This window comes from Catharus ustulatus, chromosome 3, assembly GCF_009819885.2.
Source record: "Catharus ustulatus isolate bCatUst1 chromosome 3, bCatUst1.pri.v2, whole genome shotgun sequence".
NCBI lineage: Eukaryota > Metazoa > Chordata > Aves > Passeriformes > Turdidae > Catharus > Catharus ustulatus.
In genome coordinates this window covers 54477088-54695086 of record NC_046223.1, presented here as the reverse complement: position 1 = coordinate 54695086, position 217999 = coordinate 54477088, and the positions used below count along the sequence as shown (strand labels likewise).

The 217999-nt window shown below is 42.6% G+C and overlaps 4 protein-coding genes across 9 annotated transcripts; 2 read left to right on the top strand and 2 right to left on the bottom strand.

The window, feature by feature from the left end:
• Positions 1–7053: 7053 nt before the first annotated feature.
• On the bottom strand, positions 7054–138621 carry PHACTR2 (phosphatase and actin regulator 2). 5 transcript variants are annotated; one of them, XM_033054502.2, is made up of 13 exons: positions 138213–138615; positions 52880–53047; positions 45881–45961; positions 42944–43102; positions 31539–31772; positions 27415–27964; positions 26016–26218; positions 23993–24149; positions 21879–21934; positions 15549–15610; positions 14427–14564; positions 12064–12140; positions 7054–8642 (listed from the first exon to the last, which is right to left on the bottom strand). In XM_033054502.2, exons 1-13 carry the CDS (start codon positions 138355–138357, stop codon positions 8627–8629), a joined length of 2046 nt encoding a protein of 681 aa, XP_032910393.1. In that variant the 5' UTR covers positions 138358–138615; the 3' UTR covers positions 7054–8626. The 5 variants fall into 5 exon arrangements, with proteins under 5 accessions (XP_032910393.1, XP_032910395.1, XP_032910394.1 ...); XM_033054504.2 differs by lacking the exon at positions 138213–138615 and adding an exon at positions 110792–111219; XM_033054503.2 differs by lacking the exon at positions 138213–138615 and adding an exon at positions 81431–81529.
• Positions 138622–141559: 2938 nt separating this feature from the next.
• Positions 141560–153251, top strand: FUCA2 (alpha-L-fucosidase 2). The gene is made up of 7 exons (XM_033054509.1): positions 141560–141777; positions 144235–144422; positions 146785–147124; positions 147744–147954; positions 148960–149150; positions 151577–151685; positions 152995–153251. Exons 1-7 carry the CDS (start codon positions 141575–141577, stop codon positions 153133–153135), a joined length of 1383 nt encoding a protein of 460 aa, XP_032910400.1. The 5' UTR covers positions 141560–141574; the 3' UTR covers positions 153136–153251.
• A 937-nt stretch (positions 153252–154188) lies between these two features.
• Positions 154189–174794, bottom strand: PEX3 (peroxisomal biogenesis factor 3). Of its 2 annotated transcripts, XM_033054507.1 has the most exons (13): positions 171028–171050; positions 169663–169817; positions 166822–166953; positions 165402–165483; positions 161687–161730; positions 160473–160597; positions 159080–159146; positions 158928–158982; positions 158507–158663; positions 157535–157605; positions 156626–156748; positions 155367–155463; positions 154189–154986 (listed from the first exon to the last, which is right to left on the bottom strand). In XM_033054507.1, exons 1-13 carry the CDS (start codon positions 171033–171035, stop codon positions 154903–154905), a joined length of 1200 nt encoding a protein of 399 aa, XP_032910398.1. In that variant the 5' UTR covers positions 171036–171050; the 3' UTR covers positions 154189–154902. The 2 variants fall into 2 exon arrangements, with proteins under 2 accessions (XP_032910398.1, XP_032910399.1); XM_033054508.2 differs by lacking the exons at positions 169663–169817; positions 171028–171050 and adding an exon at positions 174665–174794.
• Positions 174795–174798: 4 nt separating this feature from the next.
• ADAT2 (adenosine deaminase tRNA specific 2) lies at positions 174799–184154 on the top strand. The gene is made up of 6 exons (XM_033054511.2): positions 174799–174907; positions 175081–175185; positions 180624–180774; positions 181303–181409; positions 183080–183152; positions 183268–184154. The coding sequence occupies exons 1-6, from the start codon at positions 174851–174853 to the stop codon at positions 183306–183308; spliced, it is 534 nt and encodes a 177-aa protein (XP_032910402.1). The 5' UTR covers positions 174799–174850; the 3' UTR covers positions 183309–184154.
• Positions 184155–217999: the final 33845 nt, after the last annotated feature.

Sequence of the window (217999 nt, the reverse complement as noted above, 5' to 3'; positions counted from 1 at the left end):
TCAGTGTTATGCTGCTGTCAGCCATGTGCGGGTGTTGTGCACACCTCGCAGCACAAAAAGATCAGCAATGACCCCTTCTGGACTGCAGGCTGTGAATGGATTTTTCATAATGCACCCATCAGCAACAACTGCTTCCCTACACTATGTCTGTACTGCCAACCCAGTGACAGCTGGAATAGCAGAGCTGGATTTTCACAAGGTAATTAAGAGCAGAATCGTTCAGCTGTTGAAAACACAATACTTAGCATTTCTTTGTGGGCTAATGATGTAGATTAGATTGCTCCTTATTCCTTCAAGTTCCTGACTTGCCTCTCTGGCATCCACAGAAGTACGTGTACATAAACTTGGTGACTTCACAATCCCCTAAATCTGGTGACATCCATATCTGGGGATGGCAGTACTGTCATTCTACATGCCCCAAATCTGGTCTAGGAGCATTGTATCAATTTGGATGTGGGAAAAAATTAAATTTTGCTCTCATCTCTGTTGTTAGTCAACTGTTTCCTAAGTGTAAGATAAGCTTACCTGTTCAGTAAAGTCTCAGTGTTTTCTGTCTTTCTTTAATTTACATCCTTCCATTGAATTTCCTGGTTAGATTCTAAGTATTTAGGAGGAAGGACATGTATTATATGTTCACACAGAGAACAAAACAGATTCCTTCCCATATCACAGAAGATTAATGTATACTAACATTAATACATCTGGGGATGAGTTTGAATCGAGGATTAGCAACAATAGGCACCACGTTGCCTCCTTTGTTGATACCTGAGGGCAAGTCATCTCCTGATTTATATCAAAATTCAATATTTAGTATTACATGCATGTGCACTGTGTATGAGAGAGTGTCTCAGAGACTGCTTAAGCTTCTCATTTCATGCAAGCCTTACAAGGCCATCCATCCCACTGGACTATCTCACTGAGTTCTTTGCAGAGACTACTAACAGAACTCAGCAAAGAGCATCTACAGAGACTGAGGGGGTAAGTGCTCAGGTCACTAGCCACTTCTTTTATGCTTGCAGAAGAAAAATGCTGAGTATTGAAACAGTCTCACTGTCAAGGCAACCACTTAAAAGATAATATGCTGGAAGCATATCCTTACCATAATCAACTTGCCTTCTGTGTGAAGAAATTTATGCTCATTTTTTCTCTTAGTTCTTGCAAAGAAGAAATTATTGCAAAGTAATTAAAAAATGAAAGTTATTGTCAGTCACTTTGAAAGTTAAAAGATTGGCAGATGCACTACTGAGTAGGCTGAACACTCAGCTGTGCAGATAAGTTTTGTTCATGTGCAGAGGGTGTATTTCCGCTGCAAATCTGCTGTCAATGAAAAAAAACACTTCTTGCTGATAAAAGGGGAAACTGGGAGCATAGATTAGATCACCAAACCCCTGAGCTACAACCCTAACTTTGTATTTTTTGTATTTTTAAACCTCTTTGAACACACCTCTTCATGAATACACCACACACAGGGAATTTACCAGATGTGTTTGAAGGACTGCCAGAATTCAAAGGCAGGTTTCAGGAACCTTTTTTCATCTCATTTCTACAACGAGGGAATTTAATTTGGGCTCTGGAGGCTCTCTGAATTTAACTCTACTATGGAGTGTGCCCATATACATGCTAGAGATTCAAGAACAAAATATTTTCAGTAAAGATGTTCTGAACAATTTTATTGAGGTGGTCTTAAAATATGAATTCATATATATCTGTAGTTCAAAGAGCTAAACAATTGTCAAAGGCACTTGGAACTGTGCACAGCAGAGTATCCTACAGTAGTGTACAACTAGGCACTACAAGGAAACTTTCAGTTTCCTTGTTTAATAAAAACACCATAAAACAAGCATAACATATGTACAGTATAACCCCTCCAATACCTTCTTTATGATGATGCTGGACTATATTTGTGTGCATATATATATTTATGTATATTTTTATATATTTATATTTATTTATAATATACTACACTACAGATAAAACCTCAAGAAACAGGTATGATTAATTTGTAACAATTACAGTTACTTACATTCACAGATATCACACACCTGTGTAAAATGCCATATCAGATCTGCCACTTCTTTAGATTTATCATGTGCAATCACACTGACCCAAGTAGATGCATTCATGTTATAACTGTAACATAAAATCCACCCTGTGTAAGCTGAAAAGTAATCGGTATTGATTCTCCACAGCCTTCCATCTTTTGAAACATGTGGAATGTACATTTTAAAGGGACAGCAATTCTAAGCTGATAATGTTTCAGATACATTTTTGGAGTTGCCAGTAACTATTTGGCATGATGGGCAGTGGGGAACCAAGGCTTGAATTTTGTTTGCCTTACTTGACTTGTAAATGGGAACATTTAATTAAATCAGACGAACAAAGAAAAATTTTTCACTGTTTTTCATCAAATTGACAGAAACAATAAAGCCTAAGGACTGGCCCAGTGTGTATGAATAGGTGACACACTCTATGCAAAAATTTTAATCCAATGAATTCACATGGAAATTCCATTTCAGATGATCGTGGCTGCCTCAGAATCTATCCAGCAAGAAAGAATCTTCTGGCTGTGCTGGACCCTCGGAAGCCCCTACTGTAGCTTAGAAACCCACACTGGTATGGATATGTGATCAAGCCCTCCTTGCTGGAGTCATCACTCCACAGTGTCCATGTGACTTGCTTGGAAGAGGCAGGTGTGCAATGATTCCCACTGCTGACCCTGTCCTGGTGTACTGCAGCTCTGCCAGAGAAATACAGGCTCCTGATCTCCCAGTGTTTAAGGTACAGCTGGCTCCACAGCACAGCACACAAACTTTGCCATGATTTACTGTTTGAGCCATTGTGCCAAGAATGGGGACACAAACTTATGAGCTTTATCAGCTTCTGTGTGTACAACAGTGCCTGTGCTCTGCAGGCTTCTTGTGCCCCTCCCACATTTGCAGTTCAGTTGTAAATGGAATTCTATTTTTTTTTTTTTAAGGAAACCCTCCCTCCCAAAACTTAAGAGCTATTTAAACAGTTGCAGGCAATTAAGCATGTGCAATCTTCCCACCCTTCCCTTGCTGCTGATACAGTCAGATGGCCTTTCAAATCAAACCAGCTAAAATAATAATAATCCAAAACACAGTATTTCTTTAATTCCAAAATTTATACAAGTTTACAAATCAATATACCACCATACAAAGTGGTGAAAGGAAGAGAAGATGTGTTTAGCAATGTTTTAACATTTTACTATATCATAACAATGTTCAAATATTGTTAAATTTGACATAGTATTGCAAGTTTGGGTTTTTTAAATATAAAGAATGTATGCTTGAACAAGAAGATACAGATAATACCATTGCTTTCTTTGTTTCTATCCAATGCAATATGCTTCTAGAAAATACTGGTGAAATGCTGTATCTAGTTCATATGAGCTTTATTTCCATTAAAATCTTGAAACAAAATGGAAACACATAGTGAAACCTTATTAATTATTAGAGTTAATAACTAGAAATCTGTTTGAACATTACAGCAAATATATGTTAATTTCAGTCAATTTCTCCCTTTCTCACTATAGATAGTTTTTTAGGTTTTGGTGGGTTTTTTTAAAAGATTTCTGTTAAATAGAAGTTTGAAGCTATTCTGGGGACTATTTTTTTTTTTTTTAATTTGACCTTCAAAATATTTTTGTATCAACCTTATAAAATCTTCCAGAATATATATATATTTTTTATCAGAATCTATGTCCCATCAGTGAGCATTGCACTGATCTTGGTACAATAAAAATACAGATAGCAACAATAATGGAACTAAATGTGGATGATCCTAAGGGCAGGAGGTAAATTTATCCATACTTTTTTTTTTTTTTTCACCCTGAGTATGTTTTCAGTTTAGTTTACAGCAATGACACAGGTCTTAACTCCTGGAGATCATTAAAATCAGAGGACATGAAAGTGTTGAACACATAGCTTGTGTGTACCTAACAGTCTCTTGGAAATGTAGGCTTGTAGCTTGGTTTGCTTTGTCATTAAAGCATTAACAGACATTAAGACATGGGCCTATATTCTGGTCTCTGCTTAGGATGTCAGCCATGCTCACACAGGCCTGTTCTGCCAGGTACCCAGGTGACAGTGTGGCTTTCCCTACCCTGGCTCCAAGCCCTGCCAGCTGCAGACAGTCAGGGAGTTTTGGTTGATTCCTAGGCTGCCAGACTGGATTAGATGTTTTTAGTCTGTTGATGGCTGGATCTTCTTGCACTTTATGATGATACAAAATTGGGGCTTAATCTGAGTTTGTAACTGCTAATTTGAAACTAATTCTCTGATATAGCTGTACTATTATTAGTTACAGGTCTGAGTTTGAAGCATCTCTGCAGGAAACCAAGCACTAATTTCACCTGGAAGCAGGGGTCTAATTTCTTTAATATCAGTGATAATTAATCCCTTCATTTCACAGCTTTCATTTGGCTTTCAAGTTAAAAATGGGTGCTCATCTGATACAGCTTTTCCATGTCAACACTGAGGTTGTGGTGCTTTTCTAAGAGCTGCTCAGGGTGGCCAAAGCAGATGGTGGGGCTGTCCTGCGCCACACCACATCAGAGGTTGGTAAAGTCCACCACAGCAAGGGACATGCGCCACTGTAGGTAAATTATAAACCCAACAAATAAATACAGACTTGTAGAACTACAAATGGCCATGAATACTTATAGTGATTTTGGAGATGTTGCTTCTGATCCTACCATGTTTCAAATCACCAGCAGAAATGTATTCAGCTTAAATAATCATAAGCATTTAGTTTAATTTTTTTTTCTTTTTTTTTTGGTGCTTGTTGAGTCAACATATATAGTACAATTAAAAAAAATCAGATGGACTGTATTTGAGTTATAAAGACTAATATGTATTACCTGAAAGAAGAGACGAGACACTCTAGGACCATTGCAATTATTTATGTGAAGAAAAAATTAGGATTTGATTAAGCATCCATTCTTTTGCACCCACAGCAACATGCTGTGATGTGTGATTATACTGATAATGAGATTATTTCAGAAACCACTACTTCAAGCTGCTCATTTTCTCTTTCTATGGATGTAGACATACCTGAGTCTGTGGAACACAGATATCATGTGTGTAAGGTTCGTCATATATTGTGGATGACATTTAAATGATTTGTCCAACTTGATAAATATTATCATACTGATCCCTCTTAGCCAACTGGATTGTACTATACTTTGCATGAAAAGTGCTATTTTTTCTTTGCCTGTTTAACATCTTTTTATTTTTAACTCTAGAATTACTCACTCATGAATTTCTCAGGACTTACCCCAATTTTTCCCTTCTAGTGGGCATGCAGCACTGCAACAGATATATGGTGTAACATTTCCGATGGGTTATTGATGCAACTGGAAAACATTTGAAATTACCAATACAGAGGACTAGGAGAGGCAGCAGAAATTCCCTTCGGGCTTCTCAAAACAAACTTGCTTCATTGCACATGGTGACATACCAAATTCTTGTTATTTTTTATTGCATGGACAACACTTCACAGCTGTTGTTTTTCTGCCAGGTGATAATTAGAATATAAAAATAGTATATACAATTCTATGTCTCTGTGTGGATACAATCCGCTATGGATAGTTCTAATTCTGCAAGTATACTACGTAAGATTTTACATAAGTTCCAATAAAGGCAACTCTTTTTGTCCAGTTACATAAATATGCTTAATTAGCTTGCTGAACTGTGGGCCAAACAATCTGATCTGCATTTGATAATTATCAAAATAAAGAAATTAAAAATTAACTCAGCATCTCTACCAAGGCTAATGTCCTGAATCTAGCAATGGCTTGGAGGGAATACTTGAAAAAAACCCCTCCAGCTCCAGAAGGAGGATAGGAAAAGACTAAGTGATACCTTACCTATGCATCCTTATTGCTTGTGACACAACTTCAGCGTGAAGAAGTCTGAGCCAGAAGTTGAATCCTCATCTTTGTGTTACTACTCTTGAAACAAAAAGGTTGCCACATGACTTTCCATCCATGGTCCAGGCCTAGTATAGAGGAATGTCTTCTTGCAAAGTCAATTTTTTCACTTCATCCTAGGAGTTTAACAAGTTTAAGTCTGCTTGTGTAACCTGTGGCATGGTGGTGGAGCTACTCTTATATAAAATATTTATAGTCTGGCCTTACCTTTGTCCGAGTTACTCTGCTTGTACAACAGCTGTCTTTCTGCCTTCAGTATCTTGGCTGCTTTCAAATGTTTCAATGTGATTAAGGCAACACTGAGATCTATTTAATTGCTCCACTCATTTTCTTTGAAGTGAAATTCTGTGTTTTATACTTCAAAGTCAACACAGTAGACCTTTATATGATTTTGACACAGATTTGTAAATTTGGCAACATTGGCAAAAGAAAGTTGAAGCAGAACTATTCTAGTGTAACTTTTAAGTTTACTCTTCAAATTCTAAAAAATAAAAATTAGCATTCTACCAAAATTGCTGACAAACCTTAGCTCTAATGCCCTGCTAATTCCTGCATGATTTAGTGCCAAAGAATACATTTTCATTGCTTCCTTGATATCAAAGTGGTGTTTCTATATTTATAAAATGATGGGCTTTCCAGAAGCTTATTTTCTGCAAATGGAATCCTAATGGTTCTTATTGATTCCATTAAAAAAGGAAGGTGCTGCTTCCTTTTCTTTGCTACAAGCATGTAGATGGCTTTTTAAATTTGGTTATTGATATTTTGTGGCTTGTGCATCATTAGACTTTTACCAAAGTGTAATGGATCCTAACAGTCATTTAAATATTATGTTTTTTAAAAAACTTAATTTTGCCAATGTCTTTGAAAATAATAGTGACAGAGAATGACTGCTGTTGGAAAGTGCTCTCCTGTTACTAGAGGTGCTCTTCACTAAAATAATCCACCTCATTTATGCAAACCTGGTCTTCTTGTAAATAGCTCTAAAGAGGGATATCTAATTTTAGCCACCAAATTGCCTTCCTGCCTTTAGGCTGACATCTCTAAGAACAACCTTCAATTTTATAAACTAAACACATTCCACAAGAATCTATCAGAGGTTCTCAGGTAAAAATCACATCTACACAGACCTTTTATTGCCAGAAAAAGAAATACTTACACTTCATAATTAAAAACTGAACAGGACACATAAAAGACAAAAATAAATTGTAATATGTACACACATTAGAAAGGATAAATAGCAAATATATTGTAATACTGCATTAAATGTATGCATAAGTGAATTCCAGACCCCCCCCGCCCCAATGCTGTGTACACTAATTCAAAGGATAAATAAGTGCTAATATAAGACAGAGAATTTCTTAGTGTAAACAACGCCACAGGCTTTTTAATAGGCCTTTGGGCCAACTTAGAAAAACCATGTATTGCCTTTCACACTCCATACCACTTAATTTTAATAGTACTGTATTCACATGTACAATTTCAAGATAGTATAAAAAATGACGAATCTAAGAAGCCTTCTTCACACTCAACAAAAACAGGCTAGAGACACTCCAAGGGTTTTTCGTTCACTTTTGAAGGACCACTAACTGAAGACATACTGATTCATCTGGGAGTTCTTCCTCAAAGCAGTGCAAGAGTCCTTAAACGTAAAAAGTTGCATTAGTAATCACTGCTCAGGCCTATTAATAAAGACTTCTGTGCCTAATTTCAATTCTGACTTTGGATTCATACTAGCATGATGTCAAAATTGTCACTACTACCTGCCATGGATGACAAAGATAATGATTCCTCTTGGTTTGAATGGCAAGTGACAGACAGCAAGGAGTGTTTCCAAACATAAAGCATTTCATTGCATTCGTGATGTCACATTATTTGTCCTTCAAATCCTATTAAATGTATTTCTGGCGATCCAGAGTATGTCAACATTAAAAACCCAAAAAATATATGACTTGTTCTGTATGAATGTTCCATGTGTTTTCCTGAAGCATGCGCACTGGGATTTAAAAAAAGATGGTTGAGTTATACTAGGACTAATTTCTGGCAACTGTATTTACTGGCACCAAAGAAAATGACAGTTCTTCCTAAAGTACTGATGACATGAGGACTTATGGCTTGCTATCTTTTTAAGACAGGCTGCAGCCATTAAAAAACCTACATGCACAATTGCTCACACTCCCAGTTTTTTTTAAAAAATAATCCTTCCCACTGGCCAAGTGCATTGTTAAGCAGTCCCATCCATTCCCTTTTTTTCTGTGGACTAACAAACAAAGTCTCTTTTCTCCAGCTCTCATTTCTTTTTTCACACCCCCCCCCACCCTTGTTACCCTCAGCCCCAACCCTATAGAGCCCAATGAGATCCTGGCAGCAGGCTCTCCAACGATTGTCTTCAGCACTTCCTGACTTGTGGAGTTCTGACAAAGAAGTCCATTTGTCTGTGTGGGCTGGCCACAGAACCGTGGTCTGTCTGGACATGGACAAATGCTTCCTGCGGGTTCTCCTCCAAGACTAATCATTTGTCCATTGACAAAGACAAGGGTCTTTCTTCATTAGCCTCAGGGTAAGCTGTAGCACACACTCATACTCAATCCAGTTCCAGTGCAATTTCAGGTCTTTAGGACGCAATGATTTCCCCAAAGAAAATTGTTACTTGAATTATGGGGTGTGGTAAAACAGTTATGGACGATGAAACCTGAAAAGATAAATAAAAAAACCTTAGAATTATGTTATTTCAACTGACAATGACACTGATCCTCATCCTGCTCTCATAGCTGTTTCCTTTTGTAGGCCAATTATTCCTTATTTTCCTGATCTGTGTTGGTTTAGAGTTAGACCTGTAATTTCCCACTGTCCATCTCTCTCTCCTTAGACAACCAAAGAGAGATTTGGTGTGGCTAAAGCACTGGTGTGCCACTGTCTGTCTGTACCATTAACCTGACAAGTGTGGACCCTGGCAGTTTTACTTGGGTCAGCCAGTGCTTTTAGGTACTGGCTGGGTGTGGTTGGGATTAGCACAGGATAGCAGGCAGGCTGGCTATGGGGGGACATCATCCTGTTTTGAGGTGAGAGGAAGAGGTAAATTGCATGGATTCAAGCTGTGCTGAGCCTGCTGGCCTCAGGGCCAGAGAACAGTCTCCAGTCTTTTTTGATAGCACTTCAGACGTGTTTCTTATTAACATCAGTGAACTGAGGTACATGAAGGCCCAAATATATCTCACTTTTTTTAGGCCTTTAGGTAGGGCATGTACATAACTCCAGATTGCCTGTATGATGGCTAAAGAAGTGGGTTTCTCCAAAAGGTGTCACCAACCCTTTCTATAATAGGTTAGGAACCTACAGCAACTGAAATTCTAAATCGTGTTAAATGTAATGAATCCAAGCAAAAGGGTAAGAGGGCACCAGTATCAGGTTCTCAATGTATTTATCACCAGACAGAAATCTCTGTTTTAATGGCTTTAAAAATTTATCTGTCCATGAAGTAGTAAAAAAATGCATCAGCTTCAAAAAGGTATAGAAAATGATGCATCTACACAAGGGATTTACCTAAATTTTTGTTTGACACATTTTCTCTTAGCAGTTCCACACATTATCCCTGTAAGTTGATTCAATACAATACAGGCATGCATTTCTCAAATGAAGGAGGTGTGCAGAAAGCCTGACATTCTCAGCTGTGCAGCTTATCTGCTAAATGAGGGTACAGAGGATTGCTGAAAAGACACAGGGGTTTTGTATTTTTCTAGAAAAACAATATACTGGACTATATATAGCATTTTCATTAGAAACACCTACTAATATGCTCCTCCCAAACTTGTATTGATTTCTCTATTTTTAGAAACTAATTTTCTTGGATTTTGCTTTGAAATAACAGAAAGAATCAGTCAAAATTACTAGGAATAGAAAACTAGTCAACTGACAGTCATTGCAGTAAATGAACAATGAAACCCATTGTTCTTTTTTTTTCAAGTTTAATATAAAATTTTAACATTTCAAATACATTGTAAGCACTGATTATAATATTAAATCATCTACATTTAATCTTCAATAATGTAGGAAACCATGTACTATAAACTATTTTCATTTAGTGAGCAGCTTCCTTGTTGTTTCAGTCTATCACAGAATAACCTTTGCTAATAAGGTGCCAATGCAAGTGCCTTTTGGTTTGCATTATCTCAGTGATCTTCTTGAAAATAATTAAAATATGAAAAATTAATTCTCTAGCTAGAGACTTCTGTCTATGGTTTTCTTAAATAACTTTTGTTGCATGAATCCAATACTACATAGGAGAAAGTACATAATTTTTAATGAGACATCCCAGAGAAAACAGGATCTCTTTTTAGTTTCAATTAAAACATCTGCATGGTATTCTGCTCTTAATTAGCTTTTTCTAGTGTTACTCTTCTGAATTCTGTGTAGTAATTCCACAACATGACCACTGAAACAAAAGAGCATGAATAAAGAACAGAAAAAAACCTGATTTCCCTCAGATTGAAATTCTTTCAGGACCCTACAGAATCATTGCCTACATTTATCACAATTTGGCTATGATTTTACACCATTATCAAAGGCTCTCCTTGAAAAAAAATAATTCACTTTCAACTGGTTTCTCATTCCACTAGATTCTGGTTCAGCTTTCAAGAACTCAGTTGTAATCAGTCTCAACTGTTCTCAAAGCTCATGAAAAAATATCCAATTATTTTTATATGAATCATGCATGTCTGTATTTAGGCTTCAATATTGCAATGCTTCTCAAGAAACACAACAATGTAAGTAGGGGGTTGCTTTCTATATCTGCTATTTTTATTCTCTCCCTTGGGATGCTCTATTTTTAAAAAGCAGTATTTTTCTATATTCTGAAAAGATATACTAGCTGCTACCTAAAGAGAAAACGACATCAGAAGCCAAATGAAGAGATACATCTCCATGTTTGAAAAGGACTTTTTCTAATGGTCAGAATGCAACTCAATTAAAACCCTGCATCCTGGTTCATCTTCTGGCTTAGGTTTGCTGTCTGTGAAACTGGTTTGAATTTTTAAAAATGAATTTGTTTATGTTGTATCTACACTTCACTAAGAAGTGACTTTAACATATTATTTTTAAAGACTCCATGTTTTGGTGAGAAAGAAATCACACGAGTTGTGAAATCAAGCAGTGAAGTAGCAGATACATGAAACACCCATCACCCATTATGAATTTTCCACATGATACATTCTTTAATTAGGTGATTCACACTCACTAGCTCAGATCCTGAGTTTGGTTGAAACAGTAGCAGGAAACAGAAAGGACCCAGTCTTAGACAATTGTTCTTATTTGACTTAATTTTCTGCAGAAGCAAAGATATTAATACTATCTACACAATGTTGGCCAACCCTAACATTAAGTTTTGATTGCTGGTGGCAATTTTTGGCCTTTGTAACTTCCAAGAAAATGAACACATGCTATGGAGATTACAGAATGTGTGTCCCTCCCCCTAGAAATAATTCTGCCAAATTTGAAAGCCTGCTAAAAAATTGTGGACACCTCAGACATCAGATAATAATGCTTCAGACAACATCTTGGTGCTATCCAAAGCAGAGAACAAAACAAATCCACATTAATACATTAGAAGTGGCAGCAAGGCAATCTATCTTGTTCCCCAGAAACTGCTGCCAGGACCCTAAGTGACTCTTAGAAAGCTCGCCAAGGCACTGGTGAGCTTTTCCAAAGTTCAAAACATCATCTAGTTTTCACTTAGGAAATGCATCTACAGAAATGTATACTTTAATGAGCAAGGGAATGCTGCTAGAGAAGGAAATCCCTTTTATTTTGTGTGGTTTAGGATTACTAACTTAGTCTGTAAGAACTGACAGGTTCTTTCAAAGGATCATTTTTAAGATTTCCCCAAACAATCTTTTTCTACATAGTGACCAGTCCATTGCAGTCACCTGCACTGCTGTATGAGCTAGAGATGGCATCAGCAATACTGGGAATTCCAACAGAATCAGTGGTGGGATTCAAGGGGATTCATAATAGGAATCCACACAAATCATGACACAACTGCAGAGAGGTTGCAGAAAAGCAGAGGGTTGCTGTCATACTCATTTCTCACACTCACACAAGAAGAGGGATTCACCCACCTGGTAAATTGCCGACTTTCCTCATGTACTTCCATTTCTGTGCTTTTAAATTCATTCAGTTCTTTCCGTATTGCTGCCTAATAAACAATAATGATATATGCAATCTAATGAATTTTCAGAAAAAAAAACAAAGAGTCTGAAAGAAATGTGGCCCTACTCTTGCAGGTGCCTAACAGTTCCCATTTCCATTCTCCCTTACTGTAATCCACAGCGCTTACACATTTCTGATCATCAACACGAATGACTTTACGATTACAGCTGTTCAAAGCACTCATCAACTACAAAGAAATGCAAAGCATCAGGCACCAAAAGTAAACCAAGAAACACCAAATCAATTGCAATGGGTGAACAAACTGAAATAGAGCACTTTTACTGACAGAAATGGGCAAGGGGTTGAATTACCCTGACAATCACTTGCTGGGTAGGCAGACAAGAAGGAATTCTATCTCCAGGCACAGCTCTGAGGAGCTGGTGAGTCACTCTGCCTGCACAGGTACTGTGCACACAGCAAGGCCCTTGTATCTCCCCTCTGGGGACAGGACTTCAGGAATGCAAGATGAACAGCATTTTTTTTTTTTAAGTGGAATTAGTCACTTGGTTTGATTAGTTTTATGTAAAATGACATTAATTATTTGGTCATTTCAGGCTTGGGTTTTCAGAAGATACTAAAGAACAGCAGAAATTCAGTACAGTTTGTAAATGTCTTGTTGCTTATGTTAAGAGACTGATAAGCAATTTGCTTCATAATATAAATAATAAATACAATTTCTGAAATATTCTAGTATATACTACACAGGGTTTTGTTTCAATGCCACACACCTTCCTACCTTCACTGTTACAGGAAATGACAATTTATTCTTATTCATTCTTTTCTTTCACCACTTTAAATAAAGACAGTGTAATTTCATTAATCCCTAAAGAAATGTCATCTGGTGTGCATGCCTTTCAGTGCAGAACAGATAAGCAGCATGATAAAATTATAGCATCACCAGCCTGCAGTCTTATACATGAGAAACTTCATTTTAAGCAGGGGTGGTTGTGTCTAGCCACAGCAGGTTGCTTACATGAGCTGCTGCAGATCTAGTAAAGAGACAGTGATTTCTGAGCACCAAATCAGCAACAAAGACAGCAGAGCTCCAGCTCTGTAATATAGTTGCAGCACAATTTTCTGCTCCCACTAGAATTAGAAGAATGATTTCTCTAAGAAAAAAAAGGACAAGGGAGTTTCCAGACAACCCCAAGTCTGCCTTTCTGCTAAGGCCAACAAACTTGGCACTCACAGAATCAGCCTTGGGCACCTCTTAATTACAAAATGCATTGAGACTAAAAACTGCTACCCTGAAGTAGGTAGGAAACTCTATTGTTTATTTTTTCTACTGCAGTTTACCCTGGTTGGACCTCTGCAAAGTGGAGGTGCTGGGTCCTCTAACCTCCCACAGACTGTGGGAGGACTAGGCAGTGCTCGGCATCTCCCATAACCAACATCCATGAACACTTCTGACTACATTTTTAACTATTTCACCTTGAACTGGTAAGATTGTCAGATGAGCTGGCATTTAAAAAATATTAATATACAAACTGAAATAAAATCGGTATTTCACAAACCTTAGCTAAAAGAGAGTGGGTTCTTGCACACACCACTTTTCATGTCAAGCACATCTCACAGGAGCTCCATAAAGTCCATTGATCTTGGTTCAGACCCAGTGCTTTAAGAGCCAGCACTTTTGGCTACCTGAATCTTTCAGCTCTCCTTTCATTAAGCAGTACAGGAGGGAAATGGAAGAGTACTTTATGGTAATCTTTGACTGATGCTTTTTAAAAATGAGAATCACATGATCATTTATCCTTTGTAGTCAGGTAGCAGAGCTATATTAACTTCAGGATGCTAGGGTTCCCAAAAGGTGTGCTGCATGCACGTGGTCAGTTCCTGCACTGGTGCTTATGGCCAAGAACCTTGAGGAGGATGGAGCAGCTTCTACCTTTTTTTCACTCAAATGAGTGGCAAAAGCAACTCTTGGTAGCAGTGACGCAGACTTCAGCCTGCAAATTCCTGCCTGAATTCCCACAGATCAGGGCCACCTTTGATAAACATTTATCTATCTTAGCAAGAATATAAATATTAGGAAAAAAAATAGAAATTCTGGCCCAAATTGTCAAAATGGAGGTGGAAAATATGCTCTTAATAGGCACCTGAGTGGGTTTTCTTAGCTGCAAGCAGTAGATGCACAGTAGCACCATGACAATCTTGCTGTCACCAGCAGATGTCATTTGTGATGCTGGCATCAAGAGAATGTAAACCACAGGAAAGCTCCCCAAAACTGACAGATGAAAGCATTTTCTTATGATCTACATTTGTCCCTTGCCTTGTCTGCAGGAGTTAACCTGGCCCAAGGTTTGTCAGCACGACGGTCGTAATCCGGAGATTCTGTGACTTCCACGTACTCGTTAAATCGAAGGATTCTTCTTGCTTGAAGTTCAGCCACTGTAGGCCTCAGACTGAGCTGTAAGCAGGAGGCACAAAATAGTATGCTTAATAAGATGAAATAAAATCAAAGAGGAGGGTATGATGTAATCTCAAGAGAACTTTAATGGTATTTCTAAATAGGGTCACTTTCAGGTGTCTAAAAAAAGGCACCATCCTGGGAGTGCTGCGCAGGAATGGGGAGGTAGCCTAACCTGATTTCTTCAATTTTAAAAATAGTCTTTGTCAGGCAGGTCACAGAGAATCATGACAGTTATCCCTGGAATATTAATTGTGACTTTGCAACTGTCACTACCCCACTAAGCCATTTGCATTAACAGTTATACTGTGTTAAAACTGTAATACCAAAAATACGTGAGATTTGGAAGCATCTGCCTAACAAAAAACCCTGGTTTTGACCATCTAGGGGTCATTATGATGCCAAATTATTTCAGTCACCTCAAACAATATTCACTTTAATTAACTAAAGATGATCATATTAAGCAAACTTTTTGCAGAGATGGGTAGATCAGGGATACTTATGAAAATTCCTCCCATCATCTCTCAGAACAGATCTGTAACTCCATTTCCAGGGACACTGAGCATGATCCCACCTGCAGAAGCTAAGACCACTGATGTGGTTAGAAGAGCACTGAAGGAATTTCGTAGGGGTCACATTGTTTTGCTGCCCTCTCCACTGCTCTAAGGAAGAGTGGATCTACAGGTGGGGCTGCTCTTGATTATATGTGACAGGGGTGGTCATGCTACAGAGGAAACGTCACTTATGCCCCCTGCTTAGAAACACCAATATGCCCAGACTTGGTAAGCTTCTCCAGGTGTGGGGAACTGGACAGGATGGGGTTTCCCCCAACACAGACTTGGCTTGTACTCTTTTTAAGCAGATTTCTAATCTGGAAAAATGACTGATGGACATTTGCAGTAATGTCTATACACTGGTTTGTAGATTCTTATGAAACATAATTCTATGTACAAAAATACACAATACAAAAAAGCACGTCATCACCTTTCTACTGAGTCTACGTTTTATTTCTCTTTTGGCTTCCTGTTCCTCTTCTTCATTCTTCTCTGTTTTCAGAAGAGATAAAAAGGAGTGAATATTTAAGTATTATAACTGCACATACTGTATTTCTCTTGGTTGAAAGCTTCAGAACTCCAAGTCCTGGCTCATTTATCCTCATATTTCTGGATGATGCCGCATGTGTTGTCTGCTTTTTGGCTTTTGTATGCTCTCATTCTTTTCCCTATCCGCATTTCCCCTGATTCTGTAGACATCTCAAGTCAACTGTGGGTCATGAGCACAGCAAAGAGAAGGTGCCTGTCATTTCCTTTCTGTGTACCAGCAAGCAAGTACTCTGAAAGAGTTGCCTGATGTTTCAATTATTTATTCTAATATCACTATCACTGCTGCTTTTGCTTCCAACATTGATTTTAGAATATGAGTCTAATTTTTAAATGCCAAGTGAAAAACTTTCTCTGAGTTATTTAAATTACCCAAGTTTCTTCTACTGCGACAGGAAATGAGTCAATGACATTTGTTTCATTGTCATTTGTTAGCAAATTGGTTTTATTACTTAATTTTTTCTGGTTTTATAATGGGGGCATATGATCCAACACTCAAGCCCTCTTGGTTAAGGGTCATTGGCCAGACCAAGTGAACCAGTAGAGCAGAAAATTATGTCCATTTTTGGAATGTATTTGGGCATATGAATTAAATAATTTCCTTTTAATGAATTTCTGTTCTAACCAAACTTGATTTCTTGACTGCCAGTGAAAAGCACACTTAGAAAGACATGTTCATGTGGGCTCAGCATGTTTTTAAATTGATGTATGGTTTGAAGGACAGTATTTCCCCTTTCAGTCCAACTCTGATGGTTATATACGAAGTTTTGTGGCTGAAATATCCCATAGAGAAATACATAAAATTCTGATCCTGTTTTATTCATGGCTGCAGATTACAGACTCTGCATTACAGTTCAAGGCTAACTGTAAGTTTAAAGAAATTAATTTGTTCTGGACACAGCTAACCTGTATAGATGAAAAGGGAGTTTTAAATCCTGGTATAGTTGTTTTTATCCTGTTCCCTATGGCCAGACTGCTGTGTTAGTAGAGATGACCTGGCCAAAGAAGAATTTCTGTGTAATTACTTTTACACTGGAGAGAATGCTACGACAGGACACCTTGTGGTACTTGCAGATATCCTTTGCTTACTCGAATGCTTTCATGTAAGAAGAATATCAAGGAAAGGAGGAGAGGACAAATTAGGAAAATGAAAAAGTAAGAAGGGAGAAAGTAGGAAAACGGCAATGCCTGCCCAAGATCTGCTCTGTGAGAAGACTCCAACACCAACATCAGGTTTCCAAGAGCAAGGTGCAGATGCACAGGCTTGCTGCCAGGATTAGGTTGGATCCCAGGCTGATGGTGATGTTACTGAGATACTGAAATAGGAATGTAATTTATGGTTTATCAATTGCTTTTCTCTTGAATGGAAAAGAAATTGATAGCCTGTTTCCATAGTGGAACTGTAAATAGACTGAAACGGAATAGTTATAACTGGAGAGTTATAGATTAATCTACATTCTCATTTTTAAAAAGTAATGTTTCTATCAATAAATAAGTTTGGGATATTTAAGGACTTATAACTTTAAAGGATAACTCATATCATTATATCCTCCCCTAAAAAAATCAAAAGGTCTCTAGCAGTTTTATGACAGATAAATCATCTGTAGGCTTTTGTTTAAACATCCTGTCTTTGCAATCAATAGACACAGTAGCTGAGGTAATTAAACACAAACTATTACTTTGGGGTTCCATTCACTTGAGAATCATGTGACATTAAAAATTCTGTCCCCTCATGAATGGAATTGCTTAAGTCTACCTCAGACAATCTTCAGTAGCAGACATAGCATGAAAAAAGGCAACTGAATGTACACACCATTGTACTGCCCTTTTCTTACTTTAGTTTGTAAAATATGAGTAATGTGCATTATTCATATCTTGGCATTTCTTTGCTATCTAAACCACAGTGTCTCCTAAGAAGCAGCAATAAGATGCTTCATGTAAGAAACAGGCTCATGCTGCTTAATGCATACCTTAAGGAAGAACTACCAACAGCATGGCCACCTGAAATACTGTTTCTCTGTATTTTGGGAGAGGATAAAATACCTTAGAAAACTTGCTCTAGACATTTAGGAAGGTGGAAGGTTAGCTGCCAATCCCAAGCTGTGAAGCCACATCCCTGTGTAGAGCAGATGACTGCACATCAGGATGGCTGGACAAGGGAAAACCCCCCAAAAAGGGCAACCATCTTAGTGACTGGGCAGAGGGTCTTGGCACCCTTTGGAGCAAGCCATCTTCTGGAGGAGGACAGTACGAACAGGAGGAACCAGGAGCTTCCTTGAATCCTGGGCAAAGCAGAAGGGGATCAAACCCATGGGGAACAGACAGTCCTCTGCATGAGAGGTTGGGCACAGGATGTGTTTTATACATTCAAGTTGGTTTACTTCTAGGAATAAAACTCAAGAGCTAAAGGAAATTAACTGAAATCTCGTGGCTGCTACTAATATACTGAATGTGTTGTTTGGCATATGGGTTCCTGTCTCTGGCACTGACTTGCACCTAAAGCACCAATTTCCCACCTCCAGCCTTCTGGGCAGTCTTGCTTTAAGCTTGGTGCTACAGAAACACTGGCTGGATACAAATTTCTACCAACAGTAAAAACTACAGTGTGTTTTTGGTCTTTTAAGGTAAAAGTTTAGAAAGTTGCTGTAGGGAGTTAAGAAGATATGTGGTGCTAAAAATAATGGGTCTGATACTTCTGATTCCTCTAGGTGTTGTGGGAAATTCCAGCCAGAGGGCCAAGATTTGGCTGCAGGTATGAACTGACTCACTTGGCCAAACAGGAACACATTAATGCACAGGAACACACTTATGACTGCTTTCCACCTTAAAAGCAGATCTAATCTGTGTGATGTGGAGAGAGAAAATATAAACACAGCGTTCTCAGCTTCAAGTCCCCTCCTCAGATGTCCTGCTGCTGCCCTGCTGGCAAAGGACCAGCCCAACGAGCGCCCTTTACTTGCAAAAGTCTCTGATTAGATCCCAGCAAAACTATAGCTTCCCTCCTTCCCTGCCTGCAATTCCTAGGAGGTCAAACTGGGATTTGACTCCTAATTGAAACAATTTTGTTTAGCATCAGTTATTGTGGCTGCAAGTTAAATAATCCACAGGCAGCTTCTCTGTTATCTATACATTATTGCTCCTGCAACTTTTAACACATTAAATCTGGTCACCTTCTGTTCTGTGGGATATTTGTTTTGTAGCAGAAGAGGAAAAGAGAAGAGACAAACTGTCCTGCCTGAGGACTGCTCTGTTCTTGACCAAAAAGTACTCCTGGAGCATAAAACCGAACTTTCCATTGTGTCCCTACGGGATTAGCTATGTTTAGACTTCTCTGTGAGCTTGCTAAGGAAAGAGAAAGAAAAGACAAACAAAGCACTTGCTTCTTGCAGTGCTCTGAAATGCACAAAGCAGTTTCTCTTTCCTGGTTTTACAAGCAAAAATAACCATTAATATTTCTTAACAAGTATCCAGCACTAAACCCCATTTTCTACAAAGCCATTACTGGCAGACATGCAGGTGCACTGTACAAGAAGTTCACTGTCCCTTACAAATACAGGAAAAAAATACAGTTATCTTTATCTGAAATTCTTGGAAGACTGAAAAGTTTTTTTGCCATAATGCAATACTATAAATACTGCTGGTTCAAAGCCAGTACACAAGAAGCCTGCTTTTATAAAAAACATAGGGCTTTATGTATTTCTTCAAGTGGACTCTTGAGTTACCGTAACATTGTTTTAGTGTGGGAAGTCTCAGAAGTCTGGATAGTTTTATCCAAACAGTTTTTATACAAATCCGCCTGCAATGTCTTGCGACTGTACTTGGAAACAGGATTTTCAGTAACTGGTTTATCTGGAAATATTATCAAAACAAAGCTTCTTGCAAAACAGACTTCCTCACTAACTGGAAAGACAAAAAAAGAAAAAAATAGGGACTTTTTTTCTCAATCTCTTAGAAAATTTGGGCTGAACTTTATCCTGAAGTAAACATTTGGACCTTTACCACCTAATGTAACCTCCAAGTCTGATAAATATTACTCAAAACAATACATCCCCTTAGCTGCAATTTATATACACACAATAATATATCTCCTTCTCCCCATCCACCGCTTAAAAAATATGAGGAAGGAAGCTTTATGAAAGAAATCCCAACTTACTCACAGAAGCTGACTACACCAACAAAGACATTTAAGACATGTAAACATTTTCAAATGATCCACAGGAAGGAACTGCAGTAATTTTGATGTAAAATATAAGTGCCTTACGGCTTAGAGAGAGCTTGGATCCTGAAAGGACTCTGAGTCAGACTGTCATCACAAACCCTGGCTTGCCTTTGGTTTGCCTTGGTTTTTATAGACTACTTTCAACTTGAAATATTTTATATCTCAGTGATGAGCAAAAAGCTCTATCCTCCATGTGCTCACCAGGGTTTCTGTGATTTTTTGTGATTTACAATTCTGCTTCCCAGCATTTGTTTTTCGCTCTTCCTGGCCTCTTTAAGGCACCCCCCAGCAGCAGCAGGGGAGGATGGCAGGAGGCACTGAGTGCAAAGCCTGGTGCACTGCCAAAAGCTTAAAGTAAACAAGCTGAAACAGGAGAGGAAATCTATTAACTGCTTTCCAGTCTTGAGCTACTTACTGCAAAATCAGTGAATGGAATAAACACTGGCAAAAGGAATATTAAATACATGACAGATTTGCTGCTGGTTTGGTTACTTCGAGATAAGCGAGAAAGGGCAATAAGGGAACCCAGCAGGTGCTCCCAGCTCAGTGGCCATATCCTGGCCCACCAAAGATGTTTTGGATTTATCTTTCTCACATAGTCCAGCATGAGCAGTTTTTCATATATAAAAAAAGTTATTTTTTTCCAATTTTATCTTTATTTATCTATGACATTTATAGGTTTGGAAATGATAGTTTTAGAAAGTCTATTTACATTATGTAAATATGGAAAAAATATGGACAGGAGTTCCCTGATCCCTTTCCTGTGTGTAGCTTCCCTTTTCAGTATGACATGGCACTATTTGGCATTTGAGAGCTCAGAAAACAGCAGTAAGATTTTATTTGCATTTTATTATCAGGATGGTTTGCCTGAAAGCCAGTAATTGCCCTCTCCCTGATTTGCTAGCCTAAGCAAGTGACAGAGTCATCAGCCCATGCATTTTGTCAGGTAAACATCCCATTTTCTTATCTTCCCTTCCCATTAGCAAGCTACACGTCAGGGCTGACACCAGGGCTGCACAGATGAGCTCCAACTTTACTGAACAATTGCTTGAAACAACAGCATTATACCAACTCTTTGATCAGGTGGGAGAAGTTCTCATGCCTTAAGAGGTTTTTTTGTTTGTTATTTGTCTGATTTTTGATTTAATGCTATAAAGTGCCTTTTTAAAATTTATTTCTTCTAGTTAACGATCAAGTACTAGCTACCTCTGCAAGATGAGCACAGGACTAGGTGGAGCTGGGCATGGCAATTGTTGCACTGTGTGCTTTGGTAACATCTTTATTATGGAAAGATTCATAAAGGAAGACAAAACAATGCTTGTTCTGAAGAGTTTGCCAGCCGAGAAACAGAAGTAATGTAAGTAAATGGCAGAAAAGGTATAAAGAGTAAGCATCCAGTACTTCCTCTGCCCTTGACTATTTGAATTACAGACTTTTTTTCACAGCAGGGATACGAGGAAGGATTTCATCAATGGGAAGATACTTAGTGAGAATCTCATGCAGGTTTCAGTACAGAAGACTGTTTGTGTCAGAAGTGAATATGAAGGCCAGCATGGTGAAGTAACTGGCATACACCTATTGACTTTCTGAACACTTTGCCTTTCCTCTTTCTACTCTTTCTCTGCCCTTACATCCCACCTTCATCTCTTACTGATATTCCTTTCTCCTCCTCCTCCTCATAAAAATCAGGTGGAAGGTTAACCAGCCTAGAACTATTTCTAAAGGGTATCCAATTCATTCCAGTCATTCATTGAGACCAGCTTTAGAAGTGAGATTGTGACAAGCAAAATTTGGCATATTGAATGTATGGAATTTTCAAAGCTACAGTTACAGGTTAGTGTATAAATCAAGTGTTGACACATTATTTTCTAGAACATCATTTCTCTCTCCAGTTATGGTTCTAATACTGGAGCAACAATGATGGGCTTCCATATGAATCCAACACACGCTCCCTTTCTAAGTAAATACTATATGAAACCTGAATTAAATACTTACGCTTCAGGATATTTCTTTGCTCCAGCTCTTCAGTTGTGGGCCTCTGGCTAAGTCTCCTGTGAGAACAAAGTAAGTGACTGATTTAAAACCAGATCTAAATGACACATTAGGATTTGTATTACAGCTTAAAAGATGTAATTTCTGGAAGCAATTTCCAGGCAGTTACCATAACTGCTTATGTAACCAGAGTGGCCATTTTTTAAAAAAAGCTGTGGTGTTGCCATTGGAACACATTGATACTTGAATAGTACTACAGAATTTGTACTAGCAAATTTAAAATCCTCACAGGTATAATTTTATGAATGAATTCATAAACCTATTTTGTTCCCAAGCACCATCATTATAATCAGTTGAGCAACTGTTAGATTATTCTTGGGTATTTTGAATGAATTTTGATATTTTTGATATTTTGAAGTCTTACTAAAGTTTTTTAAAAAACCAAAAACAGCAAAACCATAAGCTGTTCATTCCTCATTAATCTATATGTACAATACAATAGAGAGCTTTACCTGACACCTTATTTTATTTAGTTACTTATATATAACAACTGTCATTACAAAAACCCCCAAACTGAGGTATTTGTTTTCTGATTTTTACTGGGGAGAACATGATTGTCTTTGTGTTTACTAAACAAGTCCACTTGTTCACTTGAGGAAAGGAGCAAGAAAAATTTCAGCAGTAAAACTGATTTTGCAGGTGAGTTCAAGACAGATGTGCCTGTGTTCATTAACACTCACACAGTTCACAACAGACTGACTGTCCAGCCTTGAGACATTCATCCAATTCAAATCCTTTACAGATTTGTCCCAGAGGATTGGCAGGTCTACCACAGCTAAGGAAGTCCTGGGTGGGGACTCAACCCTGACTGAGCTGTGGGAACAGATTTTCCATGGGAACTCGACGCTGCCAGGTGCTAATCGCCATGCCAGGAATTTTTAAGAAACTGGCATCACACTTGGATTTTGGGTATGAGCACAGTCCTGATGCACACAGATACTGTCTCCTGCCAACAAAGCAGAGCTGTGTGCATTGCCATTCATCTCTCCAGCAGAACCCACAGAGCAGCTTCTGCAGTTCCAGTCCCCAAGGGAGGACTGACAAGCAGGATGTGATCACCAGAGCTGGGATTTGTTCAGGAAAGCAGTGATAACAACCACGCCTCTTTATTAGCAGAAGAAAAATGACCCTTGGGCTCTACACAGTAGATGTATCACTCTCACAGCTCAATAATGAAATAGCTGCCTTGGCCAGACACCCAGTTCACAGAGCAACTCAACTCATCTTCTGGGTTTTATGCAGGGCTGTGTACTTTGTACTGGAGCAGAACTAACAGGACTACCCTGTGTCTGGGAATCTCCAACAAACACAGGACACCCTCCAAATCTGGACAACCTTCCTGAGCCAAACAGAAACAAGGACAGGTCAAGCAAAATACACGCATGCTGTAGTCTCTTCTCAGAGACCACAAAAGCCAAAATAAACATAATTAAAAAAAAAAAAAAAGCCTGTAAAAGGCGAGCGAAATTTTTAATGCAATGTTCTCAAATCCAGAAGGAGAAAGTAACACACATCCCATAGCAGTTCAACAGCTTGAGAAAGACATGCCTCGGAGGTGGGCATAGTAAAACACTAAACACTGACTCTCCCAACTTCTTTTGCTGGAATCAGCATATGACATGAAGGAAAGAAGAAACTGGAGAGCCAGGGGCGGAAGGGTGGGGTCAGAAGGGACATAACGCACAGGCATGCTCTATGTGTCAGGAACTACCTCTCTGTCTGAGACGGGTATACAAGTCGAAGTTCCATTATCAAATTTGAGAAAGAACCATGGCATTGATTATTGTGGATTTATTCTTACCCTCTTCCTCTTCTTTCTTATTTTAACCAAAGTACCTAAAACCCCAAAAGCTCTCAGATTTTATTTCCTGCAGGAAAGAAAATGAATTATTGACAGTTTAAAGTTTTGTGAGAAGTAAAAACACCATTTTCCAGACAGCTGTACCATAAAGATCCTGCAGCGCATATTGGGCTGCATTTAAAACATGAACCCAGTGTTCTCAATTCTCTTCCTCCACCTCCACCCAGTGAAACCACATTTACCCTGAGACTGATACCTCACTAGCTTCGTTCCAATCTGATGTCTGATTTCCTGCCTCTCCTCTTCAGATGTGCGCTGCAAGATGTTTTTGTCTTCTAACTCTTTCTTAGATGGTCTGTTGCCAAGTTTGATAGCAAGAGTATCCCTACGACGAATTTTACTTGCCAAAGAGCCTGAGGAAAGGAGGAGTAGGGTAGATTTAGTTCATTCATGCTCAGGTTACAGACACAAACTCTGAGTAAGAACTTTAATACCTCCCCAAAGCAACCTTGTTCCCACATGCAGGAGAGGAATTTTAATTAACATCAAAAGAAAAATTTTTGCTCAGTTTATGAAAGTAAAAAAAGCTAAATGGCTTGCAGGAAAAAACTACCAGCCAAGTTGATACAAACATCACTTGTCACCTGTGAAGTGATAGGATAAAAATGACAAATCTACACTAAAATGTCTTTGAAGTCTAATACATCACAGGTTGGCTTATTTATCTACTTAGTATATTCAGCAATCTGCTGCTTTTTTTCTTCAGCCTTAAATGGTTTAGTCTCATTCTATCATCATTTCTCTCATTTTCAAATTTTTTCAATCAATTACCACTTAGTTCTTTTATAGTGGTTTCCATCTCTATTTGTAAATTAAAACAAAAAGTACAGCTTAGAGAAGTGCTCTGAGTGCTTGTAAATTAACCTAGGCAGAAACCCTAGTGTCCCAGACACTGAAGCAATCTGTTCTCCATAAAACTGACACTGTAAGGATAAGGGCTTTGTGGCTCGGCCAGCATTAGCTTCAGACAGCTGTGGAAAGGGCATTTTTCACAGCCTTTATAGTACTTCCCTTGTGTCCTGACATTCTGACTGAGGTGGGCTACATATGACCTAGGTTGGCAGATTCTCACTGTGCAAGGCAGCTTGGCAAGACCACAAGCTCCCAGCTCACTTCTCATAAGACACTGTGTTGCTGTGTGAATACAGAGCTTCTGGTTTCTTTCACTTTGGGTTGTATTTAAACCCAACACAGAACTGCAGAAGACTTCAGCCTCTTGAGCTACCCGGTGTTTCACCTTCTCCTGCACCAGTGGCCAAGATAAAAAAACCCAAACATGTTCATTTTGCCTCATTCCACTTCGGTACACAAAACCTTGGCCTTCTTTGCTGAGAACAGCGAAGCACCTTCTCCAGAAATGCTGTGAGCAAGGCTCTCAAACCATAGTTTGATGGTGATTTCATACTGACATAAGGCCAGCCTGGAGGAGGTAGAGGGAGGGCTGCCCTCCCTCCTGCTCCTGAAAGCCTACTGCAATCACCTTCTTTGCCTGAGCAAAGGAGAAGCCTTTGGGTGAGCCAGATCAGGGAACCACTGATTCTACTGAAAATCAGCTCAACAACAGCTGCTCCTGCAAAAATAAACATGAACTCTAGCCTAAGGAAAGAGCAGCTGGGAGCAGGGATTAGGGAGACTAGGGGCAGGATAACCCCTTCAGCACAGCAGGACTTCTGCCCTGTTAGGGTGATGATAGTCATGACCCCAGATGAAATTTCAAAGCTGTAAAACTTAGTTGTAATCTATTGTCATCTGCTCTGTCAGCTAAGGTTGCTCCAATGCTTAAAACATCCTGATCAAACAGGAACAAGCAAGTTTCAGACAGTAAAGCTGCTGACTGATGGGTTTCCTCTGTCATCCACCACACTTGTAACTCCCACAAGGAACTCATGATGTGGACAAGCCAAATGAATGGCTTGTGATGCCCTAGGGTGGAGGCATTGTTCCACCCTCATGTCCTTCTGAGCCTGCTCCTCCCACCTCCACTCTCCTCTGTGTAATGATTGATCTGCTCTCACCCATGTACAGGCCCCAGCAGGTTTCTGATTGTGACTGCCTAGCAGAAGCAGGACATTAATTTCTCAGGAGTGACAAAATACTAAACCACCTAAAAGCATTCCTTGCAGCCATTCCTCTCTCTGCCTCACACTAGCATGGGTCAGGCATGCTCACAAAACACAATCTGTGAAAGGCAGCCTGCAGCTTCTGGGCAGGAAGCTTACTTTCAGTACTTGCATTCTCATCATCATCATCATCATCATCATCATCTGTGTAGAGGATTGGCCCGTCCGAGTCCGAGTCACTGCCATGGCTCTCTCTGCCACTTTCACTCTCAGGAGGGGCAGCGGCGTCAGAAGCCTCCTCCACTAGTTCAGAAAATGCTTGGTCTGGAGCTTCCCCTTCTTGGTCTTCTTTGGTAGCCAAGCTGTTTATTCATGAGCAGATAGGGTGACACATTAATGCAAGTAGAACACAACACAAATGAGAAACAACTGAATAAGCAAGGATGAAAAGATCTGTTAATCAAAGTAATTACTTTCTAAAAAACATACATATATAACACATTTTAACATATGCAGATATGTATATGTATCTATGTATGTGCATTAGGAAATAGGATGCAAACAATCTGGAATGATGTGCTGTAAATACTGGCTTAAGACAAATCCTAATTGTTTTTTATTTCTTGTGGGGTGGAACTGAGAGAGAAACCAGTTCATAAAGCTGGGGGTGAGAGGAGCGAGTTGGAGAGCAGATGGGAATGCAAAGTTTCCTGTTCTGGAAGCCTAACCCTATTTATTGTAAATACACTTGAGTTCAAAATGTTCATGCTCATCACTAATGAACATGGGGATGAACAGCAGATTGCCCTTTGCCTTGGGAAAATCTTTATATAAAGGGAGGGTAAAGAAGGGGAAGAGGCACCACTGGAATGTAGAGCTGGCAACAGATGTACCAGCAAGAATTTAAAGGAAGGTCTCTAGGCTCTTGGCATCTAGACTAAACCCTCTTGGATTTATATAAAAGATGTTAATTTTTGTGGCAGGAAAAAGACAAATTAATAAGCCAGTTTAATTTTTCTGCCAACTATTTAGCTTAAAAAATGTAATTATGAATTTTCTCTTGACCAGTTTTTACAGTACCTGAGATGCAGACTAGTTACTAGGCAGTAAAAAACCAAACACCTAGTAATTGAAGCCTGAAACCCTCATTTTCAAGTGTTCAAGTAAATTCAGCTATTGAATTGAGAACTTTAGCAGTGATATATTTAATGACATCTACAGAAAAGAACCCCCTTATAATTTGGCATAATTTCTCGTTTGGCTTTATGAGAGATAAATAAGGTGTCACCAGCTTTTGGCTGAGCTGCTGACCCCAATGCCAGCCACACAATGAAGCAAGTGACAGGTCATGAGCATCGACCTTCTGGGGAAACATGAGGTACTGCAGGTGAAAGGCTCAAAGGCACTGGGAAGGAACAAACAGTGCTGGGCTGCAAACACAAACTGTTCCCAGTCAGCGGAAGAAACAGAAGAGATCCCCACATGCCTACAGTGCCAAGAAATGTGGCTTCCTCGGCTGTGGTCTTATGGCTGCCCCAGGACAGCCACACTGTCTCACCTTTCCGTGTCTTCTCCTCCAGCATCCGGAACGCTGCCTAGGGCTGCACTGCTCAGACTCCTGTCTGTGCCACACTCAGGCTGGAGAAGAGGCTTTGTGTCTGAGCCAGGGCTGCGTGGCCCTGCCACACAGTTGTCTGACACATCTTGGGCATCTGAGGAGCCAGCGGGCTGACTAGCTGCAGCAGGACAAGGAGGTGGAAGTGGAGGTGGAGGAGGGGCAGCACTGGGAGGAGGGGGCACAACAAGCTTGCTCAACTGGTCTGTGTTCTCCGTTTCAAAAATTACTATGGAGGGTTGCTCAGGCTTGGGTTTTTCTGCCTTCACTTCCAAACTGTCAGCTGTGGCACCTGAGGGAGAAGAAGCAGCCCCATCTGGTGCTGTTCGTGGGGCTGACTGTTTCCCAGGTTTTTTCTTGCCCCTGGGAGTCCCTGATGTGCCAGATTTGCTGGAAGTCTCCTTAGAGGCTTTGGGATGAGATGATGTGGATGAAGGAGATGGTGATGAAGAAGGCTTGGAGACTGGTAGTTTTTTTGCATGAGAGGAACCAGCTAAAACAAGAAAAGAAAAAGCATTTTACTGTCTTGTAATTATATGATTTTTGCACAGTATTTTCTGCATGGACTGACTTATGCTGGTCTTTAAAAAATAAAAAAAATTACACTTGATACTTCTACAATACTTCATGTAAAGGCTTGAGATGATTAAGTGTTGCAGTTCCAATTTCACCTTTGTCTGGGAGACACTGAAATGATGAATACTTACCCAAGAACAGCAGAGAGGACCAACCTTACAAATGGGTAAGAGTTTGTTTTGAGCATTCTGCACATTGGTCCATGACACCTGGCCTGGGCACCATCTAAGAAATCCACTACTTATTCTAAAAGCATGGGCAGAGAAAACTGCCTGACCTTTCCTACTACATGAATTTTTGGTCTAATCCCTGTGAAAACCCTGTGATTTTCCTCATACATTTCGCTGAACACCTGAGTATCAGTTACTGAGTATCAGTCAATTACCTTTCACAATGTTATTGCAACTGGTGTCCACCTACTTAATGACAAACAGCAGAGGGGCAGCTATACAAGGTGCACTTTCAAGTGCACCAGCTGGTCTGTCCATAAAAGAGAGACAGAACAGAAACCACTGCGGTCATTCTGCACAAATGACCTTCAGAAGGGAGGAGGCACTGAAGCCCTCCTGTATCTGCTGGAAGCCTTCATCTTACCAGTGATCAACTCAGGCAGTCTTGAAAATGTAGTGAAACAAGGTTTTGACAGTAGCTGGCCAAGCTGGCTGTTTAATCCTGTGATACTGAGGCACACATATATAATGAATCCCACTAGAGATTTCAGCTAGCCTGCATTTCCATGTGCATTCCAGTCACATTTCTGATTGCTGTGTTAATGCACCCATCACCTGAGATAAGAGCTTCAAACTTCTGACTTTCATTTAAAAAGCAATAAAAATGACAACCATCTAATGGTCCTTTTCATCAACATGTATCTGACTCAAATACTTCTGATGGAGTAAAAATTCATTAACTTCCAGAGAACAAATGAAAGCAATATAGAGTTACATAGCAGCCTTCTGGCTAAGCTGAGTAAAACAGAAAGCTGTAATAGAAATCTGCTGAAAGGCCTACTTTACTTATAAAGCATTTAAATAAAAACAACTCCCAGCAGACTGGGAGAGAACCAAAGTGCAGATACTGGCCATAACAAGTTCACAATATAAAAACAATTTTCACAGTGAGACTGTTCTCAAAGGAGATAGAAACTAATTTAAAAAGACACATTTTACTGCTCTCTTCTGTAGCTTTTATGGTTTATAAACACTCAGAGTGCTGTGAAGCTTTCAATACATCTGAAAAAATTCATTGAAACTTCAGGCAAATCCTTGCTCCTCTTTGTGCTCCCAGGTGACAGGGCACTGTCCTCAAACTACTGATATTGCACTCATCTTCCCACATCAGGTACAAATCACTCAATTTATATGCAAAACAAAATGAAGCAGAAAAATGGCACAGGCAGAAGTTCATAATTACAGTAGAAATAGCTGGTGGTTCCAACCTGCATATTATTTAACAGAAATCTTACTGAGTAGGTGGATGGTAGAAAGAAAAGGCTTTGGTTCTGATCCACTTGTGCAGGCTGGAGGTCAACAGAACCAGTACATGCTTACACTTAAGAACTGCAGCATAATACAAATATATGGCCACACAGTTGTGGCTGGGAAAATGTCTAAACGTGTTTCCATTGTAAAAATCCATACATTATTCTCAGAACCTGCAATTAGATACAGAAATTTTAAAGATTTCTCCCACAGAAAACCCCTCTACGTGTCCACAAGGGTCAAAAGCGCTGCTGCTGTTGTTTTTGACTGGGCTGGCTGACAATTTTCTGTCATGCCTCTTTTTCGGTAGAAGATTTGAATGCTGATTAAATGAAAAATTTAATGGCTGTTGTTTGCCTTTTGGCATGCATGCATGCCTACATTTAAGTCCCATTCTCCCAGTTTCACTATTTCAGTATGGAAACCTGCTGTGTTGCCCTCAGGAGAGCCATGGCTCAGTTGTTACACTCCTCCTTCATGGGACTTGATCACTGGCTGCCTCTTGTGTTCACTTTCATGGGGATCTGACAAACCTCTTGTACTAACACTGTTCCAAAAACAGCTCTACTTAAGTACTGCCTCACTTTGAATGAATAAAATGTATTTTTAATGTTGGAAGAAATTACCAGTAGAATAAAGGATATATGTGGATATATTTGACATCTGTGTATATTTGACATCCAAGCATTGGCTGACATTTCAGCAAGGTTAATAGAAGACAAATCTGGAACCTGAATGCATTTTAATCTAAAACGTCAGATACCTGACAGCTTGTTACCAACCACTGGTATAAACATTTCTTTATGTGATGGATTGTTTTATTTCTGAAAGGTCTGCTGATACAAGGCTGCTTCACCTAGGAAGTGCTGAGTTTTCCAGCTGCATGTGAAATACAAGCAGAACATTCTGGATTTTAAAAATGTTTATTCTTGAAGTCATCTGATGCAGTAGAGACAGCTAATACCAAGTTAATGGATATTTTATGGCAATGTTATTATTGTAATTCTAGAAGTCTTGCAATGTTTTCAAATAGTCCTTTTCTGTATGCTTCAAATACAAAATGTGCCAAAATGTACAAGCTGTGGAGAGAAATACTTACAGAGAAAACTGGAGGTACTAGAGGGCTTTGAAAGACAGACAGAGATTGAAAACACAAGGCTTGTGTAAGTTTGCCATACATATATGGAACCCATACATCACAATACTGCTTGTGTGGATGTTTTAATTTTGGTCATTGTCTACACTGCAACCATTCAAACTCCCAATCAGTACCTTAAGAGTATCCACATATAATCTTTAATCCTGCATCACTGCTGAATTTTGATGTAATAGTGTGGTGATAAACACATGTGCTATGTGCCTGATGATAGATATTTTCCATTTCCAGTATGGGGTTAGAATCACAGCGGCTGAAGGAAGCCTGGCCATTTCTAATGGTTGTGAGGGCTTTTTTTGTTTGTTTGTTTGGTTGGTTGGGGTTTTTTTTGTTTGTTTGTTTGGTTTTTTTTTTTTGTTGTGTCAGCTAAACTAACTGCTATTCAACAATCTTTTAAGATGTCTTCATGGTTTTATTCTCTACTTATTTCTGATCTTGTAATATTGTCAAATTAATTGGAATAGTTGATACTTTCAGCAGAAAGTTACAGCAATACCAAATTAGTTTTACTTAGGGGTAACTCGTGCTTGGTTTCAGTAGTCTCCTTCTTCCCTGCTGATTCTTGAGCTGATTCTCAGGGGCATTTTTTTGCCAGCTTTCACACTTGAACTGGGAATTCAACGTTGTCTCTGATGTGCGCAGCATTGTTCATAGGTTCATTAAACATCAAGGGGGTCTGTGCTGTCTGGGGTGTTTGTGGCCAGCAGAACCAGAGCCCAGCAGGAAGCTCTCCCCAAATACCCACAGCATGCTCCTCAGTAACACTGCTACGTGCAAAGGCACAAGTCACCGTAAGACCAAGCCCAGCAGACCCATGCACATGCACCCACCTGCACTGCAGGGGCAGTACTCACCAGCTTCTCGGTTTGCACTGGCACCTGCTGGCTTGGGCGGCGGGAGAGGAGGCTGCTTAGCAGGAGCCTTTCCCTTTTTTTTAGCATGAGGTGCTTCATTACCCTTATGGCTGGTGGTGGTGGAAGCAGCAATGGCATTTTTTGGTGGTAGCGGAGCTTTTTTAGGTTTAGGCTTAGGCTTAGGTAGTGGTGGAGCATGGGGTGTCGGTGTTTCTGGGCAGTGACCAGTGCTCTCTATGGATAAGAAAGTGAACAGAAGCCAACTGACACAGACATACACCACGTAAATTCAACAGCAAGCCTCACAACAGGACTACTTCTGCTGCTTGACTCTTGGGAATCAGGAGAGACTTCATCTTCTGCCTCTTAATGAAGTATTACCTCAGAAGAAAATTACTGTTCACCTTAACTCAGGACCTTCTCATGGAAAATATTTACCTGGAACTTCTCTCAGACACATTTATTCTAGATGTCCAAAGATCAGCCTTTACATTCAGTATCCCAAACTAGAGTGCTGGCTTCAAACTAAACAAGGGAATGCTATTTACTTCGGTAAGAAATCTCCTCATCTTCTTTTTAACCCTACCCTAAGATCAACAGGCAGTAAAACTCAGATTCATGTGAACCTGAATGTGAACAGGGCCATTCTCCCAGACACAGGCTTGAACATGGCTATGCAGCAGAAATTTTCCTAATTCTCCCCTGAATCAATCCATTATTCTGAGCTGCACATTGCTTGCTCTTAGCACCTTTATTTTGAGTAACTTCCTTGGAGTATTTTTACTCTTCAGAAACAAATGAAGCTAAATAAGATAGGTTATAATTTGGCATGGAAATGCTTTCCCCTTCCCTCATCTCCTAGGTTCTTTGGGTACTGTTACAAAACTGTACTTTCCAGTATCTAGAGTTCATTAGTCAGCAGGAATTTGGTCTTTATCTACATTGTGCTGTGCAATAGGAATGGCTCTGCAGAGTGAAAGTGGTAGCACTGAGGACCCAATATCCGCAGCCTGCATTTCAGGAGATTTGACTTGGGACTTTCTTTAGGCTACTTCTGCAGATTGCATGATTCATGGTGGAGGCAATACAAGTTCCTGAGCACATCTTTTGGCTTAGTTTCATCCAAAAACCCCTGTTTTGTTTGTAGCCTGCAAACCAAAGAAAGGTAAGTGGGGATGACCAAGATATTAATTTCAAAAGTGTATGCCTAATGCCAGCTGTAATGTTAATGTAGGCGAGCCATTTACAGTGAACATACAGTTTCGCAACATAATCACTACAGCTGTAAAACTTGGTGTTCCCAAGTGGGAAGAGCTAAAGTTCCCAGATGGAAATCTTTATCTGTTCAACTAAACCAATTCTATATCCATTTTGTTTCAAGACAGCCTTCCCAAACCAAAGGATAATGTTGAAGTAAGAGCATTCCATCAGAATCATAGAGGCTTTGTTTGCTTGCTACTGAAAACTGTGACTGGGGAAGAAAGAAGACAAGCAAATACTGCAAAGACTTTTAACAGTCTCTTGTATCATTCAAGAGAAAACCATTTCATTTCTTGCATTGTTCCTATTAGAGTCTCACTCTTAACAAACATTAAATGGACATTCTCATCTCTCTTCTTTCTCATGTCAAAGATTCCCAAGAGATAAGCAACACATTTTAAGATTAGTAGATGAAAAACAAATAATGTGCTAGAAAACAAAGACATTCTTTCTCTCAGAAACAAAGCCTTTCCAACTTTAAGCTTCAGGCTTGTTAACACAAACCTAATGCATCACCTGCAGTTATTAAAAGCAACATGCATACATCTTCATGAACTGAAGGAATTAATTTTAACAGTCCAGTGTCTTCCTCCTTTATTTCTAGCCTATTATAGACTAATATGCTTTTGCTAAAGCTTTAAAAGATCCATCTCATAGAAACCTTTTATAACTTTCAAACCGATTGTTTTGAGCACATATTCTTGTATCATCTCTTTGTTTCTCATAGAAAGACTTCAGATGCAGAAAACAACATTCTTATCTGTTACATTTTGACCTCCTCTTTTACTGCAAAAGGGTCTCCTTGTGAAATTCTACCTACCTTCATTCAAAGTTGAAATGCTGACATAATTCTGAAAAATCAGGACATTTTAAAATCTGAAGTCCATTAATAACAAACATGGCAAGAGAAGACATGATTTTGTATTTTGAAGATCCTGAAGGACATGATGATCAGAAATAACTGTAAGTGTAAACAATTCTTTGCTATATATATTAACTAGAGATCCATAATGCTAAAACTTTATTTACTTGTAAGAAAGAATTTAAAACTTGCTTACTTATACATCATTGTGCTTTGTTTCAGGTTGTAAGTAGAGAAAATATTAAAAACAGAATGATAACCTAGAAAGAGTAATACACCCTTCACCATATTCTAAAGTAATACAGTCAATCTACACTAAACGATGTAACTGATTAAATAATGTATATCAGAATTTATCTTCTGAATCAGGAAAAAAGGTACAAAATATAAGGCTAAAGGTTTATTTAGTTGCAACTAAACACATCCTAGTGACAACCAATAATTTTCAATTTTTCTTTAGACAAATAACTAATAACTATAAATGAAAATCAAAGAGCAGTTCATTCGCATCAAAGTTCTTGCTTGCACACTTCACCTGTGATTAAAACTGGCAATTTATATAGCATTTATTTTAACAGAAATGCCTTGCCATTACTGGAATACTATCTTTGTCTAAGACAGTTCTTTTCATACTGTTATGTACCTCATTCCAAAGACTGGCGGACTCCTGCACAGCTGCATCCTACTTGCTCAGATAGTTACACCTCTCATCCAGTCTTGACTGCCCCTTGACTGAAAACCTTCTTTTTACTCACAGTCAGGAGGAAATCTGTGGTGAAGATTATTGTCTTTGACCACATCGCTCCTCCTGGCATCTCATTAGTCTTCTTGCTTTTACCTTTGTTAGGTTCATTTTTTAATCTCACTGTCAGTATGATTTTGCCCATAGTATGGTTTCTCATTGATTTGAGACAGAGATTTCAAGTTCCTACCTGACGAGTCCACTATATCAGCTTTTGACAGTGACAAGCCAAGTTTGAAGCAGATGCTTTTCATTGCTTTCCCTCTGTTGACCCTCAGGCTTTGTGAATATTCACTGACTCTTTCCTCAAACTCGCCCCTGCTGTGATGCCAAAGCTGATAATATTTAGGCTGCCAGTATGCTGGTCTTTATCCTGGTCTAGTGTCCTCTTGTTTTCCAGTGCGTAATCATAATGTCCTTCCTTTTACTGCAAGTCCACTGGAAAATTGTTGTGGTTTTCTGCATGTAAGATGCTATAATATTATTTCTGGTATATACAATAATACTGTAGTAATACAAATAACTAATGACCGCAAGAGGGGCTTGATCTTGAACAGTGACAGAGATGGTCTGATGTCTGTAAATGGCTACAGATACAATTATGTTGTAATTGTACCTCCCTAACATGATTCTGCTTGAATATGGACCCTTGGTCTTCATGCCTGCTCTTTCTTTTGCCAGAACAAGGAGGTATCTGAATCAGTTCATACCCATCTATTTGTTCAAACCAATCCCCCAGGTACCTCAGGACCAGCTGCAACACTTTTATTACTGTTATTTTTCTTAATTTAGACATCTGTTCATCAAGAACTGACCTTTTAGCAAAAGGTCTCCAAAACACACCAGATAGGAATACAGTAATTTCACGAATACAAGCCGCACCAATTTGACTAAGATTTTGCTCCTAAACCGGAAATGCGGCTAATAATCAGGAGCGGCTAATACAACCTCAGAAGTGCCAGCCAGAGTGCTGAGCCGAGCAGCTGCAAAGTCGGCATTTTGCGATTGTTACAAATCGCTACTTTGTTGCACCGCGGGTGGAGCCTGGCTCCCTGTAGGCAGCACGGGGGGCGGGGAGAGAGGCGGGAGAGCTCTCTTTCCTCCTCTGCCACAGCCCAGGGGAGAGACGGGGGGGGCCCGGCGCCGCCATTGCCGCGGCCCGGGGAGGAGAGGGGGGACCCGGGCTGCCCCTACCGCGGCCCGGGGAGGCGGGGGGGAAGCCGGCGCCGCCATTGCTGCGGCCCGGGGTGGGGGGGGAAGCGCGCGCCGCCATTGCTGTGGCCCGGGGAGGGGGGGGGAAGCCGGCGCCGCCATTGCCGTGGCCCGGGGAGGGGGGAAGAAGCCGGCGCCGCCATTGCTGCGACTCGGGGAGCCGACGGGAGCCCCGCGCCGCCATTGCTGCGGCCCAGGGAGCCGACAGGAGCCCCGCGCAGCCATTGCTGCGGCCCAGGGAGGGGGGGGAAGCGCGCGCCGCCATTGCTGCGGCCCGGGGAGCCGACAGGAGCCCCACACAAGCCATTGCTGTGGCCCGGGGAGCCGACGGGAGCCCCACACAAGCCATTGCTGTGGCCCGGGGAGCCGACGGGAGCCGCGCGCAGCCATTGCCGCGGCTCGGGGAGCCGACGGGGTGCTTTGTCCCCGCCCGCCGCCGCCGCGGCAGGAGCGGGGAAACTCCGTCCCTCCCCGCCGCCGGCGCCACGGGCGCGGGAAAGCTCCGTCCCCGCCCGCCGCCGCTGCCGTAGGAGCAGGGGAAGCTCCGTCCCTGCCTGCCACCGCGGGGCAGCGCCGACCCGGGGTGACCGAGCCCAGGGGCAGCGGCGGCCGGCCCCGATCTGCAGCACCGTGCTGGACCACCTGGCCCCGTCAGCGGCCCCTAGCGGGCCGAGCCTGCACAGCCTTAGCTCAGCCAGTAAACCCCGCCCTCCCGCGGTTCTGTTACTAATTGCACGCGGGTCCTCGCTGCGAACGACAAAGCGGCTTATATTCGGGTGCGGCTTATCTATGGACAAAAACCGAAATATTTGCCAACACCCAGAGATGCGGCTTATAGTCAGTGCGGCTTGTATTCGTGAATTTACTGTACCTTTTATCCACTGCTGCATTAATGGAAATAACTGCTGTAAAAGCCACTTGCCTATAAATTACTTCCTCAACAGGAAAGCAAATGTTAATATCTCATTAAGCATTTGCATTAACAATATGTTTATGTTTAGAATAAATTTTCCAAAGGCCAGGTTTTCAAGAAATTTCACTTTCAAACCAGATTTTCTTGTTTCCAGAAATTGTGATTGGGGCCAGACTCTTAAAAAAACACTGTTCTCATGTAAACACCTAAATAATGGTCAGATTCACAAAGTACTCGCTATACAACAGCTCTTGGGGGGACTCATGAAATCTGAAAGACTTTCAGAGAGAAGCCAGTATGCCACATGCACTAGAAAATCAGATTACTTATTTTCAAACTAAAAGTGGGCCTTTTGCTAATTCTGGACCAAAGGTACCTATGAAAATCCTGGGCATATTTTCAGAAGATAGGCTGTAGAATCTTTCTTTACTTCTGTGAACTTGTAAGGAACAGAAGGCCAGAGCTTTGCTACCCAAGGATTTTGTCTGACAGCACTGGTATTTTTGTTTGTTCAGCTGAGCAGTGTCATGGAGCTATGTCACAGAAAACCATCAGTGCTGCAACACCAGTGTATGATCTCCATCAACTGTACAGCACCCTCCTCCTCCTGTGAGGATGAACACAACACACTGGAGAAACACTACATAAAATGAAAGCTGGAAATAATGCATGTTTGTTGTCTTCTGCAGGATGACTCCTTGCACAATGAAACTCTGCAAGAGTTTTGCAGATCGTGAGTTTCGTTTGCAGACTGTGCAGAGAGCTGTGTCTTGATTAATCAAAATCCAGGAAGCTGTCAGTTAGGAACATGGGACAAGACAAGGTGTCTTTTGTCAATTTTTTGGACTCATTGATTGTGCTGATGCAGGTGGTCAACTCAGAGAAATCCTTTCATAAACTTCAGATTTAACTAGCTCCATTTATTTTTGTTCCTGCTATTGCTAATAAAATTCTGTTCAAGAAAAGATCCGTTCTAATTGTTAGAAAGCTTCCTTTAATTTCCACTCTAACTGTATTTCAAACCACTGTTTATTCCTTTCTATTTGTGCCAGCATTGTCCTTTAGCCATGTTCTCTCCTGGCTGTTTACCAACTTGCAACATTTATCAAATGCACTCAGCCTCACTCGGGCTCTGTTTTGCTGCACTGAACCAGGACAGCTGTCTCACAATGCTGCTTGCAGCTGTCTCTGCAGTTTTGAATTGATCTTTCTTGAAGATGGATAAGGCAGATCTGCACATCTGCAGACCTCTAGATCTTACTGACTCTGTAATTGCAACAGCACCAAGTGCAAGAAGCTTTCTAACAGAGACAGTGTAGAAAACAGGAGAGGGGGAGAAAGGGATAGGTGTAACATCTCACCTAAAGCAACCACATTCAGGTATTTTGCATTAGTTTCAAGATAAAAAATATTTTCAACACCTGTCATTTTACATTTTTAACTGGTCAATCTTTGTGTAAGAATAAAGCTGCTAAAAAAAGAGAGAATGCCTAAGACATATTCACTGTCAGCTGATCTGTGAGAATCTTGGAAGGTGGAAGGCATGTAGACGTCTACATTCTCTTACACTTTGTGAAAAGATAAATAATGGAAATAATCAGTTCATAAAATTAATATAAACAATCTTAATTCTGGAGCCATAATAGGATATTTTTCTGCTCAAAAAAAAAAAAAAAAAAAAAAAAAGCCAAAATGAACAAAGCAGCTTTACAAGTCTGGAGCTTTCTTCAGGCATTCAGTTTTTGTGGGTGAAAGCCTGTGCCTCTCACATAACCCTACCAACAAGAGCCAGCCCTGCTGACTTAGTGGACAGGCTCTGGCCAAATACAGCTTTATCTAGAGTAGTTTTCCTTTTAAGAATACTTGGATTCAGCCTCATTTACATAGTTCAGGTGATGAACTAAAGATATACTATTCTTAGAAGAACTGGTTTTAGTCAGCAAATAACTCAGCTGGAGTGAGAGATTCTTAGGGAGTCAGGGAAAAAAGCCCACAACCTTTTATGCATGCTGCTCATATCAATGATCTACAGATCGGGAGTGGAGGATGCCAGCTAGGCCCACAAGAGGCATGAAAGTGTGCCTAATTTCTCACAGTGACTGGTTTGCAGGTTTAATCTTCTGAGACAAAGCAGGCTCTTGTCTGAGACCTGGAAGATGAGGGTTACTACCTTATATTCAAACAGGTTTTGTTCTGGTTTCCAGAAAGAAAGAAAAGATCTCTGAGAAAAGGAACCTAGAAAATCAGACTTTGAAGAACAAAGTAGACAAATCTAAGCCATTAGAGAGCAATGATTATAAGACCAGAGTTTGTGCCCCCAACCTTCTTTTCTTTGGTTACCCATATGAAAAAGAAAAGATTAAATTTAATGGTGGATTTAAGGAGAGAGACAAAATATAGAGGAAAGAACACTAAACTCAGCATACTAAGGCCTGGAACCTTTTCTAGCTCTCATATGAGAGTCTCTCAGGAGAAAAAATATGCACATATAGCTCAACAATTCATTTAGAAACAGGACTAAAAACTGTCTCCTTTACTCGTGTTTACTTTAGACATGAGAAAACCTGAGAAATCAATCTCCTGTAAATGGCCCAGAACATTCCAGAAGTGTATGTCCCGTGCAGCACCTGAAACAGAGCTCTGACATTCTGCAATGCAATAACTTTTCAAAGCAGCACCTAACACACCTGACTGAAGGTATGCAAAATAGAACTTCTTACTGTTTTTTTCCAGGCAATGTCTTGCTGATGGTTACTGAGCCTTTCACTTCTTCAAGCCCAAGCTAACTATGAAATCTGGAACCATCGGCAAGAATCATTAAAAGATTTAGCTTGCTTTGATAAAAATGAGTAAGTCTGAAGTTTTCAAATGAACGCAAGATACAAATAAGGGGTTCTCTCGTGCATCTGTGTTCCAGAGACATCTTGGGAGGATTGAAAGGAAGAAAGTATCTCTGACACAGTACCTGCAGGCTTTACCATGTGCAGTATGCATGCTGCATGACCACGCTATGTCCTGATATCCAGGGAGGCAAATAATGACAATTTTGACACCTATTCTACTGATGTGGCTTTTGATCTTGTCCAACACTGCTACAGGGGGCAGGAGGCAGACAGACTCCTTGGATCCCCTTTGCAGTGCTCACACTCCACCTAGAACCTGGAGCTCTGGACACTGCTGGGGATCCTGCAGACCTGTGCCATGGCTCAGGAGTCCAGGCACAGAGGGAGATTTCAGTCTGCTGCCCAGATATCCAGGGTGTTCTTTGATATTGCTACCTGTCCACTTGCTGCTCTGTATCACTTGCAAGGTTCACAGATAAAATAGCTATAGTTTAGCTCTTTATTTTCTGCAAAGGATGCTCGTGACTTTCCTTAGTCAAAACAAAAGAATTCAGAAGTCAACCCAGAACAAACACAACATGAATAAATGATCTCAGAAAAAGATTAGTCTGATTTTTCAATAGCAAAGCTTTATGCATCAATTACCTGCTTTATGTTAAACTGTCATTCGTTTCTTATCAACCTGCCATAAAGGAGAAATTTTCTTTTCAACACCCTGGTTGTATGACTGGTTGTAGTCACACTTATACTATTAAATTTCCCAAGGGAATTTTTCACCACATATAAAAGGCACTTGTGAGCTGATAGGCAGCAGATGGGTATACAGCTTATGGAACTGCCTGGCAGCAAGGGGAACAGCTTTCTGGGGGTGTCTTCTTCACTTGCTTCCGCTTTACTCATTTTTATATGCATGGCTGAGCCTATTGTTTGCCCTGTGGATACTGTATTTCCATAGCTCATGATGAAAAAAAGGTTTTCCTTTAACTTGTTTTAACTCATATATTCCACACTCTACAACCTATTGCTGCCAACTCTCACCATACTATCACAATGTGCCTGTATCATGTGCTCTCTTTAAGCTTCTGGCTCTTGCAGTTATCACATTTATGTGAGAAGGCCATTTTCAAGAACCAGTTGAACAAGAGGGCAAATAAAGACCACCATAATTTCAAAAGAGCATTTTAAAATAACCTTGTAACTTCACCACACTGAGATGCATTTTTTGGCAAGCTTTGATTCGGTGGGAGTTGGAAATGCAGCACACTGTGCCACTAAGCAGCAGGAATTAATCCTGTCTTTGGGTCTTACAAACACAGAAGGTGTATATATCTTCCTTCAAGATTTACACCTAAGAGTTCATGACTTAGAAGCCTCACATTAGACTCACTACAAATGAACTTCTTGCAGCCATTACTCCTGACTGTCAGGCAGTATTCAATCCACCTGTTTCAGTTCTCATGATGGAAGGTTGTGATCTGAAGCACCAGCTTCAGATTTTATGGTCTCAGCAGAAGATAGTGAGCTAAGTATTCCTGCTTCAGCTCTGATTTTGATGCTCCCTGTTGATTCCTCACTCTGCCAGTGGGTGTGGGTGTAATGCAAACTTACTGCATCTGCCAAAAAATATCACCCAGAATTGGTATGTCAGGTGAGATGCTGTGGGCCTTACTCTTCCACTGAGCTCAGCAGGCTGGCTCACCTTCTTGCTTAGTGTGCTATAAATAAAGAGTAACTGAAGTGTTTTCACAATGGCTGTGGGGTGGTTTGTACTGGGTTTACATAGTGTAACACTGGTTCTGATATGTGGAATTGATCTTTAACACCTTTCGTGGGGAGAATATTCTCTGCAGTAAATCTATCTCCTTTTGTTTCAGGCGACTCAAGATGTTAACTCATGAACTTTGTGCAAGAGGAAGGTATACTTTAAGGTGTTTGCATCTCCTAAATGTTCATATTGAGATTCAATGAAGCCTAGAATACCGGTTATGCTCATTTTTTGTTTTCCTTCTCCTTCCTCCATATATTCTTAATTTGCTGAGAGGGACTGGAGTGATAGCTATACTTTCTTTTGTATTGAGTCTACTCCTGTACAGCAATCATTTTTAATCTCCCCCTATAAGGTCAAAACAATATATAGGGAGTGCAGAGTCTAGTAAAATGTTTGAAATAGATATTGAACCTACACTTCACTGAAGTTCTACATTCTGCAAAGTCAGCTCAAGGGGATTTCAACATGGTTAGAAATGTGTATTTCTAAAATAATAAACTGTACCTTAGGAAAACTTCCAAGTCCTGACAGTTCCAAAATGCTGTATTTAGTGATGCACAAAATAATAAATGGCCTGATCTAACCCCAAAGTTAAACAGAACCATTTTAAAGGAGTTTTCCATGGCTTTTATAACTCTTTTCCCCTGACCCAATACACATCTGGTTCTAGTTGGCACCACAAGATAGTTGTATTTAAACGTCATGACAAAGGCCAATCTTGTATTTCTGCCTTGTTGGGAGACAGGAAGTACTAGAAATCTCATAAGATTCTCTTTGGACATCTACCCACTTTTTGCATAGTCAAGTGATTTACGTAGCTCTGAGAAGAATTCAAATTTTTGTGTTAGCTGAACTGACCCTCTCAACCTCCAGAGGCTCATTCATCACTAGGTAGAGTTTAATAGAAGGCATTGGAAAGGCTGTTCTGTCCTGCCCTCATGGCTTCAGCCAGCCATTAAGGTCTTGATCTTTTGTGTCTTTGCTCTTTCTGCTAGAAAAATCCAATAAATGAAATAGTATTTAAGAACACTTTTTGACAGGGGAAAGAAGTGGTGCATTATTCAAGATGGTAGAGAAAGAAAATAAAAATTGGTTCAAATCCTGTGATTCCATACTAATCTTTATATTTCCTTTATGAGTCAAACTCAGGTAGATCTGAGTAAGGACAGCACAATTAAGATGGACCTTGGGATTGCTAAATATTTACCAGTATTTACTACAATTAATCTATAGAAAACCCTATAAAGTGCATTTTCCATAAATCGCCTGGTTTCTGCTTGCAGTAGTGACACAGCCCCTGGAATATTTGTGAAGAGCTGGACTGCAAGTGTTTAAGATTCCATGAAAACCAATTGGAATGAGTTACTGAAGTTATTTTCAAAATGATAGATGGTTTTAAAGTGACTTAAACACTTTTGAACATTCAACCCAGGAGACACTTCTACAATGATGCTGGCAAGGTGATGCAAATGAACTCAGTGTGGTCTTTCATAAGAGGAAAACCTGACACCAAAGCTTGGCCATGGCTACAAGGAAAGGCTTGCAGTGGATTTAGAAACTGAAACTCCCTGCACACATTGTTGTGTTTAGATCATGCTTCTCTTTATGACCTTACCATAATGCACAGGAAAAGGCATGCCTACCAGTGACAGAATACGGGTGTTTCACAAGTCTTACCTTCTCAGCAGGTTCTGTTGGCATCCTTGTGGCAGAATAGAACTCACAGCATGTACAGGTGCTAGTGGAAGAACACGTTAAAATTTAGAGTAGGCAAAAAACAATCTGTGAAGAATACGTTAATTTACCTTTCTGATCTTCATTTTTTCCTTCTGATGCTGATGCTTTCTCTGATAAAGTGCCATTATTTCCACTGGTTTTTATTATATTTTCTTCCTGTATGGTTTCTTCACCAATGGCTATGGTGTGTCCATTCGAAGTTTCAAAATTTACTGTTACATCACCATCTGAAATGAAAATTAAAAAGTTATTGCCTAGTTTAACTACTTAGCACCTACTTACAAAATACAGCATCCCTCTGCTTTCAAGCTTGTGTGAAGAAAAACAGAAAAACTTACTGAAATGTGAAACATCACGCTGTAGATCTGCTTGAGAAAGAAACTCTGTAAAGAAACTCTTTTAGGCTTTAATGTTCTTTGAGTGGACACCTCTGCAGTAGTAGGTTTGGAAGTCCATGCTGGTTTCCTTCTTCATGTCTGTTCATGAGCATCCTGTTCTCTCATCTTTGCATCTTGGTTACACAGCAAAGAAATGTGTGCATGGACCACAACAAAGCTGTAACATGCTCCAGCATGTTCCAAAAATGGACAACGGGTGGGCAGAGTTGCAGAACTACTGTGGTGCACTCCCAGCACGTAAATGAGCCAGGAATTCTGACAAAAGTTCTCAGAATGTATGTGCCCATTTACTTAATAAAAATATGTCACAAAGACATCATCCAGTCTTAAAGTGTTCCTGTATCACATATCATATCATAATTAAATTCTGAAGTCAAATTCTTTCTCAGCTCTGATGATACTTTACTCACCCAGACTAGGTCAGCTTGAGAGTTTTTTTGATTATTTTCCTATTTCTCTCCATATTGCTGATAACTGCTGCTCTTGCTGGCTTACAGCTTTCTGTGTTCCATGCACTTTAAAGCTGCTGCAGATTTTCTTCTCTGGTAATTTCTTTCTGCATAATTCTCTTGCTGTCAATCCAAAAAATAAGCAAACCTACATGGCATCTCTTCTGATTTCTCCCATTGATTCTTCTCTAACTGTGGCAATTCCACTTCTCTTCCTTGCTGTGTGTTGTCAGACCTGGATGTTTGGCACTTCCCTGGTTTTAACACAATTATGCAGCCTCTGTCCTACCACCTTGGGTACTCCCACTAAGGTAATTGTTTCAATATCTTCCACACACTAGCATCAACTTGATTTGTAAAAAATTAGTTCTGCCTTCCTAACTTTGTCTAATTTGTTAGAGCTGACACTTGCACTTACCTTAACTGCAACATTCAGTTTCTTCAGCTTCTCTCTTCCAGGGCTTCTTAAATTCACTTTCTTCTCTCCACCTCCACATATGACACTGCCACCTTTATTCTCGTCTTGCTTCTGAAACACCTCCTGCCTCCAAGTGGCACTTGCCACTTTCCACCTCATTATTCTTCACTCCATGTGAAACACTGTCACTTCTTCACATTTCTTACCTCTCACATTTCACGTCTCCATGTAATTTCCTCTTTTAGCTTTAATCCCCATAGTTATTCCTTCTATCTACCTTCACACCCCTCAACTGTCTTTCCTACCTCTCCATTTTTAGCACCTTCAAACCAACCCCATATTCTTTCAAAATGTCCTTAAAAATTACGATTTTCATCAAATATTAAGCACAATGTGACGAAGATAACACTGACCAGATTGATATGGGAGGAAGAAGATAAACTTGTTCGCATTTATATCCTTTTCCAACTTTGCTCAATCCCTGTAAGGAATCCAAAGTCCCTTTCCCTTTTAAGGATGGAAGAGGGAGTCAAGGACACTGATGACCAAAGTATTCATACTTTTATCACAAATTATAGTATTTATGTTCGGACTGTAACCAATCTGAGAAGTTGCCACATTTCATTAACTGTCCCAACTGTAAATAGAATTTACAGCCTTCAAAGGACAAGGTTACGCAGGTCCCCAGTAAAACACATGGCAAAACCCACAACAAATTCACAAATGGACAAACTGAGGTATGGAGAGTTTGTAAGTCTTGTTTTAAGACACTGACAGTGGCAGAGACAAGTGCAGAAGCCAGCTATGGAGAATGTCATAATCTGATAATTAGCCAAACTCTGTACGGACAAGTGATGTCACACATCAACAAACATGCCCTTTACTTCTAAGTATCTATGTGTATGATACAATCCATACACACTGATACTCCACTGATTTTTCAGATCACACAGAAAAACACAATTTCTAGGAGAAAATTATTTTTGGTAAACGTGGAGTTCTAAGAGTCCTTGATAAAATGACAAATGGTTTAACTTAAGCTACAGAAAATTATTTTACTCACTTGACTTTTATTTGATCTAGATTTATAAAAGATTAAAAATATTAGAGAGAATACCACTAGAAATATAATTGGATGTAGCATAGAGGTATCTACCTTGGCGTACTCATGCTTTTCAAAATGCAAATTCTGGCTAACATCAGTTACTAAACCTTAGAGCATTTTGAAACAACTGATTCTTGCCCACAGTTTTATGCTGGTGCCATTTGTGATTGTGGCCTGTGTGACAGCAGTGGGATCCATATGATCCCAGCACTGGTACTTTTTGATACCTGAAATGCATTATACTGATTTTTCTGGGTTCCTAATTTTTCAGTCAAAATTTCTCATTTTATACTCTAGTGGCTTTAGACAGCAGACCTTGACTCAAAAATAGTTTTATCACTAATTAGAAAAAACTCTGGCAAGCAATAAGCAGGAGCCACAGAAGTCACATTATTTACAGGGAGCATTAAAATACTTCAGGATATGACCAGAAGTCAGCTGGGCACCTATGGCAGAAGCAGTTGCAGAGCATAAATCCCTTGAGTTAACGTCAGTTGTCAGCTGGCCCAAATTACCTCTCACACTTCTCAGTTTGTCTCCTCATACCTATTTATACTACATGGAAACAATGCAACACTGGCTTTATCATAAATGTTTAGTTCTTAGTAGCTAAATTCTAGTTAATGCATTATCACCTTGCTCAGGCATTTCCTTCAGCACTCCCCTTCTTATCAGCTCCTCTCTGCTTTGTCTTGTCGAAATCTTCCTTTCCAACACTAAAGAAAAAGCACAGTTAAGAATAGATTTATTCTCATAATGCTGATGCTTGTGAAAAACATGTAGAGAACTATTTTTATTTCATAGAAAGAGAACTCTTGTTTCCTCTGATTTTGCAGGAGAAGTGGTCTGAGTTTGCATGGACAGTCTCTGAAAATATTGCCTGCAATTGCAGGCACAGAAAGTGGGGACTCATATGATCCAATATCTTCAGCTCAGCAAGTCTCCTTGAGGATTCTTTTATGGTCAATGGGAAAAGGTACTTTCAGTGTGAAGTTGAACTCATACTAGTGTAGGCATTTAGCATGTAAGAGTACCTTTTTTCCCACTGACTAGACTGAGTAGCTCAGCTGGAGATACCTCCATCTGCTTCCTACAGCTTTTGAATAGTGACACACAAATCCTGCTCAGAGCAAGAAACTCACAGGGTAGCCCTTGTGACATGCAAGCTGTTTAAAGTGAAAAAAAACCCAAAAAACCAAAACCAACAACAAAAAACAACCTTTACCAGAAGCCAAAAGTTGTGTTCTAAAAGGAAATGATATCTTAATCAAGTGATGCTGGCTAGCTTTCATTGAAAAAAAAAAAAAAAACAAAAAAAAAAACCAAAAACAAAAAACACCAGCATCCTGTTTTTAGGTTATAAAAGAAGCAGCATACACAAAAACCCCAAGACTGTGGCATGAAGCATTCTAATTATTATGTTTATTTCCCATGGGAAAAATGCTGAATAGTTTTATAGGGAAAAGCATTTACAGGTCTCAAAATAGAATAGCTCTACACTGCATCCCATCCCCAAACTGATGGAGTGGTCTGGGACATTATTGTAATGATCCATGGGACCCTGGTGCATAATGTCCCCAAAATGTGAGCATCACATTTTGCCTCCCCTGATAACAAAAGGTAGTCTTCTATCCTGATTCTGTTTGCATACAGACATCAAAATCCATGTGACGTTTGGACCTCAAACTGAGGGCATGTGGTGAAGCTTCAGCTGTTCTGGACTTGATCCTATTAATGCTATGGGACAGAGCTATTTGTCTCATCAAATAATCCAAACACCCTCTAGGGTCAGTCTAATTGCTGTATGCAGAGTGATAGCATCTCTTGCACTGTTTAATCTCACTTGTGCCAGCCCACTTGAGTGACTCAGCCATACAGTGGAGTGACAGGCTCCTGTGAAGGCACAGAGAAGGGCAGTTTGGCTCTTCTGAGAAAGCTGCCCTTCATGCATAGCAAAACACCTTTCCCAGCAGCTGACACAACCAGACTGGCTGACCTCAGGTGCCTGAAGGCATCACTGCTTACAGCTTCCCATTCCCCTTCTCCATCAGAGAAGGGGATGCTTGAACAGAATGACAGAATTTGGGTTTCAGTTAGAAGAAACCTTAAACCATCTCATTCCAACCCCTCTGCCATGGGCAGGGACACCTCCCACTAACCCAGGTTGCTTAAAGACCCATCCAACCTGGTCTTGAATGCCTACGGCAATGGGACATCCACAACAACTCTGGGGCACTGTTCAGCGCCTTATCACCCTCAAAGTAAAGAATTTCTTCCTAACATCTAATCTAAACCTGCCCTCTTCCAGTTTAAAGCCAGTCCTCCTTGTTCTATCATTACATGCTCTTGTAAAAAGTCCCTCAGACTCTGTGCTTCCTGAATTTACAGGACCAGCTTTATTTCTCACTCTGCAAAGTGCAGGTATTCAGCAACTCCTCAACATAGGATGCATTTCCCCATCAAAACAGCACCAACTCCTGGCAGAAGAGCTGGAAGGAGTAAACATTTTGACCAGTCCAGTTCCAGCTACTCATGCCTGTGAGATCAAGAGGTCACAAATGCAAGCATTACTGGCTCAAGAACAAGTAAGCTGCATTATGTCTGTGTCAATATACTCAGATACTTTGAGGGATCTGTCCATTAAAGGTCAAACCTCTGCAGCATTCAAGCCACATTTGACAGCGTGAAGGAGCCCATGAGTGTGGCTGTAGACTTTCAATACCAGCCAGCCTCCTCAGGGAGACTATGGTAGCTTAAATTCTGATCAAGTTAGGCTGCCTTGGGCCCCACACCTAAATTACTCACAAGCTCTCCCAGTTTCTCCCCTGTATTTGTTAAAGCATGGGCCTTGCAACTGTTTGTCACACATGGGCACAGGAGCACACCTTAGGTTTGCAAAGTTTTTCATGCAGGGAAGCAGTCCCACAAAGACTGCTTTACAAGAGATGGGGGGTCATGAAGACAGAGGACTACGTGGGCAGGTATGGATGGAGTGTCTTGGTCTTTCCAGAGGGCAGATGCATACACAAGCAGGGTGAAATAACCTCAACACAGCCCTGAAGGATGAACACCTTACGCATGCACTTTATACTTGTTTTTGTTGCTGACACTATAAATATTATTTTATTATTATTTCAGCATTACAAATATTATTTAATTCCCACTCTTTTTTTTCTTTCTGCTTCCTTTTTATATCTGTTTTCTTGGGGACAGTGAAATGAGATGATCTCTTACATATCTGTGGGACAATTCAATGCCACTTGTAAAAATAATGCCATCAAGCTTAGGAACATTGAATTAGACCTTCCCCCATCAATGTCTCTCTCTAGTTTTCAGGATGATATATTTTTTCAGTTCTACAACATTGAATTAACAGCTGCATTGAATTAATTATCATGGGAAATGCCAATTGTCATTAGAAGGCATGAACCCTTTACACTTCAACTAAAAAACCTCAAAGCATTTCATAAATTACACAGGTTTCATAACAAGCCTGAGACATAACTATCTCTATTTCACACATTAGAAAATTTGTGAACAGATAAGAAGCTTAAGTCCCAGTCCTCCATCTTCTAAAATACTAGCCATGATTGGTGTTTTTATTTAAACTGATTAAGCTCAATTAATTCAGCTTGAAAAGATAATTTATTTTAAACATTATTTGGCTTATGGAAAGAACATTAAAAAAATCAAGCTAGTGTTCACTAGTAGTATCATAATTTTAATTCCTACAAAGCAAAAACGCAGAATCTTAATTTGAATCAAAGTAGCAAAATACATCCCCTTGTGTAAGAGGAAGGAGTGGCCTGTCAACTTAGGAACTTTTACTGGGTGCTATTTAGTCAGTGTGGACTCATCATAATAATTTATGTTTCATTACAGACTTTAGATTATGCAATATACTTCACACTTACACAGTCAAGTATTTTGTACCATCCTATTGCCCAGCACCATCATTCAAACATTTCCTGACTTCTGAATGCTTGACTGTGTAACTCTATCATTTTAGGAAAGCCTAGTGAAACATAACAATAGTCAAAAGTAATTAGCTCAGCAGACTTGTCTGAGACTCTTAAAACTCTGTGCAATTAGGCTGAGTGACCAGCTGATGCTATCAGTATAAATCTTTTCTGCTATACGTGTATATATATCTCAACGCGTCTGTCATATATATGATATGTAGATATATGTATGTATATATAAAGGTGTGAATATATATATAAAATTTCAACATGAACACCAATATAATGTTTACAACTTTAAGCAATAATAAAATGGAAAGAACAATTTCTCCATCCGTGTGCATGTATGTATTGAGATTGATTACAAAGAGGTCAGTCCTGGCTGTGAGGGTAACTGGTTATAAGTCCTTGCCTACTGAAGAAGGCAGAGGTGAGGCAGGCAGGCAGTCTCCAGACTCATGCTCCAGAAGAATCAGAAAATCCCTGGTTAAAATCCTTCCCCTGTTGCACTCAGAAGCAGAGCTTGCCCTGATTTCAGGTGTAACCATCAGAAAGGATCTAAATTTATTGTACTGTATGCAACCCTCATTTACTCCAGTAAATCTTACTCCCCTTCATAAATATTTACTTTTTTGACCAATACAAATAATAGCAGCACTAATAATGGGAACAGTTTACTTCAAAAAGCAGCTTCTCTCTCTCCCCTTCCTCATCCCATCAAAAAAGACTGCTTAGTGATGGCCAGCAGCTGCAAACCTCAGACAGTCTTAAGACCCATTCTTTGACTCAGAGTGCTGGGAGATTCTGGACATTCTCCAGTATTTAGTTTTGTTCTTCTAAGAGAAGCTTGAGAGAATTCTGATTATTAATTTTTCTCTGGCCTAGTAAGAGCTAAAATTGCCTTCTGATCCCTCTCTGTATATACTTTTGCAGTGAAGCTTTGAAGTGATATCTACTTTGTGCCAAGACACAAACTTCTGCCTTTTCCTTCACAGCAAAACATTGCAAAGCAGAGAAACCCTTGGGATGATGGCATTTTATGTTTGTTTTTCCTAGATTTTGAAAGCCCTCTAGGCAAAAAGCATACAGCCAGTGCCCAGAGAATAGATTTTCTGAGATAGAGCATGGAAAATACGTTGCTAAAGGGAAAAATTCCAATCATCATTCCCACACTGGCACAGATATTAACATCTTACATCTAAACATCCCTCCTTTTTTGATGTTTTGTGGTATTTGCTGTTTATGAACATCTTCCAGTTGCTCCTAAGACAAAAAGTGCTCCATGGTACATGTCCTGGCAAGGCCGTAGCAAGAACCTCTTTCAAAAAACCTACTGAAAACCCAGAGAAAGTAGTGAGAGCTCCTTCCAACAGTCCACATTGTGTCTTAGAAGAAACCCTTTCTTCAGCTGCATGTGGATTTACCACTCCAAAGCCCTGTTGAGAGAACTGACAAAACCCGAGGATCATCATGCTCTCTCCCATGGTCCTGGGCCAGGAAATGGCTTCCTGCATCTAAGAGGCAGGGACACACACAGCCCCCACCTTGGTAATGTAAATACACCTCTGATGCAGTAGTCTGAGGAAGAGGATATCCTGTAGGATTTTTATTTTGAATGGATGTCTTCCCATTTCCTTCTTGAGTTAGATAAGCAAGTTTCTTCTGCCATGTCACTACGCAAGCAACAAGGGGCAACTTGCCACGTAAATGCATCTTCCCAGTCTCCATTGGTCCTGGGTCTATTTCCTCAAGAAATACAGGGAATGCTATTTTTATTCATCCCTGAAATTACCATCTAAGGCAGGATGAATGCAATTCAAACTGCTTCTCAATTCAAGATCCAAGCCCCACATGAAGCACATACACAAACAAAAGTGATCTCATGCACAGTTTAAAAGCAAATTGGTGTCTTGAGGGACCCACAACATCATGAACAAGACCAGCAAATTAAATAGAAGTGAATATCTAAGGAGGCGCTTTTGAAAATGTTGACCTGAATTTCTTTGTACTTTGTTTCCTGCTTTTGTAAAAAAGATACAAACACATGTTTTGCCTTGGTATTATAAGAATCGATGCGTCATGCTTGCAAGATTGGATTCAGACCTCGGAAGAAAGACAATACAATGTAAGAAATACTATCTTGAACATGAACTTACCAGATATTACTTTTTTTAAAAATAATAATTGAAAAATGATACATGCATTATTATTTAATGGCATAACAATTTAACACGTGCTAATAGGTTGTGGAAGTTTAGGGAATCTCTGTATACACAGCTTATGAATGGTCATTACTCTGAAGAACTCATTGCATATAAAATCACGTACCTGTCCAGGAGAAGCCGCAGAACATTCAGGAGTCATTAACTAGAAACAACTTTGTTTTAACAATATGATAAAAGTACTGGGAAAGCTGAAGGAAAGGGGAAGTGATGAAGGAGATATCAGACTGAGGGGATTTAATTTTTTTTTTTTACTGCGGTAGTAGAAGAAAGGAGTATGTGGGAAAATGAAAAAAATCAAAGGGAAAAAGGAGAGAAAGAAGGATTTGAAGATGTCAGAAATCTGTTCAAAACTTCAGCTGGCATCTGGAGTGATGAAGACACCAGAGAAAATGGCTTCTTTTTCCTTTTTGTGTAAATAAAGTTTGTTTTAGAAGTTTCACTGTCAAACCACAGAGCTCATTGCTCTAACTGTCAGGGGTTGGTATGGGTTTAAAACGCCAAGCAGTGTAGTTCTAAGAGTTCAGGGGAGCCTACTGAAAACACATTGGGAGACTAATGTTGGTTTTATTGCCTACACCCTTGGAAGACAGACAGGGGGCTTGCACTGTGGCAATGAATCTAAAGAGCTCACAGAAGCTCACTGGACTCTAATTAGACTCCAGTTTAGGAAACCACAACCACGACTGTTTGAATCCCAAACCAGAAGTTTGGGATTTTTGTAGAGAAAGTTTGGCTAGAGCAGTGACACAAAGACACACACACATATATGCAAGGTGGCATTCAGTTTTCTAAACATGGATGTCTACAGCCACTTCAGATGCCCCAGGGTTTTGGAGTTATCTGCCCAGAGATGACAAATATAATAACAAACCTTCTGGGAGAGCAGCCAGGATGCCCTAGAGCATCCCAGGTGGCCCCAAACAACTATGTTTGGCTAACTAAATCCCAGCCTTCAACAACCCTCTTTTTCAGACAGAATATAATTTCATCACAGCATTTGATTTCAGACCATCCTTTCAGTCTTGTCAGTGGGGATGTGAAGGGGCAGAGCAGCCTCTGTGAAGGCAGGGGCTGCAGAGCTGATCCTCATTCTGCTGGGCATGGCTACAACTGCTTCTCCCCCGTACTTCTGTCCCCATGAAGGCAAGGTTTGTTTAATAATTCAAGTTATGACTACCAGGAGGACAGAGATTTTCCTATATATCTGAGGATAATAATCAAATCAATTGTAAACAAATCAGCTGTGTATTTTAGGTGATAGGTTCAAGACAGAAGCTGAAAAAGGCTCAGTTTTTTCTTGCCAAGGATCAAACCATTTTTCTGTATGTCAAATCCTGTGCCTAAATTATCCCTGCCATCTAAGAAGTTCAAAAAGCTTTTCAAATATTACCCTGCAAAACCATCACACGGTTTTCTACTATTTATCATCAAAGGGCCACAGGCATACCTGCTGATGTTTCTCTGAATTTATCACTTGTCTTCTTCTTCCGCCATTTCCAAGGTTTAAAGATTTTGCCAATGTTGGAGAGTTTGCCCTTCCTCTTGAAGGGAGGAGTTTGGGATCCTGGGGCTGGTCCATCTGAGTTAGCAATTGAAGCCTTGTCCAAACCATCAACTGTATAAAGAAAAGAAATAAAAATAACTGAAGGATGGAAAACAAAATAGTACCCAACAGCTGAACTCCTCCACTACCAGATTGCAACAGGCTGTGTAAGCATCAACATGGATTTTTTCCTGTTCCAGAAGGCAGCCCTGGGCTTCATTGCTTCTCAGCACCTCAACTGCAGCTTTCAGAACTTGCTTCTCTTTCTTGATGGTCATCTGGCGTATTCGCACAGTCCAATGGTTTTCTATATGTGACTTTTTCCCAATCCTTAGTAAAGCTGAATAACTAGCTATCATCACACAGAAAACAAAACCCCTGAAATGTGAAAACATAAACTGTTTCTTTTGGGTAAAATAATCCTTTCTTAAACAAACTCTAAAGATAACTGTTCTGGCAGTGGAATGGGAACAAGTCTGTTTGATATCCCTGGTAATCAGTCCTTCCCAGCCATGAGTCAGGCTTCTCATTAACAAAGCCTATTTAACAATAAGCTTTTGAACTGGAGCCAAAACTTAAGAAGGATTTCTTTACTGCAAAAACATATTGAATGGTATGAAAGCCAATAGTTAGCATCAGTGGCCAAACTTTGAGTTTTGTGAACCAAATCAAGACTCATCCCACAACATGCTGTAGCATACACTTAAACTATCCTGAAAAATCTACTATTATTTATTTCTCTTTAAGAATTAAGGTTTCTTAAAGCCTTCCATTTGTAGTCCTGCAAACATTTCCAATGTGGATTTTATTCCTATGAGCAATGAAGTAACTGCCACTACTTAGAGACAAAATTAATCATGGCCTTAACTGTTTGTGGCATATAGGCTCTGTAATTGCTTTCATTCATCTAAACATTCTAATTAGAACCAATTCGGAAGAGAGTTGATGCCACTCTGAACAGTAGCAATGATAATCATAGATCATTAAATCAGAAATCTATTCAAAGAAAGAAATATCAATGTCCCCATTTTACAGATGGAAAATATGAGGCATAGAAATGTTAAGTGCTTAATTTTATGTTTGCCAAATAGCTTCCTGAATCCTGGTCCTGTGTCCTAGCTGCTAAAAAGATACATATTCAGCCACATAACATCATGGTGCAATCTTATTATTCTGTTTCTCATACAAATGACATTTAATGAATCCTATATTTGTCCTAGGCTTTAGATTGATCCAGGATGCTAAAAAAAACCAACTTATTTGTGAGAGAGTTGATGTAATGCAAACAGAGTCCAAGAGACTTTATTTCCAATGTTTTGAAATAAATTACTGGGAAGAAAGATTCATTTTATAACTTCATTGAAGTCTATGAAGTTAAAACTAGTGATAAACTTCCTCACCTCTGTGCTCTGGAGAACAAGGAAAACCTTAGAGAGATTTAAAATGAGACTGCCTTAGAATGAATCAGCTACCCCTCAACACACCCTGAGAAGCCAGGTGGCAGGGTGAGATCACCAAAGATCACCAAAGGCAGTGAGCAGTTCTGCAGAAAGGCAGAGGGCAGCACAAGGAGCCCTGCAGGGGTGCCTTGCCTCAAATTAGGGATTGCACTTTTATCTGGGCTTACAGGCATTGCCTGTGGAGTGCAGTCCCCTATGGAATATAGAAGCCTCAGCTGGAAACTGTAGATCTAAGGGAGAATTACAGTTATTTGAAGGGCATGTACAAAGACAAGAGAGCAAAATTTATCTTTGCAATTCCAGTTGACGTAAGAAGGGATGAGGGCCACAGTTTGCAGCCAGGAAAAGCCAGGTAAGAGGTAAGGAAAACACCACCAGGAATTGGGCAGTGCAGCACTGGAACAGGCCCTGGGAGGATCTGAAGGCTCAGCCAAGCAAACCTCCAAAGCTCCTTCTGGGGCTGACCTCACCTACTGTCAGGACAGTCCTGCTCCAAGTAACCCCCGAGTCCCTCCCAGTCAAGATTCCTGTGGTGCCAAGGGATGCAGAAAAACGCGGTTTTTCTGCGAAATCAACACGAGTAAATCCAAATACTCAGAAGTGAAGTTGTGAAAAAAAGAGACCATAACCTATAGGCTGTAGGGTTCTGTCCCTGGACAGGAGCCAGGCACTATCTCACTGGCAGAAGCACTGAGATTATCAGCTCAGTGGAGTGAGAGGCTACCCACCCTTGAGGCACCAGGACAAAACCTGCGCTCTTCTCTCCAGTGGCTCAGAAAGGATGGGCTACTAGGGTGAAGAGCCTGGTGAAAGGCAGGAGAGTCTTACTAGAACACTGATCTTTTCAAATCCTCCTGAATCATGGAGTACAGCCTATTGCAGGAGACCACTGTCACAAAAACCTCATCTAGATTTTTTTCTCCCTGTGCCTACCAGCAGAAATGGAGGAGGATTAGGACTCCAATAGCTCCCCACAGAGAAATACAGATCTGCATAGGTCTCTGTTCTGTCCTCCGCTGAAAATTGATAACTCCAAAACAATGATATTCAGCCTAGCTACAGAAATCTGTCTGCTTCAAACAGTAAATATATGAAATTCATGGACAATAATTCTGTTCAGGAAGATGGAAACTTTTGAAAACAGATGCCAACATTAATTCCTTCTGACAATAAAAGGCAAGGAGTTGATTTATCTAGTGAGTTCAACGAGTGGTCAAAATTGGGAATTTATTAATCTATGGACCTTGTACCAATTCCCTCATTTGAAATATGTACAGTAATTTCATGACTATAAGGCGCACCTTTTTGACTAAAATTTTCCCCCAAATCCAGAAGTGCACCTTATAGTCCGGTGCGCCTTATCTGATTGACAAAGTTCAGAAATTTGCCTGCCCAGAAGTGAGAGCTGTGAGCTGTGGGGGAAGCTGGCAGGGCCATGGCTGCCAGGTGGAGGCGGGGTGGAGTGGTGGCGGGCACGCCCCGGCCCCATGGAAGGGGCACAGAGGGGCGGCGGCCACAGCCCGGGCCCGGAGAGACGGCACAGAGCAGGCCCAGTACAGGCAGGCCCGGGGGCCAATGGCTGCCGGGTTGAGGCGGGGCCTCGGCCAGAAACTGCGTGGGGGGGGCTGGGGGCGGAGCCTCGCTGCAAAAAAAAAGTGCGCCTTATAGTCCGGTGCGCCTTATCTGATCTACAAAGTTGCGAATTTTGCCGACTCCCCAGGGGCGTGCCTTATAGTCCGGTGCACCTTATGGACATGAAATTACTGTATTTGAAAATAAGGAATAACCATAGCCAGCTATTACAGACTAACTTCAGAAATAATCTAAGCTAAGGTAATATGTCTAGAAAAAAAAACTTATTTATATTCAAAAACACATATATTATGTGTATACATATATATTCACATGCTAGTACATTTTGAAAAAAACCCCACAATTTCAGCAATGACATTATAGAGCATTTATGGAAATATTTTTACCAAAGTTATTACTCCTCTTGTTTGAAACATCCACAGGATGTTATCAGTTAGCATTATCAATTGATGCTTCAGATGCACACTATTTGCTTTACAGCTCATGTACTACAGAAGAATAAAGCAGTGCATTTTTCACCTCAGAGAACTTATCTACCTTCTATTATTCATTATAAACATTATATATATTCACTGAGGGGAAAAGAAACATTTTAGCTTTCCAAGGTTTAGAGGAGCTTGCTGACTCTTTTGTTTGTATATAATGTCTTGAAATGACGCATTCTTCCCACCATCTTCAAAAAGACATTCTGTATTTTTTACTTCTGTATATTTTTTCTCTTGGCACTGAAAATGAAAAGCCAGCAGAAGAATCTAACCTGCACTCCCCTCACCAGCACCTTTCTACACAAGCAAGCTAATCCAATCCTGCTGGAGTACTGGTATATATTTAAGGGATTCTTTGTCACATCAGGGCTGTTAAGCTGGTACCAGCAGAATGTCAAGTTCTCTTCTTCCCCCACGGTGCTGCACCTTTCATGCTGCAACCCCTTCTCTCACCCACATCAACCAAGGCTCACCCACCTGCACAGCAACTCTGCTTTGGATTTTTGTCATAGAGCAAGGTTAAGAATGGCAAGACAAAAGAAAACTCCTCCTGCTATTGCTGGACAACATAACCAAGAGGGAAAAAGGCACAGAATCAAGTGCCCCACTGATATTAAGGCACTAAGGTAGCACTGGTGCCTAATACTTTCACTAGCAATAGTTCTCTTGCAGTATTGCCATGGTATCACATCACCTTAAAGTACGTGAGGAAAACCTATTCATCCTGTTAGAATACAGGTGACTCAGGGTATTGCCACATCTAACCAGGAATGAATTGAGAAATGCAGCAGAAGATGCCTTGGCCCAGATTCAGTTATCTTACAAGTGGAATTGGATACAATTTCTGTGCTTATTAACTACCAGTTAGCTAGTACAGCTGTTTTTTTCTCTTCCTCTCACTACTTCCTCCTGTCTGGCAGGAATGTGCTGCAAAAGTCATCTTGGTTTATTGAGAGCTCAAAACCTCTTCTGACAACAATATGATTTTCTGTACTGCCTTGCCAGAGGGCACAGAGTTGGAAATCACAGTTTTTATGCTAGTAAAATGAACATTTTTTTGCAGATGCCTATTATCCCTAATTAGCAATAAGTCATCAACTTGCTACAGAGTATAAGCTGCCTATTCCATGAGCTTACTGGCAAACTTCAAGACACTGCATGACAAAAGGTTTGACATAGTCATTAAAAATCAGAAGTCATTCTGGCACTATAAATGTCATTTTCAGTAAGTATCTCAAATTATTTTTCCTGACCCACACCAGATGGAAATTTTTTTTTTTTTTCTTTCTCACATTTTTTGTTTTGTGGCCGTTTTTGTTTTGTTTTTTGTTGTTGTTTAGTTTTTTTAATCTGCTTGGAAGAAAAAAAAATATAACTAATCCAAGGTGGATAAACTGGTAAATGAGAGAGATATAATCTACCTCCAGGCAGTACAATGAATTGGCATCTGCATGCCTTTGCCTTGCCATACATCTGGAGTTTAACTTTAGAGAAAGTCTGTCATGAGCTAATTGACTTGATTGTGTTTCAATTAAATGGAAGGAAAAAGCTGAAGTTCAAATGTGGGCGGCAGAGTGGTAGTTTCCATATGGAACTGCCAATATTGCCAAATGTTAATTGGACCTCCTGCTAGCAATGAGCTAAACAGGTTGGGTAGTGGCTACTCCATAGAGATGCTAGCTGCTGCCCTGGAAGAGCCAGAGGGAATTCTCCTAGGATAACCACAGCAAGGATGGAGATGATGGCCTGAATACCCTCAGGTTTCTACAAGGCTACACACACAAATGCCTTTGGAGTTGTCAGCCAAAGTCCAGAAAGGGCTTCAAGTCCCAACACTGCAACTCCCACTGCTTCCACAAACAAAATGTTAAGTTGCTGCAGAAAGTCAAACACAGCAGGAATGGAAAATTCAGCTCAAAAGACCACATTCTGTTCTGCCTGTAATGAGCCCCTACCTACGCTCTGCAAAAAGCACAGGTATTGCTGCCCAAGTACTTCAAAGGAAAAGAGGGAAGCCTGTGCTTCCCTGAAAGTCATAGCATGGATGCTCAGGACTCCACGATTCAAAGAGCCGTGTGGCTCAGAGGGATGCTCAGGCACACTGCTCTCTTCTGCAGCGTGCAGAGAAGGAGTAGGACCAGTGTTCCAAACAATGATGTATTTATTCTAGTTCTCACTTTCTTAGCTGTACATCTGAGACTAACTGGCTGAAGGCCTGGAAAAGCTTATTTAGCTATCTGTCTCTAAGGTAGAACACCCTAGTCCTACAAGACACTGGTCCCCAGCAAGCAAGCAAGGGACCTGACCTGGGCTTCCAACTAATTACACAAAAAATAGGACATAAAACAGGCTTAACTTTAGGGCTTGACATGTGCTTGCTGCACCACTGGGATAAAGTGCAAAAAATGTTGTTGTTTTTTTTTTTCCTTGTCACAATAACCACCTCAAGTGCTGTTCATTGATTTGTCAGGTTACAGGCTATCATTACCACAAATTGTCTCTTGCTAGTGCATCCCAAATGCAAATAACATACTTGTAACATCCACCTTCAGTGTTACTTCACAATATAGTTTTCACTCTCATGGGGTTAATTCTACAGAAAAAAAAAAAAAGGCAAAGTTATGATTGGAGGACACTCTGCAGAGACACAAATACCAAAGAGAACACAACCAGTCTGGGCTACCCAGCCTCACTAAATTATATTTCCCATGCAGGAACCTCATGGTTCAGAGTTCATCTGCTCTACCTACAGTGGCATCTGAGCTGAGCTGGGTGCACATTGAGCACTGCAGTCAGACCTCTGCAATCACACCATTTCTCTTCTCAACTGGTTCTTACGTCAAAACACATCAGGGATTCTCTTAAGGTCTGAAAAAAAATAAAGATCTGACCTATGCTTGCAATATGCCCACAAACACATGTTTGTAAATTAATTACAGTAATTTCATGATTATAAGCCGCACGTCTGGGTGTCGCCAACTGTCTTGGGTTACAATACAGAGTGTGATAAAAGGTAATCCATTCTATCACCATCTGTTGAGGGTGGGGGCAGTGATCCTTATCTCAACGGCAGATAATCTGCTAATGGGCCATCCATTGAAACCAGGCTGGGCATTGTTCTTTATCTTTTCACAACCCATCCTTCCTCCAGCGAGTCATTTTCTGCTAATGGCCCATTGAGTCCCACTGTGTGACTGATAAAATTACTGCATCCCATTGGAAGTGGCTCCAGCCAGGGGGAAGAGCCCAACATTTCTTACCAAGATAAAAACAGAGGTTTTGGGACACTAAGGGAGCCCCTTTCTCCACCGGACTCCAAAGGAAAACCGGATTTCTGCACATCACCACTGGACCTCCGGAGGGAAACTGCACCTTCTGCAGGAGCACTGCTCCAACTGAACCACATCTGTCACTGCAGGAGGATGCAGCCACCATTTAATGGGACTGCTACCAACATCCTGCCTGACGGGGTGTCAGGTTGTACTCTGACTTTGTCAGGGTTTGGAGTTTGTTTCTTTGTAGTACTGTATTTCTATTTTAATTTCCCTAGAAAAGAACTGTTATTCCTAATTCCCATATCTTTGCCTGAAAGCCCCTTGATTTCAAAATTATAATAATTTGGAGAGAGGGGTTTTACATTCTTCATTTTAAAGATAAGTTCCTGCATTTCTCAGCAGACACCTGTCCTCCAAACTAAAACATCAACTTTTTGTTCTTTGTCTGTATATAAGCCGCACCTGATTACAAGCCGCACTTCCGGGTTTGGACCAAAATTTTAATCAAAATGGTGTGGCTTATAACCGTGAAATTACTGTATTTACATTTTGGCAATATGCAGACCTTATTGGAACAGCTACACTACTTCTTCCTCTTCTTCAATAAAATTTTTAACTTCCACTCTTCCAGCTTCCTGAAGAAGGAACAAGCAAATGCTCAGCCATTCTGTCATACAGGTTTGAAAGAAATCCGGCTGAAAATCTTCTTGCAATCTCCTCTCTCTCCCTGGCTGGCTTTAACCAGAAGAAAAGGGATCATAGGTTCAATGCAGGCTGCTTATTCTTCTTTTCCTCAACCATAATCTTGAGAAAAAAAATCAGCAAATGTAAAGTTTCCAGATAGTTACATTTTCCAGATATATGAAACATCATATCAAAGGTCAAAGCAACTCCTCCAGAAAAACAAGAGGAAAAAAAAATCCAGGCACAATAACAGAGATGTGGGAGGACAAAAAAAACCAACAAAAAGCAGTGTACAGTAAATTCACGAATACAAGCCGCACTGACTATAAGCCGCATCTCTGGGTGTTGGCAAATATTTCGGTTTTTGTCCATAGATAAGCTGCACACGAATATAAGCCGCTCTGTCGTTCGCAGCGAGGACCCGCGTGCAATTAGTAACAGAACCGCGGGAGGGCGGGGTTTACTGGCTGAGCTAAGGCTGTGCAGGCTCGGCCCGCTAGGGGCCGCTGACGGGGCCAGGTGCTCCAGCCCGGTGCTGCAGCTCGGGGCCGGCCGCCGCTGCCACCGGGCTCGGTCACCCCGGGTCGGCGCTGCCCCGCGGTGGCAGGCAGGGACGGAGCTTCCCCTGCTCCTACGGCAGTGGCGGCGGGCGGGGACGGAGCTTTCCCGCGCCCGTGGCGCCGGCGGCGGGCAGGGACGGAGTTTCCCCGCTCCTGCCGCGGCGGCGGCGGGCAGGGACAAAGCACCCCGTCGGCTCCCCGAGCCGCGGCAATGGCTGCGCGGGGCTCCCGTCGGCTCCCCGGGCCACAGCAATGGCGGCGCGCGCTTCCCCCCCCCTCCCCGGGCCGCAGCAATGGCAGCGCGGGCTTCCCCCCCCCCCTCCCTGGGCCGCGGTAGGGGCGGCCCGGGTCCCCCCTCTCCTCCCCGGGCTGCGGCAATGGCGGCGCCGGGCCCCCCCCCGTCTCTCCCCTGGGCTGTGGCAGAGGAGGAAAGGGAGCTCTCCCGCCTCTCTCCCCGCCCCCCGTGCTGCCTACAGGGAGCCAGGCTCCACCCGTGGTGCAACAAAGTAGCGATTTGTAACAATCGCAAAATGCCGACTTTGCAGTTGCTCGGCTCAGCACTCTGGCAGGCACTTCTGAGGTTGTATTAGCCGCTCCTGATTATTAGCCGCATTTCCGGTTTAGGAGCAAAATCTTAGTCAAATTGGTGCGGCTTGTATTCGTGAAATTACTGTACATACAAGAGCAACCAAACTACTTAGAGCAACTGAGTTGCTAACTGAAAATTAATGCTTCTTGTGTCTGAATATTAAGGCATAAATCTCCTTGGAGTACAATAGTATATATTTCTATTTATAGTTTAAATATTTTGGGGATGATTTTGTAATTTCACCTAAAAGCAAGCTGCATGTACTTATCTTATTAAATTCTGTATCGATATTTTAAAACATCACATCAGAAAACCAGAACCGCAAAATTGGAAATACTTCTTTACTGACTTTTCTTGGCATAGCCTTAATATGAGGGAGAAAAATAACAGTAATAAATTTACAATGAGCCTTTTTATCTGCAGGAAAGTGGTAAATCTCCCCAGCAGATATTGGCTAGAAGTGTGAAAATAAACTGAAGCATCTGTGCCCCCTCTCCTGTGGTGATAAAGAGGGATGAAAAAAAACTACCTTTGCAGTAGTTAATAGCTGTGTTATACTGATGCTGAAATAAAACTGGGTGAGAAGAGTCACAGGGAAGCCTTTGGCCCTTGTTTCTCCATCCCCAGCTAGCAGCAATTCACCCTCCATCTGCCCCAAACATGCCAGGAGCCCCTGCATGGCTGGCTTTGGCAGCAGCAGCACCTGCTGAGGCAAGGGAAGGCAGGGGAGGATGCCCCGTGCCAGCTGACTGACAGGAAAGATGGGGCTGTAGGTATGCCACACCCTCAGGTGGCTCTAGCCACTGTCCACTCTGAGCCAAAAACCTAGCAAAACAGCAAATGCATGGCCAGAGTTACTCTGGGCTGTCTATAGCTCCATTCCTCTCCATCCCTAAGCAAGCTTGAGGCTGTCACGGGTCTCAGCTGGCCAGCTCCTCTGGAGGTGTACATCGTTCCAAAGGGGATGCTGTAGGATGTTAGGAGATTATTCTGCTAACTCACCTACTCTGCATCACTGGCTAAAGGACTCAGTTGCCGATCCCTCTCTGATGCCTTTCAGCCATGCCTCTGATACCCTTGGAGAGATAGAGGCACTTCCCCGCAGATCCCTGGCTGTGTCCCCAGTGCACGCAGAGGCAGCACACAGGTACAGCTTTACAGAGATGCTGCCCACACAAGTGGGCTTCCAGTCATCTCAGACTGTGGTTTTGCACCACCACAACAGAAACCTTAGGTGAACCAGCAGCCATGCTGATTACCACTTGTAAGGCACATTATGACTGCACTGAAATAAAAGAAAAATAGCCTTTTGTCTGGGCTTCTAAAACTGAGCCACCTCCAACTTCTGAGCTGGAAATATGCAGAGTGTACCACTGAGCTGGGGCAGGAACAGAACAGGAGTGAAGGGGAGAGAAGTCCGTGAAGAGAGGGAAGACTTCTGCCAGGAAGTGATCACCTGAGCTCACTGCCAACAGGTGAGAGATGCTCTGATGCTTTCAACACATCCAGTGCTGAAGCAATGACCACCTGAAGTGCTAACATCCTCAGCTGTTTTCCTCTTCAGCATGAAAAAGGTGGGGAGCCCACTCCAACTCATTCCAGACCATCCAGTGCTCTTGCCAGACACAATTCTGTATGAATATTACATGTGTTTTTCCCATTATTATAACTATCTTTATACAAATCTTTTACAATTAACATGTTTATATATCTGAAAGCAGAATTGTTTTTGTGGGCTCCCATCCCAATGGTTCCCCACGCCTAAGTACTATGACAAGGAGTTCCTGATATTTGAATAACAGAACATTTACATACCCAAAACTTTAGCAGCAATTTGATCAGTCATGTAATTAAATGCCTGGGACAGGACAGTCCAGAGCTCATTGTGCTGCTTTTCAAGAGAAACATTTTCTTCTATACTGGCACCACTTCAACACCTTTTTTTCTAGTACAGGAAACAGCATATTGCACTTGTCCAAATGCATGCAAGTCAGCCTCAAACCAAACAGTCTCTTTCTGTGACCTTGCAGGCCTCAGAACCCTGCCAGGGAGGTCAAGAACACTTTTAAACCCAACCAGCAAACTTCTGATTGTTGCTGTCGTTGCAAATATTTGTACAGGCTTTTAGCCCTGCCGTCTTTGTAGAGAGAACTGTGTTTATTTTTGAGTTCAGTTTTTAGCTGCCTTTAAATGCTCGTCTTTGTTGCTAGATACAAGCTTGAATAAACAATAATAGTGAAACTCCAAAATACTCAGAACAACCTATTAATGATTAAACACAGTCTTCTTAGTCAAAATACTAACTTGCCAACACTAAAACCACAGCCTTTAAGAATCATTCATAACATTCTGTATGTATAATATCATAATTCTTAATACAGTCTAAGTCATCTTCTTTGCTATGAGGGAAAGGGAGTTGCCAAGTTGCAGCTGACTTTTATTCTGCATCATGTTTCATTACCCTCTTCATCCCCAGCCACACAGCAAACAGCTGTTTTATTCCCTGTAACTTATTCTTTACTAGGGCCAAGGTGGGGAAAATCAGGCACAAGCTGACATATTTGTCAGCCCAGTTGCCCTTCTGCCAGCTTAAACTCAGACACCCAGGGACATATTAATGTCAAAGGACAAGTCTGTGCAATTGTGATGGGATTCAGTATGGTCCCTTTCCTACACAATCAAGAAACAGTAATGCCATCAAGCAAGGTGATGGCACTGTAAATCACTATAATAATAATCAATATAGTAAAATCCAGTGGAATTGTAGTACCATCTCCATGAAAGTTTGAGGCTGTACTCATACATATTTTTTTCACTTCAGTCTTTCCATGAAATCAGTGTTTATGGAAGTGAGGCGCTGGTAATAAAAAAACCCAAAACTTTAGTTGGAATAAATTACAAGTGAGAAAACTACTGCCTTCAGCTCATTGCACTGGGATACTGGGCTGGAACTTGCCCTGTTCACTGCACACCCGGGGGTGCAGGTGCTTGTCACTTGTGAAGGCAGGCTGGAAACCAGGATCCCACTTCCCTGTGGGAGAGCCAGCAGCACTCTCCTTTTAGATCCAGCCACCAGCCCAGCACTAATAAGAGCATCAAGCACTCCTGGGAAGGAAAAGGGCTAAAGAAAGGGGCTTGTTGAAGCTTCACATGGGGAGATGCCGTCTTACTTTCCCAGTGGATTCTAGCCTTAGGGAAAACAACAGCTGTGTAAGAGCATCATCAACATGGAGATACATAATTGATACCTTCATTTCCCCATTTGCTTGTTCCCAATGTATTTGAGACCTGCACTTCTCCTCTGCTCTCTGTTAATAATGAATGACTGCATTATTGTGGTGCTTAAAGAGGGCTGGCCATAGATCAAACCTCTTAGTTTAAAGAGCGGCACGGACAAGCACCAGAAAGATCATTCTTGTTTCAGCTCCAACTATAAAATGAAAGGCAATAGCTTGAACAACAGATTTCAGATTTTCATTGACACCTGCTCAGCTGTTGCATTTTTAAAAAAAATTAGCTAGCCACAAGTCCCTATGAGTATGTTTGCAGATGTCCCTTTCTAACTTTCTCATTCAGACATGGGAATTTTCATCATAAAATATGTCTTTGCTGTCTGTAGGCTAAAACAAAATGTCAACTTCAACTTTTACGTGCCAGTTTAAACTGAACTGCTTTAGATGGAGTTGGATGAGCATCCCTTCAGGTGGAAAGCAAGGACCAACAGAAAAAGTACCAGACCCCCATTTCCTCCCCACCAGTGCATTCCAGCACTGTATTACCACATGGCCTAACAATATTCATTCAGTACTTAGCTTCAGAACACAGAGTTTCAAAGGGCACCAGAGGAAATGCCTGTTTGCCTGCCAGGGGCACCTGAGCCCACCCAGTTACTCCAGCATGCGTCAGTACATTGCTGCGCAGGAAAACCATTCCTAAGTGGAATTAGGAGTTAGCAGTCATCATAGCCCAATAAAACATTTTAAGCCTTCCAATTACTATGAAGATGCATTCAGGCTGATTGTGAATCGGATAATATACTGACTGATTTATGTACTTTGTTCAAAACCCAATACAGACAGTAAGAATAATTTAGCCTGTTTTAGCCAGATTAATGTGGACAGAGGTCACTCCAACTGTATGGAATGCCACGCTTCACTGTATTTTGTATTTTCTTTTAGACTGTCTTTAAACTTCTTAAAAATGTAGCTTTCATTAAAAAATATATTTTTATTATTCCTTATTTATTTAGAGGTAAACCAGGCTACATGACCCTTGAGTAATTACAAGCCAGAATACAAAACACTGACATGAATTACTTACAAAAACAAATGAAACAGAAGGTGTTCTTGCAATTATCAAGTTTCTTTAGTTTTATGATTACAAGTGCCATGACCTTGTTGATACAGATGAATTGAGCACAAAAGCTTTACTATCTAGCCATGTGCTTAAGAGTGGAATAATAAGAACTTGATTAAAATAAAAGAGGTGGTGCAAAAAAACCCGAATATGACTGGCAGCAAGCACTGGACCTATTGCTAGCAACTTCAAGCAGCACTGGAAATTCCAATTCCCTGCAAATAAAGTATGGACAGTATCAGTCTTCACCAAATTAATCTTTGGCATTATTTAAGATCTATAAAGCTTTCTTTTTTAAACTACTACCAAATGTTTTCCTAGAGAGGGAACATTATGTGACAGAGTGCTCGCCTGTTTCCCTTGGTCCCTGGGAAAGCAAGCTATTTCTTAGGAAAGCCCACAGGAATACTTCAGAAATTCCTGCTTGCAATTTCTGCCTGACCCAACTGTTTCTCATCCTGGGCTTTCTGCAACTCACCCAGCAGCTGATGCACCCAACAAGGGAGTTTACCACCTTAGTCTACAATGAATCAACACATGGACAAAGTGTCCCACAAAGGAACGAGCAATTACTTTCCACTGGTGATACTTCCACAGAGTCTCTCTCCAAGGGTTTCGCAGAGGTGAGTCCATCCTGGCAGGCAGAGCTTGCTTGGGTCTCTGCTCTTCCAACCCAGCCGCTCCCAAAATAACATTAGTGCGAGGATCCAAGGAGGGAAAGGAAAGCAGAGATCCCACAGGTGATTCATGATCTCCCCATGCCCAGTGGGCACAGAGGGAACACTGGAGCCCTGGAATGACAAGCAGGAGTCAAACCCAGCCCCTTGCCTCTGCAAGGCACAAGGCACAAGGTCTTCACAGCCACTTCCCCGTGTTACTTTGTGGTGTTTGAAACCCGTTGAGTTCCAATTTCAACAGAAGGAGCAGATCCCTGGCAATTTACCTCCCTCAGAAAATACCTCCTGAAAAATTCTATGCCATACTGAAAAAAACTGTGTTGTAACTCCACCTCCAGCGAAAAATGCTTTGTATAAGAACAGGTTTTGAAATAGAAAGGTTCATAATTATTCTTTAAAAGAGCACCTTCAAGCAGCTTACAAATAAATGATGGCAACTTTGTCGAGCTTAGCAAGAAGCTGTGACATTTTGGAAATGAAAAGAAGTGATAGAGTTCAGTCATTTTGCTTGCCTTGAAAAAGGTTTACAATTTCCCTTAAACCTCCCTCCCACTCTTGCTAACATTCAACTACTTGGCACACATATTGAACATTTTTAGACCCTTTACTCACTTTTCACCCTAGCTGGATGCTGAACTTTGGGAGAGAGTGGTAATTTTAACGCCAGGAGAGACCCAAAAAGGGACGGGTGCATGACACCATGCAACTCCTTGCCATGGGCAAGCACTGTCTTTCACATTCTGTGCTCACAAGACCTATGGTAGATCAGGAAAAAACCTAGAATTGTGATGAAACATTTATAACCATGATAAGCAAAACAGAAGATTTCTGTATCTAGTAGGAAATGTTCTGTACATCAATACAAATGAAGAATACAAGGAATATAGGTAAGCACAGCAGCACAGTCTAACTCAGGTTTAAAAAAAGTGCTAGAAAAGCACCACTAACCTTCACTGAATATTTTCTTGTTCTAGAAGGAATTAAACTAAATCAAGTGTTAACTGTCTCTTTTTTAAAAAATTATTTTTAATTCCTGTATAGGATCATGAATAACATACTAAACTGAAGAGTACAGAAAAGCAAGATGTATCCCACTCAGGAGTTTTTTGACAAACATCATGACATTTCATGCATTTATGAGCAGTAGTTGCTATGAACCAGTTCCATAAGTATTGTCACTTAAACCAGAACACTTCAGTTTCATGTCTGTGAACATGTACATGGCCCATACAACAGGGCTGTACTCAGCCTTGCATTTGAAACACTGCCTTTAGTTTTTGGACAGATGTCAGCATGAGGAGGAGCAGCCTGGCCAAGCATCCAGCCAGTAACCCACTGTAAATCAGCCCTTGCCAAATCAGCAATGCCAGAGCAGCCAACTAAAGGAAAGGGTCCATGGATTGTGTCAAGGTACCAGGGAAGACAGGATCCTATTTCAGGTAACACCTGCTCTGAGGAAGGTGAAAAACCTTCAGATGTGTCCTCAAAGCTTTCAATCCAAACAGTTCTATCACCTACACCTCCTTCCCACTTCAGTCAGCCTCTCTGCTAACTTTAATCTTCTGTCTTAAACCACGTGGGAACCAAAGGTTTGAGTGGACTTTTAATTATCTTTCATGACAACATAGACTTTTAGACTATAATTGAATTCTGTGGGAAGTTTAGCTTTGAGAAAAGTTATGGAGAAAAAAGTAATGAATACAAAATAAAAAGAGGAAGGATTACTACGGCACACACATTTTCTTCACACTCAGAGCAAGACAAAAGACTGTATTTGCCCAATTTGCTCATGTTCTAGGAATACCATGGTTTTTCACTAATACTGCACGCTTTTCACCCAGTAAAAGAGCCAGCATACAGGCTGGGAATGCACCCTGGCTGGAGTGTGCAGCTTACAGGGATGCACAGTTCCCTTCCCCAGCAGTGGCAGCACACTGGGCTCAGCACCTGCTCCCCAGGGAGGCAACTGAGCATGGAAAAACACAAACACAAAGTATGAAGCGGCTCTTGTTATTCACGCAGAGGGAAGTGCTTCATTACTAAATGCTCTGGGATCCATGGCCCTGCATGCTGAGTTTTAGAAAGGACCTTTGATTCCATATAATATTTTAATAAACCCACCACTTTCACAACTAAAGCAAGCCAGAGAGTAAAGCCAGGGCTAAATGTACAGTGTTAGAATACTGCCCTTGGTGTGCTTTGGTCAAGGTGTTGAAAAGAATGTAATCTCAATCTTATATGAAGTCATAGTTCTTGTCTGGGGTGTATATGATGTTGTTTTTTACTTCTTATTGCACCTACTCAGAACTGGGGAGGCCCAGAGCAAATCCCTGCTATTGAAGGGACTCTTAACCTACCACACATCCTAAACCTGCCTTATTCTACTACTGCGGAGCTCCAGGGAGCATTACTTTATCTCTCACCTTCTTTCATGCACCCTTCCTACAACCTCAAACAATTGCTACTACCAGACCTCTGGCTTCTCTATTTAAATGTACACAACAAATATTTTGAAAAATTGTCAGTTATCTTGAAAATTATGCTACGGACACTTACAGAAAAACATAACATTATAACTAACAAAACATTAGTCTAACGTTCAAAACTTTAGTGAGTATATGTGACTCGGCACATATGTGCATCACTCAGTGGGACTTCACTCAATTCCTAGGTTAGAAGAAAAATGTTCCTGCCAATGTGTCAGAAAAAGAGCCCTCAATATGATACCAACAATAATGCATCAAGATAAACGAATGGTTGCCTTTCCCACCTAACTTTGCAGTAAGCTGCCAGACTAAAGAGGGCTACTGGAAGTCCTCACAAAGGACTCCCTCCTTTACTACCCATCTCCTTGAAGCATCATCTCTTGCACCACCTCAGCATCATCCCAGTTTCCCTCCCTTCTCTCTCACCTCAAACACAGCTTTTTTTCTCATCCCACAAGAAGGACATTTTTTGTCACAAAACTTTTGCAACCACTCCATACATTAAAAAATAAACTAAAAATAAAAAAGGGCACCAAAAATGGTATGTGCCAAGACTGAATTATAAGGAAATATACACAGTAAGACAAAATAAACCTCTCTACATTTGCAAGTTTTCTCTGCATTGACATCTGGACATGTAAGTAATCACTTAAACCAGAAAGAATGGGGTCCATGCTGGTATTTTTTATGAGATTGAAGTGCCTGCTATCTGCTTTTAGGAAATGGTGTTTTTAATTAGCAGTTCTGCATCTGTTCTTCCTTTTCTCTCCACTCAGTCTTACGTGGAATATACTGTACAAACAAGAAAAACTAAACTGAAAGAAAGAAACCTCTGGGCCTATAAATACAGAGGATGTATCAGGATGTTCTTAGGGGCTTAAGAAAAAGTCATCAGTGCCACCAGACACCTCCCTTCTGACATAAGGACACTGGTCTCAGTTCTGCCCTGCTGCTATATACAGGTCCTCAGGGGAGAAAACAGGTTGCCAAATATGCTAACCAGTAGCATTCCCATCCAACACTGTCAGGGTGTAATGATGTTATCTGCTAAAGCACAGGCAGCCAGGGGCTGAGGAGCCTGCTCCCCTGCAAAAGCTAAAGAAAGAATTAACTACAGCAGTAAGATCATTCACCAGCTGTCTTCAGCTGATTCCTTCATCATGGTGAACTCACCTAATAAAGGATCTTACATAGCAATGCTATTTTGTTTTTTTGGTTCATCTCACCTTCTAGTGAGAATTCCTGCAATGTTTCCTGCAGCGTTCTCTTCTGTGGTTGAGGAAACCCCAAATGCAATGTAGGATAAGCTACAGAAAGAGAGAGAGATGTTTTCTCTACAAACAGAACCCTAAGGACAGCTGGTGGAAAGGTAAAACACAGAGATCCGTGGCACAACTTCAGCCATTTGTGCTCCCTTACGTCCATGGTCTATCACTTTCAGGTCTGACATGCTCCATCTGTAGCAAGTGGGGGAAAACAGTATTTAATCATCACACAAGACCCATCTTCAGGATGGATTAATACTCATGGAAGACTTCAGAGCTGGGTGACATGAACCCTTCCAGATTATGTCAGGGTGATTATCTGTGGCCTTTATTCTTACACACTATCAGATCTTGCTCATTTTGCACTAAAGCAGCTGGGAAAGGCTTGTACCTTAACAGGGCTGAGCTGCAGCCACACTGCAGCCATTGCCAAACTAAAACTTGGTCTATAGAATAGATACAGTGTGCAATGAAGACATAAAATTCTGTGTCCAGCTTCTCCTACTAACTAGAGAAACCTGAGAAGTCCCAAGATTTTGTTAATAGTTTAAAATGTACTGAAAATAATGTTTAGCTTTTGTATAATTTCTAGTGACCTAAACCTGTATTCTCAAGGTTTTTTTCATCATTCATGGATATCAGCTGGAAAGGTACATTCTTTTTTCCTCTTTTTCTCCTTCAAAAATAAATAATCCTAGAGATCCAATAGTGATGTTAAATACTTTTTTTCCTTCAACACATTTTTTACTAAGCACTTCAAACTAAGCTACAGAGTTTCCAGGTGCATTAAACTTTCAGAAATACACTGTTCATCTTGCTGGATCTGGCTAAAATATGCTCTCCTCCTCTTCTCCCCCTCTTGCCTCTAGTAGCAACTGGAAAATTAAATCAGCAAGCAGAGAAGTGCAGGGAGAGTTAAGAGAGAGGTGTTGCCCTAAGTGTTCAAGGTACTTCTTTTTTCAGTTTCAGGTTTCTGAGAATACCCCCAGGCTTTGCCAATACAAACTTTCTTCCTCTTTTCAGAATCATGTTCTCTCTGTAACATGACACAGTTACATGACAGTACCGCCCAACAAAAAGCTTTCAAAGCACAGTGACAGGTAATTTCTGCAATGCTTTGTAGTTAATACCTCTTTCTTGCTGGCTCATGTTTTGCTACTCTCTTATTACTTTCTCCTCCAACTAAAGTATACACTATTTCTGCTTGGTCTTTGTCTCAAGAAACTGGCTTTATTCAGAGTCTTGGTTGTCTACTGCTCATTCCCTTGCACAGAGTCTCTATTATGTCTCATTTATTTCTTCCATACCCTATTTCTATGTGTCAAAAGCAGCAATATTCAAGCGAGAATAAACAACAGCATGGTTTTTCCAAGACACCAAATCTAGTGTCCTCTCACAAGAGTCAGACCAGCTTTCCAAAACTTTCATTCAAGAATTTAAGCACAGGAATTACCCTGCAATTACTGCAATTGTTTAAAACCTCATACGGATTTTTAGCACTAATTATAAATATCAATAGTCTCCTTTTCTTATCAATCACTTGTACAATTCATGAGAGTAGGAGAATTATGCATGGTGGTAAAATATGTAAGGCAGGAAAACCACTACACCCTTCTCCGTATCAATATAAAGGAGGCCAGATTTGCAGTGCACTAGAATAGTGCTTCACATTTTCAGAACAAGAATATTCTTAGCATCTGTGCCAAAACCAACACTTTCCTCCCCTCAGAAATGCAATAAATCTATAAAACTCCAAGAAACAAACCAATAATCTTCAGACACATTGAATGAATTTACAGGGAAGGAAATGCACAGCCAGTTCTGAATTATTAGCAATGAAATAAATTATAACACATTATAAATGCATGATTTAAACACATCTAATTTCTTGGCAATGAACTGTCTGGGGTTTTTTGGGTTTTTTTCTCCTCATAAAGACAGCCGGTATCTAAGAATCATTTCCCACCAGCTTAGAGGGACTTCAAGTTGTAACGTGACTCAAGTTACTCGATTGTATCCCACTAAATCTCTTTCATAAGCATGCAATGAAAGTGTCATTTCTTTGTTGATTCATCCAGGATCTTGGGGATGGGGGGAAAGGGAGGGAAAAGAAGCCCACAGAGATTAGCTTTCAGCCTGGATGACTTTATATTGCTTGTTATGACATAAATACTTCAGGTAAATTGATCTCTGGGGGTTTATAAGCAAGGAGAGCAATTGGGAGAAGTCACAAAACTGAACCTTCTCTTACTACTCACATCACACCACGTTTTTAACTCAGAAGTTGCTGCTGAGTGAAATTCACTTGTTTGGTGCCCAAGCACTAAAATCCCTTCAACAGCAGGGGTGAGAGATGTACAAGTCACACTGAGGCTTTCCATGGCCTCAAGGGCAAACACTGGCTAGGAACATGTATCCTGGGCATCTCACTCCCTACAGGAACGGCAGCTGGGGCTCTTCCATGGACTCCTATTGCTCCAGACATCCACCCAACAATACTAACACTGGGATATGCCAGCAAGGCTGCAGACATGGACACTGACACTGCCCAGCTCCTGGTTTGAGAGGGGAGATCACTGGTGCACCCAACTGCAGCAGGCTGAGCTGAATGCAAAACCTGGCTCTAGGAATCACAGAATATTTGGGGTTGGAAGGGACCTTAGAGATCACTTAGTTCAAACCCCTCTGTCATGCACAGGGAGCCTTCCACATTCTGGCTTCCAGGTTCCCATTGTGGTAGTTTGTTTCTTCAACACACCATACTCTACCCTGACAGGCTGCCCCTCCTTGAGCTTTCCTGGGTATTCACACCAGATTTCACTCCTGACAAATGCTATTTTATTTAGTTGATCTGACTACCAAACAGAAGTTGAGATCCAAATCACTTTCCTTCTGTCACCTGCACTTGCTCTGTAGCCATGTAGGCAGAAGTCACGAAGAGCCAGCCAGTCTTCCTCCTCAGCAGAAAGGGTCAAGTTAAACACCAATCATTTAAGTGTGCATCAACAACGTAGCAAACCCCAGAAATAAAACCAGGGTGACAAATCCCCAGTCAAGATTTCACTTCCGGAGCTGAAGCTTCCAGCAATAAAGAAAAGCTCTTAAGCTTAAAAAACAGTCCCCATGTGTCTCTAAGTCTCGTCAGCAATGTTTTAAGCTGAAAGTGTAAATTATGATAGCAGTGAAAACATCAAGTTTCAGCATATATCACAGTTATTCTAATAGTGCAAATCACTAAGTTAGCTTAAATCAATAAATATTAGAGATTGTCTGCATTCTTTGTGAATTATCTCATAAACGACATGATCTATGTTTGCATAGATCAATAGCCCAGGCTTTAAAACCAAACCAATACCTAAGACCTCTGCACCATTCTTGGGCTTTTACTGGGCAACACATGAAAACGTTCAGATTCAGAAAATACAAAAAGGATTAAAAAACACTCAAATGACTATTGTGTATCTACCTAATGAGGATTTGCTGACGGTTTGGGCAGATGGTCAGAGTGAAGACATCTTAAAACTAACTTAAAAAGCACATTCTCAGGGGTAGGAAGGCAGGCTGATCTTTGGGAACAGAACTGGTTTTGCTCACATGATTTCACATGTTAGGATAGCTGTATGACAGCCTAACTCTTCTAGGCAAAACATCATTCCAATTCATATGAAACCAATGCAGGAATCAGAGAAGAAAAATGCAGAACAGCCCCTATCTTTTCATATAAAACAGATTTGGTATTAACCCTCTGATGATCTGCCATTCTCATTATACTTAAGAGCAACCTGAGAGCATACCCTATATTTCCATACAATGATGGAGCAGCCATAGATGCTCATTTCTCCCTAGCTTTTTCCCACTTACACTGATTATCCCAGTTGCATAAAGCAGTGAGAAAACAAAAAGGTAAATAAAACGTTCCCTTTGGACAGACTTTAATTCCAAGTGTCCATAAACCAAGTCAGGGACAGAAGAAATTCATACTCCTTCGTAGCAACCTTGTATCAAGCCTTGCAAGAAACTCTGGTCTTAAATCAAATTTCCTAATAATGAGCTGCCATATGATTAACAGAGGTGATTGTGCTGATTGCTAGTCCAAACCACTATGTGGACTGCAAAAATGCAAGGTGAAAGTGATTCATATGTTATAATATCAAAACCCAGAAAAAACCCTCCAAACCCAGAAGAGAGAACACCCAGCCCATGTGATTGTGGTCAAACACAGTGAGAAGACAAAAAGGCCATCTTCCTACCCTGCATCACCTGAATATCCATGGTAATCTTCCTACCTAGTTCCTACTGAACCAATTCATAAGACACTACAGGAAACGGCACACTCCAGACCCAACCATAATTTTACATTTGCCCAAAATACACTTGACTGTTTAGAGCTTGTAGAGTTCATGTATGGGGGGGATATAAATTACTCAGTGTCACTCTTTGATTTTGCTTTGGGTCATGAAAAAACTAACAAACCCCTCCATCATTATCTGCCCACTTTCCTTGCCCATGGTTTGCAGTCAGTTTCTTCTGGCTCAGAAGGGGCACCAGCAGCCAGCCTCACTCTCTGGGGGCAAAACAGACCAGAACTACTGCTGCCTGTTATTAGAGTAATTTTATCATCACCAGCTAACTACCTCCTTTCTTTTTTCCTATGCCTAGCACTGGCCCTACTCCAAAGTCAATCCTTCCACATCAGAAAAAGAAGAGGATCAGGAATCTACCTTGTGCCAGCTAGAGAAAACAACACATGGACAGTTCAGAAATGACTTCTACATATGGGACATACTGGCAGCCAGCTGGGATATTTTTGCATATCAGAAATATTTTTCTAGTTGCTGTTACAATTTAAATACAATGGTAGAAATATGTTCTGGGAGCAGGCTGTTTGCTGAAGTATTTTTAAAAATCCATCAGTGATTGACCTAAAGCATTGAGAGCACTCAGTGTTGTGTTTTAAAACAATTAATTCAGTGAAAAACAAATTCATACTAGTATTGATTCAGTATTTTTCTGCAACATTACAATTTTTAAATCTCAAAAAGAATCTGCGTCCAAAATGAATAAAGGACAACTTTAAGGAAAAACATATTAAAAAAGATAGAAATATATAAGTCTTTTTTGTTATTAATAGGCTGGACCATGATATGGTGCAAAAACTGACCAGGATTTGAGAGCTCTTTGGTTTCCTCCTGGCTATCTTAGGTGCTGTCCTGCTTCCTTGCGGTAAGTTTTCCCATCTAAACCAAGGAATGAAATAAAAAGGACTGGAAAGCATTTCGATATCTGTAACAGAAGTCACCACCCAAGGACAAGGCCATGTTACTCAGGAGCAGTAAGAAAGCCAAGGGAGAGGATCTAGGAAGGAAGGACAACTGATCCAAGGGGTGGCTGGGATCCAGCAGCGTGGGATCAGTTGTTGGTGGGGCTTAGCACAGGGGGCTCAGCAGGAAACAAGATCTTCCAGGAGCTTTTCATCTGTGGGAAGTATTGGGTGGCCATCTGAGAAGACAACCCCCACACAAACACAGGCAGCCAGCAAGGCTCTGCCCCCTGCCCTGGAACTCTCCTGCTCCTCATGGCAGATCAGGAAGCTGATGATTAACGCTGTGAACAGGTGATTAGTGGCTACCAAACATCAGCACATGAAGATATCTCAGCCAGCATGCCTGACATGAAAGGTCACATACTCTGGCAACTAAACCAGGAGAAATTCTCATCATCTGTGAAACAGCCTGAGGGAGAACAGGTGAGACACCAACCGGTTGAGCACTACACCTTTGTTTTCACACACATGTGGTCCCCGTGGTGTGGCTGGTGTCCTTATGAGACCCGTGTTCCCAGCCATACCAGGATGCAGGCTCAGGTTGCAGCCTCCTCTGCAGTGAGGAATTGCTGCAGCTGAGGAGCAGCGGCCGTGGGGGCACCGCTCTGCTCTGGAGGATCACAGAGCATGTGGCAGCACGTACACTTTATATTCCATAAACATGCTATACTTAAAAGGGTGCACAGCTTTTTCTCTATATATAGTGATTCATTCCACACACTTACATTCAGACCCTCACCCACAGCACAAATCAGAATTATGGTGATGGAAGCATGATGAGACCTACGCTTCCAGCAGTTGCCATTGCTTTTCATATTTCAGCTCAAGAAACATAAGCACCAACTTTTAAAAGAGGTCTTGCATTTCCCATTGGTAGCAGGCAACTTCATGACTACCCATTCTGTCTGAAAACATGGCCTGTTAATACCTCTGACTAGGCATCAAAAATATCCACTCAATCAGCCTGAAGTCTAAGGTAGATTACGTACTTAATTAATCCAAATTCTGGAGCTGTCACAGCTGTAGTCCCATCTGACAACACTGGTAGGGTGCAGAAAGAGTTTTGCAAAAAGCTGAAAAGGTTTGGATAGAAATTTAGCAGCAAATGAAAAAAGTACATCTTTACATTGTACTTAAAATTCTTGCATAACTTACAAAAGTATAAAAAAGAAGGGGAAAATGTATAGGATTCTCAATGTAGTCTTATGAGAGTTCAGCCTCCATGGCCCCAAACAATTTAAATCTCGGGGGAAAAAAAAAGAAGATGAGGCTCTCTGATAAGAATATACTTTGTGGCTGTGGACAAGTCACTTGGGGCTTCACATCAAATGAAACTTACCATTTCATCTCAATAGCTCTGCATTCCATTCTTATAAGTGCAGCAAAACCTGAAATGACCAGCTGACAGGTCATTTGGGAGTAGCTCACTGCACCTGTAAGTGCTTTGAAATGTCTTCCTGTAAAGTGCAGTAAGCTTCAAAGTCCTTCCACTTTAGAAAGGAAAAATAGCCAGAGGGAAAAAGTCAATTTCCTTTCTAAACCCTTTAAGAATTATTACTCTGAGGGCTTTTCTGCACATTCAGAGTTATAGTGGACTGAGTCAGGACCAGAATTTAGGTTCTATGGCTGAGCATCTCCACATCCAACTCCTCAGGAACAGGAGGGCTTGCTCCACACCAGTGTCCTCAGTAAGGCTCACAAGTAGCTACTAATGCAGAGCACTACTGGAATAACTTCTTTTACTAGACAAGTCTTGGAATTTCTCCATGCATAACCAATTAGTCTGTTTACCAACACCTAGAAGCGCTGAAGCAAATATTAGTTTTCCATTTCATTTCAGGATTATGACAAGCCCAGTTAACGAAATTACAATTCCTCTGCACAGACACAGGTGAAGCTGCTGTTTCCTTGTCCATGAACAGGAAATCCCATAAAGCCAAGAGAGATGAAAAGCAGCAGTCTGAGAAACATGTTCACTTCTGACCTATGAGAATCATTTCACCGAGTGCCAAGGTCAACAAACAACAGGATCCTACCAGTGACTGCTTTCATCTCCTGGGGGGAGCTGGGTGGGAAATGGTTTTCCTGTGCTGTTCAAGTACATTTTCATGCCCTTGAAAAAAACTGTGTGTCTGCAAAAGGATGAAACGCAAGCCAGACAGTTTGTGCTCTGTTTCTGCAAAATGTATGTGAGGAGAGGAACTCCCCCCACCCCAGAGTAAACAGCCATGCAGATCACATCCTTGGCACAGGTCAGCACAGGACTCTGACCCTGATCTTCAGCTGCCCCAAGTGAGCACCCCGACCAGTGTGGCAAGAGTTTCCCGGGACCTTCACTTTGCAACTTGTCCTACCCCTCCCACACCCTCAACTTTTGCTCCACACTCCGTGCTGAGCTGCCCAACCTATTCCTAGGAACACTAACAAGGTCTGTTTTCACTGGAAATTTCGTTCTTAACAAGGTATCACTACTCATGAAACAACAAAAATCTTTTGCCACCTAAATAGTTCTGCTTTGAAATGCTACCTTCCTGATATGCTGATCATGTCTCCACTGTTTGTTTCTCTGTGCTATGGCTGGTATTGAACTACCAAAAACCAGATCCTAAAGGAAAAAAAACAAACTGAAAAAAAGTGCACAGCTCTGCTGACCTTTGACAAGCTGTAGATCAGAAAGCAGAAGTGATAGCTTTTGCACACAGTGGTTGATAACCCCCAAAAGCACTCAACTCCAGCCAGTAAATGGAGAGAGATCATGTTAATCAAGTCTTGCCAGGCGTGGGAAAATCAGAGAAGAGGAAGGAAAATTAATGACAATATGTGCTTCTCCTTACCCACATATCTATACTGTCTTCCCGAACTCTTGTTGCAATTGATGTTTGTTCACATTTTCTAACCATGGCAAACAAGCTTTAAAAAAAACTATCTAAAAGACTAGACAGCTGTAACCTAGAAGAAGGAGCAAAAGCTGCCTATGGACACCAACTGGGAAATCCAAGACCTGCTCTGGTCCCTATCTACCACAATTAGTTATGAGAGATGATTAAAGCCCAGATCCTCCTGTCCAAAACACTTCCACACCCACTCACATGCAGCTGATGGCAAACTCTAGCACAATGGTAAAGAAAGTTCCAATGGAGTATGAAAATCTGAAATTATCTCTCTCTTTATAGGCATGCTAATCCATCTGGTATGAATCTACATCTGCCCAGTGGAGGAGGACTTCTGAATTTTATGATTAGGCCTCAGTCCTGCCCTTAACCCAATGGGAAAAGTGACACTAGGACCTTGATCTGTTTGAGTATTTCAACACATATTTACATTTCTGAGAGTAAAACCTTTAATTTAAAGGAAGTCTTAAAAACCCAACCCTTCAGGACACTGGCTGAGGTCCATCCTGAGTATTGCCTTATGTATATGCCATAATCTCTTCTAAGTCATTCTGTGACATTCAGGAAAGTATCTTTTACTTTAGTTTGCTATATCAAACCACATTCACTTTACCAGTCTACAGTGATTTACTAGTGGTGCCCTCCCCTGCACAGAGCCAACAGCCCCTCTGAGCTCTGCAGGGGCATGGCAGGGCTTGCTTGTAGGGCAAGGTCTGAGCCCTCCAGGCTGGCATGGCTGGGGGAAAAGGGAGCAAACAGGCAAGCAACTCCTCACAGCTGCTTTTGTGCGGCTCACTGGGGATCTGAATGCACTATTGATTCCATAGCACTAAAACAGATTTGTAGCCCCTGTGTGTGCAAGACAGATATCTCCTTCAACTCTAATCTCTAGCAGCTGTCAAAGACTTAAATGGCTTGGAGCTGCCTGGCACGCCAAAATCAACGAAGATTTTAGGCCTGCTTGCCTAAAGGGCAACCCATGGAACAGGAACCAGTGGAAGTCATTTTCCTGCCCTGATCACAGATGGACAGGGCCTCCCAAACCTCACAATGGATTAAACGTCCAGACCATGTCAGTAAAACAGACTAGAGCAAACAAATGAGTGCACCCCCAAGAATCCACACCACCCAGAAATCCACTCGCCCCTATGGTTTCTTGTCGAGGATATACCCTGCCAACAATTTCAACAGTGACGAAAGTGCAGTGGAATTACTCCTCCATGAAACCTCCCAGAAACCACCACCGTCTCATCACAAACTGCAGCACTCTAAAAATGAAGATAAGTAAAATTTATTTGGCAATACTGGGGCAGCAACACTGTAACTTATACCTTCAGATACCTGTATCTTATTGCTCCTGATCGAGTATTTTGGTTTCAGTCAAAAAGAATTAAACAGTGACTTTTTTCTTTGAGGTAAAGCTAGAAATTCAGCCCAGTTATTGTCCATTATCATCCAGCCAAGCAAACATAGACATCACAGTTATCCTTAGTCAAGATACAGGCACTCCTGAGGCAAAATGCACTCACAGTAGACTTTTGCACTTAAAGAGTTTGGTCATTTTTTTTGTACAGGAAGTTTAACAAAAATTTTTAACCGGTCCATCTGTTTCCTTACATCTGCTTCCCGATGACTACCTCGAAACAATCCTAACACACTGGCTGCCAGGTGAAACCTTCAACAGGATGGTAGCATTTATTGGAAATGGCCCAATTTCTCTTTCATGCAATGTTTGACAAGTGAGAAAATCATCCAAGGTTTTGCCTGGGATGGCGTGACTAGGAATATAACAGAGTTTGTCTGAAAATTATATGTTAACACTAACAGTTAAAATGAGTTAATACTAACTCTGAAACAGCCATGAAGGAAAAATAAAAGGGGGAAAGAGAAAGTTCATTGCACTCCTATTTGACAAATCATTCCAACATTAATAGCAATAAGCAAATTAAGGATAAAGTTCAGCCTTCAGCATTGAAGTCCACAACAGGATTTTGGTTTTTTGTTTTGTTTTTTGTTGCTTTTGTTTGTTTGTTTAGGTTTTGTTTGTTTTTAGTGGATGTAAAGGAAACAGGCATTGAGGAAAAGCAGGCATGCAGGAATTTCGCAGGAAACTTCAAACCTCGCTGAAGTTAATTTAGATTCTACATCCTATTATTATGGGAAGAGACCCACTCTGTTTTCCAGCAACTAAAACACACCAGGTTACCCTAACATGCCTCCAAACAACATTCCCAAGAAATTCGTACTACCCTCAAGAAGTTGCAAACAGACAGGACTGCATTACTGGGGGGAAGGGGAGGAGGGCAAGAACCCGAAACAGTTCCACTCACACGTTATTTATTTATTTTCAACAGCCTACTCACACATAAAATGTCCTGGAGCTAAAAGCAGCCAGCTGGGCGGGTTACTAGCCGCGCTCCCGGGCGAGGTGCCAGAGCTCCTTCCCTTCCTTTTCGCTACGAAGGGGAAACCTTCGTACTTATTTATTTAATAACGGGGAAAGAAGGAGCCCCGAGCCCCGGGGAAGCTGGGAGGCACGGCAGAGCGTCGGGGGCCGCCGAGCCGGGCAGCGCAGCCCGGAGAGCGAGCGGCCGCCCCTCCCGTCCCGCTGCGCTGCGAGGAAACGGGGCAGCGGCGGCGGCGGTCCCGGGACCGCGGGCACCGCTCCCCCGGCACCGGCACCGCGGGCACCACTCCCTCGGCACCGCTCCCTCGGCACCGTGGGCACCGCTTCCCCAGCCCCGGGACCGCGGCTCCCCGCCGCCACCACGGACTCCGGCGGGAGCCCCCCGGCCCGCCCCCGGTACTCACCGCCGGCCGGCTCGGACAGCGTGGAGACCGAGGTCTGGCCCATGGCTTGGCCGGGAGGCGCTCACGCCGCCCGCGGGGCGAGCAGCCTCCGCTGCGGCTGCTGCCGAGGGCACATCCCTGTGCTGGCCGGGCCCGCGCTCCCCGCCGGCTGGCGGGGGGCGGCTGCTCCGGCGGCGGGCCCGCGGCTGCTGCCCGTCATCCCGCCGAGCTGCCCGGCCGCCGCCGCCGCCCCGGCCCCGCGCCCCCGCCCCGCTCCGCCCCGGCACCGCCCCGGCCCCGCCTGGCCCGAGGGCTGCGCGCCCGGCCCGGGGCAGCGCCGCGGTCGCTGAGCTCTTTAATTTTGGGGGTTTTTTTGCTGGGGGTTGTTTTTTTTGTTGTTTGTTTGGGTTTGTTTGTTTGTTTGTTTGTTTGAATCGAAGGGAAGAAAACCCTCTAGCTACACGGAGTTTGGGAAGGACGGTGCGCAGCTGGCGGGGCTTCCCGCGCTGCTGGCGGCCCCGTCCCTGCCTACCCCACCCCTGCTCCAAAGCATTAGTCCAGGCACGGAGTTATTTCCCCCGCCTTGTCATCCCCTCTGAAGGTACAGGGGAAACTCGGGGCAGCCGCAGCGAGCGATGCCATCGCTCTGCTTGAGGAGCTTTCCTGTTGGCAGCGGTTTTCCGGACTGCGCTGCCGTCACGAGTGGAAGAGGAGTGCCCGGGCAGTGAGGGCATGGGCTCCTGACCAGGCTCGTTTTGGCTGTGACTGAGGTCTGGAAAAGTGCTCGACTCTTGCCACACACACACAGGTACATAATCGAAGACAGGCCTTTACTTTTAGTTTTGAAAGAAAGAAAGAAGATAGTCAAAGACAGCAGTATCCAGACAGCACTCTGCCCTAACAGGTGACAAGAAGGGACAGAATCAATTGGATAAACTTACGGAGAAGATGGGGGAAAACAGACGCTGCACATATAGCACTAGGGCAAAACGAACAAATGATTGATTTGTCTTCCTTTGAGTATAAGCATCATCCAAGCAATGATACAAGCTTAATGCCAGAGCAAAGTAGTAACCAGTTATAAAATATAAATAAAAGCCCCCCAAAACTAGAGCACCTAACAGCTATGACTATGCAGTATCTAGAATAAGCAGGGACATGCATATATATCACAGGAGGACACTTGAGGCTCACCTAAAGAACATCTATTAGCAAGACATGGTGAAATTACAATTTCCCAGTGGTCTGGAAATCCTAGAGGAAAATCCTAAAAGGGGTTGAAGTGATGTCTGGCAAGCTGATCTCCTCATGTGTTGGTACTGTGGTGGTGTTTCAGGGATGGAGAAGTGTGTTAGTGTGGGGCCCATACCAAGGACACAAAAGGAGCGTAAGAAGTAGCTGCTGCCTGCATGGTAGGCAGAATAATTGTGATTGTCAGCTAATACATGGAGAATACAACTAATGCTAGTCTTCATGGTTTTTTATAGAAAATAGGTCCTGGTAAACAGCTCTTTTACTTCCTCATTTAGTATGATTATGCATTAAATTGCCAGAGGCTTGAGTGTAATAGACTTCTGCTAGGTACTTGATTTAGTAAGAGAAAAAGAAGTGAGTGGAGCACAAAATTAATAAAGCACAAACAGATGAAGAACTGAATGAAAAGCAGATCAATTGTCCAAGCAGCACTAGCATTTGATGAGGATGTTTCTGTTGGTGAGCTGTGGGGAGGCTCTTCAGAGTTTTCGTCAGGAATCTAGAGAAGTACTATTTTTAAAAGCTTTTAAAAAACTAAATAAATCACCACTGGCAGCAATTTTAGAGCAAATAATAACAGAATGATAATGAGAACAAGGCAGTCACAGAGTTATCTGGATTATCTAATAAACTCAGGTCTTTCAAGCATGTAAGTTTTAATAGGGTCAAAAAAAGAGAAAAAAGTGAGACTTGTAGGGTGAAACAATACAACCTACATGGCCAAGGAATGTATCTTTGAAAGTTACTCCATGTAGGAGCTTGAAGAAATTTAACATGAGCTCCCAGTGAGCTAGTGCTGGTAAAAAAGGGATTGATGTGTACATACAGCTGTGCAAGTAGCAAAGGGTAAGTAGAAATCCCATTACATTGTTGTGCTTTTTATCAGACAAAAAGTGGTGTCCCATATCCAATGTTGTCTGTCCCTTAAAAAGATGCTGTGTGATGTGAGAGAGCTGGAAAGAGATCCACAAGATAAGACTGAAATCACAGAAAGTGGTCTCCAACAAAAGGTGTGAAAAAAAACAATGCACTTGGGAAAGACAGACATGTTGCATTTTAACTTAACAGTGCCCTTGCAAGGAAAGAACAGCATTGCAACACTCCTGGATGTTCAAGCACTGAAGGAGGGACACTCTGTCTCACTACCCCAACCCCAGATGCCACCCAAAGCATGGTGTTGAAGACAACTGAGTGGGGCTTTTGCAGATAACCAGGCTGAATTGTGTGGTGGGAGCCAAGGGCAAGGTAGATGGCCTAATGGTCCCTTTGTCAACCCAAGGAAAGATTTCCAGAAGGGCGGCTTGTTCTATAGACAACTTCTGTCACTAATTTCTCAGGAATTCTTTTGCATGCAATGTGGCAAGTTCTTTTTTTTTACCTTGAAAAATTATTTTTAACAGGTTTGTTTTGAGAAACTTGAGTTACCTCTTTGGAGTCACTTGTAAACAGGAACATAAAAGTGTTCCTGTCTGCCTCTGGTGAATCTCATTAATTTTATCAAAGGAAATTGTGTTCTCCTCCTGCGTAAAAGCCCAGTTTACAATGCAAAAGTGTATGCCATCTGTCTGCAGTTATTCACGTGAAGTAATAAAGTCCTCAAAGTCAATTAATGAGCTAAATAAATGGAATTTAGTCACCACATCCTTCATGTAATTGAAGCAGTTACCAATTTTTCTTGGTTTACTCGTGTTTGTTTCTGTCTTTCTCTTCCTAAGTTGACTGATGGTGGCAACTTTCTTTTCTATGAATGGTAAGGGAAACTGAGCTGTTGAAAGATATGTTACCTTTCTCATATGTAGAGCTATAATTATGTAATTGCCTCTACACAGAAGGGATTCTAACGTCCTACTGATACTCACATGTGAGCATAAACACACATTTAATATTTGGTTGTCTGTAGACTTTTATTCTGCAGTATGATAGAGATGTTCTCATCTGTGCATTAAGTTTCTTGCCATGTTGATAGTTGACATGTAGAACAGTTGAAAGTTTAAGGATATAGCAAATGATTCTAGCATTGATTTGAAATTACAGTTATGTAGATAAAACATTTTTATTTTATATACTTGGTTTTTTAGGGTGTAGATGATTTTATGATATCTTAGGCTGTATATTCCACTTTGTGTCTAAACAACCAAGAGGATAAGACACACAAACTACTTCCTGATGCATTTTGCAGGCTTTTAGTCTTCTGGGGTTTCTGGAAATCCACAATTGCAAGCAAGACAAAAACAGGCAGGGGAAGATTAAAGTCAGAATCTCAGGATTAAAATTTCCATGACCATTTTATCTGGGGCTAGTCTAGTACTGAAGGAAAATCTGCAAAAAGGTGCTAAACTATGTGTGTCTTCCATCAGGTGGTGAAGCAGCAGTTTGGCTGATGGGTTCAAGAGGTGCCAGTAAGTCATGCCAGGCTGTTCTGACTCAGCAGTATCCATGGGGTTCCTGGAACCTGTGTCCCAGTTAGATTTGAGATTTCAGTGTGGGGAATAATGTCTGATTGCTTCATGCTACACACACAGCCCTTCTCTCCTTGCCCAAAGTTATTGTGTTGAGTACTGTCGAGAGTACTCTTAAGGAGACATTCTACTGACCCTCAAGAACTGAAATATTTCACCAAAATAGGAAAAAAAAGAGTTTCTTCATGAATTTCGGAAGTGTTTGTAAAACTAGAATGGTTCACTTCTTGAAATGGCTGATACAAGATCTCTTCATGGAAGATGATGTAAAACTTCCGAATTTTTCCAAAGTCAGAATGACACAATACACACAAAAATCTATCTCAGAAATGAAAGGGTGAGTCCCTTCCCCTCGATAAAACATCAAAGACAGGTCTATTTCAGTGTGTTTACTGTACTGGGATGATGGATGGCAACAGATGACTTACAACTTGTAGGATGTTGTTGCCTGGACTCTACAGTTCTGCAGACTCATGCAAAGAGGCATTTTTGAAAGGTAAAATTGTATTACTATTGTCTCAGTTATTGAGATTACAGTAATTTCACGAATACAAGCCGCAATAATTAGACAAAAATTTTGGTGGAAACCCGGAAGTGCGGCTAATATTTGGGTGCGGCTAATCTATGAACAAAAATGTGATATCTGCCCTTACCTAGTATCATACCAGTCCAGTCCCGAGCCGAAACAGTTTGAAATCCATGGTTTCCCGTTGTTCCGACGATGAACCAATCAGAGAACAGCTTACTGCCTGCCTGTGGATGGCGGCGTTACTGAGGGGCGGGGGTTGTTATCGGGGTGAGTTACCTCGGCGAGTTACCTCGGCAGTTCGATAAAAGTGTGTGATATTTCTCTGTACTTTTTAAAGTGTTTTCAGTCTTGTGCGGCTACGGGGCTGGCTGGGCTCGCAGGGAGAGGGCTGGGGGAGCCGCTCAGCCCGCAGGGAGAGGGGTAGAACGGCCACTCGGCTCGCAGGGAGAGGGCTACAACGGCCGCTCGCCCCGCGGGCTGCGAGGGCTACAATGGCCGCTCGCCCCGCGGGCCGTGAGGGCTACAACGGCCGCTCCCCCCGCGGGGTTGCGAGGGCCAGAGCGGCTGCTCCTGTGCCAGCACGGAGATGTGGCTCCGCTCAGAGCTCAGCTGCCTGCCCGCGTGGCTGAGCGGCTGTTTAAAGGCAACGCGGATCCATTGGGAATGCTCGCAAAATGACCACACTATTGTTCCTGTCTTTTTCGGCTTGTAAATAAAGGGTGTGTCTTTTTTCACTTGGAAACAATGTTTCCGAGGTCGGCAGTAAGCCAGTAAGCCCCGGCGATCCCGCGATTGTGTTACTAAATGACAACTTTGTGAAAGTTCGCGGCGAACTAAAGTGCGGCTAATATTCCGGGTGCGGCTTATTTATTGACAAAGACATCAATGTTGCCAACACACCGGATATGCAGCTTATACTCCGTGCGGCTTGTATTCGTGAATTTACTGTAATTCATGGACCTAAATAAAACAGAAGCCATGAGGAGGGTCTATCACATTTAATGCCAGGATTCGTAATGCAGGACTGGCGAATGTAACAGGAAAAGACTATTTTCCAGGTGCTTATTAAGAAAAACCAAGAGGATGGCAGTGAGTCCAGAGCAGAAATGATGCAAACAGGTCATTTCTTGCTTGGTCCTCCCACTCACAACTCCTGCAAGTGTGCAGAACTGCTGGAAGATGAGCAGCACAGTGTCTGGCAGGCTGCAGAGCTGAATGATAGAGCAAAGCAAAGGTCATGGCGTAAAGCAAACACAAGGAAGAAGCTAGGTCACTTTTTTTAGTCATGGTCACAGTCAGGTCAGGTGTGACATTGAATTCACACCTGCCTGTAGAGAACCTGAAGTTATTAAGGGAAAAGTTTGGGGAGCATACCACCACAGTGTCTTTGCTTGAGACTGAAACATTGGCTGTGGTTGAGCAAAGAGCTAATTCTGGTTTTGGTGAAACCAAATGCAATTCTTAAACAGGCACTGTCAAAACAAAATAATGGGCCATATTAATGGAGTATACAGGCATTGTATTGGGAATTTAGGCCATTTCCTTTTAATAACCAGAGACTTTTCCAATAACCCCAGAATATTCTCTCATTGGAAAACATTTAAAAATAATTTTATGTGTCTTTCTTTTACTTTTAATGGCTTAGCAATGCTGTGTCTTCACCAGTGTCACCTACCATTTTCAGTACCCAAGTATAATGTCAAAAAAGAGAACTTGAAATCTTTCTTAAAAACAGGGCTGTTGTTTTTGTGAGTGACCATCATCAGTCCTCCTCCCACCAAAAAACCCATTGCATATACTGTCTACATTGTAGAATGGAAGGCAACTGTACATAACTGAGAGGAGCTTCTGTAGTTCAGTCTCTAAATTTGGAAGCTAAGATTCAGAACTTAGATCACAGGAGTTAATATGCAAATAAGGGTTATTCTGATCAAAACTTACTGCAGATTTTTTTTTAAATGAGATTTGCTTGTTCGCATTAAGATTGCACTGGGTGATGTGTAGCAAGGCCATTATTTATGAAAGATCTGGGGCTCAGACTTGTTTAGCATTCAGGTGATCTCAACTCCTGTTTCAATGTCTGTTCTTATCTATCCTTACTAGATCTTTACCATCAGAGGCAGGAAAAACAGCACAGCTGGGCAAACCCGTTCCTGGTGATTTGGCACAGACAGATTTTCTTTCTGCTCACAAATTATCTCCAAGTATATTCTACACTTGCAAACCTGTTTGCTACTCTAAATTATTCACCATAACAGTTTGCAAGCCAGTTTTGAACACTGGGAAGCAGGTAAACAATTCATGGCAACAGGAGTTCAATAATTTATTACCCAGGCTATGTGCTAGGTGCCGTCAGTTGTGGGCCTTTCTTTGTGCTCTCTGGCTCAGGGGTTTTACATGTGCCTGGAGGAAACTTGCATCAAAACACATCAATATGGTTTCAAATGGTTAGTAATGAATGCTTATGGATCTACTTGTGTGGTTTTATCATCTGATCTGTGGCTTTCTTTTGTTGTACCTTTAAACTTAACATTCCTCGTTCTTACATTAAGTAACTGCTTAGAAAGTTGCTCTAGGAATGACTTCTACAGACTTGAACATTCCAAGCATGTTGAAAAATCTCAATTGTCATTTAAATAACAGATTGCAGTTTCCGTGGTAATGTACACACTGGACTTTTAAAGTAATTTACATACTCTGTGTGGTTGAAAGGCAGAAAATAGAAAGAAAATGGTCCCAAGACAAATATTTTATGGGTCATGAAGAGCAGATCTACTCCTCTCCTGTGCATCTACACCTCCGCTGTGCCTTCTTCATACATTTCGGTTTCTACATGCTTCAGTCCCAGCCAGTTCTGTTCCACAATATCTTTCAAAGGTGTTTTCCTTCCCCAGTGTTCCTTAAAGGCAAGTTCTAAATCTTTAAATCCCTCTGAGATTTTAGACCTTTCCCTCCATCCCACACTTGTTGCTAAAGTTTGTTCACTTAGCATGTGATGATCTGGAGTCAGTTCTCTCGCTTCACTTCATCAAGCCTGGCCTGTGCAGGAACCTTCATTTTCTCAGACTCAGAGTATTTCACTAATTATTTGGAGTACTGTTGCTTTCACATCTATTGTTTTAAAAATTATCAGCTGCCTGAAGACTTCTGATATAAGTAGTGGAAGTGGTGTAATGCAGATTTTACAGAACTAGTTGTGTAATATTACGAAAGCAAAAAATTAGAGATTAATCAGACCCATCTGACACAAGTGTTGTAGTTTTTTTAATTTGAATTTACTGAAAACTATATATATTATAAGAAATGTGTGCTCTTCAGGATAAGACTCTCTCCTTCTTTTAAGAAGGGCTAAGTAGTGTTCATTTCATTCTGGAAAAAGCTACCATCTGTCTTTGTTTAAAGGACCAAGGGGAACTGGCATACTGAATCACATCGTGTCCCTTAGCCTAAATCATATATTCCTGAAAAACAGGTGAAGAACTCCCCAGTAGATGACATGCCATATTACCCAAAGTCTGTAAGGTCACACCCTAATGCTTAATAATGTAATTGCCACAGTCCTGGTTTAAATTTTAAACCTTAAATTTTCAAAGACTCTTCTACATGTTTATGACTGTTAGTTACAAGAACTCTTGATATTAATATACTTTATACATGATCATTTCTTTTGTGCCTCATACTGACTCCTGGATCCCAGTACCTCCTGTTGTGTGGCAGCACTGTGACACCACAGGACAGAATTTCCTTCCCAGGCAGAAAACAACCATCAGACATTTTCCAATCAACAGTGTGTTTGTCACCAGATTTCAATTTTGTCCAGGGTTCCAGATTTATGATGAAAGACTAAAAAGGACTACATTAGAAATTATAAATAGCATTCTGCCTGTCCTAGTTCAAGCCACTGGGGAAGAAGAAAACGGTGGCGTAACAATGACACGTTGGAGTGTAGAGTTCCTCAATAGTCAGGTTTCTGCCAGGTATTCAAAGCCTTTAACTGCTGCTAAAGTTTTTATCACTAGCTACAACAAACAGAATGATCTGGCCCCTTTACTGATACAAGCTGGCATGTCCCCAGCAGAAAAAATAAAGTAGTGCAGCTAAAGGCAGCTGGAGGCCTATTCTTGCTGTAGGTCACCACCTTTCCTCTTCCACCTCTTCTCTCAAGTCCATTGCACCTTTCATTGTGTTCACCACAGCACTAGCACAATACTGGCAATCCCTAATTCGTCATTTCAAGGAAAGGCTCCTACCAGCTGGACCAATACCCCTCAGGCATTTTTTCTGCTGCAGCAAAGCCCAGCTATCCAAGAGAACTTCTGTGCTCTCCAGCCTGCCCAGCAGTGCCTCCTCTCTTCAGAGAGGGCAGCCATGATACTGATGCAGCTGCACTAACCATTTCCCTTAGAAAAACACAGCTTTCTGCTCTTCAGGGCACGTGTAGTGGTTGCTGGCTGTGGCTTTTCCTCTATGTTTCCAAGCTCCTTAATGAATCACTGCTTTTTGGCACTGAAGCAAAATAAGCACATCATTTTGGATACCTTTGCCAAACGTATGTACACTTGGAGCAGGTTTTGAATGACAGAAAGCAAAAGGTTTAATGAAATGTGCAAGCTGCATAGTTAAAAGTTTTGAAAGAGCCAGAAAATGTGAAACTGAGGGACACAACAGTGTGATCAGCTCCCAAGTTGTTCAGATCTTGTGTATTTTCTGGAACACATGGAGGGAGCTTGCCAGTAGTGTTTCCACTACAGCTCTCAACAGGAGAAAACTGTAATAGAAAGCAGCACAGGGATGCAGGATCACTCATTAGCATGGTGGTTAGATGCCTACCTCACTCCTTCCCCTTCCCTTTCTCCTTCCCCTTCCATTTTTCTTTTCTGCTTGTTAAATGATTCAGTATAACTACACACAGCACACCAGAGTTTTTGCACTGATGCTTCCTATGTGAAGGAGAAAAGACATCCAACAAAAGATTTGGCAGGCATACTGATGAAATTTCTCCTCAAGCCAGTCGTGTGTACATACCTTGTCGTGCACTTTGGCCCTTTTGAAGTGCATCAGCCTGCCCATGACTTCAAGAACCTCCATTTGCTCTTGCTGACTTGAGTGAGGAAAAAAGTTTCAAAAATATTTGGCACCAGTGTTCTTCTAGTTCCTCTCCATTCAATTAGATTTTAGAATGAATTCAATTGTATTGCTGGACTGTAATTAGCTCTGAAGGGCAGAAGTCCACTGGGGACTGGGTCTTTTCCTTTTAAATGGCCAGCTGTATAGACACTACCTTGAACAATATCCTGAATGCCAGAGAAGTTTCAAATCTGTACCCATGCCTGATTAACTGCCAAACATCAGAATCATCTCGGCCTTTGGCAAATCAAAGTCCTTCCCTACGAAGCTGGTTTACTACAGAAATATCTGGACCAAAATGCAAGTTTCAGCCTTCAGTTTCCTTTCTCCGTATGTTTCTACTACTGTGAAAAGCGGAGTTTTTTTATTCTACTGGGAAAATGCATTTTTTCCACTCTCCCATGACTAAAAACATCTGAAAGATTCTCCCTGAAAGCTGAAGAAAAAGAAGGGGGGAAAACTTCACCTTTTGGCAAAGATACAGATGGAAATTTTTGACTCAGAAGAGGATTTTCAAAATAAAATAAAAGAAGCATGTGAAAACAAGGGGTTATAATGGAAACTATTTTCATAGCCAGCTCTAAAGTAAGCACTGCTGTTCCAGTGACACATGGTACTGATGCAAACATTGGTTTTAAGCCAAAACCCCTAGCATGCTAGTGGAATCCGGAAGCACTACGATATTAAATACACCTCAAAATATATGTCAGACATCTCCCCGTGTCTGTTCCACTTATCCTGCACAGCAAGGCACCATGCACTTAATTCATCAGTGGCTGCAGAGGAACAGAATAAAGAGCTGGTGGTGGACGTTCTTTCCTGCACCACACTCGCCAAACAGTTTTCTGGAAGACCCAGGCTTATTATTCCCACTTTGCAAATATTGAGCCAATATCCACTTTCCATCTGCAGCACTTACACAGCATCTATTATTATAGCATGTGAGCTGGTCCTAGGGAAGTGTTATTATTCCACGTTTCATTTGGGATGATGGGAGGAGGGAATATGCTACAAAAGGTGTGAGAGCATCCTGCTTAGCTGCACTACTTGTTGGCAGACTCTTTCTCCATTTTATTTCTTTCTTTTTTTTACCTGCCTTTTTCAAACTGCTTTCTTACAAAGCAGTTGTCCTGACCCGGACAGTTTTCTATCATGGAAAATCCCCTTTGTCTGCACTGGTGAGACCCCTCCTGGATTACTGTGACTCACTCATGAAAGAGGTGTTGGAACGAGTCCAGAGGAAGGCCATGTAGATGATTAGAGGAATGGACCCCCTCTGCTATGAATACAGGCTGAGAGAGCTGGGGTTGTTCAGCCTGGAAAAGAGAAGGTTCAGGGACACCTTATAGCACCTTCCAGTATGGGCCCCAAAAGGGGCCTACAAAAGAGCTGAGAGGGACTTTTCACAAGAGTATATGGAGACGGGCCAAGGGGAGAATGGCTTGAATCTGAAAGGAAGTAGATTTTGATTCTCTTTCAGAAGAAATCCTTCATTGTAAGGGTGGTGAGACACTGGCACAGGTAGCCCAGAGAGCTAGTACATGTCCCATCCCTGGAAATATTTAAGGGTGGACAGAGCTCTGAGCAACCTGATCTAGCTGAAGATGGCCCTGCTCAGTGGGGAAGGGTTGGACTAGATAAACCTTCAGAGGTCCCTTCCAGTGCAAGCTATTCCATGATTATTTTTGCACCTACCATGATTACAGCTGTGGTACTTGACCTACATCTTTGCTCATCTGTCAGAAAGCCCACAACCAGTTATAAGTGTCCAAAACAAAGGCGTAAAATGAATCTCCTGCCTTTCCTGCAGAGTCGAGGCTTTTGCTTGCAGTTCTTGCCTCTCAATGAAATGCAAACACTAATAGACATTTTTCCCAGGAGTAGGGCTGGTGGAGCATCCCACTTTCCACCTGTATTCCCCAGAAGTTTAACAGGGAAGCAATGTCCCATGTCTTCTGGCTCTGTCATGGTCTGGATGGCTGCAGAGACACACCAGCACTAGCAGAGCACTGACTAAGGCTTCTTCTTCTCTGCCTGTCTGGCCCCTTGATGCTGGGAAGCATATCATCCCTTTTTGACTTCCATATGACCCAGTGTGCATGGCTGTGCATAGGGAAGGCTAAAAAGGGTCAGGTTTTGCATCCTTGCCAGTGTGCTGTAGCAGAACTCTGATCTGGCAACCTGCTAGCATCTCCCTGGTGAGGACTGCTTTTAACTAGGCAGAAAGCCTGGTGAGCTTTGCCTCCAGCTCCTCCTGTATGCGTGGCATTTGGTCTTTATGTGGTGATTGTATAAATCAAGTGTCAATCCGTGACTCTCATTTTGCTGTTTAAATCCTCGTGTGTCATTCATTTGCTGGTGGCCAGGGGAACCAGCATGCTTTAACCACGCTGGTCCTGGGGGTGTCTTTTGTCCTGATTTATTTCAGGTTCATTCAGTTGCAAACCCACACATAAGGAAAACTAAAACAATTATATTAAATAAGGCAAGAGTGGTTCTTGGGAAAAGTGCTTTTACCAAGACTAAACATCAATATTACGCATTTTTTCTCACTACTTTTTAAATACAGCAGATTTTTAATGCAGCACATTTAGTCAGTTAAATGAAAAAATTTCATTAAATTAAAATTCAGCAACATTAGAGCCAGATGGGCTGCAGGGGCTAAAATGCAGAGACTTTTAAAGCTAATGTAAATGTAATATTATTGTTTTCAGCTACAATCCAATTAAATTGGGCTGACAGAAGAAATGCCCAGGAAGATAGCTTCTCTGTGAGGAAAATCCATTTAAGAGAAATAGTACATCAGATGTTTTCATGGTTCTGTGGCTCACTGAATTACATTCCAGTATAGAAACAGCAAAGCTGATGCGGGAGAGGCAGTAATAAAGACCTTTACTGGTATGTCACCTACTGAGAGAAAAGGACTTAATTTTACAGTGTGTTTAGCAAGTACTTCACTGTAGAAAACATTAACCCAAGAAGACCCCTTGTGAAAGGAAGAAAATACACATTTCTGAAAACATGACCTACTTGGGGAGCCCTCGTGGCCCCTTCCACAGTCCCTGGTGGCACTGGGAGCCAGGTGGCAATGCCAAGCTCCCTCTGAAACCTAATGTGGGTGCAAGGTGCAGCCCCATGACATGGAGAAGTGCCTTCATGTGCACTGCAATAGCTTGTACTGGACTCTCTGGATGGGAGACAAACTCCTTTGGTTGTGCATTATGACCCACAAAGTCCAGCTTGGCATTACTTTCTGTAAATTGGAGAACCGTGCTAGTTGGTGATAAAAAGAAAGGTCTTACCCTACAGAAGACAACCACACCCACTCACTCCATTTCTCTTTTTAAACAGTTACCCTTGCCAGAATACCTGAGACATGTCCTTGTATGTTACCTGTGTGCCACAGTAAATAGTTGTTTCCCCCAAAATCAGTAAGCAGAAGTCTATATAAAGTCTCACCTACGCAGGTGATGGAGCAGGGTGAGGGGCACTCTGAAGCATTCTCAAGCACAGATCCCACTCACCTAAACTACTAAAATGCAACACAAGATGTCTTTAGAGTTTTCCCATGAACTGCACAGTAATTATGAACCACAATCTTGACTCACACATGGTGATAAAACCCAGTGCCTGTAAATCTGTGAATGTAGCTGGCAGTAAATTAAAATAAAGTAAAGCATAAAGTAAATTATGTGGAGGTCAGGTCAATGGTCTCTTCTATGTTTATTCCTCTTATTTAATGGTCCATTGCTGGAGACAGACTGAGAACTTTCAGAATGTTTTACAATGTATTTATGCGACCAAGAATTGTGTCCTGGGCCTTTCATCCCCATTATCCTGACATGCTGAACATAAATCAGAGTGCAGTATGCAGATTAACATTTGAAGAAAGCACAGAGCACTTTTTAGGATTTTTAATAATGTATACAGAGAAAAAAACTCTTCCTTTCTAGAGAAGCCCTTAAGAGAGGTCACCTTTTGGTTAAGGGACCAAATAGGGCTACCTTCATTTTGTGAAGCTGAATTTCACAAAAGCTCAATGTCCCAGCACGGAACATTTGGATCCAGGCAGACTTCCATTCAATTCAAGACAAAGTGTGGTTAAAATAACATTACATTGTGAGGGGTCAGATCCTTGCAGCTCAAGCTAATAAAAGTCAAATTTTTTAAAGGTATGGAGACTTAACCCTTGCTCAGCTCTCAGTACTAGCTCCTGGCCTCACAAGGCAGGTTGTGTTTAAGTAAAATAATTCATGAAGTGAATGTATCTACAATTATGCATATATCCATGTATAGTTATGCAGAATGGATGCAAGTCAGTTTTACAGAAATTTTCCTGTGTGGCCAGCATCACTGAAAACCTTCTCAGTGCACAGACATTTGTTTTAATCCCACAAAAATTTTAGAAGTCTGAATAGGTGTTCCAGCAGCGAGACTTCAAATATATGGACTGTACAGAGGTATAGAAAGGAAGATATATTAAAGACATCTATTTACCAGCCTAAAAGAAAAAAAATCTGCTTTTTAAGGTACTTCATTATCAAAATAGTAGATTAAACACTTTAATAAAACTAGTAGTGTTATTAAATTAGTATGGTGCTAGTAACCTTTAAAATCTGGCATTTATTTATTATATGATAAATATTAGGTGGTTTTATAAATAATTTGGCCCATCAAGTTAACTAATATGAGTTAACTAACTGTATCCACAATTCAATGCAGGACATTTTTTGCTTGTAGAAGTTGTCTGGCAACATTGGTTAACTCATGGACCATTACTAAGAAAAAATCATACATTTTCTGAAGTTTTTTTAGGCTTGTGTATTAATTTTTACACTGAAAGTAATTTATCTGACTGCAAACTGTTCCAAATGGCATGACATCATGTATCTCTCAGGTTATTGCTTGCTAAAAGCTGAGTCAGTCTAAAGGACAAAAGACAACCCAGAATACGGGGGAGGGTGACCTTCTCCACAGACAGAACATTTCCGTGCACAGTCACAAGTCTGCTGCCAACAGCCTGGTACTGAACTGCCAAAAGGAGTCATCATTCTGCTCCTCTTTGGTGCTGCTTCACTCAGGTCACTACAATGCATCTCACTGACTGTAAGTTTTATACCTAATATACTACAAATGTGCTGGTGCAGTAAAGACCTCACTTGCCCACACACTCGAGCAATGAAGAGCCACATAAGAGCTCATAAGAGCTCTAGGACTCCTTGTTTTCTCTGGCAAGGCACTCAGTCAGCATTTGTACGGGCTCAAATACCATGCAAGGACCTGGGCTGGGTATTTTTCACACACATGAAAACCCTACCCCCAATATATTGCAATCAAACCTTTGTGAGAGCTCTACTACCTATATCAGGCTATGAATTTTTAGAGAAGATATGTGTCAATATAATTCACAAGTTATAAAATAGCAGAAAAGAAAGCAAATATTGTGTGTCCTTAGGTAAAAAATCAATTTCTTCCAAGAAGCTTCCTAGTTTTGAGAGTTCCAACAAAGTTCCATGTACTCCATCTTATCCAATTCTCTTTCTCTTTGTTGTGTATTTTTATCAACCCCTAGAAAGCTGGCATGTTTTATCAAATTAGAATTCAATGCAACAAACCTGAACACGTGCTCATGCTTCACTGCTCAGTGGTTATTAGAACAATCTGCAGGAAACAACACCACAATAGGGCATTGTTTGTGAATGTGAGCAAAAGGTTACGAGAAAAGCCTGCATGCAGAGCTGACTCCTTGACTCCCATTCCATTTGCTATGAGGAATGCACATGTTGTGTGTGGTGGCTATTTCCCCACAGTACCCAGCAAATAGATTTACAACAGGCATAATATAGGCATATCTCTGTGAGAAATTATTTCCTTTGACTGAAATTTTTCTTGGATCCACAAACTCAGTTCCGCAGACCTCAACCCCCTCCTCCATTGCTTCCCAGGCACACCAGAATGACCTGTACACTGGAGCTTTCCTCCTTGGTAACTAAACATCCCCTGGGAGTACCACCACAGCTGTCAGCACCACAGGAATGCCCTGCTAGCTCTCACACTGGTGGAGAAATAGTGCCCAGCCCCTTTTGAAGAGTCCCAGAGAGTCCTTGAAGATTGTGCTTGTTGAGGAGCCTTTTCAAGTGATGTGGGGCCGTCCAAAGAAGGCATGTTTGGGGAAAAAGCTTTTCCTCTCGCTTAGGGTCCCCATTCCCAAGAGACGAGCTTAGATATCACAGTGCTGGGTAGTGAGGCAGTCTGTTATCTGTGTTACAGGGGCTCTATTTCCAGCCTAAATCCCACACAACACCAGCATTTAGATGGAAAGACCCTTTCTGCCCACCTATGCAATAGCTTGAGCAGGACACCTTACAGTTTAGGGGGTGGTTCTTGACTCAATATTGTTTTCTGTTTGAAGGGATTAATCCCTGCTTCTGTGACTTTCCAGAGACAGAAATAACCTGATCTTTTTGCTGGTATTTGAGGGCTTTTATCCTGACAGCTGGGATTAGGGGGAAATACTGGTCATGTTTTCGCATGGAGAATAAAGAACTGTTAGCACAGTAGCATAGGGCTGGGCTCTTATTTCTAGCTCTCCTTCCAAATTAAAATCCAAAACAAATAAGTCAGTTCTGCAGCTTAAGAAGGTGCAGAGGAGGACAGAGGGGGACATGAGGGCATGAGGACATGAGGGCCTTCATCAACACATTGTATTATCATATACATAGTCTATTTAAGGCCTAATGAAATGCTTGTTATTTTAGGAACTGTGGAGTTTGCAGACACTGTCTGCTTGCTCCAATGACAGCATTCACCCTCACCACAACCCACTCTGCTACTTCCAGCTCTTTTGTTCCAGGAGGCCTCTTCCAGCAGGGATGCCCTGTGGTGTAGGATTCTTAGCTACCACACAAAGAATGACATCAAAAACTGAAGGATATGATTTAAACCAATTGATTAAAAAAAAAAAAAGAAAGAAAATTATCTGTCTCTGGAGTACACAGGAGAAAGCCACAGCACCTGCACACTGCAATAGTGGTAAGACTGGAAAGTGTTGCCTTGCAGTTTGAAGAGCAGTACCAGTAACCTAAAAGTCAGGTTTAGCCAGTGAAACTTTCCTGCTGGTTGTAACATCCCAGCAGTGTTTAACCATGGTCTTCTCTGCAGCTGTGCAAGAGTTCCAGCTACATTGCCAGGCTGGCAGCAACACTGAGAAATTAGGATAGTGCCCAATTTCAGAGATACTGGAATAATGCCAGAATGTGCCCCTCCATAGGTGTAAGTGGATATAAATGATTTAATTGGTTCTGACTTACGCCCACCTGTCCCTCTTGCTAGTACTTACCACCTGAAAGGAACATGAGCTAATGCTTTGTACAGGATCTGTGGCTGGTGCTGACTCTGGGGTGATAAGAAAAAATTAAGTATCTTTCATTTAAGTCCCTGTGCACTGAAAAGCAGTATAAATGGGCATCATTTCAGCTTTTTTGGTGCTGTGAAGGAGGGATAGCCAAGGCTTGTGTGTGCCAGCAATGCTGTTCTGTTGTGTCCGACAGGTGGCAATTAAGGCAGAAGCAGCCTTAAGATCTAGTGGAAACAAAGCCTTTATAAAAACTGGAAGCAGAAATTCTGAGTGTTGATTAGGAAGCATCCTGCTGGAGGCTTTCTAACACCTGGGACCTCTCATTTCCAGCCTTCTTAGCAGCAACTGTCTGATGTAAGTTGTGCAACATAGTTTTTTACTTGCGCAACTTAGTGGTCACCTTCCTTTTTCAAATTTTAAATAGATTCAGCACCACTAATGATCAGTATTTTAATCTAATACAGATACACACAGACATATTAATGTAGACATGTATTGTTGTTGCCAACAATACACCTCTACAGAGGGATCTTTGTGATATTTATTCATAAATGGGAACTAAGGGGTCCAAATTAGTATTTTCCAGTAAGAAGCAATGGAACAATATGTAGGATTATTATAGTTAGAAAGCTGCAAAGGGATTTTAGGGTTAGATGCAAAGGAGATTCAGAATTACAAAATTTTCTTTTACAGTAGCTCAGATTGCATTTTTTTAGGGCTTCCTGAGCCCTCCTCAGATTTTTGTGTTTCAAGGAAGACATGGGACAGACACCAAAGATTACTTATTATCCCAGAAGTAGTCATTCCAGTGCTCCAACTAGAGCAAGACAGCACCTTTCAATGTTGCAAATACATGTAAGGAGTGTCTCAGCTCTCTGAGACACAGCTCATGAGTTGCTCATGTGCTTCCAGCATAATGCTGTTATGCAAGTATTTTTGAAAATCACTGCCTCTCAGCACTGAGCCTCCCAATATGTAATTATGATCTGATTAGTCTTGTCCCTGATTATATGGCCTTTCCTTTGTCCATACTGAATACATTAGTTTCTTGCCTAAATATAATTTTGCATTTTCTTGTTAGTCGGTGCCAGTAGCACAGTACAGCTGGAGCAAAGGACCAGTCCTTGCTGGATACCTCTGCATCACACCTGATGAATGACAGCAATTCCCAAAATACACTTGTATTTTGAAACCTGGCATTTGGGCACATTTGATTACATAGCATATAGGTTTTCCGTAATTTTAGGTTCTAATGAGACCCAAGCCAAACATCTTCTCATGCAGCAAGATAGATGTATGAAATGTTTCCCTTAAACCTGTTTTTCGCCCAACGAATGTTAATTGAAAGTATTTGTATTCAATCTCTTAATTCTTTCTGGCTCAATCTCTGTATCATCTGTTTCATATTTTTGCCTGGGACTGATGTCAAACTCACTAGCTAATGCTTATGAGTCTACCTCATTTACTCTCTTTAAAAATTATTTCAAGGCAGATTAATAATAATTTCTTTGCAAGCAGGCAGTTCTCTCACAAGGGAGACCAGGGGGATACGTTGTGAGCCTTACCTGGTAAACTTCACAATGTTCCCGAGCCCAGGCAACTCATTGCCTTCCCAGACCACAAACAGAAGGGCAGAAAGCTGTGCCAGCTTCATCTCTGGGCTACAAAATAAATGTCAGCTCTGTGCCTTCGTGTGGCCAACTGTTTGCAGCTCTTTTGCTGTACCCTGCCTGCTCACCACTACTATAACACAAACTGCGGCAGGCTGGGACCTCCCTGCCTCCTAGCCATACTTGCATCCCTCCTATACACACAGGAAAAATGCACCTAGCCCAGCATTCCATCTCTGAGGGCCTCTAAGCACTGCACACTCTCTACAGGGTCCATGTAGTGGCTGAATGTCACCCCTGCACCCTGTCACCCCAAGGAATGCTTTGGTGTGCTTGGGAATCATCTTTGTTCCTTTGTGTTTGCAATGTCTCTTGACCTGCACAGAGCACGTGATGCAACCATCCATAAATATCATGAGAACACAGCTTGTTCTATAAATGAACGTGTAATGGAATTTGATTTCGTATAATGAAATAGGAAGAAAATATTGGGAGCAAAGTGGAAATGTTGATATGCTTAAGCATGGTAAATATTTTGGACTAGTCACCTTTGACAGAGCAAGAGCTAAAATAGATTAGGAGCCACTTCTCAGCTATGGGAAGTCCTTTCACACCTGTGTAAGGAATCTCTAATTTCTCACATTTGGGTCCAGCCAATGTGACCAGGGAGTTGGCAAGCGGGCAAATCATGGAGCATGTGGAAGTTTTCTTAGCTTTTTGTTTCAGCTGAGAAGAAGCCCACTTTGATACAGGTAAGTGTTTTCTTATCATTTTGTTTCTGTTCCTAGAAACCAACCTACTGTTAATATCTCCTTTACTTCCCCTTCCAAATAGTATGAGACAGCCAAACAGTGATCCCTGTTGGAAACAATCTAAATCAGCAATGCATACGCTGAACTGACTCAGAAGACTCAGGCAAACCCTGGATTTGAGCACAGCAACCTACTTTCATGGCATCAGTTGCAGAACTAGAGCTCTGGTGTGCAGTGCATAGCAAGATAAAGGGAAGTACAGAACATAAGCACTCCAAATTCCTCTGCAAAGCCACAGGAAAGCTTCATGGTTGCCAAGCTACTACTATCATCTAAATACTTTTTTTTTCTTTTTCATTTTGCCCGTAATACACTGTGACTGTGAAAATGGGCAGAAGGGGGAAAAAAATTAAAAATTAAAAAAAAAATCAAATCATAAATAAACCCCAGTCATGCAGATTCACACAGGCCATGCAGACCAGCATGTGAGAATGTGAAAGTGAAGGGGACCCCAGGAGCTATGGGGACCAATTTAACATGAGAGCAGGCAATAGAGTCATTGCTTTGGGAAGCACCACTTTTGCATCCTGTGGACACTTCAGTGCATTCCTGAGAAGCTGTAAAAGGCAAAAGTGTGAAAGACTAGTGTGGCATGCCAGAAGCAGAGAAGAGGAAAGCCTGAGGTCACACAATTCCATCCACCATGTGCTGAGAAGTTTATTTGTGGTGCTTTTCAGGAAAGCATGTATCAGCTGTCATGGTGGCAACCCTCTTCTCCATTAGCAGTCTGATCAGCTGCATGCGGTTGCACTTATTGCTCTGGGGAAAAGCTTAAAGGCAGAGCAGAGGAAAATGAGATCAAAGCAAGAGGAAACAATGATATAAAAGTGTAGTTAAAAGCTGATTTGGGAAGGATTTTGACTCCTGCCTTCACCTAGCTCACCCTGAGGGTGCTCATTTGAAATTGATGCACAACCTATCTGCATCTGAAAGATGTACACAAACTTTAACACTTGGGTGGTATCTGCTCTACAAAGGAAAAAAGCTGAATTTTCCCTCAGAATTTCAAATTTTACTTAAAAAAACCCAGAGAAATCTAGCTGTGGTTGCGAGCAGCAATGAGGGAACTTAAGGCAATTTTGTCCCCAAATCTGCAAGCCATTCCACAAAGCACAACAGGCTGTAGGGACTGTAGGGAGAAGCAAACTTTAAGACTTCACTGATGCACATGCAGCATTAGTGCAGTGGAAAAACACTACCCTCAGAAAAGTGCTCTTAAACCATAGCTGCACAATCTGCCCCCTTGGCTTAAGTGATGTATCACTGGCTTCTTCACCTGCAGGGCAGAGCAGAGTGGTAGGCAGGCTACCACCTGAGAGAGGAAGGCAATCCCACAATCATCCTTCTTATTCCTCCCTGGGAAAAGATAACATCTTGGGAAATAACTCTGGCTCTACTCTTTCTCCTCCAGCAGCTCAAAATAAGACTCTAATGGTGCTGAACAGTATGTCTACTTTGCCAGTTTTATACCTTGCTGCTCTTCTTTGCAGTCAGACTTCCTGAAATACAGTATAAGAGAGTATGCACAACACTTGGACAACTGGAGGGTTTGCAAGCGCAATAGAAACTTGTGTGAAAATGAAGAGCTTTGTGTAGAGCTATTTCATCTCCCCTAGTATTTGAGTTAAAGAATTGTCTGGGGTGAGAACACCCACAACTGAAACAAGGAATGTTGATAGATAGTACATTATTTTGAGGACAATAAAACAATATATTGCACTGCTCGTCACCCTTAGATGTTGCAAAGTAAATTGTTCATCTTCAGGGACCTCAAAATCTTGCTCAAGACTTCATCACATTTACGTACTTTTGCCCTAGAACCTCCCACATGTAGGTAAAATAAAAGTATTTTTCCCCACTACCAAGACTGTCTAACCTGGAACTGCCAAGATGCCCTCACATGGCATGGCGTAACCTTCTCCAGCTTCTAAATAAGACAGGTAGTTCATCAGGGTGGATGGCACCTCCAAAACCCTGGGCAGGACTAGGCTCTGAGGCCTGTTGGCGTCAATTAACAGCACAGTGTTGAAAGATCCTCCAGCTCAAACTAGAACAGCTGTGTCCTGAGCTGGATGCTGTGCAGGTGTGATACCCACCTAAACATGCCAACTAACCCCAGCTGGCTGGTCCAGCCCCCAGTGCTGATGCGACTGTGCTGTTTAGGGACTCAGGTTAATGTCTGCTGGGCAAAAGGCACCACACCTTATCAATGTGCTCAGAGCTGCCTCAAGGAGCTCCTGTTACCCAGAGCAGATGTGGCCTTCATGGGGCACCATAGGAGAGAACAAACAAACAAAAAACCCCATTGCCAAGTTTTGTAGAAAAACCTGAGAAAAGTGGACTCTACCATGGCTTCCCATTTCCCTTTCTAACCCCAAAGCCATCGTTGTTCCTAAATTCTGTGGTGCTTTATGCCTCTTGAAGCCACTCATGCCAAAGTAAACAGCTACTTCAACCTCTTGTGGGTGCCTTAAGCTGTTTTGTAGGAAATGCGTGTTTATGCCTTACAGAAAGCATATAATACATTACAATCACTGTGCTAAGTGATACAAACTGGGGAATTTAAAAGTTACGTTTGGCAACCCGCCCTTACTGTGCTCTAATTATTCCTTAATATCCCAATTTAAGGGCAGCATATTGGCCCCATTTATAAATTGTCTGGCTTTTATGAGTTTGTGTCACAGAATTAATGTTAAACAGTTTTCAGATTCTTTATTGAAAACTGCTGATTGTGTATTGCCTGACAAAGCAAAATGTCTCCATTAGAATAATGATTTATTGTAAATATGGTAGTATTAAGGCTGACTATTCTGGGTATTAAAAATGCATGGAAGAAATCCATTGTAAAAAGTGTTATGTGAGCTGTCATAATTTTTCAGTTTAATCTTTGTCGTTTGCATTTCTTTTTAAAATGTCGAGAGCAATTAAACCTTATCTCACCAGTAGAAGTTGCCAAATTTCACTTGAAATTAAACCAGAATAATGTGTCATGTTAGTTATTTTAGTAATATTAAACAATGAAAACAGAAACAGAGAAGAAAAAGGAGACATACAACAAATGCAGCTACAAAAAACCAGCTAAAATATATAGCCTTTTTCTGTGATAAAATCACAGTCATGAACTCCATAGGCTTCTTCCATCAACAAACCATTTTCCCTGGCAGTAAGGCCATAGCAAAGTCTTGCTGAACTATAATTTAAATGTCAATAAACAGCTCCCAGCAGCACAAATTTTATGCCTGACATTGCCATATTTTCAGTTCATCTCTCTGCATGGTTTCCAGGCAAGCCTCCATAATGAAATTCCTCTTGTTTTTTGGTCTGACTCAAGTCCCAGTGAGAAAGACAGAAGGGACTTGTGAGTCAGCAGGAGCTGGAGCTAGGACGAAGCGATCACAACTTTGTCTCCTGTGGAAATACCAGCTGCTGTCATATTTGTGTTGGAACTACATTGTGCATGCCTTCTAGCAATGGTCAAGCCATGAGTGAAAAAATTGTTTCTGGGTTTGTCTCCCACTGTGCCTGCCTCTCTACAGAGACATAGGGTTGCCTTTATCATTGTCATGAAATACTCTGCTGCTTTTCAGAAATACACTTAAAGGGGATTTCCCATACAGCAAGTGGTAAAATAAGCAGTCTCTGATAGTTACATTACAGGAAAGGTGCTGTGGAGAAAACTAAGATTAAGTAAATATTTGGCCATGGCAAATTCATTTTCTCCTAACCTTTTTCCTTATTTGAGAATTAGATGTTAAGAGGGACCTAATTCTTCACTCAAGTCCGCTGTTTGACTCATATTTCCAGCAACTCAGTACCTCATTGCTGACAAGTCTGAGTCGTTTGTCTCCTCTGTGAGGAAAGCAGACAAATCACCCCTTCCTGTCTTCCTTGCAAGAAGCCCTTGTGCTGGTACTACTGCTCTCAGGGATGTCAATACAAACCACAGTAGCTTCAGTCTCCCAGGAGCTGCAGTAAAGGTGATGGATCTGTTCAAATGGATACGGCTACTTCCCTCTTGCATCTCCAGCAGCAGATGGGAGATCCCTTCTGGTGTTGAGCTGTGCGCAGAGTGATGCACACAACAGCCCGGTGGGTGGAGGATAGCAAATCCAGTTGCCTAGTCTTCTTCAACACCGGCCTCTCCACAGGGCACTGGCTGGGGACACTCGACACTTCACGCTCACCCAGAGACTGCAGGGCCCCACTTGCCAGCAAGACTGATTAGAGGCAAACTCAGCAGTTTTATTCAGGATTTACTCCTGTCTGCTGGGAGAAGGTTGCTAGGTATTCTTATAGTCCTAAGCTACTTATATTTTCCAAATATATTTCAGGAAGGAGTCTTGTAAACGTTTTATGTGAAAATATTAAAAATGCTTAAATAGTGAGACAAAGGGGAAAAAATAGAGAAAGTGAGGATTTTTTGGGTAAAATTCCATCCAGTCTACTTTTGGAGTCCAAAGAAATATCCCTGCAAGTCACCCCACAATTAAGTATCACATTTCATAAAAGACTCACTGTTAGAGACAATGAATGATGATGAAACAGAAACAGACCAAATCCTTATTATCAGCCACCAGCTCTTTGGTCATGCAATCTTGCTTTCCCACTTTCCACTCACTTCCAGCCCCCTCAGTTTGGGATGTTCGAAGCCCCTGGAACAAAGGCTGGTTTTCTTGGAACAATTTGTGCCAGTGCCTCTTGATACAACCTTTCCTCGTCTGCACTGAGTGCTTGTCCTGTCAAAATAATTGGCTCCTGCAATTTTGGTTTCATTCTTGCTAGAAGCATATGGGGAAGTGCTGCCTCTCAAACTCGGATCACTACTTCTGTACACAACACTTGCTTCCTCACCATAGGTGGCAGTGATGATCCACAGTGCAGAACAGAAGTCTGAAGGCAGCTGGGCAAAAATGCCACACAACCAGTAGATGGAAACATAAGGCATGAACTCAGAGCCTGATGGTTTGATACTTGCCAGATTTTACCAGAAAAAGAGAATCAGAAATTATTAGTGAGTAAAATCAGTGTTATACCATCTTTCTGAACCACCTAGAGTTCATGCTGCTTCTCCCTAAGAAGCACAGCAGCAACTGGAATCGTTGCTTAAAATATGAGTGTGTGTCAGCACAGTGGAACCACAGCATTTCTAGCTAAAGAGAGCCATTTGAAGCAGGGTGGGTGGACTATCTCTGCATTAGAAGATGATCCATCATTTTAGTGCTACACAGTATTTGGCTGCCTCTAGTGCAAGTTCCCATATAGTCATTCTATGTGCTATGTGTATAGAGACTCAAAAATAACATGGGGAGCAGCACCATCACAATAAAGTTTAGTCCTCACAGAAATGTTTTCCAAGGTCATGGATTTATAAGCACACTGTTCCAACTTCTGGGTAAAAGAGCATAAGCCATAAATATTATTCTAAAATTACAACAAGAAGAAATTCAACTTTCAAGTAGACAGTGACCTGTGATACACTAGAGCGTTCACTTCAGATGGGGGCTTGGGTGAAAATAGGAGGCAACTCAGAATACACAATGTAGTATAAAGGAATTGCTTATTGCTTTTTATTTTATTGTCTATGAGCAAACCATTTTGTGATCTACAGAATATGGCAAATGGACCGAATAAAAGAAACATGGCATGGATATCCCCATTTATATAAATGTGGGACAGAGAAAGGAGGTGCTGTTGTCCCCTCTAAAACCACCTTTACACTTGGGGAGAACATGGACAAAGTACCATCAAAGATCAAAACAGAAGCTGCCAAAGGATGTGACTGATTTCGCTGCTGGAGCTGGGAATTGTCTCAAGGGCTCACAAACCTGTGGTGACACTGCCACCATCTCATTGCAAGTGGTTTTGTGTTAATGGGTTTCCAAATTCATAGGGACAATTCAGATGAGCTTAAGCCTTAGATGGCCAAAGGACTTCAGAGCCCTTTTTGGGCAACAAATGAACCTTACAACTCACTGAGATTGTTATCTTACCTAGTTCTGCACACCGTTCCTTAGAGGTTTTTGAACATGAATTGATGAGAAATCAGGATCAGATTCATGCAATCCTCCTCCCAGTTTTGTTGTTCTGCCTGTTATTTTCTTTTCTCCTCTGTGTTTTAGAAACATGCACCCTATTTGCCCCAAAATCAGGTAAGACATAACAAAGTATCTGTAAAGTCAAATCCTCAACCACCATTCCATCCCAGCAGTCTTACATTTAAAGAATGCTGAATAAGTCCTATTGAGTTATAGAAAGACAAAAATGATCAGCTACTTCAAAAGCAAGTGAATTTCCACCCACAAACAGTTTCCTGTGTCTCTTACCCTTCCTGTGAACGCATGATGTCATGAGGAAGGCCAAATTGACCACTTGCTATCCTCCCCATCCCACAGCATTTTAGGCTTCAAGTTAAAGTCTCACCTCAGTGGAAAGCTCTAAGTTTTACTGTAGGTCAAATATAAAATTTGATGTTGCTACTGAATATTCCTCAGACAGGCTATAGAAAAGATAAGACCTCCAGTCCCTTTAAAACACATTTTTTACTTGAAGGCACAGCCTGCAGCCACAGCTGCAGAACCTACATAATTCAGGGTAACAATTAACCACAGCTAGCTCATTACTGCTAAAATAACATACCAAGTGCAAAGAAGTCATATAAATCCCCAAGAAACACGAAACAAGGCCTCCTGGTTTTGTTCACTACTGGTATGGTACGCATGACATAGGACCTCACTGTGGTGCCATTCACCCCCATGAGATTCTTTCCCCGAACCTTTGGCACGTCACATTGTCATTCTTCTTGGTAAGAATGAGTGTATAAGACTTGTCTGTTTTAAGTCAGGACACAGCTGACTGGGAGCTCTGGGGGGAGGGATGTTGCTGATTTCACTCCTTAAAGGAAATCCCCCCCGCCTCAAAATATATCACTTGGGAGCACTTCTGTTTCCACAGCTTTTCTTCCTGCTACTACAAGTTTCTTGCTGCTTTTATATATGCTTATCCCATCCCCCCAAAAGTTATTTCCAAACCTTCCTATTTTTTAAAAATGAGTTTTGTTGCTCACTGCTGTCTCCAGGCTTGATGTGTTTGGCCCGAAGTAGATGTGTGCAGCAAAGCTGGGGCACAGGACCTGCCAGAGGAGGCTGCTGGCTGCCCTCCCCTGACCAGAGCAGCAGGCAGCCTTGCAGCTGAATACCTGCAGACAGCCTGTCACAAACAGCTGATGCCAAAATAGGCAAAAAATACAACTAGAAGTGTCCTGTTGTGCCCTACACAGATGGATGAATATTTTAGTGTTATTCCAGGAAAGGCTTTTAAAAGAACACACGAGACAACAATTATGTGGAGCTGTCTTGGTACACAGAATAAAAATAAGAGCAATCTAACACTTAAAAGAAAGGACTTTTTTCTAAACCCCACAAAATGCATCAACCATAACAGTTAAAAGTGTACACAGGTGACCTATTAGCAACACTGATCTTTTTAAATGACATTTTGGCCAGAAAATAATTTTAATGATGGCAGAGGAGAAGAGTGATGAATAACAGAGGTATTTCTGTTATGTGGAGCAGAAGATGGAGTTTTGCCCAACAATTATCCATGGTCTGACTTTGAAAGTCTCTTCAGCAGCATGATGAGTTTAATAACAGAGGCCTGATTCACTGACACTGATACCAAATTGTTATTTCTAACACTCAATAGCTAAAACAGGCAGCTTTGCTAATATTCTGCAGTTCTGTATTGCCAAAAATAGCATTTCTCCAGGAAGGATTTGGGCAGGTATCCAGTTTATATACATCAATGTGTTTACATTTTAGTTGGCTGCTGAAGAACAAATTAATCAGGCAGTTGGGCTTAGGGATGCAAATAATCCTGCTGCTCTCTGATCTCGTAAGTGACACCACAAGGGTTTTCAGAGGTGCTCTCACATTCCTGTAGATGTCAGAGGGACAGGCCAGATATATACAGAGCTATTCAGTAGCACAGTCCCCCACACTGGCATCCCAATTAGGGATCGTGAGCCCTAAACATTCCTCTGCAGACCCTGTTTGTTTACCCAGCACCCTGTAAGCTTTTCGGAAATGCATGCAATCCCTGTATCTCTAAAGTATGAAAGGGGCTGGGCTCTTAGAAGAGCTGCCTGGAGAAGGGAGTGTGTGCATACCCCACGTGGGGCTGAAGCCCACTGGGAGTTTGGGGCAAGCTGACCACAGGCAGCAGGAAGCTCACTGGGAACCATGGAAGAAATTGGATCACAGCCTTATCCTCTGCCATGATGTCTTCAATATGGCTTAGTTTCAACTGTTGTTGGGTTGGTTTGGGGATTTTTTTCTTTTTTGTTACAACTAGATTTTAATTACTGTCTGAAATTATTATTTTAACCAATTTCAATGGTATATAGGTTGTTTTCTAAAAATGGAAAGCATCAGTCACTGTTTCCACATAAGAAAAAGAGTTATTCAGCAAACTATATTGTAAGAAGCTTTGAGAATAGCTGATAAGTTGTGCAGACATCAAGCCTTACTTATTTTAACTTTTTGCATATAGAAACCAAACTGGATTCTTCCTTAGGACAAAAAAAGACAAAACAAAAGAAAAACAAAAACAAACAAAAAGCTCCACCCAAACCCCTTTAGAAAAAAATCCACACAGAGGAAAATCTGTTTCTATGGCTTTCAGATGCTAGCTTCCCCCTTCATCCCCCCAAAACTGCCCTTTAAAATAAATATGACTCATTCCAGAACAGATTCTTATAGCTGGATTAAAGTGGTATTTCCATCAAGACTTCAATAGTATTAATTGTTGATGCTTAAGGGTGTAAAAACCTGGAGGAATTAGCAGCTCTGCCTGCCAGGGAGTCTCTTGCCCACAGACATTCTGTGTCGGAGAGCAGGAATCCTTCTCCTCCAGCAGAAAATTCTGCCTCGTCATGCAATATCAAACTCAAGTCATTATCATTTATTATGTTAAGACTTCTTAAAAGCTAGCCAAAGCACCAAGTGCAAAGGGTATTGCTAATCTTATTTATTACCAAAAAATGAATATTTTAGTAGGACGATGTCAGGTTTTTGGATGCTGGCAGTGTAATTTTCCATGATGCTACATCTTAAATTGTAGAAAAACTTTTTTTTTTCTCTCTCTTTTTTTATTTTATTTTTTTTTTAAAATCTTGGACTTCATAAAAATAAAGGCAGCAAGACGCTTTTATCTGTTTGTCACAGAAGTCGATAAGGATACATATGAGATGAGAGTGACCTGGACAGCTTAGCAGACATAAGCAAGAGTTTTGTTTCTACTATTAAAAAAAAAATCAAACCAAAACACCCACAAACCCCAAAAATCACTGAAACCTACTGTAGAATAAGCTTTGCCACACACTGTAGAGGTGATTGTCACTTTTAAGGTTAACATTAGACAAATCTGATAATCTGAGCAGGTTTCAAAGGGCACTGAATCTACTGCAGATTGTATCTCCTAACATGTATTGCACTAGTACCAATAAATCTGTGAGATCTTGACATGTTCAAGTTTCACAGCAGTCAAAGCAGCGTGCAAAATACCTGTCCCAAAAAGCTCTCCTTTTTCTCTGCCTTGTGATACAAGGTAATGCAAAAGGGAAATGCTAATAATACATTTCATCACCAATGAAATGATGTGTATGCCTCCTTAGAAACCATGAAGTTCATTATTTGGGATGAAAATGCATGATCTAAAGTTGGAACATCAAAGAAAATAAAAAGTGCAAATATATTCAGTATTTTATGTACTAAATATGAAAGAGAGTAAGGCATTATACAGAGAAAACAGAGCCAGCTTAAAATAAGACAGATGTGAGCTAACCATTAGCTACTTTTTGTTAGCTTTATTAGTTACCTATCCACACCTATTTCAAACTGTGAGAGATATTTCTCTCTGAAGTACATGCATTTTCCCTTCCTGCCACATTTCCTGCATATAGCTTCCAAAATAACACTGAATGCCTTAAAAAGGCAGATCCTACATTACAGTTTAGGTTCACATTTCCAGGAAACACAGCAGAAAAAAACCCAGACTGTTAAGGGGTTAACAACTTAAGTGTGTCACATTTTAGACATAAAAATTTGCTTTAATAAAGGACATGCAAAAGGAAGAAGCCACAGAGGCTAAAGACACACATCTCCTGCAGCAAGTGAGAGAGGATACGAACAAACCCCGTAGCTGCACTAAGAATGAAGATCTGTTTTATTTCACTTACCGGTGTTATCCATGATTCCCTCTCGGTATTCAAACAGCACAGTTCCCCAGAAAAGCAGCCGGTGTGGTCTCAGGCTCGCTAATGAAGCTGGCTGCCCTTCTCCTGGTTATTAGACCTTGCTGGCAGTCAGAGCATACTTCATGTACTGACTGCAGTAGACATCACCAGGAAATTTATATCTCCAAGGATGACAAACAGCCATTAGCTCCATTATAGGCTGATTAAGATTGTGTGAGCCTATCAAGTAGATACTTAAATCCCCCAGGGTTTTACATCTATGGGGGGAAAACAAAAGAACTCCTAGCCTATAATATTGAATACTTGTTTCTGAAAAGTAAAAGAAATGCTGATGAGGAGAGGTTTAATGGGTAGGAAAGCAAAACCTTAAATACAAAAGGAATATATTACCAAGCAAAGGGCTGTTATTTATCAGTGACGCAACAGCAAAAGTTTTAGGGAGAAAAAAAAAGGGGGAGGAATCTGTGGCTGAGAAAGTGTTAGGTTAGGCTACAATTTGCAGCCATTAGCCTTGGCTGTGCTTTAAATCCTGCAAGTTCTGCACCTGATGTTCTCTACATCAGGTGTTCTCCTTTTTGTGAGAAACACAGTAAATGTGCTTGTCTGTGAATGCATACCAATATATTAATTGCCTGGAAACAGACATTATTACAGTGATCATAGCTGAATGTAAGGAAAGGGTGAAAAGTAACTATAGGGCTTTACATCTTTTAAAGTCAAAGTAAAAAAACACTGAATGCTGGAGGAATTGAGCTCAACAAAATCTGAGTGACGTGCTGAAATGAAGAGGCATTAATTCTAAATTTTCCACATCACCTGAGACTCTGAAGCACTTTTTTTAAAGGCTTTTCCCCCACAGAAGTAAAGAAACAAACAAACTCAGTATAGACTCCTAAAGATTTCCTTATACCAGGATATTAGGGTTCCATCCCCTATTTTGGCACTGATTTGCATTTTGTGTCAGTGCTTGCTCAGTGGTGACAGGGGCACCATTACACACGTGGCCTTTGGTGAAAGACAATGTCGCAAAGTACTGACACTACATAAATGCTGCACAGTGTTTTCTCAGTATTTGTGCCTTCCATTAGATAATTCACTCCAATCCTCTTTATTGTAATGGAGAAGGAATACAGTTTTTTATGTCTCCATTATATTGACCCTCTGCCTCACAGCATCACATGAGCAACAAAATAAATTTTCAATTTATCACCCCTTCAATGTCCCTTTGATCTTACTAATCTTTTAAAAATTTTAAATAAAAAGATGGTTGCAGCACTGATCAATTTACACTGATTAAGAAGTGGAAAGAATCAATGGCTGAGAGCTAAAGTCATCAGCAAGAATGGAGAATATCTAGGGCATACTGGATATATTTTGTATTTCCAGAAAGGAAGTGCTTGGAGGGCTAAGGAGAGTCTAAAGATTAGAGATCTGTCACACTTCATATTAAGCTTCTATTTATAAGTGGCTTATGAAGGGCTTATAAAAAATAGAAGTTAGCATAAGCATTTTGCATTAGTATGTCACAGATAGCTACAACTACACTAATACAAAGGGTTAAAGATGACCAATAAGGAGCTTATTCATTTGCTAGATCCTGTATCAGTTAATGACAATTGATTAATGTGCCAATTTGTGTAATTGGTTATTGTGCATTTGGTGAAATCTAGTTGCAGAGGAGCACTAAACTGGGGGCTGTGTGATGACCATCTGATAAAGGCAATCACTTTTCTCCAGCTCCTCCGTGGGAGAGAGCTGCCTGGAGAGTGCTGGGTTCCTGCAATAAAGAGAAAAAGTGCAGGCTCTTGGTGTGTCTTTACAGCCCCACATGTCCTGGCGAGAGCCTGGGGACATACTGCAGTGCTGGCAGACTGCTGAGGAGAGAAGGACAGAGGATTGTGCATTTGTGCTAGGATGCTACTGCTCCACTATGAAGCCAACCAAGGGAAACACAAGCTGCCTGTGTCAAAAGAAGAGATAGTTTGGTTTTGAGATGGGGCTCTGCAGAACCGCAAATCCTGCAGGTGTCTGAGCTCAAACAGCACTGTGGGATGGTGACAAAGCCACTGCAGGGCAGAAGGACAGATACCTTAAAACCCAGCACATATGCAAATGTCTTGTGTTGACTGAAACTAAGAGAAATTGGTTTTGAATCTAACTTGTTTGCTTTGAGTTTCACTGGAAGCTGGAAATGGGGAGCTCTGCACTTGAGAGGCCACCAGGCAATGATGCAGCTATAGGAAAACAGTCCTGGCCTTGTGGCTTGGGAATATAGGTGGGCAACTCCCTCTGCCAGAGACCCCAAGGGATGATGCAAAGCTGCACCTACATAGACCTCAGGGAAGTGAGGAGCTGCAGACAGTGAATATTTCTATGTGCACAGCAGTCCTAGTGTGTATGCCATGGCTGAGCTTCAGCTGCAGGGCAGGTGGGCTTCATGATGTCTTTCAGGGTGCTGGTCCCCCAGTCACACAGATGAGAAAACCTATGGGAGCACACCACAACTCCCTTCCTGCCCACATGCACAGGTTTCCTTCCAAGGATGCCCTGAAGGAGGTTAATGTGTGTCCAGGTCCATGCCTGAAACGCAATTCAGATTCACAGCTTCAAGTCAGCTAAGGATCAGGATTGTAAGAGGCTAACTAGAGTATAGGAAGTCCCAATTGCAACAGCTTGATGAGCATTGAGTTTGAGTACTTCATCATGGCTGTGTGACAGGAACTGTTAATGAAATTAACTGTTATTGGAATTTATTAGCTCTCAAAAACTAGCTATAAATGGAAATTCCATGTGACGTGTGATGTAAATCTCCTCCATTTGAACAGGAAGCATCTCACCAGGAAACTTCAAAAAAGGGAAAGCTTTACAAAATATGTGAATTAGGGTGGAATTTTTAAAAACTGTGGGAAATTAGATTACTGCATAGAAATCAGCAGATATGTATGATCAGATGCCATTGTTACAGGATTAAAGCAATGAACATGGGGGAAAAGAAAGATATAGGTAATAGATGGGATTCAACAAAGAGACTGTGATTGTTATTTAGAAGTTAAATATACATATATTCCAGGCATGCATTTACTTAATTTGTGAGTACAGAGCAACCCCATCACAATACACAGTTGCACGACACCAGAATGATTCTGTCTTTTTAAGGACAATTTTATGTAAAACAATCAGATCTGCACAGGTGCAAAGCTCTGTGTTCATCTTGCGAAAATCTCATACTCCATCAGACTGTATCCTGGTTTTCTTCATCTATGAGGTGGTCCTGTCTAACAATCTCTTTCAGCCATTGGCACTTAAGACCTGGGCTCAATTCCTTGTTCATCCTGATTTTGTGCAAGCTCCTCCAACATCTGACCTCAGAACAGCTTGTACCGTGCTCGCTTCCTGCACCTTGGCTGTGTGAGGATAAACACACTGGAGGTTGTGTGATGCCCCAGTGCAGAGCTCGGAGCCAATGAAATCACTAACCCAGACTATCAGGGCCAAGCCCTGGAGAAGAAAGCATCCCAGGGTACATGATAAGCATTGCTAATTACATAGAACCCTAACGATCCTGCTCTCCCATAGACCTGATGCACACAGCCTGCTGCAGCAATAACATTTCACTCCCAGGAAAATCAATGGGGATTCATGGAGGCACAGAAATCTGCCCAGGTAAGCAACAAACAGAGAAATCAGGGTAAACAGAGACCTCAGTTCCCAGCCATCAAAAACACTTAAGACTTGACAAACCTGCAGAATCGATGGACAGCTTCAGCTGTGGTGTTTCCAATCATGACAAAGACGCCTAAGAACATTTAGAAAATGTGAAATCTGTCTCTGTTCAGCGCACATTTGTCACTGCAAAGATCTGATGCTGTAAGATGCCATTTTGGGCAAAATGTTTCACTTCCCTTTCACTGTGTCTGTTTCTTCCCACACAGAAATCATCAGGCAGGTGTCTCTGGGATAAGCTATAGTTGTTTTTAGATGCTGTGGGTTTGAATAGTCATCATCAATACTCTAAATAGACAACTTCATGCAATTCTTTTAAGTATCCGCTGAGTCCCAGGGCAACGACTGTACTGAGTACAAGGGATCTGTAGCCCTCCAGAAGGTATTTCCTTCTCTGAAGTGCCTTTCCATCCATCAGTGGTGAGGTGGTTTCACTGGGAGGGAAGGAAGGACACCGTGAGAAGGTACGGGAATGGCAGCAAAAGATCTGTGCTCTGCTGCAGACATATCCCAGTATTGCAGTCAGTAACAAAGATTGATGCTTGTTACAAAGTGGCTTGGGTGCTCACGGACTGCACCAAAATCCGGAATTAGTAACTCGTCTATAAATACAAAGTTGCTAGATATGCATTTTTCACGCTTTATGTAAATGAAAACCATCTCTGGCTCATTCTTGAAAATTGCTTGGCAAAAGGGAAAAGTTCTTGAGCACAGGCTGGGCAGTATGCATGGAATAGGCTTCCCTGGGAAAGGACTGAGGATCTAGCAAAGTGCAGAAGCAATCTCTAGCAGAGGCTTTCCCTAAGCCTCCCTAACAATTCCCAGCATTGCGGGAAAATGTTTTGCCAAATGCCTTTTCCTAGCCTTACAGAGGCAGAAGAGTTTGGGAGCAGAACAGTTACAAAGATGATCTTTTTTTGGGAAGAAGCTCCAGTTCGACCTGGAAATTGTTAATTCACAGCTGTGAGTGCAGAGAGTGCTTTGCTTTGCTGAGGCAACAGCAGGAGCCTCTTGTTCCCCAGGACAACTTTATCCTTGAACAGCCCGGGCAGATGCAGTGGTTCTGACTCTTGCTGAAAGCTGCAAGGGGAGAAGCAACACCTCTAAGTCAACAGATTTAAACTGCGGAAAAAAAGGAGAGAGTGGGATCCAGACAGCAATGTGGGGTCGTTGTAGGTGGAGAGTTTCACAGCACAGATGGATTCTCAGAGGGAGCAGGAAGAGGCTGGGTGTATGTTGAGTTCAGTGCAGAGAGGGTGGCAGGGCTGAGTGAAAGGAGGGACAAAGGAAGTGGGGGGGGAAGGCAGGGATATAGAGACGGGTCAAAAAAGAGGTTTCAGCATATGGTAAAGAGGGGAGCTCAGCAGGACATAAAAGCATAGGCAAGAAAAACATCTCTAAATAACTAATTATTTAAGAAAATTGTAACATTTTTCTGTATCCCAGATTTCAGTGAATTCATATCTACAAAGTAGCATGGTATGTGTTCAGTTTGAAATACCTGGAAACACAAACACAATGTTTTCCTCTTTAGTTTTCTCACCAATTCCTTTATGGAGGCTTTGCATGTATATCTAACTGCCTACTCAGCCCTGGAAGTCTTTAGAGGATTTCTTGAATTTGGATACGTTTAAACGAATTGTGCCTGCACAGCCAAAAGTAAATATATATTAACTATGTGCTGGTGTCACCATGAGCACAGCTGCATTGCTGGTGATGAGGGCTCACAAACAAGAGGTCTAATGGTGTCAAGCATTTTCACTACTATTAAACCTGTTCAGAGCTATTGGCAGGCTGTCTGCCTTCAGAAAACAATTAAATCTACTGAGTCAGGTCTAATTGACATGCTGGTAAAAATCCCTCAAGTTGCAGAATTGTCTGTGCTCCAGCCTCCCTCTTGGCCAGCCATTACTGCTGCATCACTTGCCCTTTATTGCTTGTCTTGCCCTCTCATGAGCACATGTTCAAACACAGCCTAGGCTGTGCTTATTCCTGTGTGCTTTGCCCTTACTGGAAGTCAGAGTCTCAGAGTGTGCCATGTACCAGCTTGTAGAGAGCCAAGGGTGGCTGCTGCAGGGGGAAGTTCTACAGATCTGAAGTTCCAACACATCTTCCACCAAACTGCCAAGCATTTGTGTCAGAATCAAAATATGCCCTTCTGTTTGCTTTTTACACTCTCCCAAAATTGGAAAAGCAAATGGCTACAAAGGGATTAGGGCTCTGATTTGGGAGGGTCCGGAAGATGTGTTTTCCTCTCTGTCACAGAAAACTGGGTAAGTGTTCCAGGTGAAAGGCTACAAGACCTGGGCAGCCGTTTACAGTGCCTGACGTGGGTGTTCACGCATTAATATAACATATTGCTCACGTAAAGGAATTCTGTCAAGCAAACTGAAATAACCTCTCTCCTTTTCTCTTTAAATATCACAAACAAATGCTTTGAAACAAGTTACTATTCCTATGGAAACAGAGATGAGCTCCAATCAAAACCTCACCCTTTAGCATGGCCTTTGCTACCCAGAGTGCTAAGCTAAATCAGGTATAAAAAATAGGAAAAACCAGTTCAAAATAAGATTTTTGAAGTGTAACTTTAAGGTGTGAGGCTGCCATAGTCCTCAGTACTACATGATTATAACAAGGAATAAAAAATTTGCTTCCACATGTCCATTGAAATAAAGTTGCAGACTGAAACTCCATTTTTGGATCCCAGTTTGTCTCTGTCTCAGTATACTGAGGCTGGTGCAGCGACACGTACATCTCAGCATTTGACCTCATCAGGATGTTAATACAAGCAAAAATACTTCAGCCTTCTATTGCAACGTGAAAAGTGAACACATTTTGTGAGTCATAGGGGCCAGGGCACCAAGAAGGAACAAAATGCCTTTTACTCTGTCACTGAAAGTTACAATTAAAAGCAACGGTCAAAAACTGAGACTAAGCATGTTCAAGTAAAAACATGTATCCATTGCAACAGCAAATGTGATTAAGCTACCATGGCTATCAGTGGAATTTCTGTCAGGAGGTCATCACATCAGGACTAGATGTCTTTCTAGATGACAAGAGTAAAATACAAGTCACTGAGCACAACAGAAGTGTTAATGAGTGTAATTTAAGGGCTTGTATCATATAAGTCAGACCTAATAACCCCTCAGGCATTAGCGCTATGAATTTATGTGAAGAGGTCAGTCTTCATTATCCTTGCTGAAGAGAAATGTCAGGTTTTATCATGCCTTAATGACTGCATACAATAGATTTACAGAACATTTTTTACCCTGTTTCTAATCTCAGGACCTTATTCTTACATTCTGTCCCCTACTTTTCCTCTTGGGTCTTCTGCAGATTCCACTCCAGTCAGGCCAGGACTTTGTCTCTGATCGTAAAGCATGTGGCCACATTTATGTTAAGGATAGGGGAGATTCTGGATGTTTCAGTTTGTTTTAAGTAGTGTGAGTGAAAATACATCAATAAAGTCTTAGGCAATGGAATAGAAGACTGCATTTAAGATATTTATTGGCATTTGTCTTAACCCTGTCTCCCAGCTGAAGTAAAATTTAGGCAAGGAAGAGCTAGACAATGATCACTTAAATGTCAAAAGCCACCCTTAGGAAAATGAACAAATAAATACCGAGAAAGAAAAAGCTTTTCAAACTGCAAAGGCTGACAAAAAACTGCTAGTGTGGCATTATGTACTGTACATGATGCACTGTCCATTTAGCCAGACAAACTTGACCACCTCTTTGTTGGTCAATGTTTTGTAACTTGATTTGTGAGACACAAATCCATGCAGACATAAACTGGAAACAAAAGGAGACACCTGACAAGATGCACTACAGAGAGAGGTATAACTTCAGCTGTCTCTTTCCTCCTGATACTGCTAGTTACCATATAGACCTTGCCAATAACCGGCATTGCTTTTGAACTCCATAGTGCACATTATTAAAGTAAAATCCATCATCCAGAAGGGACCATCAAAAAAAGGACAACTCTTAGGTGCTGCCAGATATTCTGCAAGAGTTGGAAAAGAGAATGGCATGAGAGCCTAACTAAAGTGGATTGAAAAACACTGTATGAACGTTTTCCTAAATTACTTTTTTTAATTGCTATTTGTCTACATTTGTCTGTTAATTTACTCTACATTTTACCATATTGGGACTGCATTCTCACTTAATTGATTGCAACTTCTATTCCACATATGAGGGACTTGCTTTACATATACCCATAGTCCAAGCTATGTTACCCATGCTATGAGCAATTGGTTTCTGTACAAGGTCTGATGGAATTATGTCTCATCTCTTCAAGCTCAGTCCTTGGGCTTCAGTCCTTGCGCTTCCATGAAGTTGCAATCGTTGCCTTCCTCCTTCATTGGCAGGAGTTCAAGCTGAATGGGCTGAGTAACTGTGAATAGTGCCCAGCATGCCTGAACAGGGTCTGTTGTGTTCTGCCAGTAGAGACCCCTGAAAAAAAACCATCTTTTTTACCCCATATCTATTTCTCCTGCTCTTTCCTGACTCAAAGGGAGAGATTCATTGTTGAGAACTTTGTCTGCATGATCAAGCTCCTCAAGGGATCCAGCTGGACCAGAATCACAACTCCAGATATTGTACAAGGTGCCTCACACTCACACCAAAGGATATTTCTTCTTAATGACAAAGAGTCAGAGATTGACTTCACCTATTCCAGTGCAGAAAGTGTGGTGAACTGATTGCTGATGTGTGTAATTTAACCCTCAGCAGCCTGGTCAGTTACAGGAATGTCTGATCAATTTGACTTCTGCTCAGCTCTTGTCCTGAACTTCTTTACGTTCCACATAGAGGATCACTTTACCTTGTGCAGCTTAATGATATTCTAACACCAGTAACAAAACAGATGTTCAAATGCACCTCAAAGGTACTGAAATGATGGGTATATTTTAATTATTATTAAACACATATTTTACCTGCAGAAGCTCATTAAAACACCAGTTATTTTAATCTTATTTGATAGCTAGTGTGCTTGCTAGAACTTACTGTAAAATGTGTGACAGAGCCTAGCTGATATCAGCAAAGTACATCAGGCAAATTGGCAAGCTGGAGATGTGCAGGTGTTGGGAAAACATGCATTAGAAAGAGTTTGCTTCTGCTGAATGAATAGACAAGGTAAATACTTTCCATCTCAGGATGTTACTGTGTCACCACAGGCTCTACCTTTGTCAGGCCACAACCAGTCAGTACCACAGAAGTGAAACCCTGGAGTCATTTCAGGTAAAAATGCTGATAATTCAGCATCCCAAACCTTTTCATTCTGAGACAAAACTCCAAGTGTACTCCACTGTAGCATGGAGCCAGAGGATGAACTACTGTTTATACAACAATGTAAAAACAGCACAAAATGTGTACTGTTTATACAAAAACTTCCAGTGCTGAGAGGTGCATTACAATGAAATCAACACGTTGTAAATCTGGTTCAGACTGCTTGGTTGCTTTGCACAGAAGTGTGCATATCTGGGGAACAAAGGCAGAAAGACCAGAGACTTTACCAAAGAGGTAAAAAGGAAGGCAGGGGAACTCTGGAAATACACCCCAAGGAAAACCTATGAGCAAACACCAGGTGAAAAAGGCTGTGCTGCTAGCAGTGAAATGATGCCCTTTTGTTTGACTCCTGCTGTTTCTGAGAAACAGACTCAGTGTATTGACAGATGAAGAAATTGAAGACATTTCTGTTTCCATTATCAGTTTGTCATCCTAAGTGAAACAGCACATAAAGTTGTGTCAAAGTTCAAAATGTGGTCAAATCTACATGGCAAATTAATTTTTGCAATTTGTCCCCTTCCTTAGCTGTTATCCAAAATACCCTGCTTATTGAAACGTGCCTTTCACCTAGGCATCCCTTCCCTGGGTGTCATGCAAGACCATTTAATCCCTTTTGTGGCAAACAAGTCAGTGCTCTTTTCCTGGGGTGGTAATAGGATGCAAAAAGAACTCCAAAGTGACATTTGTATGGCATTGTTCCTTTTCTTTCCTTACAATAGCACCCACTGGCAGTTGCAGTGCCTATTTTGTGCACAATCTGGGATGCTGCAATTAACTTCTGAACACAGGTCTTTCCATAAAAGCATCAACAAAGGGGTAGGAGGGGAAATTATGTGTCCTGCTTAATTTATTTCTAAAAATAACAACATTTCATGAAGAACATGATGCTTGAATTTGCCTGGAGAGCATATTTAGAAAATGCAGGGAAAGGTGCTCTCTTGAGAGTAAGAAGAAAAAGCTCACTAAAGCTGTTACAAAAGCTGGTTGGGCGTTCCAGAGCTACGTTGCCCTTCTCTTTGCATTGCAGGGTGGTAAAAATATAAGCTTCTTTCCTTCAATAAGAAAGAGAATATTATAGAAGGCTGCTGAAAAGTATTTGAAATATTTTAATTTACATTACTACTAGTGGCTTGATTATTAAATTATAATGAATTTGAAATAGCCAATTATTTTACTACTATTATATTTTTATTTTGCTACTGAGGTCAGCCTGGACAATGGGATTACAATGAAGATTGTTTCCTCTTTGATTCCCCACTTGCCAACATGGTTTTAAAGCATGGGTATGCTGTCTTTCAACAACTTCCTTCCTCCAATTTGCATTCAGTTTAGGAGTGTGGGTAAATGGCACAATGATATGCAGTCTTAATCTCACAGCTCTTCTGTTTTCTACTTGTTCTGTCAGGTTGCATCCTTCAAGTCTGACAAGCCTCCCAAACTACAAGTATTTTGATGAAGCCTGAGATGGTACATTTTTTGTGGTAGTTTCAGCCTTTCTCCAAGGTAGTTTTCCAAATATCTCTAAATCCTTGCAAAATCTTAGTATTGGATGGAAATTACTTGACAGCGATTAACCTCTCAAATGGCTTGGAATTTTACCTGGATTTTGATAATGCTTTCTTTGTGCACCTTAGTTATATGAAAACTAAAGCAAAGGAGGAGTATGTCGGTTGACAGAAAGCTGTATTACCTTTTTGCTTGAATTTGTCGAGAGCATTTTGACTCCCAGTGCTATCCTCTCCAGTGCTTGCAACTTTCCTGCCTTGTCAATAGCTGCAAAATTTGCAAGGATATTCTGTAATCATACATTCAAATCAGAACTGAACCACTGAGTAAGAGCTGGGCCAGGGACTGCCCCATGAAAGATCCTGCAGGAGATGCCCTTTTGGACTGACAGAAAACTACAGATACATGTTTTTGAGAGCAATTTATCAAACTTACTTCATGAAGATAACATCTAGGCCATGTTTCCATGACACTGATTTCTGAACTAGACCTGCCCACAAACACAGGACAAGTTTAACAATTACATTTCTATTTTACACAGGAAAAATCAATTGAAACAGATAAACCTTAATGTGCTTAGCCAGAACCTGAAGATTCTCTGCTATATATCTCCCACAGGTTTTTAATCCAAATCAGGAACAAAATCCCTTTGGAAATAGGCCAACAGTTAACCTAAAAGGAAGAATTCGTATATTATACTGTTCTAAGGTTGCAACAAGCAGTGTAGTAGACCACCCTATTAACTGCATCTTTAGGTTAATATTTATCTGAATCCAAACCAGATTAGTACATAATTTAAAAATTCATTAAAAATCCCCCAGACCAAACAATCAACCAACCAATTAAAAAAACCCTAAAAAACAACAACAACCACAAAAAACCCCTGTGTTTTTCATTCTGACATAAGAACATTATCAATTACGTATTTCAAGACCTGAATGGAATTAGACCATGCTATCTCCCCCAGAGTCCAGGAATGAAGAATTTCTACCACTCTGTTCTAGCAATAGACCCTGCCCCAAAACTTTGAAAAAACCTGCAGCAATCCTGAATATTCTTGAGCCACTGGGGCTGAAACACATCAAGCATTTCTTGTGGATGCTGTGGATTGAAGGAGCTTTGGCTCCTTAGTCTTGCAGGTGCTGCAATGGTTGCTCAGGTATGGCAGGAAGAGTGTGGCAGCTCAAGGCTTGTACTCACCTACAACCTGGCTAAGAAGAGCTATTTAAAGTCCTTTTTCCTCTCCTTATTTATCTGCACATACATGTGGGAGATGGCCAGGACTTACAGATGTAATTTTCTCGGCATGGATTGCATTTTATAAAATGACACAGTCATTTTTCACTGAGTCACTTTTTATGATCACTTCAGGCAGTATTGAATAAATAACAGAGAAATGTTTTGGTAAGTTAGTAAGAGTGCTCTTTCCATGTTTCATTTGGTGATATGTCATGGGAAAACTGCTTTAGCATCCTTTTAGTCATAAATCCCTTATCTGTAATTTTTATTATTTCATGTAGAAAAAAATTCTGTTGCAGATTGACGGGCATACATGAAAATTTTGATGATCTCTTTGATACTTACCAATTGTATATGAACCACTTAACATTAGTGTGGGGTTATTTTTCATGAAATACAGCCTAAAAGCACAAATCTACAAGAATCTACTAGGCCCTCCCCCTCCAAGAGCAAAAGAAAAAAAATTTCTTAAAAAAATAAGAAAAAAGGAAAACAAAGGATTTTTCCTGCCATAAAACTGTTTCGAGGTTGGAAAGAATGAGTGATGTCTCTCTTTTAGGCTTCTGGGGAAAGTCTTTCCAATGCTGGAATTTTCAGGCTGGTAGAAGGAATTACTATTTCCAGTCTCATTCAGTCTAGTCAAGGGATTCTGCATCTGCCCTTAGAGCTGCATATACCAAATCTAAATGTCTACCAGGCCAGGAAGACATCAGGGTACTTAAGTGCACCATGCTAATCACAGCCTAGATGTATTGCTGAACACATTTTATACGGATCCAACTGAATTTTTATTTAGAAAATAGTACTTCAGGTTCAGCACACACAAATATTTTAGTCCAATTATTTTAATGGTTTCTTTCTCAGAAGACTATTACATAATAAAGGTGTAACTCAGCCTGAGAGTCTGCCTTTGCAGACTTGCTGTGGACTAGGGTCAAAGCACTCTGCACTGGAAAACCTGGTACTAATTAAAGCCAGCTTCCCTCATAATGGATCAATATCCAAATGTGCAACAGGCTTCTGGCAAAGAATAAGAGCTCCTGTTAGTTCCCAAAGAACACAGATAACAGACCTTGCTCCCCAACTCCTCAGCAGTTTCTTTGACAGATCAATACAGAGCCCACAATCCCTGACCAAAGTACATCAGAATCAATATGACAAGGAGATCCAGTTTCACTAGCACAACCAATAATGCCAAGCTTGCAGCATTACCTTGGCTGAGGGAAGAGCAATGGCTGGTAATAACATTTTGTGTTGTTTAAATATAGATTTGATGGTTTTTTTGAAAAATAAAGAAGGGGGAAGGGAGCATTAGGAAATTTTAAATGCTGACACACCATCCCCATCCCATCCCACTCCAGCTTTCTGCCTTTAAAGACACTTAAGGCACCAAAACTAATGAAGACCCTGCTGTGGCTTCCTCTGGGAAGGAGCAGAAACCAGGCAAAACCAGCTTAGGGCAATCTGCTGCTGATCACTCCATATAAACAAGCCTATATTTCAGATCCCGTCTGCAGGCAGGTGCCCGATCCAGGCAAAACTCCAGCACAGACTCAGGTTTTGCGGATCAGCATCACAACCGCTCCATCTAGTGTATCAGCCTCACACAGCAGCATCTCCCTGAAACCCAAACCTCTTCCCAGCCCGGCTGTCCTCAGCAGCTCCTGGCAGCCAGCAGGGCAGCTGGGAGGTGAAGGCACCCAGCAGAGCTGTGTGGGTGAGAGATGATGGGAGGCACCACAAATGGGTCTGGAGGCAGAGAGGGAATTTGGGAGCACATGGTGGAAGGCATTCAGCCTGTGTGGCTGGGCTCAGGGGAAGCTCTTTGGGTGGTGACAAGGCAAGATGCTGCAGTAATTACATTAAGGATGCTCTTAGCCCTGAAATCCTATAAAAAAATAACTAGAGTAAGGAAGATGTAACAAAATAGGAGGCATAAGGAGGTTAGTTCTACCTTATCACTGGAAAATATATTCTGTTCTGACAGTATATTGATGAACATAAGAACACTCACAAAACTCCAAAAGCTTTACTTTTCCAAATTTTTCCCATTTGCCTCCTCCTGCAAGAAGGTCACTGAAGCTGTTGGGCCTTGTAGGACAGGAAATAACACAAATAATAGGAGAAGAAAGCTTCATTACCTTATATCTTCATTACACAGGGAAAAAATGAAAAAGATTGCTCACATAAGTGGGGCTTTCTTCAGGTAATCACTGTAATGCAAACAAATTGTTTAAAGCCACCAATCTAGTAATTTGCTGTTTTCTGCCAATATTTTCAGACTCCTCCACACACCTGTTGGAAAATCTGAGCCTATGGCAATTCTCCTTGTATCAATAGCAGAGCAGAGCTGGAGCTGGTAAGGGTCCAGTACGTCATCTCTGCTGGCCACCACAGGCAGATGGACTCCTACAGTGATTGTTACTAGATGGAGAGCATCTCTGCTTTTCCCACACATGGCGGACATCATAGTACAAAAGACCTGGAGAATTAAGATTTTCCACGGAACAGGAATCAGAGATGCTGTGACAAAAGGTAGTTTGGCAGAGATAAAGTGAAAGAAGCAGAGCAGAATCAATGGATTTTTCTAGATAAAGAAATAATTTCCTCTGTTTGTGGACATAATGGAAGACTAACATAAAAAAAAAGCCATCAAAAATTTCAATTAACTAATTTATTTTGTTTCTGATAAGGATCTTTTGCATTTTAAACTGTTTCAATTTTCCTTTGCTGCCTGAGTCAGTACCTTTTCATCTTGATTTCTCCTGGCCCTTCCTACTCCTCTTGGTACTATAACAAAAGGCCTAGCTGTGTGGAGGGAGATAATACTGCTCACACCAGAGAAGAAGTGCTAAAACACTCCTCTCTCCCACTCACATACAGCAGAGGAAGTGAGTCACAGATAATCATGGACAATCCCATCCTCTTTCTGTCCTTACCTGAGTAACAAGGAGCCAAAGCAGGGCTCTCCTCCCATGAGGAGATCCTCTTCTCGGAAGGTTGGTTGCCTGCAGACTCCCACATCATCAAGTGGACCTTCATAGGACTTTCACAGGATAAAGGTAGAAGCTGTTGTGTATTTTTACCTACTGTGGAATTGCTGTAGATACTTTGTACTGCTCTGTGTAATTTCCTTTGGAAAAAAATCTCACATTTATTTTGATCCTTTTTGACCCTGACTGATCACAAAACCTGTTAATGCATGTCATCCCTGCTTAGATCAGGAATTTCTTAAGAGGCTGGAACTGAAAAAAGCCATTCTGCTCCCAAAGGGACTTTTACCTTCTAGTGGACTGTGACATTTAACTTCAGATCACCTCATTTTTGTAAAATTTTGTAAAGAATCCTTCCTGGGATAAAAGCTGCAGCAATTTATTCCAGCCCAAGCCTTTGCTTTGACCCTTTGAAGGCACTGCAGCACTGCTAGCCACAAGTGCACCAACATCATGAATCAAGCCTCCAGGAGCATGGAGATGCCATAAGAAAGCATATTATAACTTCTCTTAGAATAAAAAAAGAACAGTAGATTTTCTGCCTCTTTCTCCTAACCTCTGAATGCCTGGAAGAATTGTATTTTTAGAAGTTTTCAACACCAAAGAAGCCCAGCAGCCAGGAGGGAAAAAAAATCCACAACTGGGAATGTGACTGCAAGAGCTAAACCAAACCAATGTAAAGCACTGGAAAGTCACAATGAAGTCACAAGGCCAGAGACATGGCAGTAGCCTTTGCTGGGCACTCCTGCATTTCAAAGGGGGTTGTACAGCACCTGATGGTGAAGCTTGGGTGGGAGGCAGTAAGAGTGATGGCTTGGCTGGATCACTCTGGCTTAGCCTGGGTGGCATCCTCCACTGAAGGATGCTTGGTCTACTGGAATTGCTGCGTCTCCTCCCTGTTCTCAAAGCCAGTGCATTTGCTGAGACATCAAATCATCTGCATTATCTACTTACACTACCTCAAATCATAGAAATGGGAGGGAAAAATGACAGCATAGACTCGAGAGGGAAAGGAAAGGGGTGCCCAGCCCCTTCTCCTTCCATGGCACTCTCAAAGTGTAGTGAGAGAAGCCTGTTCCCTGTTCAGAGCAAGGGTCCATGTAGCCAGTCTTCAGCATTTCTCTTGGAGATACTCGATAGGTACTAAGCAGTTCCTTCCTTTCCTGTGGTTGTGCACCTGTATTTTCTAGCAGGGAAAGGCCCCACCAGTCTGATGTTTCTATTTCAGTGGTTTAGAAAAATGTCACTTAAATCAACTGGACTGAACTGAAGCTGAGCAGCTGTTTTTTCATATATACACATCTTATCATACCCAAGAGCTCTTCAGAGCCTATATATGGGGCATATGTACCCTTCACATGCTCTTCTTCCTAATGTGCCATTAATTCCCAGCAGAAGAATCTGTACTGCCATTTTACGGAAAAAAAAATGCAGCCCTAATAAAAACTGTCCTGCAGTTCTGCGGCAGCATTTATTTCAGTGCCTGCTATCCACATGACTCAGCCAATGTTCAGTGCTAATATAGAAATTCCAGGGCTCAGAGAAATCCACTTAGGGATGTTGCATTCCTCAGATCAGCACAGAGGGGAAGTATTCCATTGAAAGACAAATAAGGAATTTTGGTTCCTTGAGCTATACCAGCCTTTATCCTACAGAAGTCTTCAAAACCAGAGTGAATCCTACAGATATCTGGTATCTACCAAATGCTTGATTCTGATTTTGCCTTGGTATGATTATTAGACTGGCCAAATTACTTTTACAAGAATCCCAAATTGCTGCAAAAAGTCACCCTTACAACTCAGCTTCTATAGATTAAGTTCATATTAATAAATGGAGTTTAGGACTGCTGCAAAATGCACATATTTTGATAGCTTTTATTGACATGTAAAACGATAAGAATCGTAAATCATTTGAATGCATCTTAAAAAATCCAGTCCTTCTTATAAATGTGCATATTTTGAAGCATCTAATTCCGAGTCTGAGAGAGATGCATACTGCCATTTTCAGAGTTCTTTCTGGATTTTTTTCCCTCTCTCCTATTATAATGATAATCAGTATTTGTATAAAAATATTTTTTATCAAGTATTACTTCATACATGATGTGCATGTTATGCATGAAGTTAATTTTTCTGGAATTTATTTCCTCTATGGAGCATATATAGCTGAGACAAGTTCATTGAAGCAGAAGTATGGAGCTCTAATAAATATCAGAATTTACTTCATTAATTAGTGCCTGAATTAAAATCTCTTTGATATAATTTCTTTAATAAATGTGATTGTCTTAGAAAGCAGATTAAGCTTGTTTATTTAAAGTGCTTCTCTCTGTCAAAACCCCATTGCCTAGAATTCATCTAAATATTCTAAATATTCACCCCAAATCATCTAAATATGTATTTATCTTAAGCTTAGAATAAAACTGTGTATAATAAAACTCCTCATCAAAATAATAAGGGTGAATTTGGCTTTGCCCTTTCATTTTACTTATCTAATTGTCAGTTATTGTTTTGCTGCTTCCTTTCCATCTCTTTCTCTTCTGTCTGCTTTTAAAGGAGGTAGAGAGGACACCCTGCAGCTGAGTGTGGGTCATGGATGTGGCTCTTCCATCCACTAACAAAGCAAGATCCATCTTTATTTCCTTCCCCCAGTGGGTCTGGTAGATGGATGTCTTCTATACTCAGTCCTCTGTCCCTCTGATGTCATTCCTGACTTGGCCTAAACATAGCAATAAAAACCAAACCAAAAGCCTCCAAACAAAACACTCTCAACTGCAAAAGACCCTGTTCATTGTTACTATAAAAAGTTTCTTTTCACATACTTCTTAGTGAGTTTCCAGCTCTGGTTTTAAGTGCTTCCAGCACTTAAAGAAGAGCAGCTTTCACTGTTCCTCCTGGGAGGCCATTCCCCGGCCCAATAAATCTCACTCCCAAGAAATCTCTTTTACACGTCCCCCCCTGTGCTTACAACACTTTTCCAATCTTGTCCTGTCATGAGTGGAATAAATATCTTTTCCCCCACAGAGTTTATATAATAACGCAATAAAGTTGCAAAAGCTGTGTGCTCCACTGAATTACTTCCAGTCACCAGAAATTTATGGGATAACAACTTTTGTGTTGCCAGCAAGACATAATTTCAGATTTCAATAAATTACAAGATTTCTACTGAAATGTAAAGCCATCTGAAACAGATAATATTATTACAAACTTCATAGAAGATGCAGGAAAAGAAGGATGGAATATCTTTAAACTGCTGTTGCCAAGGTAGTCTTATGGGTTGTTCTCCCTCTGAATTCAAGATATTCAAGACTGAATATCTTGCAGACAGATATCTTGCCAGCACTCATTCTGTCTGTGATGTTTTCTTTCTCTTTTCAAAATACCAGCAACTGAGTTATTTTAGAAATTATAAAAAAAACCACTTTGTTTGCATTTAACTTAACCCAGCTTGAATTACAAGTGATTTCAAAGTAATGCCTTAGCTGATGTTAGGCAATTACCTTGCTATTTGAGATGGTGTGCTATCTTTGCCATCTTCCCTCACCCAAAGAGAGGCAAACCTGTGGACCTGCCTGGCACTGACTCCACAGCAGGCACTGAGTGAAATGCAAAAAAACAAAAAACCAAACCAAACAAAAACCCACACCAAACACAAAACAAACAAACAAACAAAAAAAAATCTCCATGGAAATTGCAAGTAGGGGAAACTTTCTTGCAGGGTCTGGTGATCATCAGGACAGCTATTTGATACAGAGCCAAAAAAGGGACAGGCAGCACATCTGAAGTCCGGAGGTCTTTCACCCCTGTAGCTGAAAGGAAATCATTCACTCATTCACTCTGCTCATTCCCTCCAGCTCTGGCAAGTGCTGCACTGCAAGAGTGTAGCTTTCAGAGCTTGTTTCAGACCACTAAATGCATGAGTGTGTACAATTGTCTATTTACCCTGTGTCCAGTGATAAACATCTGCACCACAGAGTAGCTCGTGCCTGGTGAGCTGAAATCATCTACAAAACTACACATACATTCACCAGTTTGCCATAGGAAGATCCCATTAGACAAATCCCAAGATGATCAGCTAAATATGAGAAAGCTCTGAAAATTACTGCACCAATTTTTTTGAAATCTTTCCCCAAAATTATTTTTGCTATTTGTAGATCAAAAGCCATTGTTTATCTCAACTTCTGAAGAAAGGCAAAATTTATAGCAGATGTGTCTCCAAATACTTAAATAGCTGGGTGTCAGACATTTTTTTATCTGCTAGTCACTAAAATAAACATGATGTGAAATTTGCCATTCAGTTTTGTTTGCAGGAAGGCGTAACAGGAAGGCACCGTGATTTTTTAAAAAAATGTTAAGGGCTTAAAAGTCAGACAGCTGGAAAAAAGATGCCATGCCCCTGGGGAGGTGAAATTCTCTCTCTTGGCTCATTCCTAAAGATATAGAGTTGAGAGTCTACTTGGAAACATAGGCAGAGGCACCTATAAACCTGAGTAACAAAGGCAGCTTTGCTATGCTTCATCCTTGGGGCTGGAGCAGTTCTTACCATGGTTTGGGATGTCCACTAGTCCCTGATCAATTACCCTGGCTCTGGCTGTGTAAGCAAAATAACATATTTCAAATCCCACCCTTCTTAGCTTGCCAAAACTCCTTTAAATCAGAATAAAAATCAGAATTATGTCTTGCAGACTCTGCCTTTTTGTGCTACACCTTGGTACCACCCATCTTTTTTCAGATAAAAACGTCAGAGTTTCACTGGTGGTTTAAACCACTAACATTTGCTGGCAGCTCTGACACTGGGCAAGAGAGGAATTAAGTTTAAAAGTGGCAAGCAGATGACTGCTAATTATCCTTTCACTCACCAAGTTCAAATATAGCTGCCTGTGTTTGAGCACAAAGAAGGCCTGCAATTAGGGCACATTCAATTGCAAATGCACCACAACCCCTCTTTACTGTGCTTGTAGATGATGCAAAACAATACCTCAATACCAATTCTACTTAGTGGCTGTAATTTTCTTCAGTACCGTGTGTATTAGTCACAAATATATCTTAAAAGCTGTGATTCTGCCCCCAAAAACAAGAAAAGTAAACACACATGCTCTGGAGGGAGAGCTTTGCTCAACATGCTCTTTATAGTCTGGTTCTATGATATATTCAAGATCCTTATTCTGTCAAGAAAGCATTTGCACCTTTTGATATCCAGTAATTTGTAAAGGAATCTGGAAGTGGTTAGTCTTGCCTTGTAAGGGTGTACACTTGATGGACAGGATCCCTTAGGATAATCACATTTCAGCGGTGGGGAAATTCTGGCACTTCTCTGCTGCTTTAATTCCTCTTCACATCTCAGTGCATTAGACTCAAATGGGCAGGATACAACAACCTCACACGTACCTAACCAGACCTTGACAGAGGACCACCACAAATGATTTGTAGACTATCAACACAACATAAATGACATTAACTGGAAGCTATGGAGAATGCAGAAAAGAAGTTAGTAGGGAAGAGGGGAGTGAAAGACTGGGCAGCAGGTGAAAGGAAGAAAGAGGTGAAAAGGAAGAAAGGAAGAAAGATTCTCATTTCCAGTATAGTTTGTATAGGAACAACTTGAAAAATATGCCAAAACAGAGCTACTGATTGATGCATCCATCTAGGGGAAATAGTGTGGTGCTGTGCAACTGGGGAAATTCCTCAAGTGGGACCCACCACAATTTGAGACTGAAGTCATGCCTGAAGTTGAAAGGATACAAAAAGCAACTGCTTTTAATGGGAGTCCGCTGTCTCTAAACAAATTTTCTTCTGGATACTGTAAATTCTGCAAATGTTAGAATATGTGGGTCAAGCTACAAAGCACATATTTAATTTAAAGTAACAGTTAAATGCTACATGGTCTGAAAAAATACAGTAAAAATATTATAATTATATTGAAATATTTTTTTTTATTTTATCTCGTGTGAAGCATCACCATGCTGCCATCTGTGGTTGAATGCTTCCTCTTCCACATTTCCCTCCCAGCCCCGCAATGTTAGGTCCTGTATTTCTCTGAATAGACCCAAGCGTGAGAAATGGGAAGGGCAATGCAGGATATGTCAGAAACATGTAAGTAACATGAGAGAAATGAGAGGGGGTAGAAAAGTGTCTCATCACCAAAGGATGCAGTGGTTTAAGCTGCTCTTCAGCTCCTCTATGGAGTGCACCCTCCACCTGAAAGCAAAAGCTCAGCAGTTTTGCAGCTTCAGGCTGTATTAAGGCAGGGCCAACACTTCTGAGCCCATTAGACCAAATACTTGACACTGATTAAATTTACTAATATTTCACTCTTTCAAAACTCAAAACTGTGACAACATCAAAGGCTCTAAGAGAATGTATACAACACACCATCTTAGAAGTCCAGTTCTGCATCAAAACCACACGATAGCGAACAAGTTTTCTCAGCTCACCACCAAGGGAAGCATTGACTGCCTAAAACTCTGCTTGCATTCCGGGAAGATCACAGTGCTTTCCACATGAATGAAGAGCAAGGGTACCCCTTGTTGTGGTAGGGTTTAAGACTGACAATTTCAAAGGTGAAGTGAGAAGTGCATGAACTCAGAACATTGAAGTCAGGATTTTCTATTTTCTTCTGGATATTGTTCCTTTTGTGACACTTGGTTTGTGCCTGAGAAAAACTAAATTCTGCATTTGTTAAGATTAGCAACATGCTAGGTAAAATGCTAAGGGAAAAGGAAGAAAAAGAAAATATTATCACTAAAAATATGCTTGCTTTATGATGAAATATATTCAATGAGAGTTAGTAAAAATTCAGAAACATAATTAATACTTGTGTTATTGAAAGCTGAAATCTTACAGGATTTCTGGCACTGAAAAGATTCTGATTTCAAAAAGTGTAAATAAGTAAAAAAATGTAAATTCTTCACGAGCCTTTAAAAAACCTGCTAATTCTCCCCAGGCTTTTGACCATTAGCTGTGTCTGCTTTTTCAGGAAACAATGACAAAAAGAGAAGGACATGCAGGAGTGGGGTGGGGAAGAAAGATAAATTATTTATGCTAATGATGGATTTGGCTAATGAAACATTCAAGTTTCGAACCAAAACAAAAGCCTCTTTTGAACAAGTTGCTTGCATTCAGTAAAAGAAAAATTTTTCTTCAGCTACTCTTTGAATCACTTCTTCAGCCTTCATACTTGACATGCGGTTTGATATTAAGTGGTTACTTGCTAGGAGCCACAGAGCAGCAGGAAGTGCTAAATGCCAAAGGGCCTTGAGAAACTAAAACACGTTCAGCAGCAAACCACTGAGCAGATCTCACCATCAGCTACTGGTCTAGCTGCTGCAAAACATGCATTAAATACTATGCTGCAGTTGTTTGGAGTTAAATTTCTACTTAGCCAACCATGAAGATTCTCATCACACATAAAAATAATTTTTTTTTAAGCTTGACCTCATATCTGAATAATTATTGTCTCAGAAACTATGCCACGTGTATTTGACATGTAGAACATATGGTTTATATTTGTAAACCATGGTATTCCGAGGGTTTTCCTTTTCATGCTTAATCAGGCTGGGCTAATAACAAGAACCTATTCCAGTTATTCTGCAAGAGTTGGTGGGGAATAATGTCTTTTAGTCCAGTATAAAACAAGCAGGTTCTTATTTTGTGCATATTTTGGTATAAACTCACATTAGAAATGGCTGACTATATTCTGACGCATGCTTCTTCTCTAGATGCCCTTCAGTTTTATAAACTGAACTGGTTTTCAGGTAGACTGAAACTTTGCCAGTGTATGCAGTACAAATGATTCCTAAATTTTTCCTCAGCATCAGTCTGAAACTACAAGTTACATGTAAGGTTGACCTGGATGGGATTTAACATTATGACATGATGGCCTAAATAGATTATTACAAAGTAGCTGCTTCAATTATATAAGTTTCCTGATAGTTTAAATTTTTCAATTGATGCAAAAATATTAATGTGAACTTAGGGCAGGATGCACTAACTCTTGGAAACAAACTAGTCATGCCAAGTCGAATTTCTAAATTCCTCCAAATTATTATTTGTCTTAACTTCTACTATAGATTTCTACCAAAAATTGTCTGCCTTGGGCTTCTTGCAAAATTCTGTACTTCAATTTATGCTGTAAACAAGTCCTGCTTCATATGATAGAGAATCATGTTTTCCCATAACTCACACATTTTCATAAAATGTACCAAAATCAGCGGCTTTATTTATGGTGTTCTCCCACAACATGAATATTCTCCCTCATCAACCCCATCTTAGGACTGACAAACAACATTTCTCTAACTCCCAGAGAGTTTGGTAGGACTCTTGCTTTTGTGCATATGCAAACTGGAATCTGTAGCTCTTTGAGGAAATATGAGTACAAGTGCAGAGGGAAATACAGGCACACATTAACAGCTACCTATCTACCCACCCAAAATCTACCTTTTCTTCTAGATTCCATGCTGCCAGATAATCAGGTCAATGTCTAGAGCATATTCTGGGTTTCAACCTTTCTAGATTCTCAAATACCTTCTGCGGTCAAAAATGTGTCCCTTGCATCAACCAGAGAATTTGTTCAATAAAAAGAGAATCTGACCTGTTAAGTTTGCAAAGTAGGGTGCTCTAATCATGAAAAGCTTAAATAAGTCCATAAATCACCAATTTTCTTCTCACATAGCATCAGCCACTTTAATGCTCTGATCACTACAAGAAAGCTTCCTCAGTTCTTCACTTAACTGGGGGATTTTAAGCAATCTTTTCACCCGCCCTACTTTGGAGTCAGCAGCAGATGGCATCATAGATTACAGTCATTATCATTTTGAATAAATTAACCTACAAAAATACCCCAAATCACTGAGATGTACAAGTTTTGAGACAGGACTGCCATTTGCACTCAGGCTTTAATTTTCTTCTGTAACCCAGCATCTGGGCTTTAGTCTGAGGTACTGATGAATTGCTGTCTGAATTCTTAGGTATGCTTTTTTGTCTATTGTCAGACGGGCTCAAAGTACCCCACGAAAAGAGTGGGAAGATGCGTGGGAAGCTCACCTCTCCACCTGAAAGGTGCATCTCTTACTAATGGAACAAATGATCTGAAACTTCTCGAGGCCAAAGAGCAAGAGCTCAAGAGGAACTGCAGCAATTCGAGAGCTTCAATCCTAGAGCAGAGAGATGGGTGGTTTTCTGACTTCTGATCTGAGCAGTAAGGTTCCCTTTTCACCAAGACGTATCTCACCACAGGCTTCACCGCCTTCGGAACAAAGTGCAAGGCTGTACAAGAAAACCCACAACACTAAAAAGAGAGCGAACTGAAAAGTGTCTGCACGGACATGCAGATAAAGAGCGGGCACCACAGCCGCAGAGATTGGTGCCTCAGGGTTGTCACTAAATGAGCCACTGCCACTGCTTCGCCATCGGATGTGATGAGAAGCAGCACCTCTTCCACCCTGCAACCCAGGACCGACAGCTCATGCTGAGAGCTACTTTCAGCCCCACAACCACCAAATCTAGGTTTTGGGTGCGTTTTGGGAAAGCATTTAAACAGGGTCTTTTTTTTCAATTTGCAGTTCAGTCCCCATCTGTGTTGGACACATTGAGAAACTCGACTAACTTGATCCACCTTCAAGGTGGGTTTGAATCTAGTCACTAAACATGGAAGACTGTTTAAAGGTATGTAATTCAAGCAGCTTTCTGCAAGTGGCTCTGGTGTTGGCCTGAAATTTTAGAAGAGTATGTTTTTCTTCACCCATCTCCTTCAAATGGTCTGACAAACCACCCAGTTGTCAGCTGGGGCGCACCACAATGCTGAAGGGATGCACAAGCTATGCCTGCCACAGAGGCTTTGAGCTTTGCTAACATTACACTTTTTCAGGGTCTTAATCAAAATTCTAAATCATGCCACCCATACTTGTGATGAGTATCACTTTATTCCTCCTGGGGGCTTACCACAAATAAACAAAACAGTGGATGAGGTGATAGCCCAGAAAGAGAAATTAAGTTATCTTCTACCACTAGCACTAAAAGAAAAGATCATCTATAAGAAGAAAATCCTGAAAATATATTGTCCTCACATACTGGATGCCAGCTAATGAAGTGAGATGCTGTAAAGTGATACCAGGAAGTTGCTTCTGTCAGTGTGTGAGAACAGCAGAAGAAGGAGTGGGGTAAGAAAGCTCAGACAGCACAAACATGGGGACCACCCAATCAGCCTCACTGCACTATCAACATACATACAGTACTGACCTAGAATAACAAACAGATGCATTTTATGAACCACTGCCAAAACTGCTTTTAAAAAAAGCTATTATATTTCCCTTAGCTAGAAGGGTCTTTAAAAATATTGCCTTTTAATAGATCCTGCATTGAGAATGGTGGATCAGAAGGTGGTACAATAAATGACAGTGTGAACCTCTAAAGGAGTACCAACCCATCACTGAAGGAGTGTGAGGAGACAACATCTTCTCAGCACAACTCACATCAGCTTTTGAGGATGGAAACAAACATGCAACAGGAGCTGCCAACAGTTGCAAGTGACTGAGGCATAAAGCAAGCATTTTGCAGGTTATTTAAAATGCAAATTGTTCTTCTATACATGCAGCTGTTGGAGCACATGTAACATCTGATTCAAATGAGTCACCTAATTTAAACAAATGATATGGCCAGAGAAAAAGGTAGAAGCAAAAATAATGACTCACTATTTCTTCACATTTCTATCCCCATTACAATTGTTCTCCAGGTTAGTAGGGGAATGAAAAATCAGGTTATTTTAATGGCACCTCAATATAAAACCAACTCTCTAACCACCATATTAAAAATTAAACAGCTTTGCATCTTTAATGCATACTTTCCTTTTTGAAGACAGAATCAACAGTTGTGTGGTCATATGCGTTTTTGTTGCGTCCAATGAGCAGCTGGAAAAAAGATACAGGAAGCAGCAAGAGAGAAAATACAGAATTAAAGAAAATATGATCCCCCCCAAAAAAAACCCAAAACAAACAAACAAAAAACCAAACCAAACCAAAACAAAACAAAAAACACCAAACAAAACATAACCACCAAAAAACAACAAAGAAAGCAACACTTGTTCCTTACTGGTGGGAAGCACATCCTCAAAATTAAAACAAAAAATCAAGTCAGGCAACAGGGATGCTAAAATGTGTGTAAGAAACTACAAATAACAGCACATCTTTGAAAACACTGTTATTTTACTTCAGTAGATTTGCCAGACTTTCATAATGAACCCAGCTCATTGTCAGCAGTCTTTGTACTTAAGCCACCAATAAACACAATCTACACTGATACGCTCTCAATCTTGTCAGCCTCTGTGGGGATCCCTCGGGATCCAGGGATGTACACATCCAGACACAGGGCATTCTTCAGGCAGCAGTCCCCAGGAAGTGCTGAAATACACCTTACACCTAAAAGTAGTCCTTTCTGAAGCACTAGAACCTCCTCCCGCCTCCCTGTCCCAAATCTCCTTCACCATAACTTTTAAGTAGAGACACAAAAAGGTAGAACAGAAAATTATACAGAAAATGGCATGGAATTGTTTTTGCTAGCAGCCTCTGGACCCATAAGCTGAATCTACTCGCTCCTATGTGACTAAGCAAGTTTTCATTCCCTCTCTCCTCATCAGGCAGGCGTAGCTGTGTACTTGATCTTCCCCAGGCAAATGCTCTGCTTCATCTTAAGATCCCCTGAGGGACAAACATAAGAGAACATTGTGGTCCATTGCAGACCCAACCACTCACTGCACTGTCGTGTGCTGAAGCAGAGGAGATCCCTCAGTGCACTCTGGAGCTTCCCTGATGGTGTTTCATGGGTACCTCTGTGCAGCAGTGTGTGAGTGCATACAAAATTCCAACATCACCAGTGTGTATGTGCCTACTTCTTCCAGTCAACAGAGCAGGGCTGATTTGCAACAGGGCAAGCACACATTTTCAAAATATGCTCAGCCCTAGGGAGACCAGAATTTCATATTCCTTAGTGCCCTACCTCAGGAAACAGACTGAGTAAAGCACAGCCCAGCTACTCTGGTGACTTTCAATTATATGTACTGTAAATTAGGACCCTCACTTCCTCTCATTTTATATAGCAAAGCTTCTCCAAATCCTACAGCAAGCCTACTCTGTCCCAAAGGACCAGCTTCCACCCCCAATCATCCTGTGTGCACTTGCAGAGACTGACTCCTGAAGGAAGATGGTGGGATTCTGACTTACACATGGGTTTTTTCTCACCTATTAAAATCCCGAAGCAGATACAAAGGCACGAAGTAAAATTCTGACATGCAGTTTAAGTGTTATTTGTGAAGCAGCAAGATGAAGAGTTTTGATGTCCTGGCTATACACCCTGAAAACTTCCTGGGACTTTTCTGCTCTTGCAGTCAGAGATGCTTTGTCAATGGATGCATAGCCACGATGCTACCAGGACTCATTCACTCATTCCTGCGAACATGGGTATAAAAAGTCGGGAACTCTCCAAACATCTTATCAAGGAGAAGGTCAAGCACCACGTACCCCAGAAATCCACACCACTGACCACCGAGAGTAGACAAGTCCTACATCTGGGAGCGCAGGACAGGGTATCGTCGAGGATGTCTTTCCCCAAATTCCCAAATTCCGGTCGTCTCCGAAGTCTCGGACACAAGAACCCTTCCCTTCCCCCTCCTTACCTGAGCCTCCCACGTTGGACCGCAGCAGGCAGGTCCTCCGGGAGGAGGAGAAGGAGGAGATGTCGCTTTGGGAGCGGCCGCGGGGACCGGGCAAGGACCAGAAGGGCAGCGAGGCTGTCCCGCTGCTCCCCGGCCTCTCAGCCATCGTCGACGGGCAGCCGAGAAGGGCAGGGAGGAGAGAAGAGGAGGGAGAGAGGAGGCGAGGGAGGGGACTGGGAAAGTTTGCAGAGGAAGAGCCGCCCCTCTCCTCCGACCGCCCCGCCGGGTCGCCGCCGGCGATTTTGGGTCTCCGGGAACATAAATTTGTGTTTGCACAGGACCAAAGCAAAGTGGGAGGCTGGGTGCGCGGATGCACCCATACCCCGGGATGTCTTCATGCTCCCGCCATTGCCATCTCTCGGGGAAAAAAGAAAAAAAAAGAAAAGAGAATCAGTTAAAAAGAGCCAAGCAACCCACACCACTTCTGTTTTGTGTAACACGGTGCCCTCTCCCCCGCAAAGCCGGAAAGTTGCACAAAGCATCGCATCCCTGCAGAAGAGCCGCGAGGGAGACGAGTCAAATATCCTCCCCCCACCCCCATCACCTCCCTCCCCATCTTTCTTAAGGATTGGGTTGCATGTAAGACACTTAACTAACTTCGACAGGAAGGTACTCTCCTGCCTTTCAGATCAGTCGCACAGAACTAGGCAGAAGCAAAATCAAGCTTCACAGTTTCATTTCCTGGTGTTTTACAGAAACCCTTCTACAACAAGCTTCGTCTTTAAAAGGGAATTTAATATTTACACTGCTTCTTATATGCAAGTCATATTACATTCTACTCAATAAAATCCTCGCTGCCGTGCAACCACAATGACAAAGACAGAAAAGACTGAGCTCTATACTTCTAATGCATCCAGAGCTGCATTATCTAGTTATCAATGCGAAAGTTGCATTCAGGTTGCATGAAAGTTGCATTCAGGCTGCATTTTAACAACGACTCTTCAGGTCTGAATCCAAATCTATCAAGTCTGAAATTTGTCCATGTGAAAATCAGTTCGTGGTTTCTGCTTCCACACAGGCAAGCAAGTGCCTTCGTCTCAATGCCGAGTCCGTGCAGCTCCCCAGGCACAGGGGCTTTGTGATCTTCCCAGCAGTCCCCTCTCCGCATTTGTCGAAGCAATTGATCTAGTACAGGAGTCTCGTATGTCAGCCATTAGTCAGGTCAAAGGGTCTTTTCTGTTCAGCTTCTCTCAGAGAATTGCCTTCATTATTTCCTCTCCTTCTTCCCTCTGCTGACAGACCAGCCTGCTCCTTCCCCAGCCGCAGAGCTTTCCCAGCGGGACTGTGCTGTGAGAGGGAGGGGCAGGGGCTTCTGGCAGGGCACGGCAGTGAGCTCCATGCTTACAGCCCCTCTCACAGGGCCAGAGCCTCCACGGTCACACAGGCAAGAACGCTGTACCCGTGCTTGGAGAGCTTTTTGCAGCTGCACACACCAGTCCGGTGTTATTCACAAAAATATGACATGTGCTATCTTTATTATTTACGCTTTGCAGCTTGCATCATTACAAATGTGCAAATGTGATTGTACACCAAGGACCCGTTTCCCTGTCAGGGATTTCAGTACTTGGCCGTGTATGGGCTGGAGACATTTTCTGGACCACTTCATGCCTTAATCAGTAGTGTACCCATCACTGCTATTTACTAAAATGTTAACAACTTTTCCTATTTTTTTTTTATTATTTTTTTTTAAAAATTATTTATTTAAGAGGTGGTATCAAGTTCGTTATTGAAGTAGACAAAGCCTACTCCTAATCTCATCAAAGTTTATGGCAGGTCAGTGAGCTTTGGGTCAGACCATGACTTTTTTTTAAATCATTTTTTCTTCCAAACATTTTGAGCTACATAGCAATTGTAACTTTGTCATGCTGTACAGAATGTATGCTTCAAAATCCCCACATAAAGGAGCTGCTCAGTGTCTGCAATCCTTTGGAGTGATCAAAAAGGAGAACATAAGAAATTGAAAGATAAACTAGAAAGGATACCATGCAAGAGGTCAAAGGCATCTAAAGATTCCTTTTGAGAAGCAAAATGACACCTAAATGGGTGAAGGAAAAAGAAGACATAAAGTAGGTCAACAGTGAATGTAAAAGAGATATGAAGAGGCCTCCTGTTGTAATATCAAACTGCTTTGGTAAATGAGAGTAATGTGAACAGCCAGTCAGAAAGAATAATATGCTGGAAATCACAATGTTTTTTATCTGCCTGTAACTTATTATATTAATCAAGGTATATAAATGAAAATATTATAAAATCATGTACATCTTGCTTTCATAGCCCTTTAAGTATTTTTTGAATTAGATGTAACTGCTGTGGTTAATGGCTCTGGAAACTGAAGTTCTGTTTTTATGGAACAGCAGTAAAGTATACATCCTTTCCAGTTGGAGAGAGATTAATTCAGTTTCCTGCTCATTCTTTTTTGACTGCTCTGAGAGATTGCCAAAGAAATTTCCATTTGTGGTGATGCTTATGGGAAGTCAGTATTTGCTAAATAAACCAAATTATTTCACAAAGACTGTCCCATGGCAGCTGGGGGCTGAAGTAAAAACAAAATTCGGGCGTCAGGAGAGACTGGAGAAGCACCAGCTCGGGCAACAAATTGATGAAAGATGTATCTTTTAAAGTATGCGCCTGTCACCCGTGATCCGCAGCACAAACGCAAAGTGACATCTACTGAATTGAGGCAGCTTTCGCACAAGCCATTCTAATGTTCGGAGACAGAAATATTTCCTTGACAGGTTTTTGGCCACCTCTCTGCCCGGGAAGCCTCCATGGACGAGTCGGCTGGAAGGAGCTGCAGAGCGATGTGTCCTTCTTGGGAGGGCGGGGGAAGCTGAGCCTGTGTCGGAACCAGGCGGAGGGACAAGCCCAGCAGGCTGCAGAGGCCACCTCTGGAGCGGAGCGGCTGCAGATCCAAGGCTCAGGCCCCGGTCCCGCGGTAGATCCAGTAGATCCGCTGCCGGGTGAGGCTGACGGACCGGCAGGGGGAGGAGCCGGGGGCCCGGGGCGGGGGAAAGCACGTCGGCGGAGGCATCAGCCAGTTCCTTCATTTTCTTAAAATCCTTTAAATCCAGGGGGCAGCTTGTGGCCGAGCAGCCAGCGGGAGCGGCACCGATGGGGACGAGCCCCGGGCGGGCAGGCGCGCAGGGGCGGTGGCGGCCGAGCGCCGCCAGGGGCAGAGCCGGAGCCCGACGGGCTCGGCGGGGCGGGGACAGCCCCAGCCCGCCCTGGCCGTGCCCCCCTTCTTTTCCCTTCCCTTCTCCGGCCCAGCCTAGCCCGGTCCGGCGGCCCGCGGAGCCGTGTCCGGCCCCAGCCCCGCCACCGCCATGTCGGGCCCGGGCGGCCGCGCCGCGCTGCTGCTGCTGGGGCTGGCGCTGCCCGGGCTGCTGCAGGCCCGGCCCCGCTACGAGCCCACCTGGGGCTCGCTGGACGCCCGGCCGCTGCCCGCCTGGTTTGACGAGGCGAAGTTCGGCGTCTTCATCCACTGGGGCGTGTTCTCAGTGCCGAGCTTCGGCAGCGAGTGGTTCTGGTGAGCAGCAGGCAGAGCGTTCCGGTGGCACGGGCGCAGCTGCGGCGGACGGGCCGTGCCCGCCGTGCCCGCGGCCCGAGGGCTCCGCGGCGCTCGGGGCAGGCGGGGATGCTGTGCTGGCCCCCAGTACAGCCGTGGTGTGGGTTGGAGCCCCTCTGCAGGCTGACCGTGGAGCTCAGGTGTGCGGGAAAGGCTCTGTGTGCGCCCGAGGGCACGGACTCCATGGCGCCGTTTGCAGAGGAGGTGGAGTTTAAAGGGCTTTTGGTGTGTGTGAGCACGTGTCTGTCCAGCCCCAGAACTCCCCCAATGCCTTGGCTGAAGTGACTAAATTGAGCAGAGAGCTTGTAGAGCTGAGAGAAGGGCTTTGCAGCACAACAGTGTTGGTGAGGGAGGTGCTTGGTGGAGTGGCCGAGAGACCCCTCCAGCACCACCACGAAGGGATGGATGAAGGGGTTCTCCCTTGTGGGAGCAGACGTTTGGGATATCCCAGCTTCTGGAGCAGCCTTGTACCGCTGCTGGAGCACTGTGAGGAGCGCAGGAGCCCATGGCTACCCTTATTTGGCAAGCTGCCTTGCTGTTTTCTTCTGCACATTTTGTGCTGCGGATGGTTTTCTCTTTTTTTACCATTATTACTGCTATTCAAGAGTGCTTGAGAGAGAACCCAAAGCTCTGATCCTTCAGATAATTTCACTTCAGAGGCTCAAAGAAATCTTTGTTCTGTGAATGTTCACTGGTTCAGGCCCTTTGGCTGTAAGAATGTTTTGCTGTCACCTTTCCATGCTCTACCAAGTACTTCCTTTAAGACTTGAAATGAGATGTTATTATTTACAATATGAACATAAGGGTAGCTTTGTGGCAGAGCTATGTCGAACCTTAATTGCAATATTTGCAAAACAAGCCAACATGTATCTAATCGAACCAATACTTTCTGATGCCTGTCCTTTTCAGAATTAAGCTCAAGCATTTCAGCAGGTTTTTAATGGGGACTACATTTACTAATAAATTCCTTTTAGAGGGGTGGGACAGAATTAGATTTGGGCTCAAACGTCACTCAGAGTGGTGTACGCTGATTGTGGCATTTGGTTTTTGACCCCAAAACTAATTGCTTTTTATATTCCTGTAACCTATCCCATGGCAGGTGTGGGTATAGAGCTACTTCAGGGCCTTCTGATAGCATGTGCAGTCAAAAGGCTGAGGTCCTGTATTAGCAGCTTCAAATGGACGGTCATAAACTATTATCACCCATCCTGTGTACCTTTCCTCAGAGCTCCACAGCCTTGGTAAGGATGCTTCTAGAATCTAATCGTGTCAGCATAGGAGTGTTCATGTTAGCAAGCCATGTGACTATGGGGGAGAGGCAAGGTTGTTACTTTTTAGTACTTTGAAATCAGAGGGGTTTTTTTGTTTATTTTTATTTTTAAGAATTGTTTGTTTTGCTTTGTTGTTGTTGTTTCCTCTGCCCCTGATTCTTTCAATGAGGAAAGCTGTCTCAGCCTCTTTCTTCTAAGTTTGGCTCTTGGCTGCCAGAGATTATGTTGGTTTATGCTGAAGTGTTTTTGGGAAGGTTACAACCATATTCACACTTAGAGAACTTGGTCTTAGAGAACTGAGGTCAGAGTCAAGCTCAGGACAGGAGAGAGAAACTAATTTCAAACATTCAAATTCTGGCCTGTTTTATTTCTTCACTTACAATCTGTTTTCATATATGCCTGAATTTGACAAGGAGATTTTTGCTGTTTGGTTTCGTTCATAGAGAGGTGACAGAGGTGCATTTGTAAGTGTGTGGCCTTCTTGCAGGGGCAGGTTTTGGTTGGAGGATGTGCCGCCTTCTAGCAGGCAAGCCTTTGCTTGCAAGCCTCAGGTGTGCAGAGGCTGCAGTGACCTGGTCACAGCTGTCTCTGGCCCTGGGGCTGTGGACATTGGGTCACTCAGCTGCAGTTGTGTAGAGGACTCAGGACTGTCAGAGAGGTAAAGGTGATGATCCCCATGTTTATGAGTGGCAGGGATTGCAGTGTTGGGGGCAAAGCAGATGCCTGATGGCTGAGGTGTGAGACTTGAGGAGGTGAGTCATGCAAGTCCAGGAAAAAAGCATTTCTTTTGTCACCCAAGCTCCTTACACAGGCTGTCGGTGGTCTCTAGTACAGTTTTGAGATTTGAGTATTGACAAAGATTGTAATTTTTCCACTCTTTAAGTGTAGCTGCTTTTTTTCATTGGTTCACATGAAATCCTGAGACTTTTCCAAAGTGAAGTGCAAAGACGTGGAACATGGACAAACAGGACAGAAAAAAGGGAAGTCTTTGCTAATTAATGCTCTTCTGGAGCAATTTTGTCTTATTGCCAGTGTCATATACCTCCAATGCCTCTACCTCTCAGTGTTAAATAGGAGCTCATGATTTAAATTCTCTTTTCTTTGTCTAAAATACATCAGCAGACATGCTTTGTTCTGTATTTTGTAGGTGGTACTGGCAGAAGGAAAAGAGAGAGCCCTATGTGAAATTTATGGACACAAATTACCCACCTGGCTTCAGCTATGAAGATTTTGGTCCTCTGTTTACAGCAGAGTTCTTTGATGCCAACCAGTGGGCCGATATTCTGAAGGCTTCAGGGGCAAAATATGTTGTCTTAACTTCAAAACATCATGAGGGTAAGTGGAAGCTTTGTGAATGTTAGTAATTGCTGCATTTCTGTCAGCAAATGAAAAAAGCAGGTGACTTTCCTGCCTTCTAAGAGACATAGAGAAAGCTAGGCAGGCTTACCAGCCCCACCACATCCAAAGAGGAAACAAAAATCACCCAAGAAATGTGCAGGTATTTTCCTGACTCTTACACAAAAGCTATGACCATGGAGTTTGCATAAGAGGAGCAATAGATTGTGCCACTGTTCTCTTGCTGTAAGTAAGACAGCCTGAAGTGGTGGTGGTGGCAGCTAAGCTTCCTGCAGTGGCCATAATTTATTTTTTATTTTTGTGCAATTTATTGCTGAAGGAACCATAAAAGTGAATTCTGTGCTGTTTAACATTTGGAGAGCTGATGTGAGCTGGCAGTTAACAAACTCCCTTGGTTTCTCCAAGGAATTTAGGAACATGTTCCAGGAGTCAACTTCAGATTTAGGAAGGTATAGCTCTTCCTGATGTAGGACACAGAAGACAAAACCTTGAACCAGATCTGTAGCTTTACAGGCACAGGTTTTTTTAGCACTGTAATTGTAAGATGCTTTGCAGAGAAAAGCAAAAAGAAAACTTCTGGAAGGAAATACAGTAGCAAAGAGTATAAAATATTAAGATATACTACAATACATCTAAGAAATGTTGGTCTTTGTGAGATGTGGGTTCAAGACTGGCAACTTCTGATGTGTCAGTTTTAATCTCAGCTCTGACACATGTACAGTAATTTCATGACTATAAGGTGCACCCTCTTGACTAAAATTTTGGTCTGAACCCGGAAGTGCACCTTATAGTCCGGTGCACCTTATATAATGTACAAAGTTGTGAAATTTGCCAACCTGGAAGTGTGAGCCGTGAGCTAAGCCACAGGAGCAGGCAGCCCCCGGCCAGCAGGAGCTGTGCGGGGTGGGCAGGACCGGGCAGCCCCTGGCCAGCAGGAGCCATGTGGGGTGGGCGGGACCAGGCGGCCGCAGGCAGCCCCCCGCCAGCAGGAGCCGCACTGGGAGGGAGGGAGCGGGCAGTCCCGCGCTGCCCTGAGCCATGGGCAGCCCCGAGCCACCGCGAGCCGCGGCAGCCGCGAGCCGTGGCTGCCCCAAGCCCGACCTCGCCAGCTGGGGACGGGTGGAAGTGCCGGGGCCCGTGCACAGGGAGGGTGCTTGGGCTGCATATAAAGGCTACACCAATCTGTGAAAAATGTTTGCAAATTGAGCACCTGCCAGTAAACTCCATGATTGCAGGATTCCGTTACTAATTCGTTACTTTGTTGTGCGTGGCACGGATCTTCGCTGCAAAAAAAAGTGCACCTTATAGTCCAGTGCGCCTTATATAATGTACAAAGTTGCAAAATTTGCTGACTCCCAGAGGTGCGCCTTATAATCCGGTGCGCCTTATAGTCATGAAATTACTTGATCTTGATTATACTTGTGGTGAAATTCCCAGTGACTTCAAAAGAACCAGGATTCATTTAGTCTATCCAGTAGCCTTGTGCATGAATTTATCAGGTTGTTTAGTCAGTACAACTGCATGTGTCCAGTTCACAAAAACAACATGATTTATTAGACAGTGAGTATAAAGGGGTTAGAAGGTGAGAGTGGAGCTCGTCCTCTGGCAGTGGTCTGAGTCTGCAGTGCAGTAGTATTTGTAAGTGCTTGTGCTGGACTGGTGGATGTCTGAATGGTCAAATCCCTCCTGATATTTAAGATTGATGTTTTAAAAGCTATTTCAGGAGTTTCTGCCCTCTCCTTATACATGTACAGAGTAGTTGATTGAGCTGTTATAAATATAAAGGCAAACAAAAAGTGAACATTTGCATAAGATGGAAACAGAAAAGACAAGAACAGTCTTTGAATGCAAATCATAGCTTGGGCTTCCTGCAGCTGAGAAACAATTCTATCATCTACTTGGCTGATTGTGTATTTACAGTTCATATTTGATGTGATGCCTCAGAAGCTGCTGTATTTTTGGTTAATTTCAGAGTTGTAGAGTTAGAGAATGCCTTGTGTTGGAAGGGGCCTTAAAAGTCATTTAGTTAATTTAATTGGGACATATAAATAAACAGAATAATTAAAGAGAATGAATAATTATCCTAAGCAGTATAGAACTGCAAAATATAAACATATATGTGTATGTATTAAAAAAATACATGGTGTTCTGATGTTGAAACTACTACCATTGTGCATAAACCAGTTATAGGCACACTTTATACTATGACAACAATACTATTACATATATAATTTTTATTATTTCCTTTTTTTGCAACACTTCTAAATATTTTCCAGAAAGAAGAACTGTAATGTCCTCTCTTCTTCTTTTCTTTCTTACCCTCTGATTTTTCTCTTTTTAGGCTTTACTTTGTGGGGGTCCAAATATTCTTGGAACTGGAATGCTGTTGATGTGGGACCAAAGCGAGATCTTGTTGCTGAACTAGCAACATCTGTTAGAAACAGAACTGACTTGCATTTTGGGTTATACCATTCCCTGTTTGAATGGTTCAATCCTCTCTTCCTTGAGGATGCCACCAATGCCTTTAAGACAAGAAAGTTTCCAACCAGTAAATCATTACCAGAACTCTATGAAATTGTGACTAAGTACCAGCCAGAAATAATTTGGTCTGATGGGGATGGAAATGCTCCAGATACTTACTGGAACAGCACTGGTTTCTTGGCTTGGCTGTATAATGACAGGTACATAATGATGCTGGTTTAGCTCCTTGTCTGGAATTCTGCTCTGTGTCTAGTTTGTTTCATTTCCTGTCTATTTTGTTGAACCTGCTACTTCTAATTCAGAGGACTTAACAAAATATTAATTCTCCTGAAATACAGAATCCAGATCTTTCCTAGAACTATCAAAGCTGGCTTTAGAAAAAGACTGTTTTGTATTTTTGAAACACATCTGCAAATGAGTAATTTAAGATGGTCTTGGCTATTCTGCTTAATCATAGTCTTCCCTAAGTATTTGCTGTTGCACAGAAACACAGGATAGCAGGATAATTTGGGAATATGGGTACATTGTTGTCATCAAGGACTAAACATCTGGTAGTAGATACGAAGCGTAGAGTGATTTCTGGCAGAGCTCCTGTAGAAGTCTGGAGCTTATTTCCCTAACAAATTCTGATCTGGACCTTGTATTAGCAAAGCATGAGAGTAGAATTCCTGACATTGTACTTAATCTTATTGTAATAAATTAAGAGAACAGAAGCCATCCAAAATGTTAGTTCCTGGGAGGGATGTGTGTGTGGGAAGGGATTACTCTGGCTGTGACCGTGTTTTATAAAACAAAAATAATAAACTCCTCTGTTCCCAGCCCAGTCCGGGACACAGTAGTGACCAATGACCGCTGGGGAGCTGGCAGCATCTGTGCCCATGGTGGCTTCTACACGTGCAGTGACCGCTACAACCCCGGGCACCTCCTGCCCCACAAGTGGGAGAACTGCATGACCATCGACCGCGGCTCCTGGGGCTACCGCAGGGACGCGCGGCTCCCCGACTACCTCGCCATCGAGGACTTGGTGAAGGTACCCTGGGCCACGGGAGCTCTGTGACTTTGCATTCTCTCTCCTGATTGTTGTATTGTGCTGGAAGGCTACAACTTTTCCCCTTTACAAATAGAAACAGTTTATGACTCAGCAGTAGTTTTACTTTGTAGTGAGACATTTTCCTAGCAAACATAGAGGTAAACACGACCAGAAGCAGACAACTGGTGTTGTTAGAACATTGATTCCCTTACTAGTCTGAGGTAATAAAAAAGATTTGAAGCTTAGAAAACCTGAATAAAAGGAAGACTGATCAGTCTTTCAAAATAATGCATTTAATTGCAAAATTCAGCTAGTGAGGGAAAGATTGATTGTTATTGTTGCTTAATCCAAATCTAGTGCTGTCCTCCGAAAAGACAGTTTCAAATTGAAGTGACCTCTTTTCAGAGGCAGAAGGTTTGATTTAATTCAGCAGCTTGTCTCCAGCTGTTGCTTTCTCAGACTTCTGCATCTCAGTTTGTGATCTGTGGAGGGCAGTGTGGATGTGAACACAAATTTTACAGGCTTTGTAGGAGGCTTCATTGTGTTTTACAGATGTTTCTGTAAAATAGGAAAAGCCTCAAACAGGAGGAAGGAGGAAGTTGTTTTGCTAAGATTCAATAAAAATGAAGTATCAACTATTTGCTTTATTCTACTCTGGTGCATAGAAATCATCTGACCTGTTGGTAAAACCCTCATGGCATTCTTGCAGAAGTTGAAATGATAAAGAGTTGCAGGATCTGATTCTAATGTAGATTCAGGCAGGCATTGATCTAAGAAGGTATTGGGGACTGTTTTCAGATGTAAAAATTGACTGCAGAGCTTTGTTTCATGGGAGCTTAAATTTTGTATTAACTTTTGGGATGGACCCTAAAATCTCAGCATGCAGCAGTAGCATAACTCATTTGGTTCATCACTCTGAAGCAACACAGAAGACTTTAGAAAGTACTTCAAATATGTGATTTCATTACTCATAACCATATGTTCTGTATGTTTAAAACACTTTAGCAACTTGCAGAAACAGTGTCTTGTGGAGGAAATCTCCTGATGAATATTGGGCCCACTCACGATGGTCGCATCCCTGTTGTGTTTGAGGAGCGCCTGAGGCAGGTGGGCGCTTGGCTGAAGGTCAATGGAGAGGCCATCTATGGGACAAAGCCATGGAGAGCACAGAACGACACAGTCACACCTGGTGTCTGGTAAGACTGCTGAACCAAAATGCAGGCTCTGGAAAGCAGTACCAGTGTTATGCGAAGCTTTGAAATCCCTAATGACTTGATGTTACAGTCTTGGTTTGTATGTGGTGAAGGAATTAATGCCTTTGTTAGTGTAAGTACAGTAATTTCACGAATACAAGCCGCACCAATTTGACTAAGATTTTGCTCCTAAACCGGAAATGCGGCTAATAATCAGGAGCGGCTAATACAACCTCAGAAGTGCCTGCCAGAGTGCTGAGCCGAGCAGCTGCAAAGTCGGCATTTTGCGATTGTTACAAATCGCTACTCTGTTGCACCGCAGGTGGAGCCTGGCTCCCTGTAGGCAGCACGGGGGGCGGGGAGAGAGGCGGGAGAGCTCTCTTTCCTCCTCTACCACAGCCCAGGGGAGAGACGGGGGGGGGGGCCCGGTGCCGCCATTGCCGCAGCCCCGGGAGGAGAGGGGGGACCCGGGCCGCCCCTACCGCGGCCCGGGGAGGAGAGGGGGGACCCGGGCCGCCCCTACCGCGGCCCGGGGAGGGGGGGGGAAGCGCGCGCCGCCATTGCTGCGGCCCGGGGAGGGGGGGGGAAGCCCGCGCCGCCATTGCCGTGGCCCGGGGAGGGGGGGGGGAAGCCCGCGCCGCCATTGCCGCGGCCCGGGGAGGAGGGAGGAGACCCGGGCCGCCCCTGCTGCGGCCCGGGGAGGAGAGGGGGGACCCGGACCGCCCCTACCGCGGCCCGGGGAGGGGGGGGGAAGCGCGCGCCGCCATTGCTGCGGCCCAGGGAGGGGGGGGAAGCGCGCGCCGCCATTGCTGCGGCCCAGGGAGGGGGGGGGGAAGCGCGCGCCGCCATTGCTGTGGCCCGGGGAGCCGACAGGAGCCCCGCGCAGCCATTGCCGCGGCCTGGGGAGCTGACGGGAGCCCCGCGCAGCCATTGCCGCGGCTCGGGGAGCCGACGGGGTGCTTTGTCCCCGCCCGCCGCCGCCGCGGCAGGAGCGGGGAAACTCCGTCCCTGCCCGCCGCCGGCGCCACGGGCGCGGGAAAGCTCCATCCCCGCCCGCCGCCGCTGCCGTGGGAGCAGGGGAAGCTCCGTCCCTGCCTGCCACCGCGGGGCAGCGCCGACCCAGGGTGACCGAGCCCAGTGGCAGCGGCGGCCGGCCCCGAGCGGCAGCACCGGGCTGGGCCACCTGGCCCCGTCAGCGGCCCCTAGCGGGCCGAGCCTGCACAGTCTTAGCTCAGCCAGTAAACCCCGCCCTCCCGCGGTTCTGTTACTAATTGCACGTGGGTCCTCGCTGCGAACGACAAAGCGGCTTATATTCGGGTGCGGCTTATCTATGGACAAAAACCAAAATGTTTGCCAACACCCAGTGATGCGGCTTATACTCAGTGTGGCTTGTATTCGTGAATTTACTGTAATTACACCTAAAATGTGTATAAAGCTGTAGGTAGAGACTAGTTTTGGGATGATGCTGAGGCTGAAAGGAAAGCTGCAAGTGTTTCTTTGGTGATCTTTTGCTTCTTGGTGTAGGCTGATCTGTTAGGTAATTCTGTTTGTTTCTAGTGGGCAACAGAAATGAAAAAAAATCTGGAAATACAAGATTGCCATGAAGTGTTTATCCAAACAAATGTCACTTGATGTTCAGAAAGAAAATGGGAAGATAACAACAATTATTTGGTTGCTAACTACAGCCAATCTCTGGCCTCCCCTCTGCCCTTGTTACTTGTAGCTTCTCCAACACCTTCATGATTGGTCAGGGGTTTGGTCTTGACCCTCTTGTCAAGTGGTGTTTTTTATTGCCATTCTTTGTAAGATTTGGCCATCTGGATTTAGTCAGGAGATGCTGAGCTATGGGCTGTTTAGTGAAATCCCTTTCAAGAGCAATAAAAAATTGTAACTAAATAAAGGAAGGTGGGAGGAGGAATGTTTCAGGGGTATGCCTCAAGATTTCCAATGGCATAGTGATGAAAATAGTATTTTTAAAAACTAGCTCTGCAAGATGGAAACTCTGTCCCTCATACTATTTTTAAATTCTTTTAGTCTGCATGTTAGTGTATGAATGGGAATTACCATGTTTTTAAGAATATAACCTACAATTATCTGTTGATTCCCTGTCCTGCAAGTATCTTCTTCCTATATAGCTGAGTTGTTACAGTGTGATAAAATTACTGCAGATGTTTACCTCTGAATTCAGTTCTTTAATAGTTTTCATTACCTCTAGTTTGTTGAAACAAATTTTCAAGGAACAGTACATTATTACAGGGCATAACTCATCTGACAAGGTGGTTATGTGTGTGAATTAATCCTGATTTTTTAAATTCATTTTTCCAGTCTTGAAAGTGCTCTTATGTATTCTTATGTACTATTATAATATATGCATATGAACATTTACAAGGAAAAGCTAACGTGCCTTTTTGGTCCCCATTTCTAACCAGGTACACTTTCAGCCCTGAAGAAGGGAAAGTCAATGCTATCTTCCTTAACTGGCCAGTCTCTGGGATTCTGGAACTTGGTGAGCCACGGCCTAAGCTTGGAGAAACACAGGTAAAAGAGAGTGCGCACACACCCCCCTCCTCTCCTAGGCTGTGTCGTGTTCCATCTTGTTTATTTAAGTTTCTGGCATCTTTGGGAATGCATAGCTCTTAGGACAGAGAACTTTGGAAGAGACCCAGCAAAATGTTTGTTTTCTTTCTGGGACCTCCTTCTCATAGTCCTCCCAGTGGGATGTTTCTTGTCCAACGAACAAAATTAGACTGAGATGTTGCTGGGATGTGTTTTAGCTTGCAAACTAAGAATCACAAAGAGGCCAAGAAGCTAGGGAAGAAACTGTGCCCCCCCTCCTGTTTCCTGTGTAGACTCCTAACTCAGCATGACTTTTCTTTAGAAGTTGCTGTCCTCATGACTGTGGTGATACTGGAGTTGCTGTAGTGGTGCAGTTTGAAGTCAAAGCCTTGCAGGAAGGGAACGTACACAGCGGTTTTTGTTGCCCGTGGGGCTAAAAAGCAATCAGTGTGACCCTAGGTGTGGATGTTATACCAAGTGATCAGAAGCTGAGGAGAGTGATGTGCCGCACTAGCAAGTAACCCAGTGAAAGCAGAAGTTGGTATCAACTCTGTGCATTTAAGGAGAGATTCACTTGGGCTTTGCTCTGATCTCACTGCATGTCCATTAGCTGCTGAAACGCATTAGGAGTGTTTTTGGACTGCCCCTTCTGGCCTAGTTCCATATGAAAGTAGTCTGACTGGTGCCAAGACAGCTCCATGATAGGGAAGAGTAATTTCAGAAGTGATGGAGATGCCTCTGGAATTCTAGGGGGGCAGCTAGACTCTGCGTGCACTAGCAAGTACTGTTCCTCAGCAGCAGAGACTGGTCTGCAGCTGCTCCAGCAGGTCACCAGCTGCTGTAAGTGACAACATCAACCTATTTGTGGTTATTAGTTCTTCAGATCAGCTTTCTCTGAAATACCTGGGTGCACTCTGTAAGAAACAGTCATGCTCATTCAAGTCTGCAAGTCTCACCATGGGAGGCCAGCAGTTTGGAAACAGGGGGTGTGAAGCTCTGTATTGTGGGTCCTAGATCCCTGCTTAGACATAAATCCCACCCCAAATACTTCCAAAAGGTGTTTATGTACTTTCTACAGCCCAAAGTATTTCTCAATATGAGCAGCTTTTTACTTGCATATCTACTTGCAAATGTTTTCTTTTAATAATTATCACTCATTTGGTTGGTAAGTAGCATTTAAGGATACTTTGTGAGTAAGGTAGCTATGGATCAATATTTATTTTGTCAATATTGCACTTATATGTACTTTGAAAAGGCACTGTTCTAACTCTAGTGTGTGTTTCTATTTTAGGTGAAGCTGGCTGGGTACAAGGAACTGCTGAAATGGGTTGCCCTGGCAGAAAAGGGAATGGTTATTGCTCTACCTCAATTGACTCCCCAGCAAATGCCATGTCAGTGGGGCTGGACCTTACAACTGACTGATGTAAACTAAGCCATACTCTGCTGGAGCCCTGGCTAGCAGGGAATGCTCATGTTTTGCTTTCTTATCACTGGTTTTACACTTACTTGTTTGACTGAGAAAGACCAATAAATTGATTTTTTCTATGAGAGGTGGGATGTTACTAAAGGATAAAATGGAACAAACCTCACAAAGTCTAGCACTAGATAACTGATCCTCCGCACAGTTTGTTTCTCTGAACTTGTGTAAAACACTGAGCAACTACCTTGACCTCTACACTTGCTTTAGTCAGAATCTAGCCAAGTTATCTGAAGAATGAGGTTGGGGGGAAACAGGCACTAGACTTCTAGAGACAAGAATAGAGGTCAAGCTGGTGTTCAAATGCACATAAATCAGTTGTACACCCTCTTTAATGCAAGAAATTTACTTTCCACAAAACTATACAGTAAAATCTGACAGTTTTAGGGAAAAGAATTTTTCCAGGTGTGTTTAACTAGTGGTAGCTGGCAGTTTCAGCTGAGTAGGGTAATGTCTACAAGAACGGGCCTGTAAGGGTTAGGAATTCATCATGAATGCATGCAGGTAATGCATATGCACATCATCATTTCTCATCCTGGAAGTCATTAATTTTACATGTGCCTATTCTTGAGTAACTCCATCCATTACTGGGACACAGGTAAACTGGGAGAGGGTTGGGTTTTTACATTTTGTATAATTCTACACAGGTAAAACTTGCCTCTTGTTTACAGCCTTTGTTTATACACAGTCACCAGGGTGCCTGCTGTGGACTATTAAACAAAACATATACTTCAGTGACTAACTCTCAAAAAAAGAGAAATAATCAGGAGTTGCTAGGGATCTTCAACTTTGGCAAAGAGACAACTTGAAAAATTCCCAAACTCATCATGTGTCATGATTTATAGGGATACAAGGTGAAACTTGCAAAGAGGAGGAGATAAAGGACAACAAAAAGCATGAATTATTTTTGTTTCAGTGTAGAGATTGAAGGTTTATTGTCCCTGAGTAATGTTTGTTGAGTGCAAAATTACTAGTGTATAAGTTAAATTTAGCTAATGCACACACGAATTATACATTAAAATATTTTATTACAATACAGACAATTGGGCTCCAAATTAATACAAATTAAGATAAAATATTTACAAGGTAATGTGTACAGTATAGCTGTTTGAACAGCATAAACAAGAGAATGTCTAAAAACACCACATTCCTTTAGTATTAAGTAACCGAGAGAGCAGACCCCCAGCTTGTTCAAGGGGAACATGCATCCCTTGCCAAAGGCTTTCTGAAGAATGAGAGACTTTGGAACAAGATTTGATAAGTTAAGGAGAAAAATATTTACTTAATAGAAAGAAAAATCTGGGGGAAGAAGAAGAAAAAAGCATTACTTCATTGTGCTGATCTGTGCTATTCTTAGATCACTATCATTAGTTCTTCCCAAAACTTAAACATCCCAGGCAAAAAAATTGGTTTTTAGTAACTTGCTGTAATACTGCCATCAGATGTCTTTTAGATGTAATAAAAACAACCCAAAGAATTACAGAATAGTTTAACCACTTTTTAAATAAAAAGTCTTCACTTAGAGTGTTTCTTTCAACAAGAGTATTTTAATGAGTGAAACATAATTCGGTTAGAAGAAAATATGGGCTCACTCCCACTTTCCTCAGAGTGCTCTTTCTGCTGGTCTGCCACTCCTACACCATTATAAAATTAACCCAAGTCTCATCAGTAGTCGCCAGGGATTTGTTATAAATACACCATTCATTTGTAAACATGTGCAGGTCATTTCCCTAGTTGCTGAGGGGTACTAAAAGCTTCATAAACATTAGCAGCAAAATCTTTCACTTGTTCCATCATCAACAGGTCCTGGAAGAAAGGTATAAAATAAACTTCCTTAATAAAACACACTCCCTACGATTCTGCCTGTGCTGTACTACAGAATTTGTAAGAAAAGCATCTGGCACTCCCACAGGCACAACTCAAACTTCTTGCTTTAGAAAGGTTTGGGAGCAAACCTGCCAGTAGAACCAAGGCAAGACAAGAAGTTTGTGCTTCTGCACGGTTCAGCAGAAGAAAGAAGTTCTGTATTTTTGGAAGATGCAAATTGACAAAAAAATTGTTATGGCAATTGTTTTCAAATTATTTTTTAAAGCCACTGAAATTAAACAGTTAAATTATTAAAAAGGAATATATAACATTAATTTCAAGATTTTACTTGAGATACTGTAAATAAGGCAGAGTCTTACCTGAACAAAGTGACTGGGTGTTTCACTGCATACTGAATGGATCTGTCCATTTATTATTGGAATTATCTTGGCTAAAGGAAGACTGACACTGGAAAGACTAGGAAAAAAACAAAAAATATTGACCTGTTCTGATACAGATGAAGCCATTAAACTGTGATTATAGAATTCTAAGTAATTACCACTTAAAAAGTAAGAATTGAAAGACTACAAACTAAAATGTATGGATGAAAGGTGTTTTCTCCATACCAAGGCTTTCCTTTAGTACAGAGAAGTACCAATTCAATTCCACTTCATGTTCCTATTGCACAGTTTCACACTTGCTTTCTCATGCAAGAGAATTATGTTTTAGTCAGTCTTTACATGTGTACATAAGTAGACAGGTGATAGAAGTGTCTGTTTCATGCTATTTCAAACTAAACCAGGCTTAGGCAGAGAGCATAACTAAAGACTTCGGAGTATTTTTAAAGTGATGCAAATAGTATATATTTAAATTAATATGTAACTCTCTGAAAGCCAAGAGTTACTAAAATAAACAAACATAAACCCAGTTATCATTCCAGATTTTAATTTTAATATTTGAGAAATAATATTTCAAGGATTTGAACTTTTGGATTTGTAATGCTCTCACCACACTGCTTAAAACCAAAGTTAACTTCAAAATAAAAGCTATTTTTAAACATTCTTCTAGGAGGATGTACAAAATCCTGAATGTTGCTGCATTTTATCTGCATGCCAGTGAAACCTGAAGCTCCATGGCTACTTTGGTTCTCTGTCACTGGAGGATCAGGGCAATTCCCACCCCCTCCCTTGAGAGCCACAGTAACTGACGGAGGCTGGGGTGCTCGGAGCTCACGGGCTGCAGGGGAGGGCTCTCCTCACAGCCTCACTGAGCACATCTGTCAGGAGGCACCACCTGAGGGTAAACCCTCCCCAGCCCAGAAGGCATTCTGCCTGTACCATATTCAGGCAAGAAGTGGAAGGTACAGGTCATCTGATCTCTACTTCTAGGTCTGCAAGTAATGGTGGGAAAGAACCTCATCTAATTCTAGTGATTTCCTGGGTGAGAGGAAACATGAATCCTCCTAGCTGCCACGCTGGCCAAAGTGAGGAGAACATAGTGATCCTTCAAGAGCAAGAAGCAGAATAATATTTCCAGCACAAGAACTCCAAGAAGGCAGAAAAATCAAGAGTCTTTTTGGAATTCACTATGAACCCAAAGCATTACTGACATGAGAACCATAATAAAAGAAAACATTTACCTATTTACAGAGCTGTTTTGAGAAAGGTCCTTTTCAGTAGGTCTAAAAAATTCTGCCATATTGTCCAGCAATCGACTGAATCCTCTATTTAAACACGTGCTCAAAACTGTACTGAAGTCTGGACTGCAAAGGAAGAATAATAGAAAAAAAGTTTTATTCCTGGGTTTAATTTTTTTCAAACTAAAAAGCCCTGCAAGTATTCAGCACTACAAGTGTGCCTCCCCTCATGGGTGATGTGTGAGCCAGACAAATGCCACTAGCATTGCAACCTCATGAAACACCAGCTCCCTCAACAACCTGAACTCTATCCTATGATTACTAAAACCAAGATAAACCTCACTTCTATTTCTTACTAAGTAATAACATAAAAGGGACTTAACCTTGAAGTGCCACACATGCCTAGCAGCTAAACTGTAAGAACAGTTTGACATTTGCCTCAATTCCCTCAAATCCTACTTTTATTATAGAAGTCTCACTTTTACCAGCTCTCTGATAAAAGGACACATACAACCACCCTCAAAACCATGCATTAAAAATAAATTCCAGTAAACCAAACCGGTGTTCACTTCATTAAAGCAAGTAAATCCAGAAACATTACTCTCAATTTATCCTGCTTTACCAGAAGAGAAGTACTCCTCTGTTCCTACATAACTACAGAGCAGGTGAGGAAGAGATAATAGGTCTGGCTGCCAAGGACATCCTGGGTATCTCGTTAAGGCAGCATTATTTCTTTAAAAGTTTCAGAGTTCACAAGTTCTGCAAATCCCAGCCTACAGCTGATAAATATAAAAATTTAATCCAGAATGGTCACATTTCTCAAATGTATGTTTTTTGTATGAAAGTAATTGTCTTACATAAACAATAGTTTTGAGGAGGAGTTTAATGTGAATACAGCATATTTCTCTATACCTTTCTAGCATATCTCTAGTTTCATTCAGTAATTTAATTGTAGCAATGTCTCTTTCTGTGAGTCCACAGGCCTAGAAAAACCAAAGACAGACACTATTAGTAAGTGCCATCAACAACTGTAAGAATAAAAGTAGAAATAGAAAAAGTTAAGTATCATGGAATTAAGTCAAGATGTACATGTCAAATATAAAAGAAAATACTGTTGTAAATCAGATTCTTTGTAATTTGTGTTTTAAATGGTCACTGTAGGATTTTTAACTAAAAACAATACTAGCAGAAAATACCAGACTATTTGAGGAAGTAATTTTTCCAATTCTAACCTTCAATACTGAAATCAACCCAGTGTACCAGATAAATGTAAAGCAATAAGTGCATGTAGTCACATGCTGAAGCCCAGGTTTCCTCATTACGCCAGTGTAACACCAAGTGAAGAATGAGTTTTCTCTGGCTTGTGGTGTGGAGACAAACACCTTCACAAAATTTAAGAAATTAATGTTGCAACTGAGATTAGATATATTTTTCTCTTCACTCCTGTTCATTTTTCAGCCCAAAACATCAAAGGACTCCAGCACACTATTCTCTTGTGCACCAGACAAGATGCTTCAGCACTCCACGAATATTGCCAGCACATAAGTGCAGACAACACAATTTATCTTAGGGCTGAGTTAAGCTCTGCTGTGTCACAGCTTCTTTCACAGGCTAAAGGCAGCAACTTGGCTGCATTTCTGAGCACAAAGCTGACATTCTGAGGGTGACACTTGTTTTCTATCAAATCTGAAGAAAATACAACTGTGCCTAGGTTAAAGAAATAAGGACACTTGATTTATGACAGAAGAGGCTTTGCCATTTATTAAAGACACAGATGCCACAGTACACTAGAGGATTGTTACGCACCCTTCCTTCTCAAAAATAAAACAAACCCCCAAAAAAGCAGAATGAAAAAAGATAGGTGAAAGGAACTGAATCAAGTACCTGGTTAGCCAAGGGGTTTTCTTCATCTGGCATCAGATAACGACATAAGGGAGAGTAAGATGCAATCTGATTCAAATCTTTATGTTCCACTACTTCCCTGATATCTTTAAGTTTCTGTTCCAGCTCCAGAAGAGACAGGGTCTGCTTAAGAGAAATACTGGAAAGGAGAAAGATGACAGTGTTGATTGCAAAATGAGTTATGCTGCTTTCTCTTTCTACCAATTACATGTTTACAAGTAACAAGACTCCAATCAGCTATGTGGGTTTGCACTGGCAGACACAGCCTGCTATAATAAAAGCATCGTTTTGAAGAAGTCTGCCTGCTTTTGTTTCCCCTCAATTCTTATAAAACTCTTTATTTTGGGAACAGTCATCACAATAAAAATTTAAAAGCTAACCACAGAAAAATACAGGCTCTTACCTTCCAAAAACTTTATGCACAGCTTGTTTAACCATAGTTATTAACTCAGTCAGTCCTAAAAGGAATAAAGTCAAAATTATTCTCATGATTTGCTCAAGTCCCCAAAAAAGCAGAGTTTTGTAAGTGTAGTTAGCTCACAATAAGCACCATACCATCTCCTAAAAGGTGCTGGATGCTTGATAAATATTGCTGCTGGACTTCAGGGGGAGCTAGTGGTGTCTGTGGGGGAAAAAAACCCAACAGTTCTGTAACATGTCAATAGTAGAGAACAGTGCAAAAACAATTTCAAAAATAATTTCCTTAGTCTTTGTAATACTCTTCAGCAAACAGACTGCCCCACTCTCTTCAACTTTGTATTGCCTCTTCCTGCCCATCAACCCCTGGATCTGTCATAAGTCTTCTGGCATTCTTTTCTTCAAACCTATACAGATCTCTCTTCCATCTTCAGTGGCACAAAAAGATCTTTCACTTTTTATTCACCTAAAGGAAAGTTTCTTAAAAACCTGCATTGCAGGTGAAACTAGACCCTCTGCCACAACAGAACTTAATCTAGTGGAGTAAGTTTTTAATGCTGAAACCTAATAAAAGCTTATCTGACAGAAAAGAAGCTTTCAGAAACCAAGACAGGATTCCAGTTTGTCCCAACAGAATGCATCAGAGTTGGCCCTATCAACCCACTTCTCTATTAACAGAAAAGAAACATGTTTCCAGCTCAAACTCATCTTGCCCTTCTAAAACAGCTTTTTCAGGTTTCACAAAATGAAGTACTACCTCATCAACTCTGGCCTTCCTATTGAAAGCTTTTCTCCATCCTGCCTTGACCTGATGTTCCTTGACTCAGCAGGAGCTGTCACAGGGGGGCAGATGAGAACTAATCAGCTTTTATCCATTATTTTTAGAAGAGCCATCCAGCAATTTGCCAGTCCCACCCTCTACAATGAGTACTTGCTTACTGTGGGAGTGATCTATTTTTACTGAGTGGTGATACACTATATCAACAAAAACCTGCTCTTTTACCTTGCTTGTCCCCACCAACACACATTTAGGTAGATGACCTTTTGGAGCTAAACCAAATAGTGGAAATTTCAAAGACAACATTTTTCTTCTTTAATCTCAGAAAAAATTAGCATGAGGAATTAATGTGTGCACTTAGAAGACCCAATAATATATATACCTTTGCTTACATATCTTGAATCATTCACATGGTATTAGCATTTCACAAAAAAGAAAAGCAAAGAAATAATTTCATGTTGGTGTTCAAATAGAAAGCAGCCTTCTTTAAGCAAGACCAATGAAGACAAAAGGCATTCTCCAATATTTCTGGTATTCGGGTAGACAACAGTATCACCAAAACATCCAAATTTAGATGCTATTAAAGAATATCAATATATCATACTGCCAGTAATGCTTCCACATACCCCACTCCGTGAGGATCCTTGGTTCCATTTCAGTAGTCCTAAGCTATGCCCTTTTCCTCTCACCCAATAATCCTTTCCCTTCCAAGGAAGTACAAGTCCTACCTTTGGAAGAAAGCAAGACACTTACTGTGCCATTCTTGCCGAGCGTGACGTTATCCAGGTAGATGTAACCGCCGATGATATTTAACTGGACTCGCAAGAGAACCACGAGCATACAGGTGCTGTACACAGCCACAATACTGCGTGTGAAACCTTGGGAAAACAAAAACAGAGTGACTGCAAAGTCAGGGAAATAAGGATGAGTCGTGGGGAGAGAGTGCTCTCCAAGACTCAGAAGTGCTGATTACTTTTAAATACACAGTCACATTTCTCTCGCTGCTTGTCATAAAATGTTTTCACAGCACATACCTAAGATGGTCATGAGTCTAATGTGCATCTAAAGTGTCCCATTTAAAATCCTACATTGATATCATTTCGCACATTACAGAAGTTATTTTGAGAAAATAAAAACTATACAGGTTGGTCGAGATGGAAAATGTTTAGTGCCAAATCGTCTTTCTTCTTTAGGGCAGGAAATACACAGTCTAAGTTAGCCCTCATCATGCAATTCAGACACAACTGCAGCTTGTCAAAAAAGTTACCTAAGACAGAAAAAGCTAAGAGCTAAAGAAGGAAAATTAAAATGAGCATCAGTAGGCAATGAAGGTGAGTAGAAGCAGCATCATGAATAGATAAAGAAGGGAAGAAAGGAGTCACATGAAAAGTAGCATCTGTAAAGGTGTTATGAAAAGGAGAAAAAAACCAAAAGGAATAAAAGACTTAACAGTAGAATTTCACTGCATAATTGTCTGAGCTTACTTTTTTCTTCCCTTCCACTGCTTCCATCAGCCAATAAATAAGAAGATGATCCTAAGGCTTTATGACCACTGCTATAGTGGTTCTTTCCAACAGACTCAAAGAGAGAACTGCTAGCCATGTAAGGGCTGACCTGCATTTCTGATTGAATTTCCATTACATCCAGCATAGAATTTCTGAAACTACTTTCATTTTATTCTGATGGCACAGAAAGGTCTCCCAAAGTTCTATTGAGCAGAGTAGCAGGAAGTCCAACAAAAATCTTCACCTTGGTCTCTAAGCTTCTAACTTCCCATGGGGCTAAGAAAAGTTCCTTCATGAAAAGATTTTGGGGGTGCAGGGGCAGGTAGGAGGTTTGTCATGTGTGTTACACTATGTTCACATCTACTGAAACAACCCAGTGTAAAGTTTGTTTTAAATGGTGTGAAAGACATTTTAAATCTACACTAAATAATTATGCAGATGTAATCTTTCATTTCCACTTACTTATTATCTTTAAATCCTCCCATATTTCTAACTTGTTTGCTGGCCTGTGGGAAAAATAAATGGAAATACTAAGAATTATATTTTACTCGGAAATTAACAAGTATGTTAAATGACACAGCAGTGCTCTAAGGCAAACTTATTTAGCTACCATAATTATTTAAATCATACCCAGGTCTATATCTCATTCAAAAAAGGCCTTGTTCAAGAAAGTAGTATGTAAACAACACACTGTAAAGGCACAGAAGAAAATTCAAACTTTAAGGTATAAATGTAACATTCAATGATGCCAATCACACACTTACATGATCAGTTTTGAGTTACGACAGTATGCAGTCAGAAAAAGCCACCGATGGTACAGTGGTCTTTTCTGGGGCCTTGACTCTATGTATTTAATGTCAACTCAGTTCAGTAGGACTTCCTCTGTGTAATAAATGCAGGATCAGAATTTCATTGTCCTACTTTCTTGCAAGATTTACCATTGCATGATGTGTTTAAAGTTCATATTTGGTCATCAAAAACCAAAGAGATCACAACTGTCGGTGGAAAGGAAGTCTTGCACCATCGACACCAATACATGTTGATCTTTTTTCTCTTGTTGAGTCGTGTTCATTTTTTTGACCTGACCAGTTCCTAGAAGTTTATATTCAGCAGTCAATAAAGCAAGACTGTGGATTGCATAGATACACCTGAACTGCCTGAAGTACACTGCATATTTATAACTACTATCCAGTAGTTACATGCTGTAATCTTAGCAATACAGCAGCAGTAGCAGGAATCAAAGCCAGCTAATTATCCAAAATTTTCACCAGCCATTCTCACCTGTTAAGCACTGTCAGTAAAGAATGGCTACTGTATGTCAATTGTGGAAGACAGATATTATAAGAGTCACTTAGGGAAACATTTGTTAATTTCTTAGGATCAGAATTAACACTTAAATATTTAGAGCCAAGATTCAAATTAACCTGTATTTTACAGTAACCTAATTTATTTAAAAAAACACACCCAAACCCCAACACTTCTCACCAGAAATCATTTCTCTTTACAGGCATAACATGTGCACTTTGGCATTAGTTTGAACATTCTATCACTTCCATAAACAAAAATTTTTATGTTCACCACTGTCAAATAATGCAAATAAACTGACAAATAAACTATTAAATACAAATAAACTATTAAGTCTACAACTCTGAAAACTAAAGAGACAGATTAAATAAACAATACCTGAAAGAGAGACATGGATCCATGGATGGCAAACAAACAATTCACAGATTTTTTGCAAGCCACTCTATGCAAGTTTTTAAAGCTTTGCTAAAATGAAATGAAGGGCTTTGCAAAAAAATACTGTAGTATCTCTACATAAAACATATAACAGGACTCAAAGCTATAGTTGTTACTCATCAGGGGTAAGTTCTTCATGCAGAATGAAGAGATAAAGAGAAGCCAATACATCATCAGCCAACTACACTTGCACCTATTACATCAAAACATTTTCAAGAGCTCATGCTTACAGAACCTCTCCTTACAACTTAAGGCAGCAGCCAGATAACAGTTAAAGTCCACAATATTGAGCCTAACAGTGGAAATTAATTTTTCAGTCTTAATCTCCTGCAATTTACTAAGACTCAAGTGCTACTCAAAGCTCAACTTTTACTTCATATTTATTTATTTGGAAGGCCAAACGGCCTTCTCGCTATGGAAGCAAAGGGCAATGCAAACAGAAACCAGAGGTTTGGAATAAACAAGTGCTGAAGAGGAGGGAGATATGCAACATCTGCAAGGCTGCAGAAGCAGGGACTTCACCTTATCCAATCACTGGGCTTTAAAAAGAGAACAGATTGAGCAAGAACATCTGTGGTCTTGGGTGCTGTTCCCTCTTCAAAAATTTCTCTGCAGGGCTGAAGACTTCACCCTCCTTACACCCCCAGGGTACCACTGGCCACACCAAATTTAAGAAAGTGAGTGGATTTTAAGTTAAAAGAGATTACCTAAGGCATAATATGATCTGTAACATATGATAACATAGCACCATAACATGTTGAGCCACAACACAGATTATGTGAGAAAAATAATACATCTTCAGGGACATAAAGAAAGGTAAACCTCCACATCTGCTCTTTTGTATATTCAACAATAGCACTCAAGGGCCTGGTGCCCTTTGATTGATCTTCTCAAATGGAAGTGGAAAGCAAAGAAATCTATACCGCCATGCATAGCAGAGTTTCTTCAAAGAATCACTTCAAAGTGGAGAGAGCTTTGATGACTGATTCTGTTATCTGTGCCTTCACAACCCTTTCCCTACATTTCAGTTCAAAACTTTCAAGCATCTAGTTAAAACTTCCTCAGTGTAAGTTATATAAGAAGTATTAAGACACAAATTCCACTGTAAGATACACACTAAATAGCCTTCCATGCTTACAGTGTTGCATGCAGCAAACATTTTTTAAAAAGTTTGTTTTCATAAATGCATAGCAATAAGAACAAAAAAGCCTAATCTCTATTTTCACTACCATTGTTGGAACTTAGAGGTGAATCAATGTATCCCTGTGTTGTTTCAATGGGTCAGTTTAGAGACAGCAGGTGTACCTTGATAAAAGATTGCTTGCTAAAGAGAACAAACTAAGATATTATATGTCTTCACCACTGAACAAAGGATTACCTACTGTTGCAGACTATTTGCTGCACAGTTCTGATGACATACCTGGTGATCCACAAACTCTTTTGTTCATTCGGTTTAATTTTTTCATTGAATAAGACTTCTATTATGATAAATACATTCATTCTATTAAAATTAACCTTTCCCAATTTCTTGTTGTTTGGGGTAAATAATATTCAATAATAGCTGCAAATACTCAGACAGTTTATTATAAAAACATCATTCAGGCTGCAATTCCCTCTTTAAATCAAGCTGCTCTGTTGTGGAAGTTTCTGGACTGAAAAAAGCAGTGACTAAATAGGTAACCTATTAAATATTAGACAGCTGAGGATTTAGCTGTATAAATAAACTAGTGGGAGGTAAACTAGAAAGACAGTCCAGAGTGAGTCAGAAATCCTGTGTTAATTGCCTGAATAACACTGTGAATAACACTGTGTGCCATATGCCAAGCAATTTACATTTAAGGTATGCTATTTATGCGCTTTATGTATTTAAAATCAGGCTATTTGTTCCTACATTTGTCAGGAATTCCAAGGTGTTTTCTGACAGGGAACCATTTCTGCTAATGTATGACATGTCCCTATTTGTTCTACTTCAAAAATAAAATCTAAAAAATTACTTCTCATCACTTACATGTATTTGCAATCTCATCTTGGATACTTTCCAATACTTTCCACTACTACTCGTGTCTGAACTTGGTAAGATTACATAAACATTTTTACAAACACAACATCAACAACTCAGTCAAAATATTCCTTTCGGTTTAAGAGAGGACTAAATCCTCCAACTACTTTTATCTATCTATCTTGCAACCATTTCAACAAAACACATGGCTCTCACTGCAGCACCTTAAAGGAAGTACTATTTTCTGTAATTTTTGGAAAATGCCAGCCATGCCTATCAAAATACATCTAACATGACAAAATATTTACATAATGATTTCAAAACACCTTAGGACTAACGATTCAATGGGACACTAAACCAAAATTCTTCATACTCTCTACATCATATAATTTGAAAAAAAACTTGACATCAAGTTCAACACATTTAAGACAGTCTTACCTATTTTTAAGAAGAGATGTGAGACTCTCAGAGTTTAACTGATGCATTAAGGCATCCCTCAATGTCGGAAGCATTGACAGTACTGTTATTAAAGAAAAAAAACCAAACAACAGAACTTGTCAATATGAACAAAAAAACCACATTATAAACCCATCCTCAGTTCACACTCAATAGCTGCTACAGCATGTACATCACAATGCTCAACAGGCAAATCTGGGAAGACAAGCAAAATAGAAAACTCAGACAGTGCCCAGAAGGGCAATAACCTGTGTGCCTCTCATGAGCTGGGGCATAATGCTGCCCTTACCATGAGATTTTTCTGGCTCCAGCTGCAAATGTGTATTCATATCCTGCATACACATGCCTCCAACTCCCCGGAAGAAAATCTGGTAAAACCTACACTGCTGTATTTCTCCCAGTGAGAAGAAAAAGATCTGAAGGTTTTTTTTTTCAGCAAGAGAAACAGAGAAAGGTATATTATAAATGAGAGAAAGCTAGTGGGAAAAAATCCTTTACTTCCACAACAATGTCTGATTTACTGTTACATGACAGGAAACAGGAAACGTAAAACATGATAAATACTAAGAACAAAGTATGAAAACTCTTGTCAGAAATGCATGTTGTCAAGCATAAGACACTTTGTACGAAGAAGGGCAAAGAAAAATCTAGTCCTTGCAGCAAGATCACTCCCAGCAGCACAAAATGGAAAAGATGAAAATTAAATACCAATTGGTCAGGGTAAACAGGCTGGACTTACAGCCACCCAAGAAGCCATTAAACATTTCAATAGAAAAAGAAAATACTGCCTAATTTGTTTAATAAAAATAGTATTGAATTGCCTGTATTTACAATGGCAAAGAATTTGTTAAAATTCTCTGTCATCTCCTTTCCAAAAATCCTAAGAGTGGTGCTGTAAGAAAAAGTACTTTCACTTCTTGCTCTCCAGCTAGTCAGGCACCTTCTGTGTAGGAAACAGATGGGCTGATGTGTTTCATATTAAAAATTACCCACCAAGTTCTCCATGCAGCTTACTAACAATGTGCTATAATGAATAAAATAATCCTGCTGTAAATTCAGTATTGTTTGAATCTAAATGCTGTTTCATACCTCAATACCACATGCAGTTTAAGGCAAAAGGTCCTGAAGTGACAAAAAATTGTAACCTGCATGTATACTTGTAAGTTCATTGATGGTAACGGCTCAGATGTCTCCTAAAACCCCTTTAATCCTCTACTCTTCAGACTCCCCTTATTTGCAAAACAACTCTATCTGTGCACCAGTATTTAATTAAAATTAATTTTAATTAAAATTAATTAAAAAGAATTTACCTTTCTTATTCCTCTTCCATCTTGACAATATGTAGCATAAACCCCCAAATACCACCCCCTTAGCTAAAATAGTAGCCATTTCCTTATCTTACCTGTCATATTGCACGTCCTCTGATTACTCTCAAAATGGTACTGCCTTCGCGCTTGGGCAATATACTCAGCTGCCTCTCGTTCCTGGATTTCTCTGATTTTCTTCTGCCCATATTTTCCCAGCAAATAGATTCCTATAGAGAAATAGAACATGCTTTTCAAAAGTGAGAAAGAGTCTCTTAACCCCTTTATTTTATTTTAAAGCATAAGGGTGCATGGTGGGGGCTTTTTTTTTTTGATAAGGGGTCTTGAGTATTTTAATAATTATTGGCAAAACAATACTCAAAAAGAGTGTTTTAAAAATTCAGTAAAACGTCAAAGCTTATGACTTGAATCAGTAGAAGAAGCTTTCCTGAGAAGAGGTATCTTGCCATTCACAGAAGATAATTCTTGGTCCTACTGCAATGTAAGCAACTAAGACTGAAGAGACTGAAACAAAAGGGAGAAGCAATGTAGGGTAAGAAAATGAATAGAGAAAACCAGAAATGCATAGGTTTAGAGATGGATGAGAATCTACATTTTTTAAAATATATGTTTCTAAAATTAGCAGAAGTTAGAAAGAAACGCATGTACTAAAGATCATATATGAGAAAAATGTTACAGATTAACATTTCCTTCAATTGGTCCTGAAACTTCTGTAGGAAGAACTTTAGTTTCAATGGGGCTTTACTGTGGCTCTTCTCCTTTTACCACACCTGGTTCCTACTTTCCAGCTCTTGAAGGTCTGACCATCCCTCATCACTCTCACTATGAATCTTCATTTCCATAAAGACACACCAAAAAATCTTTGCTCTGCATTTTCATCTCTTCCAACATCCATCCACTCCTCTGAAGTTTCCCCCTGTTTGTGCCACATCACCAGGGGTTCAGGTATCTTTCCAGGCTGCCCAACAGACCTCTTCAAATCTTTCCTCATGTCTGCCCCCTTTTCTAAGCCATTTCTCAAGATACCACTGCACCTTCTAGGCTTATCCTCAGCACCTTTGCCCACTGTAGGCCGCATTCCATTAATTTCTCCCCTTCCACCCATGTATTAGGTTCCTTGGCTGCCTCCTGTATGCATTGGAGCAGCAGCAGTTTCCTGCTTTAGGAGTGTAACCAGTGCTTCCCATGATCTCTCATGAAAGGTTTGGAGGGGGCACAGAGATAAGGGAGGAACAAACCCATGCAAGAAAGGGCTATTGTACAAGTTAATCATCTTCAGTCTGTGTGGACTAATACTCTAATTACTGAAGCTCCTCTACAGAGAGCCAGCTGCAAATCTGTCAGGTCAATAACAGCACACAGAAGAAATCTGAATAATATATCAAATATTTTAATTTTTTTCCTCAAAGTACTTTCTAAAGTTGCAAATACAAAGTTTTCTTCAAAGTTCAATTTTCACATTTAGAAGCCAATATTGGAACAAATTAGGAATTTAACAGTTGCCAAAAGCTGAAAGTTTCAAAACTAATTTTATAAAGCAAATCTACAAAAACTAAAATAACAAACAAAACACAACAACAACAAAACCAAAAACCCCAAACAAAAAAAAAAACCCAACCAAAACCAAACAAGCACACAAACCCCATAAACAAACCCCAACTTCCCAAGATTTTGAAGTCAATTACATTTTTAGGTTATTTAAACCTTCCAAAACTATCCCTATTCCCTTAAATTATCATCAGTGTTTGAAAAACCTTGTCAACTTTGTGCTCCAACATTCATGGTTGCAAAAAAATCTGGCTATTTATACTGGCATTATTTGCTCATAGGCAACTACAAGCCAGACCAGTCTGGAACAACCACAGTCACTTCCATTTCCCAAAGCCTCATAAAATAGGAATGGGTAAGCCACCCCTTCACTTCAGCCTTTAGGCAGACTGCCCATTTGCCATATGGACTATTCACACCATTAGATGCAAACTTTAATAGTATGGTTCCACATACAAAAAATGTAATTCCACCATTAACTTGTTGAGCAAAAATGAGACTTCATAATCAAGATTATTTTAATCTAAAATGTTACCAGTTCCTGCTAAAAACATCTATTTAGAATACAACTGTCAGGTTACTGATTATTTTTCAGCTAACATACCGAAATAGAAACAGCTTTTTTAGCATTAGTGATCAATTCTTGAACACAGATTTTTCCAGTCATTTTACCCCACTACATTTTTTACATTATATTAGCATACAGACATTTGTCCAAATGACTACTTTTATTTACTTTTCCTGCACCCCAAAATAAATCCTTTTAACTCCAGGTTTTGCAGCAGAAAAGTCATAAGTAAAAAAAATATAAAAAAAGACCCTTCTTGAATGTCGGTCATAGTAGACATGCAAACAGTTCAAGAAGAATCATGTATGTGCCCTGGAGTGATGTACAGGAGGAGCAACAGCTTTGAGATTGAGACAGCAAGTTGCTTAACACCCGCTTGTTAAGGCTGTGTGTCTACTCTGTACTAAGACCTGCTGTAGCCTGTGAGGGTACAAAGTTGTAGTAGCTGTGTCCAGGTTTAACAATGAGTGTCTAGAAAAAAAAACATTTGTCTAAAACAGTGCAACACCAGCTACTAAATCTCCTTTCTCCCTCCCTTCCCTGAACTAAAGCGCAACTTTGACTCACAGATGATGCTTAATCCAGGATTATCTTCTTCTCTGGAATGTGATACAATACAAGTTACCCAAAGTAAAAGCTGCATTACTCACCCACCCACCCACTTTAAGCAAACCCAGCAAACAACAGTAAGCTTGAGGTTTTGTTGCCAGCAGCAGACTCTCTGTTACCAACTGCATGGCTTGTAAGTGCCTCTAAATCGCCTGGAAGACACAGCACTTCATTTGTGAAACCCAAATCTCACCTGTGACAATGAACTTTTGCCCACTGTACTCATTCCTGAGAACAGTAGTGGATCCTCTGCAAGTTTCTGGCTTATGGCTCCATTTCAAGGAGGTGCCAACCAGTGAGTTGGCTTGCAAGGGTGTTCGTTTTTTTCTTCGGGACAACCATGTGCATCTATATTAATATGCTGCATTAGTTCAGAGGATTTTACAATAACACAGACTTCCCAGAAGTCCAGAATGAATGCATCCCACAAAATCATCACATGGAGTTGGAAGCAGGACCAGAGAAAACTACATCCAAAAACTGCCATGATGTGAAGTCAGCTAATAAACCTGTAAAAAACTAAGCTTTCTGAAAGTCACTTGTTATAAACATGCAAAGCCAATATCAGCTTTTTATAATAACTAATGTAACTTAGTTTTACTGCTTAGTATGGGACAGGTGGTCAGCAAAAAGCTGCAGCAGCAAGATTTACTCATGTCTTATTAGCTAAACTGTTCTACAGATGGAACTTCTGAATGCTGAATCTTCCCTGAACCAGGAATTAAGAAAATTCATAAATAGTGAGGCTGTCCAGGAGATAATTCCTATGGAAACTTTTTTCTATCTTTATCAAACTGTGAACTATAGAAAATACTAAAGTCCCAACACATCTTACTTGGAGGGTTGAGAAACAGATGAGTGATAAAAACAAAATCACCTGATGTCAGATCCTTCAAGAACAGGAACCTCACTAAGGCTCTCAAACTACAATTCATACTGTTTTACAACTGATCTAGAAAATGAAACATACTTATATATGTACTGGCTGTCTGTGCTAGATTTGGCTGGGATAGAGTTAATTTTCTTTGTAGTATCTGGGAATTAGCTTTGTAGTAGTGTTGGTAATGGAGATGTTTCTGGAATTGCTGAGCAGGGCTTAAAAAAGTCAAGGCCTTTTCTGCCTTTCACCACGCCACTAGCAAGGAGGCTGGGAATGGCAAGGAATTGGGAGGAGACACAGCCAGGACAGCTGATCCCAAGAGATCAAAGGGACATGCCGCATCACAGATGCCACCTCAGCAGTAAAACTAGGGGCAAATACAGAGGGAGGGGGAAGCATTGTTCAGGGGCTGCTGGGCATTGGTCAGGCCTGATTCTCTCCCTCATCCCACCAGAGAAGGGTGTGTGTGTGTGAGTGGTTCTGGGGGCTTGGGGGCTTTAGCTGTTGGCTGGGAAGCACCCTGGGGTCTACAGTACCTATATTCTGTGGAAGCCACACTTTGATTTGAGAGATAAATATGCTCTAATTTGTCTCCATATCCCTCTTTGGCTGTAGCACTGTCTCTTCCCACCTAGATGTACGTAATGCAAGAAGTTTGCAAAGTCTGCAGGCTCTTACATGTTCATTCCAGTAGCCTCTGAGAGGTAGGGTATTTCTCACATCACATAAGTTATGGCTGCCTCCTCCCTCAGCCCTTTCCTTTCTTCACAGGTGGAATGGAGGGCTGAGCAGAAGAATGGGATAGGTGATTAGGAGGCATCAAGTTTTCAGGAAACCTCTTTTAGAACCCTAAGTAACCTTTGCGCTCACTGCCATACTTACCTCAGGAAAGAAGAAAAAGTGAAAATTTCAGTTATAAGAATTTTATTATGTAGAAATTGTGCTGACACACAGAAGCCCACATCCTTCCAGGACACAAACAGCTCTGTAAGTTGTGGTTTGTCCTTATGTTCAAGCAAGCCATGCATCAAGGGACATGTGATTGTCCTGTTGTGGTTGAAAACCTTAAAACATGCAGGCACAAAAGCCTTATTCTCTTGGTAACACTGAGTCCCACCAGAATATATTTAATGCCCCTGTGCTTACTCACAAACCAAGCCAACTTTCTCTGCTAAGCAGAGAGATTTCTGAACTGAAATGCTTTTTCTGCAAGCCAAAGGTTGCAACAGATGAAATTAAGCAATAATTAATGCACAACTGAAATCAGAACCACACATGCAGACACACCCTGAGCTTGTTCTTCCACAGCAGCAACAGAATTTCAATGGTGAATAATTTTGTAATATCTACTGAAATCTACCTAGTATGCTGAGCACCGAAATAAAAACTACTTTAATCAAACTATCCAATAAACATGTGAACCTAATGCATCCTTGCAGCTCCATCATGCTTTCTCTCTCTCTACTTTCCATATTTCTTGTGTGTTTGATCCCCAACCACTAGATTTTGCTTGCTAGAAAAGATTTAAATCTTTTCAGTATGCAACATATTTTATATTGTTAAAGAATCCATTTAGTGAGATTTGTATCTTCATAAGCAAAAAAATCTGTTGTAGTGTTGGGATTGAGAGAAATTGCATGAAGAATGACACCCACTGATAACACACATGGAATCCACTTTGGTAAGGAGAGCAAAAGTTACCAACCAACTCTGATTTTGTTGCAGTAATTCAGTAACACAACACTGATACAACACTGTACTACTAATAATGCAGAAACGCTACTGTCTAATGAATCATTAAATATTCACATTAATCTCTGACCATGTACCAGTGAAGGACTTAAAATCATTAAATCTTGCATGTCCCATTTTCCTTGTTATACCCTCCTTCCTGGAAAATGCACCTGCAGCTCTTAAAAAAAGCCACAGAAATGTAGATTTTAGACTCTGCTACTAAATCAGCAGATTTGGATGCTTTCCTTAAGTCATTCAGCCACTTCCAAATATTCTGTCTTCATTTAAAAGCAGTGTGTAAAGTTCCATTCTATCTTTCAAGACCTGGCATTATTTTCTGGAGAGTCCACCATGGATCTCAGAGTTCTGATTGACTGGTGCTGGCATTACCACAGCTCATGAAGTTTTTTTAAGGTCTGATCCATAACTATGTAGATGACCAAAGCACTCAAGATTCAGCTGCTGAACAGCTACACAGCAGCACTCTGCAGTAATTCACTCCATCTCCCTGCCTCCCTTAAAATACCACAGTGCAAAGTTGCTGCTGCTGGCAGCTAATGATGTTCACCTGCTTGTGGAAGCCCAGATTTACTTCAGTCTCAAATACATAAAAAACAATTCTCTACAGTCGTGAAATATTACATGGCCTGGAGAAATAGATAATTGATCCATGCTGCAGAAAATTATAGCACAATTTAATATTTTCAGTCAGAAGTTCAAATGCTTATTACAGGAAGAACATCCTGGGATTTTTTTTTATTTTGGGTTTGTTTTGGTAATTCTTTAAATTACATTATTGTAGTCTATAATTATTATTTTAAGTGCCCTTCATTCAGTCAGTAGCATATTAGTGGAAGTGACACTGAGCTGCATATAAACAATACCAATCATAAGGAAAAATCTGCAAACTCAGTTTGCAGGCTGGCAGAAGGCTGTTTATACATGAACAATTTAACATTTCAGGCTATGAGAGTTCCCAGATACCTGCTTTCCCGCTTGGCAATTGATCCAAGTTTACTCACTGAAACTGGGAGAAGTGATTTTTTATTATTCCCATTTGTCCACCAAGCACTCTCACACAGCTGAAGTGGAGGGAGAATATCTTCCGGGTGACAGCCTGGAGTGTAAATCTGTTTACTTAACATGGTGGGCTGCAAGTGTGGGGTAAACAGGACAGTGTGCTGCATTCCCAGAGCCACAAAACCTGCAGGTGAGGGTGTGAACCGGAGGAGCAGTCTGACCAGTACCGCAGTAACCATTGCCCAGCCTATTATCATGGATTAATTGGCACTCTTTGGAAAACCACAGAAGGAATCAATGATGAAAGAATGCAGACTACACAAGAAGCAAGGCAAGCCAGAAGTAAATACAATTCATCTTCACAGGGGACTTCACCTGAATATGTGACAAAATATACTAAAAAAGCCCTGAAGCCCTCGTAACATTCAGCTGTTCAGGCTTCCAGTCAGGCTGTCCAGTTCCGTGTCATTTACATTAAGTACATTTGATGACTGAGTGCACAAAAATACAGCTGTGCCTTTTGAGCAGTATCTGATCTCCAGCGGCACAGCTATGCACTTCATCGTTCAACAGAGAGATGGATCCAATGTGCACTTTTAAATCCATTTCCAACCAAAAACAACCCAATGGTGACTTCAAGGGAAGGTGGAGCTTACTAATAATCACCCTACAGGTTCAACAAGAGCCTTAAGGGAGAAAGTGCTTAAATGTAATCCGCTCTGCAAAAGTTTTGTGTCTGCTGAGGGAGCTGGGGGTGTTTAGCCCAGAGAAAAGGAAGCTGAGGGGGAGCCTTATCACTCTCTACAAATACCTGAAAGGAGATGGTAGCCAGGTGGGGTCTGTCTCTTCTCCCAGGTAACAAGTGACAGCACAAGAGCATTCACCGTGTGTCAGGGGAGGTTCAGGTATGACATTAAGAGGAATTTCTTCACAAAACGGGTGACTAGACATCGGAATGGGCTGCCCAGGGAGATGATGGAGTCACCATCCCTGGAGGTGTTTAAGGAAAGTCTGGATGTGGCAATTAGTGCCAAGGTCTAGTTAACGAGGTGGTATTCGGTCATAGGTTGGACTTCATGATCTTTTTTCCAACCTAATTGATTCTGTGACATTTCACAATTCACCTCAACGCACAAGTCACATATGAAAGCGGGGGTTTCCAGCCTCCATCCCAAAAACAACCCAAGTGTCACCCACGCTTTGCGCGCTTCAACCTTGTTTCAAAGTAACGCGATCACCCACCGTAAGAGCACCCGGGCAACCCGAGTTCCAGCCTTTTAGGGCTCAGGGGACGAGGCGTAGATTCCCCCGTGCCTCGGGGGAAAGTCCGGCTGGCCCCCGGGCTCTCCCGGCGGCGGGAACGCTTCGGTGTCCCCGGGTGGGCGCAGGGGCCGCGGCCCGGGGGCACGGAGCCGCTCCAGCCAGCGGGGGACCCGCTCGGCCGCGGGGGCTCGCCGGGCCCAGCGCAGCTCCGGCGGGAGCCGGGAGCTCCGCGGGGAGGCCCCACGGCCGGCACCGCGTCCCCCCGTATCATCATCCCCGCCCTCGACCGGGCACTCACCGCCAAGGAAGGTGCCAAGGGCGAGGCACTTCTTCTTGTGCCGCTTAAGGAAACTCCAGAGCGACCGGAGCATCCTGCGAGCCTGGCCCGGCCCGGCCCGGCCGCCCCTCGGGTGCCCGCGGCGGAAGGGGCGGAGGCGGCGGCGGCACCGCCCGCGGTGCCCCGGAAACAGCGCCCGGGCCCGGCATGGCCGAGGAGGGGGATGTGGCCGTGCTGGCCTGGATGGACCAGGCGCTTGACGTGGTCAGTGTGGGCCGGGGCTCCCGAGGTCCCGCGGGGGAAACCTCGGGAGCCCCAGGAACCCTCATGGCAGCGGGGAGGGTGGGGAGGAATGGGGGCCACGGGAGCTCCTCCCGCTGCTGTAACGCTGTCCTGTGCCTCTCGCCAGTCTGTCTGTCTGTCTGTCTGTCCCGCAGGCCAAAGAGGCGCTGGAGAAAGGGGAGGTTCCCGTGGGCTGCCTGCTGGTCTACAACGGCGAGGTCATAGGCAGGGGCAGGAACGAGGTCAACGAGACGAAGAACGTGAGTTGAGGTCGGCCCGGGGACCCGTGGCGTTCCCGCCCCTGCCCTGCGCCGCGCTGTCCTCTTGCTGGGTCTCAAAGGTGCTCTCTGAAAGTCACCTGGGCTAAGAATGAGAAATTACTCTGCAGCCTTTCCTGATTAAGTTCTGTCTGCAGGCCAAAAACAGAAAAAAAGTTTTTTTCCTGTAGATTTTAGACCTGTTGCAACTTTAGCTGTCAAATTAGCTATAAGATCTGGTGCTGAGATACCCATTAATGCCAACAGGGATTTTGTACAACTGGAAGCTTTGTACAAATTAATCTGACTGAGGGTTGTGGCTGTAATTTATATTAGATGTCTGAAATCTGAAAACATAATAAAAAGTTAAAATGAGTCTTTTAAGCTCAAAAATTTAACAGTAAAGATCAATCATTATAGTAACTTATTCTGCAGGACAATCTGTAATGTATTAAGAAGATTCTAATACAGTTTTAAGAAAGCCAGATGACAGAGAAATTAGGTATCTCACATTACACCATTGTAAACACTGGGGTAGCGAGCACTTCTTGAGAAGATCATGCCAGAGATATTAATATTGTGTAGAAATTGCATGTTAATAAACAGACAGAACATAACTGACAAGACTATAACAAAATCAAAATCAACTTTAAAATGTCAGGGAAGCTTTCAAGCATTTTTGGTATCAGGGCTGTCTGAAGGTACATACTAAAATGCAAGTAGCCCGATTTTAAAAAAAAATCAGCTGGATTTGGGAAACAGTAATGTGTTTAATATCTTTGAAAGCCAAGCTTTTTTTGAATTGTTGCTAAGCTCAAGTTTCAGTTATTTTGTGGCTCAATTTTCATAGATGTTTATATTTTAGTGATTGAAATGCTGGGTACTTAGTGCTTCTAAATTTTTCATCAGATATGTAATTGCTCCATGTAGTCTGAAAAAAAATGTAAGCTTGAAAGAAGTACTTGTTTTGAAATGCGAATGTCGGAAATTGTTTTCAGTTTTCTCCTAACGATTTCTGGCATTATTTAGGGACCATCCTGGGGAAAAAAAACTAATCCTCTTGAACCATTGAGGCAGTTCCAGCAGACATCATAAATGTCAAGGTCTGTTTTAAAACTAATTTCTTGTCCCACCATATATTGAAGGACTTTTCCAGAACATCATTCCTCAGATAGCTAAAAAATGTCTGATTTCCAGTTTCAAACTTTTTATGTTCTGTTTATATCTCCCTGTTCTTGTGCCAGCATCATTCCATTATTTTACACAGCTTAGATGTATTTAAAGTCTTACTCCTTTTCAGCTTTTTTTTTTCCCCTGCCAACTGTTTAATTTCCTCTCAGAAGACAGGCTTGCTTTCTGTGTTCATTATAATAATTCTTTTACATAGCCATTCCAGCTTTGATTAATTTTTTCTTGAATTCACTTAACCAGAACTCTGTATTTTATTCCAGATGGAATTGTGCATTGTTTGAGAACAATAGTACTTCACATTCTCCCTGGAAGAAAGGTCCATCCATCTTTTCTGGAGCTTCCTTGGTCTTTATACTGTTTTGTTATTCTTGGTTTGTTATTTCGAAATTTTATTTTACTCCTATTTAGAAGGCCATCCACCTCCTGAGTGACACTCTCACCCTGTCACTTCTTGTAGTATTTTTCATCATATAAAAGGCATCACATCATCAGCTGTTTTCTGTAGAGGTTTTTCCAGTTAATGCCAATGACACAACTGAAAACATTCAAGCCAAATGATCTTTGAGTGCCTATGGTAATGACACTGGAAAAATCTCTGTGGACAAATATTTCCCCTGTCGATGCAATGTCTCTTCTTTTCTTGCTCACCTTACATTTTTTGCATTAGGCTGTTTTCCCCACTCACAATAATTTCACAGGTTGTGCTGTGCCAGATGCACTGGAGATGTCCAAAGAGGCTGGTGTTTCGTTTGCCTAGAAAAAACATTTGTCAAAGAAAGTTATTAGGTTAATTTAGTGTCAGCTATCTTACTGTTTTTTTGTTTAATTTACCTTTTATAAGGACCAGTCCTTATAACACTACTTTCAAAAGTTTGTTATCTTGCCTGTTTTACTCTTGAGACCCTCCTGGATCTATAGGTGTCAGTATTGTATGACACTTGTCCTTTCTGCTTTTCATTACAGTGACTCTGTTTGCTGTGAAGATTTCACTCATGCATTATTCTGTCTTGATGCATTAAAACATTGCTGTGAGACTGGCAGCTTTCTGGCCTCCAAAATGCAGCTTTATAACACTACTGACTTTTTTTAATTCATTAAAACTTTGTTCCTGCTTTGAAAAAGTGATCATTTATCCAGTTAGATCTTCAGTCCTCCCCTATAATTTTGCTTTGGTCAGGAATCAGCTTGCCTCCAAGCCTGGTGTCAAATAAATTCTGTCTTCTCCTTCAGCAGGTCCCTGCATCCTCTGATGTAACGGGCTGAAGTTAGGAGCTAGTAGTGTCTTTGTGCCCTCTTTCATTACGTTCCTAAACTGCTCATTTTGGCAAAAATATTTAGTTGCCAAAAACTCCAGTATTTTCAGGCTGGTTCCTGTCACCTTGAACCCCTTTTTTTTTTTTGCCTGCCATGTCCACAGCAGAACACATCAATGTCAGAAATACTGCTGCTTACTCTGTGGAAGTTCTTTGCAAAATTACTAATCATTGCATTCTTCTGGGAAAAGAATGCTTCTGCTTTTGGAAGAAGGGAGTTTGTGTGCAGCTGTGTTTGGTTTATTTTTTTTTTTAGGAGCATGGCTGTGGCATCAGCATTTCAAAATAGTTAGACATGACACTGCTTGTCTTCATTGGGCAACAGTGCAGCAAATGTCTGTGTAAGACACTGGGTTTAGACAGCCTGGCGATTCATTCCCAAGCTTGTGCCAGTGCTGTGTTCCCTCTGGCTGTTCACACACTTGCTTGTTCACAGTCTTGCCTCAGACCAACCTGAAAATTTTCTCCCTTACAGCATACGTGATCTTCCCCAGCTAGAAGTGTGATTTTGGCATCTTAATTCCCACAAGTGATGCAATCATTCACTTCCCAGTAAAATGCTCTGTGTTAAGTCCTTTGTTTGTACACATGGGTGTCTCCTCTTTGTTGGGTCATTGCAGCAAGTGTCTTGCAGGCACAGTACCGGATAATTGAAAATCAAGTGTTGTTTGTGTAGTGAAGCCACAAGATAACAGAGAACTTTGAGCTTTGGATGCCTTGAGTCTCACCTGTTAATTATGGTCTAAAATTTAGAAAGTAAGCTTTTTAGGGCAGTGGTGATGTCTTTATCTTGTCAGTGAAACGTTTGCCACAGTTTGGGGTACACTGAGTCAGTTTTTTTTCCTTGGTACACCGTTTGCCACTGTAACAATTCTCATTTTCCCTAGCTACTCGTAAACTGCTTTTGCCTTCTTGGCTTTAAAATAGTGTGTAATATTTGGCAAGTTAAGCTTATGAGTTGAGTCAGTGATTCAAAATCAAAATAATCCCTCTTGTATGTTATTTTATACATTGCAAGTCAAAAAAAGGCTATCTAGTCATAGCTTAATACAAAACAAAATCTTAAGACACACCTAGAAAGGTCAGTTTTTTCCCTTATATCTTGTCTTTAAGAGGGACCTTCAACAGATGCTTAAGGAAGGGTCTCAAAAAGCAAGAAGGGAGTAGCATAAACCTTCCCTTTGCACATTCTTTCCACTTCTAAAAGTGAATACCTTAGGGACTTGCAGAGTCCAAGACTATATCTGGATCATTGTTTCTGATAGCTGTCTGTGCACATATCCTCCATGAATTTGTCTAAACCTTTTTTGAACTCATTTATGTTTTCGGCTTCCATAGCATCCTGTGGCAATGAGTTTCACAATATAATTATGTGATTTGTGAAAGTGGACTTCCTTTTGTTTGTTTTATATCTGCTACCTGATAATTTCATTGGGTGCTCACTTGTTATGAGAAATAATAAATCACAGTTATAACTGTTATTTTTCCACATTTTTCTTGAGTATTTTAAAAACCTCTACTGTAGTCCTCTTATTAAGAAAACTAATGACTGTATCTGTTAGGAGCCACAGTCTAATTAGTCTCTAAAATGGAGACTGTTCTGTAACTTGGATAATCCTGTCTCACCCTGTGGTGAATTTGTCCTGACATTCCTGTGTCTTCAAGACAGGAGATGACCAAAACAGTGCATATTATTTAAGATATGGGTACCCTGGTGTGTAGTAATTTTATATTGGTGTAATCTCATTTGTGTAGCTGTCTTCTATTGCTGCAGATATTGGTAGGACCTGCAGCTGCATGGCCTTTCTAGGAGTTTTGAAACGCTTTCAAACAGTATTAAAAATAACAGTAAGTTATGAGTCTTTTGCCATGTATTGTGGAGCATTTCACTGCTATCACCACAGATTTTCACAGTGTTAAAAGATTAACCCAAGTTCATGTTTTGAGAGGAAACTATCAAGGGTCATATACGGACACATGAAAGAGAAGTGCAAGTATAATCTGGATTGATTAAGTCTTACTCTAATGCTTGTGTCAAAAATATCTTTTTTTTCAGAAAAGATAGAAGAAGAAGGAAAATACTAATAGTCTTGATTCAAATAAGCATCAGGCTTTAACTGAAGAGTCCTTTCAAAAGTATTTTGTGAAATTTTTGTTGTGACATTTCATTGGCATAACACAGTGCTGCAGACATTTTACCATGACATTACTGATTGTTTTGGGTTTTGTGCCATAGATATTGAGATACTAGTCGTTCTGTTATCTTGGATAAAAAAAGAGAAATCAACATTCCTTTGTGTTTTTGTGATCAGTTGTATGCTGAAATCCCTGCTTATTACTTGAGGGGCTTACTGTACATGTATGTACCCCTAGGCAGCATTAAACCTGAGGCAAAGTGAGAATGTTGTGTGTACAGAGCAGACTGGGCAGTTGCAGAAACATACTGAAATTGTTGCATGTTCACAGTGTATTAATTCCTTGTGAGCACAGTAATATTGTCAGAGGGAGGAAAAGGTACCAGCGAGGAGCATTTTGTTAATTTTCCAGAGAAAGTAATCCAGCCTGTGTTCTTGCTTTTGGAAGTAGAGTGGGATATGAGCTACATCAGTTGTGCCAGTGCACTTTGTGTGTCCCTTAAACCTCAAGTAGAGCTTTCAAGTCTTGCTTCACTGTGCTGGCATGACTAAGAGAGGAGAACTTCTGACCATGCTCCTCTGCCTGGGAAAAAGTAGAAAAAACTGGCATTTGTAAATCTTGTGTGCTACATACAAGAGGTTGGGGTTGAATATTTTCTTTCTTGGGTTAAGTAATTTTTCTGCAGTCTGGGTGGTTATGAAATTTCTTTGCAACTTGAACCAGCAAAGAGCATTACATTGCTTTTATAACAAAAGTGAATAAATGCAAACTTTTAAGAAAATATTTGTTTTTATCTTGTAGGCTACTCGACATGCAGAAATGGTGGCAATCGACCAGGTCCTTGACTGGTGCAAGCAACACAAGAGGGATTACAGGGAAGTGTTTCCACAGTTGGTGTTGTATGTAACTGTAGAGCCCTGTATCATGTGTGCAGCTGCCCTGCGCTTGATGAGTATCCTTTCATGCTGACTCACACTGGGAAACTCTGTATCAAACCATTACTCCTTTGGCACTGAGCCCACAAAGAAGGGCTTGACAGAGTCAGGGAAAGCCACGAGGTGTGGTTTGAGGGTCTGCACCCACCTCTATGGTGAACAGTGAGAGACTCAAGAGTGAAAGAGAGATGGTGCAGTTATGACAATCAACTGCTCTTAGAGATTAAAAATACATTTTAAAGATGTTTGTCAGCATGTGAAATGAGCTAAGTGCAGTTCAGTGCTCAGTTTTGAATGTTGTATCAATCAGTAAACCATGTCTTTGTGTGCCCCTGCTTTGGGGATTCATGCTTTCCCTTTTCTGAAAAAGGCTGGATGTGCATCTTCAGCAATACATCTTACATCATTCAAAAGTTCTGATTTTACAAGGAAGGAATTGTAGCTCAGACTAACTTAGTTTGAAGAGTACAAGCACATTTTAGGAAATTTGATGACTGCCTAGATCAGGCTTTTGTACTTCACTTAATACCTTGACTCACTCCCATAAATTCCACGGGTTGTGTATGGCTGTCGAAATGAGCGATTTGGAGGCTGTGGCTCCGTTTTGAGCATCTCATCTGATGATATGGTGGACTCAGGAGACCCATTTGAAGTAGGCTGTAAAATGTTTCCCTTTGTTTTCCAGCTAGGGTGCTGTGCCTGGCTTTGTTACTAGGCTTTGAGAATGTTATGCATCACTTTAGGAAGACAGAAGATGATGTAAGTCAAGTAAACTTGGCTTAATAAGAAAATAATGTAAAAAAAATTACATCCTTAAAGAAAAGAAAACTGAGGAAAACCCTGATGAAGGTCTTAAATTATTTTAAAGGATATATCAAAGGGTAAGGGAAAGAATTATGCTTGTGGAACAAGATAAGAATTAAATATATCTAAAATATGTGTAATACTTAGAACAGTAAGCATATGCTGCAGGAAGAGATGAGGGAAAATTATTTTAAACTGCAGAATGTACAAACACATAATAAATATCAAGTAACATCAATTTAGAAAATTACTGGGTTTTAGCTGAGCTACTGGAAATAATTGTATTTTTTGTTTTCAGTCTGTGTGTTTATGAGGTATAATGTATTAGCTTAGACTACTTCATGTATTCAAATCCCCCAAAAATTTGAACTGCAACAGTAGCAGAGGAAATTCACTTTAGGTATCAAGAAACTTTCTGCATAGTAGGGATACTGAAAGACTGTACAGTGTCTGGGATGATTTAGGCATCTTTGTAATGGTAGAAAGGCTGGACAAGCATTCAGTGGAGGTAGAGTGTAAATAAATCTAGGTGCTTTACAGCATAATACTACCTATGTACCCATACGTACATGTAGAGAGTATTTATACCATTTTATTTATTGCATTAGTCACAGTTGTATGTGATCTTGCCTTATACAGTGATACTGATTTCTGGAGTTCTTTTCCACATTTCCTGTTAATGTTTTAATGAATGTAAAAAACAAGTAATGTATTTCAGCATTGTAAATAAGCACCATAGGCTCAAGGCTCAAAGAATTTCAGTCAGCAAGACAATACTGTTTGCCACTCCAGTGTAAACATATTAGGCATCTTTCTGTCAGTGTGTCAGTGAGACTAACATCTGAATTAATGAATGTAGTCAATATTGGAAGAGTGTTCATTTGCTAACATTGGGATGTGGTATTAAATTTTTTTATACATTCAGGAGACAGAAAGATAGTTCTTGGTACTAGGAATCCTTTGTTTCTGTAGGCAACTGCAGTGGAATGTATAGGAAGTAACTATTTATTTTCTAGTAGGGGTGAAGATTTATTTAGTGTGAGTGACATTTGAATGCTTTGTCACTAGTGTTCATGGCCTGGAAAAGTATTTTAGTTGGACCAATAAGATCTGAAAGGTGACTGTTAGGAATAGATATGTGGATGAGTGCTTTCTCTTAGGAATCTTATCTGCAAATACCTAGGTGTATGTCTCTTATGTTTCCAAGTGCTTGAGGAGTATGAGAGGTTGGAAACACATTAATGAGAAAGAAATTGTAGATTGCATAAAAATTTTACATAATTTACTAAGAAAATTTGTTTTGCCTATTATTAAGCTATTAGGGAGATTACTTACTCTACTAAGCCTCAATATAGTGGTTTTCAAATGTATTAGGTATAAAACCTGTAAAGCAGATTTTTTTGACCCCTAAGTTGACAATAAGGTTGTTTAAAATTATTCTGTACTCAAGACATTATTGTGAAGCATGGAATATGTTATTCTCAGATGTGCTCACTAATATCATTCTAATTTGAACAGTGCTCTTCTGGCTATCGTGCTGAAGAAGCAGTGCAGTTGTTAAAAGCTTTCTACAGACAAGAAAATCCCAATGGTAGGTTTTACCTTAATGCATCCATTTTGTTCCCAACCTCATTTTAAAGAATGTTGGCACTGGAATTACTGTAATTCACTTCTGATGATTCTTCTCCTTTCCTGTCTCTTGGCAGCACCAAAATCAAAAGTACGGAAAAAGGATCGTCGTCAGTAGCCCTACGCTGGTGGGACACAGAAACTTACCAAACAATTATATGTGAAGGTTTCTTCAGCGTGCTGCTTTTTTAAAATGCACAGTTCAATCAAACTATGTTTAATATTCTGTGCAGAGTTTTTACTAATAGAATACTTAGTACCTGTTCCTGCATTTCTATATTTATGGTTTCTTGTTATCATGACAAAAGAGTAAATGGCTGATTTTAGAAAGAGGGAAATTGGTGGTTCAAGTCCACTTGGCTTGTTTACAAACAGATCCATTAAAATGGTGCTTTTGTACAGCACATTCTAGATTTTTTTTTTCTTCTGTGTATGGAGAAGCATCTTGCTTTTCAATAGCAAATGTTTGCTTAGGCAAGCAAGTAACTCTCTTGGAAGGTTACATTTTTAAGTCCTATGCAATCTGTGTGTGTATATTTATTCAAAAGGCATATAAAGAAATTTTACAGTCCTTGAAGACTTAGGACCATTGCAAATGTTTCCTCATTTTTTCCTATCTTAGCACAAGCCAGATTATTAGAGGTAGTTTCTGAAAGCTTCTTACCTGTGTAGACAGGGACATAACACACAATCACATGTCTGGTTTTGTGTGCTGTTGCTTAATCAGGATAAGCAAATATCACTTGGCTGCACAACACCTTCATACAAAGTTGTGGAGAAACTCTCCACGGCTCTCCTTGGACTGTCCACTCCTCTTGTGAATATCAGTGTAAGGAATACTTTATAACAATCCACTAAGAAGTTGTTCTCAGCTCCTAAATTACAGTAACCCAGATGGGCAGATGCAAGTGAAAACCAGGAAATGAAGTTGGTAATAATATGAATAAAATATATAAGATATTTATCTTTTCATAGTGTTGATTGGCTTTGTCATTTCCATGTACTTTGCTTGGCCATGCAGTAATTTATAATCCAGAAGAGGGCCTTCAAGTTCCACTAATGAATTAAGAATACAAGTACAGTTCAATCTTGATTGTATACCTCTTAGTGGATACTTACATGAAGGATGAAATTGTTTGTATTTATTTGGCTGTTATTCAGAAATTTGAGAAATGCCGTAGCTTTTTTTATTTCATGCAGAACAGTGTTCAAAAGTTTATAACCATAAAATCTGAGTACATTTAAACTTTTTAGATATTTCATATAAATACTTTCAAAAATGTTTTTTAAAAGAGTATTAAAAGCATTACTCTGTGACCATTGCTCTTAATAACTTAGAATTTGTATTTTATGTATTTACTTAATATTTACAATGTGACATAAGAAGCATTTTTACCATAATAGCTATTTGCAGAGTTTAGAAATTGTATTTCTTTGACTTAAGCCCTTTAACTGATGTCAGTTTCCTATCCTATTCTGATCATCACTTAGAGCCCTCTTTGAGTCTTTCCTATTCCATAAACAAAAGTTATGACTGTGTTTGTAGATTTAATCTGCTTCAGATCTCCAAGGGCTTGTGAACCAGACAGCTAAGCTGGAAAAGCTATTTAGGAAAAGACCATTTTTAAATGACTGGGATGGCTTTATTGGAAACAAACAGGCATGCCTGTGGTTACGGTATTTGGCTGGTGATAGAATATGGCAATTTATCACTACAGATACATTCACATCTTAGCTGGACCATAATTTTCTTACACCTTGAAGAAATCATGAAGTCCAAACTAAAGACATCAGACATCTGGCTTGTCACTGACATCAGTGGCAATAGGAATTGGAGCCTTCATACTGTTTTGAACCAGGACCTAAATCTCTCAACATCTTTTCTTTTTCAGAGGGGCTATGAATGCTTTCGTTTCCCATTGCCTTCTTTCAAAGAAGGATGTTGTTACTGGAACATGTGTGACAGTAGGAGCCATGTAAATAAGTAGATTGATTACTGGTAGTAGGACAAAACACATTTTAAAAGCTTTCTCCTATTTATCAACCCTTAAATTGGAACAGAATTTTTTTGTCAGCGGTAACCTGTCACTTAATAAACAGTTCAAGTCTTGTGCAAAGCCAAAAGAGACTGAAGAGGGTAAGAAAAATAAAAATTTGTCTTGAGAGTGATCAAGGTTGATAATATACACCTTGAAACAGAGGTATGGAAGAAAACCAATGTAGCATGAGAAAAACTGTAATTTTATGATGGAAAGGTTATAAAGTATACTTCTGTTTACTGTAATGTGTAAGCAAAAGAACAATGGTCTAGTATTGAGGCGAATTTGGATGGGGAAGGGGTTTGTTTTGGCTCTTTTGGTTGGTTGGTTTGGTTTGGGTTTTCTTAGCTTAATAATTAGTTCGGAGAACAAACTGCTGAAAGATTACACTGGAAGCAAAGATGTAACCCATTCATCTGAAAATCCTACTACATACCCAAGGAAGAACAAATGCAGATATGCAGATATTTTTATAAAATAAACAAATCCACTCCTCTGTGCCGCTCCTCAGAGCCATGCAGCTGGCCCCTGCTTGCTCCCCACAAGCAGTGCTCTCATCCCTCCCTGCACATGGCAGGAGCCCAGGAGGCTGGTCCTGTGCCACTGCCCTCAGAGGTGCTCCTCAAGCAGGTGTCCTGGTCTGCTGTGCCACAGCTCCTCCTAAAAATGAGTTTTGACCATGTCAGCATTTTTTAGAGTCAGATTTGCAAACTTGAGAGATCCACAGGAAATTACAGAGATCATGAGTAGAAGGTTCTAAGTTCAGGCTCAGAGAAACCTCTCAGTGATCAAGCTCAATGCAGGGGCAGGAAAAAAGGCAAGAGGAAGCCATGACAGCTATAACCTGATGAGCTGACTGGTTTCAGTGCTGTATATCAGAAAGTGAACTTAACAAGAAAAAAAATTGGAGAATACAGAAAGAATGTTAGGAAAAGATGCAAACCATTCTTATTCAATGAGAAGATGCTTGCTCATGGCTGCAGAAGTGTAGGCTTGGTTTGGAACTGCTGCTACCAGGTGAAATCCTGCAGCAAACTGAGTTGCACATCCTGGAAGAAGTATTGCTGTCTGTTTGCTGGGGACCTGGTGCCAGGCTTTGGCTCTAGTTTTAGAGGAGTGTCAAGAGCAACAACTTTAATTGTTACTGACACCTGGAAAACTCAAGAGCAGCAGCTTATAAATGGTGCTATTCATTTTCACAGTGCCTTTACTTATTTTATCTATTTGTTTTTAGGTTGCCACACAGCAGGCCTCAAGAGCAGCAGTAAATATATTCAGCTGGTTTATTTAAAGAAGTTTAAATGCTTCACCATTTTCCCCTTGCTGCTAAATAAGCATTTGTGCTTCAGGGTTACATTTACCTTCGACTTCATTTTTGCCAGTTCATCACAGGTAAACATGATTTTATTTCAGCCTTTGGTTTGCTTGTCAATAGTCTGACATCAAAATATATTGAACCAGCTAGGAGGGCAGGAAGCAAAACAATGTGGCTTTGTCTCTGCTAAACCGATTACAATTGACAATCCAAGGCTATAATAAATATGTCTTGTGACTTGCACACTAGAGGAGAGCCTGAATTTAAATTATAGCTTTGGGTTTTGAAATGCTCACTGATCCATTCCATTCCCATTAAGAGTGCCTTCCGCTCTGCAAAAATAAGTGATATCTTTACATGACAGTTTAATTTAATTAATTTGTTTCTCAATACATGCATTTATGAAGTTTCTCCATTAAGCTTTTGAAATGTCTGTAGGTCCTATGCATTAATGTAAATGCGCCATGGCCCGTAATTACCTTTGGCAGGCTTAGGGCACTGATCAAAAGATTATATTTTTAAAAACTAAAGTCTTCAAACTTCCTCGGTGCTTGGCAGGAAATCTATTTCTGTGTTTTATTTGGAGCAAGGCTGTGGAGCCTGCAGCCAACAACTCCAGTGTAGGCAGTAACTGTTACATTTTAGAAGAAAATATATTTGAGGCTAAATGAGAGAAAGGGAGAGGACGACAATTAGTGCAAGAGTACTAGAGGCAGCTGGTTTTGTCTTTTGCCTTGTGGCTGCCAATATATACTCTTATCATTAAAGTACATCTAGAAACAAGGTATTTTCTATGAAATTACTTCACAAAACATGGATCTTTGTCTTTTTAAGAGGCTGCTCCAGAGTTTATCTTCCTTTTTCACAATAGCTCTGCACTCGCCAAGAATACTGGATTCTCCCTTTACTTTGTCCTCCCTCCTTTCTAAAAATGAACTTTTCAGGAAAATATGGAATTCAGAGAAGTTTGAAGGAGAACAGATGGCCAACAGTGATCCAATAGGATGTAGAACTTCAGTTAGGTAGTTGCTTGGCAGGCAAGTGAGCCTGTGATGTTTCCATAGTGATGTTTTCACATGGTTCCTTCCTTTTGTCTTTTAGAAATCTAAGTGATTTTAAAAAAAGAAACAGGGGGCGTGGGGATGGTAAAATAAAATGAAGGGCTCTCCAGGGGCAAAAACTTGGGCTCATTTCTGATTTCTGCCTGAGCAGTGATCCACTATCCTCAGTTGCTGTGGTGTGTGGGTGCTATCTTGCTGGATAAAGCAGGGACAGCTTCTGGAATTATGACTGAGATTATAGTGTTCTTGGAGGGGCACTGATTTTTCTGGTGTCAGCATTTCACATTTACCTATGGGGCAAGGTTTGCATTGGCACTTCTCTAATCCTGAGAGCTTTCTCTGCATGCAAGGAGGCAGTGCAATAAAAATTAATGCTTGTAAATTTATCTCGAAGCCTACTTTCTCCTTTCAAGCCTTAGAGGTAGCTATCACAGCCACATTAGTTTGGGAGGATATAAACAACAGCCATTATCTGTGCAGCCACATTCCACAAGAGAAACAAGGTTTGTAGGGAGGGGCAACATATTCTGTTAAGCCAAATGACAGTCGGAAAAAAACAGGCAAGATTTTTAATATTCAGAAATAGGGACACCGAGTTCAAAAGCTTGCCAGCTTTTTCCACACACTTAAAGTAAAATGAAGACAAGTAACTATGTTCCATCTCCGTGCAAAACCTGCTTTTCTTGAAAGAAAAAAAAGAAAAGGGACAATTAGATTATCGGCTAGTTTGAGCAGGAAAGGTTTGGTACGATGCTGGACTCATGGTAAACTCTTTCTAATTCTCCAGCACTTGTGCCAGCACTCTGTGAGGATCCAATGCAATTTTTCATTCTCAAAAGCTTTCCAGCAAGGTGCTGAATGCAGCAGCTCATTTGCTGAGCCTCTCACTGAGGAGAAGCAGGTTCCTAGCAGGAATGCTATGGGACAGGGGGAGAGTGGTTTGCATTACCCACGTTTTGTGAATCCCAGCATGAACCACCCTGGGTGCTGTGGTACAAGCAAATGAAGTCAGTTTATTCTGTGAACAAAGTTAGCTAGCTGCCCTTCTGTGCTCTGCCTCACCTGTGCATCCAGAGCTGCTCAGGAAGGGAGCCCACTGCTCCTATTGACCAGCCTGTTATTACCTCGCCCTGGAGACAGAAAATGAGTTCTCTCTAAAGAAACTAATTTTCTTGCCCTCTGCAACCTCTTTCCAGCCATGCTGTGCAGCACTTGCACTGGCAGCAGCCCGAGTCAATAATTCAAAACTATACCTGTTTAGGGCACTTTAAATATTTCAATGTGTTTATCCTGTCAGGGTGCTCCATAAGGATGCTTGAGCTACCAGTGATAAGGGGGAGGGCTGAAGGCTGTCAGCATGGTAGCCACAAAACCTTGATGACTTACAAAGCAGGACAATTCAGAAGCATTTCCACTGCATGGGAAATCTGACAATTTTGGTGTGGGTAACTGCAGCTAAGGGAGAGTCAACCTATGGATTGACTTATAGAGGCAGAGTCCTCCATGCAGTGCTGCTGTGCCACAAAGGACACAATTAGGAAATGGCATTGCAGTGGGCTGGAGCTGGGCAAAGTGGGACAGTTCAGATTCTTGCCCATCTTTACCTTCACCCTGTGCCATGGCTGTTTCCTCAGCACTCACTCCAGCATATTTTACTGAGAGTTTATCTGCTTGTTCCTGTGAGCCTTTGATGTGCCTTTACACCCTGTGACAGAGCTACAGGGTGCTCCCATTTGGAACCACCTGCATGCTCATTTCAGCTTTCAGACCACCCTCGGGCAGTGCTGCTCAGCAACCATCAGCCCTTGCCTGTGTGCCGAGGCTGCAGTTACAGACCTAACTCCAGGATATCTCTGGGTCTGGTTCTGTGACAAGCTCAGCTCGGCTGTACTGCGGAATGCGAGCCCCTGTTGTTCTCCTCAAGCATATTTTCATTTTTCTCCTCTGGCATATTTTCATTATGTGCCCTCGTCTCTCTCCTGCTGCCCCCTGAAAAGCAGCCAGGAGCTGCTCTGTATCACAGTGGCAAGGAGCTTCTTCCCTCCTGCCTTTCTGCTGCTCCAACTAGAATAATGCCAGCTACCAAGAAGGAGCCTAATGAAACAGCAATCTGGCATTAAGATGTGTATATAGTTGCCATTTGTTAAATTGACAGATGACATTTGGAACATGCAGCCCCTATTCATTTTTTGAAGCTAAATACTCTCTTGAAATAAGTCGTTGCCATTAGTGTTAAAGCTGATTTGCAGCCCAGACAGGGCCAGCTGTGCTTTTACACATTTCTGGGCACCAGGTCAGATTTCTCGCAGCTGTAAGACTTTTTTTTGTATTGAACTGGACAATTCATGAGCATGATAACCCAAATTACCTCCAGCTCTAGCTTTATTTTTCCCTTCCTACCTTTTCATGTAGAATTCCTTACACAAGGGAAAAAAACAGGGTTTTGACAAAGAGATTTCAATCAACTTCAATTTCATCATCTGCTACTTAGTCCCACTCGTCTACATTTTTATGTGCCTATAATAACAAAGTGCCAAAGAGAAGTTCCAAACACCTTCCCCAGTAGTTCAAAATTTATTCTTAAGCAACAAAAACTCAGCTTTCTTAAGAGACAAATACCTCAGACATTGTATTTTAGGAACAGTTAAGAGTGTGAAGGACTCAGCTCATCCAATTCAAAAACATAGAAATTATGGTAAAGATGCAGTATTCCTTTACACCTTCAAATTGCTGTCAACACTTTCATGATGACTTCCATTTCCAGCTCCAGAAATACTCAGAAGAAATAGGTGCCTAAACTTTATCAAAGTTGTACTTTTACACAAGAACTTGGCTGTTACCTCATATGCTGCTTCATCAGTTTAATTGATAAAGGCCCAGAGAAGTCATCTGACCTCTTTATTTTATGTCATTTCGATGTCATTCCATTTTAACACTAGGATGTCATTCCAGTACTACCATTTCTACTTATTTTTGTACATAGAAGAGCAAAAATCAAGCCTTCCAATATGCAGAAATGCTGGTAAGTTAGATGGCTACTATTGGCTGAAGGGAGTGAAGCACCTTCCATGGGTGTACGCTGGGAAGGAGAGTGTAGAAGAGAGCAGAGCTTCACGCCACATCCCTTGAGTGACTGACCCCAGGCTGGGAAAAGGTAAAGTCTCCTAACAGGTGCTTTCTCCAGTAGCTAAGGCAAGAGAAGGTGAGAGCCTAGCCAGCAACATTTCTCACTCTGATTTGCCAGGAGGCAAAGATTTCCCAGGAGTCACAGCCACACAGGCACCACAAGAGGAGCAAGAGCCTGCAGAATGTTTGAGTAACAGGAATGTTTTCTTTCTTTAAGTTAAAAAAAAAATCTTAAATGATTTACATATGAATTGCTTCTAATGAGGACACACAAGATCAGTTTTCCAGCAGACTTTCAACAAGGCCAAAATTAAGGATACAATTACATGGCAGAATACTAGACTGAGATCTTCATAGTTTTTATGTCAACAGTGAAGTCAGCCACTGCTGGTGGGTGGGAAGCAGCTCTCTTTAGGGATGTTGAGCTGGTTGATTTTCTGATTACTTCAGAGAATTTTAAAAATAGCAAATTATAATAACAGGCCTATAAGACTCTCTAGCAGCTTTCTGATTAACGTCAGCCTCAAGTTATCTGCTGAGTTCTTGTCCATAAGGTACACTGCTCAGACATTTTCTAGATGCTGTTTTAACCTGTGTCTTCTGAGTCACATTAATCAGAAGAATTGGCCTGTAATTTAATTATTGCAAATGGTGCATTGGTGAATTATTTCCTAGGAGAGAGAGTTAAGAAAACCCAACACTGCAATTAATGCTGAAATGAAACCCTTTTGCTTTGGCCTTTTGAAAATTTTTCCATATGTCAGAAGCCAAGTGAGACTGAAAGAGTTTAGAAAATTCTATTAGAAAGTCATCTTCACTCAGAGCTTTCACAGAGACCTGAAGTTTTACAACTCCTTTTTATTTCTTCCTCTGCTTTGGGAATACATAATTCTTCCCTAATTTTCTGCAAAATTACAGGTACAGTAATTTCACGATTACAAGCCGCACTGACTATAAGCCGCATTTCTGGGTGTCGGCAACATTTCATTCTTTGTTCATACATAAGCCGCACCTGATTATAAGCCGCTCTGTCGTTTGCAGCGAGGACCCGCGTACAACAAAGTTGCCAATTAGTAACAGAATCACGGGATCGCAGGGTTTACTGGCTCGGCTGGGGCCGTGAGGGCTTGGCCCACTCAGGGCTGCCAATGGGCCCAGGTGGCCCAGCTCGGCGCTGCCGCTCAGTGGGGCCACTCGGGGCTGGCCGCCGCTGCTGCTGGGCTTGCTCGCCCTGACCTGGCGTTGCCCTGCGGTGGTAGGCGGGGACAGAGCCTGCCTGTTCCTGTGGCCCCCGCCTCTCCCCCGGGCCGCAGGGATGGCAGCATGGAGCCCCTGCCTCTCCCCCGGGCTGCGCTGCCTGAAGGAGGGAGCCCCCCACCTCCCCCTGTCCCCCGCGCTGCCAGCACGGAGCCCGCCTCCACCTGCTGTGCAACAGAGTAACCAATTTGTAACAATCGCACAATCCCGGGTTTTACTGGCAGGTGCTCGGCTCGGCACCTCGGCTGCACTTCCAGAGTTGGAAATTTCAGAAAATTATTCACATATTAGCCGCTCCTGAGTGTAAGCCACATTTCCGGGGTGGGACAAAATTTTAGTCAAAATGGTGCGGCTTATAATTGTGAAATTACTCTATTTCCAATTTATTGCAGAGACCTTGACTCTGTTCAGCTGTACAAATGACTCAGATTAGTTAAGGGATTTTAGAACTCAAGACAGGTGTCTTTAAGATCCAGAGTGTTTCTAGCTTGTACAACAGATGACCATCACAGTAGTCATAAAACACCCTGTGCTTGCTTTCCTTCCTGAACTGTAAGGCCAGCAGTTCACAGACCTTTCCTCAAGGCTCTTATTTTGTGTTTTTCCACTACTTTCTAAGCAAAGGATTCTCCACTTTTAATTCCTATAGAATTGGAATTATGATCTGAGTTCCAGTAAGCAAGAGACCTTCACTCTATTGCTTCTTCTTAACCATACTTGAAATTTTAGAAGAGAAACATTGAGCAGAATAAACAACAAAATCAGCAGTATAAGGGATTCTCAGTGGGGTTCAGAGACTCTCCCAAACTGAAGTACGAAGCCTGGAAAGGTTTTTAAGTGCCATCGAGTCCAAAGGCACCATGAGCTGAAAAGCACAGCAAGTTCTGTGACCCACCCCTTCCTTCTATAACCCCATCTTCCAACTCCACTGTGCATCTCCTGGGTGCTTTAGGCCATCCCCACTCTACAGAGGAAGAGCAGGCATTGCTGCCCCTCCTGGTGGGCTAAAATGTCTTCTGACCATGCCTGGCTGATCCAGACAATCTCAGACACAGGCTATGCTGACAAGGGTGCCTAGGCTTCTCCCTTCAGAGATCTCCAGGTCACAGCCTGCAGCCATGCAGGGCAGGTGCCCCAAGCTATACAGGTGGCACAGGGAATTTGGGACAAGAATCAGCTTAAGACCCCCCCTTGCAGACACCTGAGTGTGAGGACTCTGCCTCTCAGCAACATGGCTGAACTGGACTACCACTGCCTTCACTCTTTTCAGTTACTGCTCTCCAGGGATAGCATTTCATGCAACCCATGAAATACCTAAGTGATGCTTCTTTTTTGGCCTGTAGAGTGTGCTTGTCTTCTATCTGACAAAGCAAACAGATCAGAAATAGAAGTGAATAGGAAAAAATTACAGAATAGAAAAATTCAAATAAATGCAAAAGATAGGGCAAGTCAGAGTGCCACTGTGCAAAATGCTAATATGCAACATCACTGAAGCCTCGATCCTGTGAAATGTGTAGGACACACATGGGAGCCTGCTTTACTCACAAGGAAAGAAAACAGTTCTATTTTCAATATATTGATTTTCTAACTTCCTTTTGTTAAAAAGGTATTTCTTTTTAAATTACAGCAATTTCACGACTATAAGGTGCACTGGATTATAAGGCGCACCTCTGGGAGTCAGCAAATCTCGCAACTTCGTCCATTATATAAGGTGCACCGGACTATAAGGCGCACTTTTTTTTTGCAGCGAAGATCCATGCCACACACAACAAAGTAATGAATTAGTAACGGAATCCCATGGATCATGGAGTTTACTGGCAGGTGCTCAATTTGCAAACATTTTTCACAGATTGGTGTAGCCTTTAAAAGCAGCCCCAAGTGTCCTCCCCGTGCACGGGCCCCAACACTCCCGGCCGCTCCCGGCTGGCGAGGCTGGGCTTGGGGCGGCCGCGGCTGCTGCGGCTTGGGGCAGCCACAGCTCATACCTCGGGGTTGCTGTGGTTCAGGGCGGCTCAGGGCTGCCACAGCTCGGGGTGGCTCAGGGCTGCCCGCTCCCTCCCTCCCCGTGCGGCTCCTGCTGGCCAGGGGCTGCCCGGTCCTGCCCACCCTGCACGGCTCCTGCTGGCCGTGGCCACCCGCTCCCAACCCTCCTCGTGGCTCGGCTCACGGCTCGCACTTCCGGGTTTGCAAATTTTGCAACTTTGTAAATTATATAAGGCACACTGGACTATAAGGCGCACTTCCGGGTTCGGACCAAAATTTTAGTCAAAAGGGTGCACCTTATAGTCCTGAAATTACTGTAATTACATTGGGAAAAGGCTAGGGAAATAGGAGCAGTGGATTTGGAGGAAAAATTTTCCCAATTGGAAACAATGAACTGTGCACCTACAGAACATGGTGGACACCAGGTTTTTGCTCTTCAAATATTTCTGTAGGCTGAAAGAGAACAAATGGGCTGAACTGCTTCTTCATAGCTGATTGCACCAGAAGATCTGCACCCTTTGTCCTCCAAAGTACAGAGCAAAGCACAAGGAGCTGTAAACATAATGAGCCACACAATCTACATACACCAGGTTTTTTACTTGATCTTTAAAACATGCTGCATTTGGAAGATTTGAAGCCTGGCATGCCAAAACTTGGGGTTGGACTGGAGGCAATCTTTCTGCTGTGGCAGAGCTAGCTTATCAGTAGGCTCTCCTTTCCACCACTTCTAGCCACTGTCTAGAGACTGCTGAGCTGATGCCTGAGTCAGCAAAGTGGCATCGCTACTCCAGGTGGACTCAGAGTGGGAAACCCCACCAGCTATAAAAATCCGTTCTCACTACCCACCCTTCCCTTCTCTCTTCCCCCTGGAAGTCCGGCTGGCTCAATGTGTCTATATCCCACTGGAGTCAGACATATTTCTTTGGTTGCATCCCCCAGCTCCCTCTAGTGTCTAGCAGCCAGGCTGGGCTTTGCCCCACTGTGCTTGTTATGCTCTGCACACACCGTTTCAGAGCCTCAAAGCCTGACCACTACCCATGTGTTTAGTTTTAAGAGCAACTCAGACTTGTGCTTGACTCATATAACCCACATATGTTTTGTTTCCAGGGTACGTATTTTCAGTGTGTCCCACCTGGCCACAGTTTTCAGATCAGGCTGTTCCTGTGTTGCAGTATAACAAGTGAAGGCAGATGATCCAGTCCTCAGTGGTTTTGCCTGGAGAGATGTAAATCACATTGTTGGTATTATTTCTTCACATGTTGTGTCATTTGCTAAACAATTAAGTGCGTGCTACTGAAGGATTAATAAGTGAGCCAAGGCTACAGAACATAATGCATCTTCACGGAGGAGATGACAATGCGATTTTTTAAGGCTGTATTATTATTTATTGTAAAAACAGCTGATGCAAAAATCAATTCCATGCTAAATTGTGTTTTCCTCTTTGATCCTTTTAAACTAACTAAAAAAAAAGTGGGAAAGATACCATCAGCCCATAGAAAATCTCTAAATAATTTGTTAAAGACTGATGGTAAGTGGCACTTTCACAAACCTATATTTATATAAAAAACCTCATATGTATACATTATATAGACTATCCCCTATAACAGCTGAAAGTAAAATAAATGTCATGACTGTACATCTTCTTTACTATGCATTACATCTCATATTGAGAAAATGGTATTGCTACATACCATTATGTTATATAGTTATATACCTCATAAAGTTATCACAAACAAACTGTACACTTCAGCAGTATCAAAATCTAAATACCTACATCCAAAATACGCACAATTACAAAGCAGTGTATTATAAACTATATATAAATTAGTAAAACCCATCAGTTTTAGGTCTTTTCTCAGTGTAATTGTATTTACTGTGTTTTGGCAGGTAAATTAATAGATTCATCCACACTAAATTGCACTTCTTGTAATAAAGATGAGTCTCTGGGGTGTGATTTGGGATGATATCTTTATAATCTAGGGCAATTAAACATTAAGACCACTGGAACCCAGAGTGGGTAAAAAAACAATTAGACAGTTCAAAGGTTCACAATTTTGGCTCTCTTTTCAATAAACACATGAGGGCCAAAGGGTGCTGGTCCCTCCCAGCTCTCAGGGTGGTATCACGAGGAGCCCATCTCTGCAGCGAGCACTGGCTCTGGCAGCCACTGCCTGGTAGAATGGAGCAAACATCTGTGTAACATTTAGTGGGTGACGTGAGAGTGGGATCAGGTGCATCCCCAGCGAGTTTGCCGATGCCACAAAGCCGTGTGGTGCAGGTGACACATGGAGGGAAGGGATGGCATCCAAAGGGACATGGACAGGCTTCAGAGCTGGGCCTGTGTGAACCTCATGAAGCTCAGCAAGGCCAAGTGCAAGGTCCAACACCTGGGTCAGGGTAATCCCAGCAGATACAGACTGGGCAGAGAATGGATTGAGAGCAGCCCTGAGGAGAAGGACTGGGAAGTGTTGGTAGAGGAGAAGCTCAGCAAGACCCAGCAATGTGCATTTGCAGCCCAGAGAGCCAATCTTGACTTGGGCTGCATCAAAAGCAGCGTGGCCAGTAGGGTGAGGAAAGGGATCCTGCCCCTCTGCTCTGCTCTGCTCTGCTCTGGTGAGATGTCACTTGGGCCCCCCATTGTAAGAAGAACATGAGACCTGTGGGAGCAAGTCCAGAGGAGGGTCACAAAGAGGGGGTCATCAGAGAGCTAGGCATTTCTTTTGTGAAAACAGAGTGAGAAAGCTGAGATTATTCAGCCTAGGGAAGAAAGAGAAGGCTCTGGGGAGACTTAAAGCAGCTTTCCAGTAGCTACACAAGAGCTGGAGAGGGACTTTTTGCAAGGGCATGTAGTGACAGGACAGTGGAGAACGGCTTAGGGTATGTTTAAATCAGACATCAGGAAGAAATTCTTTACTATGAGGGTGGTGAAGTACTAGAACATGCTGTCCAGAGAAATTGTGAACACCCCATCCCAGGCTGGAAGCGGCTGTGAGCAGCCTGATCTGGTGAAAGGTGTCCCTGCCCATGGCAGGAGGTTAGAACTAGATGATCTTTAAAGGATCCAACCATTCTGTGATCCTGTGAAATCACCATTCCCTCCTGGCAAGAGTTTGTGTTGCTCCCTTCATCTATGGAATATGTTTGGCTGCTGCTAGCACAATTACACTGCAGGAAAATCCTGTTCCAAATAATTGAGTCTTTATTTACTCAGAAGAAAAAATTAAAAAGCTAGAAGGTAAAGGCTAATGAAATACTGGTACAGGAAATATTTTACAGGAATAAAATACTTGGCGTGTTTCTAAGGGCACAGCATCATACACAGGTCCACAGAGAGTCCTTCATAGCAAAATTTCCTGAGGACTTTGTATGTGTTCACATAACTTTATAGTGAGAAAGATGCTGGTCCATCATCATGCCTCATCACAATAAGAAGGCAGGGTGCAAGTTAATTGAAAGGACTGGACACATCATGGACAAGTGGGGAAAGCAAGCAGGCAGAGGAAACAAATAAGTGCCTTTTGTTTTCATGTTAAGATTAGATGCAAAATGAGTTTTGAACCTGAAGTTGAAACTATTCCATATTCCATCTCTGTGGTCCCACTGTTTGTCTAGTTTACAAAGCTCCTTCTCACATATTTGCAATGTTTCTCATTTGGCTGCATTTTGAATTAGTATCTTCATATATAAATAAGCTGAATTAGGATATGCCTTATCATGTAACTGGCACAGTGAACTGGGGAATAAGCATGCTTGCCAAGTAGTATCAGGAGCATGGATCAGGATCCTTTATTTATTGTGATGACACCTAGGAAAGGAATGATGCAATACAGAGCTCAAGGCTTTCATGTGTTGCCTCTGCCACCATCCCTCTCAGACAGGGTGAGAGATATTCAGTGCCTTCAATTTCTCCTCTAAATTACAGCACAGTCAGTAACACATCATCTGAGGGGTTTGAGGCTAAACTCTTGTAAACCAGTTTTAATTTCTTCCATCATGTCTCTCATTAAGTGTAAAGTGCCTCCAGGGAAAGGCAGCTGATTAAACAGATTCCTCAGTGACATAATGAATTTACAAAGCCCTCAGGTTCTGCTGGGGATGTTTTGGGAAAAATATCTTCATCCACTGAGGGCAAAGTCCACTGAGAGGGAGAATCACTTCATCTCCTCTGCCTTGGGGCCTGAGAAACATTCCCCACCCAGCCTGGGGCCTGAGAGGAGATAATTGTTGAGCATTGGCAGGGAGGAGAAGGGGCAGGGATGTGGCCATTTATCCATCCCTCCCTCCAGCACAGCACACCCCTGTCCTCACACTGAAGGGTGGGGGTCACAGCCTCCTTGTTTCCTTGGCAGCCCAGCTCTGTCATCTTTCTCCCAGCAAAACTCTCCAAGGCAGGCTCTGCTCACAGACAGGTATTGCCTCTCGGCACAGGAGAGAGGTATGAGGCTTTTTCCAGCATTCAGATTCTGTTTTTAGTGTGACTCAGCTCTGCAGAGTCCATAAGGAAGACACGGGTTGTGCTTTATTAGCACTTAGGTTAATGTTTGGAAATAACAAGACTGATGGTTTTATCTGTTTCATCATTTGGTGCTGCCAAGAGCGACCATAAGCACAGCCCAATGGTGCATGAAGGGAGTACAGCCTGACATTAGTTTCCCACCACTAAAATCCAAACATTAGCACACAAATTGTGTAGCAGGCTGGCAGGGGCAGGCAGCCAGATCACTGCTATTGGAATGACTCAATTATTGTAATTTTTCTTCATGGAGATTTTGAACCTCCTTGCAACGGAAAGAAATAGGGGCAGATGAGGTGGGCTAACTTTGAAATCTGGCAGTTCATTTGTGTTTGCCCAGCTTTCCTATGCCCTCAGCTGAACTAGGCTACAGGGCTAAGGATTGAAAGACTTCTCTAGATTTCCCCAATATTATTTGATGTGCTTTTTGGTGCCCCCCCCATTTTTTCTTAACTCTCCTCAGGTATATTATTCAGCAAGCAATAGCTGCAATGCAGATTCACCACATGTAGCCAGGCAATGCTACTGAACTGCCATATGCAGCCAGCAGCAGCTGTAGCCATTCATCATGGAAAAGCAATCGGATGGGGGGATCATGCGGTCAGCTGGCACCCAGACAACACTTCATGTGGCAGATGCCAACAGTGCAGAGAGCAGAATAAGAGACAACAGGAGTCAACAGACACAGGGATGTTATCTCAACAGAGGATAGCTACCTCAGCTAGTGTTTATCACCATTTATCACTAAATAAGTGCACTAATCCTATGAAACATATGTGGAGCAGAGTTTGGCAAATTCTGGCAGCGTTACTCAGAACACCCCTCCTTCTATATACAAAATCAAGGGGGAGAAAAGCCACTTAAACAATCATATGGAATTGCACTCCAAGTAAAGCTTCCTTGGAAGTGCAAACACACACTTCACCCACTCCTGGGAAGGAGTGTGGCTGTACACACCATGGTCTGGCTGCCCAACACCTCCAGCCAGCAAGGGCTACACTGCTGGAAGGGCACTTCAGAGCTTGGAGCTGGCCAAGCAAAGTGCTTTTTGTAAAAACTCCTTAGAAGCCACACAGGTGGTCTGCTGTCATGTAGGGGACTGGCTAAAAGAGACAGAGAGTCTGCAGGCTGACAAACCTCAAACATCTGAGACTCTGAGAAAAGCTTCCACAATTGCCCTGCATCTAGTTTCTTTCTGCTGTTTGTATTCTGTTGGTATTTACTCTTTCCAGTAAAAAAGGGCAGTAGCAGCCTATGCCTTTAACCACCTCATATATCTGAAAATGCTGTCAGGAGCCACCCATGGCTTTAGCATGTCAGATGAGCACTTAAAATCCTTTTTCCTCTGCCAGAGCTATGCTGTTTGCTAGCACAAAAATAAACAGAGCCTGAGCTCTGCCTACTCTCCCTGCTTTTCCTCAAATACGTACCAGAAAAATAGCTGGAGCACAACTCCCACACAGTGTACAAGATCCAGACTTTAGCAGTCCTAAAACAAGCTTTTTCCTGTCCCAAGCCTATGCTATAACGAGTCAAAATTTAACACTTGCAGTATCATAACATTTTTAGAGAAGAGGAGGAAAGGGTAAGAAATCCAAATTAGCCTGAACACACCCAAAACATGCTGCCACTTCCACAACTAACAGAATCCCACAATACAAAGCTAAAATAAAAAGAGAATAGAGTCTTATCACCTCCTCTCTAACCCTAACCTCAAGGCCACCTCTGCTCTACAGCTACATAGTTTCCCTCCAGGTTCACATTTTCAGCCTTGCCATCTTAATGAGAAACTTTTGCCAGCTGGAGCCAGCTCCCAAAGCACAACCTGTAATGAGGACAGGCACCTGGGGACCTACCTGCCTATCTCAGGAGAAGAATTTGGTTTGTCTTTCCAATCCCCCACACTGCAGAGTCCTTTGAGGCTGGGATAAGGGAATGCCAGACCACCTGGCAGCAAGAGCAGATGAAAAGGGAGGGGACTGATGAAGTTGAGATGTGGGTGGTAACCAGGTTGGAGGAAAGGGTTAGAATGAGAATTGTTTATCAGAAGGGATGTCTGAAATTATCAAATTTGGCTGCTCACTGCCAAGTCCACCACTAAACCACATCCCCAAGCACCACCTTTTAAATACCTTCAGAGATGGAGGCTCAATCACTTCCCTGGACAGCCTGTTCCAATGCTCAACAAGCCTTTTAGTGAAGAATTATTTTCCTAATATCTAATCTAAGCCTCTCCTAGTACAATTTGCAGCCATTTCCTCTCATCCTGTCTCTTGTTACCTGGGAGAAGACCTTGTTACCTGACCCCTACATAGCTGCCACCTCATTCCACATAGTTATAGAGCAATAAGGTCTCTCCCATCCTCCTTTTCTCCAGGCCAAACACCCCCAGCTCCCTCAGCTGCTCCTCATCAGCCTTGTGCTCCAGACCCTTCACCAGCTCTGTTGCCCTTCTCTGGACTCACTCCAGCCCCTCAGTGTCCTTCCTGTAGTGAGAGGCCCAGAACTGGACACAGGATTTGCACTCATCAGTGCCCAGGACAGGGGCACAATCACTGCCCTGCTCCTGCTGGCCACACCATTGCTGATCCAGGCCAGGATGCCATTGGCTTTGTTGGTCACCTCAGCACAACTGGCTCATGTTCAGCTGCTGCTGACCAGCACCCACAGGTCCTTTTCTGCCAGGCTACTTTCCAGCTACTCTTCCCCAAGCCTATAGCACTGCCTAGGGTTGTTGTGACCCAAGGGCAGGACTTGGCACCTGGCCTAGTTGAACCCCAAACCACTGGCCTTGTTCCATTGATCCAGCCTGTCCAGATCCCTCTGCAGAGCCTTCCTGCCCTCCAGCAGATCAACACTCCCACCCAACTTGGTGTCTCAATCCCTTCATACAGATCATCAATGCACATCCTAAACTGGCCCCAGCCCTGCTCCCTGGAGAACACCACAAGTGATGGGTCACCAGCTGGATACAGCTCCATTCACCACCTCTCTCTGGGCCCTGCCATGCAGCCAGCTTTTAACCCAGTGAGCGGTGCACCAGACCAAGGCATGAGCAGCCAGTTTTTCCAGGAGAATGCAGTGTCTAAGGATTTACTAAAGTCCAGGTAGACTATACTCACAGCTTTCCTCTCATCCACTAATTGGGGTCACCTTATAGTAAACTTAAATTAGCTTGGTCAAGCAGGACCCACCTTTCATAAATCACCCTGGCTGGGGCTGATTTCCCAATTGTCCTGTTTGTACCCTGTGAGGGCACTCACGATGATCTGGTCCATTACCTTCTCTAGGACCAAGGTCAGACTTACAGGCCCTGGATCCTCCTTCTTTTCATTCTTGTAGATGGGTTTTGCATTTGGTAACTGGGACCTCCTCAGTTAGCCAGGACTACTGGTGAATGATGGAAAGTGAACTGGTGAGCATTTCTGCCAGCTCACCCTTGTGTATATCTAAATTATGTTACAGGCTACTGATCAATTCCCCTTAAATCATAGGAGCTTCATTCTGTTCCCCATCCCTGTCTTCCAGCTCAGGGCACTGGATACCCCAACAACCACTGGTTGTATTAAAGATTAAGGGAAAGAAGGGATTAAGTACCTCCATCTTTTCCTCATCCTTTGTCACTTCCCTCAACATCTAATAAAGCATGGATTGTCCTTAACCCTCCTGTTGCTGATGATGTATTTGTAGAAATTTTTTTATTGTCTTTTACAGCAGTAATCAGATTAAGTTCTAGTTGGGCTTTGGTCCTTCTAATATCCTCCCTGCATAATCTCACAACATTGTTGCAATCCTCCTGAGTTGCCTGCCACTTCTTCCAAAGGTCGTTAAATGCTCTTTTCATTCCCAAATTCCTGCCAAAGCCCTCTGTTCAGCCAAGCTGGTCTTCTTACCCACAGGCTGATCTTTCAGCATGTTGAGACAGCCTACCCCCATGCCTTTAGGATTTCCTTCTTGAAGAATGTCCAGCCTTCCTGGACCCCTTTGTCCTTCAGGACTGACTACCATGGGACTCTGTCAATCAGTCTCCTAGACAGGTCAAAGTCTGCCTTTGTTGTGCCTTGTTGACCATTTCACTCATTCTTATCCATAAACACTCAACCTTATTGCCACCATCAGTGAGATTCAGAAAATCAAAACATTCCCTAACATACAGGGGTGCCCCACTGTCTCTTCTTCCTTGCCTATTCCTTCTGATCTGTGTCCTTATATACAAGAATCCAGTTTGCTCCTAAGCCTGAGAAAAGGGTGTAGGGTGCTGGTGCCCATTTGGCAAGACCACTATTCCACTAATTTTTTTAATAGTTTTTATTTCTTCATTATACCTTTGGATTTTTCCTCTTTCACTTGCTGCATTTAAGTCACAGCTTGCTGGGAAGGGAAGGCTTCAGTTTCTCACAAAGTAGAGAATTCAGTCAAAGCCCAATTTTAAAAATACATTTTCTAAATATGCACTATTCACTGTTGTCCTCAGTGATTTGATTGGCAGAAATAAAAACTGCAAAAGCAGATCTTGTGTCATTCTTAAGCCTTCCTTAATATGGAAACAATCACCTGCCTTTTTTTTTTTGCAGGGACATAGTGGGCTTAATAAAATGCACACACCTGCAGTCTCAAATTCTTTTTATTTTCTGGTAATTTTTTTTTTTGTGGGGATTGCAGTTATGCATGGGCAAGATAAGAGACCCTTCCCTATGACCCTTAAAATCTATCCTGGCCTATATTCCATAATTTTCTTGAAATGCTCTGCATATATGCACACTGGCCCAGCTCTGAGTATTTGTCTCACGAGATCCAGAGGATGAGGGTGACACAACCCCTGTGTCATGCAACACCTGCTCATTTCAGATTCATCTTTCTGAAGTGGAGAACATCTGTGGCACTGTTTGTACTGTGAGAGACACGGAGACACTCAGCAACTTTAAAAGAAGACCAAGAAGACCTGATACTGAGGTCCAAATTATGTTTAGAGAACAGTTCCAGAACAATCAAAACATTTATTTTTTTCAATAAAAGACCTCCTAAGGAAGAATTAAACTGGTAGTGCTCTACAGTAAATTTAGCTGCAGTGTTTCTGGGACAAGATGTCCATAGAACAAGCATCCCTCCTTTACCACCAGAGCATCTCAATTCTGGCCTGAAACACAAATTTGGTGCCACGTGTAGCAATGTGTTTGTGGTCTGTTTCAAATGCCAGCCAGTGAGGGAATGTGCTGTTTTAAAGCACACAAGTAAAAAGCACAACTTTTAAAACTTCAGCTTCATTTTCCTTTGCTGGGAAAGGAAATAATTATTCTATTTATTTTACTTCCAAGATGGCAATAGTAAATGTATTTCTCACCTCACTGAGAGGAAAAAAAAAAATTACATCCAGTATGGTTAAGGTGCACCCCGTTTTACAGAGCAATGTGACAACCTTGCAACTTTATTTCTTTAGCTGCTGCCTTCTGGGTTTTTTCTCTTTAATGTGGTTTATTCTTGAGAGATGCCTCATGCACGTTTGTTTCCTACAAAACAGCACAGCTCCTAAATAAAAGGAATGGGTAGGGCAGAAGTGAAGCTTATTTCCAACATGGCTTTAGAGGAGCTGATTTTGCTGCCATATGGAGTCAAATATATAGCCATGGGGGAAGAACATCTTAAAATATGCTATGCTCCAGGAGTGAGCAGGTAAGTCCTTCCTAGAGGCCTGTGGTATTTCTTGGATGATGTGAGCTGTGATTCCTCTGAGGCTGCTGCTTGTGTTTCTTTGCTTTTGCAGTGAACATGTTACAGTTGAGATCACCTTTTCCAAAGCTCAGATGCACCTTCCAAAAAGCCAGGGCCCAGATGAGCATTTTGGCATTTGTGTCCCATGATCAAGGGCTTTGGGAGAAAAACTAGAGCAAAGCAGATGTTCAGATCAGGAATGCACACAGCCCTGCTCCTTTTTGACCCATTGCGTGACCCTTTTAGGGATGCTCCTTTGTTTTTCAGCTACTGGATGCTATGAAACAAATTTCTGTAGGTGTAATGCTTCATCCCATGGCTGAAAGTCCTGCAAAAGGGAAGTCATTTGGGACAACTCCTGCACAAGTTTCCCCCCACCGCTCCCCAGCTCCAGTGACAGCAACCTTTGTCCTCACACTGCTTCTTGGCCTCAACTCTCTCACAGTAAGGTGATCCACAAAGTAAACATTAGAAGGCATTTTCTGGGCCAAAAGTTTTCCCCCAGCAGGTTGCAGAAAGGTCCCTCTGCTTCTCTCGGGACTGGTGTTGCCTCCTACCAGCCTCCACAGCTGCATGCAGCTTTTGCTCTGACCACAGTGATGCTGGTGATAGGGGAGGAAACCTGGCTCTAGGTAGAGATGCATAGAAAAGAAGTTGCATCACACATAAGTCCTAAAACTTGTCTGGCTGGACAAGGACTTCAAGGCACAAAGAGAGGTTGTTGTTCCTAGGGTTGGTGGGACCTCAGTCGAGGTACAGTCTGTTGCCTCCCTGGAACAGTGAGGGGAGCATGGCTCAGCTGGAGGCAGTGGGGCCAGTGCACCATCCGGGCGGCCACACGGTGCACACAGTGGGTGAGTTAAGGACATACTTTCAGCCTTAATTCTCAGTTTCCTAGGTTTTGTCAGTTTAAGCCAGATTCAAATGTTATTTTAATGCAGTTGTTTTGTGTGTGAATAATATGCTTTCTATGCCAAACCACAAGCCCTGGAACTAAATTCTCATAAAAATGCCTAGAGTCCAAAGCTAATAGCTGTAATTCAGCTGATCAAGTGATGCCTAAAAAGTTACGGATTAACGCTATTCCCCAAGGGGAAGTAAAATTAAACTCAACTTCTGAGGGGCTGGGTGCTATTTTGCACCGTGTCTTAGCCTGGGCCAAGGGAGGCAGCTTGCTGCACACCCTGACCACCCCATGGCAGGGCTCAATGCTATGTTAGAAAAGGTTGGGAATGGGGGGGATGAAGGATTTTCATCATTTTTTCCCTTAAAAAGCACCCACCCTTCCAGCAGCACCCTACCCAGTGCTGGGTCACTACAGCTCATCCTTGCACAGTCCTGATGCTGTGGGCAATGATTCAGATGACTCCAAAAAGGTGGGGGGGGGGGGGGCAGTCCCTCACTCCCAGGCCGGTGGTGTGTGGATGAGTGGCAGCTGAGGGGACATCAGGAGCTGTGCCTGCCAGGCACAGTAGGCAGGAGCTGATGCTGGACCCAGCAAGTGAACAGGTGCCCCTTCCCCTCCCAAAGGGTTTGGATGAGGCAAGAGGGACTTGCAGTGAGCACGGAGGGGACATGGAAGAGCAAAGCTGTCCCTTCACACTCTTTCCAGGCAGGGAAGTCATGCCACAGGATGTCAGTACAGCCTGTGGGAACACCATGCCTCCAAAAAGAAATTACTGTCTCCTCTCAAGAGCACACAGGAAGATCTCTTTCCCAGAATATCTTATTTAGGAAACTTGCATCACAGCAGCAAAGCAGAATGCTTATTTGGGAATAAGAAAATGAGATGTGGCCCCAAGTCAAGGATTGCCTGTAGCACTGTAGCAGAAAGTTTGAGGAGGCACCAGAGGCAGCTGCTGGCTCGCAGCACCAAAGGCAGAGCTGGGTGGGCTGGAGGCCCAGCTGGTGTTTGCTGCCTGTGCTGTGTCCTCCAGTACTGGCTGCAAAGCTGTAAGGTATCAGGGATTTTCCTGTTTACAACACAAAGGGAGCGGCTAGATTAGCTTCTGCAGAGGTGAGAAGGAAATGTGTCATGTTGATTGTTTATTTTGCTCTAATTGGATTCAGACCCTCTTCCTGAATAAATCTCAGTTTACTCCAGCTCCTGTGGTTTTTCATGGCTGTGAATGCAGAGGAGCTGTTCCAGGGATGGGCAAGTAATTCTCGGCTTCAGTGGGGAAAGCAAAGGGATCACACTGTGATCACTAGAGGCAGGCAGCCTGCAAACAGCACGACTGTTTGAGGAAGCTCCGATGGTCACATCCTAGATGAGGCTTTGTGGTCATGGATAGCTTCTGGCAGCATGAGGTAAAAGCTGCTCTTCGAGCAGGGAATTTTAAGCTTTTCAGTCTTTCAGACATGTCATCTACAGCTGCTCTGGGTAAGCTGCAGCAGCACAACACTGTGACCTGGGGGTAGGGCAATCCAGCTCATAAGAAAACAGTATATACTGGTCCCCTTTAACAGGGAGAGCTGCAGTGTAAGCAAATCTGCACTTCATCATCCTTCTCTAGCTAGTGTGGAGCACTGTAGGAAAATTATCTTGGTCTGCTTTTTTTTCTTGGCCTGCTCACTCAGAAGCATGGAAAGTACCCGCAGCTGGGGTGGCTTCTCAAGTTTGTCCCTTAAATCTCTGCAAACAAAATGAACTCAGAGGGCAGAGAAAGAAGAAAGAGTGTAGTTTAAGAATCCCAGGTCTGGGTAGCTGAAAGCTGATAATCAACCTCTCTCTGTTAATACTTCTAAACCAGCAAATACTTCTCACTTCTGCATCCCTTGCACTGTGGAAACTTTTTGACATCTCTGTATTGGCCAGTGTGGTTTGAATCTCTGCCTCTGAGTCACATGGGTATCAAAATCCTCAGACCAGATGGACTAAGCAATGCTCTCTTGATGAGCACAGCAGAAACAAGACATAAAATAAATCATTAAGTCAATGACATTTTGGGGCTATCTAAAGTATGCCTACAAATGTGTTACAGAGTCAAGGCTTGATTTTAAAATTCTTTCACTTATTTCTTGTTCTTACAGGCACAAATGAATGCTACATCAGGAAAACACATTTCTCTAAGCATCTGCTCCTGCAGTTTCCAAAGATGTCACGTATTTGCAAATGTCTCTTTTTGTACATGAACCTGTGACTTGTCTAAGAGTTTCATTGCTTTACTGGAATCTGACATTAAAATTATCCTTTATTGTTCTTTTGGTCACATTTCTCTCTGTGACAGATAATTGTATTTTCTGTTAGCTTTGATATTCTTTAATGGATCACTGAAGGATCAAATCCAGATGCTGGGTACATTCTCTGCTTGAGGTGGGTATTGGAGTACTTTGGTATACAGATTGTCATAGTTTTCAATGGCACCTTTTACCTTGATCATTTGCCTTTGCAGAACTCATTTGTTTCAGTACTTCTAGAGCCCATGGGAGGTGCTAAATAAACACTTCAAACTAAAAAAAAAACGTACTGGTCAACTGTGAGGTGGTAAAATCAAGTAAAATACCCACCATCACACAGGTAAGCAGAGCAACTGTTTTTTTCCTACTATGTGGTCCTGATTAATTTACAGCACATCAGATCAGGATTTTATATTCTCCTAACCTGCAGAGTTTCCTATGGCAGTAAAAATGAGGACAATAGAGGCTGTTTTTATTTTTATCTTTGTTTTAGAATGCCTGAGCCATTTTAGAAAATTTAGCCTGAATCAGACATGTAGAATTTACTAGTGAGGAATATACCAATCTACAAAATGAAAATTAGGTTAAAGGAAAATAGCTGAAAACAGAGAGCGCTACCAGAAAATATGACAGAATGTGGACATTGGGAGACACTGTAATACAGGAATCCATGCATCTACCGAAGCTTGCCACCTTTACAACAAAGCTGCTTTGCTTCCACAAAGCACTGCTATACAGGTTTTTAGGGAAGGAGGCAAAACAGAGCATTATTTCTAAGGGAAATCACAGGTGCAATAGTAGAGCTGTCAGTAAAGGCATCCCTTTGCATTGCAGTTCCCACACAGCACAGTGGGAATGGCTCAATAGTAGAAGCCAGGACAGGATGGGCTTTAAGGGTCACTCAGTGAAAAAACTGGAAGGGGGCACCAGCAGGCTGCCAGTCCCACTCTGCTGTCCTGCCAGGGGAAAGCATTAGTGACAACAGGATACTGCTATGCAGACTGAAAGTAAAGATAAATGAATTACTCAATCCAGAATTTTATAAAAACAGCAAGATGACTTTTGGAAATGCAGAAAGACCCATCCGTCTGTTGCCTTCTTAGCAAGATGAAAATTGAAGGACACTGTATAAGCTGAGGGAAAACCCCAACACTCTTCAGCACAAAATTCAGTTAAATCTCTGCCCTCAGCACCATCCAAATGACATAAACATCATGAATATCAGAGGACTGGGACACAGGGCCTTAAGAGGCTGGGGTAGAAAACAATGCTGTCTGCTTGCAAGAGAAGCTATAAATTAGGATTTAGCATCTACAAGCAATCAAGTTCATAAGTGAGCTTGCCTGACTGTGAACTGGCTTCTTCGACAACTTAGTATTCAGGAGAGGGAAGAATTGCCATAGCAACAATCCTATCTTCTGACATGTATCATGCAGATCATGTAGTCAAGGCAGCGCAGCACACTCTCACACATGTGCTCTGTGAACTTCTGTGCTCCTGACAATTTTAAAGAGAGAACCATGTCTCATGATTGACACAGTTGCCTGTGTGTCTTTATGATTCCTTAAAAAATATATGGAAAAACTTCCCTTCCCCCATCCTCCTTCTTTGAACAGTTTTCTCTTTCCATCCCACTGAAATGATCAGAACAGCTCCAGCCCCAGATCTGTAGATATATGCTCCTGACAGTAGTCCTACGCTATGCAAATGTAAAAACAGAAAAATGTAGAGGAGATGAAAAAAATAACTATATCCAGCAGAATCCAAATTCTGAGTGCTGAAAGGAACTAGAGAGCTTTCAGTACTTGCATAATTAATGCCCTATTAAGCACAACAATGCACCTCTTTTCTTCTGTTAGTTTTCATTTTGTTTTTATTTAGGTTATTGTTGCTTGGTACGGTTTTTGCATTGAGTTAGCGCAAACTCTCCACATACACACAACAAACATTCCTACAAACATGGTGGTACATATATAACACCCTGTGCAAGAGATGAGAACACACGTACCCATGGAGTGTCTGTGTAAACCTGGGAGGGATTTGCCTATCTGGACATTCCCACTGTAAGAAAAGCATTACACATCACACAGAGCTAAACTGTGGGCCACTACAAAAAGGATGCTGCAATACCATGCAGCGACACCCACAATTGTAACTCTGAGAGCGTCTGAAGGGAGGGCAAAAGCAGAATCACACATGCTCACTCACAACAACTAAGGGGAAGACCGCTGAGAGAGGGAGGGAGGGAGGGAGGGAGGGAGGGCAAGACAGTTCAAGAAGAGGGAATAAGTTCCGTGCAGCCAACCTGTTAAAGGGAGCCATCCCTACTGCTCACAGTGAGATGAAAGCATCAGACCTGCACCGCACTGCACTGCATGGAGGGCACAGGGGCCTCGACGCGCTGAGGTGCGTCAGGGCAAGCACAGGGACAAAGGTTGTGACACGCCCCGACTACAGGGGGTCATGCGGCCAAGGGGCCAGCAGCAGGCAGAAAGCTGCCAAGGGCTGGGGAAAGGGAAAAGCCCTGCCCTGCTTACAGGGCGGCCGGGCCGGGGGCTTGGGGAGCTCCGTTTCCCCCCTCAGGTGCAGAGACAGGGTTGCCCCCGTCTCCAGGCAGTCAAAGGAGCACAACGGCAAAATGCCAACCACAGCAAACACCCAGCCCTGCACACAGGGAGGGGGCCCAGCGCAAAGTCAGCCACGGCACCGTCAAGCTGCCCTGGCTATGCCATGAAGCCCTTTTACCCAGAGGGCCTCTCGTGCTCCTTCTTCACCTCCACGCTCGCTCTTGCCTCGCCGGTCCTCTCTTGAGCCCGAAGCCGCCGCCGCCGCTCCTGCTCGCTCTTGCCTCGCCGGTCCTCTCTTGAGCCCGAAGCCGCCGCCGCCGCTCCTGCTCGCTCTTGCCTCGCCGGTCCTCTCTTGAGCCCGAAGCGTCAGCACTTGCCTCGTCGTCCCACAGCTTCTGCCAATGGACGACAACACACTCTGGCCTCAGAAGCTCCAGCTCCTCAAAGGAGCCGCCACCCAACAGCCCCACAGCGACATCTTCCCGCCACCACCCTCAGAACTCCCCACAGCTGCCCAAAAGCCTCCAACTTCAGCTTCACTCACCACCTCGACGTCCGCCGAAGTCCCACGCCGTGCTGGGAGCTGGGCCCTCTGGGCAAAAGACGCTGGGCATGCAAAGCAGCGGACAAGAGGCTGCAGCCCTGCTTACAGGGGGCTCAAGCCGCTGCCTGGACTGCAAAGTGCCCGGGGACTCCAGAGCACCGGCCCTGACTTACAGGGCGGCTCTGCTCCCCAAGGCCTACGGAGGCTCCTTCACTCCAAATCCGGGCCGCTCCCCACTAACGGGGAGGGCGCCCAACACAGGCTGCCAGCTGAAGGGAGCACAAAGGCTCCCAGACCTGCAGCCTGCTTACAGGCCGGTCCACACCCTGGGAGACACGGAGCTCGGCCTTCCCCTATGGCGACAGGAACCAGACGCCACACTCGGGCAGTGGGGATCTCGGCCTAAAGCCGAAGCGCCCCGAGGGGCCGGGAGCCCAGCCCCGAGGACAGGGAGGGCACACGCCCGGCCCCACCACTCCTGGCCCCACGCCTCTGAAAGGCCGGGTCCAGGGATACCCGCCTGATTGAGGGGGTCCCTCCAACCGCCCGCCGAGGCCAGGGGACGCACACAACCCCACTTACGGGGCCGCCCCCCGCAACCCGGCACCCCCCAACAAGCACCACGGAGCACAGGCTCCGGCCTGCGTCCCACTCAGGAACAGGCCGGAGCCCAGCCGCAGCGCAGCACGGCAACATGGCCGGCTGCAGGAGCCCCACAAGCCTCCTCTACGAGGCTGCCACAGAAGGTGGCACCAGCACTTCTTCAACCTGCTCCCTGGCAAGGGCCTGGGAGCAGTGGTTCCTGTCACCTGGCTAAAGCAGTCTCCCCAGCCCTGCTTACAGGGACCTGGGGCTGCTCCGTGGGACAAAGGGACAAGGGGCTCCTCCTGGGGCAACATCCTGGCACGGGTCCTGACTACAGGGCCCGCACGCTGCCGGCTCACCAGCACAAAGGGCACCCTAGGCCCAGACCCAGGCCCTGGCTACAGGCGGGTCACGCTGCCCACGCTGCCGCTAAGCCGCTTTGTGCCGGCCTCAGCAAGCAGGGGCAAGGCCAGATGCTTTCTCCACCCGAGCATTTTGGGGACCTGCTTGTGGCGGCACAGAACTCCTCTTTCTCTCCTGGGAAGTCCAAGCTACCCTGCTCTGTGTCTAAAGGGGGGGCTAAAGCACAATTGCACTCGCTCACTCGCACCAACCTAAGGGGAAGACAGGGGAGGGAGGAGGAGACAGTCCCAGAAGAGGGAGCAAGTTCCGTGCAGCCAACCTGCTCAAAGGGAGCCATCCCTACTGCTCAGTGGCAGATCAAAGCATCAGACCTGCACCGCACTGCACTGCGGGGAGGGCACAGGGGCCTCGACGTGCTGAGCTGCTTCAGGCCTGGAACAGGGACAAAGGCTGTGACACGCCCCGACTACAGGGGGCCACGCTGCCCAGGGGCCAGCAGCAGGCAGAAAGCTGCCAAGGGCTGGGGAAAGGGAAAAGCCCTGCCCTGCTTACAGGGCGGCCGGGCCGGGGGCTTGGGGAGCTCCGTTTCCCCCCTCAGGTGCGGAGACAGGGGCTCTCACCCTCCTTACAGGGTTGCCCCCGTCTCCAGGCAGCCAAAGGAGCACAACGGCAAAATGCCAACCACAGCAAACACCCAGCCCTGCACACAGGGAGGGGGCCCAGCGCAAAGTCAGCCACGGCACCTTCAAGGTGCCCTGGCTATGCCATGAAGCCCTTTTACCCAGAGGGCCTCTCGTACTCCTTCTTCACCTCCACGCTCGCTCTTGCCTCGCCGGTCTCTTCTTGAGCCCGAAGACGCCGCCGCCGCTCCTGCTCGCTCTTGCCTCGCCGGTCCTCTCTTGAGCCCGAAGCCGCCGCCGCCGCTCCTGCTCGCTCTTGCCTCGCCGGTCCTCTCTTGAGCCCGAAGCGTCAGCACTTGCCTCGTCGTCCCACAGCTTCTGCCAATGGACGACAACACACTCTGGCCTCAGAAGCTCCAGCTCCTCAAAGGAGCCGCCACCCAACAGCCCCACAGCGACATCTTCCCGCCACCACCCTCAGAACTCCCCACAGCTGCCCAAAAGCCTCCAACTTCAGCTTCACTCACCACCTCGACGTCCGCCGAAGTCCCACGCCGTGCTGGGAGCTGGGCCCTCTGGGCAAAAGACGCTGGGCATGCAAAGCAGCGGACAAGAGGCTGCAGCCCTGCTTACAGGGGGCTCAAGCCGCTGCCTGGACTGCAAAGTGCCCGGGGACTCCAGAGCACCGGCCCTGACTTACAGGGCGGCTCTGCTCCCCAAGGCCTACGGAGGCTCCTTCACTCCAAATCCGGGCCGCTCCCCACTAACGGGGAGGGCGCCCAACACAGGCTGCCAGCTGAAGGGAGCACAAAGGCTCCCAGACCTGCAGCCTGCTTACAGGCCGGTCCACACCCTGGGAGACACGGAGCTCGGCCTTCCCCTATGGCGACAGGAACCAGACGCCACACTCGGGCAGTGGGGATCTCGGCCTAAAGCCGAAGCGCCCCGAGGGGCCGGGAGCCCAGCCCCGAGGACAGGGAGGGCACACGCCCGGCCCCACCACTCCTGGCCCCACGCCTCTGAAAGGCCGGGTCCAGGGATACCCGCCTGATTGAGGGGGTCCCTCCAACCGCCCGCCGAGGCCAGGGGACGCACACAACCCCACTTACGGGGCCGCCCCCCGCAACCCGGCACCCCCCAACAAGCACCACGGAGCACAGGCTCCGGCCTGCGTCCCACTCAGGAACAGGCCGGAGCCCAGCCGCAGCGCAGCACGGCAACATGGCCGGCTGCAGGAGCCCCACAAGCCTCCTCTACGAGGCTGCCACAGAAGGTGGCACCAGCACTTCTTCAACCTGCTCCCTGGCAAGGGCCTGGGAGCAGTGGTTCCTGTCACCTGGCTAAAGCAGTCTCCCCAGCCCTGCTTACAGGGACCTGGGGCTGCTCCGTGGGACAAAGGGACAAGGGGCTCCTCCTGGGGCAACATCCTGGCACGGGTCCTGACTACAGGGCCCGCACGCTGCCGGCTCACCAGCACAAAGGGCACCCTAGGCCCAGACCCAGGCCCTGGCTACAGGCGGGTCACGCTGCCCACGCTGCCGCTAAGCCGCTTTGTGCCGGCCTCAGCAAGCAGGGGCAAGGCCAGATGCTTTCTCCACCCGAGCATTTTGGGGACCTGCTTGTGGCGGCACAGAACTCCTCTTTCTCTCCTGGGAAGTCCAAGCTACCCTGCTCTGTGTCTAAAGGGGGGGCTAAAGCACAATTGCACTCGCTCACTCGCACCAACCTAAGGGGAAGACAGGGGAGGGAGGAGGAGACAGTCCCAGAAGAGGGAGCAAGTTCCGTGCAGCCAACCTGCTCAAAGGGAGCCATCCCTACTGCTCAGTGGCAGATCAAAGCATCAGACCTGCACCGCACTGCACTGCGGGGAGGGCACAGGGGCCTCGACGTGCTGAGCTGCTTCAGGCCTGGAACAGGGACAAAGGCTGTGACACGCCCCGACTACAGGGGGCCACGCTGCCCAGGGGCCAGCAGCAGGCAGAAAGCTGCCAAGGGCTGGGGAAAGGGAAAAGCCCTGCCCTGCTTACAGGGCGGCCGGGCCGGGGGCTTGGGGAGCTCCGTTTCCCCCCTCAGGTGCGGAGACAGGGGCTCTCACCCTCCTTACAGGGTTGCCCCCGTCTCCAGGCAGCCAAAGGAGCACAACGGCAAAATGCCAACCACAGCAAACACCCAGCCCTGCACACAGGGAGGGGGCCCAGCGCAAAGTCAGCCACGGCACCTTCAAGGTGCCCTGGCTATGCCATGAAGCCCTTTTACCCAGAGGGCCTCTCGTGCTCCTTCTTCACCTCCACGCTCGCTCTTGCCTCGCCGGTCTCTTCTTGAGCCCGAAGACGCCGCCGCCGCTCCTGCTCGCTCTTGCCTCGCCGGTCCTCTCTTGAGCCCGAAGCCGCCGCCGCCGCTCCTGCTCGCTCTTGCCTCGCCGGTCCTCTCTTGAGCCCGAAGCCGCCGCCGCCGCGCCTGCTCGCTCTTGCCTCGCCGGTCCTCTCTTGAGCCCGAAGCCGCCGCCGCCGCTCCTGCTCGCTCTTGCCTCGCCGGTCCTCTCTTGAGCCCGAAGCGTCAGCACTTGCCTCGTCGTCCCACAGCTTCTGCCAATGGACGACAACACACTCTGGCCTCAGAAGCTCCAGCTCCTCAAAGGAGCCGCCACCCAACAGCCCCACAGCGACATCTTCCCGCCACCACCCTCAGAACTCCCCACAGCTGCCCAAAAGCCTCCAACTTCAGCTTCACTCACCACCTCGACGTCCGCCGAAGTCCCACGCCGTGCTGGGAGCTGGGCCCTCTGGGCAAAAGACGCTGGGCATGCAAAGCAGCGGACAAGAGGCTGCAGCCCTGCTTACAGGGGGCTCAAGCCGCTGCCTGGACTGCAAAGTGCCCGGGGACTCCAGAGCACCGGCCCTGACTTACAGGGCGGCTCTGCTCCCCAAGGCCTACGGAGGCTCCTTCACTCCAAATCCGGGCCGCTCCCCACTAACGGGGAGGGCGCCCAACACAGGCTGCCAGCTGAAGGGAGCACAAAGGCTCCCAGACCTGCAGCCTGCTTACAGGCCGGTCCACACCCTGGGAGACACGGAGCTCGGCCTTCCCCTATGGCGACAGGAACCAGACGCCACACTCGGGCAGTGGGGATCTCGGCCTAAAGCCGAAGCGCCCCGAGGGGCCGGGAGCCCAGCCCCGAGGACAGGGAGGGCACACGCCCGGCCCCACCACTCCTGGCCCCACGCCTCTGAAAGGCCGGGTCCAGGGATACCCGCCTGATTGAGGGGGTCCCTCCAACCGCCCGCCGAGGCCAGGGGACGCACACAACCCCACTTACGGGGCCGCCCCCCGCAACCCGGCACCCCCCAACAAGCACCACGGAGCACAGGCTCCGGCCTGCGTCCCACTCAGGAACAGGCCGGAGCCCAGCCGCAGCGCAGCACGGCAACATGGCCGGCTGCAGGAGCCCCACAAGCCTCCTCTACGAGGCTGCCACAGAAGGTGGCACCAGCACTTCTTCAACCTGCTCCCTGGCAAGGGCCTGGGAGCAGTGGTTCCTGTCACCTGGCTAAAGCAGTCTCCCCAGCCCTGCTTACAGGGACCTGGGGCTGCTCCGTGGGACAAAGGGACAAGGGGCTCCTCCTGGGGCAACATCCTGGCACGGGTCCTGACTACAGGGCCCGCACGCTGCCGGCTCACCAGCACAAAGGGCACCCTAGGCCCAGACCCAGGCCCTGGCTACAGGCGGGTCACGCTGCCCACGCTGCCGCTAAGCCGCTTTGTGCCGGCCTCAGCAAGCAGGGGCAAGGCCAGATGCTTTCTCCACCCGAGCATTTTGGGGACCTGCTTGTGGCGGCACAGAACTCCTCTTTCTCTCCTGGGAAGTCCAAGCTACCCTGCTCTGTGTCTAAAGGGGGGGCTAAAGCACAATTGCACTCGCTCACTCGCACCAACCTAAGGGGAAGACAGGGGAGGGAGGAGGAGACAGTCCCAGAAGAGGGAGCAAGTTCCGTGCAGCCAACCTGCTCAAAGGGAGCCATCCCTACTGCTCAGTGGCAGATCAAAGCATCAGACCTGCACCGCACTGCACTGCGGGGAGGGCACAGGGGCCTCGACGTGCTGAGCTGCTTCAGGCCTGGAACAGGGACAAAGGCTGTGACACGCCCCGACTACAGGGGGCCACGCTGCCCAGGGGCCAGCAGCAGGCAGAAAGCTGCCAAGGGCTGGGGAAAGGGAAAAGCCCTGCCCTGCTTACAGGGCGGCCGGGCCGGGGGCTTGGGGAGCTCCGTTTCCCCCCTCAGGTGCGGAGACAGGGGCTCTCACCCTCCTTACAGGGTTGCCCCCGTCTCCAGGCAGCCAAAGGAGCACAACGGCAAAATGCCAACCACAGCAAACACCCAGCCCTGCACACAGGGAGGGGGCCCAGCGCAAAGTCAGCCACGGCACCTTCAAGGTGCCCTGGCTATGCCATGAAGCCCTTTTACCCAGAGGGCCTCTCGTGCTCCTTCTTCACCTCCACGCTCGCTCTTGCCTCGCCGGTCTCTTCTTGAGCCCGAAGACGCCGCCGCCGCTCCTGCTCGCTCTTGCCTCGCCGGTCCTCTCTTGAGCCCGAAGCCGCCGCCGCCGCGCCTGCTCGCTCTTGCCTCGCCGGTCCTCTCTTGAGCCCGAAGCCGCCGCCGCCGCGCCTGCTCGCTCTTGCCTCGCCGGTCCTCTCTTGAGCCCGAAGCCGCCGCCGCCGCTCCTGCTCGCTCTTGCCTCGCCGGTCCTCTCTTGAGCCCGAAGCGTCAGCACTTGCCTCGTCGTCCCACAGCTTCTGCCAATGGACGACAACACACTCTGGCCTCAGAAGCTCCAGCTCCTCAAAGGAGCCGCCACCCAACAGCCCCACAGCGACATCTTCCCGCCACCACCCTCAGAACTCCCCACAGCTGCCCAAAAGCCTCCAACTTCAGCTTCACTCACCACCTCGACGTCCGCCGAAGTCCCACGCCGTGCTGGGAGCTGGGCCCTCTGGGCAAAAGACGCTGGGCATGCAAAGCAGCGGACAAGAGGCTGCAGCCCTGCTTACAGGGGGCTCAAGCCGCTGCCTGGACTGCAAAGTGCCCGGGGACTCCAGAGCACCGGCCCTGACTTACAGGGCGGCTCTGCTCCCCAAGGCCTACGGAGGCTCCTTCACTCCAAATCCGGGCCGCTCCCCACTAACGGGGAGGGCGCCCAACACAGGCTGCCAGCTGAAGGGAGCACAAAGGCTCCCAGACCTGCAGCCTGCTTACAGGCCGGTCCACACCCTGGGAGACACGGAGCTCGGCCTTCCCCTATGGCGACAGGAACCAGACGCCACACTCGGGCAGTGGGGATCTCGGCCTAAAGCCGAAGCGCCCCGAGGGGCCGGGAGCCCAGCCCCGAGGACAGGGAGGGCACACGCCCGGCCCCACCACTCCTGGCCCCACGCCTCTGAAAGGCCGGGTCCAGGGATACCCGCCTGATTGAGGGGGTCCCTCCAACCGCCCGCCGAGGCCAGGGGACGCACACAACCCCACTTACGGGGCCGCCCCCCGCAACCCGGCACCCCCCAACAAGCACCACGGAGCACAGGCTCCGGCCTGCGTCCCACTCAGGAACAGGCCGGAGCCCAGCCGCAGCGCAGCACGGCAACATGGCCGGCTGCAGGAGCCCCACAAGCCTCCTCTACGAGGCTGCCACAGAAGGTGGCACCAGCACTTCTTCAACCTGCTCCCTGGCAAGGGCCTGGGAGCAGTGGTTCCTGTCACCTGGCTAAAGCAGTCTCCCCAGCCCTGCTTACAGGGACCTGGGGCTGCTCCGTGGGACAAAGGGACAAGGGGCTCCTCCTGGGGCAACATCCTGGCACGGGTCCTGACTACAGGGCCCGCACGCTGCCGGCTCACCAGCACAAAGGGCACCCTAGGCCCAGACCCAGGCCCTGGCTACAGGCGGGTCACGCTGCCCA

Excerpts from the sequence above, each read along its gene's own strand:
- PHACTR2 (XM_033054502.2), bottom strand. The coding sequence starts at position 138,357 with ATGGCTGAGAGGCCGGGGAGCAGCGGGACAGCCTCGCTGCCCTTCTGG. Across the intron at positions 31,773-42,943 it reads AAAAAATGAAGATCAGAAAG|AGAGCACTGGTCACTGCCCA; the intron begins GTAAATTAACGT and ends TCTTATCCATAG. Across the intron at positions 12,141-14,426 it reads GGTTAACTCCTGCAGACAAG|GCAGCAATACGGAAAGAACT; the intron begins GCAAGGGACAAA and ends ATTGTTTATTAG.
- FUCA2 (XM_033054509.1), top strand. The coding sequence starts at position 141,575 with ATGTCGGGCCCGGGCGGCCGCGCCGCGCTGCTGCTGCTGGGGCTGGCG. Across the intron at positions 147,955-148,959 it reads CCATCGAGGACTTGGTGAAG|CAACTTGCAGAAACAGTGTC; the intron begins GTACCCTGGGCC and ends AAAACACTTTAG. Across the intron at positions 151,686-152,994 it reads CTAAGCTTGGAGAAACACAG|GTGAAGCTGGCTGGGTACAA; the intron begins GTAAAAGAGAGT and ends TTTCTATTTTAG.
- PEX3 (XM_033054507.1), bottom strand. Across the intron at positions 159,147-160,472 it reads CGCTCGGCAAGAATGGCACA|ACACCACTAGCTCCCCCTGA; the intron begins GTAAGTGTCTTG and ends TTTCCCCCACAG. Across the intron at positions 154,987-155,366 it reads CACCCAGTCACTTTGTTCAG|GACCTGTTGATGATGGAACA; the intron begins GTAAGACTCTGC and ends CCTTTCTTCCAG.
- ADAT2 (XM_033054511.2), top strand. The coding sequence starts at position 174,851 with ATGGCCGAGGAGGGGGATGTGGCCGTGCTGGCCTGGATGGACCAGGCG. Across the intron at positions 174,908-175,080 it reads TGGACCAGGCGCTTGACGTG|GCCAAAGAGGCGCTGGAGAA; the intron begins GTCAGTGTGGGC and ends TCTGTCCCGCAG. Across the intron at positions 181,410-183,079 it reads ACTCAGGAGACCCATTTGAA|TGCTCTTCTGGCTATCGTGC; the intron begins GTAGGCTGTAAA and ends TAATTTGAACAG.